The sequence below is a fragment of the Podarcis filfolensis genome, assembly GCF_964270895.1.
Source record: "Podarcis filfolensis genome assembly, chromosome: 4".
NCBI classification, from domain to species: domain Eukaryota; kingdom Metazoa; phylum Chordata; class Lepidosauria; order Squamata; family Lacertidae; genus Podarcis; species Podarcis filfolensis.
In genome coordinates, this window is record NC_139607.1 from 100,847,229 (window position 1) to 101,110,168 (window position 262,940).

General features: G+C 45.7%; 6 protein-coding genes across 10 annotated transcripts; 1 reads left to right on the forward strand and 5 right to left on the reverse strand.

Annotated features, from left to right (window-relative positions):
• Window positions 1-3,088: 3,088 nt before the first annotated feature.
• On the reverse strand, window positions 3,089-177,430 carry LOC310760701 (uncharacterized protein). 3 transcript variants are annotated; one of them, XM_083609699.1, is made up of 6 exons: window positions 177,303-177,430; window positions 127,250-127,832; window positions 11,208-11,289; window positions 10,845-10,927; window positions 9,787-9,913; window positions 3,089-5,590 (listed from the first exon to the last, which is right to left on the reverse strand). In XM_083609699.1, exons 2-6 carry the CDS (start codon window positions 127,649-127,651, stop codon window positions 3,753-3,755), a joined length of 2,532 nt encoding a protein of 843 aa, XP_083465825.1. In that variant the 5' UTR covers window positions 127,652-127,832; window positions 177,303-177,430; the 3' UTR covers window positions 3,089-3,752. The 3 variants fall into 3 exon arrangements, with proteins under 3 accessions (XP_083465825.1, XP_083465824.1, XP_083465826.1); XM_083609698.1 differs by lacking the exons at window positions 127,250-127,832; window positions 177,303-177,430 and adding an exon at window positions 11,486-11,974; XM_083609700.1 differs by lacking the exons at window positions 9,787-9,913; window positions 10,845-10,927; window positions 11,208-11,289; window positions 127,250-127,832; window positions 177,303-177,430 and adding an exon at window positions 39,343-39,742.
• On the reverse strand, window positions 59,731-127,053 carry LOC310760732 (uncharacterized protein). The gene is made up of 6 exons (XM_083609814.1): window positions 126,972-127,053; window positions 126,605-126,687; window positions 125,584-125,710; window positions 120,319-122,569; window positions 61,135-61,337; window positions 59,731-61,092 (listed from the first exon to the last, which is right to left on the reverse strand). The coding sequence occupies exons 2-4, from the start codon at window positions 126,643-126,645 to the stop codon at window positions 120,584-120,586; spliced, it is 2,154 nt and encodes a 717-aa protein (XP_083465940.1). The 5' UTR covers window positions 126,646-126,687; window positions 126,972-127,053; the 3' UTR covers window positions 59,731-61,092; window positions 61,135-61,337; window positions 120,319-120,583.
• Window positions 91,493-188,924, forward strand: LOC310760729 (zinc finger protein with KRAB and SCAN domains 3-like). 2 transcript variants are annotated; one of them, XM_083609809.1, is made up of 5 exons: window positions 91,493-92,329; window positions 92,508-92,589; window positions 93,406-93,488; window positions 94,200-94,326; window positions 187,234-188,924. In XM_083609809.1, the coding sequence occupies exons 1-5, from the start codon at window positions 91,928-91,930 to the stop codon at window positions 187,812-187,814; spliced, it is 1,275 nt and encodes a 424-aa protein (XP_083465935.1). In that variant the 5' UTR covers window positions 91,493-91,927; the 3' UTR covers window positions 187,815-188,924. The 2 variants fall into 2 exon arrangements, with proteins under 2 accessions (XP_083465935.1, XP_083465934.1); XM_083609808.1 differs by lacking the exon at window positions 187,234-188,924 and adding an exon at window positions 98,723-100,320.
• On the reverse strand, window positions 169,239-177,703 carry LOC310760748 (uncharacterized protein). Its single transcript, XM_083609878.1, has 6 exons — window positions 177,522-177,703; window positions 175,778-176,264; window positions 175,500-175,581; window positions 175,132-175,214; window positions 172,385-172,511; window positions 169,239-171,962 (listed from the first exon to the last, which is right to left on the reverse strand). The coding sequence occupies exons 2-6, from the start codon at window positions 176,171-176,173 to the stop codon at window positions 170,620-170,622; spliced, it is 2,031 nt and encodes a 676-aa protein (XP_083466004.1). The 5' UTR covers window positions 176,174-176,264; window positions 177,522-177,703; the 3' UTR covers window positions 169,239-170,619.
• A 37,092-nt stretch (window positions 188,925-226,016) lies between the features above and the next one.
• Window positions 226,017-235,185, reverse strand: LOC310760718 (uncharacterized protein). 2 transcript variants are annotated; one of them, XM_083609783.1, is made up of 6 exons: window positions 234,892-235,185; window positions 233,427-233,919; window positions 233,149-233,230; window positions 232,781-232,863; window positions 231,709-231,835; window positions 226,017-228,899 (listed from the first exon to the last, which is right to left on the reverse strand). In XM_083609783.1, the coding sequence occupies exons 2-6, from the start codon at window positions 233,826-233,828 to the stop codon at window positions 227,302-227,304; spliced, it is 2,292 nt and encodes a 763-aa protein (XP_083465909.1). In that variant the 5' UTR covers window positions 233,829-233,919; window positions 234,892-235,185; the 3' UTR covers window positions 226,017-227,301. The 2 variants fall into 2 exon arrangements, with proteins under 2 accessions (XP_083465909.1, XP_083465910.1); XM_083609784.1 differs by having other exon boundaries at window positions 235,089-235,133.
• A 5,324-nt stretch (window positions 235,186-240,509) lies between these two features.
• LOC310761836 (uncharacterized protein) lies at window positions 240,510-256,581 on the reverse strand (the record flags this gene model as incomplete). The annotated part of the gene is made up of 6 exons (XM_083612032.1): window positions 256,505-256,581; window positions 255,026-255,518; window positions 254,748-254,829; window positions 254,380-254,462; window positions 250,088-250,214; window positions 240,510-241,444 (listed from the first exon to the last, which is right to left on the reverse strand). The coding sequence occupies exons 2-6, from the start codon at window positions 255,425-255,427 to the stop codon at window positions 240,510-240,512; spliced, it is 1,629 nt and encodes a 542-aa protein (XP_083468158.1). The 5' UTR covers window positions 255,428-255,518; window positions 256,505-256,581.
• Window positions 256,582-262,940: the final 6,359 nt, after the last annotated feature.

Genomic DNA, 262,940 nt, shown 5'->3' on the forward strand with positions numbered 1-262,940 from the left:
CAGACTGACTTTTGCCTTTCAGCTGCTGAAGGAAGATCAGCTGTACCTGCCGGAGGTGATACAGAACTGCCAGGCAGCTCAGCTCAGGGGGCTCTGAACCCCGAAGTGCTCCAAGCAGGAGACGACCAAAGCCATCCTGGTGAGTGATGGGTGGTGTGGGGGAGGGAGAGGCTTTGGGGAAGGGGTTGTCCGTCTGCCGGAGAGGAGGACCCTACTGGCCTAGGTTCACTATACTGTTTGAAAGGGGAATCATCTTAGGAACTTCCTGTGAACTTCTGGGTCAGGAATGCCGTTCCTGAAATGGACAAACACACAAGACGTAACCGGCTGTGCATTCACATAAACAATACTCTTCTATCTATTCTTATCACAATATCAAATGTTTATCTTGTGCATAAACAACACATAAAGTGCACTAATATAGATGGAAGTTCTAATAAATCAGTTCATTCATAAAGATCAAATGTCTGCTAGTTTCTGTTCCACATATGTTCATAAAGTCCAAATTGGGGACTACCACAGTTCCACATTGTTGACAAGGTGTGATGGCCTGGGATTCGGACTTGGATGCTGAACCTGAGGGATCCCAGCCTGCACAGGATTCCCCGCCTCCAGAACCAGCTGAGCCAGGGCTGGGGCATGAGCCTGAAGGGTCCTCACCTGTGCTGGATCCTCAGGTGCAGGCACCAGCTGAGCCTGCTCTGGCTCCTGAGGTGATGGAGGGCCCATTGCCTGCAGGTGCTCCACTCTCATGATGGGTCCCCAGCCAGCTTTCCCATGTTAAGCTGTATATTCAGGGGCGAGCCCGGAATTTCCCCAATGACTGCACCAAGGTGCACTTCCTGAACAGCTTGCTGAAGGACTGGGCGGTCAAATGGGCATTGCCGCTGCCCCGACAAAACTCTCCCTTGCTGACAGACTATACAGGGTTTTGCAACCATCTGGAAACCACGTTTGGCAGCCCTCAGAAGGGGAGTCAAGCCAATCAGGCGATTCGGCAGTTGAAACAGGACAAGTCCACAGTGGCCGCCTACGCCACAGAATTTCGGCCGTTGGCACAGGACTTGTCCTGGAATGACTTCACCCTTCAGGACCAGTATCTCAAGGGGCTTTCAAATGAGATACTGGACCAGCTGGCCATGATGGATCGCCCCGCCACGCTGGACACCCTCATTCAACAGAGCCTGCAGATAGACGATCGGTTGGAGGACGGTCGCCAGGCTCACGGCCTCCAGCACTCCCGGCTCCTGGCTCCGGTCCTTCCCAGCAGTTCCACGGCCACAGCCAAGTCACTGGAGGAGCCAATGCAGCTTGGGGGAGCGCGGACTCGCTTCTCTCCCTCGGAGAAGACTCGGAGTCTGGAGGGGAACCTGTGTCTCTACTCTGGCGGGAGTGGACACTATGCCCAATCTTGTCCTGAGAAAACGCCAGCCACAGGGAAATGGCCAACCCCAGTAGCCGATGGCCCAGGCTACCTGCAGTCCCAAACATCGCATGATGGGCCCTCACCGGTGGAACTGCAACACCTCATAGTTCTGGTGCGTCTATATCCCCTGGTGGGTGCTGGATTCTCACCCACGCTCCGGTAGATTCAGGGGCAACTCGCTCCTATATGGACTCTGCCTTCGCCGCCCATCATCAGGTGCCATTCCAGGACAAGCCAGAACCGGTACAGGTGGAGGCAATTGACGGACAGCTCCTGCACTCGGGTGCCTTTACTCAGGAGACTCAGCCCTTGGTCCTGTGTCACCAGCAGCACCGGGAGGTGCGCACCTTGGACATTGCCACCATGCCCCGGTTTCCCCTGGTGCTAGGGATGGACTGGCTGGAGTCTCACAATGTTCAGATCGACTGGGTCAATCAGACTGTGCGCTTTCCAGACCCGTGTCCCCATGCTTGGTCTGAGATGCTAGTGGCCGCCCCCACGGGGGAAGCTGCGTCAACGCTCCCCGCTGTTTACCAGGACTACCAAGAAGTGTTTGAGGAACATGGGGCAGACCAGCTGCCGCCTCATTGGTCTTTTGACTGCGGCATAGACCTCCAGCCCAGAGTGACCCTGCCTGCGAGCCACCTGTACTGTCTTACGGAGCCAGAGCGCTAAGCCTTGTAGGACTTCCGTCACAAGAACCTGGAGTGCGGGTTCATTTGGCCCTCTACCTCACCCACCGCCGCTCCAGTACTCTTCGTTAAGAAGTGTGGGGAGCTTCGTCCCTGCCATGATTACCGGGCCCTGTATAAGATTACCATCCCAGACCGGTATCCCTTGCCCCTTATTGCAGAGTTGCTGGAGCGGGCGCACGGGGCAGAGATGTTCACCAAGCTGCACCTTCGGGGAGCCTACGATTTGATTAGGATCCGAGCCGGGGATGAGTGGAAGACAGCATTTGGGACTCGGTATGGGCAGTTCGAATACCTGGTAATGCCTTTCGGGTTGTGCAATGCGCCTGCCGTGTTCCAACGGTACATCAACCACGTGTTCCAGGTCTTGCTAGACAAGTACTTGGTGGTGTACTTAGATGACATTCTCATTTACTCCCACGACCCAACTTGCCATGAGGGTCATGTCCGGTCCATGTTGCAGCGCTTGCGAGAGCAACGGCTGTATGCTAAGCTCAGCAAGTGAAAGTTCCACCAGCGGATGGTGGACTTCATCGGTCACCAACTCTCCCCCTGATGGGGTGCCGATGGATCCCAGGAAGGTGGCAGCAGTTCAGGAGTGGGCGGCACCCCAGAACCGCAAGGACCTACAGCGGTTCCTGGGGTTCGTCAACTATTACTGGGCCTTCATTGTGGACTATGCTCACCACGCCACCCCGCTGACCCGACTGCTGTGCCCCAAGACACCATTCTCTGTGGACAAGGAGGCAGAGGTGGCGTTTCAGGGGTTGAAAGCCTGTCTCCAGAGGGCGCCGCTTTTACAGCATCCTAATCCCTCTCATCCTGCCCTCCCGGGCTCCGTGCAGCTCTGCGCATCCCTCAGGAGCCCGGCGCCAAGCCGCGACGGCCTCCGGAGGGTCGTGCAGACCTGCCTGCCCTCCAGGGGTCCGCACAGCTCTGCACGACACTCCGGAGCCCGGTGCCAAGCCACGCTGGCCTCCGGAGGGTCGCGCAGAGCTGCCTGCCCTCCCAGGCTCCGTGCAGCTCTGCGCATCCCTCCGGAGACTGGTGCCAAGCCGCGCCGGCCTCCGGAGGGTTGCGCAGAGCTGCCTGCATTAGGAAGCCTCAGCGTGCCCGGGCTTCGCACAGCTGTCCGCAAGCCTGGGGAGACCGGCGCGGCTCCCTAGACTTGCGGATAGCAGGCTCTTCTGGGGGCTGGGGTCGGGGGAAGCTCGGGCTTCCCCCGGGCCAGCCCCGTGCCTGGGGGGGAAATAATTTTTTTTCTTTATTTCCCCCCCCAAAAAAACTAGGTGCGTCCTATAGGGCGGTGCGTCCTATGGGGCGAAAAATACGGTAAATGTACCAAGCAAACACACATATTTTGTGGGGGGGGGCAAAGACCCCTAGGAATTTAAGAGTGGCCCGATTCCCTACACCCACAAGTCTCAGAATGCTTAGAACATTAAAACACAACATAAAAACACAAAACATCACGTGTTAAAATAGCATTAAATGTCAATAAGAAAAAGGCCTGGTTAAAAAGGTGCGGATTTGCCTGGCTCCTAAAGCTATATAATGGTTTTTCCGACCTTTGTATGGATTCTTTGGTGGGAAGTGAGTTTAGAGCTAACAGTGAAGCTCTTTCCACATTCCATTCACTGATAGGGTTTCTCCACCGTATGAATTCTTTGATGGGAAGTGAGATTGGAGCTACATGTGAAGCTCTTTCCGCATTCTACGCACTGATAGGGTTTCTCCCCTATATGAATTCTCTGATGCTTAGTAAGATTGGAGCTGTTCCTGAAGCTCTTTCCACATTCCAGACACTGATAGGGTTTCTCCTCTGTATGATTTCTGTGATGGGAAGTGAGAGAGGAGCTACATGTGAAGCTCTTTCCACATTCCACGCACTGATAGGGTTTCTCCCCTGTATGAATTCTTTGATGGTAAGTGAGAGAGGAGCGACATGTGAAGCTCTTTCCACATTCCACACACTGATAGGGTTTCTCCCCTGTATGAATTCTTTGATGGTAAGTGAGAGAGGAGCTACATGTAAAGCTCTTTCCACATTCCACACACTGATAGGGTTTCTCCCCTGTATGAATTCTTTGATGGGATGTGAGACTGTGGCTGTGAGTGAAGCTCTTTCCGCATTCCACACACTGATATGCTTTCTCCCCTGTATGAATTCTTTGATGGGAAGTGAGTTCGGAGTTTCTAATGAAGCTTTTTCCACATTCCGCACACTGATAGGGTTTCTCCCCTGTATGAATTCTTTGATGGGAAGTGAGAGAGGAGCTATCAGTGAAGCTCTTTCCACATTCCACACACTGATAGGGTTTCTCTCCTGTATGAATTCTTCGATGGGAAGTGAGAGTGGAAATCTGACTGAAGCTCTTTCCACATTCCACACACTGATAGGGTTTCTCCCCTTTATGAATTCTTTGATGAGAAGTGAGAGAGGAGCTCTGACTGAAGCTCTTTCCACATTCCACACACGGATAGGGTTTCTCCCCTGTATGAGTTCTTTTATGGGAAGTGAGATGGGAGCTATAAGTGAAGCTCTTTCCACATTCCACACATTGATAGGGTTTCTCCCCTGTATGAATTCTTTGATGGGAAGTGAGATTGGAACTCCGACTGAAGCGCTTTCCACATTCCACACACTGATAGGGTTTCTCCCCTGTATGAATTCTTTGATGGGAAGTGAGATAGGAGCTATCAGTGAAGCTCTTGCCGCATTCCACACACTGATAGGGTTTCTCCCCTATATGAATTCTTTGATGGGAAGTGAGATCGGAGCTCTTCCTGAATCTCTTTCCACATTCTACACACTGATAGGGTTTCTCCCCTGTATGAATTCTTTGATGGGAAGTGAGATTGGAGCTCTGACTGAAGCTCTTTCCACATTCCATACACTGATAGGGTTTCTCCCCTGTATGAATTCTTTGATGGGAAGTGAGAGTGGAGCTATCAGTGAAGCTCTTTCCACATTCCACACACTGATAGGGTTTCTCCCCTATATGAATTCTTTGATGAGAAATGAGATCGGAGCTCTTTCTGAAGCTCTTTCCACATTCCACACACTGATAGGGTTTCTCCCCTGTATGAATTCTTTGATGGGAAGTGAGAGAGGAGCTATGAGTGAAGCTCTTTCCACATTCCACACACTGATAGGGTTTCTCCCCTGTATGAATTCTTTGATGGGAAGTGAGAGAGGAGCTCTGACTGAAGCTCTTTCCACATTCCACACACTGATAGGGTTTCTCCCCTTTATGAATTCTTTGATGGTTAGTGAGAGAGGAGCTATGATTGAAGCTCTTTCCACATCCCATACACTGATAGAGTTTCTTTCCAATGAGATTTTGTTGATGGGAAGTGGAATTGGAGCTCTGACTGCAGCTTTCTCCACACTCCAAATTTTTTTGTGGCTTCTCCTCTCTGGGCATTTTTTTGTGGTCACCTTTGTTCTCGATTTCCAATTCATCACAATCTGCATTGGGGACAAAAAAGGATTAGAGCCTCAAGAGCAAATGGAGAAGAACTGAAGGCAGTTGCGTGTGTGTTCATTACCTGTGTTATTTGTTTAATATGAGATTCGAATGAGTTGTTGAATGTTGCTTTGTTTATATAAAGCAGTGGTCAAAATTGTGAAAGACTTTTGGAAAAAAGTGTATTTCAGAGTTTTGATGGCTTATAACACCACTTCATTTGGAGTAATGTCATAAAATTATATATCAATGGAAAGATAATTCGATCAAAAATGCAATCAAGAATGCAATCCAACAAAGTTTGTTCAATTACCCGTATTCTATCAAACGTTATAGCCAAATAACCAGAAAAAGGAAGCACAACTTGCTTTGGTAGACTTTTGTCAGTGTGTTATGTGATTGCTATCAAGTTGTTTGGTTTTTTGTGTTCTTTCATTTAGTGAGGGTGTAAGACATAATAAAATTATAGAAATGGCACAAGGAGTTGAGTGGTCCCCAGAAAGTGATGTAAGATTGTACTATTAAGTGAGCAAGGCTACAGTTATGAAGAAATTAGAAGAGAGATTGGGGAAAACTTAACCAAAGTTGGCCTTTCGATATTTTTGAAGAGGTATAAGGAGACTCAGTCACTACAAAAGTGACGATGGACGAGTGGAGAGACTGTGCCTACATGACAGAAGAAAATCATCTGGGTGTATACAAGATGACATGGCGCAATGTAATGGGAAGTTGAGTGCAAGGACTGGTCTAAATGTTAGAATTCTAAGGAAAAAGCCATTGTTATCTCTCAAGCAAAGGTTGAAAAGATGAAACCCATGTTAACTGGGCAGTGGAACAATGGGGCGGTGTTATTTGGAGCGATGAGACCCAAATCTCCTTGCTAGTGATGGCATGAAATACCCGAGGAGAAGAATCAGATAAGATTTACATCCTACTTGCATTACACTGACCGTGAAACACCCAGACAGTGTGATGATCTGGGGTTGTATCGCAGCAAAAGGTGTGGGCAGAATTTGTGTCGTTAATGGGAATATAAATGCGGAAAAATGCATAAACGAAATATGTGAGCCCAAACTGAAGGTGATCTTTTCCCAGATACTAAAGCATTTATATATTTTCAACAGGATTCAGCTCTATGACGTGTTGCTGCTGTGTGCAAAAGGTGCATTCAAGATAATGATATTTCACTGCTGGAATGGCCTGGGAATAGCCCACACTTTAACCCAATCGGAAATCTATGGAGCCGACTAAAGAAACTTGTTAGTCAGAAGCAACCCAGCAATAAAGCCCAATTAACAGAGGCAATAATTCAGTCTTGGTTTCCCATTATTACAGATGCAGAACTAAAAACTTGGTTGACTAGCTGACTTCCAGTTAGCGCCAGCAACTGTAATGGCGGATTTCCTCCGATCTCCGGAGGAAATCTGCTTCGTGGAGCTAGGGTTCTACCGCTACGGCGAAGCGGGGAACCGAAAAAAATCACAGGCGGGGAAGCCTGTGAACTGAAGGCTCGGCGGGCTCCATTTGCGTCCCCCCCCCGCTGCAAAGGAGCCTTTTTAAAGGCTCCGGAACATACCGGGGGTGAGCGGCGCGGAGCTGAGAGCTGTTTACCCGTCTCCGCGAAGCGAAGCCGCATGCCATGGTTGGAGAGCGCTGACTTCTTCCTTTGAAATTTGGACTAAAAGTAACAACCCGTGAGTATTACGGAAATTGGACATTAAAAATCACCCCTTTTTGATTCGGCACGAGCGGGGAAGGCGTAAAGAGGAAGTCCGTCTCCCCCTTTTGTAAACATTTTAAAGCAAGGACTAGATAACTAAGGTTGAAAAGAACATTTTCTTCGTGGGAAGTCAAAAGTAACTAATTTCACGTTTTGGCAGTATAAGTGAATGTGCTGGAGGATAAGAATTAATTTTGAAAGTGGATTGATACCCCTCCCCCAGGACCCGGGAGCGATCCGCGAGGGAGCCTGTTGGAGAGATTTAAAAGACTTTGACAGCTGTCAAATTAGCTGTCAAAGCTGAGAGGGAAAAAAGAGAGAGAACTTTGTTTCTATTGCCTCGGCTGGTTATATTGGTTACATATAGGTAACAAATTGTCGAAAACCAAGGAAAATAAAGGACTTTTGGATTTACAACTGGAAGGAATACTAAGTAACCAGTACTCCCCTAGAGGGGGCTCTGGGACATTACAGAATGGCTGTAAGTGGAAAAATACAGACGGCACTCGAGAAGATATTTCGAAGCCTGGGAAAACTTCATGAACAAAGCATTGTTTTGGCTAAAAATGTCATAATATTGAATGAAAAAGCAAACAAACCTGTGGAAATTGGAAGGGACTCGACTCAAGTCTCTGTACCAGAACAAAAAGACTGTGCCCTTGAACTAAAAACTCTTGCAGCTGAACAAGAAAAGGAACTTGAGAAATTTGAAGAAGCTACATATGACAACTTAGAGGGAAAGGAAGGAGGAGCTATAATGCAGCAGAGGATCAAAGAAAGAAGCAAAAAACAAGATTTGGATTACAATCATAAATACGGAGACCTGGCAGGCCAGAGGCCTGTAAAGATGGACTTAAAGGGAAAGATAAATGTGACCAAAGTGGAAGCAGGAGTTTTTGGGACATTTGGTCTTAAAAGAAGTAAAAAACAAGATTTGGATTACAATTTTAAATATGGTGGCCTGGCAGGAAGAAGTATGGACCTTATGGGGACAGAGCTTCTCCGAGATCTGGCGTTTAACATAAAGGACTATCAGAAAAACCGGCAGAGAGGAAAGGAAAGAGATTTAAGGGCCTCGGATGTGAGATCACCAGGCTGATACCAGATGGATTGATGGACATTGGTTGGGGATTGAAACCGGGAAAAGTGGGGAGTGGGGTTTTGGGTATCCAAAGGCGGTATAAATATATTCTTTTTTGTAAATAATCTGTTTTGCTATTTTAGATTAAAATGGGGAAATCGTGAAATGGAATTGGGGTCGACTTTAGAAAAAGGTATTAAGAATAAGATTTGATGTATCAAGATTGAGATTTATGTCAAAATTGGTTAAACAAAAGGATTTAAATATAATAAGGTAAAATTTGGGGATAGGAACTTGTTGAACTAAAAATTGAATTGAAATACAAGAAGAGGAGATGTGGGGAAGTCAAGGAAAAATGTTAATGAAAGATATATGCTTTTGGTTTTTTTTTTTGTGTGTGTGTGCTTTGTTTTGTTTTTTTTTAAATTCTTTTGAAAACTTCAATAAATATTTTATGAAAAAAAAATAAAAACTTGGTTCACTTCAAGTGAAGGCGTTGTAAGGCCGTAATTAAAGCTAAAGGTTACCAATGGTTACCAAAGGTTTCACGTTTTTTCTTTATGACTGCTGTTCTAATAAATACTCCTTCATAAAAGTCATCGCATTACATTCTTCATTAAATTATCTTTCCATTGCTATATAATTTTATGGGATTACTCCACACAAAAGTGGTGTTATGAGCCATCAAACCTCAGAAATACACCTTTCAAAATAGGTTTCCACAATTTTGGCCAATAGTATAATTTGTTCATTTTAAAGTTAATGTTTTTTATATATGGGATCAGATTATTATTATTATTTATGTTTCATGTTTATATGTGTGTTGGAAGCTGCCCAGAGTGGCTGGGGGAATGCAGCCAGATGGGCAGGGTATAAATATAAATTATGATTATTACTACGGTGGTACCTTGATTTAAGAATAGTCCTGTTCCAGAAAGTTTGTAAACCGAGGTACCACTGTATCATCATCATCATCACCACTGCTACTTCTACCTGAAATTCAATAAGCCTAGCTCTTCTCTGGGACAAATTTTGTTTGGCCCAGTCATGGCATCCCCTCCATCTCCAATGTCAGTCGTCTCTTTGGTCAACCCAAGATTGACAGCAGCAAAAACAAAAGCAGAAAACCTGAAGCTACTTATCTTTCCTAACAATTCTGAAGCTGACATTGAAGATGGCCTGAGCAGTTGAGACCAGCCCAATCGTGGTAGAAAAAGGAATAATCTGAGGAAGATTGTTCAAAGAAAAAACTGTAAGTTACTCTTTATTGTGGGGGTGTTAGGTTCCCAGGTGTTGTAGGGGGCTCTGTTGAGCTCTGTGAAAATATATGACGTTGGTCACATAGAGGTATTTTTTGAATTTCCAGGCAGATATGACGATCCCACAGGGAGTCTTACCAAGAGAGGCCACGATCCCACGATTCTCCTCCATGACGTCCTTATGCAGAGCTCTCTGGTCAGGATCCAGCAACGCCCACTCCTCGTCCGTGAAACGAACAGCGACATCTTCAAAGCACACTGGACCCTAAAAGAAAAAGGGAAATGTCCTCTGAGACAGCAGAAATATGATCTACTCCACAATGCTCTGTTGTTTCCTTCCTGTAAATTGCGGTGTTGTTTCAATAGGATTGCTTTGCTGCACATTTTATTTATGGATGCTTATTTTATTCTAAGTTTAAATTATGGGTATTCGTTTTTGTGCAAATAAGTTGTACTCCACCTTGTGTTATTCAAGTCATTCTGCCTAGGCAAGCATTCCAGTTTCCCCAATGGAAGGATCCACTTTCTCCTCTCCTCCTGGGCTTTTCTGGGGAGTTCCCTCCCAATGCCCTAGAGCCAAATTCAAGGGATTCATGGAGGAATGGGGAGGGGGAAGAATGGGAGGCAGCCGATGGGGCTGGTTAGGTGAATCCAGGCCGCTATTTGTTCTCATTTGTCCACTGCTTAGAAATCAATTTTAGCATTCAGTGATCAATCTAGAAATAAAATAAGCCTATTTTGAATGGCCATTTGTCTTGGATGATCTAGCAGAGATTCCTGCATTGCAAGGGGTCTCCTGGCTCTGAGAGACAAGCAGGGAGGGTGGCTTCTGGCAGAAGGAGAGGGAGCCACCGGTGGCTCCTCCTTCTCCTGACTCACCTCTGCCTCTCGACCTTCTTCTCCCACTCGCCTCCTTCCTCTTCTGCCTCTGATTCTGCACTGCATTCTGCCACAGAGTCTCCCAGCTCACTACTATGCCCTATTACCATTTCAGCTTCTGACACCTCCTCTTCCCAGGCTTCTCCCTCTTCTCCCTTTACCCGCTCATCCTTCCTCCACCTCCACTACTTCGGCTCTGAGCCGTCTTCCTTTCCTGGTTCCCCGGCTGCATCCTCCCATCATTCCTCTGTGCCTAACCAGTCCATGACATTGCTCCATCCCTCGGCCTCTGTCCCCACAAGGCAGCTTCCCCTGACCTGATCTGGTTCCACAGCCACTGCTTCCCTTCTGTCCCCATGAAAAGACGGATCAGGAAGTCTTGCCGGCATCATTCTTTCACCTGCAAAAGAAAAAAGGTAAGCAGGACGCCAGGAGTGCCTGATTCTCTCACAGGTGAAACAGGGCATCTCTAACTACAGATGGGCCTTTGAGAAGGACTTACCTACTGAGAGTATTTGGACGTTTGTGCCCATTTCATATGTTTGTTGTGAAAAAATACATCTCCCCTCTTCTGGACCCTTGTTCCCAACTGTCTCCCCCCAAAACAAGATGAAAAGAACCCTCAGATGAGTTGGAAAACCAAGAGAATGAGACCAGTGAAAACCCATCTTACTCCTTACCCATTGGCCTCTCTCTGGTGTCCAACGGAGGCCTCTCTGCCTCACAGGAATCCAGGTCCATTTCTGCAAAGAGATCCTTTCCCTGAAAAAGAAACAAGGATTCAAAACAGAGAATGGGGAGAAATACTAGAAAGAGAATGACAAAGACTTGAAGGGTGTGAGATCTCATTCCATGGATGCCTTCCCAGAAAATAGATGGGCCATCAGCAGACCATTATGGGATGTTTTCTGTCCTGTTTGGAGCCCCTTGGGAGTATCCAGAGGAAAGTCTCTCTCACCTGCTTTCTCTCCTCTGCCTGACTCAGGAGGAAACCTTCGGCCAGGGCCACCGCCTGGGAACTGGTCTCCGCTCCACAGTCCCTCACCCAGCTCTCCATCTCCAGGGGAAGGACAGCCAGGAACTGCTCCAAGATCACCAGGTCCAGCATCTCAGCTTCCGTGTGCCTTTCTGGCTTCAGCCACTGATGGTCAAGGTGGTAGAGTCGGCTGCAAACCTCTCGGGGTCCTTTGGCCTCCTGGCAGCAGAACTGCCTCAACTGCTGACTCTGCACCTCTGAGCGGAGGGTGTCCACCTCACCATGGATCTTCTGCACAGAGTTTTCCCAGAATCCCCCACTGCTCCCAGTTTGGCTGACATGGCCTTTTCCTGCTTCAGGGCCAGCCGAGTCTTGCTCATCCATCTGTGCTCTCAGGAAGCCTCTGAGAGATCGGAAGGAACCCTTTGGTCTTCTGCCAAGTTCTGTCCGTCTAAATGAGAAGCTGCAGCAAATCCAAGAAAGCAAATACATTGTTCTGTTACAGAATTTGTAGGACGGGTGGGGAAATGGGCTGGACTTCACCGCATCTCAGACCATGAGCTATCTTTTTGAAAAGAAAAGGAGGAAGAGGAGAAGAAATAAGTCTCTAGCCTTCTAGCAATGCAAAATGTGGAGGCAACTGAAGGGATTTCTGTGAGATTAATCATCCTGGTTTCTGCTGCCTCCCAGTCAATTCATGAAGTCAGAAGTGACTGACAAGGGAGTCATTTGTATCTCGTGATAAATGGATGTTTGGCTCTAGTGGGGGTCCTCACCCGGGGGGGGGGGGCTCAGGAGTTGCTGCCCCCACCCCACTCCCCTGCTTCTGTCTCTTTTTCTTGCACTTGGACTCTCTGCTGCTCTCAAGACAGACTCCTGGGGTGGGGTCCCTTTTTCTTTGCTCTGAGGGCCAGGTATGTATCTGGAATACCCCAGAGAGCAAAGTGGACGGCGCCAAATACGTCTCACTTGAAATTCAGGCGGGCAATTTATTATTATTATTCTGTTAGCCAGCTTAACACACACACAGCCATTGATGCCAAGGTGCCTGGAGGTTCAGTGAGTAGCAGCGCCCATTTCCGGCTGCTTTTCCAGCAACAATCCCTTTGGGACAGAGAGGATGTGGTCCTGGGATGCCATGCTCTGGGTGCGAGGGGATTGCTGCAGTGGCCTCCGTGGGGAGCTGCCCTGGGAGACACTGGGAAACTGATCCCCAATGCAGCAGCCAGACTCTGGGCTGGGATCCCTCTCTTTATTCCTGGCCTTTCTCTCCCACCTTAACTTCCTTCCTCCCTGTGGGGTTTTTTTTTGGGGGGGGGGGCAGTCCACCTCCTCGTCCAGCTTTGGAAAACCATTTGCACATGTTTCCTCTGTTGTGCAATGAGGCTGAACGAATTCACACAGAGTCAAAGTCCCAGGGACTCCTTTCTTTAAAGAAGGGAGATTTTTTCTGAAGGGGGGGCGGAGGGCCAGATGAGTTTGGGATCCTCTGATCTGCAGGAAGGAGAGCGTGGCAGACCTGGCCCCTCCCTGGCAGGACCCTCTCCTCCCTGACCTGCCCCCCCCCCTGCAGGAGCAGATCAGGACCCCCAGGCACCCTCCCCTGCTGCAGCCCTGGGACCCCCACCAGATCCCAGAGAGAGAGGAGACTCACCAGATCCCAGGAGGGGGCAGCGAGGCAGCCCTTGCAGGAGAGACACCAAAGCAACACCCCCCCTTCCTTGCAGGAAAGGACTGGAGAGGGAGGGGCCTTGGCTCTGGAGGACCTGGCCCCCCTTGCTTCCTGTCCTCTCTAGGAAGGCAGCTCGGTTCCCTTTAACCCTTGCCAAGCCGAGGAAGAAGATTCCACCTAAACATTAGGAAGAACTTCCTGACAGTAAGAGCTGTTTGACAGTGGAATTTGCTGCCAAGGAGTGTGGTGGAGTCTCCTTCTTTGGAGGTCTTTAAGCAGAGGCTTGACAACCATATGTCAGGAGTGCTCTGATGGTGTTTCCTGCTTGGCAGGGGGTTGGACTCGATGGCCCTTGTGGTCTCTTCCAACTCTATGATTCTATGAGTCCCTCCAGCTCAGCCCTCTCTCGCTTGGCAGATCCTCAGATTCTTATTATTTTTTATGCATTTAGGGGGGCAACTGCTCCCCTCTGGCTACGCCCATGCCCAGGTATCCTTTTGGGGGTGAGGCTCTTGGCTGGACTCTGAGCATCTCCCTCCCTTGGCCAGAAACCAGAGGAAGAGCTTGCAGGGAAAAGGGCTTTGCAGGAGGCAAGGAAGCTCCTCCTAGAATTCAGGAGTGGAGAGATAGGAGGGGATCCCAGGGTCATCTAGTCCAACCCGAAGCAAGAGGGGGCCGGGTCTAGTTCCCCAAACAGGCAGCCCTGTTTAATAGGTTATTGTATTTTAGTGTTTGATTGGAAGCCGCCCAGAGTGGCTGGGGAAACCCAGCCAGATGGGCAGGATATAAATAAATTATTATTATTATTATTATTATTATTATTTATTATTATTATTATTATTATTATTATTATTATTATTATTACAACCCCCAGTAATGCAGGAATCTCAGCTAAAGCATCCATGGCAGATGGCCGTCCGATCTGTGCCCAACTGCTCTTAGATGTCCCTCAAGGCAGCGGGTCCTGAGTTCTAGCCCTGCTGAAACAATCGCACTGGCTGCCAAGGAGGAACCCAGCGAAGTTCAAAATAAATAAATCCTATTCTCATCATAAATGAGTAATACCTTCTTATGCATGCTTTTTATACTAATATACAAAAGTATGCCATTTCCCTGTCCAGAAATGGATGGTTGTTGTTATTATGTTTAGGGAAGCTTTTAATATTTGTTGGACTATTGTCTTTTAATATTTTGTTGGAAGCCACCCAGAGTGGCTGGGGAAACCCAACCAGATGGGCAGAGTATAAAAGTATTATTATTATTATTATTTATTAAATTGAGTTTTCTCCTTTCAAAAGAGGGAGGTAGAATCTCCACGGTTGCTAATAGCATAACGTTGAAAGACTAGGGAAATATGGGGAGCCCTAGAGCACCTGCTTGGCATGCAGAATGTCCCGGGGTCAACCCCAACATCTCCTGCAAGGGCCGGACGAAATCCCTGCCTGAAACTCTGGGGAGCTGCTGCCAGTCAGTGTAGGCCAGGGGTCCTCAAACTATGTTCCCTGGGCCAAATCCAGCCTGTCAGCATCGTGAATCTGGCCTGCATGACCATTTCAGAACCCGCCAAGTGTCCGAGGCTGAAAGCATCTTGCCGCCCCCTCATTCAGTCCCTGCGTTGCGCTGATGTAAACGCCACTGGCGTGGTGGCAGCTCTACCAATTAAAGGCCAGGGGGTTTCGCCCAGGGACAGGGAAGCGTTGTCTTTTGGCTTGAAAAGCGAAGTTCAGGTTAGTGGAGGAAGGCAGACTTGGGTCGATTCGGTTTCATTACGTAGACGTTTACTTTAAAGGTGGGAGAAGGAAGTACAGTCCTATTTCTGTGAGTGGCACAGGGGTCTCATGTGGTTTACATGCTCTGAGAGATGGGATCTATTTTGTTACTTTAATTTTAAAAGGATGGAGTGGAACCGGAGATTGACCATCTTGTTAGCCTGGGGCAGGGGTCAGCAACCTTTTTCTTTTTCTTTTTTTAAATAATATTTATTAACAGTTTAAAGACTATAAAAGAAAGAAAAAGAATTCAACAAAACAATGCAATACAATACAAAAACAAAAACACTACATTACACTAACACTAAAACATTGAATTAACAACACAAAACAAACACAATTTAAAACACATCCAATAATTTCAGTATCTTATCTTTCATTCACTTGTTTCCACGACCTCCTCGCACCTCCCTTTTTGTATTCCACTTCAATTAACTGTTTCAGCAATTCCTTTCCATCTTCCTCTGTTTTCTGTCCTGTAATTTAGCTTAAGTTATTCTAACCTTATTTTTTCCCTTTAATACATTAAAAATCTATTTGTACTTAATTCCTTATAACATTTCTGCTAAAGCCATATATCTTCATTCCAACATTTTTCTAACATTCATTAATTTTACAGTATTTCTGTAAATAGTCTTTAAACTTTTTCCAGTCTTCTTCCACCGACTCTTCTCCCTGGTCTCGGATTCTGCCAGTCATTTCCGCCAGTTCCATATAGTCCATCAACTTCATCTGCAATTCTTCCCGGGTGGGTAAATCTTGTGTCTTCCAATACTTCGCGATGAGTATTCTTGCTGCTGTTGTTGCATACATAAAAAAAGTTCTGTCCTTCTTTGGCACCAATTGGCCGACCATGCCCAGGAGAAAGGCCTCTGGTTTCTTCAGAAAGGTATATTTAAATACCTTTTTCATTTCATTATAGATCATCTCCCAGAAAGTTTTAATCCTTGGGCATGTCCACCAAAGGTGAAAGAATGTACCTTCAGTCTCTTTACATTTCCAGCATTTATTATCAGGCAAATGATATATTTTTGCAAGCTTGACTGGTGTCATGTACCACCTGTAAATCATTTTCATTAAATTCTCTCTTAGGGCATTACATGCCGTGAACTTCATACCTGTGGTCCATAACCGTTCCCAGTCAGCCATCATAATATTATGTCCAACATCTTGTGCCCATTTAATCATAGCTGATTTCACCGTTTCATCCTGAGTATTCCATTTCAACAGCAGGTTATACATTCTTGACAAGTTCTTAGTTTTGGGGTCTAACAGTTCTGTTTCCAATTTTGATTTTTCCACCTGGAAGCAACCCAGGCCTTGTGGGCGGGAAGGGGGGTTGCAGTGCCATGGTCGGATCACTTCCTGGTGCAACTGGACTTCTCCGCGACCTTTCCCTTCTGCATGGAGGTGGGACCGATTCAGATGGTCCGCCCCCGCCACTTAATGGCTCCAAATGGTTTCCAGAGAGTGGTAGGGGATGCTTTATCCCATGTTGATGGCCTTTCAGCTGATTCCCTGGTGGCCCGCTGGAATGTGGAGTTAACCAGGGCTATTGACTGTTTGGCTCCGAAGCTCCCTCTTCGATTGCATGGAGCCCGGACAGCCCTGTGGTTTTCCACGGATCTGAGGGAAATGAAACAATCGCTGAGACGGCTAGAGCGCCGGTGACGGATAACTCATTCTCAAGCTGACCGGACACGGGTTAGAGCTCTATGTCGAGCCTACCAAGTGGCGGTTCGCAATTTAGTGGAACCACCTTCTACATCGGGGCCCAGTATGGGCCACATGATCTCCTGCAATGATTTTGCAAAGTTTTTTGCAGATAAAGTCGCTCAGATTCAGGAAGAGGTAGACTCCACCGTGGGAGCAGGGCCGGGGCGGGAGAGTGCTAGTGTCCTGTCTAGTCAAGTTGCGTGGGATCAGTTCCAATCTGTTACCTCCGAGGATGTGGACAGGCTGCTTGGACGAGTGAAACCAACTACCTGTCTCCTTGATTCTTGCCCATCCTGGCTTATAAAAGGTAGCCGGGAAGGGCTGGGAGATGGGCTTTGTGGGGTCGTGAATGCTTCTCTCTGTGAGGGAGCCTTCCCAGACCCGCTGAAAGAGGCGGTTATCAAACCGCTTATTAAAGAACCATCTCTAGATGCTGCCAATATGGCTAACTATCGGCCAGTCTCAAATCTTCCATTCTTGGGCAAGGTGATTGAGCGAGTGGTTGCTGAACAACTCCAGGCACGCCTGGAAGAAGTGCACCATTTGGATCCCTTCCAGTCGGGATTCAGGCCTCATCATGGGACTGAAACTGCCTTGGTCGCACTGGTTCTCTTTCCTAGTTCTGCTGGATCTCTCAGCGGCATTTGATACCATCGACCATAACATCCTTCTGGACTGTCTTGAGGGGCTGGGAGCTGGGGGCACTGTCATACAGTGGTTCCACTCCTTCCTCCTGGGCTGTGTTCAGAAAGTGGTGGGGGGGATGAGTGTTCAGACCCCTGGGCTCTCACTTGTGGGGTGCCTTAGGGTTCCGTCCTCTCCCCCATGCTTTTCAACATCTACATGCAGCCGCTGGGAGAGATCATCAGGGGGTTTGGGCTGGGTGTTCATCAGTATGCAGATGATACCCAGCTCTACCTCTCTTTCAAATCGGAACCAGTGAAGGCGGTGAAATTTCTGTGTGAGTGTCTAGAGGCGGTTGGAGGATGGATGGCGGCTAACAGATTGAGGTTGAATCCTGACAAGACAGAAGTACTATTTTGGGGGGACAGGAGGCGTGGTGTGGGGGACTCCCTGGTCCTGAATGGGGCAACTGTGCCCCTGAAGGACCAGGTGCGCAGGCTGGGAGTCATTCTGGACTCGCAGCTGTCCATGGGGGCACAGGTCAAAGACAATTCTGTTTCCAATTTTGATTTTTCCACCTGGAAACCAACTTTTTTGTCCAAGTTATATGCCTCCATTATTTGATAATAATGGAGCCAATCTCGCACTCTGTTTTTCAATTTTTCAAAGCTTTGCAGTTTTATTCTGTCTCCATCTTGTTCTAGAATTTCCCAATATTTCGGCCATTTGGCCTCCATATTGAGTTTTTTCTGTGCCTTCGCTTCCATTGGTGACAACCATCTTGGGGTTTTCTTTTCTAACAAATCCTTATATCTTATCCAAACATTAAACAGTGCTTTTCTAACAATATGGTTTTTAAACGCTTTATGTGCTTTTACCTTATCATACCACAAATATGCATGCCAGCCAAATACATTGTTGAAACCTTCTAAAACCAGCACATCAATTGTTTTCAAGAAGTAGCCATTCTCTCAGCCAGCAAAAAGCAGCTGATTCATAGTAAAGTTTAAGGTCTGGCAGGGCAAATCCACCTCTTTCTTTAGCATCAGTTAATATCTTAAATTTTATTCGAGGCTTCTTGCCCTGCCAGACAAATCTGGAAATATCTCTCTGCCACTTCTTGAAACAATCCATCTTGTCCAAAATTTGCAATGTTTGAAACAAAAACAACATCCTTGGCAATACATTCATTTTTATCACAGCAATTCGGCCTAGCAATGATAACTTCAAATTTGACCATATTTCTAAGTCCTTTTTCACTTCAATCCAACATTTTTCATAATTATCCTTAAATAAGTTCACATTCTTGGCAGTCATGTTAACCCCTAAATATTTCACTTTCTTGACCAATGTTAATCCTGTCTCCTCCTGAAACTTTTCTCTCTCATTCACAGTTAAATTTTTCTCTAAGACCTTAGTTTTCATCTTGTTCAACTTAAAACCTGCTACCTGTCCAAATTCTTGAATCAGTTCCAATACCCTTTTAGTACTAGATTATGGCTCCTGTAAAGTCAATACTAAATCATCTGCAAATGCTTTCGGTTTATACTGTTTAGCTCCCACTTGTATACCTTTAACCAATTGATTCCTTCTAATCATATTTAGCAGAACCTCCAGGACCGAAATAAAAAGCAATGGAGTGACTGGGCAACCTTGTCGTGTTCCTTTCTCAATCTTAAACTCTTCTGTCACTACATTGTTCACAATTAATTTTGCCTTTTGTTCTGAGTAAATTGCACCTATACCATTTTCAAAACCTTGACCTACCCCCATCCCCTGTAAATTCTTCTTCATAAAACTCCAAGAAATATTATCAAAGGCTTTCTCCGCGTCCACAAATATCAGAACTGCTTTAGTATTAATATTCACTTGTAATTTTTCTAGGATATTAATTATGTTCCTCGTATTATCAGACAAATGTCTGCCCGGGAGAAAGCCCGCTTGATCTTTATGAATTTCTTCTACTAACACTTTTTAAATCTTTTAGCCAAAATGTCTGCAAAAATTTTATAATCCACATTAAGCAGCGATATGGGGCGGTAATTCTTAAGCTGTGTCTTTTCAGTCTCTGTTTTCTGTATAAGTGTAATATAGGCTTCCTTCCACGACTCTGGTGCCCTTTTCCCTTCCAATATTTCGTTACAGACTTCCTTCAATGGTTGTATTAACCATTCTTTCAAAGTTCTGTAATATCTTGAAATCAAACCATCCGGTCCTGGAGATTTACCTAATTGCATGTTCTGGATGGCCCCTTCCACTTCCTGATCCGTTATTTTATAATTCAACATTAACTTATTTTCCTGAGAGATTTTCTGTAGTCCATTTATTTTCAAAAATCGATCTATGTCCATTTCTTTCTGCTTCTCCTGTGTATAAAGTTGTTTAAAGTACCTCTGGAAGCACTTTCTAATCTCCACTGGGTTCTGTATATTCTTTCCTTCCACTTCCAAATTCGTAATAGTATTAAGTCTTTTTTCATTTGCCAGGCCAACCATTTTCCACACTTATTTGCCGATTCAAATGTCTTTTGCCTCATCTGTTTGATCTTCCATTCTATTTCCTGATTCATCAATTTCATATATTGTACTTGATATAACTTTATCTCTTTCAGGATCTCCTGTGACTTTGGTTTTACTCTCAGTTTCTTCTCTCCTTCCTTTATTTTGTCCAAGATTTTATCCGTTTTTTCATTTTGAATTCTCTTCTTGATTGCATTCTGTTGTATCAAGAATCCTCTCATAACCACTTTACTTGCATCCCATATTACTCTTTTTTCCACTGTATTATTCATATTTATCTCAAAATAATCACTGAAAGTTTTTTGGGCCTTCTTGGTCACTTCTTCATTCCTAAACAAAGTATCATTCATCCTCCATCTAAAGGAACCAATTGGCGTCAATTTCATTTCCATCTTCACAGCATTATGATCAGAACAAGTTTTGGGACAAATCTCCACTTTGCCTGTCTTCGGAACCAGTCCTCTAGTTACCCAAATTTGGTCAATTCTTGTCCATGTCATTTTAGCCTCAGAGAAGAAAGTTCCCTCTCTTCCCAGAGGATTCTTCATTCTCCAGATGTCAACTAAATCCATATTTTCAGTCATGTCAAAGAAAGTTTTTGGTAGTCTACCATCTTTGGTAACTACCTGTCTCTGTGCCTTGTCCATATTTGTAGACACCACTCCATTCATATCTCCCATCAAAATCATATTATAATCCATATAGTCCATCAGAGTCTCATGTAACTTCTTAAAGAATTCCGATTTTCCTTCATTTGGTGCATAGATACCTACTATCAAGAATTTCTCTCCTTGTAATTGAATTTCAATTGCAACAAATCTTCCTTGGTCATCTTTGAATATAAATTTTGGTGAAAAGCTCTCCTTTGCATAAAGGACTACTCCTCTTTTTCTTACTTTAGCCAATGAGATAAATTCATGGCCCAATCTTTTATTACTCAATATCTTCCTGTGTAGCCTTATCACATGTGTTTCTTGTAAACAAATCAAGTCCAATTGTTCTTTTTTCAATAAATGAAAGACTCTCCTCCTTTTTTCCGGGGAGTTCAGTCCATTTACATTCCAGCTCAGTTCTTGCAACGCTATGATGTAATTACTCTGATTTTCCTCCAACTGCACCCAATGCTTGCTCTTCTTCTGTTAGTAGTGTTGGTGTCACGTTCACTGGGAGATCCAATCCAAAGGATAATGTTGCTATATCCACTATTCCTCTTTTTGGTGATCTTCTGTCCGATACTCTTTGCTCTAGTCCTCTATCTGGTGATCTTCTATCCGATGCTCTTGGCTCTTTTCCAAGTTCCTTCTGCAGATCTTCTTCGTAATTATACAAAAACTTTGCTTTATCTTCTACTGATCTTATTTTTATTTTCCTTCCTTTGAAACTGAAGGATAGACCTTGGGGAAACTCCCACCTAAAGATGATTTTATTCCTTCTCAGCAGGGCAACAAATCTCCGTAGCTAGGCCTAAGATCCAAAAGATATTTCGGGACGTCTTTAAAAATTTCCACTCTTGACTGTTGTACTTCTAAGGTCTTCTGGTAGAGCCAACCCAAAATTCTGTCTCTCTCTTCTTTAGTTCGGAGGGTGATCAAACAGTCTCTTATTCTATTCTTTTCTTTTTTCCCTCCTCTGCCAAGTCTGAAGGCCCTCACAATTCTGAACTTCTTGATCCAAGTCCAAGTCCCAAAAATTAGCAAATTCCTGCATGAGAAAGTCTATCAAACTTTCCTTCTCCAATTCAGGTAATGCTCTGATCCTCAAATTCGTCTGTTTTTCTTTTAGCTCAATAATAGAAAGCGTCAACTTGTGGTCATCAAGTTGCCTCTGTAGGGCTGGGACTCTCTCTTTCTCCAATTGTGTTACTTTACCTTCCACAGCAGCAACTTTTTCCCTAGCTTCCTCTGCTGTGTGCCGTATCGAAGTAGATTCCTGTATCAATTTCTGGATGGTTTCTGTGTTGGTATTCACCTTTTGTCCCAGATTATTTATACTTTCTGTATTTAAATCAATTTTAGTAGTTGTAGCATCCACTTTCGCATTTGTCGCGTCTGCTTTCTTGTTAAGCTGCTCCAATGAATCATTTATCTTACTTAATGCAACCGCTAGGGCCTCTTCTGTTAACATTCCTCTTGATTTGGAATGTGTTGGTGCAGCCGCAGAAGAAGAAGGGGGGCCTGATGTTGAGGCTCTCCTAGGTTGCTGCCAGGTCTTCCCAGACCTTGTTGTTTTTTCAGGGATTGACTGGTCTATTTTTTCCTTTCCATCTGCCATAACCCTTAAAAGATTCAAGGTCAGTCCCACAGTCCCACAGTTTCTATCTTGCAGCTGGAAATTCCCCTAATTCAGCTCTTGTAACAGTTTCAAAAGCTTCCTCTAGAGGGAAACAGTTTCTATTTGTATTAATCCGTAATGTCTCCTTTTAAAACACAGTTCAAGCAGTTCAATAAAGTTCAATAGAGTTAGTTTCAATTTTCAGTTACTTTTACTCCTTTTTAAGAGCAGACGGAGACGATGGAAACAATGTATCTCTCTTATTTAGCTAGCTGTCACCGAATGTTCTATTCGTTGTCAATGAACCTTCCAAAACACGTCGGTCTTACTAGCAGCCCGTTTCCAGGTTCGGAGCGGTGATATTTTAACTTCCTTCACTCACTCCTGCAGGGATACACAATCCTAAGCTTCCCCCCTCTTCTCCTGCTTCCAAGGGTGGTTTAATATTTTTTACTGATGGAAATTTAGTCCTTTACAGTAGGCTTTCCAAGACTTTAGCTTGCAGCCTCTTTGCTTCAGTCTATTTACAAAAGGGGAAGGCGGACTTCCTGTTTTGAACCTCCCCGTTTCGGTGCCAAATTAAGATGTTTAAAAATCCAATTCTTCACTCTACTCACGGGTAGTTGCTTTAAGATCAAATTGTCCACAGGAAAAAGTCAGCGCTCTCCAGCAACAGCTATGCGGCTTCACTCCGTGAAAGAAGCAGTCGATTCGAAGCACCGCGCCGCTCACCCCACGTCGCTCCGGATCCCCGAAACCAGGTTTCCCCACGAGTAGGGGAGGCGCAAAAGTGCCCGCCGAATCCCACGTTCACAGGCTTCACCCGCCTGTGATTTTTAGTGGGTCTCCGCCTTCACCCTGGCGGCCAGACCCAGATTTACACGAGGCAAATTCCTCCTGATCAGAAGAATTCCGCCATTACCAGAGGCGTCAACCCAGAAGTCTCGGTCAGCAACCTTTTTCAGCCGTGGGCTGGTCCACTTTCCCTCAGACCATGTAGGGGGGCCAGACTATATGGGGGGGGGAATGAAGAAATTCCTATGCCCCACAAATAACCCAGAGACGCATCTTAGAAAAAAGGACACATTCTACTCATGTAAAAACACACTGATTCCCGAATTGTCCACAGGCCGGATTGAGAAGCTTGCCTACCCCTGGCCTGGGGAGCCACATTCTGGTTGAAGGAGGCCAGGATTGGCCCCCAAGGCTTGGGATGTCCCTCCTCCCCTGCAGTAGGGCTTGGAATCCAGGAGAAAACTCTAGGAATAGCCTTTCCAGGTGCTCAGGGATGGACTCACCTGTCCCCACATCCTTCTCTTTGCAGATGTGCTGCAGTTGCACATCCCTCCCCCACAGGTGAGTATTGGAGAGAAACAGAGCAGGGACTCATACCTGCCCTCCTTGCCCCCCACTCTGCACTCTCGGATGTGGAGAAGCCCTCCCTTTGTGAGGAATTGACAGCCTGACTTTTGCCTTTCAGCTGCTGGAGGAAGACCAGCTGTACCTTCAGGAAGTGATTCAGAACTGCCAGGCAGCTCAGCTCAGGGGGCTCCGAACCCTGAAGTGCTCCAAGCAGGAGACGGCCAAAGCCATCCTGATGAGTGATGGGGAAGTGGGGGAGGGAGGGGCTTTGGAGAAGGGGACGTATCTGGGAATTTGGATGACGGCAAAGAATATAAATCTTTTTAATGACAATTATCAACCAGTCTGGAAGGAGATTAAAAGAGAATTAGAAATATGGGACAGATTAAAGCTATCAATGACGGGAAGAATGTCTGCGATCCAAATGAATCTACTACCGAAAATGTTGTTTTTGTTCCAGACAATTCCGATAATAAGAGGTTAAAGACAATTCAAAGAGTGGCAAAAAAACTCTCACGCGTTTTACATGGCAAGGGAAAAGACCAAGAATTAAATTTAAAATATTGACAGACAAGAAGGAAAGAGGGGGGGTTTCGCAGTACCTGATCTGAAACTCTATTATGAAGCGGCATGTTTATGTTGGACAAAGGACTGGATAACTCAGGAGAACCTAGACTTGTTAGATTTGGAGGGGTTCAACAATACATTTGGATGGCACTCTTATCTTTGGTGTGGTAAGGCAAAAGTGCCTATGGGGTTTACAAATCATGTGATAAGAGGTGCCTTATTTGAAGTCTGGGAAAGAAACAAGAATTTGTTGGAAAGGAAAACACCGTGGTGGCTGTCACCAATTAATCTATTAACAGTTAAAAAACTGAACATACTAGGGAGAGGGACCACATATGAGGAAATTTTGATGAAGGCCGAAAAAGGTTGGAAATTAAAGCCCTATGAGTGTATTGCTGAAAAATTGACAGGATGGTTGCAATACCATCAAGTCAATGATGTCTTTAAAGAGGATAAAATAATAGGATTTGAGGATAAAAAATCAAAATTTCAAATAGATATTTTAGAGAGTAAATCCAAGCTATTATCAAAAATGTACAATCTCTTACTAGAATGGAACGCAAAAGATGAATTTATAAAAGAGGCTATGATAAAATGGGCCATTGATTTAGGACATAACATAGAATATGATGTATGGGCCAAACTCTGGAATGAGAGCATAAAATTCACTGCTTGTTCTGCCTTAAAAGAAAATGTTATGAAGATGGTTTATCGTTGGTATCTCACTCCCACCAAATTGGCAAAAATGTATAGAACAAGTAGTAAAATCTGCTGGAAGTGCAAGGAAAAAGAAGGCGACTTCTATCATATGTGATGGTCTTGCAATAAAATAAAAGAGTTTTGGGATGCGCTTTACAACGAGTTAAAAAAGATGGTCCTCCAACCGATCGTCTATCTGCAGGCTCCGTTTAATGAGGGTGTCCAGCGTGGTGGCGATCCATCATGGCCAGCTAGTCCAGTATCTCATCCGAAAGCCCCTCGAGATACTGGTCCTGAAGGGTGGAGTCATTCCAGGACAAGTCCTGTGCCAACGGCTGAAATTCTGTGGCGTAGGCGGCCACTGTGGACCTGCCCTGTTTCAACTGCCAAATTGCCTGATTGGCTTGACTCCCCTTGACTCCCCTTCTGAGGGATGCCGAACGCGGTTTACAGATGGTTGCAAAACCCTGTATAGTCTGTCAGCAAGGGAGAGTTTTGCCGGAGCAGCGGCAATGCCCACTTGGCCGCCCGGTCCTTCAGCAAGCTGATCAGGAAGTGCACCTTGGTGCAGTCATCGGGGAAATTCCGGGCTCGCCCCTGAATATACAGCTTGGTCTTGGCAAGAAACATGGGAAAGCTGGCCGGGGAGCCATTAAATTTACCAGAGAGGCAAGGTCTAAGTCCAGTCTGTGGTCAAAGGTGCAACGTGGAGGCAGTCCGTAGTAGCTGAAGCTGGGTGCAGGGCATGGAGTTGGGTGAAGTTAGGAACAGGCTTGCAAGCAGGGAGCCAGGGCAGGTCAGGAGCTCAGGCAGGAACTAGCAAACAACAATGTTGCTTCCGGAACTTGGAACTGTTGCTGGCCGGCTTTTTTCTGCTCTGAGGCATAGCGTGGCCCCGATCCTCTCGTGACTCCCCTCTCTAACCCTGAGCCTCTGCAGCTCAGGAGAGGCTGAAGGATTACCGGACCCAGAGGCAACCTCAGCTTCCCCTGACAGGGCTGGGAGAGGAGCACCTGCAGGCAATGGGTCCTCCATCACCTCAGGAGCCAGAGCAGACTCAGCTGGTGCCCGCACCTGAGGATCCAGCACAGGTGAGGACCCTTCAGGCTCATGCCCCAGCCCTGGCTCAGCTGGTTCTGGAGGCGGGGAATCCTGTGCAGGCTGGGATCCCTCAGGTTCAGCATCCAAGTCTGAATCCCAGGCCATCACACCTTGTCAACAATGTGGAACTGTAGTAGTCCCCAATTTGGACTTAGCAGACATTTGGTCTTTATGAATGAACTGATTTATTGGGACTTCCATCTATATTATTGCACTTTATGTGTTGTTTATGTGCAAGATAAACATTTGATATTGTGATAAGAATATATAGAAGAGTATTGCTTATGGGAATGCACAGCCGGTTACCTCTTGTGTGTTTGTCCATTCCAGGAACAGCATTCCTGACCCAGAATTTCACAGGAAGTCCCTAAGATGATTCCCCTTTCAAACAGGATACGTTTGAATCTGAGGCTTGCGCCTGATGGAGATGTTCAAGCGCACCTGACAGAAATGAAATATCTGCGCCAACAGATGGTGGAACGCAATTTCCGTCTGCAGGAGGAAGTGTTCTGCTTCATGATGATAAACAGCTTAAATCGGACTTACAAAACCGTTGCCAGTCAGCTTGGTTCCCTTCCGGCGCAAGATTTGACCGCGGAGAGGGTGTCTGCCGTTGTTTTGAATGAACACGACAGGCTTGCTGCACTGGAGGTGAAGGACAGGGGGAGGGAGGAACGGAGTTCTAATTCCCCCACTGATGTTGCTACTGGAGAGAATGCTGTAGCTTTGAACGTTGTCCGATGTTACAATTGTGGACAGGCTGGGCATCTTCAGCGGAACTGCAAGAAGCCACGCCAGCCAAAAGGAGCGAAGGGCCGCTCAGCAAAGCCTGAGGCAGCAGGCAAAGGTCATACGAAGTCTTCGGTGAAACCTGCAAAGGCCATGATGGCGAAAGGAACTACGCCAGATGTTGGACACTCGTTTATAATCGATACGGGCTGTACTGTTCATATGTCTCCACACAAAGAGCTCTTTTCGACGTTTAAGAAGCAAAGCTTCGCAGTGAAACAAGCCAACGGTCAGGAGCTGGAGGCGACCGGGATAGGAACTGTGTATCTTAAGAGTCTGAACCTGACTATACACAATGTTTACCTGGTTCCTGAATTGAAGTTCAATCTGCTGAGTGTTTCGCAGATTGCAAAGAAAGGACTGAAACTGTCCTATGATGCTGAGAGCTGCAAGATCTTCAAAGATGGAGAGTTGTATCTTTCTGCCAGAGAGAAAGATGGACTGTATTTGTTGACTTTTGACCAAAGTGATTACATGGAATGTAATTCTGAGTCTAACTTGATTTCTCTTGCAGGTGTGACCAAAACGAGCGCCAAGAAGATGGCCAGGGTCGACAGAGCGTTTCAGCGGGTGTATGCTGATGTGATTGGTCCTCTAGAACCATCTAGAGGCAATGCAAGATTTTATCTTGTGTGTGTGGATCATTTCTCTAACTTTGTCTGGATTTATATGTTACAGAGGCCACAGGAAGCCTTGGAAAGGTTTCAAGAGTTTTGTGACAAGGTTGAGAATATGCATGATGCTAACATTGCTTGTCTTTTCACGGATGAGAAGCAAATTTTTCTTTTACAGGATTTCCAGAGGTTCCTGCAGAAGAAAGGGATAAGACACAAGGTTGCTGTTTCAGCGGAAGCGTGGAACAGGGGTGTCTGTGTACGGGTGAACAAAGAATTGCAAAAGGGGATGAATGCGCAATTGCTTAGTTCACATCTGCCACATGAGTTCTGGGCCAAGTCGCTAATGTCGTTTTGTTATGCGTGGGTGAGAAAGGTTTCAAAAGAGTTGGGAAGTTCTCCTTTTGAGAAACTGTTCCATAGAAAACCTTCTGTTGCCCATTTCAAGGTTTTTGGGTCTCATGTGAGGACAGAAGCTCCAGGTGGAGTAAAGAATGCCAGAGGCATTTTTGTGGGATATGAAAAGGGTCTGTACAGAGTAATTTTGTCTGAATCTGGTCAGGTGATTCTCACAAAATTTCTAGAGAGTGCTCCTGAACAGGAGAGAGTGATAGTACACACATTTCCCACAGAGGACAATTCAGATGATGATGATGATTTTACAGATTACAGTGGTACTGAGAGCGACAGTGATAGCTCAGAGAGCTCAGTTGTCACAGTCATTGAGAGGAAATCTCACACAATGGAAAGACCTTCACAGGTGAAGGATGAACCACTGTTTACTATTGGAACTGGTTCTCCTAAGAGTCCTGAGACTGAACCAGTGAGCAGAGAGGATCAGCACCTCTTGCGCAGGTCTGAGAGAGTCACAAAGGGTGAACCACCCAAAAGGTACTCAGAAGAGTTTGCTAACTTAGCTGTTGCATGTGTTGCTGTTGTACACAACCGAGGACAGGTTGGAGCTGTGTCTAAGTCAGAGACAAAGACACAACAGAGAGTTGCTAGCCAAGGTAATGCAGATGCACTCATTCCTTGGAAGCCAGACAACCAGAGAGGTACACTGGGGAAACCAGTGACGGGGAGTTCCAAGGGTGGAACTGAAACAACAGGGGAGTGTTATGTGTATAACAACTGTTTGTTTTCTTCTCTGGATCACGCTTTGCTTGCCGCAACACGCATTGATTCTTTTGGGGGAGGATGTTACGAAAAAGGAGCAATGCTGCTGAGTGCTCCAGATGGCTGGAAAGCCAAACAGGATGTTGATGTTTTGGGACTGTACCGTGGGAACAAAGGAACAGTCTATTCACACCACTGAGCACCGGATGTTAGCTCAGAGTGTCACCTGACGTGTACTGGAAGTACATGGGAGGAGTTATTCTCTCTCTGCTGTTGATGTTGAGAGAGTGCAGACACGTTTTCTCTGTACTGCTGGAAAGACAGAAATAAAGGCATGTAAATACATTTCTGTCTGTCTCTCTCCCCTCCCTGGGAATGGCAGGGAAGGAATGGTGTGTTCTTCTCACGTTTGAGAAGGATCGCCGATAAGAGATCTCGCCTTGTCTTGCCGGGAGCCACTGACGGGGGAGATCAACAAGGAACTCAAGCCGGGCACCTGGAGAGTGGCCAATTCCTCTGACTAAGGCTTGAATTCCGACATGCTGTTACTCTGCGCCTACTATTCCTGTCAGCTTCTTCTGGCAGAGTGTAACTATACCGTGTGGGAGCAGGAACTACTGGCCATCAAGGTGGCCTTTGAGGTCTGGGGCCATCATCTTGAGGGGGCAAGACACCTGGTGGATGTGAGAACCGACCACCGGAACCTGGAGTACCTCCAGACTGGGTTGACCACTTGGCATTGGAGGAGTTCGCTTACAACAATGCGGTGAACGCCTCCACCCAGCAGACCCTGTTCCAGGCCACTTACGGTTACCATCCGCGTTTGTTCCTGGATGTGCTGCCAGCATCTGCGGTCCCCACGGTGACAGATTGGCTCCAGAAACTCCAGTCTCAGCACCAACTATTGATGGAGCAACTGCGCCAGGCCAATGATGCGTACAAGGCCCAGGCCGACCGCCACCGCCAGGTGAGGCCGGAACTCCACGTTGGCGAACCATGGGGCTATATAAATTCTAATTGGACTCCGTTTGAATTGGGCAAGTGTATCCAGCTTTTTGGTCCCTTAGGAACAACTGAGCAACTTCCCTAGAGTGGAAGACCAGAGCCTATAATAATAATAATAATAAATCCCATAGAAAGGCCAAGGCAAAGACATCTCTCTCAAGAAATGTCCAAACCTGTGCCACTACAAGGTGACATGGTCAAAATGAAAGCCCTACAGGGATTCACCAGGGATTGTTGCTGCTGTGATATGATGGAGGTGTGAGACCAGAGGAGAGCTAGCTTTGACACCTGGGAACACACAAAAAAGGCAGAAGCAAAACAAACTGCCTTTTTCACTCATTATTTGACCTTCCCGCTAAGTGTAAAGCAGAGACCACTATGGAGAATGTTTCTCCCAAAGTGCTAGAATGCCGCAAGTAATTTAGTAACAAAATGCAATATGTGTTATTTTTTATGTGATATCCTATGTCCAGCTATGTGCACTGCTACACCTGCAAATAGCCTTAAGAGGCCTGACGTGCAAGTCTCTTAAGATTTACACAAAGGCATCCATTTGCAACATACCAGGTTATTATTTGTGGGGCAACAATTTTTCAGAAAAAAATTGAAGGAATGGGTTTCAGTGCAGTAAATTTAAAACTGACACCCCCCCCTTTTTTTGGTCTTTCAAAAGAGAGCACTCTAAAATGCGTAAAACTTGAGCTGTTGAGCAAAAAGCATAACAAGGACACGGCTGCATAAACAAGCTCTCTCCTTTATCAGTCACGGCTAGGGATGACCCTGGCTCTCTAGGGGAACAGAGAAAACACGTCAGTACTTTATCTTATGTGCTGACCACAAAATATGCGCAGACCGATGTCCAGGAAAAACGCAAGAAGCGTGTTCCCAGAGATGGTGACCTCTGGCTCCAAGATAGGAGTAGGAACAGGAATACCCTTTTATGGTCAGGAGTGCAGGAAGGAAATCCCTTTTATGGTTAAGAGTGCCGGAGCAAGAACATCTGTGTTGTCAACCTGCGTGTACAAGCTGACGTGGCTGGGGAAGGGGGAGAGGGTGTCTGGAGGATATAAATACTGCATGAAACTTCTTATTTCTTTCGACTTGCTGTGGACTCACCACGCAAGTGCCTTCTGCTATCCGGAGAGCAGAATAACTCTTTCTTTGAACCAACCTCGGCATCATTTGACTTCCTTCCTCCTGTCCCGGAGCAACGCAGACCCAATCAGTGAACTCCAATAAGGCTACAAAATTATATCCTCAAAGGGGGGAATTGTTATAAGAATTTTTAGGTGATATATAGGTGTTATATATATAAATGTAACAAGCAAACACATATATATAAACCACATGTCCAAAACCCACAGGAAAAGTCCTAAAGCCATTTTGACTCTTTCACTCTTTCAGTCACCTCAAATATTTCTCAAGGTAAAAACAATGCACTCAGATTTCTGTTGTAGACTGCCTTTTCTGTGATGTATGTATGATGTTTCTGGGTGTGGTCTTGGATTCCAGGGTGGGCAATTAAAAATGTCTGTATAAGGGCTTGCATGCAGGGCTCGGGGTCCTCCTCCTCTCTCCTGCGTGTGGGGAAGAACCCTGTTGCAACAGTTAATAAAGAACTGGCTTACTGGCTGCTTTGCTTCTCAATATTCTCTGGTTGGTCTCTGTTATTTTCTCCTACCAATAGAGAACCTACAAAAGGACTGTATATGGGCCCTTGGGTACCCCATAAGGAAAAAGGAGCAGGTTTTTTCCTTATATCACCTGCAATCATGTGTGGTGTGTTAGCAATTCACTCCTCCCATTGCTGGATATATGGCTAGTTTGTCACATGCCCCTGTTTACTTTCCTAGGCTTGGAAAGTGTAAGAACGGAAGTCGGTCTTATCTCTTCCGCTCTGCTGTGCTTTTGCACTGTTCTTTGTCTCCCTGTCTGTTGCTGAAGAAGAGAGAGGGTGCCATTATGATCAGTTTGGTGTCATCTGCAAATGTGAGTAGCATCCCCTCAGTTCCTTCATCCATGTCATTTATCAAGACGTTGAACAACAACAGGCCCAGGACAGAACCCTGCAGCACCCCTCTGGTCACTTTTCCCCAGGATGAGGAGGAACCATGAAGGAGTCCTCTTTGGGGTCGGTCCGTCAAATCCACCTAACAGTTACCTCATTCAGTCTCATTTTACCAGCTTCCTCACATAAATATCACAGAGGACTCTGTCAAAAGCCTTACTGAAATCGAGATGCACTAATTCCACAGCAGGCCTCTGATCAACAAAGTTTGTAACTCCATCCAAAAAAAGAAAAGGAGAGATTTCTCTGGCTTGTCTTGTTTTTGAGAAAGCCAGGCTTTCATCCTGTATGTTTATATTGTAAAATCTTCAGATGAAGGGCAAATACATTTTAAAGAAGAATAAATGAGGATATAGACAAGCTGGAATATTTGCAAAGGTAGGCGATTTATGTATTTATTTAATCTGTAAACCACCCGACCCAGTGGTGCCGACTTGAATAAAATATTGGTGGGGGCCAGGTAAGTCCCGCCTTGCACTATCAATCACAGGATGCATGCACACACACCATTTGAATGGCAATGTCTATAATGGCAGCGACTTTTTAAAAAAGTAATATTTTGCGCCTATAGTTCAATTTCTCAGCAGCTGCCCTTGCCCCAGAGAACACTTCTAGCATTCCATCTCCTCTACCTGTGGCATTGTTCAGCAGTGGGGAAAGGGACCTCTTCACACCGGATGTCCATTTGGTATGGCCCTTTCCAGGTTTTTTCTTGCTCATTGTGTTTGTCTTTCATTTGTTCTCCTATGTGTGTTGTCAGTAGAAGCCACAATTCTGTGGGTACTCTAGGTGGTGCAGAAAGCACCTAGAAGCTCCCTAGAGGTTGATGTGCTGATCAAACTTCAGTTTTGCGCTCTATAAATTCCAGTTAGGAGTACTGGGGGTGGTTCAGATTCTGGGGCAGTGCTTTTGGCCAGCAGAGGGAATCACAAAGCCAGCCTACTTTCCTTTAAAACAAATTTGGTTCTCCAGCTGTTTTTGGACTACAACTCCCATCATCTCTAGTTAGCAGGACCAATGGGGAGAGACGATGGGAACTGTAGTCCGGGAGCTGCTGGGGACCCAAGTTTGGGAAAGCCTCCTTCAAAGCAACTTTTCCATTTTGCCCGCAAAGATGGGACCTGTCCATGTTTGTATCTTCTTGTATTTTGTTTTCCTCATGACCTTTGTGCGGTTTTAAAAAAATTCTTAAAAGGGCAAATTGAAAGCGAAATCGTATGGCAAGCAGCAGAAGAATAAAAGGTTGCATTTGAAAAAAACACAAAGAAAACCTGGGGGGTGGCCTCCTCAAATATTTTATGGGGGGGGGCAAAGACCCCTAGGAATTTAAGAGTGGCTGTATTCATACACCCACACGTCTCAGAATGCTTAGAACATAAAAACACAACATAAAAACATCACATGTTAAAATAGCATTAGATGTCAATAAGAAAAAGGCCTGGTTAAAAAGGTGCGGATTTGCCTGGCTCCTAAAGCTATAAAATGGTTTTTCTGACCTTTGTATGGATTCTTTGGTGGGAAGTGAGTTTAGAGCTTAACAGTGAAGCTTTTTCCACATTCCATTCACTGATAGGGTTTCTCCACTGTATGAATTCTTTGATGGGAAGTGAGATTGGAGCTATGACTGAAGCTCTTTCCACATTCCACACACTGATACGGTTTCTCCCCTGTATGAATTCTTTGATGGGAAGTGAGATGGGAGCTATGAGTGAAGCTCTTTCCACATTCTATGCACTGATAGGGTTTCTCCCCTGTATGATGTCTCTGATGCTTAGTGAGATTGGAGCTATGAGTGAAGCTCTTTCCACATTCCACACACTGATAGGGTTTCTCCCCTGTATGAATTCTTTGATGGGAAGTGAGACTGTGGCTGCGAGTGAAGCTCTTTCCACATTCCACACACTGATAGGGTTTCTCCCCTGTATGAATTCTTTGATGGGAAGTGAGACTGTGGCTGTGAGTGAAGCTCTTTCCACATTCCACACACTGATAGGGTTTCTCCCCTGTATGAATTCTTTGATGGGAAGTGAGAGAGCAGCTCATCCTGTAGCTCTTTCCACATTCTACGCACTGATAGGGTTTCTCCCCTGTATGAACTTTTTGATGGGAAGTTAGAGAGGAGCTATGAGTGAAGCTCTTTCCACATTCCACACACTGATAGGGCTTCTCCCCTCTATGAATTCTTTGATGGGAAGTGAGAGAGGAGCTACATGTGAAGCTCATTCCACATTCCACACACTGATAGGGTTTCTCCCCTGTATGAATTCTTTGATGGGAAGTGAGATCGGACCTCTTCCTGAAACTATTTCCACATTCCACACACTGATAGGGTTTCTCCCCTGTATGAATTCTTTGATGGGAAGTGAGACTATGGCTGTGAGTGAAGCTCTTTCCACATTCCACACACTGATAGGGTTTCTCCCCTGTATGAATTCTTTGATGGGAAGTGAGGCTGTGGCTGTGAGTGAAGCTCTTTCCACATTCCACACACTGATAGGGTTTCTCCCCTGTATGAATTCTTTGATGATAAGTGAGAGAGGAGCTACAAGTGAAGCTCTTTCCACATTCCACACACTGATAGGGTTTCTCCCTTGTATGAATTCTTTGATGCTTAGTGAGATGGGAGCTCTGACTGAAGCTCTTTCCACATTCCACACACTGATAGGGTTTCTCCCCTGTGTGAATTCTTTGATGAGAGGTGAGATTGGAGTTATCAGTGAAGCTCTTTCCACATTCCACACACTGATAGGGTTTCTCCCTTGTATGAATTCTTTGATGCTTAGTGAGATCGGAGCTCTGACTGAAGCTCTTTCCACATTCCACACACTGATAGGGTTTCTCCCCTTTATGAATTTTTTGATGATATGTGAGAGAGGAGCTACGAGTGAAGCTCTTTCCACATTCCATGCACTGATAGAGTTTCTTTTCAAAGAGATTTTGTTGATGGGAAGTGGAATGGGAGCTCTGACTGCAGCTTTCTCCACACTCCAAATTTTTATGTGGCTTCTCCTCCCTGGGGATTTTATCGTGGTCACTTTTGCTCTCAATTTCCAATTCATCACAATCTGCAATGGAGAAAAAAAGGGATTGGAGCCTCAGGAAGAAATGGAAAAGAACTGAAGGGATTTGGGTGTTCATTACCTGTATTTTTTGTCATTAACCAACATATTTATTATGAGATTCTGATGAGTTGTTGAATGTTGCTTTGTTTGATATACAGTAGTGGTCAAAATTGTGGAAGACTTTTGGAAAAAAGTGTATTTCAGAGGTTTGCTGCCTCATAACACCACTACATTTGGAGTAATGTCATAAAATTATACATCAGTGGAAAGATAATTCGATCAAGAATGCAATCGAGATTGCAATCCAACAAAGTTTGTTCAATTACCCGTATTCTATCAAAATTATAGCCAAATAACCAGAAAAAGAAAGCACAACTTGCTTAGGTTGACTTTTGTCAGTGTGTTATGTGACTGCTATCAAGTTGGTTGGCTTTGTGTGTTCTTTCATTTAGTGAGGGTGTAAAACATAATAAAATTATAGAAATGGCACAGAGTTGACTGGTCTCCAGAAAGTGAGTAAGATTGTACTATTAAGTGAAGAAGGCTACAGTTATGGAGAAATTAGAAGAGAGATTGGGCAAAACTTAACCAAAGTTGGCCTTTCTATATTTTTGAAGAGGTATAAGGAGACTCAGTCACTACAAAATCAGACTTGATAAGGCAGGGTATGTGTACAAAGGCAAGTGACGATGGACGAGTGAAGAGACTGTCCCTACATGACAGAAGAAAATCATCTGGGTGTATACAAGATGACATGGCACAATGTAATGGGAAGTTGAGTGCAAGGACTGATCTAAATGTTAGAATTCTAAGGAAAAAGCCATTGTTATCTCTCAAGCAAAAGTTGAAAAGATGAAACCCATGTTAACTGGACAGCGGAACAATGGGACACTACCTTACTTGACAGGTTGTCTCAAGATATGGCAAAGAGAAATTTCCAAATTCCTGTGGGAAGGGAAGAAACCTAGGATTAAACACCTGATCTTAATAGACATAAAAGAGAGAGGAGGCTTTTCCCTACCCGACCTAAAACTTTACTACGAGGCAGCCTGTTTCACCTGGCTAAAAGGATTGGTGCACGTTGCAGGATCCGGATCTCCTGGACCTGGAAGGTTTTGACAATCGTTGGGGATGGCATGCCTACCTGATATATGGAAAAGCGAAAATTCATAAAAATTTTTACCAACCATATAATAAGAAAGTCACTCTTTGCTGCATGGGAAAAATATAAAGACCTGATGGAGCCTAAAGTCCCGTGGTAGACTTCTCCAATAGAAGCCATAGCAGTAAAATGGAAAAATACTCAGGAAAGCTGGCCAACAGATAAAATATTTCTAAAAAATGAAGATAACCAAATAAAATTTAAAAACTTTGAGGAAATAAGAGAACACATTTCAGAGTGGTTCCAATACCATCAGTTATTTGAAAAATTTAAATCTGACAAACAAAAGGGGTTCTCAACAGAAATGTCCCGATTCAAATCTGATCTTGTAAATTCTAAAAGAAAAACTCTTTCCAAAACTTATCGACTCCTCCTTGACTGGACAGTCAAGGAGGAGGAGGCAACAGTGGCAATGGTGAGGTGGTCCCAGGATTCTGGCCATTCAATAACCATGGCCCAATGGGAAAATTTATGGAAGATCAATTGGAAATTCACAAACTGTTACACGATTAGAGACAACTTTCAAAAAATGCAACATCGATGGTATCTAACACCATGGAAACTTTCAAAAATGTATAAAAATGTGTTAAGTAATTATTGGAGATGCAGAGACTCAGGAACATTCTACCATATGTGGTGGATATGTAGGAAAATACAGGTATTCTGGGAGAGTATACATGCAGAACTGCAAAAAATGCTAAAGATCTCTTTCAATAAAAAACCAGAGGCCTACCTCCTGGGAATAACAGATCTGGATATTTCACAAAAGAGGAAGGGTATCTTTTTATATGTGACGGCGGCAGCAAGAGTTTTGATCGCAGCAAAATGGAAGAGTAATGAAATCCCCTCTATACAAGATTGGATCCAAAAGCTGACAGAATATGCCGAATTAGATGGTTTATCAGAAAAAATAAAGAATAAATCAAAACAGGAATTTGTTTCAAAATGGGAGGTTTTCAAAGAATATCTGAAAAATAAATATAGTAGTTTAAATTCTGTCGCAGCATTCGAGGAACTTCAGTAATAGTTCCAAGGTAGATATAAGAAATTAGATTTATTAAGAGTAAGTTTAATTATGATGAAAGTGTGTATTAGCAATAAATAATATGAATTTGAAATATGGAATAGACGGGAGGTTGGGTCTTTAGTGTTAAGACCAATAGATGTTTTATTGTTTGCTAAGAAAATTATGTGTCTATGGTTATTTTTGTAATTTGTGTGTAATTTGGTATTTGTGTTTTTTTTTCTTTTTTCTTGTATAAATTAAAAACTTTATTTTTTTTAAAAAAGGACACTACCTTGCTTGGTAGTGATGGCATGAAAAACGCGAGTTTCTTTAATCGGAGAAGAGGAGAAGAATCAGAGAAGATTTACATCCTACTTGCATTACACCGACTGTGAAACACCCAGACAGTGTGATGATCTGGGGTTGTATGGCAGCAAAAGGTGTGGGCAGAATTTGCGTCATTAATGGGAATATAAATGCGGGAAAATGCATAAACGAAATATGTGAGCCCAAACTGAAGTGTTCCGCAGGTGATCTTTTCCCAGATACCGAAGCATTTATATATTTTCAGCAGGATTCAGCTCTATGTCATGTTGCTGCTGTGTGCAAAAGGTACATTCAAGATAATGATATTTCACTGCTGGAATGGCCTGGGAATAATAATAATAATAATAATAATAATAATAATAATAATAATAAATTTTATTTATATCCCGCCCTCCCCAGCCGAAGCCGGGCTCAGGGCAGCTAACAACAATAAAACAGTACAACAGTACAACACAACACTCTAAAATCATTCATTATAAAATTAATTCAAATCAAACCAATGGCAACCATTGGGCCAGAGTTCCGTGAAGATTGCCGAAGGAGGGGGTCAGGCTGTGCCCTGGCCAAAGGCCTGGTGGAACAGCTCTGTCTTGCAGGCCCTGCGGAAAGATGTCAAGTCCTGCAGGGCCCTAGTCTCTTGTGACCTAGTCTCTTCCACCAGATCGAAGCCACAGCCGAAAAAGCCCTGGCTCTAGTTGAAGCCAGCCTAACCTCTCTGTGGCCTGGGACCTTCAAGATGTTTTTATTTGAAGACCGTAAGTTTCTCTGTGGGACATACCAGGAGAGGCGGTCCCGTAGGTACGAGGGTCCTAGGCCGTATAGGGCTTTAAAGGTTAAAACCAGCACCTTAAACCTGATCCTGTACTCCACCGGGAGCCAGTGCAGCTGGTATAGCACCAGGTGAATGTGATCTCGCAGCGAGGACCCCGTAAGGAGTCTCGCCGCAGCATTCTGCACCCGCTGGAGTTTCTGGGTCAGTCGCAAGGGCAGCCCCATGTAGAGCGAGTTACAATAATCCAGTCTGGAGGTGACCGTCGCGTGGATCACAGTGGCTAGGTCAGGGCGAGAGAGGTAAGGAGCCAACTGCTTAGCTTGGCAAAGATGGAAAAATGCCGCCTTTGTTATAGCTGCAATCTGCTCCTCCATGGAAAGGGAGGTGTCGAAGATTACACCCAAACTCTTAACAGACGGTGCTGGCACTAATTGCGCCCCCGCAAGAGATGGGAGTTGCCCCCCCAATCCCATATCGTCCCGTCCCAGCCACAGGACCTCTGTCTTCGAAGGATTTAGCTTCAACCGGCTCCCACGTAACCATCCAGCCACAGCTTCCAAACATCTGGTCAGTGTGTCTGGGGCCGAGTCAGGATGGCCATCCATCAACAGATAGAGTTGGGTGTCATCAGCATATTGATGGCATCCTGAATAGCCCACACTTTAGTCCATACTGAATAGCCCACACTTTAACCCAATCAGAAATCTTTGGAGCCGACTAAAGAAACTTGTTAGTCAGAAGCAACCCAGCAATAAAGCCCAATTAACAGAGGCCATTATTCAGTCTTGGTTTCCCATTATTACAGCTGCAGAACTAAAAACTTGGTTCACTTCATGGGAAGGCATTGTAAGGCCGTAATTAAAGCTAAAGGTTACCAATGGTTACCAAAGGTTTCACATTTTTTCTTTATGACTGCTGTTCTAATAAATACTCCTTCATAAAATTCATTGCATTACATTCTTCATTAAATTATCTTTCCATTGCTATATAATTTTATGGTATTACTCCACACAAAAGTGGTGTTATGAGCCATCAAACCTCAGAAATACACTTTTCACAAAAGGTTTCCAGATGCGCAGGGTATAAACAAAAATTATTATTATTACTACAGTGGTACCTTGATTTAAGAACAGTCCTGTTCTGGAAAGTTTGTAAACCGAGGTACCACTGTATCATCATCATCATCATCATCATCACCACCACTGCTACTTCTACCTGAAATTCAATAAGTCTAGCTCTTCTCTGGCATGGATTTTGTTTGGCCCAGTCATGGCATCCCCTCCATCTCCAATGTCAGTCGTCTCTTTGGTCAACCCAAGACTGACAGGAGCAAAAACAAAAACAGAAAACCTGAAGCTACTTATCTTTCCTAACAATTCTGAAGCTGACATTGAAGATGGCCTGGGCAGTTTAGACCAGCCCAATCGTGGTAGAAAAAGGAATAATCTGAGGAAGATTGTTCAAAGAGAAAACTGTAATTTATTGTTTATTGTGGGGGTGTTAGGTTCCCAGGTGTTATAGGGGGCTCTGTTGAGCTCTGTGAAAATATGTGAGGTTGGTCTATAGACATATTTTTTGAATTTCCAGGCAGATAGGACGATCCCACAGGGAGCCTTACCAAGAGAGGCCACGATCCCACGATTCTCCTCCATGACATCCTTATGCAGAGCTCTCTGGTCAGGATCCAGCAACGCCCACTCCTCGTCCGTGAAACGAACAGCGACATCTTCAAAGCACACTGGACCCTAAAAGAAAAAGGGAAATGTACTCCTCTGAGACAGCAGAAATATGATCTGCTACACAATGCTCTGTTGTTTCCTTCCTGTAAATTCCGTTGTTGTTTCAATAGGATTGTTTTGCAGCACATTTTAATTATGGGTGCTTATTTTATTCTGCGTTTTAATTATGGGTATTTGTCTTTGTGCAAATAGGTGTTACTCCGCCTTGTGTTTTCCAAGTCATTCTGCCTACGCAAGCGTTCCAGTTTGCCTGATGGAAGGATCCACTTTCTCCTCTCCTAGTGAAGCTTCCCTCCCAATGCCCTAGAGCCAAATTCAAGGGGTTTAGGGGGGCATGGAGAGGGGGAGGAATGGGGGGCAGGCCCCATTTTTCATCCGATAGGGCTGGTTAGGTGAATCTAGGCCACTATTTGTTCTTGTTTGTCAACTGCTTAGAAAACAATTTTAGCATTCAGTGATCAATAGACAATTTTTGTCTCCTGACTCTGGGAGACAAGCAGAGATTGTGGCTTCTGGCAGAAGGAGAGGGAGCCACCGGTGGCTCCTCCTTCTCCTGACTCACCTCAGCCTCTCGACCTTCCTCTCCCACTTGCCTCCTTCCTCTTCTGCCTCTGATTCTCCACTGCATTCTGCCACAGAGTCTCCCAGCTCACTAAGCCCTGTTACCCTTTCAGCTTCTGACACCTCCTCTTCCCAGTCTTTTACGTCTTCTCTGTCTTCCCCCTCTAACCACTCATCCTTCCTCCACCTCAACTCCTTCGTCTCTGAGCCATCTTCCCTTCCTGGTTCCCCGGCTGCTTCCTCCCACCATTCCTCTGTGCCCAACCAGTCCATGACATTGCTCCATCCCTCGGCCTCTGTCCCCACAAGGCAGCTTCCCCTGACCTGATCTTGTTCCACAGCCGCTGCTTCCCTTCTGCCCCCATGAAAAGGCGGATCAGGAGGTCTTGCCGGCATCCTTCTGCCACCTGCAAGAGAAAAAAGGTAAGCAGGACGCCAGGAGTGCCTGCTTCTCTCACAGGTGAAACAGGGCATCTCTAACTACAGATGGGCCTTTGAGAAAGACTTACCTGCTGAGAGCATTTGGACGTTTGTGGCTATTTCATATGTTTGTTTGTGCAGAAATACATCTCCCCTCCTCTGGACCCTTGTTCCCAACCATCTATCCCCAAAACAAGATGAAAAAACCCTCAGATGAGTTGGAAAACCAACAGAATGAGACCAAACGGAGAAAACCCACCTTCCTCCTTACCCAGTGGCCTCTTTCTGGTGTCCAACGGAGGCCTCTCTGCCTCACAGGAATCCAGGTCCATTTCTGCAAAGAGATCCTTTCCCTGAGAAAGAAACAAGGATTCAAAACAGAGAATGGGGAGAAATACTAGAAAGAGAATGACAAAGACTTGAAGGGTGTGAGATCTCATTCCATGGACGCCTTCCCAGAAAAAGGATGGGCCATCAGCAGACCATTATGGGATGGTTTCTGTCCTGTTTGGAGCGCCTTGGGAGTATCCAGAGGAACGTCTCTCTCACCTGCTTTCTCTCCTCTGCCTGACTCAGGAGGAAACCTTCGGCCAGGGCCACCGCCTGGGAACTGGTCTCTGCTCCGCAGTCCCTCACCCAGCTCTCCATCTCCGGTGGAAGGACAGCCAGGAACTGCTCCAAGATCACCAGGTCCAGCATCTCAGCTTTCGTGTGCCTTTCTGGCTTCAGCCACTGATGGTCAAGGTTGTGGAGTCGGCTGCAAACCTCTCGGGGTCCTTTGGCCTCCTGGCAGCAGAACTGCCTCACCTGCTGGCTCTGCACCTCTGAGCGGAGGGTGTCCTCCTCACCCAGGATCTTCTGCACTGGGTTTCCCCAGAATCCCCCACTGCTCACAGTTTGGCTTGCATGGCCTCTTCCTGTTCCAGGGCCAGCTGAGTCTCGCTCATCCATCTGTGTTCTCAGGAAGCCTCTGAGAGATCGGAAGGAACCTTTTGGTCTTCTGCCAAGTTCTGTCCGTCTAAATGAGAAGCTCTAGCAAATGGTGGGACTTCCGGAGGCGGCGCGACCGGTAATGGCTGCCTTCTCCGAGTAAGGAGAAGGGAGCTCCGCTGTAAACGGGTCGTCCGCTACGGCGAAGCGGAGACCCATTCAGGAAAACCACAGGTGGCAGAAGCCTGTGGTCTCGGGACCCGGCGGGCGCCAGAAGCAGCCCCCAAAACGTTGAAGGGACCCCGTAAGGGGCTCCGGATCGCGGAGGGGGTAGCGGCGCTGTGGGTCGTTGCGCAAACAGCGAAGTGAAGCCGCATTGCTGTTGCCGGTCAGCGCTGTCCTTTCTTCCTGCAACTTTTCTGAACTTTGGAAACTACAACCCGTGAGTAAATTTGGACATTGAAAACTTTCTGAAACTTTTGTCAACTTTCTGAAACTTTTTGAGAACTTTATGAAACTTTTAAAACTTTTTTAAAAAAAGTTGAAATCTGGCTGAAAACGGAGTGAGGATAAGCAGGAAGCCCATCTCCCGCTATACTGAACTTTAAGCAAAGAGCAGGAGGAGTGGAGACAAAAAGTTATGCGTTAACTAAATGCTGGCACCCTGTTAAAGCAGTTTTCTGAGTGAAAGACTTTGAGCTATTGACTTTTGCTGGTTATATTCGGGGTGCACTGATATCCTTCTTCTGTGGCACCAGTGGATTATAAAATAAATAAGAATCTCTGGTGCTGGAGCTGCCTGGATGAGCACCAGTTTGCAACTTTGGATACATTGAATTCAGATTTTGAAACATTCTGAGTTGGAACTGGATACTTTGAAACTGTTGCAGTCAAGGCACTGTAAGAAACACTGTTTTGCTTTAAGTTTTACTCTGCTAAAAATAATACATTGTGGAGGCGATAGACATGGATTTAAATTTATAAGTTTAACTTGGATTTGATCTTTTCCCTGAAGACGTATTAAGCTCCCTCTAGAGGATTTTGGACTTACAGCAGTGACTTTGTTTTACTTTCCCTTTCCCGGCCTCTGTTTGACTATTGCATCTGGGACTCTGCTTTCTTATGGGAACAACTTGGATTGACCTTGGATTACAGATAACTCTGGAATGAGTGGCGCAAGGAGAAGAGGAAGGACTAAACAAACAACTCTAACTTTATCTGCAGCCTCACAGCGTAGATCTTCTGTGCCGGCCTTGCCTTCCACTTTGCCTCCAGACATAGAGGCGGCCTCCCTAATACAGGCAGGGGAGGGTGAGACAGAGGAGCTGCACCTGGGAGATATGGCTTCAGGGACAAGTAGCTCTGTCTTGGAGAAAATTTTGGAGAAACTGGAGGCTCTGGACAAGAAGGCTGATTTGCATACAGCTAAAATTGAACAGAACACAGAAAGCTTGAATAAGCTGACTGGACAAGTTGCACAGAATGCCCAGTCTATTGGAGAATTAAAGGAGGCTGTAGGTGAAAATCGTAAACTGGCTGAAGATACTAGTCAAAGATTGGAAGAACTTGAGAAAGAAGTAAGACCACTCAGCAAACAAGTTGGAGAACATCAGATTTACTTTTTGATGACAGAACTGCGAAACAGGGAGACCAACTTGAGGATACGGTCAATACCAGAGGTGGAAGAAGATAATTTTATTGAATTTCTAACTAAGGAATTTGCCAAGTTTTGGAAGTTAGAGGAAAAAGACTTTAAAATTGTATCTGCTTTCAGGCTTGGCAGAGTCAGAAGGACAGAGAAGCCCAGAGATTGTTTGATAACACTGAGATCAAAGGAGGAAAGGGACAAGATTTTGGGCCTGCACTACGAAAAGTCACTAGACATTTTGGGCAAGAGAATTGAAATCTACAAGGACATTCCTAAGCAGTTGCTGGACCTTAGATCTAACTACACGGAATTGGCAAGACTGTTGAGAAGCAACGCAATTATCTTCAGGTGGGAGTTTCCACAAGGATTATCCTTTACCTACAGAGGGAGAAAGATCAAAATCAAAACAGTGGAAGATAGAGACAAGTTTTTGGGAGCACACGGAGAAGACCTCCACAAAGGACTTGGATTGCCAGCGCCAGAACTTCCAGGGGAGCCCGCCCCCTCGGATCCTCAAGGACCGGAGAACAAGGTACCACCCCAGAAAGAATAACCAGATCTATCCAGGATGTCTCTGCAGCTTTTGAGTTGGAACATAAATGGCTGTAACAGTCCCGAAAAAAGGTCTAAAATTTTTCATATTCTAAAAAAGGAACAATTGGACATTATATGCTTACAAGAAACACATGTGATTAGGCTCCATAGAAAGGTGTTAATAAATAAAAGGCTTGGTCAAGAATTTATATCATCGGATACAGTTAAAAAGAGAGGTGTAGTGATCTATGCAAAAGAGAGCCTTTCACCAAAATTTCTCTTTAAAGATGAAAGTGGAAGAATCCTCGCAATAGAAGTACAGTATCAAGGAGAAAAAATTTTGATATTAGGAATTTATGCTCCAAATGAGGGAAAATCGGATTTTTATAAGAAGTTGCACGAGATCATGCTGGATTATCTGGATTACAACAACGTCATCATGATGGGGGACATGAACGGGGTCGTATCAACAAATATGGATAAGTCACAGAACCAGAACATTACTAAAGAGGGAAGACTACCTAAGACCTTTTTTGAAATGACTGACAATATGGACTGGGTTGACATCTGGAGAGTTAGAAACCCCCTGGGAAGAGAAGGAACATTCTTTTCTGAAGCTCAACTGACTTGGACACGAATCGACCAAATATGGATAACTAGAAGTCTGGCACCTAAGGTGAGGAAGGTGGAAATCTGCCCTAAAACATGCTCCGACCATAACGCCTTGAGAATGGATATGACATTGATCCCAATCGGCTCCTTTAGATGGAAGATGAATGATGGCCTGTTTAGAGATCAAAGAATTGTAAAGAAGGCCCAAAAAACCTTAAAGGACTATTTTGAGATTAATTTGAACACTACGGTGGAAAAAAGAACTATCTGGGATGCAAGTAAAGCTGTGATGAGAGGGTTCTTGATTCAACAGAATTCCTTAAAGAAAAGACTGCAAAATGAAAAGAAAGATAAAATTCTGGAAAGTATCAAAGAGTTGGAGAAGAAGTTAAGATCTAACCCGAAGTCCCAACCGATTCTGAGAGAAATTAAACTTTATCAGGCGCAATATTCCAAGCTGATAAATCAGGAAATAGAATGGAAGATTAAAACAATGAAACAAAAAACTTTTGAATCGGCAAATAAATGTGGGAAACTGCTAGCTTGGCAGTTGAAAAGGAGACAAAGATTAAATACAGTAACAAACTTAGAGGTTGAAGGAAGGAACATTCAGAACCCGGGAGAGATTAGAAAGTGCTTCCAGAGGTATTTTAAAAAGTTATATACTCAAGGGCCACAAGATGAAATAGAGATTACACAATTTTTGGAGAGAAATGGATTAGCAAAGCTGTCAGAAGAAAATAGAACAATTTTAAATGGCAAAATAACACGACAAGAGATTGAACAGGCCATCCTGAGTCTGAAACAGGGCAAATCACCAGGGCCAGATGGACTGACCTCTAACTACTACAAGACATTGAAGGATTATTTGATACAACCTTTGTTGGAGGTCAGTAATGAAATAATGGAGGGGAAGAAGGCGCCTGAATCGTGGAAAGAAGCATTTATCACATTGATTCCAAAGTCAGAAACTGAAAAGACACAACTCAAGAATTACCGTCCCATCTCCCTTTTAAATGTGGATTACAAAATATTTGCAGATGTTTTGGCACGAAGATTTAAGAAAGTTTTAAGTGAGATAATCCATAAAGACCAGGCAGGCTTTCTCCCGGGCAGACATATGTTTACTAACACAAGGAACATCATAGACATATTGGAACTTTTACAAACAAACATAAACACTAAAGCAGTTTTAATTTTTATAGACGCGGAGAAAGCCTTTGACAACATTTCTTGGAAATTTATGAAGGGGAATTTAAAAGAAATGGGAGTGGGACGGGGGTTTGAGAACGGGATTGAGGCAATATATTCAGAACAAAAGGCTAAACTGATAGTTAACAATGTGGTTACAGAAGAGTTTAAAATTGAAAAAGGTACACGACAAGGCTGCCCGATTTCCCCATTACTGTTTATTTCGGTTCTGGAAGTGCTCCTGAATATGATTAGGGGGGACCGGTTGGTGGAAGGGATTCAGGTCGGAGCGAAACAATATAAACTTAAAGCTTTTGCAGATGACCTAGTTCTGACATTACAGGAGCCGGAGTCTAGTTTGAAAAGAGTACTACAACTGATTCAAAACTTTGGTCGAGTGGCAGGATTTAAGTTAAATAAGCAAAAAACTAAAGTTTTGGGGAAAAACGTGACAGATATTGAGTTGGAACAGCTTCAGAAAGAGACAGAACTAAATGTGGTTAAAAAAGCTAAATACCTAGGGGTAAACATAACAGCAAAAAATCTGAGTTTATTTAAAGATAATTATGAAAAATGTTGGTCAGAGATTAAGAGAGACTTGGATAGTTGGTCAAGACTAAAACTTTCTTTGTTAGGCCGAATAGCTGCCATCAAGATGAATGTATTGCCAAAAATGTTATTTTTGTTTCAGACACTGCAGATTGTAGACAAGACAGAGTGCTTCCGGAAGTGGCAGAAAGATATTTCTAAATTTGTCTGGCAGGGCAAAAAGCCCAGAATCAAATTTAAAATATTAACAGATGCGAAAGAAAGAGGGGGCTTTGCCCTGCCAGATTTAAAGTTGTATTATGAAGCTGCAGCTTTCTGCTGGTTAAAAGATTGGTTACTTCTTGAAGATACGGATGTCTTGGATTTGGAAGGTTTTAATAATGCGTTTGGATGGCATGCATATTTATGGTATGATAAAGCTAAGATAAATAAGGCCTTCAAGAACCATATTGTCAGAAAATCAGTCTTTAATGTCTGGACAAAATATAAAGACTTACTGGAGAATAAAACTCCGAGGTGGCTGTCACCCCTGGAGGCTAAGGCTCGGAAAAGAGCCAATATGGAGGCCAACTGGCCAAAATATTGGGAGATAATAGAAAAGGATGGTGACAACTGGAAATTGCAGAGTTTAGAAAAGATGAGAGACAAAGTGCGAGACTGGTTACACTATGCTCAGATTAAAGAAGTGTTTAAAAATGACAAAAAGCTAGGATTCCAAGTGGAAAAGTCAAAGTTAGAAACTGAACTGTTAGAACCTAAGACTAAGGTACTTTCAAGAATGTATAACTTGCTGCTGAAATGGAACACACATGACGAAATGGTAAAATCAACAATGATAAAATGGGCGCAGGATATTGGGTATAATATTATGTTTGAAGATTGGGAAAGGTTGTGGACCTCTGGGCTGAACTTCACTGCATGTAATGCGTTGAAGGAAAATGTGATGAAAATGATGTATAGATGGTACATGACCCCTGTTAAACTGGCTAAAATATACCATTCGTCTGATAGCAAATGTTGGAAATGTAAGGAAAATGAAGGAACATTTTTTCACCTCTGGTGGACCTGCCCTAGAGTGAAGGCCTTTTGGGAGAAGATATATAATGAATTAAAAAAGGTGTTTAAATACACCTTCACTAAGAAATCAGAGGCCTTTCTCCTGGGTATTGTCGGCCAGAGTGTGTTAAAAGAGGACAGAACATTCTTTTTGTACGCAACAACAGCAGCAAGAATATTAATTGCCAAGAATTGGAAAACTCAGGAGCTACCCACTGTGGAAGAATGGCAGATGCAACTGATGGACTATATGCAATTAGCCGAGATGACCGGCAGAATTCGAGACCAGGGAGAAGAAAGGATGGAAGAAGACTGGAGGAAATTTAAGATTTATTTACAAAAATATTGTAATTTGGCTGAGTGCTGAATTGGATGCCAGTGCAGACAATTGTCTACCATTAAATTAGATTTAAGGTTGAATTATATGTCAAACTAAATTAAGATTATTAATTAAGATGAATTAAATGATAATTTGTTTGAAACTAATTTAATAATGATGTAAGTGTATGCGGGAGGTGTGGGGGAGTCCCATGTAACAATTGAGAGATGTCAAATGGACAATGATAAGTGCTTATCTAATATATGCTTTATTTGAAAACTTTAATAAATATATTATAAAAAAAAAAAAAAAAAAGAGAAGCTCTAGCAAATCCTACAAAGCAAATACATTGTTCTGTTACAGAATTTGTATGACAGGGGAAAAAATGGTTCCCTGAGCAAGCATGGATGAGTCTTGCTGGGAACCAGGGCTGGACTGCACCACATCCCAGACCATGAGATATCTTTTTGAAAAGAAAGAGGAGGAGGAAGAGGAGAAGAAATAAGTCTCTAGCCTTCAAGCAATGCAAAATGTGGAGGCAACTGAAGGGATTTCTTTCAGATTAATCAACCTGGTTTCTACTTCCTTCCAGTCAATGCATGAAGTCAGAACAGAGCAGATCAGGCCCCCCAGGCACCCTCCCCTGCCGCAGCCCTGGGACCCCCACCGTCTCCCCACTGCACCCTCTGGGGGGAGAGAGAGGAGACTCACCCTTAGCTGGCAACCTTCCCTTTTTGGGGGGGAAATTCCCTTATTCCAGCGCCGTTTCCCGCTGCTTCCTGCTGCTATCCCGGATTGGTAGATAGGTGAGGCTGCTGATCCCTTATTTTCAAGGCTGCTGATCCCTTATTTTCAAGGCTGCTGATCCCTTATTTTCAAATCTGAAAGTTGACAGCTATGGACTCACCAGATCCCAGGAGGGGGCTGCGATTCGGCCCTTGCAGGAGAGACACCAAAGCAACACCCCCCCTTCCTTGCAGGGAAGGACTGGGGAGGGAGGGGCCTTGGCTCTGGAGGACCTGCCCCCTCTTGATTCCTGTCCTCTCTAGGAAGGCAGCTCACTTCCCTTTAACCCTTGCCAAGCCGAGTCCTCCCTCGCTCATCCCTCTCTCAGATTCTTATTATTTCTTATGGATTTCGGGGGGCAGCTGCCCCCCCCGGCTCCGCCAATGCCCAGATATACTTTTGGGGGTGAGGCTCTTGGCTGGACTCTGAGCATCTCCCTCCCTTGGCCAGAAACCAGAGGAAGAGCTTGCAGGGAAAAGGGCTTTGCAGGAGGCAAGGAAGCTCCTCCTAGAATTCCGGAGTGGAGAGATAGGAGGGGATCCCAGGGTCATCTAGTCCAACCCCAGCAATGCAGGAATCTCAGCTAAAGCATCCATGGCAGATGGCTGTCCGACCTCTCCTGAGAAACCTCCAAGGAAGGAGAGTCCACCACCTCCCAAGGGAGACCTTTCCTCTACCCAACTGCTCTTAGTGTTCTCCTTTCAAAAGAGGCAGGTGGAATCTCCACGGTTGCTAATAGTATAACGTAAGTGCAGGGAAATATGGGGAGCCCTAGAGCATCTGCTTGGCATGCAGAATGTCCCAGGGTCAACCCCTGACATCTCCTGCCAGGGCTGGACAAAATCCCTGCCTGAAACTCTGGGGAGCTGCTGCCAGTCAGTGTAGACCAGGGGTCCTCAAACTATGTCCCGCGGGCCGAATCCAGCCCTCCAGGGTCGTGAATCTGGCCTGCAAGACCATTTCAGAACCCGCCAAGTGTTCGAGGCTGAAAGCATCTCGCCACCCGCTCAGTCAGTCCCTGCGCCGTGCTGAGGTATAACACTACGTTTCCGAACACAATTCAAAGTGTTGGTGCTGACCTTTAAAGCCCGAAACGGCCTCGGCCCAGCATACCCAAAAGAGCGTCTCCACCCCCATTGTTCTGCCCGGACACTGAGGTCCAGCTCCAAGGGCCTTTAGGCGGTTCCCTCATTGCGAGAAGCAAAGCTACAGGGAACCAGGCAGAGGGCCTTCTCGGTAGTGGCACCCACCCTGTGGAACGCCCTCCCATCAGATGTCAAAGCGATAAACAACTACCTGACATTCAGAAGACATCTTAAGGCAGCCCTGTTAAGGGAAGTTTTTAATGTGTGACATTTTTGTGTATTTTTGGTTGCTGTGGAAGCCGCTTAGAGTGGCTGGGGAAACCCAGCCAGATGGGCGGGGTACAAATAAATTATTATTATTATTATTATTATTATTATTATTATTATTATTATTATTTGTTGTTGTTGTTGTTGTTGTTGTTGTTGTTGTTGTTGTTTAGTAGTTTAGTTGTGTCCGACTCTTTGTGACCCCATGGACCAGAGCACGCCAGGCACTCCTGTCTTCCACTGCCTCCCGCAGTTTGGTCAGACTCATGGAGATCTAGGAGTCGTGATTGACCACAAACTTGACATGAGCCAACAGTGTGACGTGGCAGCTAAAAAAGCCAATGCAATTCTGGGCTGCATCAATAGGAGTATAGCATCTAGATCAAGGGAAGTAATAGTGCCACTGTATTCTGCTCTGGTCAGACCTCACCTGGAGTACTGTGTCCAGTTCTGGGCACCACAGTTCAAGAAGGACACTGACAAACTGGAACGTGTCCAGAAGAGGGCAACCAAAATGGTCAAAGGCCTGGAAACGATGCCTTATGAGGAACGGCTAAGGGAGCTGGGCATGTTTAGCCTGGAGAAGAGGAGGTTAAGGGGTGATATGATAACCATGTTCAAATATATAAAAGGATGTCACATAGAGGAGGGAGAAAGGTTGTTTTCTGCTCCTCCAGAGATGCGGACACGGAGCAATGGATCCAAACTACAAGAAAGAAGATTCCACCTAAACATTAGGAAGAACTTCCTGACAGTAAGAGCTGTTCGACAGTGGAATTTGCTGCCAAGGAGTGTGGTGGAGTCTCCTTCTTTGGAGGTCTTTAAGCAGAGGCTTGACAACCATATGTCAGGAGTGCTCTGATGGTGTTTCCTGCTTGGCAGGGGGTTGGACTCGATGGCCCTTGTGGTCTCTTCCAACTCTATGATTCTATGATTCTATGTTTGTAGCTTCGAGAACACTGTCCAACCATCTCGTCCTCTGTCATCCCCTTCTCCTTGTGTCCTCCATCTTTCCCAACATCAGGGTCTTTTCCAGGGAGTTTTCTCTTCTCATGAGGTGGCCAAAGTATTGGAGCCTCAGCTTCAGGATCTGTCCTTCCAGTGAGCACTCAGGGCTGATTTCCTTAAGAATGGATGCGTTTGATCTTCTTGCAGTCCATGGGACTCTCAAGAGTCTCCTCCAGCACCATAATTCAAAAGCATCAGTTCTTCGGCGATCGGCCTTCTTTGTGGTCCAGCTCTCACTTCCATACATCACTACTGGGAAAACCATGGCTTAAACTATACGGACCTTTGTTGGCAAGGTGATGTCTCTGCTTTTTAAGATGCTGTCTAGGTTTGCCATCGCCTTTCTCCCAAGGAGCAGGCGTCTTTTAATTTCGTGACTTCTGTCACGAAATATATTATTATTATTATTAGGTAAACGCCACCAGAGTGGTGGCGGTTCTACCAATGAAAGGCCAGGGGTTTTGCCCGGGGACGGGGAAGGGTTGTCTTTTGGCTTGAAGCGTGAAGTTGAGTTCGGAGTTAACCACGCAGCTAACCAGTTATTTTAGGAAGGCAAGTCCAATACCAACTGCCCAAACTTTGGCACGCAAAAGGCCTGGAAGCCAACCGTAATTGCTAAATTGGAATTCACGGCACCTAGCACTTTAACTCAATTGATTTAAATTAACTTACTCTGGGTCACACCAATTAAATTCACAAATTGACTGTGGGAAACATTAGCCTTAAATTAACTCCCTTTGCATAAGAACCAATTAAAGTAAGGAATTGACCGCAGAAAAACCTAACCCTCAGCAACAAAAAATCAATTAAATCCATCCTGATCACGACTAAATTCCTAGCACTTTTGTAACTCCACAGAGAAAGAGCCCTTATAACACCCCCCTGAGCAGCCGTGTGGCAAGCAAGCACCCCCCCCCACTGGGACAGCAGTTGAACCAAAAAATTGCGCTTGCCAGAACCTAATTAAATCAAATGCCGTATGCTGAAACTCTGCCCTTGTCCTTATGTTCTTATAATTCAAGCGCAATGAGAAATTGAAGCCGATAAGCTAGGGGTGGAGTCTATTAGCCTCTCCCAAGATGGCGCCGATAATCCCCGTAGCCGAGGAACCACGTGGTTTACTCCATGTAACCTAGGCAACCGGGAGAGGGAATTCCCTCAATAACCGAAGAACACCCGTACGCGCCGCTTAATAAAAATTAAACCAGTTTACAAAAAAAGGGGGACAGTCCCGCAGACCGTTAAACAATTAACCCAATCGGGCCGCCCGAAACAAATCCTGCCCCCGAGCAGTGCTCCCCAATACGTTTCCACCTCAGACGGAGGGTGCTTAGCCGCCCAGGAAGCGGCAGGCAGGCGCCCGGGGAAGGGAAGGTGATGCCGAGATAAAGCACCTCGAGCGCCGTTTCCACGCCGATGTCGTTGCACGCTCTGAATACGCTTCCGCCAGCGGCAACAGGAAAGAAGCAGCGAAAACAACCCTAAAAATCAACCCCCCCAGCGATTTCAGCTCTGAACACGGAAAAAACAAATCTGGCAAGAGCCTGGTCGCCACGAGGCCAGGAGCCCGTTGGCTGGTGGCCGCGATCTGCTGGTCGGAGCCAAAAAAGAGAGCTCGCGGAGGCAAAAAGAGAGCTCGCTAGCGATCCGAAGGAGATCCAAATCAAAGTGACCCGAAGCAACCCAAGCCCAGCCAGAACCCTGCGCGTGATTTCAGCTCTTTCAAAGGCGTCCGGCAGCGGCTTCTTCGGCCACCAGCCGAACCCGGTGGGCTCGGAGGGCTACGCACGGGTCGCGGGTGAAAAGATAGACCGACTAAGAAGCGAGCGGAGAAGCAGCGCGAAAAGCAAGGAGCGAATCCATCCCGTCAGCATCGTGAATCTGGCCTGTACGGCCATTTCAGAACCCGCCATGTGTCCGAGGCGGAAAGGATCTCGCTGCCCCCTCATTCGGTCCCTGCGTTGCGCTGATGTAAACGCCACTGGTGTTGTGGCAGCTCTACCAATGAAAGGCCAGGGGGTTTCGCCCGGGGACAGGGCAGTGTTGTCTTTTGGCTTGAAGAGCGAAGTTGAGGTTGACGGAGGAAGGCAGACTTCGGTCGATTCGGTTTCATTACGTAGACGTTTACTTTAAAGGTGGGAGAAGGAAGTATAGTCCTATTTCTGTGAGTGGCACAGGGGTCTTTGCACTCATGTGGTTTACATGCTCTGAGAGATGGGATCTATTTTGTTATTTCAATTTTAAAAGGATGGAGTGGAATCGGATATTGACCATCTTGTTAGCCTGGGGCAGGGGGCAGCAACCTTTTTCAGCCATGAGGCGGTCCACCGTCTCTCAGACCATGTGGGGGGCCAGACTATATTTTTTTGGGGGGGGATGAACAAATTCCTATACCCCACAAATAACCCATAGATGCATTTTAAATAAAAGAACACATTCTACTCATCTGAAAACACACTGATTCCTGAATCGTCTGTGGGCCAGATTGAGAAGCCGATTGGGCCGCATCCGGCCCCCAGGCCTTAGCTTGTCTACCCCTGGCCTGGGGAGCCACATTCTGGTAGAAGGAGGCCAGGATTGGCCCCCAGGGCTTGGGATGTCCCTCCTCCCCTGCCGTAGGACTTGGAATCCAGGAGAAAACTCTTGGAATAGCCTTTCCAGGTGCTCAGGGATGGACTCACCTGTCCCCATGTCCTTCTCTTTGCAGATGTGCTGCGGTTGCACATCCCTCCCCCAGGGGTGAGTATTGGAGAGAACCAGAGCAGGGACTCAGACCTGCCCTCCTTGCCCCCCACTCTGCACTCCCTTCATGAGGAACTGACAGCCTGACTTTTGCCTTTCAGCTGCTGGAGGAAGATCAGCTGTACCTGCCGGAGGTGATCCAGAACTGCCAGGCAGCTCAGCTCAGGGGGCTCTGAACCCAGAACTGCTCCAAGCAGGAGACGGCCAAAGCCATTCTGGTGAGTGATGGGTGGTGTGGGAGACCCCCATGGGGAAGTGGGGGAGGGAGGGGCTTTGGAAAAGGGGAAGTATCTGGGAATTTGGATGATGGCAAAGAATATAAATCTTTTTAATGACAATTATCAACCAGTCTGGAAGGAGATTAAAAGAGAATTAGAAATATGGGACAGATTAAAGCTATCAATGACGGGAAGAATGTCTGCGATCAAAATGAATCTACTACCGAAAATGTTGTTTTTGTTCCAGACAATTCCGATAATAAGAGGTTTAAGACAATTCAAAGAGTGGCAAAAAACTCTCGCGCGTTTTACATGGCAAGGGAAAAGACCAAGAATTAAATTTAAAATATTGACAGACAAGAAGGAAAGAGGGGGGGTTTCGCAGTACCTGATCTGAAACTCTATTATGAAGCGGCATGTTTATGTTGGACAAAGGACTGGATAACTCAGGAGAACCTAGACTTGTTAGATTTGGAGGGGTTCAACAATACATTTGGATGGCACTCTTATCTTTGGTGTGGTAAGGCAAAAGTGCATATGGGGTTTACAAATCATGTGATAAGAGGTGCCTTATTTGAAGTCTGGGAAAGAAACAAGAATTTGTTGGAAAGGAAAACACCGTGGTGGCTGTCACCAATTGATATATTAACAGTTAAAAAACTGAACATACTAGGGAGAGGGGCCACATATGAGGAAATTTTGATGAAGGCCGAAAAAGGTTGGAAATTAAAGCCCTATGAGTGTATTGCTGAAAAAGTGACAGGATGGTTGCAATACCATCAAGTCAATGATGTCTTTAAAGAGGATAAAATAATAGGATTTGAGGATAAAAAATTGAAATTTCAAATAGATATTTTAGAGAGTAAATCCAAGCTATTATCAAAAATGTACAATCTCTTACTAGAATGGAACGCAAAAGATGAATTTATAAAAGAGGCTATGATAAAATGGGTCATTGATTTAGGACATAACATAGAATATGATGTATGGGCCAATGTATGGAATGGATGTATGGAATGAGAGCATAAAATTCACTGCTTGTTCTGCCTTAAAAGAAAATGTTATGAAGATGGTTTATCGTTGGTATCTCACTCCCACCAAATTGGCAAAAATGTATAGAACAAGTAGTCAAACCTGCTGGAAGTGCAAGGAAAAAGACGGCGACTTCTATCATATGTGGTGGTCTTGCAATAAAATAAAAGAGTTTTGGGATGCGGTTTACAACGAGTTAAAAAAGATGTTTAAGTACAGTTTCCCCAAAAAGCCGGAAGAATTTTTGCTAGGTTTGGTGGGAGAAGGCATTAAAAAGATAGATCAAAGATTATATTTATATGCAACAACTGCAGCCAGAGTTCTGATAGCTCTAAAGTGGAAGCAACAGGAGATGCCGACGATAAGAGAAGGGCAGATAAAGTTGGTTGAGTATGCTGAGATGGCTAAATTGACACACAGAATTCGCAATCAGGAGGAGACAAAGTACCAGAAAGAATGGAGTAAATTTATGGTTTATATAAGTGAGAATTGTACAAATATGAAAACTTTGGCAGGATTGAAATAAATCTCATGTCATGGTATAATTTATAATTAAAGAATCTGTAAACTATAGAATGGAATAGGAAAACTGATGGAAGGGAAGGACGGAAGCTAATGGATCTATGAAACACAAAGTAGGATACATGTAATAAGATGTGATGTTTTAGTGGTGGGGGTTGGTTGGTGATTGTAAATTTCAATAAAAATCATTAATAAAAAAGAAGAAGAAGGGGTTGTCTGTCTGCCGGAGAGGAGGACTCTACTGGCCTAGGTTCACGTATCCTGTTTGAAAGGGGAATCATCTGAGGGACTTCCTGTGAACATCTGGGTCAGGAATGCTGTTCCTGGAATGGACAAACACACAAGACGTAACCGGCTGTGCATTCACACAAACAATACTCTTCTATATATTCTTATCACAATATCAAATGTTTATCTTGCACATAAACAACACATAAAGTGCAATAATATAGACAGAAGTCCCAATAAATCAGTTCATTCATAAAGACCAAATGTCTGCTAAGTCCAAATTGGGGACTACTACAGTTCCACATTGTTGACAAGGTGTGATGGCCTGGGATTCAGACTTGGGTGCTGAACCTGAGGGATCCCAGCCTGCACAGGATTCCTCGCCTCCAGAACCAGCTGAGCCAGGGCTGGGGCATGAGCCTGAAGGGTCCTCACCTGTGCTGGATCCTCAGGTGCGGGCACCAGCTGAGTCTGCTCTGGCTCCTGAGGTGATGGAGGACCCATTGCCTGCAAGTGCTCCTCTCCCAGCCCTGTCAGGGGAAGCTGAGGTTGCCTCTGGGTCCGGTAATCCTCCAGCCTCTCCTGAGCTGCAGAGGCTCAGGGTTAGAGAGGGGAGTCACGAGAGGATCGGGGCCACGCTATGCCTCAGAGCAGAAAAAAGCCGGCCAGCACCAGTTCCAAGTTCCGGAAGCAACATTGTTGGTTGCTAGTTCCTGCCTGAGCTCCTGACCTGCCCTGGCTCCCTGCTTGCAAGCCTGTTCCTAACTTCACCCAACTCCATGCCCTGCACCCAGCTTCAGCTACTACGGACTGCCTCCATGTTGCACCTTTGACCACAGACTGGACTTAGACCTTGCCTCTCTGGTAAATTTAATGGGTCCCCGGCCAGCTTTCCCATGTTTCTTGCCCAGACCAAGCTGTATATTCAGGGGCGAGCCCGGAATTTCCCCGATGACTGCACCAAGGTGCACTTCCTGATCAGCTTGCTGAAGGACCGGGCGGCCAAGTGGGCATTGCCGCTGCTCCGGCAAAACTCTCCCTTGCTGACAGACTATACAGGGTTTTGCAACCATCTGGAAACCACGTTTGGCAGCCCTCAGAAGCGGAGTCAAGCCAATCAGGCAATTTGGCAATTGAAACAGGACAAGTGCACAGTGGCCGCCTACGCCACAGAATTTCGGCCGTTGGCACAGGACTTGTCCTGGAATGACTCCACCCTTCAGGACCAGTATCTCGAGGGGCTTTCGGATGAGATACTGGACTAGCTGGCCATGATGGATCGCCACCACGCTGGACACCCTCATTAAACAGAGCCTGCAGATAGACGATCGGTTGGAGGACCGTCGCCAGGCTCAGGGCCGCCAGCACTCCCGGCTCCCGGCTCCGGTCCTTCCCAGCAGTTCCATGGCCACAGCCAAATCACTGGAGGAGCCAATGCAGCTCGGGGCAGTGCAGCGTCGCCTCTCCCCCTCGGAGAAGACTCGGCATCTGGAGGGGAACCTGTGTCTCTACTGCGGCGGGAGTGGACACTACGCCCAATCCTGTCCCGAGAAAACGCCGGCCTCAGTGAAATGGCCAACCCCAGTAGCCGATGGCCCAGGCTACCTGGGGTCCCAAACATTGCATGATGGGCCCTCACCGGTGGAATTGCAACACCTCATGGTGCCAGTGTGTCTATACCCCCCTGGCGGGCCCTGGATTCTCACCCACACTCTGGTAGATTTAGGGGCAACCCGCTCCTATATGGACTCTGCCTTCGCTGCCCATCATCAGGTGCCACTCCAGGACAAGCCAGAACCAGTACAGGTGGAGGCAATTGACGGACGGCTCCTGCGCTCGGGTGCCGTTACTCAGGAGACTCAGCCCTTGGTCCTGTGTCACCAGCAGCACCGGGAGGTGCGCACCTTGGACATTGCCACCATGCCCCGGTTTCCCCTGGTGCTCGGGATGGACTGGCTGGAGTCTCACAATCTTCAGATCGACTGGGTCAATCAGACTGTGTGCTTCCCAAACCCGTGTCCCCATGCTTGGTCCAAGATGCTAGTGGCCGCCCCCACAGGGGAAGCTGCGTCAATGCTCCCCGCTGATTATCAGGAGTACCAAGAAGTGTTCAAGGAACACTTGGTCTTTCAACTGCGGCATAGACCTCCAGCCCGGGGTGCCCCTGCCTGTGAGCTGCCTATACTCTCTTACGGAGCCAGAGCACTAAGCCTTGCAGGACTTCCTTCGCAAGAACCTGGAGGGCGGGTTCATTCGGCCCAATACCACGCCCACCGCCGCTCCAGTTCTCTTCGTTAAGAAGTGTGGGGAGCTTCGTCCCTGCCATGATTACCGGGCCCTGAATAAGATTACCATCCCAGACCGGTATCCCTTGCCCCTTATTGCGGAGTTGCTGGAATGGGTGCAAGGGGTGCAGATGTTCACCAAGATGGACCTTTGGTGGGCCTACAATTTGATTTGGATCCGAGCCGGGGATGAGTGGAAGACAGCATTTGGGACCCAGTATGGGCAGTTTGAATACCTGGTAATGCCTTTCGGGTTGTGCAATGCGCCTGCCCTGTTCCAACTGTACATCAACCACATGTTCCAGGACTTGCTAGACAAGTACGTGGTGGTGTACCTAGATGACATTCTGATTTACTCCCATGACCCAGCTCACCACGAGGGTCATGTCCGGTCCATGTTGCCGCGCTTGCGGGAGCAACGCCTGTATGCTAAGCTCAGCAAGTGAAAGTTCCACCAGTGGTCAGTGGACTTCCTCGGTCACCAACTCTCCCCTGATGGGGTGCAGATGGATCCCAGGAAGGTGGCAGCAGTTTGGGAATGGGCAGCACCCCGGAACCGCAAGGACCTATCATCACCACAAGGGGCCATCATCCTGAGGGGGCAAGACAACTGGTGGAAATGAGAACCGACCACCGGAACCTGGAGTACCTCCAGACTGGGTTGACCACTTGGCATTGGAGGAGTTCGCTTACAACAATGCGGTGAACGCCTCCACCCAGCAGACCCTGTTCCAGGCCACTTACGGTTACCATCCGCGTTTGTTCCTGGATGTGCTGCCAGCATCTGCGGTCCCCACGGTGACAGATTGGCTCCAGGAGCTCCAGTCTCAGCACCAACTATTGATGGAGCAACTGCGCCAGGCCAATGATGCGTACAAGGCCCAGGCCGACCGCCACCGTCCGGTGGGGCCGGAACTCCGCGTCGGCGAACCATGGGGCTATATAAATTCTAATTGGACTCCGTTTGAATTGGGCAAGTGTATCCAGCTTTTTGGTCCCTTAGGAACAACTGAGCAACTTCCCTAGAGTGGAAGACCAGAGCCTATAATAATAATAATAAAAAATCCCATAGAAAGGCCAAGGCAAAGACATCTCTCTCAAGAAATGTCCAAACCTGTCCCACTACAAGGTGACATGGTCAAAATGAAAGCCCTACAGGAATTCACCAGGGATTGTTGCTGCTGTGATATGATGGAGGTGTGAGACCAGAGGAGAGCTAGCTTTGACACCTGGGAACACACAAAAAAGGCAGAAGCAAAACAAACGGCCTTTTTCACTCATTATTTGACCTTCCCGCTAAGTGTAAAGCAGAGACCACTATGGAGAATGTTTCTCCCAAAGTGCTAGAATGCCACAAGTAATTTAGTAACAAAATGCAATATGTGTTATTTTTTATGTGATATCCTATGTCCAGCTATGTGCACTGCTACACCTGCAAATAGCCTTAAGAGGCCTGACGTGCAAGTCTCTTAAGATTTACACGAAGGCATCCATTTGCAACATACCAGGTTATTATTTGTGGGGCAACAATTTTTCAGAAAAAAATTGAAGGAATGGGTTTCAGTGCAGTAAATTTAAAACTGACACCCCCCCTTTTTTTGGTCTTTCAAAAGAGAGCACTCTAAAATGCGTAAAACTTGAGCTGTTGAGCAAAAAGCATAACAAGGACACGGCTGCATAAACAAGCTCTCTCCTTTATCAGTCACGGCTAGGGATGACCCTGGCTCTCTAGGGGAACAGAGAAAACACGTCAGTACTTTATCTTATGTGCTGACCACAAAATATGCGCAGACCGATGTCCAGGAAAAACGCAAGAAGCGTGTTCCCAGAGATGGTGACCTCTGGCTCCAAGATAGGAGTAGGAACAGGAATATCCTTTTATGGTCAGGAGTGCAGGAAGGAAATCCCTTTTATGGTTAAGAGTGCCGGAGCAAGAACATCTGTGTTGTCAACCTGCGTGTACAAGCTGACGTGGCTGGGGAAGGGGGAGAGGGTGTCTGGAGGATATAAATACTGCATGAAACTTCTTATTTCTTTCGACTTGCTGTGGACTCACCCCGCAAGTGCCTTCTGCTATCCGGAGAGCAGAATAACTCTTTCTTTGAACCAACCTCGGCATCATTTGACTTCCTTCCTCCTGTCCCGGAGCAACGCAGACCCAATCAGTGAACTCCAATAAGGCTACAAAATTATATCCTCAAAGGGGGGAATTGTTATAAGAATTTTTAGGTGATATATAGGTGTTATATATATAAATGTAACAAGCAAACACATATATATAAACCACATGTCCAAAACCCACAGGAAAAGTCCTAAAGCCATTTTGACTCTTTCACTCTTTCAGTCACCTCAAATATTTCTCAAGGTAAAAACAATGCACTCAGATTTCTGTTGTAGACTGCCTTTTCTGTGATGTATGTATGATGTTTCTGGGTGTGGTCTTGGATTCCAGGGTGGGCAATTAAAAATGTCTGTATAAGGGCTTGCACGCAGGGCTCGGGGTCCTCCTCCTCTCTCCTGCGTGTGGGGGAGAACCCTGTTGCAACAGTTAATAAAGAACCGGCTTACTAGCTGCTTTGCTTCTCAATATTCTTTGGTTGGTCTCTGTTATTTTCTCCTACCGATAGAGAACCTACCAGAAGACTCTATATGGGCCCTTGGGTACCCCATAAGGAAAAAGGAGCAGGTTTTTTCCTTATATCACCTGCAATCATGTGTGGTGTGTTAGCAATTCACTCCTCCCATTGCTGGATATATGGCTAGTATGTCACATGCCCCTGTTTACTTTCCTAGGCTTGGAAAGTGTAAGAACGGAAGTCGGTCTTATCTCTTCCGCTCTGCTGTGCTTTTGCACTGTTCTTTGTCTCCCTGTCTGTTGCTGAAGAAGAGAGAGGGTGCCATTATGATCAGTTTGGTGTCGTCTGCAAATGTGAGGAGCATCCCCTCAGTTCCTTCATCCATGTCATTTATCAAGACGTTGAACAACAACAGGCCCAGGACAGAACCCTGCAGCACCCCTCTTGTCACTTTTCCCCAGGATGAGGAGGAACCATGAAGGAGTCCTCTTTGGGGTCGGTCCGTCAAATCCACCTAACAGTTACCTCATTCAGTCTCATTTTACCAGCTTCCTCACATAAATATCACAGAGGACTCTGTCAAAAGCCTTACTGAAATCGAGATGCACTAATTCCACAGCAGGCCTCTGATCAACAAAGTTTGTAACTCCATCCAAAAAAAGAAAAGGAGAGATTTCTCTGGCTTGTCTTGCTTTTGAGAAAGTCAGGCTTTCATCCTGTATGCTTATAACGTAAAATCTTCAGATGAAGGGCAAATACATTTTAAAGAAGAATAAATGAGGATATAGACAAGCTGGAATATTTGCAAAGGTAGGCGATTTATGTATTTATTTAATCTGTAAACCACCCGACCCAGTGGTGCCGACTTGAATAAAATATTGGTGGGGGCCAGGTAAGTCCCGCCTTGCACTATCAATCACATGATGCATGCACACCATTAGAATGGCAAGGTCTATAATGGCAGCGACTTTTTAAAAAATTAATATTTTGCGCCCATAGTTCAATTTCTCAGCAGCTGCCCTTGCCCCAGAGAACACTTCTAGCATTCCATCTCCTCTACCTGTGGCATTGTTCAGCAGTGGGGAAAGGGACCTCTTCACACCGGATGTCCATTTGGTATGGCCCTTTCCAGGTTTTTTCTTGCTCACTGTGTTTGTCTTTCATTTGTTCTCCTATGTGTGTTGTCAGTAGAAGCCACAATTCTGTGGGTACTCTAGGTGGTGCAGAAAGCACCTAGAAGCTCCCTAGAGGTTGATGTGCTGATCAAACTTCAGTTTTGCGCTGTATAAATTCCAATTAGCAGTACTGGGGGTGGTTCAGATTCTGGGGCAGTGCTTTTGTCCAGCAGAGGGTGTCACAGGGCCAGCCTACTTTCCCTTTAAAGCAAACTTGGGTCTCCAGCTGGTTTTGGACTACAACTCCCATCACCCCTAACTAGCAGGACCAATGGGGAGAGACGATGGGAACTGTAGTCCGGGAGCTGCTGGGGACCCAAGTTTGGGAAAGCCTCCTTCAAAGCAACTTTTCCATTTTGCCCGCAAAGATGGGACCTGTCCATGTTTGTATCTTCTTGTATTTTGTTTTCCTCATGACCTTTGTGTGGTTTTTTAAAAATTCTTAAAAGGGCAAATTGAAAGCGAAATCGTATGGTAAGTAGCAGAAGAATAAAAGGTTGCATTTGAAAAACACACAAAGAAAACCTGGAGGGTGGCCTCCTCAAATATTTAATAGGGGGGACAAAGACCCCTTGGCATTTAGGAGTTGGCCGTATTCCCTACACCCACAAGTCTCAGAATGCTTAGAGCATAAAAACACAACATAAAAACATAAAACATCACATGTTAAAATAGCATTAGATGTCAATAAGAAAAAGGCCTGGTTATAAAGGTGCGGATTTGCCTGGCTCCTAAAGCTATAAAATGGTTTTTCCGACCTTTGTATGGATTCTTTGGTGGGAAGTGAGTTTAGAGCTAACAGTGAAGCTTTTTCCACATTCCACACACTGATAGGGTTTCTCCCCTGTATGAATTCTTTGATGGGAAGTGAGATGGGAGCTATAAGTGAAGCTCTTTCCACATTCCACACACTGATAGGGTTTCTCCCCTGTATGAATTCTTTGATGGGAAGTGAGAGAGAAGCTACATGTGAAGCTCTTTCCACATTCTGCACACTGATAGGGTTTCTCCCCTGTATGAATTCTTTGATGGGAAGTGAGAGAGGAGCTACATGTGAAGCTCTTTCCACATTCCACACACTGATAGGGTTTCTCCCCTGTATGAATTCTTTGATGGGAAGTGAGACAGGAGCTCTTCCTGAAGCTCTTTCCACATTCCACACACTGATAGGGTTTCTCCCCTGTATGAATTCTTTGATGGGAAGTGAGATCGGACCTCTTCCTGAAACTCTTTCCACATTCCACACACTGATAGGGTTTCTCCCCTGTATGAATTCTTTGATGGGGAGTGAGAGAGGAGATACATGTGAAGCTCTTTCCACATTCCACACACTGATAGGGTTTCTCCCCTGTATGAATTCTTTGATGGGAAGTGAGATGGGAGCTATAAGTGAAGCTCTTTCCACATTCTACGCACTGATAGGGTCTCTCCCCTGTATGAATTCTTTTGTGGTAAGTGAGAGAGGCGCTCTGAATGAAGCTCTTTCCACATTCTACGCACTGATAGGGTTTTTCCCCTGTGTGAATTCTTTGATGGGAAGTGAGATTGGAGTTATCAGTGAAGCTCTTTCCACATTCCACACACTGATAGGGTTTCTCCCTTGTATGAATTCTTTGATGCTTAGTGAGATCGAAGCTGTGACTGAAGCTCTTTCCACATTCCACACACTGATAGGGTTTCTCTCCTGTATGAATTCTTTGATGCTTACTGAGATCGGAGCTCTGCCTGAAGCTCTTTCCACATTCCACACACTGATAGGGTTTCTCTCCTGTATGAATTCTTTGATGGGAAGTGAGATTGGAGTTATCAGTGAAGCTCTTTCCACATTCCACACACTGATAGGGTTTCTCCCCTTTATGAATTTTTTGATGATAAGTGAGAGAGGAGCTACGAGTGAAGCTCTTTCCGCATTCCACGCACTGATAGGGTTTCTCCCCTGTATGAATTCTTTGATGATAAGTGAGAGAGGAGCTACGAATGAAGCTCTTTCCACATTCCATGCAATGATAGAGTTTCTTTCCAATGAGATTTTGTTGATGGGAAGTGGAATGGGAGCTCTGACTGCAGCTTTCTCCACACTCCAAATTTTTGTGTGGCTTCTCCTCTCTGGGGAATTTTTTGTTGTCACCTTTGCTCTCAATTTCCAATTCATCACAATCTGCAATGGAGAAAAAAAGGGATTAGAGCCTCAGGAAGAAATGGAAAAGAACTGAAGGGAGTTGGGGGTGTGTTCATTACCTGCATTTTTTGTCATTAACCAACATATTTATTATGAGATTCTGATGAGTTGTTGAATGTTGCTTTGTTTGATATACAGTAGTGGTCAAAATTGTGGAAGACTTTTGGAAAAAAGTGTATTTCAGAGGTTTGCTGGCTCATAACACCACTTCATTTGGAGTAATGTCATAAAATTATATATCAGTGGAAAGATAATTCGATCAAGAATGCAATCGAGATTGCAATCCAACAAAGTTTGTTCAATTACCCGTATTCTATCAAAATTATAGCCAAATAACCAGAAAAAGAAAGCACAACTTGCTTAGGTTGACTTTTGTCAGTGTGTTATGTGACTGCTATCAAGTTAGTTGGTTTTGTGTGTTCTTACATTTAGTGAGGGTGTAAAACATAATAAAATTATAGAAATGGCACAAAGAGTTGACTGGTCTCCAGAAAGTGAGTAAGATTGTACTATTAAGTGAAGAAGGCTACAGTTATGGAGAAATTAGAAGAGAGATTGGGGAAAACTTAACCAAAGTTGGCCTTTCTATATTTTTGAAGAGGTATAAGGAGACTCAGTCACTACAAAATCAGACTTGATAAGGCAGGGTATGTGTACAAAGGCAAGTGACGATGGACGAGTGAAGAGACTGTCCCTACATGACAGAAGAAAATCATCTGGGTGTATACAAGATGACATGGCACAATGTAATGGGAAGTTGAGTGCAAGGACTGATCTAAATGTTAGAATTCTAAGGAAAAAGCCATTGTTATCTCTCAAGCAAAAGTTGAAAAGATGAAACCCATGTTAACTGGACAGCGGAACAATGGGACACTACCTTACTTGACAGGTTGTCTCAAGATATGGCAAAGAGAAATTTCCAAATTCCTGTGGGAAGGGAAGAAACCTAGGATTAAACACCTGATCTTAATAGACATAAAAGAGAGAGGAGGCTTTTCCCTACCCGACCTAAAACTTTACTACGAGGCAGCCTGTTTCACCTGGCTAAAAGGATTGGTGCACGTTGCAGGATCCGGATCTCCTGGACCTGGAAGGTTTTGACAATCGTTGGGGATGGCACGCCTACCTGATATATGGAAAAGCGAAAATTCATAAAAATTTTACCAACCATATAATAAGAAAGTCACGCTTTGCTGTATGGGAAAAATATAAAGAACTGATGGAGCCTAAAGTCCCGTGGTAGACTTCTCCAATAGAAGCCATAGCAGTAAAACGGAAAAATACTCAGGAAAGCTGGCCAACATATAAAATACTTCTAAAAAATGAAGATAACCAAATAAAATTAAAAAACTTTGAGGAAATAAGAGAACACATTTCAGACTGGTTCCAATACCATCAGTTATTTGAAAAATTTAAATCTGACAAACAAAAGGGGTTCTCAACAGAAATGTCCCGATTCAAATCTGATCTTGTAAATTCTAAAAGAAAAACTCTTTCCAAAACTTATCGACTCCTCCTTGACTGGACAGTCAAGGAGGAGGAGGTAACAGTGGCAATGGTGAGGTGGTCCCAGGATTCTGGCCATTCAATAACCATGGCCCAATGGGAAAATTTATGGAAGATCAATTGGAAATTCACAAACTGTTACACGATTAGAGAGAACTTTCAAAAAATGCAACATCGATGGTATCTAACACCATGGTAACTTTCAAAAATGTATACAAATGTGTTAAGTAATTGTTGGAGATGCAGAGACTCAGGAACATTCTACCATATGTGGTGGATATGTAGGAAAATACAGGTATTCTGGGAGAGTATACATGCAGAACTGCAAAAAATGCTAAAGATCTCTTTCAATAAAAAACCAGAGGCCTACCTCCTGGGAATAACAGATCTGGATATTTCACAAAAGAGGAAGGGTATCTTTTTATATGTGACGCCGGCAGCAAGAGTTTTGATCGCAGCAAAATGGAAGAGTAATGAAATCCCCTCTATACAAGATTGGATCCAAAAGCTGCCGAATTAGATGGTTTATCAGAAAAAATAAAGAATAAATCAAAACAGGAATTTGTTTCAAAATGGGAGGTTTTCAAAGAATATCTGAAAAATAAATATAGTAGTTTAAATTCTGTCGCAGGAGAACAGTTGTCGTGTGGCGTGGGGAGAGAGACAACTGGCCGTGAGACCCTACGGAAGATAATAGATCTAGGACTTGGAAAGTCTACAAGGCGCCACCGTGTGAGAGCGGAGGGGACTACTTCGGAAGGAATCTATGGGAAGAACAGAGAAAGCCAGCAGGGGGTTTCAGTGACTGCCAGGGGAGGGAGAGTTTTCAATATGAAAAAGGGGGTGGGAACGCCATCAGAAAGGAGGCCATCTAGACAAGAAGATGGGAAGGAGGGGAGGGAAATCAAGGACTATGACAGTTTAATGGTTGAGATAAGGAAAGAATTTAAGCATAATGAGCAATATATTGAAAGAAAACTACTGGAAGTACAAGATACGTTGGACAAAAGATTGGAGGGGGTGGTGGGAGAATTAACAGGAAAAGTTAAAGATCTATCGGTAAGAGCCAAGGTGCTTGAGGACTCAATGAAAAGGGTGCAAAAAGACACGAAGGATAATAAGAGGGATTTGGACAGGATTAAAGTAGAAGTTAAGGAGATAGGTAAAGTACAGGAAGAATTGTTGGATAGTATGGCAATGACCCAGTTGAGACAGAATCAAGCAAACCTGAAATTTAGAGGGTTCCCAGAGGAGACAAATGAGAACATAAGATTTAAAATGGTGAAAGAGCTGGCAAGCTGGTTAGATAGAAAGGAAGAAGAGATAAGCTACTCGTTGGCAAATATTTTTCGGATAAAAACAAAATCAGCTAAAGCCAGGGGGAAAAGATTGCCAGGAGATGTATTAGTTATGTTCAATTCGATGGATATGAGAAACGAAATACTGAAACAGAATTATAACAAAAGGTTATATATTGGAGGAAATCCAATTATCATATACAAAGAAATTCCTTCGAGATTTCTTCGAAGGAGGGATGCCTACAAAAAATTAACTAACCAACTGAAGAAAAATGGGATCCTATATAGATGGGAATTTCATTCTATTTTAAGGAAAAAAGATTCAAACTGTCCAACCCTTCAGAATTAGAAAAATTTGCAAGAAGATATGAGAAAGAACTCGGAAAGATGGTGGGGGGGGAGGAGGAGGGTGAACGATCGGGGAGTGGGGACGGAGGCGGAGAGAGTGGAGAAGGAGAGAGGGAGACAAATTCAGGACAAGAGAGGGAAGGAGAAGAGATAGACGATAAAAAACAGTAGATTTAATTTAGACTTGTTATCTTATTATTTGCATATAAGTGATGGCTCTAAAAGTTCTGACCTGGAACGTGAATGGACTCAACAATAAAAATAAAAGGAACCAGATTGCGCATATTTTACTAAAAAAGAACCTCGACTTAATCTGCTTACAAGAGACTCACGTAATAAGAAAGCATGAGAGAATTTTAAGCAATAAGAGATTAGGATTGGATTTTGTGGCTTCAGATAGAGTTAAGAAACGAGGAGTGGTTCTATATATAAAGGAAAAACTTGATCCAAAATTACTGTATAAAGATGAACAAGGGAGAATGATTGTAGTACAGATTATGTTTCAAGGAGTAAAGATTATTGTCGTCGGACTATACGCACCTAATGACAGAAAAGCAGTCTTTTTCTCTGAATTAGGTATTAAGTTAACAGAGTGGATGGATCAAAAAATGATAGTGATGGGTGACTTTAATGGGGTGGTGTTACCAAATCTGGATAGATCAACAAGAAAACAAGAGATTAAGGAAGGCAAGCTACCACAGACTTTTTTTGATTTGGTTGATAATATGGGACTAATTGATGCGTGGAGATTCAAAAACCCTACTGTAAAACAATATACTTTTTTCTCAAATCCTAACCAGAGTTGGGGGAGAATAGATGGTATTTGGATCACTAAGGAATTGATACAGAACTTAATCAAATCTGAAATTCTCCCACAGACTATATCTGATCATAACCCAGTATATTTAGAGTTAAAGGGTAAAGAGGCTAGAGTACTTAGATGGAGAATGAACGAATCTCTATTTAATGATCAAAAGATAGTGATTAAGGCAAAAGAAACAATTGAAGAGTACTTCAAGTGGAATTTAAATAAAGGGACAGCTTTAGAAACGGTTTGGGACGCAGGGAAAGCCGTCATGAGGGGCTTTCTAATTCAGAAAAACAGCCATCAAAGAAAAGAAAAAGAGAAAAAGAAGGAGGAGATTTTAGTACAGTTAATGGAGAATGAAAGACAATTAACTATTAAGCCAGGTGATGAGACTATAAAACAAAATATAAAGTTATTACAAGCCCAATTTTCTATGATAGTAAACCAGGAGATTGAGTGGAAAGTCAAAATGTTGAAACAGAAGAGTTTTGAATCCGCTAATAAAATAGGGAAATACTTGGCCTGGCAACTAAGAGAAAGGAAAAAACAAAATATGATCTGTAGGATAAGGGATGGAGATAAGATAGTGGAAGACCCAAATGAAATAAAAAGGTTGTTTCAGAAATACTATAAGGATTTATATAAAAGAGGTAAGGAGACAGGCTATGATATAGAACGCTATCTGAAAGAACATCATTTACAACAGATATCAACCGAAGAAAAAGAATTATTAAATCAGCTGATTACAGAGGAGGAGGTAAGGAAGGCAATATCAAAGATGAAAATCGGTAAAGCGCCGGGGCCAGATGGTCTGTCAGCCAAATATTATAAAGTACTAAGTGATCAAATAAGCCCAACCCTATGTGAAGTGATGAACAATACTTTAAAAGAAGGGAAGACCCCGAATACCTGGAAGGAAGCCTATATTACATTAATTCCTAAAAAAGATGTGGATGCCTTAGAGGTGAAAAACTATAGGCCGATTTCATTATTAAATAACGACTATAAACTGTTTGCGGATGTAATGGCAGAAAGATTAAAAAAAGTATTAAATAACAGAATCCATAAAGATCAAACGGGCTTCCTTCCAGGGAGACAATTGAAGGACAATGTAAGAAATGTGATAGATATCATTGAATATTTGGAAACTAGAATAGACAAACAAGCCGCTTTGATTTTCATTGATGCCGAAAAGGCCTTTGATAACGTTTCTTGGTGCTTCCTGACAGAAAATCTAAAAACGATGGGGCTGGGTGAAAGGTTTAGAAAAGGTATAGAAGCTATCTATAATGAACAAAAAGCTAAGCTAATAATAAATAACTCAACATCAGAATTTTTTGACATATCTAAAGGGACTAGACAAGGCTGCCCCCTGTCTCCTCTGTTATTTATAACAGTACTTGAAGTACTTACTAAGAGACTGAGAGAGGCAGTGGAAGTGAAAGGGATTAAGGTAGGGATTAAAGAACATAAGATAAAAGCTTTCGCGGATGATATTGTATTAACTCTAGAAGACCCAAAAAATAGTATGAAAGAAGCCTTGCAAAAATTTGAAGAGTTTGGAGCGGTATCAGGCCTCAAGATTAATAAAAATAAGACTAAAATGTTGACTAAAAATCTAACTAAGGAAGATATTGTAGAACTAGAACAAAAGATGGGAATTATGACAGCAAAGAAAGTGAAATATCTTGGAGTGTGGATATCAGCGAAAAATATTAACCTATATAAGGATAATTATGAAGTCACTTGGAAGAATATTAAGAAAGATCTTGAAATCTGGGAGAGATTGAGGTTATCTTTTCTGGGGAGGATAGCAGTTATCAAAATGAACGTTCTCCCCAGAATGTTATTTTTGTTCCAAACCATTCCGGTACTAAAAGGTCTAAAGCAGTGTAAAGAGAGGCAAAGAGCCTTAGCAAGATACATCTGGCAAGGCAAAAGACCACGAATAAAAATGAAAATATTGGTGGACAAAAAAGAAAGAGGGGGATTCTCTCTACCGGATCTAAGTTTATATTATGAAGCGGCGTGTTTATTGTGGCTGAAGGATTGGATAAGATTGGAAAATAGGGACATCTTGGACTTGGAAGGTTTCGATAACAGGTACGGGTGGCACTCGTACCTGTGGTACGAAAAGGTGAAAGTTCATAGAGGCTTTCTAAATCATATTTTTAGGGGACCACTATTCCAAGTATGGGAAAGAAATAAAAATATATTGGAAAGGAAGACACCTTGGTGGATTTCACCAATAGAGGTGTTAACTATAAAAAAAATAAACATGGAAGGGAAGAATGCCACCTATGAAGAACTAACTTGGAAGACAGATAAAGGGATTAAACTTAGACCATATGAAGAGATCAAAAATTTATTTACAGGGTGGTTGCAATACCACCAAGTAAATGATCTGCTAAAAGAAGACAAAAAGAAAGTAGGATTTGAAGATAAAAAATCTAAATTTAATGTAGAAGTTATAGAAGGTAAGAACAAAACACTGTCAAGGATGTATGATATTTTGCTGGAGTGGTATACAAAAGATGAGGAGGTGAAGGAGGCTATGACTAAGTGGGCGATAGATATTGGATATAACATCGACTTTGAGAGGTGGTTGGAACTATGGAACAAGAATATGAGATTTACGGCATGCACGGCACTAAAGGAAAACCTGTGGAAAATGATCTACAGGTGGTATCATACACCAGTGAAATTAGCGAAGATTTATAAGTTGAAGGATAAAAGATGCTGGAAATGTAGAGAGGTAGAAGGTGACCTCTACCATATGTGGTGGTCGTGTTGCAAAGTGAGAGGCTTTTGGGAATTGGTTTATAATGAACTTAAAAAAATCTTGAAATATACATTTCCCAAAAAGCCAGAAGCTTTTTTGTTAGGAATGGTCGGTAAAGAAATTAAAAAAGAAGACAAGACCTTGTTTCTATATGCTACGACAGCTGCAAGAATTATGTTAGCACAAAATTGGAAATTAGAAGTAATACCTAACATAAGTGATTGGCAGGTTAAAATGATAAATTATGCTGAGCTTGACAGAATATCAGGAAGAGTAAGGGACCAAGACGAACAGAAATTTCATGATAATTGGAAGAAATATTTAATGTATATGGAATCTAAATCTCAGGTGACACTGGCGGGGTTGAAATAACTCTAACAGCGGGAAAGGCCTATGTAAAAGAGTTAAAAAGTACGCGACTATATAATTTATTCGATACTTACCAAAGGAGTGGAGGGAAGTCCAAGGCTCAGTTGAGACTAGTTCAGTTATGTATTTTATTTATGATTTGTGAAGTGGATATAATTTGTATAAGGTATGTGGTGGATTTTTTGTTTATGTTTTTCCTGGATATATGTGCAAATATGAATAAAAATTTATAATAAAAAAAAAAAGAGTAAGTTTAATTATGATGAAAGTGTGTATTGGCAATAAATAATATGAATTTGAAATATGGAATAGACGGGAGGTTGGGTCTTTAGTGTTAAGACCAATAGATGTTTTATTGTTTGCTAAGAAAATTATGTGTCTATGGTTATTTTTGTAATTTGTGTGTAATTTGGTATTTGTGTTTTTTTTCTCTTGTTGTATAAATAAAAAACTTTATTTTTTTTAAAAAAGGACACTACGTTGCTTGGTAGTGATGGCATGAAATACGCAAGTTTCTTTAATCGGAGAAGAATCAGAGAAGATTTACATCCTACTTGCATTACACCGACTGTGAAACACCCAGACAGTGTGATGATCTGGGGTTGTATGGCAGCAAAAGGTGTGGGCAGAATTTGCGTCATTAATGGGAATATAAATGCGGGAAAATGCATAAACGAAATACGTGAGCCCAAACTGAAGTGTTCCGCAGGTGATATTTTCCCAGATACCGAAGCATTTATATATTTTCAGCAGGATTCAGCTCTATGTCATGTTGCTGCTGTGTGCAAAAGGTACATTCAAGATAATGATATTTCACTGCTGGAATGGCCTGGGAATAATAATAATAATAATAATAATAATAATAATAATAATAAATTTTATTTATATCCCGCCCTCCCCAGCCGAAGCCGGGCTCAGGGCAGCTAACAACAATAAAACAGTACACCAGTACAACACTCTAAAATCATTCATTATAAAATTAATTCAAATCAAACCAATGGCAACCATTGGGCCAGAGCTCCGTGAAGATTGCCGAAGGAGGGAGTCAGGCTGTGCCCTGGCCAAAGGCCTGGTGGAACAGCTCTGTCTTGCAGGCCCTGCGGAAAGATGTCAAGTCCTGCAGGGCCCTAGTCTCTTGTGACCTAGTCTCTTCCACCAGATCGAAGCCACAGCCGAAAAAGCCCTGGCTCTAGTTGAAGCCAGCCTAACCTCTCTGTGGCCTGGGACCTTCAAGATGTTTTTATTTGAAGACCGTAAGTTTCTCTGTGGGACATACCAGGAGAGGCGGTCCCGTAGGTACGAGGGTCCTAGGCCGTATAGGGCTTTAAAGGTTAAAACCAGCACCTTAAACCTGATCCTGTACTCCACCGGGAGCCAGTGCAGCTGGTATAGCACCAGGTGAATGTGATCTCGCAGCGAGGACCCCGTAAGGAGTCTCGCCGCAGCATTCTGCACCCGCTGGAGTTTCTGGGTCAGTCGCAAGGGCAGCCCCACATAGAGTGAGTTACAATAATCCAGTCTGGAGGTGACCGTCGCGTGGATCACAGTGGCTAGGTCAGGGCGAGAGAGGTAAGGAGCCAACTGCTTAGCTTGGCAAAGATGGAAAAATGCCGCCTTTGTTATAGCTGCAATCTGCTCCTCCATGGAAAGGGAGGTGTCGAAGATTACACCCAAACTCTTAACAGACGGTGCTGGCACTAATTGCGCCCCCGCAAGAGATGGGAGTTGCCCCCCCAATCCCATATCGTTCCGTCCCAGCCACAGGACCTCTGTCTTCGAAGGATTTAGCTTCAACCGGCTCCCACGTAACCATTCAGCCACAGCTTCCAAACATCTGGTCAGTGTGTCTGGGGCCGAGTCAGGATGGCCATCCATCAACAGATAGAGTTGGGTGTCATCAGCATATTGATGGCATCCTGAATAGCCCACACTTTAGTCCATACTGAATAGCCCACACTTTAACCCAATCAGAAATCTTTGGAGCCGATTAAAGAAACTTGTTAGTCAGAAGCAACCCAGCAATAAAGCCCAATTAACAGAGGCCATTATTCAGTCTTGGTTTCCCATTATTACAGCTGCAGAACTAAAAACTTGGTTCACTTCATGGGAAGGCGTTGTAAGGCCGTAATTAAAGCTAAAGGTTACCAATGGTTACCAAAGGTTTCACATTTTTTCTTTATGACTGATGTTCTAATAAATACTCCTTCATAAAATTCATTGCATTACATTCTTCATTAAATTATCTTTCCATTGCTATATAATTTTATGGTACTACTCCACACAAAAGTGGTGTTATGAGCCATCAAACCTCAGAAATACACTTTTCACAAAAGGTTTCCAGATGCGCAGGGTATAAACAAAAATTATTATTATTACTACAGTGGTACCTTGATTTAAGAACAGTCCTGTTCTGGAAAGTTTGTAAACCGAGGTACCACTGTATCATCATCATCATCATCATCACCACCACCATCATCATCATCATCATCACCACCATCATCATCATCATCACCACTGCTACTTCTACCTGAAATTCAATAAGCCTAGCTCTTCTCTGGCATGGATTTTGTTTGGCCCAGTCATGGCATCCCCTCCATCTCCAATGTCAGTCGTCTCTTTGGTCAACCCAAGACTGACAGGAGCAAAAACAAAAACAGAAAACCTGAAGCTACTTATCTTTCCTAACAATTCTGAAGCTGACATTGAAGATGGCCTGGGCAGTTTAGACCAGCCCAATCGTGGTAGAAAAAGGAATAATCTGAGGAAGATTGTTCAAAGAGAAAACTGTAATTTATTGTTTATTGTGGGGGTGTTAGGTTCCCAGGTGTTATAGGGGCCACTATTGAGCTCTGTGAGAATATGTGAGGTTGGTCTATAGACATATTTTTTGAATTTCCAGGCAGATAGGACGATCCCACAGGGAGCCTTACCAAGAGAGGCCACGATCCCATGATTCTCCTCCATGACATCCTTATGCAGAGCTCTCTGGTCAGGATCCAGCAACGCCCACTCCTCGTCCGTGAAACGAACAGCGACATCTTCAAAGCACACTGGACCCTAAAAGAAAAAGGGAAATGTACTCCTCTGAGACAGCAGAAATATGATCTGCTACACAATGCTCTGTTGTTTCCTTCCTCTTAATTGCTGTGTTTTTTTTAAGTGATTCTTTTACTTCCCACTTTAATAATGGGAGCTTCTTTTAACAAAGGAATTCTTTTATTAGGCATTTATTTTATTGCCCCCTCTACTCTCCCCATGCACTGTTCTGGGGAGGGAAAGTCAAGGGGAGGAGTGCAGGGCAGTTCTCTTTGTGCTGCTGATGGGGCTGGCTAGGGGAATCCTGGCCACTGCTGGTTATGGTTTCTCCAAAGCTTAGAAGCCTATTTTAGCAGTCCATGGTCAATGTAGAAATAAAGCAGTAACTTCAAATGAATCCTGCTGGCAACATTCAGAAGACTGGTATGAGTTATCTGGGCAGGAAATCCCACAGTTCACAGCTGCAATTAACTCTTTATCAGCAAGAACACGATATTCACAGACTTGGCTGAGTTTCAGGCCTAATGAGAACAGCAGCTCATTCCCTGAGCCTCTTCTTCCACAAAAGCCGCTGCTGAGAGTAAAGGCCCCCGACTCCCGACAGCTTTCCAAGCCCCTCCTCTCTGGGGTTTCTGGCAAGGGATCAAATAGTGCACCATTGTGCAGCCTGCCTTTGCTCCTCCATTGCTCCATCCCTCGGCCTCTGTCCCCACAAGGCAGCTTCCTCTGACCTGATCTGGTTCCACAGCTGCTGCTTCCCTTCTGCTCCCATGAAAAGATGGACCAGGAGGTTTTGCCGGCATCATTCTGTCTCCTGCAAAAGAAAAAAAGGTAAGCAGGATGCCAGGAGTGCCTGCTTCTCTCACAGGTGAAATAGGGCATCTCTAACTTCAGATGGGCCTTTCATAATAATAATAATAATAATAATAATAATAATAATAATAATAATAATAATTTATACCCCGCCAATCTGGCTGAGTCTCCCCAATCACTCTGGGCGGCTTCCAATCAAGTGTTAAAAGCAGTACAGTGTTAAATATTAAAAACTTCCCTGAACAGGGCTGCCTTCAGATGTCTTTTAAAGAGAAGATAGCTGCTTATTTCCTTCACATCTGAAGGGAGGGTGTTCCACAGGGCGGGCGCCACTACCGAGAAGGCCCTCTGTCTGGTTCCCTGTACCCTCACTTCTCGCAATGAGGGAACTGCCAGAAGTGCCTCAGCGGCTGGACCTCAGTGTCCGGGCAGAACGATGGGGGTGGAGACGTCCTTCAGATATACTGGACCGAGGCCATTTAGGGCTTTAAAGGTCAGCACCAACACTTTGAATTGTGCTCAGAAACATACTGGGAGCCAATGCAGATCTCTCAGAACCGGTGTTATGTGATCTTGTCAGCCGCTCCCAGTCACCAGTCTAGCTGCCGCATTCTGGATTAACTGCAGTTTCCGGGTCACCTTCAAAGGTAGCCACACCTGCTGAGAGCATTTGGACGTTTGTGCCCATTTCATATGTTAGTTGTGCAGAAATACTTCTCCCTTCCTCTGCACGCTTGTTCCCAACTGTTCTCCCCAAAACAAGATGAAAAGAACCCTCAGATGAGTTGGAAAACCAACAGAACAAGACCAAACGGAGAAAACCCACCTTCCTCCTTACCCAGTGGCCTCTCTCTGGTGTCCAACGGAGGCCTCTCTGCCTCACAGGAATCCAGGTCCATTTCTACAAAATGATCCTTTCCCTGAAAAAGAAACAAGGATTCAAAACAGAGAATGAATGGCGAGAAAACTGTAAGGGTGTGAAATCTTATTCCATGGATGCCTCCCCAGGAAAAGGATGGGCTATCAGCAGATCATTATGGGATGTTCTCTGTCCTGTTTGGAGCCCCTTGGGAGTATCCAGAGGAAAGTCTCTCTCACCTGCTTTCTGTCCTCTGCCTGACTCAGGAGGAAACCTTCGGCCAGGGCCACCGCCTGGGAACTGGTCTCTGCTCCGCATTCCCTCATCCAGCTCTCCATCTCCGGTGGAAGGACAGCCAGGAACTGCTCCAAGATCACCAGGTCCAGCATCTCAGCTTTCGTGTGCCTTTCTGGCTTCAGCCACTGGTGGCAAAAGTGGTAGAGTCGGCTGCAAACCTCTCGGGGTCCTTTGGCCTCCTGGCAGCAGAACTGCCTCACCTGCTGGCTCTGCACCTCTGAGCGGAGGGTGTCCACCTCACCATGGATCTTCTGCACAGAGTTTTCCCAGAATCCCCCACTGCTCCCAGTTTGGATGGCATGGCCTCTTCCTGATTCAGGGCCAGCTGAGTCTTGCTCATCCATCTGTGCTCTCAGGAAGCCTCTGAGAGATCGGAAGGAACCTTTTGGTCTTCTGCCAAGTTCTGTCTGTCTGAATGAGAAGCTCTAGCAAATCCTACAAAGCAAATACATTGTTCTGTTACAGAATTTGTAGGTCAGAAGAAACAACAGAATCTGTAAGGAAGCATGGATGTGTCTTGCCAGGTACCAGGGCTGGATGGCACCACAGCCCAAACCATGAGATATCTTCTTTAAAAAGAGGAGAAGGAGGAGAAAGCAGCCTCCAGCCCTCCTAGAAGGAAGATTGCAATGCAAAATGTGGAAGCAACTGAAGGGATTTCTGTGAGGTGAATCAGCCTGGTTGCTCCTGCCTTCCAGTCAATGCATGAAGTCAGAACTGACTGACAAGGGAGTCATTTGTATCTTTTGAAAAATGGATGCTTGGCTCTAGTGGGGGTCCTCATCTGGGGGTCCTCAGGAGTTGCTCTCCCCCCACCCCCACTGCCCTGCTTCTGTCTCCTTTTCTTGCACTTGGACTCTCTGCCGCTCTCCAGGCAGACCCCTGGGGTGGGGTCTCTTTTTCTTTGCTGTGAGGGCCAAGTGGGCAGAGCCAAATACATCTCCCTTGAAATTTAGGCAGCTAATTTATTATTATTATTTTATTAGAGAGCTTAACCCCCCCACAGCCATGGATGCCCAGGTCCCTGGAGGCTCAGTGAGTAGCAGCGCCCATTTCCGGCTGCTTTGCCATCAACAATCCCTTTGGGGCAGAGAGGATGTGGTCCTGGGATGCCCTGCTCTGGGTGCGAGGGGATGGCTGCAGTGGCCTCCGTGGGGAGCTGCCCTGGGAGACACTGGGAAACTGGTCCCCAATGCAGCAGCCAGACTATGGGCTGGGATCCCTCTCTTTACTCCTCTCCTTTCTCTCCCACCTTTTCTTCCTCCCTCCCCGTGGTTTTTTTTTTTGGGGGGGGGCTAGTCCACCTCCTCGTCCAGCTTTGGAAAACCATTTGCAGATGTTTCCTCTGTTGTGCAATGACGCTGAGCGATGTCACACAGAGTTAAAGTCCCAGGGACTCCTTTGTTTGAAGAAGGGAGATTTCGGGGGAGTCGTTTGTTCTGAGGGGGGGGGGGGCGGAAGGCCAAATGAGTTTGGGATCCTCTGATCTGCAGGAAGGAGAGCGTGGCAGACCTGGCCCCCCCTGGCAGGACCCTCTCCTCCCTGACTTGGGGTCCCCCCCTGCAGGAGCACATCAGGCCCCCCAGCATCCTCCCCTGCTGCAGCCCTGGGACCCCCACCAGATCCCAGAGAGGAGAGGAGACTCACCAGATCCCTGGAGAGACACCGAAGCAGGGAAGGACTGGGGAGGGAGGGGCCTTGGCTCTGGAGGACCTGCCCCCCCCCCCGCTTCCTGTCCTCTCTAGGAAGGCATCTCGGTTCCCTTTAACCCTTGCCAAGCCGAGTCCCCCCAGCTGTTCCCTTCCTCCCTTTGCACAACCTGACCGACACGCTGCGCCCCTGAACAGATCCCGGCTCGCGAAGGGTCTCTCAATTCGGCTTGAATTTCTGGAGCGCAGAAAGGGGGGGGGAGTGGAGATCCAGAGACGGGGAGCAACTGGGGCGGAGTGTGGAGCCTGTGCAACTGCCTCCCCCCCCCAATCCGCTCCCTCCACCCTCCACTTTCCCTTCTGGCTGGACCAGAGCAGCTTCTCTTCCGGGGGCCACCCCCCTCTCCCCCCCCACACCCATAGATGGATTGGCATATTTATGGATCCGTTTTTAAGCCAATTTTTTGGGCAGGCGCCTATGCGCCTGGTCCACCTCCACCACCTTTCTTGCTGGATATGGCCCTGATCCCTGGGTGATCCAGTCCCACCCCCAGCAATGCAGGAATCTCAGCTAAAGCATCCATGGCAGATGGCCGTCCGATCTCTGCTTAGAAACCTCCAGGGAAGGAGTGTCCACCACCTCCCAAGGGAGACCTTCCCCCTGCCCAACTGCTCTTAGGTGTCCCTCAAGGCAGCGGGTCCTGAGTTCTAGCCCTGCTGAAACCATTGCACTGGCTGCCAAGGAGGAACCAAGCAAAGTTCAACATAAATAAATCCTATTCTCATCATAATTGAGTAATACTTTCTTATGCACGCTTATGCACGCAACAAAAGTGTTGTGACGTGGGGTTTGTGATTTCAGCTCTCTTGACATAATATGCTGGAGACAGTTCTGTAGTAACGCTTCTTTATTACAGCAAACAAGACTGAGAACTGAGGAGGGGAGAGCTACATTTATAGGGACAGGGAACTAGCTAGAAAGGATACATTTTGGAGGGAACAATATCAGGCAATCACAGTCCTGCCTTTTGGAGGAAACCAATAAGACAGAGGATCCAAATACAGCAGCTTAAATGAACCAATAGTAGCTGTACCCTCTGGAACCAAAAGGCAGTTACTTTACCCTAATGCAAATACAGACAACAATAATACAGATATAAAATCCTTTGACTCAATACACAACACCCCTCCCCCCCTAGTGAGCACTGCGGACGTAATCTCTCAGGTACTGTGGGGGCCTACAACTTCTACTTGATCTCCTGACAACAGGTGTTGCCGGTTCTGGATTGGATGTTACCTGTGGTTGGGGGGGTGCTATAGGGGTTTCGTCAGGAACAGATGGAGTCCCAGACATCGCAGGGTCCCCTACCTGTACCTCGTCCTCCTGAGGACTAGCAGACCCTGGTTCATTTGCTGAAGCCCCTGGTGACTGCACCTCTGGGCCATTTTCACTCTGGTCTTGCAGCTCTGCGTCGTTAGCCAGGGATGAATTATCTGACCCCTCCCTGCTGAGCGCCCGGCGCCTCAGCTGATCTATATGTCTCTTCCAAACTTGCCCATTTTTCAAGGTCACATAGTAGGACACTGGTCCACTAGTCCGGGTGACCACACCAGCCACCCACCGCGGACCTCGTGAATAGTTCCTCACCCAGACCAGATCTTCAGGGGCGAGATACCTTGTTGTGTCAGCCTCAGCCTGGGGGGTTTCTCTTGAATTACGGTTTGGCATTTTATCGGGGTGGACATAATCCAGCACCGTTACCAGTCTTCTACCCAAGAGCAGCTCAGCTGGCGACTTGCCTGTCGCAGTACACGGCGTCGCATGCTGCAAAAATAACATTCGCGCGATGCGAGCTGACCAGTTACCCTCCATTAAGCGCGCAATGGATTCTTTGGCTGTTCTTACCATGCGCTCAGCCTGCCCATTGGAGGATGGGTGAAAGGGCGCGGATGTGACCCCTCTTATGAAGTTATCAGCCAAGAATGCCCTGAATTCTTGGGATACAAAAGCTGCCCCATTATCTGATACAATGGTCTCAGGTAACCCGTGGGTTGCAAACAGCTGCCTCAACACCTTGATTACGGCAGCTGATGCCATGCTAGGGACCATCGCCACTTCTAACCATTTGGAATATGCATCGACAATAACCAAAAAGACCTTCCCCTGGAATGGCCCAGCAAAATCTAAGTGCAGCCGGCTCCAGGGAGATCTGGACTGCTCCCACCAGTGAACTGGTGCTCTGGCCACTTCTGGCCGCACCTCTTGGCATGCCTTGCATGTTCGTACCCATTGTTCTATGTTCTGGTCCATTCCAGGCCACCACACATAACATCGGGCTAGCGACTTCATCCTGACCGTTCCCGGGTGTCCCATGTGAAGCGTCTCAAGAACCCTGTTTCTCAGTGGTGCTGGGATGATCATCCTATCTCCCCACAGGAGACAACCCTTATGCATGGACAACTCGTGCTGCCTTGTCGCATAAGGCCTGAATTTGTCTTCATGCGGACCACCTGGCCACCCCCTCCCCACCCAAGTGAGCACACGGGAGAGAACAGCATCTTTCCTCGTTTTCTCAGCTATATCAGTAGCCGTTACAGGAGCCCCCGGAAGTGTTTCCAGCATCATTATGTGCTCCGCTGGAGCAGGATCCACATTGCTCCCGCCAGGAAGAGGCAATCGACTCAGCGCATCAGCGTGGCACAACCGTTTCCCCGGCACATGGGTCAAGGTGTACTGGAACCCGTTCAGGAATATAGACCAACGCAACATTCTGGGGGAGAGAATTTGTGGCGTTTGTTTGTTCGGGTTGAACAACCCTAACAGTGGTTTGTGGTCCGTTTCAATGGAGAAATGGCGACCATACACATAATCATGGAACTTTTTGATTCCTGCCACAATTGCAAGCGCCTCTTTGTCAATTTGAGCATAGTTGCGCTCCGTGGGCGACAACGTACGGGAATAGAAAGAGATGGGCTTTTCTGACCCATCCGGTTCCCTATGACTCAGCACCGCCCCCAGGCCGTATTGAGAGGCATCACATGCCAGGACCAGCGGCTTCGACTCATCGTAATGAGCAAGGACGCTCCTGCTACTCAGCATTCCTCGCAAGGAGTCAAAAGCCTTCTGCTGCCCCTGCCCCCATCGCCACACATTCTTTTTCTGCAACAGTCGATGTAATGGTTCAGCTACCGAAGCTTTGTGGGGTAAGAACGAATGATAAAAGTTAATAAGTCCCAGGAATGACTGCAACTCCGTCTTGTTCTGTGGTCGTGGTGCCTCGATGATGGCCTTAATCTTAGCATCTGTGGGGTGGATGCCTGATGCATCAATTTTAAACCCCAAGAAATCCACGGTTGGCACCCCAAAACTGCATTTTTCCTTTTTCAGTTGCAACCCCACCTCCTTGAACTTGAGCAACACTGCACGGACACGCGCAACCAGTTCCTGTGGGTCTTTTCCAGCAATCAAAACGTCATCAAAAAATGGCAAGACCCCCGGCAGACCTCTTAACAGGCGTTCCATGAGCCCTTGAAAAATCCCTGGGGCCACACAAACTCCAAATTGTAATCTGTTAACTCTGAACGCCCCTTTATGTGTGACAATAGTCTGTGCTTCCGCTGATTGTGGGGTTACTGGCAGCTGTTGGTAAGCTTGTGCCAGGTCAATTTTGGCGAACACCTTGCCCCCAGCCAGTTTAGCCAACAGATGTGATACGACTGGAATGGGGTATGAGTTTCCCCTGAGTGCCTTATTGATAGTACATTTGTAATCTGCACAGATCCTGACTTCCCCATTTGCTTTAAGGGGCGTGACAATTGGAGTCTCCCACTTAGCAGAGTCCACGGGTGAGAGAACTCCCTGCTTGACCAATTTATCCAGCTCTGCTTCGATCTTGGGTTGCAGTGCAAATGGCACTCGCCTTGGTTTGAGTCGGATTGGGGCCACCCCAGGGTCCAATTCGAAGTCAACTGGGGGCCCTTTATAACAACCCAGTTTTCCATTAAAGAGACCGGCAAATTCTTTGCATAATGCCTCGCTCATCTCAGGGCAGGTTTGGATTGAATTAAGCCCTGATATACTCAGTCCCAGGGCGGGGAACCAGTCAGTGCCCAGGAGACTGGGGCGACTGCCCTTCGCAATCACCAGTTTGAGTACCGCCTGTTTGTCCCGGAACTGTACTCTCACGGCACACATTCCCATGACATGGATGCGGCCCGCTGAGTATGACTGCAAGGTTGCCGGGAAGGGTTCCAGAGGGGGCAACTTACCCCTGGGGAAGAATGTCCTCGCGGTCTGGTCCGACACGATAGTGAATCCAGATCCGGAGTCCACCTCCATGTCGCACAGCTGACCCTCAATCTTCACCTTGACGTGTGCCTTGCCTTGCGCTGGAAACTGCACGACCCTCCCGTTGATCTCCGTTATGTAGTGGCAGTCCTTTAGAACATGGTTTGCCGTGGACGGTCTGCGATGCTCCAGTCTAGTTGCTCCTGTCGCTCCCAGCGCCGCCGATCTACAGACCCTGGCGATGTGACCTGTCTTCCCGCATGTCCGGCACATAGCATCCCGGAAACGACAACTCTTCCGCTCATGGTTTCCGCCACAACCAGGGCACCTGCCTCGGTGATCTTTGTGCACTGTGCAGGCCTGACGCACTGACTCGACCCCACGGACTGGGCTTTGGCTCGGAGTAGCCTCTAGCTCGTCCATGGCATGCGCAACTTCTATCTTAGGGGCCTTGCGACTGGCATCAAGCTCCTCTCTTTCATAATTCTCCGTGGCAGCGGCCTCCTTCAAGGCTGAAGCAAGGGTAACCTCTTCTTTAGCCACGATGCGTCTTCTGGCTTTCTTGCTGCTCAGACCACCGATAAACCGATCCAGGAGAGTCTCTTCCAGACATTGGAAGTTGCAGTGCTGAGCGAGCTTCCGCAGTTCAGCTAGGAATGCAGATACAGACTCCCCAGCACGCTGCTGCCTCTTATGAAACTCCAACCGCCGGGCCATCTTGGTCTCAGTAGGCGCCAAATGGCTTGTCAGGCAGGCAAGAATATCTTTGAGAGGTGTCTCACTTAGCTTCGCTGGAGCAAGCAATGCCTTGGCCAGCTTGAAGGTCTCAGGCCCACAGTAGCTCAGGAATGTGGCCCTTCTTTTGCTGGCATCGGTGATCCCTTGAGCCACTGCGAAGAACTCAAAGCGTTCGACGTAGTCTTCCCACGTGTGGGGCTCTGATGGCTGGAAGGGCTCCAATACCCTTGGACTCTCCATTGTCCTGTGGGCAGGGTCGTCTTCTCAGCCGGCCAGTGAGTCTTGTTCTTAGCTACAATCCGGACTCTGAGGCAGGGCTGCGTTTAACCGCTCCTCAGCATTCCGGATCCCATCCTCGTCGCCAGTTGTTGTGACGTGGGGTTTGTGATTTCAGCTCTCTTGACATAATATGCTGGAGACAGTTCTGTAGTAACGCTTCTTTATTACAGCGAACAAGACTGAGAACTGAGGAGGGGAGAGCTACATTTATAGGGACAGGGAACTAGCTAGAAAGGATACATTTTGGAGGGAACAATATCAGGCAATCACAGTCCTGCCTTTTGGAGGAAACCAATAAGACAGAGGATCCAAATACAGCAGCTTAAATGAACCAATAGTAGCTGTACCCTCTGGAACCAAAAGGCAGTTACTTTACCCTAATGCAAATACAGACAACAATAATACAGATATAAAATCCTTTGACTCAATACACAACACGAAGTATGCCATTGCATACTTTATGATACATATACATAAGCATCTCGCCACTCGCTCAGTCAGTCCCTGCGCCGTGCTGAGGTATAACACTACGTTTCCGAACACAATTCAAAGTGTTGGTGCTGACCTTTAAAGCCCTAAACGGCCTCGGCCCAGCATACCCAAAAGAGCGTCTCCACCCCCATTGTTCTGCATACATATGATAGCCATGTTCAAATATATAAAAGGATGTCACATAGAGGAGGGAGAAAGGTTGTTTTCTGCTGCTCCAGAGAAGCGGACACGGAGCAATGGATCCAAACTACAAGAAAGAATCATAGAATCATAGAGTTGGAAGAGACCACAAGGGCCATCGAGTCCAACCCTTCCCCAGGCTGCCAGCACCACAAGCGCCTGGGGGGGAAATAAAAATTTTTTCCTTTATTTCCCCCCCAAAAAACTTGATGCGTCCTATGGGCCGGTGCGTCCTATGGAGCGAAAAGTACGGTATTTCCCTGACCTCCTCACACCTCCCTTTTTTGTATTCTAAGTCACTTATCCATTTCAGCAAATCCTTTCCCTCTTTTCAAATTTTTGTCCTGTAAATTTATCTTGAAATTTATATAACCTTACTTTCCCTCCTTTCACCTATTAACAGTCTATTTTTCCTAAATCTTTGTAGCATTTCTGCTAAAATCACATAAATTCATTCCAACATCATTCTAACATTCATTAATCTTGCAATGTTTCTGTAAATAGTCTTTGAATTTCTTCCAATCTTCCTCCACCGACTCTTCTCCCTGGTCACGGATTCTGCCAGTCATTTCCGCCAGTTCCATGTAGTCCATCACCTTCATCTGCCATTTTTCCAGGGTGGGTAGATCTTGTGTCTTCCAATGCTTTGCAATAAGTATTCTTGCTGCTGTTGTAGCATACATAAAGAAAGTTCTATCCTTCTTTGGCACCAATTGGCCGACCATGCCCAGGAGAAAGGCCTCTGGTTTCTTCAGAAAGGTATATTTAAATACCTTTTTCATTTCGTTATAGATCATCTCCCAGAAAGCCTTAATCCTTGGGCATGTCCACCAAAGGTGAAAGAATGTACCTTCAGTTTCTTTACATTTCCAACATTTATTATCGGGCAAATGATAAATTTTCGCAAGCTTGACTGGTGTCATGTACCACCTGTATATCATTTTCATTATATTCTCTCTTAAGGCATTACATGCCATGAACTTCATACCTGTGGTCCATAACTGTTCCCAGTCAGCCATCATAATGCTGTGTCCAACATCTTGTGCCCATTTAATCATAGCAGATTTCACCGTTTCATCCTGAGTGTTCCATTTCAACAGCAAGTTATACATTCTTGACAAATTCTTAGTTTTGGAATCTAACAGTTCTGTTTCCAGTTTTGATTTTTCCACCTGGAAGCCAATTTTTTTATCCAAATTATATGCCTCCATTATCTGATAATAGTGAAGCTAATCTCGCACTCTATTTTTTAATTTTTCAAAACTCTGCAGTTTTAATCTGTCTCCCTCTTGTTCCAAAATTTCCCAATATTTCGGCCATTTGGCCTCCATATTGAGCTTTTTCTGAGCCTTCGCTTCCATTGGTGACAGCCACCTTGGGGTTTTATTTTCAAGCAAATCCTTATATCTTATCCAAACATTAAACAGTGCTTTTCTGACAATATGGTTTTTAAACGCTTTGTGTGCTTTGACCTTATCATACCACAAATATGCATGCCACCCAAAAATGTTGTTAAAACCTTCTAAATCCAACACATCAGTGTTCTCAAGAAGCATCCATTCTCTCAGCCAGCAAAAAGCGGCTGATTCATAATAAAGTTTTAAGTCTGGCAGGGCAAATCCACCTCTTTCCTTAGCGTCAGTTAATATCTTAAATTTTATTCGAGGTTTCTTGCCCTGCCAGACAAATCTAGAGATATCTCTCTACCACTTCTTGAAACACTCCATTTTATCCAAAATTTGCAATGTTTGAAACAAAAACAACATCCTTGGCAATACATTCATCTTTATCGCAGCAATTCGGCCTAGCAATGATAGCTTCAGGTTTGACCATATTTCTAAATCTTTTTTCACTTCCATCCAACATTTTTCATAGTTATCCTTAAACAGATTCACATTCTTGGCAGTCATGTTATTTTTTTTAATTTTTTTTGCAGTTGCTTTTTTTTTATAAGATATTTATTGAGGTTTTACAAAAAGAAAAGTTTACAAAAATAAAACAAAAAGTCGTGTAATAAAAAAGGATACAAAAAGATACATAAAAAGGAAAAAATAAAAATAAAAATACAGAATTCAAAAGACAAATAGATACAAAAAAATAAATAAAAGCAAATCCATTTTTGTAACTTTAAATTCATTTAACTTGTTTCCTTGACTCCCTCACACCTCCCCTTTTTGTATTCCCATTTAAATAATCAAATCAGCAAATCCTTACCCTCTTTCATTTATCTTAACTCTATATCTTAACATATTATAACTCTATATTTTCATCCATTTATCAAATCATTTTTGCATATTCTTATTAACTTTTTGTTGCTAAATACCACTTATTTCCAATCCAAACATCATTTTAACATTCATTAATTTTACAATATTTCTGAAGGTAGTCTTTAAATTTCTTCCAGTCTTCCTCCACCAACTCTTCTCCCAAGTCTCGGATTCTGCCAGTCATTTCCGCCAATTCCATATAGTCCATCACCTTCATCTGCCAGTCTTCCAAGGTGGGTAGCTCTTGTGTCTTCCAATACTTTGCAATAAGTATTCTTGCTGCTGTTGTTGCATACCTTGGCAGTCATGTTAACCCCTAGGTATTTCACTTTCTTGACCAATGTTAGCCCTGTCTCCTTCTGAAACCTTTCTCTCTCCATCACTGTTAAATTTTTCTCTAAGACTTTAGTTTTCATCTTATTCAACTTAAATCCCGCTACTTGTCCAAATTCTTGAATCAGTTCCAGTACTCTTTTAGTACTAGATTCTGGCTCCTGTAATGTCAATACCAAATCATCAGCAAATGCTTTCAGTTTGTACTGTTTAGCTCCAACTTGTATACCTTTAACTGTTTGGTCCCTTCTAATCATGTTTAAAAGAACCTCCAGGACCGATATGAAAAGCAATGGAGAGATTGGGCAACCTTGTTGTGTTCCTTTCTCTATCTTGAATTCTTCCGTCACTACATTGTTCACAATTAATTTAGCCTTTTGTTCTGAATAAATTGCCCCTATACCATTTTCAAAACCTTGACCAACCCCCACCCCCTGTAAGTTTTTCTTCATAAAACTCCAAGAAATATTGTCAAAGGCTTTCTCCGCGTCCACAAATATCAAAACTGCTTTAGTATTAATATTCACTTGTAACTTTTCTAGCATATTAATTATGTTCCTCGTATTGTCAGACAAGTGTCTGCCCGGGAGAAAACCAGCTTGGTCTTTATGAATTTCTTCTACTAATACCTTTTTTAGTCTCTTAGCCAAAATGTCTGCAAAAATTTTATAATCCACATTAAGCAGAGATATGGGGCGGTAATTCTTAAGCTGTGTCTTCTCAGACTCTGTTTTCGGTATAAGTGTAATATAAGCTTCCTTCCACGACTCTGGTGCCTTTTCCCCTTCCAATATTCCATTACACACTTCCTTTAAAGGCTGTATTATCCATTCTTTCAAAGATCTGTAGTATCTTGAAGTCAAACCGTCCGGTCCTGGGGATTTACCCAATTGCATATTCTGGATGGCCCCTTCTATCTCTTGCTCCGTTATTTTGTAATTCAACATTAGCTTATTTTCTTGAGAGATTTTTTGTAATCCATTTGTTTTCAAAAAACCATCAATATCCATTTGTTTCTGAGTTTCCTGTGTATATAGTTGTTTAAAATACCTCTGAAAACACTTTCTAATCTCCACTGGATTCTGTATATTTTTCCCTTCTACTTCCAAATTTGTAATAGTGTTAGGTTTCTGTCTTTTTTTCATTTGCCAAGCCAGTAGTTTTCCACATTTGTTTGCTGATTCAAATGACTTTTGTCTCATCATTTTCCATTCTATTTCCTGATTTATCATTTTCATATATTGTACTTGATGTAACTTTATCTCTTTCAAAATCTCCTGCGATTTTGGCTTCGCTCTCAGTTTCTTCTCTCCTTCCTTTATTTTCTCCAAGATCTTATCTTTTTTCTCATTTTGGACTCTCTTTTGGATCGCATTCTGTTGTATCAAAAATCCTCTCATGACCGCTTTACTTGCGTCCCAAATTACTCTTTTTTCTACAGTGGTATTCATATTTATCTCAAAATAGTCTCTCAGAGTTTTTTGGGCCTTCTTAGTCACTTCTTCGTTCCTAAACAATGTGTCATTCATCCTCCATCTGAAGGAACCAGTTGATGTTAATTTCAATTCCGTCTTTACAGCATTATGGTCGGAGCACATTTTAGGGCAGATTTCCACCTTTCTAGTCTTCCTAAAATAATTGGTTAGCTGCGTGGTTAACTCCGAACTCAACTTCACGCTTCAAGCCAAAAGACAACCCTTCCCCGTCCCCGGGCAAAACCCCTGGCCTTTCATTGGTAGAACCGCCACCACTCTGGTGGCGTTTACCTAATAATAATAATAATAAATTTCGTGACAGCAGCCACGAAATTAAAAGACGCCTGCTCCTTGGGAGAAAGGCGATGGCAAACCTAGACAGCATCTTAAAAAGTAGAGACATCACCTTGCCAACAAAGGTCCGTATAGTTTAAGCCATGGTTTTCCCAGTAGTGATGTATGGAAGTGAGAGCTGGACCACAAAGAAGGCTGATCGCCGAAGAACTGATGCTTTTGAATTATGGTGCTGGAGGAGACTCTTGAGAGTCCCATGGACTGCAAGAAGATCAAACGCATCCATTCTTAAGGAAATCAGCCCTGAGTGCTCACTGGAAGGACAGATCCTGAAGCTGAGGCTCCAGTACTTTGGCCACCTCATGAGAAGAGAAGACTCCCTGGAAAAGACCCTGATGTTGGGAAAGATGGAGGGCACAAGGAGAAGGGGATGACAGAGGATGAGATGGTTGGACAGTGTTCTCGAAGCTACAAACATAGAATCATAGAATCATAGAGTTGGAAGAGACCACAAGGGCCATCGAGTCCAACCCCCTGCCAAGCAGGAAACACCATCAGAGCACTCCTGACATATGGTTGTCAAGCCTCTGCTTAAAGACCTCCAAAGAAGGAGACTCCACCACACTCCTTGGCAGCAAATTCCACTGTCGAACAGCTCTTACTGTCAGGAAGTTCTTCCTAATGTTTAGGTGGAATCTTCTTTCTTGTAGTTTGGATCCATTGCTCCGTGTCCGCATCTCTGGAGGAGCAGAAAACAACCTTTCTCCCTCCTCTATGTGACATCCTTTTATATATTTGAACATGGCTATCATATCACCCCCTAACCTCCTCTTCTCCAGGCTAAACATGCCCAGCTCCCTTAGCCGTTCCTCATAAGGCATCGTTTCCAGGCCTTTGACCATTTTGGTTGCCCTCCTCAGGACACGTTCCAGTTTGTCAGTGTCCTTCTTGAACTGTGGTGCCCAGAACTGGACACAGTACTCCAGGTGAGGTCTGACCAGAGCAGAATACAGTGGCACTATTACTTCCCTTGATCTAGATGCTATACTCCTATTGATGCAGCCCAGAATTGCATTGGCTTTTTTAGCTGCCGCGTCACACTGTAGGCTCATGTCAAGTTTGTGGTCAACCAAGACTCCTAGATCTCCATGAGTCTGACCAAACTGCGGGAGGCAGTGAAAGACAGGAGTGCCTGGCGTGCTCTGGTCCATGGGGTCACAAAGAGTCGGACACAACTAAACTACTAAAGAACAACAACAACAAGAACTAATAATAATAATAATTTATTTGTACCCCGCCCATCTGGCTGGGTTTCCCCAGCCACTCTAAGCGGTTTCCACAGCAACCAAAAATACACAAAAATGTCACACATTAAAAACTTCCCTTAACAGGGCTGCCTTAAGATGTCTTCTGAATGTCAGGTAGTTGTTTATCGCTTTGACATCTGATGGGAGGGCGTTCCACAGGGCGGGGGCCACTACCGAGAAGGCCCTCTGCCTGGTTCCCTGTAGCTTTGCTTCTCGCAATGAGGGAACCGCCTAAAGGCCCTTGGAGCTGGACCTCAGCGCAGGGACTGACTGAGCGAGTGGCGAGATGCTTTCAGCCTCGAACACTTGGCAGGTTCTGAAATGGTCTTGCAGGCCAGATTCACGACCCTGGAGGGCTGGATTCGGCCCGCGGGACATAGTTTGAGGACCCCTGGTCTACACTGACTGGCAGCAGCTCCCCAGAGTTTCAGGCAGGGATTTTGTCCAGCCCTGGCAGGAGATGTCAGGGGTTGACCCTGGGACATTCTGCATGCCAAGCAGATGCTCTAGGGCTCCCCATATTTCCCTGCACTTACAACGTTATACTATTAGCAACCGTGGAGATTCCACCTGCCTCTTTTGAAAGGAGAACACTCACCTGACCAATAATAATAATAATAATAATAATAATAATAATAATTTATACCCCAGCCATCTGGCTGGGTTCCCCAGCCACTCTGGGCGGCTTGCAACAAAATAGTAAAATACAATAGTCCATCAAATATTAAAAGCTTCCCTAAACATAATAACAACAACCATCCATTTTCAGTCCTTTGAATTAGCAATTGAGCATTTCTGGAAAGGGAAATGGCATACTTTTGTTGCGTGCATAAGCGTGCATAAGAAAGTATTACTCATTTATGATGAGAATGGGATTTATTTATTTTGAACTTCGCTGGGTTCCTCCTTGACAGCCAGTGTGATTGTTTATGCAGGGCTAGAACTCAGGACCCGCTGCCTTGAGGGGCACCTAAGAGCAGTTGGGCAGGGGGAAGGTCTCCCTTGGGAGGTGGTGGACTCTCCTTCCTTGGAGGTTTCTAAGCAGAGATCGGACGGCCATCTGCCATGGATGCTTTAGCTGAGATTCCTGCATTGCTCGGGGTGGGACTGGATGACCCAGGGATCAGGGCCGTATCCAGCAAGAGAGGTGGTGGAGGTGGACCAGGCGCATAGGCGCCTGCCCAAAAAATTGGCTTTAAAATGGATCCATAAATATGCCAATCCATCTATGGGTGTGGGGGGGGGAGGGGGGGTGGCCCCCGGAAGAGAAGCTGCTCTGGTCCAGCCAGGAGGGAAAGTGGAGGGTGGAGGGAGCACATTGGGGGGGGGAGGCAGTTGCACAGGCTCCACACTCCGCCCCAGTTGCTCCCCGTCTCTGGATCTCCACTCCCCCCCCCTTTCTGCGCTCCAGAAATTCAAGCCGAATTGAGAGACCCTTCGCGAGCCGGGATCTGTTCAGGGGCGCAGCGTGTCGGTCAGGTTGTGCAAAGGGAGGAAGGGAAGAGCTGGGGGGACTCGGCTTGGCAAGGGTTAAAGGGAACCGAGCTGCCTTCCTAGAGAGGACAGGAAGCGGGGGGGGGGGCAGGTCCTCCAGAGCCAAGGCCCCTCCCTCCCCAGTCCTTTTCTTCCTTGGGTGTCTCTCCAGGGATCTGGTGAGTCTCCTCTCCGTCTGGGATCTGGTGGGGGTCCCAGGGCTGCAGCAGGGGAGGATGCTGGGGGGCCTGATCTGGTCCTGCAGGGGGGGACCCCAAGTCAGGGAGGAGAGGGTCAGGGGTGCAAAGACCCCCCCATATGCTCCTGCTACCCAGAGGAGGAAGGAGCCGCGGGGCTGAGAGCCAGAGCTTTTTGCCAGACTCCCCAGGAGGAAGGTCAGGGAAGGAGAGAGCGCGTGGCGGGAAGAGGGGGGGGACCCCAAGTCAGGGAGGAGAGGGTCCTGCCAGGGGGGGCCCAGGTCTGCCACGCTCTCCTTCCTGGAGATCAGAGGATCCCAAACTCATTTGGCCTTCCGCCCCCCCCCCCCTCAGAACAAACGACTCCCCCGAAATCTCCCTTCTTCAAATAAAGGAGTCCCTGGGACTTTAACTCTGTGTGACGTCGCTCAGCGTCATTGCACAACAGAGGAAACATGTGCAAATGGTTTTCCAAAGCTGGACGAGGAGGTGGACTAGCCCCCCCCCCAAAAAAAAAAACCACGGGGAGGGAGGAAGGAAAGGTGGGAGAGAAAGGCCAGGAATAAAGAGAGGGATCCCAGCCCAGAGTCTGGCTGCTGCATTGGGGACCAGTTTCCCAGTGTCTCCCAGGGCAGCTCCCCACGGAGGCCACTGCAGCAATCCCCTCGCACCCAGAGCATGGCATCCCGGGACCACATCCTCTCTGCCCCAAAGGGATTGTTGATGGCAAAGCAGCCGGAAATGGGCGCTGCTACTCACTGAGCCTCCAGGGACCTGGGCATCCATGGCTGTGGGGGGGTTAAGCTCTCTAATAAAATAATAATAATAAATTAGCTGCCTAAATTTCAAGGGAGATGTATTTGGCTCTGCCCACTTGGCCCTCACAGCAAAGAAAAAGAGACCCCACCCCAGGGGTCTGCCTGGAGAGTGGCAGAGAGTCCAAGTGCAAGAAAAGGAGACAGAAGCAGGGCAGTGGGGGTGGGGGGAGAGCAACTCCTGAGGACCCCCAGATGAGGACCCCCACTAGAGCCAAGCATCCATTTTTCAAAAGATACAAATGACTCCCTTGTCAGTCAGTTCTGACTTCATGCATTGACTGGAAGGCAGGAGCAACCAGGCTGATTCACCTCACAGAAATCCCTTCAGTTGCTTCCACATTTTGCATTGCAATCTTCCTTCTAGGAGGGCTAGAGGCTGCTTTCTCCTTCTCCTTCTCCTCTTTTTAAAGAAGATATCTCATGGTTTGGGCTGTGGTGCCATCCAGCCCTGGTACCTGGCAAGACACATCCATGCTTCCTTACAGATTCTGTTGTTTCTTCTGACCTACAGATTCTGTAACAGAACAATGTATTTGCTTTGTAGGATTTGCTAGAGCTTCTCATTCAGACAGACAGAACTTGGCAGAAGACCAAAAGGTTCCTTCCGATCTCTCAGAGGCTTCCTGAGAGCACAGATGGATGAGCAAAACTCAGCTGGCCCTGAATCAGGAAGAGGCCATGCCATCCAAACTGGGAGCAGTGGGGGATTCTGGGAAAACTCTGTGCAGAAGATCCATGGTGAGGTGGACACCCTCCGCTCAGAGGTGCAGAGCCAGCAGGTGAGGCAGTTCTGCTGCCAGGAGGCCAAAGGACCCCGAGAGGTTTGCAGCCGACTCTACCACCTTTGCCACCAGTGGCTGAAGCCAGAAAGGCACACGAAAGCTGAGATGCTGGACCTGGTGATCTTGGAGCAGTTCCTGGCTGTCCTTCCACCGGAGATGGAGAGCTGGCTGAGGGAATGTGGAGCGGAGACCAGTTCCCAGGCAGTGGCCCTGGCCGAAGGTTTCCTCCTGAGTCAGGCAGAGGAGAGAAAGCAGGTGAGAGAGACTTTCCTCTGGATACTCCCAAGGGGCTCCAAACAGGACAGAGAACATCCCATAATGATCTGCTGATGGCCCATCCTTTTCCTGGGAAGGCATCCATGGAATAAGATTTCACACCCTTACAGTTTTCTCGCCATTCATTCTCTGTTTTGAATCCTTGTTTCTTTTTCAGGGAAAGGATCATTTTGTAGAAATGGACCTGGATTCCTGTGAGGCAGAGAGGCCTCCGTTGGACACCAGAGAGAGGCCACTGGGTAAGGAGGAAGGTGGGTTTTCTCCGTTTGGTCTTGTTCTGTTGGTTTTCCAACTCATCTGAGGGTTCTTTTCATCTTGTTTTGGGGAGAACAGTTGGGAACAAGCGTGCAGAGGAAGGGAGAAGTATTTCTGCACAACTAACATATGAAATGGGCACAAACGTCCAAATGCTCTCAGCAGGTGTGGCTACCTTTGAAGGTGACCCGGAAACTGCAATTAATCCAGAATGCGGCAGCTAGACTGGTGACTGGGAGCGGCTGACAAGATCACATAACACCGGTTCTGAGAGATCTGCATTGGTTCCCAGTATGTTTCTGAGCACAATTCAAAGTGTTGGTGCTGACCTTTAAAGCCCTAAATGGCCTCGGTCCAGTATATCTGAAGGACGTCTCCACCCCCATCGTTCTGCCCGGACACTGAGGTCCAGCCGCTGAGGCACTTCTGGCAGTTCCCTCATTGCGAGAAGTGAGGGTACAGGGAACCAGACAGAGGGCCTTCTCGGTAGTGGCGCCCGCCCTGTGGAACACCCTCCCTTCAGATGTGAAGGAAATAAGCAGCTATCTTCTCTTTAAAAGACATCTGAAGGCAGCCCTGTTCAGGGAAGTTTTTAATATTTAACACTGTACTGCTTTTAACACTTGATTGGAAGCCGCCCAGAGTGATTGGGGAGACTCAGCCAGATTGGCGGGGTATAAATTATTATTATTATTATTATTATTATTATGAAAGGCCCATCTGAAGTTAGAGATGCCCTATTTCACCTGTGAGAGAAGCAGGCACTCCTGGCGTCCTGCTTACCTTTTTTTCTTTTGCAGGTGACAGAATGATGCCGGCAAAACCTCCTGGTCCATCTTTTCATGGGAGCAGAAGGGAAGCAGCAGCTGTGGAACCAGATCAGGTCAGAGGAAGCTGCCTTGTGGGGACAGAGGCCGAGGGATGGAGCAATGGAGGAGCAAAGGCAGGCTGCACAATGGTGCACTATTTGATCCCTTGCCAGAAACCCCAGAGAGGAGGGGAGTTAGAAAGCTGTCGGGAGTCGGGGGCCTTCACTCTCAGCAGCGGCTTTTGTGGAAGAAGAGGCTCAGGGAATGAGCTGCTGTTCTCATTAGGCCTGAAACTCAGCCAAGTCTGTGAATATCGTGTTCTTGCTGATAAAGAGTTAATTGCAGCTGTGAACTGTGGGATTTCCTGCCCAGATAACTCATACCAGTCTTCTGAATGTTGCCAGCAGGATTCATTTGAAGTTACTGCTTTATTTCTACATTGACCATGGACTGCTAAAATAGGCTTCTAAGCTTTGGAGAAACCATAACCAGCAGTGGCCAGGATTCCCTTAGCCAGCCCCATCAGCAGCACAAAGAGAACTGCCCTGCACTCCTCCCCTTGACTTTCCCTCCCCAGAACAGTGCATGGGGAGAGTAGAGGGGGCAATAAAATAAATGCCTAATAAAAGAATTCCTTTGTTAAAAGAAGCTCCCATTATTAAAGTGGGAAGTAAAAGAATCACTTAAAAAAAACACAGCAATTAAGAGGAAGGAAACAACAGAGCATTGTGTAGCAGATCATATTTCTGCTGTCTCAGAGGAGTACATTTCCCTTTTTCTTTTAGGGTCCAGTGTGCTTTGAAGATGTCGCTGTTCGTTTCACGGACGAGGAGTGGGCGTTGCTGGATCCTGACCAGAGAGCTCTGCATAAGGATGTCATGGAGGAGAATCGTGGGATCGTGGCCTCTCTTGGTAAGGCTCCCTGTGGGATCGTCCTATCTGCCTGGAAATTCAAAAAATATGTCTATAGACCAACCTCACATATTCTCACAGAGCTCAATAGTGGCCCCTATAACACCCGGGAACCTAACACCCCCACAATAAACAATAAATTACAGTTTTCTCTTTGAACAATCTTCCTCAGATTATTCCTTTTTCTACCACGATTGGGCTGGTCTCAACTGCCCAGGCCATCTTCAATGTCAGCTTCAGAATTGTTAGGAAAGATAAGTAGCTTCAGGTTTTCTGTTTTTGTTTTTGCTCCTGTCAGTCTTGGGTTGACCAAAGAGACGACTGACATTGGAGATGGAGGGGATGCCATGACTGGGCCAAACAAAATTCATCCCAGAGAAGAGCTAGGCTTATTGAATTTCAGGTAGAAGTAGCAGTGGTGGTGATGATGATGATGATGATGATGATACAGTGGTATCTCGGTTTACAAACTTTCCAGAACAGGACTGTTCTTAAATCAAGGTACCACTGTAGTAATAATAATAATTTTTGTTTATACCCTGCGCATCTGGAAACCTTTTGTGAAAAGTGTATTTCTGAGGTTTGATGGCTCATAACACCACTTTTGTGTGGAGTAATACCATAAAATTATATAGCAATGGAAAGATAATTTAATGAAGAATGTAATGCAATGAATTTTATGAAGGAGTATTTATTAGAACAGCAGTCATAAAGAAAAAATGTGAAACCTTTGGTAACCATTGGTAACCTTTAGCTTTAATTACGGCCTTACAACGCCTTCCCATGAAGTGAACCAAGTTTTTAGTTCTGCAGCTGTAATAATGGGAAACCAAGACTGAATAATGGCCTCTGTTAATTGGGCTTTATTGCTGGGTTGCTTCTGACTAACAAGTTTCTTTAGTCGGCTCCAAAGATTTCTGATTGGGTTAAAGTGTGGGCTATTCAGTATGGACTAAAGTGTGGGCTATTCAGGATGCCATCAATATGCTGATGACACCCAACTCTATCTGTTGATGGATGGCCATCCTGACTCGGCCCCAGACACACTGACCAGATGTTTGGAAGCTGTGGCTGGATGGTTACGTGGGAGCCGGTTGAAGCTAAATCCTTCGAAGACAGAGGTCCTGTGGCTGGGACGGGACGATATGGGATTGGGGGGGCAACTCCCATCTCTTGCGGGGGCGCAATTAGTGCCAGCACCGTCTGTTAAGAGTTTGGGTGTAATCTTCGACACCTCCCTCTCCATAGAGGCGCAGATTACAGCTATAACAAAGGCGGTATTTTTCCATGTTTGCCAAGCTAAGCAGTTGGCTCCTTACCTCTCTCGCCCTGACCTAACCACTGTGATCCACGCGACGGTCACCTCCAGACTGGATTATTGTAACTCACTCTACGTGGGGCTGCCCTTGAGACTGACCCAGAAACTCCAGCGGGTGCAGAATGCCGCGGCGAGACTCCTTACGGGGTCTTCGCTGCGAGATCACATTCATCTGGTGCTATACCAGCTGCACTGGCTCCCAGTGGAGTACAGGATCAGGTTTAAGGTGCTGGTTTTAACCTTTAAAGCCCTATATGGCCTAGGACCCTCGTACCTACGGGACCGCCTCTCCTGGTATGTTCCACAGAGAAACTTACGGTCTTCAAATAAAAACATCTTGAAGGTCCCAAGCCACAGAGAGTTTAGGCTGGCTTCAACTAGAGCCAGGGCTTTTTCGGCTGTGGCTTCGATCTGGTGGAAGAGACTAGGTCACAAGAGACTAGGGCCCTGCAGGACTTGGCATCTTTCCGCAGGGCCTGCAAGACAGAGCTGTTCCACCAGGCCTTTGGCCAGGGCGCAGCCTGACTCCCTCCTTTAGCAATCTTCACGGAGCTCTGGCCCAATGGTTGCCATTGGTTTGATTTGAATTAATTTTATAATGAATGATTTTAGAGTGTTGTGTTGTACTGTTGTACTGTTTTATTGTTAGCTGCCCTGAGCCCGGCTTCGGCTGGGGAGGGCGGGATATAAATAAAATTTATTATTATTATTATTATTATTATTATTCCCAGGCCATTCCAGCAGTGAAATATCATTATCTTGAATGTACCTTTTGCACACACAGCAGCATGACATAGAGCTGAATCCTGCTGAAAATATATAAATGCTTCGGTATCTGGGAAAATATCACCTGCGGAACACTTCAGTTTGGGCTCACGTATTTCGTTTATGCATTTTCCCGCATTTATATTCCCATTAATGACGCAAATTCTGCCCACACCTTTTGCTGCCATACAACCCCAGATCATCACACTGTCTGGGTGTTTCACAGTCGGTGTAATGCAAGTAGGATGTAAATCATCTCTGATTCTTCTTCTCTTCTCCGATTAAAGAAACTCGCGTTTTTCATACCATCACTACCAAGCAAGGTAGTGTCCTTTTTTAAAAAAAATAAAGTTTTTTATTTATACAACAAGAAAAAAGAAAAAAAAACACAAATACCAAATTACACACAAATTACAAAAATAACCATAGACACATAATTTTCTTAGCAAACAATAAAACATCTATTGGTCTTAACACTAAAGACCCAACCTCCCGTCTATTCCATATTTCAAATTCATATTACTTATTGCCAATACACACTTTTATCATAATTAAACTTATTCTTAATAAATCTAATTTCTTATATCTACCTTGCAACTATTACTGAAGTTCCTCGAATGCTGCGACAGAATTTAAACTACTATATTTATTTTTCAGATATTCTTTGAAAACCTCCCATTTTAAAACAAATTCCTGTTTTGATTTATTCTTTATTTTTTCTGATAAACCATCTAATTCGGCATATTCTGTCAGCTTTTGGATCCAATCTTGTATAGAGGGGATTTCATTACTCTTCCATTTTGCTGCGATCAAAACTCTTGCTGCCGCCGTCACATATAAAAAGATACCCTTCCTCTTTTGTGAAATATCCAGATCTGTTATTCCCAGGAGGTAGGCCTCTGGTTTTTTATTGAAAGAGATCTTTAGCATTTTTTGCAGTTCTGCATGTATACTCTCCCAGAATACCTTTATTTTCCTACATATCCACCACATATGGTAGAATGTTCCTGAGTCTCTGCATCTCCAACAATTACTTGACACATTTGTATACATTTTGGAAAGTTTCCATGGTGTTAGATACCATCGATGTTGCATTTTTTGAAAGTTCTCTCTAATCGTGTAACAGTTTGTGAATTTCCAATTGATCTTCCATAAATTTTCCCATTGGGCCATGGTTATTGAATGGCCAAAATCCTGGGACCACCTCACCATTGCCACTGTTACCTCCTCCTCCTTGACTGTCCAGTCAAGGAGGAGTCAATAAGTTTTGGAAAGAGTTTTTCTTTTAGAATTTACAAGATCAAATTCGAATCGGGACATTTCTGTTGAGAACCCCTTTTGTTTGTCAGATTTAAATTTTTCAAATAACTGATGGTATTGGAACCACTCTGAAATGTGTTCTCTTATTTCCTCAAAGTTTTTTAATTTTATTTGGTTATCTTCATTTTTTAGAAGTATTTTATATGTTGGCCAGCTTTCCTGAGTATTTTTCCATTTTACTGCTATGGCTTCTATTGGAGAAGTCTACCACGGGACTTTAGGCTCCATCAGGTCTTTATATTTTTCCCATAAAGCAAAGAGTGACTTTCTTATTATATGGTTGGTAAAATTTTTATGAATTTTCGCTTTTCCATATATCAGGTAGGCGTGCCATCCCCAACGATTGTCTAAACCTTCCAGGTCCAGGAGGTCCGGATCCTGCAATGTGCACCAATCCTTTTAGCCAGGTGAAACGGGCTGCCTCGTAGTAAAGTTTTAGGTCGGGTAGGGAAAAGCCTCCTCTCTCTTTTATGTCTATTAAGATCAGGTGTTTAATCCTAGGTTTCTTCCCTTCCCACAGGAATTTGGAAATTTCTCTTTGCCATATCTTGAGACAACCTGTCAAGTAAGGTAGTGTCCCATTGTTCCGCTGTCCAGTTAACATGGGTTTAATCTTTTCAACCTTTGCTTGAGAGATAACAATGGCTTTTTCCTTAGAATTCTAACATTTAGACCAGTCCTTGCACTCAACTTCCCATTACATTGTGCCATGTCATCTTGTATACACCCAGATGATTTTCTTCTGTCATGTAGGCACAGTCTCTCCACTCGTCCATCGTCACTTGCCTTTGTACACATACCCTGCCTTAGTGTCTTCCACAATTTTGACCACTACTGTATATCAAACAAAGCAACATTCAACAACTCATCAGAATCTCATAATAAATATGTTGGTTAATGACAAAAAATGCAGGTAATGAACACACACCCAACTCCCTTCAGCTCTTTTCCATTTATTCCTGAGGCTCCAATCCCTTTTTGTCTCCATTGCAGATTGTGATGAATTGGAAATTGAGAGCAAAGGTGACAACGAAAAATTCCCCAGAGAGGAGAAGCCACACAAAAATTTGGAGTGTGGAGAAAGCTACAGTCAGAGCTCCCATTCCACTTCCCATCAACAAAATCTCATTGAAAAGAAACTCTATCAGTGCATGGAATGTGGAAAGAGCTTCCGTCAGAGCTCCCGTCTCATTTCCCATCAAAGAATTCATACAGGGGAGAAACCCTATCAGTGCGTAGAATGTGGAAAGAGCTTCACTCGTAGCTCCTCTCTCACTTATCATCAAAGAATTCATACAGGGGAGAAACCCTATCAGTGTGTGGAATGTGGAAAGAGCTTCACTCACAGCCTCAGTCTCACTTCTCATCAAAGAATTCATACAGGGGAGAAACCCTATCAGTGTGTGGAATGTGGAAATAGTTTCAGGAACAGGTCTGATCTCACTGACCATCACAGAATTCATACAGGGGAGAAACCCTATCAGTGTGTGGAATGTGGAAAGAGCTTCAGGCAGAGCTCCTCTCTCTCTTCCCATCACAGAATTCATACAGGGGAGAAACCCTATCAGTGCGTAGAATGTGGAAAGAGCTTCACATGTAGCTCCTCTCTCACTTCCCATCAAAGAATTCATACAGGAGAGAAACCCTATCAGTGTGTGGAATGTGGAAAGAGCTTCACTCACAGCCACAGTCTCACTTCCCATCAAAGAATTCATACAGGGGAGAAACCGTATCAGTGTGTGGAATGTGGAAAGAGGTTCACTCATAGTGCCCATCTCACTTCCCATCAAAGAATTCACACAGGGGAAAAACCCTATCAGTGCGTAGAATGTGGAAAGAGCTTCATTCAGAGCGCCTCTCTCACTTACCATAAAAGAATTCATACAAGGGAGAAACCCTATCAGTGTGTGGAATGTGGAAAGAGCTTCACTCATAGCTCCAATATCACTAAGCATCAAAGAATTCACACAGGGGAAAAACCCTATCAGTGCATAGAATGTGGTAAGAGCTTCAGTCAGAGCTCCTATCTCACTTTCCATCAAAGAATTCATACAGGGGAGAAACCCTATCAGTGTGTGGAATGTGGAAAGAGCTTCACTCACAGGCACAGTCTCACTTCTCATCAAAGAATTCATACAGGGGAGAAACCCTATCAGTGTGTGGAATGTGGAAAGAGTTTCAGGAACAGGTATGATCTCACTGACCATCACAGAATTCATACAGGGGAGAAACCCTATCAGTGTGTGGAATGTGGAAAGAGCTTCAGGCAGAGCTCCTCTCTCTCTTCCCATCACAGAATTCATACAGGGGAGAAACCCTATCAGTGCGTAGAATGTGGAAAAAGCTTCACACGTAGCTCCTCTCTCACTTCCCATCAAAGAATTCATACAGGAGAGAAGCCCTATCAGTGTGTGGAATGTGGAAAGAGCTTCAGTCAGAGCTCCGATCTCACTAAGCATCAAATAATTCATACAAGGGAGAAACCCTATCAGTGAATGGAATGTGGAAAGATCTTCACTGTTAGCTCTAAACTCACTTCCCATTAAAGAATCCATACAAAGGTTGGAAAAACCATTATATAGCTTTAGGAGCCAGGCAAATCCGCATTCTGAGACTTGTGGGTGTAGGGAATACAGCCACTCTTAAATTCCTTGGGGTCTTTGCCCCCTCCTATAAAATATTTGAGGAGGCCACCCTCCAGGTTTTCTTTGTGTGTTTTTTTCAAATGCAACCTTTTTTTCTTCTGCTACTTGCCATACAATTTCTATTTCAATTTGCCCTTTTAAGAATTTTTTAAAAACCGCACAAAGGTCATGAGAAAAACAAAATACAAGAAGATACAAACATGGACAGGTCCCATCTTTGCGGGCCAAACGCAAAAGTTCCTTTAAAGGAGGCTTTCCCAAACTTGGGTCCCCAGCAGCTCCTGGACTACAGTTCCCATCGTCTCTCCCCATTGGTCCTGCTAACTAGAGATGATGGGAGTTGTAGTCCAAAAACAGCTGGAGACCCAAATTTGCTTTAAAGGGAAAGTAGGCTGGCTTTGTGATACCCTCTGCTGGCCAAAAGCACTGCCCCAGCATCTGAACCACCCCCAGTACTCCTAACTGGAATTTATAGAGTGCAAAACTGAAGTTTGATCAGCCCTTCAACCTCTAGGGAGCTTCTAGGTGCTTTCTGCGCCACCTAGAGTACCCACAGAATTGTGGCTTCTGCTGGCAACACACATAGGAGAACAAATGAAAGACAAACACAATGAGCAAGAAAAAACCTGGAAAGGGCCATACCAAATGGACATCCGGTGTGAAGAGGTCCCTTTCCCCACTGCTGAACAATGCCACAGGTAGAGGAGATGGAATGCTAGAAGTGTTCTCTGGGGCAAGGGCAGCTGCTGAGAAATTGAACTATGGGCGCAAAATATTACTTTTTTAAAAAGTCGCTGCCATTATAGACATTGCCATTCAAATGGTGTGCATGCATCATGTGATTGATAGTGCAAGGCGGGACTTACCTGGCCCCCACCAATATTTTATTCAAGTCGGCACCACTGGGTCGGGTGGTTTACAGATTAAATAAATACATAATTCGCCTCCCTTTGCAAATATTCCAGCTTGTCTATATCCTCATTTATTCTTCTTTAAAATGTATTTGCCCTTCATCTGAAGATTTTACATTATAAGCATACAGGATGAAAGCATGGCTTTCTTAAAAACAAGACAAGCCAGAGAAATCTCTCCTTTTCTTTTTTTACAAACTTTGTTGATCAGGGGCCTGCTGTGGAAATAGTGCATCTCGATTTCAGTAAGGCTTTGGACAGAGTCCTCTGTGATATTTATGTGAGGAAGCTGGTAAAATGTGGGCTGAATGAGGTATATGTCTTAGGACATCAAACTAGGAAAGAGGATTTTAAACTGACTGAAGAGGTTTTATGCCCTTGGGAATTTGGTCTCTTAAATCTACCCCTTCACCTTCAAAATGAGGCTGAATGAGGTAACTGTTAGGTGGATTTGACTGACCGAACCCAAAGAAGACTCCTTCATGGTTCCTCCTCATCCTGGGGAAAAGTGACCAGAGGGGTGCTGCAGGGTTCTGTCCTGGGCCTGTTGTTGTTCAACGTCTTGATAAATGACATGGATGAAGGAAATGAGGGGATGCTCATCACATTTGCAGATGACCAAATGGATCATAATGGCGTCCTCTCTCTTCTTCAGCAACAGACAGGGAGACAAAGAACAGTGCAAAAGCACAGCAGAGCGAAAGAGATAAGACTGACTTCTGTTCTTACACTTTCCAAGCCTAGGAAAGTAAACAGGGGCATGTGACAAACTAGCCACATATCCAGCAACGGGAGGAGTGAATTGCTAACACACCACACATGATTGCAGGTGATATAAGGGAAAAAACCTGCTCCTTTTTCCTTATGGGGTACCCAAGGGCCCATATACAGTCCTTTTGTAGGTTCTCTATCCGTAGGAGAAAATAACAGAGACCAACCAGAGAATATTGAGAAGCAAAGCAGCTAGTAAGCCTGTTCTTTATTAACTGTTGCAACAGGGTTCTTCCCCACACGCAGGAGAGAGGAGGAGGACCCCGAGCCATGTGTGCAAGCCCTTAATAGAGACATTTTTAATTGCCCAACCTGGAGTTCAAGACCACCCCCAGAAACTGTCAGTATATGAGTACAATGCAGCTGCAAACTAGCAGCTCAGTGTTTACATCATATGATGTGGCTAGTCCTGGGAAAGAATCTTCCAGGCAGTTCAGGGGATTCACAAGGCTTTGTTCTCAGTGTAATATGAGACCTTCCTGTTGCGTATGTGAAGGAAGTCTGTGTCACTTGCTCGGAGGAGACTGAACTGATCGGACATGTTTTTTGGGGAGATGTACAGTCAGAAATAAACAAGATGTAAAAAGCCTTTCTGACTATCTTCTTTCTCCTGCTGGTATGCAAAGGGGGTGTGCATCTTCCATTCCGGGGGATGTCGCCTATCAAGATCTCCCTGGACTGTCCGGGATGTCAGCCAGAGAGGATCACCGGTAAACAGACCCCAGGAGCAGGGAGAGAGGCCAGCCTCACCCGAGGGGGCAAGTTTTCCAACAGAAACATCATACATACATCACAGAAAAGGCGGTCTACAACAGAAATCTGAGTGTTGTTTTTACCCTTTCTGCAGGGTTACCTGTTAATGGTCGCTTGACTGGATGACCTGGGGAGGCTGGCTATTCTTTGTTGAGAGAGTCAGAACTTACAGGGTTAAGAAGTTCTGAGTGACGCCTCACATTCTTCAGAGGCGTGTTTAGAACACTGGGAGTGGTCAGTATCTCTGAGAGAGAGAGAGGAAAAGACACACGCAGTGTGGGTCTAGCTGCACACGAGATGAGTGCGCTGTCACCGGGAGATTAACGATCTGTTGATCTGTACGAGATTAAAGCTACTTGTAAGATAAGGAAGAAACCGAGCGTCTGCCTGAATTATTGCTGCACACAAGGCTGCTTGCTTCTGACGCTGTGTGCTTTACTCTGCTAACTGGAGCTGTTGCCCGGAGGGTTCTACAGAGTCACGCCACGGAAGCGTGTGGACTCCATGGGGCAAGGAAGCTGCCAGCAAAAGGTCCCCAAAGGTTATGGGTGTCAGCTGACGCTGTGAAGCAAGCCAAGATGCTGAAGCCAGCTGGAGCTAGCTGGGGAGCTGTGCCTTTGATCGTGAGGCAAGGAGCTCGCTGGGAGGAGCTGTGCTGTACCGGGTGCCGGGAGCTACTACTGGTTGTAAGTAAGCTGGGCCCCGGGGGAGAAGATGGCAGACAGCCATGAGTCGCGTGCAGTCCTTTTTGAAGAGGCAGACGGGAAGGAGCCCTGGGTCGAGTGGCAGGCACTGAAGAAAGTGGGAGCCAGACCAGAGGGGGCTAGACGCCAGCCTGAGGGACGCCCAGAGGGGGCCAAGAGCTGCACAGAAGCTGGGGAACGCCCAGAGAGTCAAGGAGGGGCTGTGGGACGCCCTGGAAGCCCAAGGGGGGCTAGAGCCGTGTCAGGAAGCTGCTGCGATGCTTTGACACGCCAAAGTGACAGGCAGCCGTGTGCTGGAAAGCTGCTGGAAGCTGGGAAGAGGAAAGCAGAGGTTAGCTGTTCCTCTGGAGGCTGTGCACCTAAGTTTGGGGGTGCAAGCCAGAAAGGCCAGTCCAAGGGTCTTGAGAGTGCCAAGGCTGTTTGGCAGGAGCTGGAGAAGGTTTGCAGAGAAACCACAGAGCTGGAAGCCAAAAGCCACGTCCCCAAGCCTCAAAGAAAAGCCTTCAGGAGTGCTGCTGGCAAGAGTGGGGGGGCACTGCAGTCCAAAGGCAAGTTTGAAAAGTTTTCCATTCGTCGCTGTTTTGTTTGCGGTTCCCCTGAGCACCTGCGGAGCTGCTGTCCAGAGAAAGGGCAGGAAAGTCCCAAGGACATTTCCCATGGGAACCAGCCCGGGAGAAGAGGCCAGCGTGGAAAGTCCCAGGGTCGGCCGGAAGGGGAAGGAGGTGCTTATCAGATGTTTGCGTCGATGGCTGTTTTGAAAGACGCCTGCAAAGGCCCTAAGGAGGGGGGCAGAAGGAACTCTGTTGCTAAGGCAACGAAGGACAATGTGTTACGTTGGGTCATTGACTCTGCTGCTAATAGACATCTCGTGCCTGAGTCACCTGGTGTCCAGTTAAAAAACTGCAGAGCTGTTTCAGCTGGGAAAACAGTGTGTTTTGCTGATGGGTCACAAAGGCTTGTACAAAAGTCTGGGAATATTTATCTTTCTTTCTTGCAGGCGCAGCTGGAAGTCTACGTGGCGCTGGGACTGAATTGTTGTCTTTTGTCTGTACCATGTCTTTTACAGGAGGGGTACATGGTTTGTTTTGAGAACAATGTCTGTACAATTTCCAGAGGGGGGAAGCAACTGGTACGTGTTGAGAAAAATCAGAACAACCTCTTTGTTCTGGAATCACCTCTGGAGGGAAAGGGAGTGGGGAACACTCATGTTTCATGTGCATTCGTGTGGCACAAGAGGATTGCACATGGGTCTTGTGATGACTTGCAGATGTTATCAGAATGCACCAAAGGGTGCAAGGTAAGAGAATGTGGTGAAACCCTAAATTGCAGGGCTTGCAGGAAAGCCAAGAGCAAGGGATGCAGTTATCCCAGGGTGGAGAGGGTAACCACAAAGCCTTTTGAGCTTGTGCACGCAGACCTGTTTGGGCCTATGCCTCAGCCAAGTCTGGGCAAAGCCAGGCATCTGCTGATTTTGATCGTTGATTGTACTAGGAACTCCTGGGCTTTTTCGCTGCAATCGCAGGAGGAAGCAACGCAACTGATCAAAGATTGGGTTGCGGCGGTGGAACAGAGGTTCTCCACCAAGGTGCAAGGTTTCCAGTTTGACCGTGGTTCAGAGGTCACTGGGTCTGCTCTAAAGAGTTTCTTTCGCCAGAGGGGGATACGTCACAAGGTGACTTCGCCTCAGGAAAGTGGCGTGGCAGAGCTGAGGAGTAGGGTTCTGGTTCAAGTTTCAGAAGTCCTATTGAGTGACTCTGGGTTGCCTCACAGTTTCTGGGGGGAGGCAGTAAAAACGGCCAATTTCACGATGAACAGGTGCTACAATGCAGTGGTAGGTGACACCCCATATTTCTTGCTCAACGGACAGAAGCCACAGGTGCATTTCTTCCGTTCGTTTGGTTGCAGGGCCATGGTGCCTGTACCAAAGTGGCTGCAGCAAGAGGGTGGTCCAAGGTACCAGGAAATGATCTTCTGTGGGTATGAACCCGCGACCAAGGGGTGGAGATTTGCGTACCCAGAAGGTGATCAGACCAAGCTTCTGGTCAGTAAGCATGCTGAGTTCAAAGAGCAGCAGGGAAATAGTTCAAGGCGCAAAGTCAGCCATGACATTGTCTCAGATTGTTTGTCTGAATCCGAATCTGAGCAGGAGGGAGAGCCAGGTAATGGTGATCTGGTCGATGATCAGGATCAGCACCAGGGGGAGGCGTCTCCACAGGTTGTGAAAGGAGTGTCCAAGAGTGAGCCCTCATCTCCTGTTAGAGTGATGGAGAAAGCTCACAGACGGGTCAAGTCAGAGGGGGAGTCTGATGAAGAAGACGCACTTGCTGGCCCCAGTGGGTCAGAAGAAGAACCCCAGTTTGTGCCCAGGCGGTCTTCATGGGCAACAAAGGGAATTCCACCTGAGAGGTTTCGAGTCACAAATGCGTGGGTTGGTCTCGCACAGTGCGAACCAGAGATTTGTGAGGAAACTCAACAGGCAGGTGGGAAGGTGTGGGACACACAGAGGTCTGTAAAGGTGTGCTCACAAGTCCTCTCAGAATGTGATGCGAGAGGGGGTGTTGAGAGAGTCAGAACTTACAGGGTTAAGAAGTTCTGAGTGACGCCTCACATTCTTCGGAGGCGTGTTTAGAACACTGGGAGTGGTCAGTATCTCTGAGAGAGAGAGAGGAAAAGACACACGCAGTGTGGGTCTAGCTGCACACGAGATGAGTGCGCTGTCACCAGGAGATTAACGATCTGTTGATCTGTACGAGATTAAAGCTACTTGTAAGATAAGGAAGAAACCGAGCGTCTGCCTGAATTATTGCTGCACACAAGGCTGCTTGCTTCTGACGCTGTGTGCTTTACTCTGCTAACTGGAGCTGTTGCCCGGAGGGTTCTACAGAGTCACGCCACGGAAGCGTGTGGACTCCATGGGGCAAGGAAGATGCCAGCAAAAGGTCCCCAAATTCTTTTGTAGTGATAATACTTCATTCCTGAGCCAGGTCACAGGCTCACCCTATTCACACCTTAAATGTGCCCTTAAGGCAGGATTTGTGAGGACAGAGACAATGGGAAGGTTTCTGCATTTCCTTCAACCTTGTAGAGAAATATTTGAGGTGAGTGAAAGAGTCAAAACGGCTTTAGGACTTTTCTTGTGGGTTTTGGACATGTGGTTTATATATTTATATATGTGTTTGCTTGGTAAATTTAGATCTCTCTCTCTCTCTCTCTCTCTCTCTCTCACCTAAAAATTCTTATAACAATTCCCCCCTTTGGGGATATAATTTTTTTCTAAATAATTGCTGCCTCACAAATAATAACCTGGTATGTTGTAAATGGATGCCTTCATGTAAATCTTAAGAGACTTGCATGTCAGGCCTCTTAAAGCTGTTTGCAGATGTAGCAGTGCACATAGCTGGACCTTGTACGCATCCTTGGCCTGGCACAGTTGCTCCTGTGATGGCCTGGGAATCTGATTCAGAGGCTGAACCGGAGGAATCGCAGCCTGCACAGGAGTCCCCGCCTCCAGGGCCGGCTGAGCCGGGGCAGGGCCTTGAATCTGAAGTGCCCGCACCTGTGCCGGATCCTCAGGAGCAGACACCAGATGAATCCACTCTGTCTCCGGGGGTGATTGAGGACCCATTGCCTGCAGGTGCTCCTCTCCCAGCCCTGTCAGGGGAAGGTGAGGCTGCCTCTGGGTATAGTAACCCTCCAGCCTCTCCTGAGCTGCAGAGGCTGAGGGCAGAGAGGCAGAGGAACTAAGTTCTATCGGGAGGAGTGCTTACCTTAAGGCTAGGAGAGGCGAGTCACCTTTGGGCCGGGACCACCCTAGGCCCCAGAGGAGATAAAGGCCAGTCAGCCTGTGCTGGTCCCGGGGGGAGGTTACCGTGGGGTGAGGTCCAGGACAAGGGTCCAGGACCTGTAGACTGTCCTCCACGGGCGAGGTGGGGTCCGAATCGAGGAGCCAGGCAAGGACAGGAACTCTGAAGGAACAGGACTCGGTGCTGGCCGAAACAGCTCTTCAACGACGTTGCTCCCGCAACCTGGGACCGGGCTGACTGGCCTTTATCTTCTCTGAGGCCAGGGGCGGTCCCGGCCCTCAGGTGACCCGCCTCTTCTGGCCTTAAGGCGAGCACTCCTCCTGGGAGAAACCAGTTCTCTCCGCCTCTCTGCCCTGAGCCTCTGCAGCTCAGGAGAGGCTGGAGGGTTACTGGACCCAGGGGGAGACTCGCCTTCCCCTGACAGGGCTGGGAGAGGCGCACCTGTAGGCAATGTGTCCTCAATCCCCTCCGGAGCCAGAGTAGATTCACCTGGTGCCTGCTCCTGAGGATCCGTCACAGGTGCAGGTGCCTCAGAGTCAAGGCCCTGCCCCAGCTCAGCCGACCCTGGAGGCGGGACTCCTGTGCAGGCTGGAGTTCTTCCGGTTCGGCCTCTGAATCAGATTCCCAGGCCATTACACAGCCCAGTCTCAAGTTGCAGGAGCAACATTGTTGGAAACCTGTTTCTGCCAGCACCCAGACCTGTTCTTCCGGAGTTCCCAACCACGCCCGGCTTCTTGCTTTGGACCCCGCTTCGCCTTTGGTGGACAGTTTCCAGACCCTCGACCCAGGACCGGACTCTGATCACGCCTCATGGTAACCCCCCCCCCGGGACCAGCACAGCTCCATCAATAGTTGGTGCTGAGACTGGAGCTCCTGGAGCTCCTGGAGCCAATCTGACACTGTGGGGACCGCAGATGCTGGCAGCACGTCCGGGAACAAACACGGATGGTAACCGTAAGTGGCCTGGAACAGGGTCTGCTGGGTGGAGCCATTCACCAAATTGTTGTAAATGAACTCCTCCAATGCCAAGTGGTCGACCCAGTCTGGAGGTACTCCAGGTTCCGGTGGTCGGTTCTCACTTCCACCAGGTGTCTTGCCCCCTCAAAATGATGGCCCAAGACGTCAAAGGCCACTTCGATGGCCAGTAGTTCCCACTCCCACACGGTATAGTTACACTCCGCCAGAAGAAGCTGGCAGGAATAGTAGGCGCAGAGTAACAGCAGCACATCAGGTCCGTGCTGCTGGGAAAAGACGGAACCGAGAGCCGTACTGGAGGCGTTGGTCTCCACCATGAAGGAAGAGGGATTAGGATGCTGTAAAAGCGGCGCCCTCTGGAGACAGGCTTTCAACCCCTGAAACGCCACCTCTGCCTCCTTGTCCCAGTGTCTTGGGGCACAGCAGTCAGGTCAGTGGGGTGGCGCGATGAGCATAGTCCACAATGAAGGTCCAATAATAGTTGGCGAAACCCAGGTACCGCTGTAGGTCCTTGCGATCCCGGGGTGCCGCCCACTCCTGAACTGCTGCCACCTTCCCGGGATCCATCTGCACCCCATCAGGGGGAGAGTTGGTGACCGAGGAAGTCCACCGACCGCTGGTGGAACTTTCACTTGCTGAGCTTAGCATACAGGCGTTGCTCCCGCAAGCGCTGCAACATGGACCGGGCATGACCCTCGTGGCAAGTTGGTTCATGGGAGTAAATCAGAATGTCATCTAGGTACACCACCACGTACTTGTCTAGCAAGACCTGGAACACGTGGTTGATGTACTGTTGGAACACAGCAGGCGCATTGCACAACCCGAAAGGCATTACCAGGTATTCGAACCGCCCATACCGTGTCCCAAATGCTGTCTTCCACTCATCCCCGGCTCGGATCCTAATCAAATTGTAGGCCCCCCGAAGGTCCATCTTGGTGAACATCTGCACCCCTTGCACCCGCTCCAGCAACTCTGCAATAAAGGCAAAGGGATACTGGTCCGGGATGGTAATCTTTTTTAAAAAAACTTTTATTTTGTTTTAAACTGGTACATATAAATATAGACAACCAAAATTACAAAGGAAAATTCCTTAATAGTAATGAAGAAAAAAACTTTAAAAACTACAAAAAATATCAAAGTACATGACACAGAACATAAGCAACGATGGAAAAGAAAAAATAAAAGAAAAAAGAAAAGAAGAAAAAAAGAAAAAGGAAGATGAGCCAAAGCAGGAAGGCTCATCTATTGTACACTTCCGTCAAGCTCACAACAGATCATTATTCTTATCAATTATCTCTATCTGCATTCCGAAGGAATCCCTCATCTTGGTATCAGGGAACATTTCTCTATGCGGCATCATTCTAAAAATAGCCAGATCTTTCTTGCTGAACCCTTGTCCCCTAAATAATTATTTAAACATTCCCATTTTTCTTTCACCAATTTTTTAGGTTTACCCCTTATTGCATCTGTCAACTTTGCGAGCTCCAAGTACTCGCACACGGGATGGTAATCTTATTCAGGGCCTGGTAATCATGCAGAGACGAAGCTCCCCACACTTCTTAACAAAGAGTACTGGAGCGTTGGTGGGCGTGGTAGAGGGCCGAATGAACCCGCGCTCCAGGTTCTTGCTGTTACGATATGAGTACAACGCAGCTGCAAACTGCCAGCTTGTTTACATCACATGATGTGGCTAGTCCTGGGAAAGAATCTTCCAGGCGGTTCACGGGATACACAAAGCTTTGTTCCGTGTGTAATATGAGACCTTTCTGTTGCGTTTGTAAAGGAAGTCTGAGTCACTTGCTTGGAGAAGTTTGAACTGATCGGACATGTTTTTTTTTGTTGAGCTGTAATGTCAGAAATAAACAAGATATAAAAGGACTTTCTGACTATTCTTCTTTCCCCTGTGAAAGGGGAGAAGGGGGTGTGCATCTTCCACGCTGGGAGATGTCACCTATCAAGATCTCCCTGGTCTGTCTAGGATGCCAGCCAGAGGAAGATTACCGGTAAATAAGTCACGGGAGCAGGGGGAGAGGCCAGCTCCCGAGGGGGCTAGTTTTCCAACACTTGCGACGGAAGTGTTAGGGGACATTCGGCACAGAAACATGTGTGTATACCTTTAAGAAGTTTCTGGGGTTAATTGGCTGCAGCTGGCCATTGCTATAAAGGAAAAAAGATGAGTTTTGTAACCTGCCTGCAGGAATAACACCCACCAGAGTTTGTGTTTATTGTTTAGTAATAAAGTCTTCGTTTTAGTTTGGGTTTTTACACCTATGTCTTCTGGAGTCACTCTGTCCTCTGCCACCGACGTTTCACGGACCCCTGACGGTTGCTGATTTATGGCTGATGGTGAACGCGGATTGAATCGTTCTCCGGTTCGCTGAGAAAGGCTGCTGTTTTGGATTAAACAGAGCGGAGAGAAGGCCACATACCAAGCATTCCAGGGGAGCTGATAAAACTGCTGTTGCCTGCCAACAAGTCGTGAGTACTTTACGGGCTGATTTATGGGCTCATTAGCTTCAGAGGCAAGAGAGAAGCAAGCCAGAGCTGTAAAAAGCTCAGAGGCTGAAATAAGCTGTTGGTTTTTCAGCGAAGCTTGCTGATCACAGACTGTTAGATTTTTCAGCTCTTAGCTGAAAGCTGTAATTTGGATTCAAGATGGATGCCAAGAAAGGGTCAGGTTTACCTTACCCACCTCCCTTAACTAATGACAATTATTCCTCATGGTCTGTGAAAATGAAAGCCCTGCTTCAGAGTCGGAGGGTATTTGCAGTGATTGAAAATCCCGTCCCAGCTGCACCCACAGCCGCTTGGAATTCTCATAATGTGAAAGCCAGGTTGGCTATTATTCTGTGTGTCTCTGATGAGCAACTTGTGCATATAGCAGATTTGCAATTCACGCGCGAGGTTTGGGAAACGCTGCAGAGAATCCATCAAAGGGATGCCGCAGGCACAGCGCTGCTGCACTTTGAAAAGCTCACGAACATGCAACTAGCACCTGATGGTGATGTCCAAGTGCATTTGACAGAGATGAAATTCTTACGCCAGCAGATGGCGCAACGCAATTTCCCTCTTCAGGAAGAGATATTTTGCTTTATGATAATTAACAGCCTTAATCGGACTTATAAAACGGTTGCAAGTCAACTTGGTTCTCTACCTGCCCGGGATCTTACGGTGGAGAGAATTTGTACTGTGGTTCTTAATGAGAGAGACCGCCTTGCTGCAATAGTTGTTGCTGATGGGGGCAGTGAAGCTCGGAATACAAGCACCCCCACTGCTATTGCTAGAGAAGAGCAAGCTGTAGCTCTGTGGCAGAAATGACGAGCAGAATCCGAAACCAGGGAAGAGAAGCAGCGCAAGAAGAATGGAAAAAATTCAAGGACTATTTAAAGAAATATTACAAAGTTAATGAAAGTTAGAATGATGTTGGACTGGAAAGTAAATGGTTACTATTAGCAATGGTTAAGACAAGGAGAATAAGGAAGAATAGTCTAAATTTAAATTAAAATAAGGGAAGATTTGCTGAACAATCGATAAGAATTTGGAATACAGAAAGGGGAGGCATGAGGAAGTCGGGGAAGAAAGGTATAAGAAATTAGGATATGAAATGATACATGTTTTTTGTTCTGTTTTTGTCTTTGTATGTTTATGTTTGTCGTGTTGTGTTTATATGGAAAAAATAAAAATATTATAAAAAAAAAAAAAGAGCAAGCTGTAGCTCTGAACGTTCTCCATTGTTACAATTGTGGTCAGCCTGGGCATATTCGGAGGAACTGTAAAAAGCCACGTCAGCAGAAAGGAGCAAAAGGGAGCTCTGCAAAGCCTGAGGCTTCAAGCAAAGGTCATGCCAAGTCACAGGCAAGGCCAGCAAAGGCTTTAATATCGCCGAAAGCCTCTTCATTGGTTGAAAATGTGTTTATTTTAGACATGGGCTGCACCCAGCACCTAGCATCACGCAGGGAATTATTTTCTACGTTTGAGAAGCAAAGCTTCACTGTGAAACAAGCCAATGGTCAAGAGATCGAAGCGATCGGGTTTGGGACTGTGTATCTGAAAAGCCTGAACTTGACTATAAACAATGTGTATTATGTTCCTGATTTAAAGTTCAATCTGCTGACTGTTTCTCAGATGACAAAGAAAGGACTGGTGTTGTCCTATGATAAAGAGAGTTGCAAAATCTTTAAAGATGGAGAGCTGTATCTTTCTGCCAGAGAGAAAGATGGACTGTATCTACTGATTTTTGAAGAGTCAGATTACAGAATGTGCACTGCATGTGATACTAAAATGTTTTCTCTTGCAGGTGTATCCAAGGATAAGAAGGCTGCAAAGATAACCAGTGTTTTTCAGCGAGTGTATGCTGATGTAATTGGTCCTCTAGCACCATCCAGAGGCAATGCAAAATGCTATCTTCTATGTGTTGATCATTATTCTCAATATGTATGGATTTATGTATTGGAATCACCAAAAGAAGCCTTAGCAAGGTTTCAGGAGTTTTGTGACAAAGGTAAAACTGTTCATAATGCAGATATTTTCTTTTCACAGATGAAAAGCCAGTTTTTCTTTTACAGGATTTTCAGGATTTCCTTGAGAAACAAGGGATAGAGCATAAGATTACTGTTTCTGAAGCTTCATGGAACAAGAGTATTTGTGTAAAGGTGAACAAAGAGTTGCAAAATGACATGAAGGCACAATTGCTGAGTTCACATTTACCACATGAGTTCTGGGCTGAATCTTTATTTTCTTTTTGTTACACTTGGGTGAGAAAGGTTTCAAAAGGTATGGAAAGTTCTCCTTTTGAGAAGCTATTCCACAGGAAACCTTCTGTAACACATTTTAAGGTTTTTGGATCTCACATCCGTACTGAAACTCCACATGGGGTTAAGAATGCAAAAGGCATTTTTGTGGGTTATGAAAAAGGTCTCTACAGAGTAATTTTATTTGAATCTGGTCAGGTGATTCTCACAAAGTTTCTAGAGAGCACTCCTGGACAGGAGAGAGAGGTTTTTCACACATTTCCCACTGATGACAATTCAGATGATAATTCTGATTATTCTGATTATTCTGGTACTGAAATTGACACAGAAAGCTCAGAGAGTTCTGTTGACACAATCATTGAGAAGGGTTCTCACACAATGTCTAGACCCACACAGGTTAAAGCTAGACTAGAAGTGACTGAACCACTGTTTACTGTTGGGCATGGTTCTCCAAAAGGTCCTGAGGATGAACCAGTCAGCAAACAGGATCAGCACCTAATACGCAGGTCTGAGAGACTCACAAAGGGCGTACCACCCAAGAGGTATTCTCAAGAGTTTGCTAACTCAGCTGTTGCATGTGCTACTATTGTTGACAACTCAAGACGAGTTAAAGGTGTGTCTAAGTCAGAGACAACGACACAACTGAGTGTTGCTAAGCGTAACACTACCTTCCCTAGCCAAGGTAATGCAGAAGCACGCATTCCTTGGAAAACAGACAACCAGAGAGTTACACTGGTGAAACCAGTGGCAGGTAGTTCCAAAGGCGGAACTGATACAACAGGTGATTGTTACATGTATAACAACTGTTTGTATTCTTCTCTGGATCAAGCTTTGTTCGCAGCTAACGTTGATTCATATGGGGGAGTATGTTACGATATGAGTACAATGCAGCTGCAAACTGCCAACTTGTTTACATCACATGATGTGGCTAGTCCTGGGAAAGAATCTTCCAGGCAGTTCACGGGATACACAAAGCTTTGTTCCGTGTGTAATATGAGACCTTCCTGTTGCGTTTGTAAAGGAAGTCTTAGTCACTTGCTTGGAGAAGTTTGAACTGATCGGACATGTTTTTTTTGTAGAGCTGTAAAGTCAGAAATAAACAAGATGTAAAAGGACTTTCTGACCATTCTTCTTTCCCCTGTGAAAGGGGAGAAGGGGGTGTGCATCTTCCACGCTGGGAGATGTCACCTATCAAGATCTCCCTGGTCTGTCTGGGATGCCAGCCGGAGGAAGATCACCGGTAAATAAGTCCCGGGAGCAGGGGGAGAGGCCAGCTCCCGAGGGGGCTAGTTTTCCAACACTTGCGACGGAAGTGTTAGGGGACATTCGGCACAGAAACATGTGTGTATACCTTTAAGAAGTTTCTGGGGTTAATTGGCTGCAGCTGGCCATTGCTATAAAGGAAAAAGGATGAGTTTTGTAACCTGCCTGCAGGAATAACACCCACCAGAGTTTGTGTTTATTGTTTAGTAATAAAGTCTTCGTTTTAGTTTGGGTTTTTACACCTATGTCTTCTGGAGTCACTCTGTCCTCTGCCACCGGCTGGAAATCCCCCTGCAACAGGTTATGGGCCCAGTCCCCAGTCCTGAGTGGGCAGAGACAGAGTGTGAAAAGAACCCAGAGACTGGAAGCAACTCAGCATTTCTCAAGCAGCTGGCTGTGTGAAGGCATCGGCAGGGAGTGTCTGTTTGAGACCAGGAGCCGAACATTTCTTCAAGCCACGTGTGAGTAAGGACTGAGTGGAAAGCTGAAAGCTGGGTGGAGCCATGGCTGGACTTTGAGCTGGAGCTCAAGGGGGAGATTCCTATTTTCCAGTAGAGAAACTGGGAGAGTCCAATTATATGTCATGGAGTTTACAGATGCAGGCGTTTTTAAAGAAAGAACGATGTTGGACTGTTATTGTTAACCCTCTTGTAAAAGATGAAAAGGATGAAGAAGTAGATGAAGCAGACCAAAGGCTGGAGGACAAAGCCTATGCCAATTTAATTTTGAGTTTAGAGAAATCTCATGTGCAAGACCTTGAAATAGCAAGTGAGATTTGGCAAGCACTGAGAGCAATACATATTTGAGTCACTGCTGGCAGCAAAATTACTCTGAGAGCTCTGTACCGAGCCAGACTAAGTGAGGGTGAATGTGTTTCAACACACCTTCAAAGAATGTGTGATTTATTTTCACAGTTAAATGAACTTGGGGAACATTTTTCTGAACAGAGAAAGGTTTATATTGTGCTGTCTTCACTTCCTGAGTCATGGGACAATTTAGTGATGACACTGGAGGCAATTCCAGAAAGCCAATTAACAATGCATTTCTTAACTGGACGTTTGCTTGATGAGGAAGAAAGACGCCATGAGAGGAAGGCCACAACCCCTCACCGTAACTCCAGAAATGGGAGGTAGTCCAGTAAAAGATATGCAACTGATGAGGAGCGGCAGCCTAAAGAGGTTGTAGACCACAGAGAGGAAGCAGCTTTCACAGTCAGAAGATGCTATCGTTGTAGGTCACCTAAGCATTTAGTACGTCAGTGCACTGTGTCTGTGGGAGAAAACACAAGAAAAGGGCGGCCTGCGTTTGCTGGGAAGCGAGGAGACAGGAAGAGTCGAGTCCAGTATGTTTCTGCAGCAGTTCGAGGCACCAGTCACGACGTTGGACAAGACTGGATTTTAGACTCGGCAGCGACAAACATTTTTGTTAAGTCTGCACAAGCCCTTGTAGAAAAGCAGCCTTGTAAATCTGTAAATGTAGTACTAGCTGATGGAACAGTGCATGAGTCAGCTGGAAAGGGTAGTGTGAATATCAACTGTTTAAGTACCAAGTTTACCAATGTTTTATGTGTACCAAGTTTAGAAAATAATTTAGGTTTTTACACCTATGTCTATGGAGTCACTCTGTCCTCTGCCACCGGCTGGAAATCCCCCTCCAACAGGAAGTCCTACAAGGCTTAGTGCTCTGGCTCCGTAAGAGAGTATAGGCAGCTCACAGGCAGTGGCACCCCGGGCTGGAGTTCTATGCCGCAGTCGAAAGATCAAAGAGGTGGCAGCTGGTCTGCCCCTTGTTCCTCAAACACTTCTTGGTAGTCCTGGTAAACAGCGGGGAGCATTGATGCAGCTTCCCCCGTGGGGGCGACCGCTAGCATCTTGGACTGAGCATGGGGACACGGGTCTGGGAAGGGCACAGTCTGATTGACCCAGTCAATCTGAAGATTGTGAGATTCCAGCCAGTCCATCCCAAGCACCAGGGGAAACCAGGGCATTGTGGCAGTGTCCAAGGTGCGCACCTCCCGGTGCTGCTGGTGACACAGGACCAAGGGCTGAGTCTCCTGAGTAATGGCACCCAAGCACAGGAGCCGTCTGTCAATTGCCTCCACCTGTACCAGTTCTGGAGTGGTACCTGTTTTTGTCCTGGAGTGGCACCTGATGATGGGTGGCGAAGGCAGAGTCCATATAGGAGAGGGTTGCCCCCGAATCTACCAGAGCATGGGTGAGAATCCAGGGCACACCAGGAGGGTATAGATGCACCAGGACCATGAGGTGTTGCAATTCCACTGGTGCGGGCCCATCATGTGCTGTTTGGGACCCCAGGTAGCAGGGCCTTCGGCTACCGGGGTTGGTGGTTTCCCTGCAGCCGGCACCTTCTCGGGACAGGATCAGGCATAGTGTCCGCTTCCACCGCAGTAGAGACACAGGTTCCCCTCTCGACGCCACGTCTTCTCCAAGGGGGAGAGGCGAGGCCGTGCTGCCCCGAGCTGCATAGGCTCCTCCGGCAACTCGGTTATGGTCGTGGACCTGCTGGTAAAGACTGGAGCCGGGAGCCGGGAGTGCTGGCGGTCCCGGGCCTGACAACGGTCCTCCAACCGATCGTCTATCTGCAGTCTCCGCTGAATGAGGGCGTCCAGCGTGGTGGGGCGATCCATCGTGGCCAGCTGGTCCAGTATCTCATCTGAAAGCCCCTCAAGATACTGGTCCCGCAGTGCAGTCATTCCAGGACAAGTCCTGCACCAACAGCCGAAATTCTGTGGTGTAGGTGGCGGCTGTGGACTTGTCCTGTCTCAACCGACGAATCGCCCGATTGGCTTGGCTCCCCTTCATAGGGTTGCCAAACGCAGTCTCCAAGTGGTTACATAGTCTGTCAGCAAGGGAGAGTCTTGCCGGAGCAATGGCAAAGCCCACTTGGCCGCCTGGTCCTTCAGCAAGCTGATCAAGAAGTGCACCTTGGTGCGTTCGTCAGGAAAATTCCGGGTTCGCCCCTGAATATACAGCTTGGCCTGGGCGAGGAACATGGGAAAGCTGGCTGGGGACCCATCAAATTTCTCTGGCAGGGCCACTGGGTACTTGCCAGAAACTGGAACGTCAGCCCCAGGAGCCAGTAAGGCGTCCAACTGCTGCTGAAGCGCCGTAACCGCATTGCTTAGCTGCTGAACGGTGTGAGTCAAGGCCTGGTTCTCCTGGGCCAATGCCACCAACGCAGCTGCCTGGTCGGCCATGGCTTCTGGCTCTTCCCAAACGCACCCCAACAAAGGGGGAGTGTGGGTGTGGCGGGAGCAAACTGTGCTGGTCCCGGGGGGGGGTTGTTACTGTGAGGCGTGGTCAGAGTCCGGTCCTGGGTCGAGGGTCTGGAGACTGTCCACCAAAGGCGAAGCGAGGTCCAAAGCAAGAAGCCGGGCGTGGTCGGGAACTCCGGAAGAACAGGTCTGGGTGTTGGCAGAAACAGGTTTCCAACAACGTTAGAACAACCTGAGACTGGGCTGATGCCTTTATCTCCTCTGGGGCCTAGGGCGGTCCCGGCCCACAGGTGACTCGCCTCTCCTGGTCTTAAGGCAAGCACTCCTCCTGATAGAACTTAGTTCCCTCCGCCTCTCTGCCCTCAGCCTCTGCAGCTCAGGAGAGGCTGGAGGGTTACTGGACCCAGAGGCAGCCTCACCTTCCCCTGACAGGGCTGGGAGAGGAGCACCTGCAGGCAATGGGTCCTCAATCACCCCCGGAGACAGAGTGGATTCATCTGGTGTCTGCTCCTGAGGATCCGACACAGGTGCGGGCCCTTCAGATTCAAGGCCCTGCCCCGGCTCAGCTGGCCCTGGAGGCGGGGACTCCTGTGCAGGCTGGGATTCCTCCAGTTCAGCCTCAGAATCAGATTCCCAGGCCATCACAGCAGCAACTGCACCAGGCCAAGGATGCGTACAAGGTCCAGGCTGACCGCCACCACCAGGTGGGGCCAGAACTCCACGTCGGCGAGCCATGGGGCTATAATTTCTAATTGGACTCCATTTGAATGGGCAATTGTATCCAGGCTGCAATTAGCTTTTTGGTCCCTTAGGAACAACTGAGCAACTTCCCTAGAGTGGAAGACCAGAGCCTATAATAATAAAAATCCCATAGAAAGGCCAAGGCAAAGACATCTCTCTCAAGAAATGCCCAAACCTGTGCCACTACAAGGTGACATGGTCAATATGAAAGCCCTACAGGGATTCACCAGGGATTGTTGCTGCTGTGATATGATGGAGGTGTGAGACCAGAGGAGAGCTAGCTTTGACACCTGGGAACACACAAAAAAGGCAGAAAAAAAACAAACTGCATTTTCCACTCATTATTTGACCTTCCCGCTAAGTGTAAAGCATAGACCACTATTGAGAATGTTTCTCCCAAATTGCTAGAATGCCACAAGTAATTTAGGAACAAAATGCAACATATGTGTTATTTTTTTATGTGATATCCTATGTCCAACTATGTGCACTGCTACATCTGCAAACAGCTTTAAGAGGCTTGATATGCAAGTATCTTAAGATTTACATGAAGGCATCCATTTACAACATACCAGGTTATTATTTGTGGGGCAACAATTTTTTAGAAAAAAATTATATCCCCAAAGGGGGGAATTGTTATAAGAATTTTTAGCTTTTATATATATATATATATATAGAGAGAGAGAGAGAGATCTAAATGTACCAAGCAAACACATATATAAATATATAAACCACATGTCCAAAACCCACAGGAAAAGTCCTAAAGCCATTTTGACTCTTTCACTCTTTCAGTCACCTCAAATATTTCTCTACAAGGTCGAAAGAAATGCAGAAACCTCCCCATTGTCTCTGTCCTCACAAATCCTGCCTTAAGGGCACATTTAAGGTGTGAATAAGGTGAGACTGTGACCTGGCTCAGGAATGTATTATCATTACAAGAGAATGGCCAGCCTCCCCAGGTAATCTAGTCAAGTGACCATTAACAGGTAACCTGGCAGACAAGGTAAAAACAATGCACTCCGATTTCAGTTGTAGACTGCCTTTTCTGTGATGTATGTATGATGTTTCTGGGGGTGGTCTTGGACTCCAGGGCGGGCAATTAAAAATGTCTATATAAGGGCTTGCATGCATGGCTCGGGGTCCTCCTCCTCTCTCCTGCGTGTGGGGAAGAACCCTGTTGAAACAGTTTATAAAGAACAGGCTTACTAGCTGCTTTGCTTCTCAATATTCTCTGGTTGGTCTCTGTTATTTTCTCCTAACGATAGAGAACGTACAAAAGGCCTTGCTGAAATCGAAAAACACTATTTCCACAGCAGTGCACTGATCAACAAAGTTTGTAACTCCATCCAAAAAAAGAAAAGGAGAGATTTCTCTGGCTTGTCTTGTTTTTGAGAAAGCCATGCTTTCATCCTGTATGCTTATAATGTAAAATCTTCAGATGAAGGGCAAATAAATTTTAAAAAAGAATAAATGAGGATATAGACAAGCTGGAATATTTACAAAGGGAGGTGATTTATGTATTTATTTAATCTGTAAACCACCCGACCCAGTGGTGCCGACTTGAATAAAATATTGGTGGGGGCCAGGTAAGTCCCGCCTTGCACTATCAATCACAGGATGCATGCACACACACCATTTGAATGGCAATGTCTATAAAGGCAGCAACTTTTTAAAAAAGTAACATTTTGAGCCCGTAGTTCAATTTCCCAGCAGCTCTCCTTGCCCCGGAAAACACTTCTAGCATTCCATCTCCTCTACCTGTGGCATTGTTCAGCAGTGGGGAAAGGGACCTCTTCAAACCGGATGTCCATTTGGTATGGCCCTTTCCAGGTTTTTTCTTGCTCACTGTGTTTGTCTTTCATTTGTTCTCCTGTGTGTGTTGCCAGTAGAAGCCACAATTCTGTGGGTACTCTAGGTGGTGCAGAAAACACCTAGAAGCTCTCTAGAGGTTGAAGTGCCGATCAAACTTCTGTTTTGTGCTCTATTAATTCCAATTAGCAGTACTGGGGGTGGTTCAGATTCTGGGGCAGTGCTTTTGGCCAGCAGAGGGTGTCACAGGGCCAGTCTACTTTCCCTTTAAAGCAAACTTGGGTGGTCTCCAGCTGTTTTTGGACTACAACTCCCATCATCCCTAGCTAGCAGGACCAATGGGGAGGGATGATGGGAACTGTAGTCCAGGAGTTGCTGGGGACCCAAGTTTGGGAAAGCCTCCTTTAAAGCAACTTTTGCGTTTGGCCCGCAAAGATGGGACCTGTCCACATTTGTATTTTCTTGTATTTTGTTTTTCTCATGACCTTTGTGCGGTTTATAAAAAATTCTTAAAAGGGCAAATTGAAAGGGAAATTGTATGGCAAGTAGCGGAAGAAAAAAAGGTTGCATTTGAAAAAAAAACACACAAAGAAAACCTGGAGGGTGGCCTCCTCAAATATTTTATAGGAGGGGGCAAAGACCCCTTGGCATTTAGGAGTTGGCCGTATTCCCTACACCCACACGTCTCAGAATGCTTAGAACATAAAAACACAACATAATAACAGAAAACATCACATGTTAAAATAGTATTACATGTCAATAAGAAAAAGGCCTGGTTAAAAAGGTGTGGATTAGCCTGGCTCCTAAAGCTGTATAATGGTTTTTCCGACCTTTGTATGGATTCTTTTGTGGGAAGTGAGTTTAGAGCTAACAGTGAAGCTCTTTCCACATTCCACACACTGATAAGGTTTCTCCCCTGTATGAGTTCTTTGATGGGAAGTGAGATGGGAGTTATGAGTGAAGCTCTTTCCACATTCCACACACTGATAGGGTTTCTCCCCTGTATGAATTCTGTGATGGGAAGTGAGAACGGAGCGCTGACGGAAGCTCTTTCCACATTCCACACACTGATAGGGTTTCTCCCCTGTATGAATTCTTTGATGGGAAGTGAAATTGGAGCTCCTACTGAAGCTCTTTCCACATTCCACACACTGATAGGGTTTCTCCCCTGTATGAATTCTGTGATGGTAAGTGAGATCGGAGCTCTGACGGAAGCTCTTTCCACATTCCACACACTGATATGGTTTCTCCCCTGTATGAATTCTGTGATGGTAAGTGAGAGAGGAGCTATCAGTGAAGCTCTTTCCACATTCCACACACTGATACGGTTTCTCCCCTGTATGAATTCTTTGATGGGAAGTGAGATCGGAGCTTTTCCTGAAGCTCCTTCCACATTCCACACACTGATAGTGTTTCTCCCCTGTATGAATTCTTTGATGCAAAGTGAGAGAGGAGCTCTTCCTGAAGTTCTTTCCACATTCCACACACTGATAGGGTGTCTCCCCTGTATGAATTCTTTGATGGGAAGTGAGACTGTGGCTGTGAGTGAAGCTCTTTCCACATTCCACACACTGATGGGGTTTCTCCCCTGTATGAATTCTGTGATGGTAAGTGAGAGAGGAGCTCTTTCTGAAGCTCTTTCCACATTCCACACACTGATAGGGTTTCTCCCCTGTATGAATTCTTTGATGGGAAGTGAGATGGGCACTCTTCCTGAAGCTCTTTCCACATTCCACACACTGATACGGTTTCTCCCCTGTATGAATTCTTTGATGGGAAGTGAGATGGGCACTCTTCCTGAAGCTCTTTCCACATTCCACACACTGATACGGTTTCTCCCCTGTATGAATTCTTTGATGGGAAGTGAGAGAGGAGCTACATGTGAAGCTCTTACCACATTCCACGCACTGATAGGGTTTCTCCCCTGTATGAATTGTGTGATGGGAAGTGAGAGAGGAGCTTTTCCTGAAGCTCTTACCACATTCCACACACTGATAGGGTTTCTCCCCTGTATGAATTCTGTGATGAGAAGTGAGAGAAGAGCTATGCGTGAAGCTCTTTCCACATTCCACACACTGATAGGGTTTCTCACCTGTATGAATTCTTTGATGGGAAGTGAGATGGGAGCTGTGACTGAAGCTCTTTCCACATTCCACACACTGATACGGTTTCTCCCCTGTATGAATTCTTTGATGGGAAGTGAGAGAGGAGTTTTTCCTGAAGCTCTTACCACATTCCACACACTGATATGGTTTCTCCCCTGTATGAATTCTTTGATGGGAAGTGAAAGAGGAGCTATCAGTGAAGCTCTTTCCACATTCCATGCACTGATAGACTTTCTTTCCAATGAGATTTTGTTGATGGGAAGTGGAATTGGAGCTCTGACTACAGCTTTCTCCACACTCCAAATTTTTGCGTGGCTTCTCCTCTCTGGGGATTTTGTCGTGGTCACCTTTGTTCTCGATTTCCGTTTCATCACAATCTGCATTGGAGACAAAAAGGGATTATAGCCTCAGGAACAAATGGAGAAGAACTGAAGGGAGTTGGGTGTGTGTTCATTACCTGTATTGTTTGTCATTAACCAACATATTTATTATGAGATTCTGATGAGTTGTTGAATGTTGCTTTGTTTGATATAAAGTAGTGGTCAAAGTTGTGGAAGACTTTTGGAAAAAAGTGTAGTTCTTCTTTTGGAGTGATATTATAAATTTATATATCAGTGGAAAGATAATTTGATCAAGAATGCAATCAACAATGCAATCAAACAAAGTTTGTTCATATTCTATCAAACCTTATAGCCAAATAACCAGAAAAAAGAAGCACAACTTTCTTAGGTTGACTTTTGTCAGTGTCTTATGTGATTGCTATCAAGTTGGTCATTTAGTGAGGTTGAAAAACATAATCAAATTAAAGAAATGGCACAAAGAGTTGACTGGTCACCCAGAAAGTGATGTAAGATTGTACTATTAAGTGAACAAGGCTACAGTTATGAAGAAATAAGATGAAAAATTGGGAAAAACTAAACCAAAGCTGGCGATTGAAGAATGGAGAGACTGTGCCTACATGACAGAAGAAAATCATCTGGGTGTATACAAGACGATATGGTGCAATGTAATGGGAAGTTGAGTGCAAGTCTGGTCTAAATGTTAGCACTGGTGATGGCGAAGAGGGTCTTCTTCGCCGCCTCCATTGCATCTGCAGAAAACAGCAGCAGGAGACTTTTTCAGGTGGTTCGCAATCTATCGGAACCACCCCTACCACCGGGGAGCAGACCCCACCTGGTAGGGACCCCAATATCTCCTGCAATGCTTTTGCAAAGTTTTTTGCAGATAAAGTTGCTCAGATTCAGAAGGAGGTAGACTCCACCGTGGGAGCAGGGCCAGGGCAGGAGGGTGCTAGAGTTCTGTCTGGTCCTGTTACATGGGATCAATTCCAATCTGTTACCTCCGAGGATGTGGACAGGCTGCTTGGACAGGTGAAACCGACCACCTGTCTCCTTGATCCTTGCCCATCTGGCTTATAAAAGCTAGTCGGGAAGGGCTGGGCGATGGGCTCTGCGGGGTGGAGAATGCTTCCCTCTGTGAGGGAGCCTTCCCAGACCCACTGAAAGAGGCGGTCATTAAACCGCTTCTTAAAAAAACATTTTTAGACCCGGCCAATTTGGCCAACTATCGCCCAGTCTCAAATCTTTCATTCTTGGGCAAGGTGATTGAGCGCATGGTTGCTGAACAACTCCAAGCAGCCTGGAGGAAGCGGACCATTTGGATCCCTTCCAGTCGGGATTCAGGCCTCACCATGGGACTGAAACTGCCTTGGTCTTGCTGGTTGATGATCTCCGGTGGACAAAGGTGAGAGCTGTTTCCTAGTTCTGCTGGATCTCTCAGCGGCCTTTGACACCATCGACCATAACATCCTTCTGGACCGTCTTGAGGGGCTGGGAGCTGGGGGCACTGTCATACAGTGGTTCCGCTCCTTCCTCCTGGGCCGTGTCCAGAAAGTGGTGGGGGGGGATGAGTGTTCAGACCCCTGGGCTCTCACTTGTGGGGTGCCTCAGGGTTCCGTCCTCTCCCCCATGCTTTTTAATATCTATATGAAGCCGCTGGGAGAGATCATCAGGGGGTTTGGGCTGGGTGTTCATCAGTATGCAGATGACACCCAGCTCTACCTCTCCTTTAAATCAGAACCAGTGAAGGCAGTGAAGGTCCTGTGTGAGTGCCTGGAGGCGGTTGGAGGATGGATGGCGGCTAACAGATTGAGGTTGAATCCTGACAAGACAGAAGTACTGTTTCTGGGGGACAGGAGGCGGGCAGGTGTGGGGGATTCCCTCTTCTTGAATGGGGTAACTGTGCCCCTGAAGGACCAGGTGCGCAGCCTGGGAGTCATTTTGGACTCACAGCTGTCCATGGAGGCGCAGGTTAACTCTGTGTCCAGGGCAGCTGTCTACCAGCTCCATCTGGTACGCAGGCTAAGACCCTACCTGCCCGTGAACTGTCTCGCCAGAGTGGTGCATGCTCTAGTTATCTCACGCTTGGACTACTGCAATGCGCTCTATGTGGGGCTACCTTTGAAGGTGACCCGGAAACTGCAATTAATCCAGAATGTGGCAGCTAGACTGGTGACTGGGAGTGGCCGCCGGGACCACATAACCCCGGTTCTGAGAGATCTGCATTGGCTCCCAGTACGTTTCCGAGCACGATTCAAAGTGTTGGTGTTGACCTTTAAAGCCCTAAACGGCCTCGGTCCAGTATACCTGAAGGAGCGTCTCCACCCCCATCGTTCAGCCCGGACACTGAGATCCAGCGCCGAGGGCCTTCTGGCGGTTCCCTCATTGCGAAAAGAGGGCCTTCTTGGTAGTGGCACCCGCCCTGTGGAACGCCCTCCCGCCAGATGTCAAAGAAAAAAACAATTACCTGACATTCAGAAGACATCTTAAGGCAGCCCTGTTCAGGGAAGTTTTTAATATGTAATGCTGTACTGTTTTTAACACTTGATTGGGAGCCACCCAGAGTGGCTGGGGAAACTCAGCCAGATGGGCAGGGTATAAATAATAAATTATTATTATTATTATTATCACCACTGCTACTTCTATCTGAAATTCAATAAGTCTAGCTCTTCTTCTCTGGGATGAATTTTGTTTGGCCCAGTCATGGCATCCCCTCCATCTCCAATGTCAGTCGTCTCTTTGGTCAACCCAAGACTGACAGGAGCAAAAACAAAAACAGAAAACGTGAAGCTACTTATCTTTCCTAACAATTCTGAAGCTGACATTGAAGATGGCCTGGGCAGTTGAGACCATCCCAATCGTGGTAGAAAAAGGAATAATCTGAGGAAGATTGTTCAAAGAAAAAACTGTAAGTTACTCTTTATTGTGGGGGTGTTAGGTTCCCAGGTGTTATAGGGGGCGCAGTTGAGCTCTGTGAAAATATATGACGTTGGTCACATAGAGGTATTTTTTGAATTTCCAGGCAGATATGACGATCCCACAGGGAGCCTTACCAAGAGAGGCCATGATCCCACGATTCTCCTCCATGACGTCCTTATGCAGAGCTCTCTGCTCAGGATCCAGCAACGCCCACTCTTCGTCCGTGAAACAAACAGCGACATCTTCAAAGCACACTGGACCCTAAAAGAAAAAGGGAAATGTCCTCCTCTGAGACAGCAGAAATATGATCTGCTCCACAATGCTCTGTTGTTTCCTTCCTCTTAATTCCTTCCTGTTAATTGCAGTGTTGTTTCAATAGGATTGCTTTGCTGCACATTTTAATTAGGGGTGCTTATTTTATTCTGTGTTTTAATTATGGGTATTTGTCTTTGTGCAAATAGGTGGTACTCCACTTTGTGTTTCTGCCTACCCAAACATTCTAGTTTCCTCAATGGACGGATTCACTTTCTCCTCTCCTCGTGAGCTGTTCTGGGAAGGTTCCCTCCCAATGCCCTACAGCCAAATTCAAGGGGTTCAGGGGGGCATGGAGAGGGGGAAGGGGAGGAATGGGGGGCAGGCCCCATTTTTGATCTGATGGGGCTGGTTAGGTGAATCCAGACCACTATTTGTTCTCGTTTGTCCACTGCTTAGAAAACAATTTTAGCATTCAGTGATTAATTAAAATAAGCCTATTTTCGTCTCCTGGCTCTGAGACAAGCAGGGAGGGTGGCTTCTGGCAAAAGGAGAGGGAGCCACCGGTGGCTCCTCCTTCTTCTGACTCACCTCAGCCTCTCGACCTTCCTCTCCCACTTGCCTCCTTCCTCTTCTGCCTCTGATTCTGCACTGCATTCTGCCAGAGTCTCCCAGCTCACTAAGCCCTGTTACCCCTTCAGCTTCTGACACCTCCTCTTCCCAGGCTTCTCCGTCTTCCCCCTCTGACCGCTCATCCTTCCTCCACCTCCACTCCTTCGGCTCTGAGCCGTCTTCCTTTCCTGGTTTCCCAGCTGTTTCCTCCCACCACTCCTCTGTGCCCAACCAGTCCATGACATTGCTCCATCCCTCGGCCTCTGTCCCCACAAGGCAGCTTCCCCTGACCTGATCTGGTTCCACAGCCGCTGCTTCCCTTCTGCCCCCATGAAAAGGCGGATCAGGAGGTCTTGCTGGCATCCTTCTGCCACCTGCAAGAGAAAAAAGGTAAGCTGGACGCCAGGAGTGCCTGCTTCTCTCACAGGTGAAACAGGGCATCTCTAACTACAGGTGGGCCTTTGAGAAAACCTTACCTGCTGAGAGCATTTGGACGTTTGTGGCCATTTCATATGTTTGTTGTGCAGAAATACATCTCCCCTCTTCTGGACCCTTGTTCCCAACTGTCTCCCCCCAAAACAAGATGAAAAGAACCCTCAGATGAGTTGGAAAACCAACAGAATGAGACCAAACGGAGAAAACCCACCTTCCTCCTTACCCAGCTGCCTCTCTCTGGTGTCCAACGGAGGCCTCTCTGCCTCACAGGAATCCAGGTCCATTTCTGCAAAGAGATCCATTCCCTGAGAATGAAACAAGGATTCAAAACATAGAATGGGGAGAAATACTAGAAAGAGAATGACAAAGACTTGAAGGGTGTTAGATCTCATTCCATGGACGCCTTCTCAGAAAAAGGATGGGCCATCAGCAGACTATTATGGGATGTTCTCTGTCCTGTTTGGACACCCTGGGGAGTATCCAGAGGAAAGTCTCTCTCACCTGCTTTCTCTCCTCTGCCTGACTCAGGAGGAAACCTTCGGCCAGGGCCACTGCCTGGGAACTGGTCTCCGCTCCACATTCCCTCAGCCAGCTCTCCATCTCCAGTGGAAGGACAGCCAGGAACTGCTCCAAGATCACCAGGTCCAGCATCTCAGCTTTCGTGTGCCTTTCTGGCTTCAGCCACTGATGGTCAAGGTGGTAGAGTCGGCTGCAAACCTCTCGGGGTCCTTTGGTCTCCTGGCAGCAGAACTGCCTCAACTGCTGGCTCTGCACCTCTGAGCGGAGGGTGTCCACCTCACCCAGGATCTTCTGCACAGAGTTTTCCCAGAACCCCCGACTGCTCCCAGTTTGGCTGGCATGGCCTCTTCCTGCTTCAGGGCCAGCCGAGTCTTGCTCATCCATCTGTGTTCTCAGGAAGCCTCTGAGAGATCGGAAGGAACCTTTTCGTCTTCTGCCAAGTTCTGTCCGTCTAAATGAGAAGCTCTAGCAAATCCAACAAAGCAAATACATTGTTCTGTTACAGAATCTGTAGGACAGGGGGGGAAATGGGCTGGACTTCACCGCATCTCAGACCATGAGCTATCTTTTTGAAAAGAAAAGGAGGAAGAGGAGAAGAAATAAGTCTCTAGCCTTCTAGCAATGCAAAATGTGGAGGCAACTGAAGGGATTTCTGTGAGATTAATCAACCTGGTTTCTGCTGCCTCCCAGTCAATTCATGAAGTCAGAAGTGACTGACAAGGGAGTCATTTGTATCTCATGATAAATGGATGTTTGGCTCTAGTGGGGTCCTCACCTGGGGGTCCTCAGGAGTTGCTCCCCACCCCACCCCCACTCCCCTGCTTCTGTCTCTTTTTCTTGCACTTGGACTCTCTGCTGCTCTCAAGACAGACTCCTGGGGTGGGGTCCCTTTTTCTTTGCTCTGAGGGCCAGGTATGTATCTGGAAAACCCCAGAGAGCAAAGTGGACGGGGCCAAATACGTCTCACTTGAAATTCAGGCGGGCAATTTATTATTATTATTCTGTTAGCCAGCTTAACACACACACAGCCATTGATGCCAAGGTCCCTGGAGGCTCAGTGAGTAGCAGCGCGCATTCCCGGCTGGTTTTCCAGCTACAATCCCTTTGGGAGAGAGAGGCTGTGGTCCTGGGATGCCCTGCTCTGGGTGCGAGGGGATTGCTGCAGTGGCCTCCGTGGGGAGCTGCCCTTTGAGACGACTGGGAAACTGGTCCCCAATGCAGCAGCCAGACTCTGGGCTGGGATCCCTCTCTTTATCCCTGGCCTCTCTTTCCCAACTTTCCTCCCTCCCTCCCCATTGGTTTTTTTTTGGGGGGGGGCTAGTCCACCTCCTTGTCCAGCTTTGGAAAACGATTTGCAGATGTTTCCTCCGTTGTGCAATGAGGCTGAGCGAATTCACACAGATTTAAAGTCCTAGGGACTCCTTTGTTTAAAAAAGGGAGATTTTTTCTGAAGGGGGGGGCGGAGGGCCAGATGAGTTTGGGATCCTCTGATCTGCAGGAAGGAGAGCGTGGCAGACCTGCCCCTCCCTGGCAGGACCCTCACCTCCCTGACTTGGGTCCCCCCCCCCGCAGGAGCAGATCAGGCCCCCCAGGCACCCTCCCCTGCTGCAGCCCTGGGACCCCCCCTCTCCCCACTGCACCCTCTGGGGGGAGAGAGAGGAGACTCACCAGATCCCAGGAGGGGGCAGCGCGGCAGCCCTTGCAGGAGAGACACCAAAGCAAGGAAAGGACTGGGGAGGGAGGGGCCTTGGCTCTGGAGGACCAGCCCCCCTTGCTTCCTGGCCTCTCTAGGAAGGCAGCTCACTTCCCTTTAACCCTTGCCAAACCGAGTCTTCCCTCGCTCAGCCCTCTCTCGCTTGGCAGATCCTCAGATTCTTATTATTTTTTATGGATTTAGGGGGGCAGCTGCCCCCCCGGCTACGCCAATGCCCAGATATCCTTTTGGGGGTGAGGCTCTTGGCTGGACTCTGAGCATCTCCCTCCCTTGGCCAGAAACCAGAGGAAGAGCCTAGAGGGAAAAGGGCTTTGCAGGAGGCAAGGAAGCTCCTCCTAGAATTCAGGAGTGGAGAGATAGGAGGGGATCCCAGGGTCATCTAGTCCAACCCGAAGCAAGAGGGGGCCGGGTCTAGTTCCCTAAACAGGCAGCCCTGTTTAATAGGTTATTGTATTTTAGTGTTTGATTGGAAGCCGCCCAGAGTGGATGGGGAAACCCAGCCAGATGGGCGGGATATAAATAATAAATTATTATCATTATTATTATTATTATTATTATTATTATTATTATTATTATTATTACAACCCCCAGCAATGCAGGAATCTCAGCTAAAGCATCCATGGCAGATCGCCCTCCGATCTCTGCTTAGAAACCTCCAAGGAAGGAGAGTCCACCACCTCCCAAGTGAGATCTTTCCTCTGCCCAACTGCTCTTAGGTGTCCCTCAAGGCAGCGGGTCCTGAGTTCTAGCCCTGCTGAAACCATCGCACTGGCTGCCAAGGAGGAACCAAGCAAAGTTCAACATAAATAAATCCTATTCTCATCATAAATGAGTAATACCTTCTTATGTATGCTTTTTATGCTTTTTTCTGCCATTTCCCTTTGCAGAAATGCTTAATTGCGAATTCAATGGACTGAAAATGGATGGTTATTGTTATTATGTTTAGGGAAGCTTTAATATTTGATGGACAATTGTATTTTAATATTTTGTTGGAAGCTGAGCTGTACCTGCTGGAGGTGATTCAAAACCATCCTGGTGAGTGATGGGTGATGTGGGAGACCCCCATGGGGAAGTGGGGGAGGGAGTGGCTTTGGGGAAGGGGTTGTCCGTCTGCCGGAGAAGAGGACCCTACTGACCTAGGTTCACGTATCCTGTTTGAAAGTGGAATCATCTTACGGACTTTCTGTGGACATCTGGGTCAGGAATGCTGTTCCTGGAATGGACAAACACACAAGACGTAACCGGCTGTGCATTCACATAAACAATAATCTTCTATCTATTCTTATCACAATATCAAAGGTTTTTTAAAAAAATAATTTTTTATTAATTTTCCAACAAAATTATACAATTTTATCCAAATTTTGACAAATTAAATCTTTTCTGGACTTCCTTCAGTTGCTCTGGTAATCATCCATAGTTATTCTTTAGTACGCATTCCCTTCGTTATATTGCCATTTGTCTTCCCTCCCCCTTCTATTTCTTTTTGACAATACATCTTAACTTTTACAGTGCTTCTTGAGACCCCACTAGCGTTGTTTGCACATCACACACGTTTTTCAGATACTCTACAAACTTTTCCCAGTCCAAAGGTTTATCTTGCACATAAACAACACATAAAGTGCAATAATATAGATGGAGTCACAATAAATCAGTTCATTCATAAAGACCAAATGTCTGCTAGTTTCTGTTCCACATATGTTCATAAAGTCCAAACTGGGGACTACTACAAGTTCCACATTGTTGACAAGGATTTCCGGAATAATGCCTTGTTTCGCTCTCATGAGCTTCATCTAAGTAATATAAAGGAATATTGTTATGTACTGAGTTGAATAGGATCCAAATGCAGCAGTCTGATTGGTCCTAGAACAATGCAGCAGTATGATTGGTCTGCAGGAGCCACCCAATCCAGCTCCAGGTGAAAGTGAATCCACAACCTGATTGGCCTACAGGAGAATTCTGGAATTAGCCAATCACGTGCAGCCCATTGTGTAAATAATGTATATAAAGCAGATACTTTGAGGGGACTTTCATTCTTCCTCACCACTATGAGCTGAATAAAGAGCATGAAATCCACTCTCGACTCTTGAGTATATTTCAAATATAATGTCGTAATTCAACATATTTTAACAAATTAAAATTATATAAACAATTGTGCTATAAGAGGACATACAATATATGAAGTATCAAGATAATGGAACTTATAACATAGTGGTTTCTGCAGTGAACAACAACTGTCACAATGTAAGATGATATAGACAGGCGCAGCATTGATTTTAGTTACAAGTGACAGCAATCTGCAGCTACAGATAGGTAGCCGTGTTGGTCTGCCATAGTCAAAACAAAACAAATTTTTTTCTTCCAGTAGCACCTTAAAGACCAACTAAGTTAGTTCTTGGTATGAGCTTTCGTGTGCATGCACACTGTGTATCTGAAGAAGTGTGCATGCACACGAAAGCTCATACCAAGAACTAACTTAGTTGGTCTTTAAGGTGCTACTGGAAGGAAAAATTTTTTTTTGTTTCAATCTGCAGCTGTAAGGTTTTCTTCTTAAAGTGACCCTTTTAAAACAACAAATGTAAAACAAACTTTATCCATACACAGGTTTGTTAATTTGTTAAAATATGTTGAATTACGACATTGCATTCATTTCTGTTAATTAGAATACGTGCAACGGATGAAGTCCAGGAGGGCGAGTTCCATGACTACATATGAACATGGACCACCCATGAAGCCCATTTTTACTTTTGTTTTCTTTTTATATTTTTACTTTTTTTTGTATTTTACCAGATAATAACAGTAGAAATTATATGGAAATGTGATAATAATATTGAAATGAATAAAATGCTTAACTCGCCAAGATTTTTAGTGATTGCAGCTTCCCAAGAAAGGTCTGTATAGTTAAAGCCATGGTCTTCCCAGTAGTGATGTATGGAAGTGAGAGCTGGACCATAAAGAAGGCTGATCGCCGAAGAATTGATGCTTTTGAGTTATGGTGCTGGAGGAGACTCTTGAGAGTCCCATGGACTGCAAGAAGATCAAACGTATCCATTCTGAAGGAAATCAGCCCTGAGTGCTCACTGGAAGGACAGATCCTGAAGCTGAGGCTCCAATACTTCGGCCACCTCATGAGAAGAGAAGACTCCCTGGAAAAGAACCTGATGTTGGGAAAGATGGAGGGCACAAGGAGAAGGGGACGACAGAGGACAAGATGGTTGGACAGTGTTCTCGAAGCTACAAACATGGGTCTGACCAAACTGGGGGAGGCAGTGGAAGACAGGAGTGCCTGGCATGCTCTGGTCCATGGGGTCACGAAGAGTCGGACACGACTAAACGACTAAACAACAACAAGAAAACTCAAGGAGATTCTCCCCTTTTTGGCTTTTACCTCTTACCTTTATAACTTTGTCTTTAAGTCCCAAAAGTTCTGCCCCCTCAAGATATGCAACTGATATTTAATTAGTATGTTGTGTGTTGTGTGATATTATGTAGGAAAGCTAAAATGTGTTTCACAGTATGTTATTTCCACAAAGGGGGGACCCATTTTTGTGTATAATTGTTTTTATGTTCAGTGTATAGTGTCTTATTGCCTACACCCCAGTGGAGGATTCTCATGCATTTTAAGCTTTCTAATAGATCAGGCTATTGCGTAGTCCAGTATTTAGATTAGATCAATTTATGACCACATTTCCTTGTTCCACCTGGCACTCTGCAGTGTGCCAACCTTCTCTACCCATTTTTAAATGGTTTTAAATTCACTTCACCAAGAAGAAGCTTCAGGATCCATTAAACAGCAGATACATGAAAGTGCAGATACATGAAAGAGCTGTTTGAAGAATCGCTGTGTCGTCTGATATGTTCGCCCACAACTTAACACCAAGAATGAATATTGACATCCTGGGCATCAGCGAACTAAAATAGACGGGAATGGGCAAATTCAGTTCAGATGACCATCATATCTACTACTGTGGGCAAGAATCCCGTAAAAGAAATGGAGTGGCCCTCATAGTCAACAAAAGAGTGGCGAAAGCTGTACTGGGATGCAATCTCAAAAATGATAGAATGATCTCAATACGAATCCAAGGCAGACCTTTTAACATCACAGTAATCCAAGTTTATGCACCAACTACTGGTGCTGAAGAAACTGAAATTGACCAATTCTATAAAGACTTACAACACCTTCTAGAAATGACACCAGCGAAGGATGTTCTTCTCATTATAGGGGATTGGAATGCTAAAGTAGGGAATCAAGAGATAAAAGGAACAACTGGCAAGTTTGGCCTTGGAGTTCAAAACGAAGCAGAGAAAAGGCTAATAGAGTTCTGTCAAGAGAACAAGCTGGTCATCACAAACACGCTTTTCCAACAACACAAGAGACGATTCTACACATAGACATCCCCAGATGGGCAGCATCGAAATCAGATTGATTATATTCTCTGCAGCCAAAGATGGAGAAGCTCGATACAGTCAGCAAAAACAAGACCTGGAGCTGACTGTGGCTCAGATCATCAGCTTCTTATAGCAAAATTCAAGCTTAAACTGAAGAAAGTAGGAAAAACCACTGGGCCGGTAAGATACAATCTAAATCAAATCCCTTATGAATACACAGTGGAAGTGAGGAACAGGTTTAAGGATTTAGATTTGGTGGACAGAGTGCCTGAAGAACTATGGATGGAGGCTCGTAACATTATACAGGAGGCAGCAACGAAAACCATCACAATGAAAAGGAAATGCAAGAAAGCAAAGTGGATGTCCAACAAGGCCTTACAAATAGCGGGGGAGAGAAGGCAAGCAAAATGCGAGGGAGATAGTGAAAGATACAGGAAATTGACTGCAGATTTCCAAAAAATAGCAAGGAGAGACAAGAAGGCCTTCTTAAACGAGCAATGCAAAGAAATAGAGGAAAACAATAGAATGGGAAAAACCAGAGATCTGTTCAAGAAAGTTGGAGATATGAAAGGAATATTTCGTACAAAGATTACCATAATAAAGGACAAAAGTGGTAAGGACCTAACAGAAGCAGAAGACATCAAGAAGAGGTGGCAAGAATACACAGAGGAATTATACCAGAAAGATATGGATGTCTCGTACACCCCAGGTAGTGTGGTTGCTGACCTTGAGCCAGACATCCTGGAGAGTGAAGTCAAATGGGCCTTAGAAAGCACTGCAAATAACAGTGGAAGTGGTGATATTCCAGCTGAACTATTTAAAATTTTAAAAGATTGTGCTGATAAGGTGCTACACTCAATACGCCAGCAAATTTGGAAAACTCAGCAGTGGCCAGAGGATTGGAGAAGATCAGTCTACATCCCAATCCCAAAGAAGGACAGTGCCAAAGAATGCTCCAACTACCACACAATCGCACTCATTTCCCACGCTAGCAAGGTTATGCTTAAAATTCTACAAGGCAGGCTCAAGCAGTATGTGGACCGAGAACTCCCAAAAGTGCAAGCTGGATTTCGAAGAGGCAGAGGAACCAGAGACCAAATTGCAAACATGCGCTGGATTATAGAGAAAGCTAGAGAGTTCCAGAAAGACATCTACTTCTGCTTCATTGACTATGCAAAAGCCTTTGACTGTGTCGACCACAGCAAACTATGGTAAGTTCTTAAAGAAATGGGAGTGCATGATCACCTCATCTGCGAAATCTCTGTGTGGGACAAGAAGCTACAGTTAGAACTGGCTATGGAACAACTGATTGGTTCAAAATTGGGAAAGAGTACGGCAAGGCTGTATACTGTCTCCCTGCTTATTTAACTTATATGCAGAATTCATCATGCGAAAGGCTGGGCTGGGTGAATTCCAAACCGGAATTAAGATTGCCAGAAGAAATATCAACAACCTCAGATATGCAGATGACACAACCTTGATGGCAGAAAGTGAGAAGGAATTAAAGAACCTTTTAATGAGGGTGAAAGAGGAGAGTGCAAAATATGGTCTGAAGCTCAATATCAAAAAAACGAAGATCATGGCCACTGGGCCCACCACCTCCTGGCAAATAGAAGGGGAAGAAATGGAGGCAGTGAGAGATTTTACTTTCTTGGGCTCCATGATCACTGCAGATGGTGACAGCAGTCACGAAATTAAAAGACTCCTTCGTCTTGGGAGAAAAGCAATGACAAACCTAGACAGCATCTTAAAAAGTAGAGACATCACCTTGCCAACAAAGGTCCATATAGTTAAAGCTATGGTTTTCCCAGTAGTGATGTACGGAAGTGAGAGCTGGACCATCAAGAAGGCTGATCGCCAAAGAATTGATGCTTTTGAATTCTAGCACTGGAGGAGACTCCTGAGAGTCCCATGGACTGCAAGAAGACCAAACCTCTCCATTCTGAAGGAAATCAGCCCTGAGTGCTCACTGGAAGGACAGATCCTGAAGCTAAGGCTCCAATACTTTGGCCACCTCATGAGAAGAGAAGACTCCCTGGAAAAGACCCTGATGTTGGGAAAGATGGAGGGCACAAGGAGAAGGGGACGACAGAGGACGAGATGGTTGGATAGTGTTCTTGAAGCTACAAACATGAGTCTGACCAAACTGGGGGAGGCAGTGGAAGACAGGAGTGCCTGGCGTGCTCTGGTCCAGGGGGTCACGACGAGTCGGACACGACTAAACGACTAAACAACAACATATGAGAGTGACCTAAAAAATCTTATAACAAATCCCCCCTTTGGGGTATAATATGTCTAAAACATTGTTGCCCCACAAATAATAACATGGCATGTTGTAAATGGATGCCTTTGTGTAAATCTTAAGAGACTTGCATGTCAGGCCTCTTAAGGCTATTTGCAAGTGTAGCAGTGCACATAGCTGGACATAGGATATCACATAAAAAATAACACATGTTGCATTTTGTTACTAAATTACTTGTGGCATTCTAGCACTTTGGGAGAAACATTCTCCATAGTGGTCTCTGCGGGAAGGTCAAATAATGAGTGAAAAAGGCAGTTTGTTTTGTTTCTGCCTTTTTTGTGTGTTCTCAGGTGTCAAAGCTAACATATTACCAAGGATGATGTTTTTATTTCAAAGTATCCCAATACTAGGAGGAGATAAATGTTTTAATAATTGGAAAAGAGATTTGGCTAAATTCGTGTGGTCAGGGGAAAACCCAAGAATAAAACACAAAATAATGATAGATAAGAAGGAGAGAGGAGGATTTGGCCTCCCTGACATGGAGTTATATCATGATGCGGTGGGTCTGACCTGGTTAAAAGAATGGATCAAATTAGATGACTCGGATGTATTGGATTTAGAGGGAGTAGAGACGAGATTTGGATGGCATGCCTATCTAATAGATGAAAAAGTCAAAGTACATAAAGGCTTCCTAGGGCATATAGTCAGAAAGTCTATGTATAAAATATGGGAGAAATATAAAAGATTCCTAGAACCGAAAACTCCTTGGTGGACATCACCAGCAGAAATTGTCGCAGTGAAAAAATTAAATATGAAAGAAAACTGGGCTACCTATAAAATGGTATTAAAGGAAGAATTGGAGAATTGGAATTAAAGGATTATACAGAAATTAAAGCTCATATTAGTGATTGGTTTCAATATATTCAAATTAAGTACAGATTAGCGAAAGACAAAAGTTAGGATTTGAAAAAGAAATATCAAAATTCGATAAATACTTAATACAAGAAAAATCAAAAAATATATCTAAATTGTATAATCTGATCTTAGAGTGGGAAACAAAGGATGAATTGGTTAAAGCATCAATGATCAAATGGGCGCAAGATATTGGGAAAAATATTATGTTTGAACAATGGGAAAATTTGTGGAAGGAAGATATGAAATTCACTATGTGTTATATATTGAAAGAAAATTATCTCAAAATGCAACACAGATGGTATTTAACACCTGAAAGAATAGCAAAAATGAATAAAAATTGCAGCGATGTCTGCTGGCGATGCAACACTGGAAAAGGTACTATGATACATATATGGTGGAATTGTTTAAACATCAAACAATTTTGGGAAACAGTATATAACGAAATGAAAAAAATGTTCAGATATTCATTTAGGAAAACACCAGAAGGTTTTTTATTGGGAATAGTACCAGGAAGCCTAAAGGAAGAAGACAATACCTTATATTTATACGCAACAGTAGCCGCAAGGCTGTTGATTGTGAAAAATTGGAAAAGTGGTACTGTACCAACAAAGATAGAGTGGCTTGCCAAATTATTGGAGTACTACAATATATCCAAAACAATGGGAGAAATTGGAAGGATCTCAAAAGAGAAGGCAGACAGGGACTGGAAGGTGTTTAAAAGATACTTGCAAAACTATATTGAAAAATCAGAACTCCTATTAGAATAAACAAGTTTCGTTTCAAATATTGGAATACTAAATAAGATGGATAACAATGTGTAATAGAAAAAGAAGTATGAAATTAGGTTAAAGGTGTGTGAAAGAAAGTAATAGAAGTGGAAAGAAATTGCAATTGAGTAGATTGGAAGTCTAACACAAAGGGTGAGGGGTGGTGGGTGGTGATGGGAATTATCTGTGGGATTGAGTGTAGGTATGTTGTATGTATGTAGGTATGTTGTATGAAATGTATGTTTATATGTGTATTAATGTTGAATTATTTTAACAATAAAAAAATTAAAAATTAAAAAAGAGAGAGAGAGGAAATCTCACACGATAACTAGACCTTCTGAGGTTAAAGATGAACCACTGTTTACCATTGGAACTGGTTCTCCAAAGAGTCCCGAGAATGAACCAGTAAGCAAAGAGGATCAGTACCTCATACGCAGGTCTGAGAGGGTTACAAAGGGCGTACCACCTAAGAGGTATTCCAAAGAGTTTGCTAACTCAGCTGTTGCATGTGCTACTATTGTTGACAACTCAAGACAGGTTACAGGTGTGTCTAAGTCGGAGACAAAGACACAGCAGGGAGTTGCTAAGCGTAACACTACATTCCCTAGCCAAGGTAATGCAGAAGCACTCATTCCTTGGAAAACAGACAACCAGAGAAGTACATTGGGGAAACCAGTGGCGGGTAGTTCCAAGGATGGAACTGAAACAACAGGGGATTGTTATATGTATAACAACTGTTTGTTTTCTTCTCTGGACCAAGCTTTGTCAGCAGCTAACGAAGAATCATATGGGGGAGGATGTCAGCATATGAGCTCATCGCAGCTGCAGACATCCAGCTTGTTGATATCATGTGATGGAGCTGACTGTGGGAAACAGCGTTCCAGTCAGTTCACAGAGCAGTTCACCGGAATTTGCTCAGAGTGTAATATGAGACCTTCCTTTTGTGATTGTACAGGAAGTCTTACTCACTTGTTTGCCAGTGTTTGAAGAGAGCAGACATGTTTTCTGTAATGCTGAAGAGTCAGAAATAAAACCATGTAAATAGACGTTTCTGACCTATCTCTTTCCCCTGCCGGGGGAGCAGGAAAGAGTGGGTGTGCTCTTCCCACGCTGGGGAGGGTCGCCTATAGAGACCTAGCCTGTGTTTGCTGGGGAATGCAGCCAGGGAGGTCACCGGAGATCAAGACGGGTGCCTGGGAGAGTTGCCAGCTTCTCCCGATAGAGGCTTGATTCCCAACAGCTTCCTTGCCTCCTGCAAAACCCTTTTCCCTGCAAGCTCTTCCTCTGGCTTCCTGGCAACGGAGGGAGATGCTCAGAGTCCAACCAAAAGCCTCACCCCCAAAAGGATATCTGGGCATTGGCGGAGCCAAGGGAGCAGTTGCCCCCCTAAATGCAAATAAAAATAAAAATCTGAGGTTCTGCCAAGCGAGACAGGGCTGAGCTGAAGGGACTCGGCTTTGCAAGGGTTAAAGGGAACCGAGCTGCCTTCCTAGAGAGGACAGGAAGCAAGAGGGGGCTGCAAGGAAGGGGGGGTTGCTTTGGTATCTCTGCTGCGAGGGCTGAATCACTGCCCCCTCCTGGGATCTGGTGAGTCCATAGCTGTCAACTTTCAGATTTGAAAATAAGGGATCAGCAGCCTCGAAAAAAAGGGATCAGCAACCTCACCTATCTAACAATCCGGGATATCAGCAAGAAGCAGCGGGAAACGGCGCTGGAATAAGGGAATTTCCCGCAAAAAAAGGGAAGGTTGACAAAGGGTGAGTCTCCTCTCTCTCCCCCCAGAGGGTGCAGTGGGGAGACGGTGGGGGTCCCAGGGCTGCAGCAGGAGAGGGTGCCTGGGGGGGCCTGATCTGCTCCTGCAGGGGAGGACGCCAAGTCAGGGAGGAGAGGGTCCTGCCATGGAGGGGCCAGATCTGCAACTCTCTCCTTCCTGGAGATCAGAGGATCCCTGACTCCCACGAAATCTCCCTTCTTTAAACAAAGGAGTCCCTAGGACTTTAACTCTGTGTGACATCGCTCAGCGTCATTGCACAACTGAGGAAACATGTGCAAATGGTTTTGCAAAGCTGGAGGAGGAGGTGAACACTAGCCCCCCGGGAAAAAAAAAACCACGGGGAGGAAGGATGGAAAGGTGGGAAAGAAAGGCCAGGAATAGACTTCCGGAGGCGGCGCCAACGGCAATGGCGGTCTCCTTCTGAGTAGGAGGGAGAAGCTCCGCAGAAAGTGGGTCTGTCCGCTACGGCGAAGCGGAGACCCGGCTGAAAATCGCAGGCAGAAGGAGCCTGCGAGCGTGGGACTCGGCGGGCACCATTAGCGCCCCCCGATTCAGCGAGGGAGCCCCGCAAGGGGTTCCGGAGCGTAACGGGAGCGGCGCGGTGCTATGAGTCGACTGCTGCTTCTGCGGGGTGAAGCCGCGTAGCTGTTGCTGGAGAGCGCTGACCTTTTTCCTGTGAAAATTTGGCTGCTAAACGACTATCCGTGAGTAGGTGACTTTAAAAGAACTGGATTTGAAGAGAAAAAATTTGAGAATTTGGCACTGAAGCGGGAAGGTGTAAACAGGAAGTCCGCCTTTCCGCTTTGTGAAAGATCAAAGCAAAGACGTTTCTACACTAGTACTTCAAAGTGGAGACTTAAGAACTTTAAATTCAAGCATTAAAACGAAAGAATTCCCCCCCCCCCCAGATCAGGAGAGGGGGGAAAGAAAGGAAAGTGACTTTATTTCTTCTGGGAAACTTAATAATAATAATAAAAAAGCTGTCTTTTGAAATCCCTGGGAACGGACTGCCAGGTGTATGAGGACTGTTACATTTGGACTTGCACTACCTATGAACATTGTTACATTTAAGATTTAACTCTGCAAGGTGATACATTTGAGAGTCTTCTTTGGATTGGAAACTGTTGCTTGTTTATATTGGAGGGGACATGGAAATTTAGGAAAGTACTTTGTTACTGTGAACTTTATGGCTGCTACAGTGTCCCCCTAGAGGACTATTGAAGAGTGCATTTAGCTGGGGAAATTTTCCATTGCTGACATTGGGGAATTTCCACAGTAAAGCCAGACCGTGGGACTGACCTTGACTGAAAGATAAAAAGGGGATGACTGAACAAAGAGCAACAAGATCCAAGGGCAGAGTGCAACAGTCTAGTACAGTCTCCCAGCAACGTAGAGCATCTGTACCCGGCCTCCCTGTGACTCAGGAGGAAGATTCGGGGCAAACCGAGATAAAAGGAATGGCCTCAGAAGGGGAATTTACATCTGTACTGAATAAAATTTATGAGAAATTGGAAGGCCTAAGTAAACAGGTCTCAGACCAATCAACTAAAATTGAAGGGAATACAGCCAGTATTAATTCAAACACAAAAGCTATTGAAAAATTGCTGGAGGAATCTGCGTCTACTAGAAAAATAGCTGAGGAAGCAAAAGAAAAAGTTGTGGCTGTAGAGGAAGAAATTAAACCTATGCGTAAACAGATTGGGGATCATCAGGCTTTATTGTCTATGATCGAATTGAAAGAAAAACAGACAAACCTGAGGATCAGGGCCGTGCCGGAACTTGAAAAGGACAATTTGAGTGATTATCTTACACAGGAATTTGTGAAATTTTGGAATTTGGAGCTGGAAAAAGATTTTAAGATAGTGAGCGCTTTTAGACTTGGAAGAGGGGGGAGGAAAAACAGGGTGAGAGACTGTTTGGTGACCCTCCGTTCGAAGGAAGAGAGGGATAAAATATTGAGTGCACACTTTCAGAAGACCTTAGAGATCAACGATTCCAGAGTTGAGATTTTTAAGGATATACCGAAATATCTTTTGGACTTGAGAACCAATTACGGAGACTTGGTGGCCCTACTGAGAAGAAACTGCATAGCCTTTAGATGGGAATTCCCCCAGGGACTGTCTTTTACCTTTAAAGGGAAAAAGTTTAGAATCAGATCAGTGGAAGACAAGGAAAGATTTTTGAGAGATTTCGAAGAAGACTTACAAAAAGAAGCGACAGAAGTGCCAAGAGACCAGAGACCAGGAGTTTTAGACATAGCACCACCACCTTTGGGACCTGACAAATCAAAAAGAAAGATACCACCGCAAGAACTGGACGAGCTTTTGGGAGCAGTTGGAGGAAACTAAAATAAACACATCATGTCTCTGCAATTATTAAGTTGGAATATTCACGGTTTTAATTCCCCGGAGAAGAGGAGGAAAGTATTTCATATATTGAAAAAGGAACAATTGGACTTAATTTGTTTACAGGAAACCCATGTGGTAAGGCTCCATAGAAAAGTCCTTATTAATAAAAGATTGGGCCAAGAATTTATCTCATTGGACAAAGTCAAAAAGAGAGGAGTTGTTATTTATGCTAAAGAAAGCCTATCACCGAAATTTGTTTTTAAAGATGAACAAGGAAGGTTTGTTGCAATCGAGATTCAATCACAAGGTGAAAAATATTTGATCGTAGGAGTGTATGCACCAAACGAGGGGAAGTCTGAATTTTTTAAGAAATTGCATGAGACATTGTTGGACTATTTGGACTATAACATCATTATGATGGGAGACATGAACGGGGTGGTATCTACAAACATGGACAAGTCGCAGAGACAGGTGGTAACTAAAGATGGCAGATTACCAAAAACCTTTTTTGAATTGGCTGACAATATGGATTTGATTGACATTTGGAGAACTAAGAACCCCCTGGGAAGAGAGGGAAGCCAATATGACCTGGACAAGAATTGACCAAATATGGATAACTAGAGGACTGGCACCTAAGACACGAAAAGTGGAAATTTGCCCAAAAACTTGCTCCGACCATAATGCAGTGAAGATGGAGATGAAACTAACGCCAATCGGTTCCTACAGATGGAGGATGAATGACACCCTGTTCAGAGACCAGGAGGTGATTAAGAAGGCCCAAAAAACTTTGAGAGATTACTTTGAGATAAATTTGAATACTACGGTTGAAAAAAGGACAATCTGGGACGCAGGCAAAGCGGTTATGAGAGGGTTTTTGATCCAACAGAATGTAATAAAGAAGAGAACCCAAAATGAGAAAAAAGATAAAATTTTGGAAAAAATAAAAGAAGGAGAGAAGAAATTAAGAGCAAAACCAAAATCGCAAGAGATTCTGAGAGAAATTAAGTTATATCAAGTACAGTATATGAAAATGATAAATCAGGAGGTGGAATGGAAAATTAAGCAGATGAGACAAAAGTCATTTGAATCGGCCAACAAATGTGGGAAACTGCTAGCATGGCAGATGAAGAAAAGACAGAAATTAAATACTATTACAAATTTGGAGGTAAATGGAAAGATCATACAGAATCCATTGGAAATTAGAAACTGCTTCCAGAGATATTTTAAACAACTATATACAAAGGGCCACAGAAAGAGGCTGAGCTAGACCAATTCCTGAGGAAAAATGGACTACAAAAAATCTCTCAAGAAAAAAAGACAATGTTGAGTGATAAAATTACAGAACAGGAAGTGGAGGGTGCCATTCAGAATATGCAGTTGGGCAAATCTCCAGGACCAGATGGTTTAACCTCCAAATATTATAGGGTTTTGAAAGATTGGTTAATTCAGCCACTAAAGGAGGTCTGCAATGAGATCTTAGAGGGGAAAAAGGCACCGGAGTCGTGGCAGGAAGCCTATATTACACTTATACCGAAAACTGAGTCTGAAAAGACGCAACTTAAGAACTACCGCCCCATATCCCTGCTTAATGTGGATTACAAAATATTTGCTGACATTTTGGCTAATAGGTTAAAAAAAGTATTATTGGAAGAGATCCATAAGGACCAAGCTGGCTTTCTCCCGGGTAGACACTTGTCGGACAATACGAGGAATATAATTAACATTTTGGAGAAGCTGCAAGTGAACATAAATACCAAAGCAGTTTTAATTTTCATAGATGCGGAGAAAGCCTTTGACAATATTTCTTGGTGTTTTATGAAGAAAAATCTTCAGGGGATGGGGGTGGGCCAAGGGTTTGAGAATGGTATAAGTGCAATTTACTCAGAACAAAAGGCTAAACTAATTGTTAACAATGTGGTGACAGAGGAATTTAAGATAGAGAAAGGTACACGACAAGGCTGCCCAATTTCCCCATTGCTCTTTATTTCAGTCCTGGAGGTATTATTGAACATGATTAGAAGGGACCGTTTGATTAAAGGTATTCAGGTCGGAGCCAAGCAATACAAATTGAAAGCATTTGCAGATGACCTAGTTTTAACATTACAGGAGCCAGAATCTAGTTCGAAAAGGGTTTTGGAATTGATTCAAGAATTTGGTCAGGTGGCTGGTTTTAAATTGAACAAGTCAAAAACCAAAGTTCTTGAGAAAAACTTAACACCGATTGAGAAAGAAAGGTTTCAGAAGGAGACAGGCCTAACAATAGTAAAGAAAGTTAAATATTTGGGGGTTAACATGACTGCTAAGAACTTAAACTTATTTAAAGACAACTATGAGAAATGTTGGTTAGAAGTGAAGAAAGATTTAGAGATATGGTCAAACCTGAAGCTTTCCTTGTTGGGCAGAATTGCGGCTATTAAGATGAATGTATTGCCAAAGATGTTATTTTTGTTTCAATCTTTGCAAATTTTGGACAAGATGGACTGTTTCAAGAAGTGGCAGAGAGATATATCTAGATTTGTCTGGCAGGGCAAGAAGCCTAGAATAAAATTTAAAATACTAACTGATGCTAAAGAAAGAGGCGGATTTGCCCTGCCAGACCTGAAACTTTATTATGAATCGGCCGCATTTTGTTGGCTGAAAGAATGGCTGCTTCTTGAGAACACAGACATTCTGGATTTAGAAGGTTTCAATAACGTTTTTGGGTGGCATGCATATTTGTGGTACGACAAGGTTAAAGCTCATAAAGCATTCAAAAACCATATTGTCAGGAAAGCATTGTTTAATGTTTGGCTAAGATATAAAGACTTACTGGAGAATAAAACCCCAAGGTGGTTGTCACCAATGGAAGCAAAGGCACTGAAAAAGTCCAATATGGAGGCCAAATGGCCGAAATATTGGGAAATATTGGAACAAGAAGGAGATAAATTGAAATTGCAGAGTTTTGAGAAATTAAAAGATAAGGTGCGAGATTGGCTGCATTATTTTCAAATAAGAGAGGCCTATAATTTGGACAAAAAAATAGGTTTCCAGGTGGAAAAATCAAAATTGGAAACTGAATTGTTAGAACCCAAAACTAAAACACTTTCAAGAATGTATAACTTGCTGCTAAAATGGAACACGCAGGATGAAACAGTTAAATCTGCCATGATTAAATGGGCACAAGATGTTGGTCATAACATTATGTTTGCTGACTGGGAACAGTTGTGGACCACAGGTATGAAATTTACGGCATGTAATGCCCTAAGAGAGAATATTATGAAAATGATATACAGGTGGTACATGACACCAGTCAAGCTTGCAAAAATCTATCATTTGCCCGATAATAAATGTTGGAAGTGTAAAGAAAATGAAGGAACATTTTTTCACCTTTGGTGGACGTGCCCAAAGATTAAGGCTTTCTGGGAGATGATCTATAATGAAATGAAAAAAATATTTAAATATACATTCCTTAAGAAGCCAGAGGCCTTTCTCTTGGGCATGGTCGGCCAATTGGTGCCAAAGAAGGACAGAACTTTCTTTATGTATGCAACAACAGCAGCAAGAATTCTCATCGCAAAGTATTGGAAGACACAAGAGCTACCCACCCTGGAAGAGTGGCAGATGAAGCTGATGGACTATATGGAATTGGCGGAAATGACTGGCAGAATCCGAGACCTGGGAGAAGAGTTGGAGGAAGAAGACTGGAAGAAATTTAAAGATTATCTTCGGAAATACTGTAAAATTAATGAATGTTAAAATTATGCTTGGATTGGTAATAAGTGGTAACTAGTGACAAAAGTTAATAAGATTATGTAAAAAATGTATGGATAAATGGTTGAAAATATTGAGGTATAATATGTTATGACATAAAGTTAAGATATTTGAAAAAGGGTAAGAATTTGCTGATTTAAGTATGTAAATGGGAACACAAAAGGGGGGAGGTGTGAGGAGGTCAAGGATACAAGCATATGACTTTGAGGATTTAGAGAAAAATGGATTTGTTTTATCTTTTTAACCTCTCTTTTTTTTTTTTTCCTTAATTAGCTGTGTTTGGTGTATTTTGTGTGTTTTCTTTTTTTTGTATTGTCTATGTTTATCTGAGGTTTCTTTTTTTTATTCTGTAAATTTTTACTTTTTTCTTTTGTAAAACTTTAATAAAAAATTATCTAAAAAAAAAAAAAAAAAAAAGGCCAGGAATAAAGAGAGGGATCCCAGCCCAGAGTCTGGCTGCTGCATTGGGGACCAGTTTCCCAGTGTCTCCCAGGGCAGCTCCCCACGGAGGCCACTGCAGCAATCCCCTCGCACCCAGAGCAGGGCATCCCAGGACCACATCCTCTCTGTCCCAAAGGGATTGTTGATGGAAAACCAGCCGGAAATGGGCGCTGCTACTCACTGAGCCTCCAGGGACCTTGGCATCAATGGCTGTGTGTGTGAATAATATGGATGATGATGATAAATTACCCACCTAAATTTCAAGTGAGACGTATTTGGCCCCGTCCACTTGGCTCTCTGGGGTTTTCCAGATACATACCTGGCCCTCAGAGCAAAGAAAAAGGGACCCCACCCCAGGAGTCTGTCTGGAGAGCGACAGAGAGTCCAAGTGCAAGAAAAGGATACAGAAGCAGTGGAGTGGGGGTGGGGTGAGGGTGGGGGTGAGGGTGGGGGTGAGGAGCAACTCCTGAGGACCGTCGAGTGAGGACCCTCACTAGAGCCAAGCATCCATTTTCCACAAGATACAAATGACTCCCTTGTCAGTCACTTCTGACTTCAGGCATTGACTAGAAGGCAGCAGAAACCAGGTTGATTAATCTCACAGAAATCCCTTCAGTTGCCTCCACATTCTGCATTGCTTGAAGGCTAGAGACTTATTTCTTCCTCCCACTCTTTCTTTTCAAAAAGATAGCTCATGGTCTGGGATGCGGGGCAGTCCAGCCCTGGTTCCCAGCAAGACTCATCCATGCTTGTTCAGGGAACCATTTCCCCCCCATCCTACAAATTCTATAACAGAACAATGTATTTGCTTTGTAGGATTTGCTAGAGCTTCTCATTTAGACGGACAGAACTTGGCAGAAGACCAAAGGGTTCCTTCTGATCTCTCAGAGGCTTCCTGAGAGCACAGATGGATGTGCGAGACTCAGCTGGCCTCAAAGCAGGAAGAGGCCATGCCAACCAAACTGGGAGCAGTGGGGAATTCTGGCAAAACCCAGTGCAGAAGATCCTGGGTGAAGAGGACACCCTCAACTCAGAGGGGTGGAGCTGGCTGTTCTGCTGCCAGGAAGCCAAAGGACCCCCGAGAGGTTTGCAGCCGACTCTACCACCTAGACCATCAGTGTCTGAAGCCGGAAAAGCACACAAAAGCTGAGATGCTTGACCTGATGATCTTGGAGCAGTTCCTGGCTGTCCTTCCACTGGAGATGGAGAGCTGGGTGAGGGACTGTGGAGCGGAGACCAGTTCCCAGGTGGTGGCCCTGGCCGAAGGTTTCCTCCTGAGTCAGGCAGAGGAGAGGAAGCAGACAGAGAGAAAGCAGGTGAGAGAGACTTTCCTCTGGATACTCCCAAGGGGCTCCAAACAGGACAGAGAACATCCCATAATGGTCTGCTGATGGCACATCCTTTTTCTGGGAAGGCATCCATGGAATGAGATCTCACACCCTTCAAGTCTTTGTCATTCTCTTTCTAGCATTTCTCACCATTCTCTGTTTTGAATCCTTGTTTCTTTCTCAGGGAAAGGATCTCTTTGCAGAAATGGACCTGGATTCCTGTGAGGCAGAGAGGCCTCCGTTGGACACCAGAGAGAGGCCACTGGGTAAGGAGGAAGGTGGGTTTTCTCCGTTTGGTCTCATTCTGTTGGTTTCCCAACTCATCTGAGGGTTCTTTTCATCTTGTTTTGGGGGGAGACAGTTGGGAACAAGGGTCCAGAAGAGGGGAGATGTATTTTTTCACAACAAACATATGAAATGGGCACAAACGTCCAAATACTCTCAGTAGGTAAGTCCTTCTCAAAGGCCCATCTGTAGTTAGAGATGCCCTGTTTCACCTGTGAGAGAATCAGGCACTCCTATCATAGAATCATAGAATCATAGAATCATAGAGTTGGAAGAGACCACAAGGGCCATCGAGTCCAACCCCCTGCCAAGCAGGAACACCATCAGAGCACTCCTGACATATGGTTGTCAAGCCTCTGCTTAAAGACCTCCAAAGAAGGAGACTCCACCACACTCCTTGGCAGCAAATTCCACTGTCGAACAGCTCTTACTGTCAGGAAGTTCTTCCTAATGTTGAGGTGGAATCTTCTTTCTTGTAGTTTGGATCCATTGCTCCGTGTCCGCTTCTCTGGAGCAGCAGAAAACAACCTTTCTCCCTCCTCTATGTGACATCCTTTTATATATTTGAACATGGCTATCATATCACCCCTTAACCTCCTCTTCTCCAGGCTAAACATGCCCAGCTCCCTTAGCTGTTCCTCATAAGGCATCGTTTCCAGGCCTTTGACCATTTTGGTTGCCCTCCTCTGGACACGTTCCAGTTTGTCAGTGTCCTTCTTGAACCACCTTTACCACCGGGGCCTTGCAGATAAAATCACTCATATTCGTAAGGAGCTAGACACCACCGTGGGAGCAGGGCTGGGGCGGGAGAGTGCTAGAGCTCTGTCTGGTCATGTTGCATGGAATCAATTTCAATCAGTTACCCCCGAGGATGTGGACAGGCTGCTTGGACGCGTGAAACCAACCACCTGTCTCCTTGATCCTTGCCCATCCTGGCTAATAAAAGCAAGCCAGGAAGGGCTGGGCGATGGGCTCTGCGGGGTGGTGAATGCTTCCCTCTGTGAGGGAACATTCCCAGATCTGCTGAAAGAGGCGGTCATTAAACCGCTTCTTAAAAAACCATCTTTAGACCCGGCCAGTATGGCCAACTATCGCCCAGTCTCAAATCTTTCATTCTTGGGCAAGGTGATTGAGCGCGTGGTTGCTGAACAACTCCAGGCACGCCTGGAGGATGCAGACCATTTGGATCCCTTCCAATCGGGATTCAGGCCTCATCATGGGACTAAAACTGCCTTGGTCGCGCTGGTTGATGATCTCCGGCGAGCTAGGGACAAAGGTGAGAGTTGTTTCCTAGTTCTGCTGGATCTCTTAGCGGCCTTTGATACAATCGACCATAACATCCTTCTGGACCGTCTAGAGGGGCTGGGAGCTGGGGGCACTGTTATGCAGTGGTTTCGCTCCTTCCTCCTGGGCCGTGTTCAGAAAGTGGTGGTGGGGGATGAGTGTCCAGACCCCTGGGCCCTCACTTGTGGGGTGCCTCAGGGTTCCGTCCTCTCCCCCATGCTTTTTAACGTCTATATGAAGCCGCTGGGAGAGATCATCAGGGGGTTTGGACTGGGTGTTCATCAGTATGCAGATGATCCCCAGCTCTACCTCTCTTTCAAATCAGAACCAGTGAAGGCGGTGAAGGTCCTGTGTGAGTGCCTGGAGGCAGTTGGAGGATGGATGGCGGCTAATGGATTGAGGTTGAATCCTGACAAGACAGAAGTACTGTTTTTGGGGGACAGGGGGCGGGCTGGTGTGGAGGACTCCCTGGTCCTGAATAGGGTTAACTGTGCCCCTGAAGGACCAGGTGCGCAGCCTGGGAGTCATTTTGGACTCACAGCTGTCCATGGAGGCACAGGTCAAATCTGTGTCCAGGGCAGCTGTTTACCAGCTCCATCTGGTACGTAGGCTGAGACCCTATCTGCCTGCGGACTGTCTCGCCAGAGTGGTGCATGCTCTGGTTATCTCCCGCTTGGACTACTGCAATGCGCTCTACGTGGGGCTACCTTTGAAGGTGACTTGGAAACTACAACTAATCCAGAATGCGGCAGCTAGACTGGTGACTGGGGGCGGCCGCCGAGCCCACATAACACCGGTCTTGAAAGACCTACATTGGCTCCCAGTACGTTTCCGAGCACAATTCAAAGTGCTGGTGTTGACCTTTAAAGCCCTAAACGGCCTCGGCCCAGTATACCTGAAGGAGCGTCTCCACCCCCATCGTTCTGCCCGGATGCTGAGGTCCAGCGCCGAGGGCCTTCTGGTGGTTCCCTCATTGTGAGAAGCAAAGCTACAGGGAACCAGGCAGAGGGCCTTCTCGGTAGTGGCGCCTGCCCTGTGGAACGCCCTCCCATCAGATGTCAAAGCAATAAATAACTACCTGACATTCAGAAGACATCTTAAGGCAGCCCTGTTCAGGGAAGTTTTTAATCTGTGATATTTTAGAGTATTTTTGGTTTCTATGGAAGCCGCCCAGAGTGGCTGGGGAAACCCAGCCAGATGGGCGGGGTACAAATAATAAATTATTATTATTATTATTATTATTATTATTATTATTATTATTATTATTATTGAACTGTGGTGCCCAGAACTGGACACAGTACTCCAGGTGAGGTCTGACCAGAGCAGAATACAGTGGCACTATTACTTCCCTTGATCTAGATGCTATACTCCTATTGATGCAGCCCAGAATTGCATTGGCTTTTTTAGCTGCCACGTCACACTGTTGGCTCATGTCAAGTTTGTGGTCAACCAAGACTCCTAGATCCTTTTCACATGTACTGCTCTCAAGCCAGGTGTCACCCATCTTGTATTTGTGCCTCTCATTTTTTTTGCCCAAGTGCAATACTTTACATTTCTCCCTGTTAAAATTCATCTTGTTTGTTTTGGCCCAGTTCTCTAATCTGTCAAGGTCGTTTTGAAGTGTGATCCTGTCCTCTGGGGTGTTAGCCACCCCTCCCAGTTTGGTGTCATCTGCAAATTTGATCAGGGTGCCCTTGAGTCCATCATCCAAGTCGTTGATAAAGATGTTGAATAAGACCGGGCCCAAGACAGAAGCCCGTGGCACCCCACTAGTCACTCTTCTCCAGGATGAAGAGGAACCATTGATGAGCACCCTTTGGGTTCGGTCAGTCAGCCAGTTACAAATCCACTGAGTGGTAGCATAGTCAAGACCGCATTTTACCAGCTTCTTTACAAGAATATCATGGGGCACCTTGTCAAATGCCTTGCTGAAATCAAGGTAGGCTACATCCACTGCGTTCCCTTCATCTACCAGGCTTGTAATTCTGTCAAAAAACGAGATCAGGTTAGTCTGACATGACATATTTTTCAGAAAACCATGCTGACTATTGGTGATCACATCATTCCTTTCTAGGTGCTCACAGACTGTTTGCTTAATGATCTGCTCCAGAATCTTCCCCGGTATTGATGTCACACTGACTGGGCGGTAATTATTTGGGTCCTCTCTTTTCCCCTTTTTGAAAATAGGGACAACATTTGCCCTCCTCCAGTCTGCCGGGACTTCGCCTGTTCTCCAGGAATTCTCAAAGATGACTGCCAGTGGCTCTGAAATCACATCTGCCAGTTCTTTTAATACTCTTGGATGCAGTTCATCTGGCCCTGGAGACTTGAATACATCTAGACTAGCCAAGTATTCTTGTACTATCTCCTTAGTTATTCTGGGCTGTGTTTCCTCTGCTGAATCATTTGCTCCAAATTCTTCAGGTCGGGCATTGTTTTCTTTATTGGAGAAGACTGAGGCAAAGAAGGCATTGAGGAGTTCAGCCCTTTCTGTGTCCCCTGTTTGCATTTCACCATCTTCTCCTCTGAGTGACCCCACTGTTTCTTTGTTCTTCCTTTTGCTACGAACATACCCATAAAAGCCTTTTTTGTTGCTTTTAACCTCTCTAGCAAGCCTGAGTTCATTCTGTGCTTTAGCTTTTCTGACTTTGTGTCTACACGTGCTGGCTATTTGTTTGAATTCCTCTTTGGTGGTTTCCCCCCTTTTCCATTTTTTGTACACATCCTTTTTTAATCTTAACTCAGTTAAAAGTTCTTTAGATAGCCACCCTGGCTTCTTTAGGCACCTTCCATGTTTCCGTCTCATTGGTATTGCCTGAAGTTGTGCTTTTACTATCTCCCTCTTAACAAACTCCCAGCCATCATGAACTCCCTTTCCTTTTAGTATTACTGTCCATGGGATCTCACCCAGCACTTCCCTAAGTTTTATGAAGTCGGCTTTCTTAAAGTCAAGAAATTGAGTCCTAGTATGCTTGGCTGCTCTTTTCCGCTGTATAGTAAACTTCAGAAGAGCATGATCACTCATGCCTAATGATCCTTCCACTTCTTTTTTTTTAAAAAATACATATTTATTAAAGTTTTACAAAACAAAGAATTCATCATTTCAAATTGTATCATTTCCATACATAAAGCTCAAAAAAAAGAAAAATATATGACAGAAAAAAGAGAAAATAGAAAAAAAGAAAAAAGAAATACACACTTTCTTAGATTTATAAAGTTCCATGTCCCTCTGTCTTGACCTCCTCACATCCCCCTTTTTTGTGTTCCACTTTATTCCAATCAAATTCAGCAAGTTCAAAACCTTGTTTAAAACCATACTTAATTTTATATTCTAATTATTATGTCCCCATTTTCCATTATTTTAGTCCGTACCTCATCTTAGAAAGTATGACATAATAATGTTCTGTTCATAACCCCTTATCCTTTTTTTAGATTCTTCTTTTCACACACCTTTGACCAAAGTCACACAAACCCTGTTGCCTTTACTTCCCACATCCTATTAACACTCAAAGATTTTACAGTATTTTTGTAAATAGTCCTTAAACTTTTTCCAGTCCTGTTCCATCGATTCTTCTCCCTGGTCACGGATTCTGCCAGTCATTTCAGCCATCTCCATGTAGTCTATCACTTGCGTCTGCCATTCCTCCACGGTGGGTAGATCTTGTGTCTTCCAATATTTGGCTAAAAGTATTCTTGCTGCTGTTGTTGCATACATAAAGAATGTTCTATCTTTCTTTGGCACCCATTGGCCAACTATGCCCAAGAGAAAGGCCTCTGGTTTCTTAGGAAAGGTACTTTTAAATACTTTCTTGAGTTCATTATATATCATTTCCCAGTAAGCCTTAACTCTTGGGCATGTCCACCAAAGGTGAAAGAATGTTCCCTCAGCTTCTTTACATTTCCAACATTTATTGTCAGGCAGGTGGTAAATTTTTGCAAGCTTGACTGGGGTCATGTACCACCTATAAATCATTTTCATAATGTTCTCCTTTAAGGCAATACATGCCGTAAATTTCATACCGGTGGTCCACAACTGCTCCCAATCAGCAAACATAATATTATGACCTAAATCCTGCGCCCATTTAATCATTGCTGATTTGACCGTTTCATCCTGCGTGTTCCATTTCAACAGCAAGTTATACATCTTTGACAAAATCTTAGTTTTTGGTTCTAACAGTTCTGTTTCCAATTTCGATTTATCCACCTGGAAGCCAATTTTCCTATCCAAGTTATAGGCCTCTCTTATTTGATAATAATGAAGCCAATCTCGCACTTTGTCTTTTAATTTTTCAAAACTCTGCAGTTTCATTCTGTCACCTTCTTGTTCCAAAATTTCCCAATATTTTGGCCATTTAGCCTCCATATTGAGCTTTTTCTGAGCCTTAGCTTCCATAGGTGATAAGCACCTTGGGGTTTTACTTTCCAGCAGGTCTTTATATCTTATCCAGACATTGAACAAAGATTTTCTGACAATATGGTTTTTAAATGCCTTATGAGCTTTAACCTTGTCGTACCAAAGATATGCATGCCACCCAAAGACATTATTGAAACCTTCTAAATCCAAAATGTCTGTATTCTCAAGAAGCAGCCAGTCTTTCAGCCAGCAGAATGCTGCTGATTCATAATACAATTTAAGGTCTGGCAGGGCAAATCCACCTCTTTCTTTTACATCAGTTAAAATTTTAAACTTAATTCTAGGTTTCTTGCCCTGCCAGACAAATCTAGAGATGTCTCTCTGCCACTTCTTGAAACAATCCATCTTGTCCAAAATTTGCAGGGATTGAAACAAAAATAACATTTTTGGCAATACATTCATTTTTATAGCTGCAATTCGACCCAACAAGGAAAGCTTCAAGTTAGACCAGATTTCTAAATCTTTTTTAACTTCTGCCCAACATTTCTCATAGTTCTCTTTAAATAAGTTCAAATTTTTCGCCGTCATATTAATCCCTAGGTATTTCACTTTCTTGACCACCATTAAACCTGTTTCATTCTGAAACCTATCCTTTTCCATTGGAGTTAAGTTCTTCTCTAATACTTTAGTTTTTACCCTGTTTAATCTAAATCCCGCCACATGACCAAATTCTTTAATCAATTCCAAAGCTCTTTTCATACTGGATTCCGGCTCCTGTAAAGTTAGAACCAGGTCATCTGCAAAAGCTTTCAATTTATATTGTTTGGCTCCGACCTGAATGCCTTTTACAAACCGGTCCCCTCTTATCATGTTTAGCAGCACCTCCAGGACCGAGATAAATAATAATGGAGAGATAGGGCAGCCCTGACGTGTTCCTTTTTCTATCCTGAAATCTTCAGTCACCACATTGTTTACAATCAATTTCGCTTTTTGTTCTGAATATATTGCTCCTATACCATTTTCGAACCCCTGACCCACTCCCATCCCTTTCAAATTTTTCTTCATAAAACTCCAAGAGATGTTATCAAAGGCTTTCTCCGCATCAATAAAAACTAAAACAGCTTTTGTGTTAATATTCCTTTGCAACAACTCCAGAATATCAATTATATTCCTTGTATTATCAGATAAATGTCTGCCTGGGAGAAAGCCTGCCTGGTCCTTATGTATTACTTCCATTAATACTTTTTTAAGTCTGCTAGCTAAAATGTCTGCGAAAATTTTGTAATCCACATTCAAAAGGGAGATGGGACGGTAGTTCTTTAGTTGTGTCTTTTCAGCTTCTGTCTTGGGTATCAATGTGATGTATGCTTCTTTCCACGATTCAGGCGCCTTTTTCCCTTCCAAAATCTCATTGCACACCTCCTTTAATGGTTGAATTAAGAAATCTTTCAAAGTTCTGTAATATTTGGAGGTTAGTCCATCCGGTCCTGGAGATTTGCCCAGTTACATATTCTGAATGGCACCTTCAATTTCTTGTTCTGTGATTTGCTGATTCAGTACTAATTTATTTTCTGAAGATATTTTTTGTAATCCATTGGTTCTTAAAAATTGGTCTATCTCGGTTTCTTTCTGCGGCCCTTGCGTATAAAGTTGTTTAAAATATCTCTGAAAGCACCTTCTAATCTCCTCCGGGTTCTGTATGCTTTTTCCATCGATCTCAAGATTTGTAATCGTATTTAACTTCTGTCTTTTTTTCAATTGCCACGCCAATAATTTCCCGCATTTATTAGCTGACTCAAAAGTCTTTTGTCTCATTTGTTTAATTTTCCACTCTATTTCTTCATTAATCAATTTCATATATTGCACCTGATATAGCTTAATCTCTCTTAAAATCTCTTTTGAGTTTGGTTTAACTCTTAACTTCTTCTCCCCTTGTTTTATTTTTTCCAGAATTTTCGCTTTCTTCTCATTTTGAGATCTCTTTTTTATTGCATTCTGTTGGATCAGGAACCCTCTCATAACCGCTTTACTTGCGTCCCAAACTGTTCTTTTTTCAACCGTAGTTCTCATATTAATTTCGAAATAGTCTTTCAGAGTCTTTTGGGCCTTCCTTGCGATATCTTGGTTTCTTAGTAAAGTGTCATTCATCCTCCATCTGAGGACCTTTCCTTTTAGTATTACTGTCCATGGGATCTCACCAAGCACTTCCCTAAGTTTTATGAAGTCGGCTTTCTTAAAGTCGAGAAATTGAGTCCTAGTATGCTTGGCTGCTCCTTTCCGCTGTATAGTAAACTTCAGAAGAGCATGATCACTCGCGCCTAATGATCCTTCCACTTCTACCCCACTAACCAGGTCATCAACATTGGTTAGGACCAGATCTAAAATGGCTGTTCCTCTTGTTGCTTCTCCCACTTTCTGGACAATGAAGTTGTCTGCAAGGCCAGTGAAGAATCTGTTTGACCTTATGCTCTTGGCTGAGTTTGACATCCAACAAATATCCGGGTAATTGAAGTCCCCCATTACTACTGTCTCCCTTCCTTTTGCATGCTTGGCCATCTGTTCTAGGAAGGCATCATCTATGTCCTCCGTTTGGCTTGGGGATCTATAGTAAACTCCCACAATGAGGTCACTGTTATTCTTCTCTCCTTTAATTTTGACCCAAATGCTCTCACTTTGGCTTTGAGGTTCTAAATCTTGGATCTCTTCACAGGTATACACATCCATGACATATAACTCCACTGGCGTCCTGCTTACCTTTTTTCTTTTGCAGTTGACAGAAGGATGCCAGCAAGACCTCCTGATCCGCCTTTTCATGGGGGCAGAAGGGAAGCAGCGGCTGTGGAACCAGATCAGGTCAGGGGAAGCTGCCTTGTGGGGACAGAGGCCGAGGGATGGAACAGTGTCATGGACTGGTGGGGCACAGAGGAGTGGTGGGAGGAAGCAGCCGGGGAACCAGGAAGGGATGATGGCTGAGAGCCGAAGGAGTGGAGGTGGAGGAAGGATGAGCGGTCAGAGGGAGAAGAGGGAGAAGCCTGGGAAGAGGTGGTGTCAGAAGCTGAAGGGGAAACAGGGCTTAGTGAGCTGGGAGACTGTGGCAGAATGCAGTGCAGAATCAGAGGCAGAAGAGGAAGGAGGTGAGTGGGAGAGGAAGGGCAAGAGGCAGAGGTGAGTCAGGATAAGGAAGAGCCACCGGTGGCTCCCTCTCCTTCTGCCAGATGCCACCCTCCCTGCTTGTCTCTCAGAGCCAGGAGACCCTCTGCAATGCAGGAATCTCTGCTAGATCATCCAAGACAGATGGCCATCCAAAAGAGGCTTATTTTATTTCTAGATTGATCACGGAATGCTAAAATTGATTTCTAAGCAGTGGACAAATGAGAACAAATAGCGGCCTGGATTCACCTAACCAGCCCCATCAGCTGCAAAATGGGGCCTGCCTCCCATTCCTCCCCCTCCCCATTCCTCCATGAATCCCTTGAATTTGGCTCTAGGGCATTGGGAGGGAACTCCCCAGAAAAGCCCAGGAGGAGAGGAGAAAGTGGATCCTTCCATTGGGGAAACTGGAATGCTTGCCTAGGCAGAATGACTTGAATAACACAAGGTGGAGTACAACCTATTTGCACAAAAATGAATACGCATAATTAAAACTTAGAGTAAAATAAGCATCCATAAATAAAATGTACAGCAAAGCAATCCTATTGAAACAACTCTCCTGCGTGAGTGCCTGAGGGCCCTGCTCCTGCCACTCACCACCTGGCCCAGGGCGGGGCCTGAAGCCTCATAAGGACAGTTGCTGCTGCTGCTCCTGCTGGCCAGGAGGACTCGGAGCGGCGCAATGTTCCTTTTAAAATGTTTTTTAAAAATTTCTTTTTTCCCATTTGATTACTTTTTTTGTGGGGGGTGGGATGGATGTTTGGTTGGGTTCGGGAATTTGTTTGATTTTAATGTGTTTGTAATTTTTACAGTTTTTTGTTTGTATTGTTTTATTGTGGTTTCTTTTTTTTAAGGGTTTTATTTTGTTCTTAAGGGGGGGGGTAACTGGAAATTGAAACTATTTTTATGGCTTGAATTGTGTCTGAAAGGATTGATACAAGTGGAGACTGCCACAGGAGTGCAACTGGGGAATCACCAGCTGCAAGATAAGTAATTGTGAGAACCAGAGATTGACCTTGGACCACTCAGAATGTTGACAGGAGAAGCCATTGTGACGGTATTATGCAAGATAAGCTACTCGCTGGAACAGCTTCATAAGAAGACGGATGACATGTCTTTTAAAATTGACAACTTGGAACAAAAAGTGACTAATTGGAGTCAAAAAGTGAGCACCAATACAGAAATAATTCAGGACTTGGTACAAGAATCTACTCTGGCAGGACAAATTGTGGAAGAGAAAGAGAAAGCTGTGGTTGTTGAGCCTAAAGTAATACAAGCGGGATCCTCAGTCTTACAGAAGCAAACTGAGGAATACAAGTTGAGGCCTTCTATGATTGAATCTAGAAAAAGCCAGATTTTGAGGATTGGATCCCGGCTTGGACGGAAGAAGGGAAGTTGGAAAGATCCCTCTATGCAGGGATTAACTGACTTTTGGGACATGGACTTGGGTCTGGAGGAGATTGGGGTTCTGGGGGCCTTTGGATTTGGAGGAATTATGAAACATGTCATGAAACATCTTATAGACCTCAGCTTCAACTATGGAAATTTGGCTGACCTGCCTGGAAGGAATAAAAGCATTGTTAGGTTGGAGTCTTCCCGAGATCTGCTCTTTGGCATTAAAGAATATGAAGAAGACCTGCAGAAGGGACCTGGAAAAGAGTTAAGAGCCTCGGACATAAGATCTCCAGGTTGATGGACTATATGGAATTGACGGAAAGGACTGGCAGAATCCGAAACCAGGGAGAGGAGATGGTGGAAGAAGATTAGAGAATTTAAAGTTTATATATAGAAATACTGTAAAATTAATGAATGATAGAAAAATGGTGGAAAGAAATTTTATGGCCTTAGCAGAAATGTTATAAGGAGTTAAGCATATATAAGTAATTTAGTTTTAATGAAAAAAATATGTTAAGATATTTATAATATGACAGAAAATAGAGAAAGATGGAAAGGATTTGCTGAAACAATTAATAGAAGTGGAATACGAAAAGGGAGGTGAGAGGAAGTCGAGAAAACAAGGGAATGAAAGACAGAGTATGGAAAAGGTGTGATGTATGTTTTTAAATGGTTATTGTTTTGTTTTGTTTAGGGTTAAGGTGGGTTAGGGTTTTGTTTAGTTTAGTTTAATGTGTTTAGGTTGTGTTTTGTATTGTTTATATATTGTATTATATTGTTTTTTTTTCTTTCTTTGTTTTTTCTCTTTTCTCTTTTTTCTTTTTCTTTTCCTTTTCTGTAATCTTTAAAAGTAATAAATATTTTTTTTAAAAAAACAAACAGGATACGTGAACCTGGGCCAGTAGGGTCCTCCTCTCCGGCAGACGGACAACACCTTCCCCAAAGCCCCTCCCTCCCCCACTTCCCCATCACTCATCAGGATGGCTTTGGTCGTCTCCTGCTTGGAGCATTTCTGGGTTCAGAGCCCCCTGAGCTGAGCTATCTGGCAACCAGGATCACCTCCGGCAGGTACAGCTGATCTCCCTCCAGCAGATGAAAGGCAAAAGTCAGGCTGTCAGTTCCTCACAAAGGGAGGGCTTCTCCACATTCGAGAGTGCAGAGTGGGGGGCAAGGAGGGCAGGTCTGAGTCCCTGCTCTGGTTCTCTCCAATACTCACTCCTGGGGGAGGGATGTGCAACCGCAGCACATCTGCAAAGAGAAGGACATGGGGACAGGTGAGTCCATCCCTGAGCACCTGGCAAGGCTATTCCAAGATTTTTCTCCTGGATTCCAAGTCCTACAGCAGGGGAGGAGGGACATCCCAAGCCTTGGGGGCCATTCCTGGCCTCCTTCAACCAGAATGTGGCTCCCCAGGCCAGGGGTAAGCAAACGAAGGCCTGGGGGCCGGATGTGGCTCAATCGTCTTCTCAATCCAGCCCACGGATGATTCGGGAATCAGTGTGTTTTTAGATGAGTAGAATGTGTCCTTTTATTTAAAATGCCTCTCTGGGTTATTTGTGGGATATAGGAATTGGTTCACCCCCCCAGAAAATATATAGTCTGGCCCCCCACATGGTCTGAGGGACGGTGGACTGGCCCACTGCTGAAAAAGGTTGCTGACCCCTGCCCCAGGCTAACAAGATGGTCAATCTCCGGTTCCACTCCACCCTTTTAAAATTGAAATATCAAAACAGATCCTAGCTTTCAGAGCATGTAAACCACGTGAGTGGAAAGACCGCTGCTCCATGCACAGAAACAGGACTATACTTCCTTCTCTCACCTTTAAAGTAAACCTCTAAGTAACAAAACCGAATTGACCCAAGCCTGCCTTCCTCCGTCAACCTCAACTTCGCTCTTCAAGCCAAAAGGCAACACTTCCCTGTCCCCAGGTGAAAACACCTGGCCTTCCACTGGTAGAGCCGCCACAACACCAGTGGCGTTTCCCTCACGGGGACTGACTGAGCGGGCAGCGAGATGCTTTCAGCCTCAGACACTTGGCGGGTTCTGAAATGGCCGTGCAGGCCAGATTCACGATGCTGACGGGATGGATTCGCTCCTTGCTTTTCGCGCTGCTTCTCCGCTCGCTTCTTAGTCGGTCTATCTTTTCACCCGCGACCCGTGCGTAGCCCTCCGAGCCCACCGGGCCACCAGGCCGTCCGCGCACTGCCACCTCGCCGAAGAAGCCGCTGCCGGACGCCTTTGAAAGAGCTGAAATCACGCGCAGGGTTCTGGCTGGGCTTGGGTTGCTTCGGGTCACTTTGATTTGGATCTCCTTCGGATCGCTAGCGAGCTCTCTTTTTGCCTCCGCGAGCTCTCTTTTTCGGCTCCGACCAGCAGATCGCGGCCACCAGCCAACGGGCTCCTGGCCTCGTGGCGACCAGGCTCTTGCCAGATTTGTTTTTTCCGTGTTCAGAGCTGAAATCGCTGGGGGGGTTGATTTTTAGGGTTGTTTTCGCTGCTTCTTTCCTGTTGCCGCTGGCGGAAGCGTATTCAGAGCGTGCAACGACATCGGCGTGGAAACGGCGCTCGAGGTGCTTTATCTCGGCATCACCTTCCCTTCCCCAGGCGCCTGCCTGCCGCTTCCTGGGCGGCTAAGCACCCTCCGTCTGAGGTGGTAACGTATTGGGGAGCACTGCTCGGGGGCAGGATTTGTTTCGGGCGGCCCGATTGGGTTAATTGTTTAACGGGCTGCGGGACTGTCCCCCTTTCTTGTAAACTGGTTTAATTTTTATTAAGCGGCGCGTACGGGTATTCTTTGGTTATTGAGGGAATTCCCTCTCCAGGTTGCCTAGGTTACACGGCACAGCGTCACTCACTGTAGGCCCACGTGGGTGCCCCACGTGTGTGTTAGGGGGTTGATCAAGGCGGCCATTTTAAGTGTGGCAATTCCCCGCCTCAGGTTTGTCTTGCACAGCGTTCTTCGGGCTTTGGGGCTAAATTCCCTCACGAGAAGCCGAACGGAGGAAAAAAGGAGCAGCGGCGCGTTAGGGCTACCACTGACTGATTCGAGCTGTTATATTAATTTTTTGCTTGCCGGGGTGGCACGATGCAGCGTCGCCATTCTGAGTAAATCATGTGGTTCCTCGGCTACGGGGATTACCGGCGCCATCTTGGGAGAGGCTAATAGACTCCACCCCTAGCTTATCGGCTTCAATTTCTCATTGCGCTTTAATTATAAGAACATAAGGACAAGGGCGGAGTTTCAGCAAACGGCATTTGATTTAATTAGGTTCTGGCAAGCGCAATTTTTTGGTTCAACTGCTGTCCCAGTGGGGGGGGGCGTGCTTGCCACACGGCTGCTCAGGGGGGTGTTATAAGGGCTCTTTCTCTGTGGAGTTACAAAAGTGCTAGGAATTTAGTCGTGATCAGGAGGGATTTAATTGATTTTTTGTTGCTGAGGGTTAGGTTTTTCTGCGGTCAATTCCTTACTTTAATTGGTTCTTATGCAAAGGGAGTTAATTTAAGGCTAAGGTTTCCTACAGTCAAGTTGTGAATTTAACTGGTGTGACCCAGAGTAAGTTAATTTAAATCAATTGAGTTAAAGTGCTAGGTGCTGTGAATTCCAATTTAGCAATTACGGTTGGCTTCTGGGGCTTTTTGCGCGCCAAAGTTTGGGCAGTTGGTATTGGACTTGCCTTCCTAAAATAATTTTTTTTTATAAGATATTTATTAAAGTTTTTAGAAGTACAACAAGAAAAATAAAAAAACCTCATTTTAAACAAGAAAAGATAAAATACAAAAAAGAAAAAAAATCAAAAAGAAAAAACAGATAATTGAAATCCATTAAGCAAAAAAGAAAAATCAATAAAAAATACAGCAAATCTTCCCATTGCTTATCTTCCATTAACTTATTTCCCTGACCTCCTCACACCTCCCTTTTTTGTATTCTAAGTCAATTATCCATTTCAGCAAATCCTTTCCCTCTTTTCAAATTTTTGTCCTGTAAATTTGTCTTGAAATTTATATAACCTTACTTTCCCTCCTTTCACCTATTAACAGTCTATTTTTCCTAAATCTTTGTAGCATTTCTGCTAAAATCACATAAATTCATTCCAACATCATTCTAACATTCATTAATCTTGCAATGTTTCTGTAAATAGTCTTTGAATTTCTTCCAATCTTCCTCCACCGACTCTTCTCCCTGGTCACGGATTCTGCCAGTCATTTCCGCCAGTTCCATGTAGTCCATCACCTTCATCTGCCATTCTTCCAGGGTGGGTAGATCTTGTGTCTTCCAATGCTTTGCAATAAGTATTCTTGCTGATGTTGTAGCATACATAAAAAAAGTTCTATCCTTTTTTGGCACCAATTGGCCGACCATGCCCAGGAGAAAGGCCTCTGGTTTCTTCAGAAGTATATTTAAATACCTTTTTCATTTCGTTATAGATCATCTCCCAGAAAGCCTTAATCCTTGGGCATGTCCACCAAAGGTGAAAGAATGTACCTTCAGTTTCTTTACATTTCCAACATTTATTATCGGGCAAATGATAAATTTTCGCAAGCTTGACTGGTGTCATGTACCACCTGTATATCATTTTCATTATATTCTCTCTTAAGGCATTACATGCCGTGAACTTCATACCTGTGGTCCATAACTGTTCCCAGTCAGCCATCATAATGTTGTGTCCAACATCTTGTGCCCATTTAATCATAGCAGATTTCACCGTTTCATCCTGAGTATTCCATTTCAACAGCAAGTTATACATTCTTTTTTTTTAAAAGATATTTATTGAAGTTTTACAAAAACATAAGTTTACAAAATAAAAAAGGTAAAAGATACATTCTGGATAGTATCTTAGTTTTGGGATCTAACAGTTCTGTTTCCAATTTTGATTTTTCCACCTGGAAGCCAATTTTCTTGTCTAAATTGTAGGCCTCCCTTATTTGATAATAATGAAGCCAATCTCGCACTTTGTCTTTTAATTTCTCAAAACTCTGCAATTTCAATTTATCTCCTTCTTGTTCCAAAATTTCCCAATATTTCGGCCATTTGGCCTCCATATTGAGCTTTTTCTGGGCCTTCGCTTCCATCGGTGATAGCCACCTTGGGGTTTTATTTTCAAGTAAGTCTTTATATCTTATCCAGGCATTGAACAATGCTTTCCTGACAATATGGTTTTTAAATGCTTTATGTGCTTTGACCTTATCATACCACAAATATGCATGCCACCCAAATACATTATTGAAACCTTCTAAATCCAAAATGTCTGTGTTCTCAAGAAGCAGCCATTCTTTCAGCCAGCAAAATGCTGCTGATTCATAATAAAGTTTAAGGTCTGGCAGGGCAAATCCTTTTTTCATTTTTATAGCGGCAATACGGCCTAGCAAGGAAAGCTTCAAATTTGACCATATTTCTAAGTCCTTTTTCACTTCTGACCAACATTTTTCATAGTTGTCTTTAAATAAATTCAAGTTCTTAGCAGTCATATTAACCCCCAGGTATTTAACTTTCTTAACCAGTGTTAAACCTGCCTCCTTCTCAAACCTCTCTTTCTCAATCGGTGTTAGATTTTTCTCTAGAACCTTAGTTTTTAACTTGTTCAACTTAAATCCTGCAACCTGACCAAATTCTTGAATCAATTCCAGTACTCTTCTAGTACTAGATTCTGGCTCCTGTAATGTCAGTACTAGTTCATCTGCAAATGCTTTCAATTTGTACTGTTTGGCTCCGACTTGTATACCTTTAACCAATTGGTCCCTTCTGATCATATTTAGGAGAACCTCCAGGACCGATATAAAAAGCAATGGGGAAATTGGGCAGCCTTGTCGTGTCCCTTTCTCTATCTTAAATTCCTCCGTCACCACATTGTTAACAATTAGTTTAGCCTTTTGTTCTGAATAAATTGCACTTATACCATTTCCAAAACCTTGACCAACCCCCATCCCCTGAAGATTTTTCTTCATAAAATTCCAAGAAATATTGTCAAAAGCTTTCTCCGTGTCTACAAATATCAAAACTGCTTTAGTATTAATGTTCACTTGTAATTTTTTCTAAGATATTAATTATATTTCTCGTATTGTCAGACAAGTGTCTGCCCGGGAGGAAGCCTGCTTGGTCTTTATGTATCTCTTCCACTAGTACTTTTTTTCATCTTTTAGCCAAAATATCTGCAAAAAATTTATAATCCACATTAAGCAGAGATATGGGGTGGTAGTTCTTAAGTTGTGTCTTCTCAGTCTCTGTTTTCGGTATAAGTGTAATATAAGCTTTCTTCCACGACTCTGGTGCTTTTTTCCCCTCCAAAATTCCATTACAAACGTCCTTTAGTGGTTGTATTAACCAATCTTTCAAGGATCTATAATATTTTGAAGTTAAGCCGTCCGGCCCTGGAGATTTACCCAGTTGCATGTTCTGAATGGCACCTTCTACCTCCTGTTCCGTTATTTTGTAGTTCAACATTAATTTGTTTTCTTGAGATATTTTTTGTAGTCCATTTATTTTCAAAAATTGATCTATATCAATCTCTTTCTGTGGCCCATGTGTATATAGTTGTTTAAAGTATCTCTGGAAACATTTTCTAATCTCCACTGGATTCTGTATATTCTTTCCTTCCACTTCCAAATTTGTAATAGTATTAAGTTTTTGTCTTTTTTTCGTTTGCCAAGCTAGCAATTTCCCACATTTATTAGCTGATTCAAATGACTTTTGTCTCATCTGTTTAATTTTCCACTCAATTTCTTGGTTCATCATTTTCATATATTGAACTTGATGTAGCTTTATTTCTCTCAGAATCTCTTGTGACTTTGGTTTCGCTCTCAATTTCTTCTCACCTTCCTTTATTTTCTCCAAAATTTTATCTTTTTTCTCATTTTGAGCCCTCTTCTTTATTGCATTCTGTTGAATCAGAAACCCTCTCATAATCGCTTTGCTTGTGTCCCAGATTACTCTTTTTTCAACCGTAGTATTCATATTTATCTCAAAATAGTCTCTCAGAGTTTTTTGGGCCTTCTTAGTCACTTCTTCATCTCTGAACAAGGTGTCATTCATCCTCCATCTGAAGGAGCCAATTGGTGTTATTTTCATCTCCATTTTCACAGCATTATGGTTGGAGCAAGTTTTAGGGCAAATTTCCACTTTTCTGATCTTTGGAGCCAGGCCTCTAGTTATCCAAATTTGGTCAATTCTTGTCCATGTCATTTTGGCTTCAGAGAAGAAGGTTCCCTCTCTACCCAAGGGGTTCTTTGTTCTCCAGATATCAACTAAGTCCAAATTGTCAGTCATCTCAAAAAAGGTTTTCGGTAGTCTACCATCCTTGGTGACTACCTGTCTTTGTGCCTTGTCCATATTTGTGGATACCACTCCATTCATATCCCCCATCAAAATAACATTATAGTCCAGATAGTCCATCAAGTTCTCATGCAACTTTTTAAAGAATTCAGATTTCCCCTCATTTGGTGCATAAACTCCTACTATCAGAAATTTCTCTCCTTGTGTTTGAATTTCAATTGCCACGAATCTTCCTTGATCATCTTTAAAGATAAATTTCGGTGATAGACTCTCCTTTGCATAAATCACTACTCCTCTTTTTTTAACCTTGTCCGATGAAATAAACTCTTGGCCTAATCTTTTATTAATCAGTACTTTCCTGTGTAGCCTTATCACATGTGTCTCCTGTAGACAAATCAAGTCCAATTGTTCCTTTTTTAATATATGGGGGGGGGGGGAAATTCCTCTTCTGCGGGGAGTTAAAACCATTAATATTCCAGCTTAATAGTTGCAGAGCCATGATGTAGTTACTTTGCTTTTCCTCCAACTGCGCCCAGTGTTTGTTCTTGTTCTGTCGCTGGTGTCACTTTCTCTGAGTTGTCTAGTCCAAAAGGTAGTGTTGCTATGTCCAATATTCCTCTTTTTAGTGCTCTTAGCTCTTCTCCTGTTTCTTTCTGCAAATCTTCTCCGTGATCTTTCAAAAATCTTTCTTTGTCGTATACTGATCTTATTTTTATCTTTCTTCCTTTAAAGCTAAAGGATAGGCCTTGGGGAAATTCCCACCTGAAAACAATTCTGTTACTTCTCAACAGGGCAACCAAATCTCCATAGTTGGACCTAAGGTCCAGAAGGTATTTTGGGATGTCTTTAAATATCTCCACTCTTGACTGATGTATTTCCAAAGTCTTCTGAAAGTGCAGACTCAGGATTTTGTCTCTCTCCTCTTTTGTTCGGAGGGTGATCAGACAGTCTCTCACCCTGTTCTTTCCCCCCCCCCCTTCCAAGCCTGAAAGCACTCACTATCTTAAAGTCTTTGTTCTCTGGATCTAGGTTCCAAAAGTCTGCAAATTCCTGCATAAGAAAGTCAGTCAGGTTGTCTTTCTCAAGTTCAGGTACGGCCCTGATCCTCAAGTTCGTTTGTTTTTCCTTCAATTCAATCATAGACAGCATCAACCTATGGTCCTCAAGTTGCCTACATATCGGTGGTATCTTCTCCTCTACAGCAACTGCTTTTTCCTTTGCTTCTTCAGCTGTCTTTCGGATCAAAGTAGATTCCTGTAGCAATTTCTCGATGGTTTCTGTATTAGTGTTCACCTTCTGTCCCAAGTTATTAATGCTTGTAGTATTTTGATCAATTTTAGTTGATGCTTCAGCTAGTTGTTTGCTTAATTTCTCCAAAGATTCATTGATTTTACCTAATACCAGAGCTAAAACATCTTCAGATGCCATTCCTTTTGACTTGGGTTGAGCAGATACTGCCCCTGATGTTACAGAGGGGCCAGATGCTGATGCTCTTCGCTGCTGCCAGGATTTACCAGACCTCGTTATTTTTTCTTGAAGCAGGTCTATTTTTTCTTTCCCATCTGCCATAACACTCTAACTGAAGCCCAAGGTCGATCCCACGGCCAGAGTTTGTTTTGAAGTGGAAAATTACCCTGGCCCTGTTGTTACACTTTCAGGTTTCCTCTAGGGGGACACAGTAACAGTCAATACTTGTTGCATTGAAAAATAACTCTTTTTAGTCCCCCGTTTAACAAAGATAAGCAACAGTTTCAATTTCAGTTAATTTTCAGTTACCTTAAAATCTGGAGAAACCAGTCAGAAATAATGTATCTCTTTTGCAGAGTTAGCTGTCAGAAAGTACACTGTTCCTGTGTAGCATGTTTCACAATACGGGAGTCTTTTGTCTATTGGCAGTCCGTTCCCAGGCTTTAAGCGGTGGACTTTTGTTTCTTTTCCTCTCTTTTTGCAGGAAAAGATATAGTTCAGCCTTTCCCCCCTCCTCTCCTGCGACCAAGGGGGGGGAGATCTCTTGTTTAGATGTTAGGATTATAGTCCTTTCTAATCGACTTTCCAGGTCTTAGCTTACAACTTCTTTGCTTTGATCTGTTTACAAGAAACAGAAGGCGGACTTCCTGTTTAAGCCTTCCCGCTTCGGTGCCAAATTGAACTTTTGTCCCTTATTTTCGGATATAACCTACTCACGGGTAGTTGTTTTGATAGCCAAATTGTCCCAGGAAAAGAGTCAGCGGTCTCCGGTAACAGCTGTGCGGCTTCGCTCCACGGAAGAAGCAGTTGACTCTCAGCACCGCGCCGCTCACCCCACTCGCTCCGGAGCCCGTAATCGGGTTCCCTTGCAGATTGGGGGGGGCGCTGAAGGTGCCCGCCGAGTCCCACGATCACAGGCTTCACCCGCCTGTGGTTTCTGAAGGGGTCCCCGCTTCACTGTAGCGGCAAGACCCAATTCCAGCAGAGCTAATTCCCTCAGAGTTAGAGGGAATCCGCCATTACCGATGGCACCGACCCCGGAAGTCTCCATCAGATCTTTATATTTTTCCCATACAGCAAAGAGTGACTTTCTTATTATATGGTTGAAACTCTCTTTTATTTTCATTTGGTATGCTTATCATTAGAATATCAAATAGGAAGGCTTTGGTTTTCTTTAAAATAAATAGCATTTATTTTATTTTATTTTCCCTTTGGGGACATGTCCACCACATGTGGAATAAGGTTCCCTCATTTTGTCTGCATCTCCAACACTTATTGCTGATATTTATTTATTTTGACTGATTTGGATGGGGTCAGGTACCATCTAAAAATCAAATAGCATGTGGTGAATTTTAAGACTTTTCCCATAATTTCCCTCATTTTTCATCTTCATTGGATATCCACAATCGTGTGTCCATTTCACCATCACCTCCTTCACCTCCTAGTCCTTAAGGTTCCAGTCCAGTAACAATCTGTGTGGTTTTGATATCTTTGTATTATTTAATATTTTTTTTAAAAAAATCCACTGTTGTTCTGTCAAGTCCATTTATTTTTTATCTGGAAAAAATTGTTTAACTGGTAATCTTTCTTTTTTACTTTTGTTTTCCTTTTATATTTTTACTTTTTTGTAATTTTATCATATAATAACAGTAGTAATTATATGGAAATGGGATAATAGTATTGAAATGAATAAAATGCTTAACTCGCCAAGATTTTTATTGTTTGCAGCTTCCCAAGAAAACTGAAGGAGATTCTCCCCCTTTTGGCTTTTATCTCTTCCCTTTATAACTGTCTCTTTAAGTCCCAACAGTCCTGCCCCACCCTCCCGCTTACAGGATATCCCTTCTACAGATGTCAACGCAGACCAAATGATGGAAAACCCTCTGCCCAATTCCTCGTGACCACAAGACTATTTATTACCTGCAGCAACAACAACAAAAGCCACCAGAGTGGCCACAGCTATCTCTTTCCAAAGTCTATGACAGGGAGGGGGCTGACAGCCTTTTCTGTGATGTGGGTATGATGTATCTGGGGGTGGTCTTGGACTCCAGGGCGGGCAATTAAAAATGTCTATATAAGGGCTTTCATGCATGGCTCGGGGTCCTCCTCCTCTCCCCTGCGTGTGGGGGAGCACCCTGTTGCTAGTATGTCACATGCCCCTGTTTATTTTCCTAGGCTTGGAAAGTGTAAGAACAGAAGTCAGCCTTATCTCTTCCGCTCTGCTGTGCTTTTGCACTGTTCTTTGTCTCCCTGTCTGTTGCTGAAGAAGAGAGAGAATGCCATTATGATCCGTTTGGTCTCGTCTGCAAATGTGAGGAGCATCCCCTCAGTTCCTTCATCCATGTCATTTATAAAGACGTTGAACAACAACGGGCCCAGGACAGAACCCTGCAGCACCCCTCTTGTCACTTTTCCCCAGGATGAGGAGGAACCATGAAGGAGTCCTCTTTGGGTTCGGTCAGTCAAATCCACCTAACAGTTACCTCATTCAGCCCACATTTTACCAGCTTCCTCACATAAATATCACAGAGGACTCTGTCAAAAGCCTTACTGAAATCGAGATGCACTATTTCCACAACAGTCCACTGATCAACAAAGTTTTTAATCCATCCAAGAAAAGAAAAGAAGAAAAGGAGATTTCTCTAGCTTGTCTTGTTTTTGAGAAAGCCATGCTTTCATCCTGTATGTTTATATTGTAAAAACTTCAGATGAAGGGCAAATAAATTTTAAAAAGCATAAATGAGGATATTGACAAGCTGGAACTTGTGCAAAGGAAGGAGATTTATATCTTTAATTTGGAAACCACATGACCCAGTGGTGCTGACTTGGATAAAATATTGGTGGAGGGCCAGGTAAGTCCTGCCTTGCACAATCCATCATATGATGCATGTGTGGGAATGTTCAGGGATGCAGGAAAGGATATATTGGCTGAGTATATCCTTATCCAACCTGTGTTAACAACTTCCACAATATCAGCAGAGTAACATTCCCTTTTATTTTAAATTTGCAGCGTCTGCGTTTGCTCAGGCTCGCTAAAGCCTCTATAATAACTGTTCTGGTATTTTCCCCTTATTCCCTCATAAAATAGAAGAGACGACACAGTCTTTTACAAAAATATAAAAAGAGTTTACTCACATTCTGTTCACAATCAGATCCCAGAAGGCAGGCTTAGCTTAATGAAGTAACATACACTTGGAGTCTATCTCTTAAGAAGACAGTCCCTTTTTACTCTCTTGGCTGGAAGCCAAGAGGGCATCTCTGGCTTAGTAGATGTTGTGTCTTCGATGCATGTGGCGAAAGAGAGAGATGGCTGCCCTGCCCTGTGCTTTTGTCATTACCTGCACAGGTGAGGCCACACCCACCTCTAGTTACATGCAGAGGAAGTCTGTCTCAGCCCAGAAGGAAACAGGAAATTTACCTGCTGGCTGGACAAACATCCCTCCCCATGTGTAAACATGTTCACTCTAGGAATGTTGTACTTGACTGCTCTTGTGTTTCACAGCATGCATGTCATTAGAATGGCAATGCCTATAATGGAAGCAACTTTTTAAAAAAGTAATATTTTGAGCCCGTAGTTCAATTTCCCAGCAGCTCCCCTTGCCCCAGAGACACATCTAGCATTCCATCTCCTCTACCTGTGGCATTGTTCAGCAGTGGGGAAAGGGACCTCTTCACACCGGATGTCCATTTGGTATGGCCCTTTCCAGGTTTTTCCTGCCCCTTGTGTTTGTCTTTCATTTGTTCTCCTATGTGTGTTGTCAGTAGAAGCCACAATTCTGTGGGTACTCTAGGTGGTGCAGAAAGCACCTAGAAGCTGACTAGAGGTTGAAGTGCCGATCAAACTTCAGTTTTGCGCTCTATTAATTCCAATTAGCAGTACTGGGGGTGGTTCAGATTCTGGGGCAGTGCTTTTGGCCAGCAGAGGGTGTCACAGGGCCAGCCTACTTTCCCTTTAAAGCAAACTTGGGTCTCCAGCTGGTTTTGGACTACAACTCCCATCATCCCTAGCTAGCAGGACCAATGGGGAGGGATGATGAGAACTGTAGTCCAGGAGCTGCTGGGGACCCAAGTTTGGGAAAGCCTCCTTCAAAGCAACTTTTCTATTTTACCCGCAAAGATGGGACCTGTCCATGTTTGTATCTTCTTGTATTTTGTTTTCCTCATGACCTTTCTGCGTTTTTTTTTTTTTTTTTTTTTAAGAAAGAGGGTAAATTGAAAGAGAAATTGTATGGCAAGCTGCAGAAGAATAAAAGGTTGTGTTTGAAAAAAACACACCAAAAACTGGGGGGGGTGGCCTCCTCAAATATTTTATTGGGGGTGGGGCAAAGACCCCTAGGCGTTTAAGAGTTGGCACCTATTCCCTACACCCACAGGTCTCAGGATGGTTACAACATAAAAAAAGATAAAAAAACACCACATATTAAAAGCGCATTAGATGTGAACTAGCCAAAAGCCTGGTTAAAAAGGTGCGGATTTGCCTGGCTCCTAAAGCTGTATAATGGTTTTTCTGACCATTGTATGGATTCTTTGATGGGAAGTAAGATTGGCACTCTGACTGAAGCTCTTTCCACATTCCACACACTGATAGGGTTTCTCCCCTGTATGAATTCTTTGATGGGAAGTGAGATTTTGGTTCTGACTGAAGCTCTTTCCACATTCCACGCACTGATAGGGTTTCTTCCCTGTATGAATTCTGTGATGGGAAGTGAGAGAGGAGCTACATGTGAAGCTCTTTCCACATTCCACACACTGATAGGGTTTCTCCCCTGTATGAATTCTCTGATGGGAAGTGAGAGAGGAGCTACATGTGAAGCTCTTTCCACATTCCGCACACTGATAGGGTTTTTCCCCTGTATGAATTCTTTGATGGGAAGTAAGGGAGGAGCTCTTCCTGAAGTTCTTTCCACATTCCATGCACTGATAGGGTTTCTCCCCTGTATGAATTGTTTGATGGAAAGTGAGACTGTGGTTGTGAGTGAAGCTCTTTCCACATACCACACACTGATAGGGTTTCTCCCCTGTATGAATTCTTTGATGGGAAGTAAGAGAGGAGCTCTTCCTGAAGCTCTTTCCACATTCCATGCACTGATAGGGTTTCTCCCCTGTATGAATTGTTTGATGGAAAGTGAGACTGTGATTGTGAGTGAAGCTCTTTCCACATTCCACACACTGATAGGGTTTCTCCCCTGTATGAATTCTTTGATGGGAAGTGAGAGAGGAGCTTTCAGTGAAGCTCTTTCCACATTTGACGCACTGATAGGGTTTCTCCCCTGTATGAATTCTCTGATGCTTAGTGAGATTGGAACTCTTCCTGAAGTTCTTTCCACATTCCACACACTGATAGGGTTTCTCCCCTGTATGAATTCTTTGATGGAAAGTGAGAGAGGAGCTCTGACTGAAGCTCTTTCCACATTCCACACACTGATAGGGTTTCTCCCCTGTATGAATTCTTTTATGGGAAATGAGAGAGGAACTATCTGTGAAGCTCTTTCCACATTCCACACACTGATAGGGTTTTTCCCCTGTATGAATTCTTTGATGGGAAGTGAGATGGGAGCTATTCCTGAAGCTCTTTCCACATTCCACGCACTTATAGGGTTTCTCCCCTGTATGAATTCTTTGATGGGAAGTGAGATCGGAGCTCTTCCTGAAGCTTTTTCCACATTCCATGCACTGATAGAGTTTTTTTCCAATGAGATTTTGTTGATGGGAAGTGGAATGGGAGCTCTGACTGCAGCTTTCTCCACACTCCAAATTTTTACGTGGCTTCTCCTCCCTGGGGATTTTATCGTGGTCACTTTTGCTCTCAATTTCCAATTCATCAGAATCTGCAATGGAGACAAAAAGGGATTAGAGCCTCAGGAAGAAATGGAGAAGAAATGAAACGAGTTGAGTGTGTGTTCATTACCTGTGTTGTTTGTCATTTTACCAACAAATTTATTATTAGATTCTGAAGAGTAGTTGAATGTTGTTTTGTCTGATATATAGCAGTGGTCAAAATTGTGGAAGGTTGAAGCTGACACTGAAGATGGCCTGGGAAGTTCACACCAGCCCAATCGTGGTAGAAAAAGAAATATTTGGAAGAAGATTGTTCAAAGAAAAAACTGTAAGTTACTGTTTATTGTGGGGGTGTTAGGTTCCCAGGTGTTATAGGGGGCGCTGTTGAACTCTGTGAAAATATATGAGGTTGGTCCATAGACGTATTTTTTGAATTTCCAGGCAGATAGGACGATCCCACAGGGAGCCTTACCAAGAGAGGCCAATGTCCCACAATTCTCCTCCATGACGTCCTTATGCAGAGCTCTCTGGTCAGGATCCAGCAACGCCCACTCCTCGTCCGTGAAACGAACAGCGACATCTTCAAAGCACACTGGACCCTAAAAGAAAAAAGGAAATGTCCTCCTCTGAGACAGCAGAAATATGATCTGCTACACAATGCTCTGTTGTTTCCTTCCTGTTAATAATAATAATAATAATAATAATAATAATAATAATAATAATATATTATTTATACCCCGCCCATCTGGCTGGGTTTTACCAGCCACTCTGGGCGGCTTCCAAAAAACTCTAAAATACAATAATCTCCTAAACATTAATATTGTCCCTAAACAGGGCTGCCTTTAGATGTCTTCTAAAAGTTTGGTATTTATTTTTCTCTTTGACATCTGGTGGGAGGGTGTTCCACAGGGCGGGTGCCACTACCGAGAAGGCCCTCTGCCTGCTTCCCTGTAACTTCGCTTCTCGCAGCGAGGGAACCGCCAGAAGGCCCTCAGCACTGGATCTCACTGTCTGGGAATAACGATGGAGGTGGAAACGCTCCTTCAGGTATACTGGACTGAGGCCGTTTAGGGCTTTCAAGGTCAGCAGAAACACTTTGAATTGTGCTCAGAAACGTTCTGGGAGCCAGTGTAGGTCTTTCAAGACCGGTGTTATATGGTCTCAGCGGCAGCTCCCAGTCACCAGTCTATTGCAGATGCAATAGAGGCGGCGAAGAAAGTCTTCTTTGCCGTCGCTACCGCCACTTGGTAGGCTCGACATAGAGCTCTAACCCGTGTCTGGTCAGCTTCAGAATGAGTTATCCGTCACCGGCGCTCTAGCCGTCTCAGCGATTGTTTCATTTCCCTCAAATCCATGGAAAACCACAGGGCTGTCCGGGCTCCATGCAATCGAAGAGGGCGCTTCGGAGCCAAACAGTCAATAGCCCTGGTTAACTCCACATTCCAGCAGGCCACCAGGGAATCAGCTGAAAGGCCATCAACATGGGATAAAGCATCCCCTACCACTCTCTGGAAACCATTTGGAGCCATTAAGTGGCGGGGGCGGACCATCTGAATCGGTCCCACCTCCATGCGGAGGGGAAGGGTCGCGGAGAAGTCCAGTTGCACTAGGAAGTGATCCGACCATGGCACTGCAACCCCCCCTCCTCGCCAACAAGACCTGGGTTGCTGTGCGTAAGAGAAACCTGGTGGACAAGCAGCGGCAAGGACAGGCCCATCTGCTTCATCCAACCAAGTCTCTGTTACACATGCCAGGTCAAGTCCTCCATCCATGATCAAGTCATGGATGGCAGTGGTTTTATGAATCATTGACCTGGCATTGCAGAGCAGCACCTTCAGGTCATGTGGGTATCCCTTGCTGATTCTAGTATCCGTCCAGTCAGGACCAGACCCGGAGGCAGGGATAGTCCTCCAACAACGACTAAACCTGCCTCCTCTGTAATGACGTGGTCTGGTCTTAGCGTAACTCCTCCTCCTACCCGTGATCACTGAGATCGGTTGTCCCAGTGCATCCCCCCCATGGAACATGCCCCAGCTATTTTGTGGGCTGGGACCCACTCCCCAGCAGCCCTGACCCCTCCCCTTAAGAACAAAATAAAACCCTTAAAAAAAAGAAAGAACAATACAAACAAAAAACTGTAAAAATTACAAACACATTAAAATCAAACAAATTCCCAAACCCAACCAAACATCCATCCCACCCCCCACAAAAAAAGTAATCAAAAGGGAAAAAAGAAAATTTTAAAAAGAACATTGCGCCGCTCCGAGTCCTCCTGGCCAGCAGGAGCAGCAACAACTGTCCTTATGAGGCTTCAGGCCCCGCCCTGGGCCAGGTGGTGAGTGGCAGGAGCAGGGCCCTCGGGCACTCACGCAGGAGAGTTGTTTCAATAGGATTGCTTTGCTGCACATTTTATTTATGGATGCTTATTTTATTCTAAGTTTAAATTATGGGTATTCGTTTTTGTGCAAATAGGTTGTACTCCACCTTGTGTTATTCAAGTCATTCTGCTTGGCAGGCATTCCAGTTTCCCCAATGGAAGGATCCACTTTCTCCTCTCCTCCTGAGCTGTTCCCTCCTAAGAACTAGAGCCAAATTCGAGGGGTTCGTGGGGGCATGGAGAAGGGGAGGAAGTGGAGGCAGGCCCCATTTTGCAGCCGATGGGGCTGGTTAGGTGAATCCAGGCCGCTATTTGTTCTCATTTGTCCACTGCTTAGAAAACTATTTTTGCATTCAGTGATCAATCTAGAAATGAAATAAGCCTCTTTTGGATGGGCATCTGTCTTGGATGATCTAGCAGAGATTCCTGCATTGCAAGGGGTCTCCTGGCTCTGAGAGACAAGCAGGGAGGGTGACTTCTGGCAAAAGGAGAGGGAGCCACCGGTGGCTCCTCCTTCTCCTGACTCACCTCTGCCTCTCAACCTTCCTCTCCCACTCGCCTCCTTCCTCTTCTGCCTCTGATTCTGCACTGCATTCTGCCACAGAGTCTCCCAGCTCACTAAGCTCTGTTTCCCCTTCAGCTTCTGACACCTCCTCTTCACAGACTTCTCGCTCTTCTCCCTCTGACCGCTCATCCTTCCTCCACCTCCACTCCTTCGGCTCTCAGCCATCATCCCTTCCTGGTTCCCCGGTTGCTTCCTCCCACCATTCCTCTGTGCCCCACCAGTCCATGACATTGCTCCATTCCTCGGCCTCTGTCCCCACAAGGCAGCTTCCCCTGACCTGATCTGGTTCCACAGCCGCTGCTTCCCTTCTGCCCCCATGAAAAGGCGGATCAGGAGGTCTTGCTGGCATCCTTCTGCCACCTGTAAGAGAAAAAAGGTAAGCAGGACGCCAGGAGTGCCTGCTTCTCTGACAGGTGAAACAGGGCATCTCTAACTGCAGATGGGCCTTTAGAAATCCTTACCTGCTGAGAGCATTTATAGACGTTTGTGCCCATTTCATATGTTTGTTTGTGCAGAAATACATCTCCCCTCCTCTGGACCCTTGTTCCCAACGGTCTCCCACCAAAACAAGATGAAAAGAACCCTCAGATGAGTTGGGAAACCAAGAGAATGAGACCAGTGGAGAAAAACCACCTTCCTCCTTACCCAGTGGCCTCTCTCTGGTGTCCAACGGAGGCCTCTCTGCCTCACAGGAATCCAGGTCCATTTCTGCAAAGAGATCCTTTCCCTGAGAAAGAAACAAGGATTCAAAACAGAGAATGGGGAGAAATACTAGAAAGAGAATGACAAAGACTTGAAGGGTGTGAGATCTCATTCCATGGATGCTTTCCCAGAAAAAGGATGGGCCATCAGCAGACCATTATGGGATGTTCTCCATCCTGTTTGGAGCCCCTTGGGAGTATCCAGAGGAAAGCCTCTCTCACCTGCTTTCTCTCCTCTGCCTGACTCAGGAGGAAACCTTCGGCCAGGGCCACCACCTGGGAACTGGTCTCCGCTCCACAGTCCCTCACCCAGCTCTCCATCTCCAGGGGAAGGACAGCCAGGAACTGCTCCAAGATCACCAGGTCCAGCATCTCAGCTTTCGTGTGCCTTTCTGGCTTCAGCCACTGATGGTCAAGGTGGTGGAGTCGGCTGCAAACCTCTCGGGGTCCTTTGGCCTCCTGGCAGCAGAACTGCCTCAACTGCTGGCTCTGCACCTCTGAGCAGAGGGTGTCCTCCTCACCCAGGATCTTCTGCACAGTGTTTTCCCATAACCCCCCACTGCTCCCAGTTTCGTTGGCATGGCCTCTTCCAGGGCCAGCTGAGTCTCGCACATCCATCTGTGCTCTCAGGAAGCCTCTGAGAGATCAGAAGGAACCCTTTGGTCTTCTGCCAAGTTCTGTCCGTCTAAATGAGAAGCTCTAGCAAATCCTACAAAGCAAATACATTGTTCTGTTACAGAATTTGTATGACAGGGGAAAAAATGGTTCCCCGAGCAAGCATGGATGAGTCTTGCTGGGAACCAGGGCTGGACTTTACCGCATCCCAGACCATGAAATATCTTTTTGAAAAGAAAGAGCAGCAGGAGGAGAAGAAATAAGTCTCTAGCCTTCAAGCATTGCAGAATGTGGAGGCAACTGAAGGGATTTCTGTGAGATTAATCAACCTGGTTTCTGCTGCCTTCTAGATAATGCCTGAAGTCAGAAGTGACTGACAATGGAGTCATTTGTATCTTGTGGAAAATGGATGCTTGGCTCTAGTGAGGGTCCTCATTCAGGGGTCCTCAGGAGTTGCTCCTCACCCCCACCCCCACCCTCACCCCACCTCCACTCCCTGCTTCTGTCTCCTTTTCTGCAAACTCTGCCGCTGTCCAGACAGATTCGTGGGGTGAGGTCTCTTTTTCTCTCTTCTGAGGGCCAGGAATGTATCTGGCCAACCCCCAGAGGGCCAAGTGGGCGGGGCCAAAGACATCTCCCTTGATTTTTTGATTTTTTTGTTGTTCTGTTAGATAGCTTAACACAAACTGGTTTGCAATGCAGCAGCCAGACTATGGCCTGGGATCCCTCTCTTTATTCCTGGTCTCTCTTTCCTACTTTTCCTTCCTTCCTCCCCGTTGTTCTTTATTTGGGGGGGGGGGGCTAGTCCACCTCCTCCTCCAGCTTAGCAAAACCATTTGCACATGTTTCCTCTGTTGTGCAATGAGGCTGAGCGATGTCACACAGAGTCAAAGTCCCAGGGACTTCTTTGTTTTAAAAAGGGAGATTTCGTGGGAGTCAGGGATCCTCTGATCTGCAGGAAGGAGAGCGTGGCAGACCTGGCCCCTCCCTGGCAGGACCCTCTCCTCCCTGATTTGGGGTCCCCCCTCCTGCAGGAGCAGATCAGGCCTCCCAGGCCCCCTCTCCTGCTGCAGCCCTGGGACCCCCACCGTCTCCCCACTGCACCCTCTGGGGGTAGAGAGAGGAGACTCACCCTTAGCTGTCAACCTTCCCTTTTTGGGGGGGAAATTCCCTTATTCCAGCGCCGTTTCCCGCTGCTTCCTGCTGCTATCCCGGATTGGTAGATAGGTGAGGCTGCTGATCCCTTATTTTCCAGGCTGCTGATCCCTTATTTTCCAGGCTGCTGATCCCTTATTTTCAAGGCTGCTGATCCCTTATTTTCAAATCTGAAAGTTGACAGCTATGGACTCACCAGATCCCAGGAGGGGGCTGCGATTCGGCCCTTGCAGGAGAGACACCAAAGCAACACCCCCCCTTCCTTGCAGGAAAGGACTGGGGAGGGAGGGGCCTTGGCTCTGGAGGACCAGCCCCCCCTTGCTTCCTGTCCTCTCTAGGAAGTCAGCTCAGTTCCCTTTAACCCTTGCAATGCCGAGTCCCTCCAGCTCAGCCCTCTCTCGCTAGGCAGAACCTCAGATTTTTATTATTTTTATGCATTTTAGGGCCAGCTGCCCCCCCCCCCCGGCTTCACCAATGCCCAGATATCCTTTTGGGGGTGAGGCTCTTGGCTGGACTCTGAGCATCTCCCTCCCTTGGCCAGAAACCAGAGGAAGAGCTTGCAGGGAAAAGGGCTTTGCAGGAGGCAAGGAAGCTCCTCCTAGAATTCAGGAGTGGAGAGATAGGAGGGGATCCCAGGGTCATCTAGTCCAACCCGAAGCAAGAGGGGGCTTGTCTAGTTCCCTAAACAGGCAGCCCTGTTTAGGGAAGCTTTTAATGTTTAATAGGTTATTGTATTTTAGTGTTTGATTGGAAGCCGCCCAGAGTGGCTGGGGAACCCAGCCAGATGGGCGAGATATAAATTATTATTATTATTATTATTATTATTATTATTAATCAGGGGAGTGTTCTCCTTTCAAAAGTGGCAGGTGGAATCTCCACGGTTGCTAATAGCACAGCATTGAAAGTGCAGGGAAATATGGGGAGCCCTAGTGCATCTGCTTGGCATGCAGAATGTCCCAGGGTCAACCCCTGACATCTCCTGCAAGGGCTGGACAAAATCCCTGCCTGAAACTCTGGGGAGCTGCCAGTCAGTGTAGACCAGGGGTCCTCAAACTATGTCCCGCGGGCCGAATCCAGCCCGTCAGCATCGTGAATCTGGCCTGCATGACCATTTCAGAACCCGCCAAGTGTCTGAGGCTGAAAGCGTCTTGCCGCCCGCTCAGTCAGTCCCCGTGAGGGAAACGCCACTGGTGTTGTGGCGGCTCTACCAATGAAAGGCCAGGTGTTTTCACCTGGGGACGGGGAAGTGTTGCCTTTTGGCTTGAAGAGCGAAGTTGAGGTTGACGGAGGAAGGCAGGCTTGGGTCAATTCGGTTTTGTTACTTAGAGGTTTACTTTAAAGGTGAGAGAAGGAAGTATAGTCCTGTTTCTGTGCATGGAGCAGCGGTCTTTCCACTCATGTGGTTTACATGCTCTGAAAGATGGGATCTGTTTTGATATTTTAATTTTAAAAGGGTGGAGTGGAACCGGAGATTGACCATCTTGTTAGCCTGGGGCAGGGGTCAGCAACCTTTTTCAGCAGTGGGCCAGTCCACCGTCCCTCAGACCATGTGGGGGGCCAGACTATATATTTTCTGGGGGGATGAACCAATTCCTATACCCTACAAATAACCCAGAGAGGCATTTTAAATAAAAGGACACATTCTACTCATCTAAAAACACACTGATTCCCGAATCGTCCGTGGGCTGGATTGAGAAGACGATTGGGCCACATCCGGCCCCCAGGCCTTCGTTTGCCTACCCCTGGCCTGGCGAGCCACATTCTGGTTGAAGGAGGCCAGGAATAGCCCCCAAGGCTTGGGATGTCCCTCCTCCCCTGCCGTAGGACTTGGAATCCAGGAGAAAAATCTTGGAATAGCCTTGCCAGGTGCTCAGGGACGGACTCACCTGTCCCCATGTCCTTCTCTTTGCAGATGTGCTGCGGTTGCACATCCCTCCCCCAGGGGTGAGTATTGGAGAGAACCAGAGCAGGGACTCAGACCTGCCCTCTTGCCCCCCACTCTGCACTCTCGGATGTGGAGAAGCTCTCCCTTTGTGAGGAACTGACAGCCTGACTTTTGCCTTTCATCTGCTGGAGGGAGATCAGCTGTACCTGCCGGCCGCCGAGACCACATAACACCGGTCTTGAAAGACCTACATTGGCTCCCAGTACGTTTCCGAGCACAATTCAAAGTGCTGGTGTTGACCTTTAAAGCCCTAAACGGCCTCGGCCCAGTATACCTGAAGGAGCGTCTCCACCCCCATCGTTCTGCCCGGATGCTGAGGTCCAGCGCCGAGGGCCTTCTGGCGGTTCCCTCATTGCGAGAAGCAAAGCTACAGGGAACCAGGCAGAGGGCCTTCTCGGTAGTGGCGCCTGCCCTGTGGAACGCCCTCCCATCAGATGTCAAAGCAATAAATAACTACCTGACATTCAGAAGACATCTTAAGGCAGCCCTATTCAGGGAAGTTTTTAATCTGTGATATTTTAGAGTATTTTTGGTTTCTATGGAAGCCACCCAGAGTGGCTGGGGAAACCCAGCCAGATGTGCAGGGTATAAATAATAAATTATTACTATAATTATTATTACAACCCCCAGCAATGCAGGAATCTCAGCTAAAGCATCCATGGCAGATGGCCGTCCGATCTCTGCTGAGAAACCTCCAAGGAAGGAGAGTCCACCGCCTCCCAAGGGAGACCTTTCTCCTGCCCAACTGCTCTTAGGTGCCCCTCAAGGCAGCGGATCCTGAGTTCTAGCCCTGCTGAAAGAATCACACTGGCTGCCAAGGAGGAACCCAGCGAAGTTCAAAATAAATAAATCCCATTCTCATCATAAATGAGTAATACTTTCTTATGCACGCTTATGCACGCAACAAAAGTATGCCATTTCCCTTTCCAGAAAGGCTTAATTGCTAATTCAATGGACTGAAAATGGATGGTTGTTGTTATGATGTTTAGGGAAGCTTTTAATATTTGATGGACTATTGTATTTTAATATTTTGTTGGAAGCCGTCCAGAGTGGCTGGGGAAACCCAGCCAGATCGGCAGGGTATAAATATATTATTATTATTATTATTATTATTATTATTATTATTATTATTTATTAAATTGATCAGGTGAGCGTTCTCCTTTCAAAAGAGGCAGGTAGAATCTCCACGCTTGCTAATAGCATAATGTTGAAAGTGCAGGGAAATATGGGGAGTCCTAGAGCATCTGCTTGGCATGCAGAATGTCTCAGGGTCAACCCCTGACATCTCCTGCAAGGGCTGGACAAAATCCCTGCCTGAAACTCTGGGGAGCTGCTGCCAGTCAGTGTAGACCAGGGGTCCTCACACTGTGTTCCCTGGGCCGTATCCAGCCCACCAGGGTCGTGAATCTGGCCTGCAGTGTTAAGTTGTGGGTGAACATATCAGACGACACAGCGATTCTTCAAACAGCTCTTGTTTATTGTGATGGCCTGGGAATCCGATTCAGAGGCTGAACCGGAGGAATCCCATCCTGCACAGGAGTCCCCGCCTCCAGGGCCGGCTGAACTGGGGCAGGGCCTTGATTCTGAAGCGCCTGCACCTGTGCCGGATCCTCAGGAGCAGGCACCAGGTGAATCCACTCTGGCTCCAGAGGTGGTTGAGGACTCAGTGCCTACAGGTGAGTCTCCCCCTGGGTCCAGTAACCCTTCAGCCTCTCCTGAACTGCAGAGGCTTAGGGCAGAGAGGCGAAGGGAACTTCTCCCAGGAGGAGTGCTCACCTTAAGGCCAGGAGAGGCGGGTCTCCTAGGGGCTGGGACCGCCCCTGGCCTCAGAGAAGATAAAGGCCAGTCAGCCCGGTCCCAGGTTGCGGGAGCAACGTCGTTGAAGAGCTGTTTCGGCCAGCACCCAGTCCGGTTCCCCCAGAGTTCCTGTCCTTGCCCGGCTCCTCGCTGTGTACCCCGCTTCGCCCATGGAGGACCCTCGACTCAGGTCCTAGACCTCACCCCACGGTAACCTCCCCCCTGGACCAGCACATTTATTCAGAGGCCAGAACAGAACTGAACTGAAGGGCTCAGTCAGCCTGCTTATATAGAGCTCCAGTACAACGTTACTGTAGCAACTTTCAAAAACTATCCAATCACTGAACGTCACTTTCTATCCTTCATTTGCATAACTATCTACAGTATCCCCCTGCTGGCCCAGGGTGAGAACTTCAGTACATAACACCCCTCCCCACCGAGATAAGGCGTTAGTTACAATCGTAATGCTTTCCTTATATACAGCACTACACGTAATGGTTCAATTAGGTGCAAAAGCATTATCGGTTACACTTCACTTACTTAGACCAACAGTGATACATGTCCCACAACATAGTCCTTTAAATAAATTGGGCATTTGGAAACTCTGCCAGACCGCCGGGGACTGGTAGCCAAGTCCGGGGGGCCACCCAATTCTTGCTGAAGCTGTGGTGCGACCCTAGGTGGCGTTGAGACCAAGTCCCCTGGATCCGCTGCTGTGGGTGGAACCTCTGCGAGTGGAGTTGGCGGAATGTCAGGCACGGCAGTGGTCTGAGTCTGTGGTAAGTCCGGCAGACCCTCTGAAGTGGGTAAGGTAATTGAGAGAGGGGTCCTGAACAGCTTGGTAGGTTTCCGGAGGAAACATCGGCTTTAGATCCATTTCAGTCCGGTTTCCGTCCTGGTTTTGGGACCGAGACAGCTCTGGTTGCCCTAACAGACGATCTCCGTAGACAACTGGATCAAGGCGGGTCGGGGCTGCTGATTCTTTTAGATCTGTCAGCAGCCTTTGACATGGTCGATCATGATCTTCTGGACCACCGCCTCGCCGATGTGGGAATACAGGGCATAGCCCGTAACTGGCTGTGCTCTTTTATCTCTGGTCGGGGACAGAGGGTGGCGCTAGGAGGGAAATGTCATCGCGCCACTCCTTGGTGTGTGGAGTGCCGCAGGGCGCAATCCTCTCCCTGATGCTTTTTAACATCTTTATGCGCCCCCTTGCCCAGATTATCTGGAGCTTTGGGCTGGGCTGTCACCAATATGCTGATGACACTCAGCTCTATCTGCTGATGGATGGCCACACTGACTTGTCCCCGGACACACTGACCAGATGCTTGGAAGCTGTGGCTGACACAGCTGAGACGACTGACATTGGATAATAATAATAATAATAATTTATTATTTATACCCCGCCCATCTGGCTGAGTTTCCCCAGCCACTCTGGGCGGCTCCCAATAAAGTGTTAAAAACAGTACAGCATTACATATTAAAAACTTCCCTGAACAGGGCTGCCTTAAGATGTCTTCTGAATGTCAGGTAATTGTTTATCTCTTTGACATCTGATGGGAGGGCGTTCCACAGGGCGGGCGCCACTACCAAGAAGGCCCTCTGTTTGGTTCCCTGTAGCCTCACTTCTCGCAATGAGGGAACCGCCAGAAGGCCCTCGGCACTGGATCTCAGTGTCCGGGCTGAACGATGGGGGTGGAGACGCTCCTTCAGGTTTACTGGACCAAGGCTGTTTAGGGCTTTAAAGATCAGCACCAACACTTTGAATCGTGCTCAGAAACGTACTGGGAGCCAATGCAGATCTCTCAGAACTGGTGTTATGTGTTCCCAGTAGCCACTCCCAGTCACCAGTCTAGCTGCCGCATTCTGGATTAATTGCAGTTTCCGGGTCACCTTCAAAGGTAGCCCCACGTAGAGCGCGTTGCAGTAGTCCAAGCATGAGATAACTAGAGCATGCACCACTCTGGCGAGACAGTTCGCGGGCAGGTAGGGTCTTAGCCTGCGTACCAGGTGGAGCTGGTAGACAGCTGCCCTGGACACAGAGTTAACCTGCGCCTCCATGGACAGCTGTGAGTCCAAAATGACTCCCAGGCTGCGCACCTGGTCCTTCAGGGGCACAGTTACCCCATTCAAAACCAGGGAATCCCCCACACCAACCCGCTCCCTGTCCCCCCAAAACAGTACTTCTGTCTTGTCAGGATTCAACCTCAATCTGTTAGCCGCCATCCATCCTCCAACCGCCTCCAGGCACTCACACAGGACCTTCACCGCCTTCACTGGTTCTGATTTAAAGGAGAGGTAGAGCTGGGTGTCATCTGCATACTGATGAACGCCCATCCCAAACCCCCTGATGATCTCTCCCAGCGGCTTCATATAGATATTAAAAAGCATGGGGGAGAGGATGGAACCCTGAGGCACCCCACAAGTGAGAGCTCAGGGGTCTGAACACTCATCCCCCCCCCACCACTTTCTGGACACGGCCCAGGAGGAAGGAGCTGAACCACTGTATGACAGTGCCCCCAGCTCCCAGCCCCTCTAGACGGTCCAGAAGGATGTTATGGTCGATGGTGTCAAAGGCCGCTGAGAGATCCAGCAGAACTAGGAAACAGCTCTCACCTTTGTCCCTAGCCCGCCGGAGATCATCAACCAGCGCGACCAAGGCAGTTTCAGTCCCATGGTGAGGCCTGAATCCCGATTAGAAGGGATCCAAATGGTCCGCTTCCTCCAGGCATGCTTGGAGTTGTTCGGCAACCACCCGCTCAATCACCTTGCCCAAGAATGGTTAATTTGAGACTGGGCGATAGTTGGCTAAATTGACCGGGTCTAAAAATGTTTTTTAAGAAGTGGTTTAATGACCGCCTCTTTCAGCGGGCCTGGGAAGGCTCCCTCACAGAGGGAAGCATTCACCACCCCGCAGAGCCCATCGCCCAGCCCTTCCCGGCTCGCTTTTATAAGCCAGGATGGGCAAGGATCAAGGAGACAGGTGGTCGGTTTCACCTGTCCAAGCAGCCTGTCCACATCCTCGGAGGTAACAGATTGGAATTGATCCCATGTAACAGGACCAGACAGAACTCTAGCACTCTCCCGCCCTGGCCCTGCTCCCACGGTGGAGTCTACCTCCTTCTGAATCTGAGCGACTTTATCTGCAAAAAACTTTGCAAAAGCATTGCAGGAGATCTTGGGGTCCCTACCAGGCCCCGGTGGTACAGGTGGTTCTGATAGATTACGAACCACCTGAAAAAGTCTCCTTCTGCTGTTTTCTGCAGATGCAATGGAGGCGATTAAGAAGACCCTCTTCGCCGTCGCCATTGCCACTTGGTAGGCTTGGCGTTGAGCTCTAGCCCGTGTCCGGTCTGATTCACAATGAGTTTTCCGCCACCGGCGCTCTAGCCGTCTCAATGATTGTTTCATCACCCTCAGCTCCGGGGAAAACCACGGGGCTGTCCGGGCTCCATGCAATCGGAGAGGGCGCTTCGGAGCCAGACAGTCCATAGCCCTGGTTAACTCCGCATTCCAGCGTGCCACCAGGGAATCTGCTGAAAGGCCATTAACTTGGGATAAAACATCCCCTACCACTCTCTGGAAGCCAATTGGATCCATTCAGTGGTGGGGGCGGACCATCTGAATCGGTCCCACTTCCCTGCAGAGGGGAAGGGTTGCGGAGAAGTCCAGTTGCACCAGGAAGTGATCTGACCATGGCACTTCTTTTGTTTCGCTTTTAGTTAGTGTCAGATCACCAACACCCGTAGAGTAGCATAACTCCTCCACCTGCCTGTGATCACTGAGATCGGGTGTCCCAATACATCCCCCCTGTGGAACCTGCCCCAGCCAATCTATTGGCTGAGGCCCACTCCCAGGCAGCCATGACCCTTCCCCTTAAAAAGCAAAATACAAAATATATAATAACAGAATAATAATAATAATAATAAAAAACAAAAAACCAAAGCAATAAACAATAGCGCTCAAATTAAACTACTCCCCACCCTGACTAAATGCTTATCCCACCCCAAGCAAAAATAAAATAATGAAATAATATAATATTATAAAAAACAACAACCACCATTTAAAGTGCTGCAAATTAAAAGCGCTTAAAACATTTACAACCATTTTGTCCCTTGCTGCAGGCAGCTGCTTAGGCCTCTAAACTGTAGTGGTAAGTGCAGGCCCCGCCCCCTAGGCCGGATGGAGTTGGCAGGAGAGGGAGCGGCCCACCCAGCACTCACTAGAGCAGCAGCAGCAGCAGCAGCCGTGTCCCGGAGGCCTCTCTCAGGCCTCTTACGCTGTGGCGGTGAGTGCAGGCCCCGCCCCCTCGGCCAGAAGGAGTTGGCAGGAGAGGGAGCGGTCTTCCCAGCACTCACTAGAGCAGCAGTCATGATGATGATGATGATGATGATGATGATACAGTGGTACATCGGTTTACAAACTTAATCTTTTCCAGAAGAGGACTGTTCTTAAATCAAGGTACCACTGTAGTAATAATAATAATTTTTATTTCTACCTTGCCCATCTGGCTGGGTTGCCCCAGCTACTCTGGGCGGCTTCCAACACTCATATAATCATGAAACATAAATAATAATAATCTGATCCCATATATAAAGAACATTAACTTTAAAATGAACAACTTCTACTAGTGGCCAAAATTGTGTTAACCCATTTTGAAAGGTGTATTTCTGAGGTTTGGTGGCTAATTTAATGAAGAAAGTAATGCAATGACTTTTATGAAGGAGTATTTATTGGAACAGCAGTCATAAAGAAAAAAGTGAAACCTTTGGTAACCATTGGTAAACTTTAGCTTTAATTACGGCCTTACAATGCCTTCACTTGAAGTGAACCAAGTCTTTAGTTCTGCAGCTGACTGAATTATGGCCTCTGTTAATTGAGCTTTATTGCTGGGTTGCTTCTGTATAACAAGTTTCTTTAGTCGGCTCCATAGATTTCTGATTGGGTTGAAGTGTGGGCTATTCCCAGGCCATTCCAGCAGTGAAATATCATTATCTTGAAACCACCTTTTGCACACAGCAGCAACACGACATAGAGCTGAATCTGGGAAAAGATCACCTGCGGAACACTTCAGTTTGGGCTCAAGTATTTCGTTTATGCATTTTTCCGCATTTATATTCCCATTAATGACACAAATTCTGCCCACACCTTTTGCTGCCATACAACCCCAGATCATCACACTGTCTGGTTGTTTCACAGTCGGTGTAATGCAAGTAGGATGTAAATCTTCTCTGATTCTTCTCCTCGCGTATTTCATGCCATCACTACCAAGCAAGGAGATTTGGGTTTCATCGCTCCAAATAACACTGTCCCATTGTTCCGCTGTACAGTTAACATGGGTTTCATCTTTCAACCTTTGTTGGAGAGATAACAATGGTTTTTTCCTTAGAATTCTAACATTTAGACCAGTCCTTGCACTCAACTTCCCATTACATTGTGCCATGTCATCTTGTATACACCCAGATTATTTTCTTCTGTCTTGTAGGCAAAGTCTCTCCACTCGTCCATCGTCACTTGCCTTTGTACACCTTTCCCTGCCTTAACAAGTCTGATTTTGTAGTGACTGAGTCTCCTTATACCTCTTCAAAAATATAGAAAGGCCAACTTTGGTTAACTTTTCCCCAATCTCTCTTCTACTAATTTCTTCATAACTGTAGCCTTGTTCACTTAATAGTGATCTTACATCACTTTTTGGGGACCATTCAACTCTTTGTGCCATTTCTATAATTTTATTATGTTTTACACCCTCACTAAATGAAAGAACACAAAAAACCAACCTACTTGATAGCAGTCACATAACACACTGACAAAAGTCAACCTAAGCAAGTTGTGCTTCCTTTTTCTGGTTATTTGGCTATAAGGTTTGATAGAATATGAACAAACTTTGATTGCATTGTTGATTGCATTCTTCATCAAATTATCTTTCCATTGATATATAATTTTATAATATTACTCCAAAAGAAGAACTACACTTTGTTCCAAAAGTCTTCCACAATTTTGGCCACTAATTTATATCAAACAAAGCAACATTCAACAACACATCAGAATCTCATAATAAATATGTTGGTTAATGACAAAAAATACAGGTAATGAACACACACCCAACTCCCTTCAGTACTTCTCCATTTGTTCCTGAGGCTCTAATCCCTTTTTGTCTCCAATGCAGATTGTGATGAAACGGAAATCGAGAACAAAGGTGACCACGACAAAATCCCCAGAAAGGAGAAGCCACACAAAAATTTGGAGTGTGGAGAAAGCTGTAGTCAGAGCTCCCATTCCCATCAACAAAATATCATTGGAAAGAAAGTCTATCAGTGCATGGAATGTGGAAAGAGCTTCAGGAAGAGCTCCTCTCTCACTTCCCATCACAGAATTCATACAGGGGAGACACCCTATCAGTGTGTGGAATGTGGAAAGAGCTTCAGAAAAAGCTCCTCTCTCACTTGCCATAACAGAATTCATACAGGGGAGACACCCTATCAGTGTGTGAAATTTGGTAAGAGCTTCAGGAAAAGCTCCTCTCTCACTTCCCATCACAGAATTCATACAGGGGAGAAACCATATCAGTGTGTGGAATGCGGAAAGAGTTTCACAGATAGTTCCTCTCTCATTTCCCATCAAAGAACTCATACAGGGGAGAAACCTTATCAGTGTGTGGAATGTGGAAAGAGCTTCACTGTTAGCTCTAAACTCACTTCCCATCAAAGAATCCATACAAAGGTCGGAAAAACCATTATACAGCTTTAGGAGCCAGGCTAATCCGCACCTTTTTGACCAGGCCTTTTTCTTATTAACATCTAATACTATTTTAACATGTGATGTTTTGTGTTATTATGTTGTGTTTTTATGTTCTAAGCATTCTGAGACGTGTGGGTGTAGGGAATACGGCCAACTCCTAAATGCCAAGGGGTCTTTGTCCCCCCCTTTTAAATATTGGAGGAGGCCACCCCCCAGGTTTTCTTTGTGTTTTTTTTGAAATGCAACCTTTTTTTCTTCCACTACTTGCCATACAATTTCGCTTTCAATTTGCCCTTTTAAGAAATTTTTATAAACCGCACAAAGGTCATGAGAAAAACAAAATACAAGAAAATACAAATGTGGACAGGTCCCATCTTTGCGGGCCAAACACAAAAGTTGCTTTAAAGGAGGCTTTCCCACACTTGGGTCCCCAGCAGCTCCCGGACTACAGTTCTCATCATCCCTCCCCATTGGTCCTGCTAGCTAGGGATGATGGGAGTTGCAGTCCAAAACCAGCTGGAGACCCAAGTTTGCTTTAAAGGGAAAGTAGGCTGGCCCTGTTATTTCCTCTGCTGGCCAAAAGCACTGCCCCAGCATCTGAACCACCCCCAGTACTCCTAATTGGAATTTATAGAGCGCAAAACTGAAGTTTGATCGGCACTTCAACCTCTAGGGAGCTTCTAGGTGCTTTCTGCGCCACCTAGAGTACCCACAGAATTGTGGCTTCTACTGGCAACACACACAGGAGAACAAATGAAAGACAAACACAATGAGCAAGAAAAAACCTGGAAAGGGCCATACCAAATGGACATCCGGTGTGAAGAGGTCACTTTCCCCACTGCTGAACAATGCCACAGGTAGAGGAGATGGAATGCTAGAAGTGTTCTCTGGGGCAAGGGGAGCTGCTGAGAAATTGAACTATGGGCGCAAAATATTACTTTTTTAAAAAGTCGCTGTCATTATAGACATTGCCATTCAAATGGTGTGCATGCATCATGTGATTGATAGTGCAAGGCGGGCCTTACCTGGCCCCCCACCGATATTTTATTCAAGTTGACACCACTGGGTTGGGTGGTTTCCAAATTAAATAAATACATAAATCTCCTTCCTTTGCACATGTTCCAGGTTTGGGCATTTCTTGAGAGAGATGTCTTTGCCTTGGCCTTTCCATGAGATTATTATTATTATTATTGGCTCTGGTCTTCCACTATAGGGAAGTTGCTCAGTTGTACCTAAGGGACCAAAAAGTTAATTGCAGCCTGGATACAATTGCCCATTCAAACGGAGTCCAATTAGAATTTATATAGCCCCATGGCTCGCCGACGTGGAGTTCCGGCCCCACCTGGTGGTGGCGGTCAGCCTGGACCTTGTACGCATCCTTGGCCTGGCGCAGTTGCTCCTGTGATGGCCTGGGAATCTGATTCAGACGTTGAACCAGAGGAATCCCAGCCTGCAGAGGAGTCCCCGCCTACAGGGCTGGCTGAGCTGGGGCAGGGCCTTGAATCTGAAGGGCCCGCACCTGTGCCGGATCTTCAGGAGCAGACACCAGATGAATCCACTCTGGCTCCGGGGGTGATTGAGGACCCATTGCCTGCAGGTGCTCCTCTCCCAGCCCTGTCAGGGGAAGGTGAGGCTGCCTCTGGGTCCAGTAACCCTCCAGCCTCTCCTGAGCTGCAGAGGCTGAGGGCACAGAGGCGGAGGGAACTAAGTTCTATCAGGAGGAGTGCTTGCCTTAAGACCAGGAGAGGCGAGTCACCTGTGGGCCGGGACCGCCCTAGGCCCCAGAGGAGATAAAGGCCAGTGAGCCCAGTCTCAGGTTGTTCCAACGTCGTAGGAAACCTGTTTCTGCCAACACCCAGACCTGTTCTTCTGGAGTTCCCGACCACACCCGGCTTCTTGCTTTGGACCCCCTTCACCTTTGGTGGACAGTCTCCAGACCCTCGACCCAGGACCAGACTCTGACCACGCCTCACAGTAACGCCCCCCCCGGGACCAGCACAGTTTGCTCCCGCCACACCCGCACTCCCCCTTCATTGCGGTGCGTTCGGGATGAGCCAGAAGCCATGGCCGACCAGGCAGCTGCGTTGGTGGCATTGGCCCAGGAGAACCAGGCCTTGACTCACACCGTTCAGCAGCTAAGCAATGCGGTTACGGCGCTTCAGCAGCAGTTGGGTGCCTACTGGCTCCTGGGGCCGATGCCCCAGTTTCTGGCAAGTACCCAGTGGCCCTGCCAGAGAAATTTGATGGGTCCCCGGCCAGCTTTCCCATGTTCCTCGCCCAGGCCAATCTGTATATTCAGGGGCGAGCCCGTGTTGGAAAACTAGCCTCTTCGGGAGAGGCTGGCCTCTCCCCCTGCTCCCGGGACTTGTTTACCGGTGATCTTCCTCTGGCTGACATCCCAGACAGACCAGGGAGATCTTGATAGGCGACATCTCCCAGCGTGGAAGATGCACACCCCCTTCTCCCCTTTCACAGGGGAAAGAAGAATAGTCAGAAAGTCCTTTTACATCTTGTTTATTTCTGACTTTACAGCTCTACAAAAAAAACATGTCCGATCAGTTCGAACTTCTCCAAGCAAGTGACTCAGACTTCCTTTACAAACGCAACAGGAAGGTCTCATATTACACACGGAACAAAGCTTTGTGTATCCCGTGAACTGCCTGGAAGATTCTTTCCCAGGACTAGCCACATCATTTGATGTAAACAAGCTGGCAGTTTGCAGCTGCGTTGTACTCATATCGTAACATACTCCCCCATATGAATCAACGTTAGCTGCGAACAAAGCTTGATCCAGAGAAGAATACAAACAGTTGTTATACACATAACAATCACCTGTTGTATCAGTTCCACCTTTGGAACTACCTGCCACTGGTTTCACCAGTGTAACTCTCTGGTTGTCAAATCGAATCAAATTTTATTAAACGGTCACAGACCAGATTAACTCGTACAGCTAGTCAGCAAAGCATAACACCGGAAAAAACAAAGGACAATTTCAATACAGATTAGGCCATAACAGCAATTTAAAATTTGACAGCATAAATAAAATTAAGTATTTGCCTTCGCCTGCATATTGGCATTGGAAAGCTCTTGTTTCCTGCGCCTAATAGCGGCTACACAGAATTTGGCAACATTGATCGTAATTTCAGGAACCTTATCTTCTACCAAGGCTCTCATACGTTGGAGTTCTGGTTCATTTTTAAGCTTTTGTAGAACTGGGGCAATAAGGGTCAGGCGTAGATCCTCGTAGTAACTACAGTGCAGCAATACATGCAGACTTGTTTCCACTTCCGATGAGCCACATGGGCAAACACGTGACTCATATGGTTTGCCCTCATATCTGCCTAGCAGCAGGGCAGAGGGCAAAACGTTAAATCTGGCCAGGGTAAAGGAGTGTCTGTACTTAGGTATTTGTAAATCAGCCAGATAATTTGCGGGTGAGAACCCTCTCCCAAAGTCTCTAATTGTGGCATATTTATCCATTTTGCCCATATGACATTGCAGCTCTATGTCCCTAATGCGTTGAAGCACTTGACTTCTGGCTCTCTCATATCCTGCCGCTATCAAGATCTGCGGGGAGAAGCCTAAGCTTCTTATCTTTTCAAACAGGGAAGCTTTCCAGGTAGAATGAAAGGTGTCTAAGAGTGTTAAAGGAGCCAAACCGGCCGGGGGAAAAATAAGTTTTAACCAGTAGTATATCTTTAGAATCCACAACCGTGCGTTGACGGGTGGTTGTCCAACTTCTAAGCGGACAGCTATATTAGATACACAGGGGGGGATCCCCAATAAACACCGATAGAATTTTGTTTGAAATGCCTCCATAGGCGCAAAATTTTTAAAACTGCAAACCTGGAATCCATAAGTGAGTTGTGGGAGTATTTTTGCAGCAAAAACCTGGGAGGCCGCCGGAACGTATTTACCCCCTTTCCCGTGAAAAAATCTTGTAAGGGCTTTATTGGCCCTTCCTGCGTTGGCAATGGCGTTTTTCTCTCTGGTTGTCTGTTTTCCAAGGAATGAGTGCTTCTGCATTACCCTGGCTAGGGAAGGTAGTGTTACGCTTAGCAACACTCAGTTGTGTCTTTGTCTCTGACTTAGACACACCTTTAACTCGTCTTGAGTTGTCAACAATAGTAACACATGCAACAGCTGACTTAGCAAACTCTTGAGAATACCTCTTGGGTGGTACGCCCTTTGTGACTCTCTCAGACCTGCGTATTAGGTGCTGATCCTGTTTGCTGACTGGTTCATCCTCAGGACCTTTTGGAGAACCATGCCCAACAGTAAACAGTGGTTCAGTCACTTCTAGTCTAGCTTTAACCTGTGTGGGTCTAGACATTGTGTGAGAACCCTTCTCAATGACTGTGTCAACAGAACTCTCTGAGCTTTCTGTGTCAATTTCAGTACCAGAATAATCAGAATAATCAGAATTATCATCTGAATTGCCATCAGTGGGAAATGTGTGAAAAACCTCTCTCTCCTGTCCAGGAGTGCTCTCTAGAAACTTTGTGAGAATCACCTGACCAGTTTCAAATAAAATTACTCTGTAGAGACCCTTTTCATAACCCACAAAAATGCCTTTTGCATTCTTAACTCCATTTGGAGTTTCTGTACGGACGTGAGATCCAAAAAACACACACACAAAAACACACCTTAAAATGTGTTACAGAAGGTTTCCTGTGGAATAGCTTCTCAAAAGGAGAACTTTCCATACCTTTTGAAACCTTTCTCACCCAAGTGTAACAAAAAGAAGATAAAGATTCAGCCCAGAACTCATGTGGTAAATGTGAACTCAGCAATTGTGCCTTCATGCCATTTTGCAACTCTTTGTTCACCTTTACACAAATACTCTTGTTCCATGAAGCTTCAGAAACAGCAATCTTATGCTCTGTCCCTTGCTTCTCAAGGAAATCCTGAAAATCCTGTAAAAGAAAAACTGGCTTTTCATCTGTGAAAAGAAAATCAATATCTGCATTATGAACAGTTTTACCTTTGTCACAAAACTCCTGAAACCTTGCTAAGGCTTCTTTTGGTGATTCCAATACATAAATCCATACATATTGAGAATAATGATCAACACATAGAAGATAGTATTTTGCATTGCCTCTAGATGGTGGTAGAGGACCAATTACATCAGCATACACTCGCTGAAAAACACTGGTTATCTTTTGTTGTTGTTGTTTAGTCGATTAGTCGTGTCCGACTCTTCGTGACCCCATGGACCAGAGCACGCCAGGCACCTCTGTCCTCCACTACCTCCCGCAGTTTGGTCAGACTCATGTTTGTGGCTTCGAGAACACTATCCAACCATCTCATCCTCTGTCGCCCCCTTCTCCTTGTGCCCTCCATCTTTCCCAGCATCAGTGTCTTCTCCAGGGAGTCTTCTCTTCTCATGAGGTGGCCAAAGTACTGGAGCCTCAGCTTCACGATCTGTCCTTCCAGTGAGCACTCAGGGCTGATTTCATTAAGAATGGATGCGTTTGATCTTCTTGCAGTCCATGGGACTCTCAAGAGTCTTCTCCAGCACCATAATTCAAAAGCATCAATTCTTCGGCGATCAGCCTTCTTTATGGTCCAGCTCTCACTTCCATACATCACTACTGGGAAAACCATGGCTTTAACTATACGGACCTTTGTTGGCAAGGTGACGTCTCTACTTCTCAAGATGCTGTCTAGGCCTGTCATTGCCCTTCTCCCAAGAAGCAGGCGTCTTTTAATTTCGTGGCTGCTGTCACCATCTGCAGTGATCATGGAGCCCAAGAAAGTAAAATCTCTCACTGCCTCCATTTCTTCCCCTTCTATTTGCCAGGAGGTGATGGGACCAGTGGCCATGATCTTCGTTTTTTTGATGTTGAGCCTCAGACCATATTTTGCGCTCTCCTCTTTCACCCTCATTAAAAGGTTCTTTAATTCCTCCTCACTTTCTGCCATCAAGGTTGTGTCATCTGCATATCTGAGGTTGTTGATATTTCTTCCGGCAATCTTAATTCCAGCTTGGGATTCATCCAGCCCAGCCTTTCGCATGATGTATTCTGCGTATAAATTAAATAAGCAGGGAGACAAAATACAGCCTTGTCGTACGCCTTTCCCAATTTTGAACCAATCAGTTGTTCCATATCCAGTTCTAACTGTAGCTTCTTGTCCCACATAGAGATTTCTCAGGAGACAGATGAGGTGATCAGGCACTCCCATTTCTTTAAGAACTTGCCATAGTTTGCTGTGGTCGACACAGTCAAAGGCTTTTGCATAGTCAATGAAGCAGAAGTAGATGTCTTTCTGGAACTCTCTAGCTTTCTCCATAATCCAGCGCATGTTTGCAATTTGGTCTCTGGTTCCTCTGCCTCTTCTAAATCCAGCTTGCACTTCTGGGAGTTCTCGATCCACATACTGTTTGAGCCTTCCTTGTAGAATTTTAAGCATAACCTTGCTAGCGTGTGAAATGAGTGCAATTGTGCGGTAGTTGGAACATTCTTTGGCACTGTCCTTCTTTGGGATTGGGATGTAGACTGATCTTCTCCAATCTTCTGGCCACTGCTGAGTTTTCCAAATTTGCTGGCATATTGAGTGTAGCACCTTAACAGCATCATCTTTTAAAATTTTAAATAGTTCAGCTGGAATACCATCACTTCCACTGGCCTTGTTATTTGCAGTGCTTTCTAAGGCCCATTTGACTTCACTTTCCAGGATGTCTGGCTCAAGGTCAGCAACCACACTACCTGGGGTGTACGAGACATGCATATCTTTCTGGTATAATTCCTCTGTGTATTCTTGCCACCTCTTCTTGATGTCTTCTGCTTCTGTTAGGTCCTTACCACTTTTGTCCTTTATTATGGTAATCTTTGTACGAAATGTTCCTTCCATACCTCCAATTTTCTTGAACAGATCTCTGGTTCTTCCTATTCTGTTGTTTTCCTCTATTTGTTTGCATTGCTCGTTTAAGAAGGCCTTCTTGTCTCTCCTTGCTATTCTTTGGAAATCTGCATTCAATTTCCTGTATCTTTCACTATCTCCCTCGCATTTTGCTTGCCTTCTGTCCTCCGCTATTTGTAAGGCCTCGTTGGACAGCCACTTTGCTTTCTTGCATTTCCTTTTCATTGGGATGGTTTTCGTTGCTGCCTCCTGTACAATGTTACGAGCCTCCATCCATAGTTCTTCAGGCACTCTGTCCACCAAATCTAAATCCTTAAACCTGTTCGTCACTTCCACTGTGTATTCATAAGGGATTTGACTTAGATTGTATCTTACCGGCCCAGTGGTTTTTCCTACTTTCTTCAGTTTAAGCTTGAATTTTGCTATAAGAAGCTGATGATCTGAGCCACAGTCAGCTCCAGGTCTTGTTTTTGCTGACTGTATAGAGCTTCTCCATCTTTGGCTGCAGAGAATATAATCAATCTGATTTCGATACTGCCCATCTGGTGATGTCCATGTGTAGAGTCGTCTCTTGTGTTGTTGAAAAAGCGTGTTTGTGATGACCAGCTTGTTCTCTTGACAGAACTCTATTAGCCTTTGCCCTGCTTCGTTTTGATCTCCAAGGCCAAACTTGCCAGTTGTTCCTTTTATCTCTTGATTCCCTACTTTAGCATTCCAATCCCCTATAATGAGAAGAACATCCTTCTTTGGTGTCACTTCTATAAGGTCTTGTAAGTCTTCATAGAATTGGTCTATTTCAGTTTCTTCAGCACCAGTGGTTGGTGCATAAACTTGGATTACTGTGATGTTAAAAGGTCTGCCTTGGATTCGTATCGAGATCATTCTATCATTTTTGAGATTGCATCCCAGTACAGCTGTCGCCACTCTTTTGTTGACTATGAGGGCCACTCCATTTCTTTTACGGGTTTCTTGCCCACAGTAGTAGATGTGATGGTCATCCGAACTGAATTCGCCCATTCCCGTCCATTTTAGTTCACTGATGCCCAGGATGTCAATATTTATTCTTGCCATCTCATTTTTGACCACCTCCAACTTACCCAGGTTCATGGTTCTTACATTCCAGGTTCCTATGCAATATTTTTCTTTACAGCATTGGACTTTCCTTTCGCTTCCAGGCATATCCGCAACTGAGAGTCCTTTCGGCTTTGGCCCAGCCGCTTCATCAGCTCTGGATCTACTTGTACTTGCCCTCCGCTCTTCCCCAGTAGCATGTTGGACGCCTTCCAACCTGAGGGGCTCATCTTCCAGCGTCATAACTTTTATATGCCTGTTGTCTTTGTCCATGGAGTTTTCTTGGCAAGGATACTGGAGTGGCTTGCCGGTTCCTCCTCCAGGTGGATCACGTTTGGTCAAAACTCTCCACTATGACCTGTTCATCTTGTGTGCCCTGCTCGGCGTAGTTCATAGCTTCTCTGAGTTCTTCAAGCCCCTTCGCCACGGCAAGGCAGTGATCCATGAAGGTTATCTTTGCAGCCTTCTTATCCTTGGATACACCTGCAAGAGAAAACATTTTAGTATCACATGCAGTGCACATTCTGTAATCTGACTCTTCAAAAATCAATAGATACAGTCCATCTTTCTCTCTGGCAGAAAGATACAGCTCTCCATCTTTAAAGATTTTGCAACTCTCCTTATCATAGGACAACACCAGTCCTTTCTTTGTCATCTGAGAAACACTCAGCAGATTGAACTTTAAATCAGGAACATAATACACATTGTTTATAGTCAAGTTCAGGCTTTTCAGATACACAGTCCCAAACCCGATCGCTTTGACCATTGGCTTGTTTCACAGTGAAGCTTTGCTTCTCAAACGTAGAAAATAATTCCCTGTGTGTTGCTAGGTGCTGGGTGCAGCCCATGTCTAAAATAAACGCGTTTTCAACCAATGAAGAGGCTTTCGGCGATATTAAAGCCTTTGCTGGCCTTGCCTGTGACTTGGCATGACCTTTGCTTGAAGCCTCAGGCTTTGCAGAGCTCCCTTTTGCTCCTTTCTGCTGACGTGGCTTTTTACAGTTCCTCTGAATATGCCCAGGCTGACCACAATTGTAACAATGGACAACGTTCAGAGCTACATCTTGCTCTTCTCTAGCAATAGCAGTGGGGGTGCTTGCATTCCGAGCTTCACTGCCCCCATCAGCAACAACTATTGCAGCAAGGCGGTCTCTCTCATTAAGAACCACAGAACAAATTCTCTCCACTGTAAGATCCCGGGCAGGTAGAGAACCAAGTTGACTTGCAACCGTTTTATAAGTCCGATTAAGGCTGTTAATTATCATAAAGCAAAATATCTCTTCCTGAAGAGGGAAATTGCGTTGCGCCATCTGCTGGCGTAAGAATTTCATCTCTGTCAAATGCACTTGGACATCACCATCAGGTGCTAGTTGCATGTTCGTGAGCTTTTCAAAATGCAGCAGCGCTGTGCCTGCGGCATCCATTTGATGGATTCTCTGCAGCGTTTCCCAAACCTCGCGCGCGAATTGCAAATCTGCTATATGCACAAGTTGCTCATCAGAGACACACAGAATAATAGCCGACCTGGCTTTCACATTCTGAGAATTCCAAGCCGCTGTGGGTGCAGCTGGGACGGGATTTTCAATCACTCCAAATACCCTCTGACTCTGAAGCAGGGCTTTCATTTTCACAGACCATGAGGAATAATTGTCATTAGTTAGGGGAGGTGGGTAAGGTAAACCTGCCCCTTTATTGGCATCCATCTTGAATCCAAGTTACAGCTTTCAGCTAAGAGCTGAAAAATCTAACAGTCTGTGATCAGCAAGCTTCGCTGAAAAACCAACAGCTTATTTCAGTCTCTGAGCTTTTTACAGCTCTGGCTTGCTTCTCTCTTGCCTCTGAAGCTAATGAGCCCATAAATCAGCCCGTAAAGTACTCACGACTTGTTGGCAGGCAACGGCAGTTTTATCAGCTCCCCTGGAATGCTTGGTATGTGGCCTTCTCTCCGCTCTGTTTAATACAAAACAGCAGCCTTTCTCAGCGAACCGGAGAACGATTCAATCCGCGTTCACCATCAGCCATAAATCAGCAACTGTCAGGGGTCCGTGGAACGTCATAAATCAGCAAAACACGTCTCCACCGGGTGTTGCAGCTGTTACTTTGTAGCCACCATCTGCGTGCTACCACTTGTTGGAAAACTAGCCCCTTCGGGAGAGGCTGGCCTCTCCCCCTGCTCCCGGGACTTGTTTACTGGTGATCTTCCTCTGGCTGGCATCCCAGAGAGACAGACCAGGGAGATCTTGATAGGCGACATCTCCCAGCGTGGAAGATGCACACCCCCTTCTCCCCTTTCACAGGGGAAAGAAGAATAGTCAGAAAGTCCTTTTACATCTTGTTTATTTCTGACTTTACAGCTTGGAGAAGTTCGAACATGTCCGATCAGTTCGAACTTCTCCAAGCAAGTGACTCAGACTTCCTTTACAAATGCAACAGGAAGGTCTCATATTACACATGGAACAAAGCTTTGTGTATCCCGTGAGCTGCCTGGAAGATTCTTTCCCAGGACTAGCTACATCATGTGATGTAAACAAGCTGGCAGTTTGCAGCTGCATTGTACTCATATCGTAACAGCAAGAACCTGGAGCGCGGGTTCATTCGGCCCTCTACCACGCCCACCGACACTCCAGTACTCTTTGTTAAGAAGTGTGGGGAGCTTCGTCCCTGCCATGATTACCAGGCCCTGAACAAGATTACCATCCCGTGTGCGAGTACTTGGAGCTCGCAAAGCTGACAGATGCAATAAGGGGTAAACCTAAAAAATTGGTGAAAGAAGAATGGGAATGTTTAAATAATTATTTAGGGGACAAGGGTTCAGCAAGAAATATCTGGCTATTTTTAGAATGATGCCGCATAGAGAAATGTTCCTTGATACCAAGATGAGGGATTCCTTCGGAATGCAGATAGAGATAATAGATAAGAATAATGATCTGTTGTGAGCTTGACGGAAGTGTACAATAGATGAGCCTTCCTGCTTTAGCTCATCTTCCTTTTTCTTTTTCTTTTTTCTTTTCTTTTATCTTTTCCATAGTTGCTTATGTTCTGTGTCATGTACTTTGATATTTTTTGTAGTTTTTAAAGTTTTTTTCCATTACTATTAAGGAATTTTCCTTTGTAATTTTGGTTGTCTATATTTATATGTACCTGTTTAATGCAAATTAAAAGTTTTTTTAAAAAAGATTACCATCCCAGACCAGTATCCCTTGCCCTTTATTGCAGAGTTGCTGGAGCGGGTGCAAGGGGCGCAGATGTTCACCAAGCTGCACCTTCGGGGAGCCTACAATTTGATTAGGATCCGAGCCAGGGATGAGTGGAAGACAGCATTTGGGACCCAGTATGGGCAGTTCGAATACCTGGTAATGCCTTTTGGGTTGTGCAATGCGCCTGCCGTGTTCCAACGGTACATCAACCACGTGTTCCAGGACTTGCTAGACAAGTACGTGGTGGTGTACCTAGATGACATTCTGATTTACTCCCACGACCCAGCTCACCATGAGGGTCATGTCCGGTCCATGTTGCAGCGCTTGCGGGAGCAACGCCTGTATGCTAAGCTCAGCAAGTGAAAGTTCCACAAGCAGTCAGTGGACGTCCTCAGTCACCAACTCTCCCATGATGGGGTGCAGATGGATCCCGGGAAGGTGGCAGCAGTTCAGGAGTGGGCGGCACCCCGGAACCGCAAGGACCTACAGTGGTTCCTGGGTTTTGCCAACTATTATTGGACCTTCATTGTGGACTATGCTCATCGCGCCACCCCACTGACCCGACTGCTGTGCCCCAAGACACCGTTCTCCTGGGACAAGGAGGCAGAGGTGGAGTTTCAGGGGTTGAAAGCCTGTCTCCAGAGGGCGCCGCTTTTACAGCATCCTAATCCCTCTCGTCCCTTCGTGGTGGAGACCGATGCCTTCAGTACGGCTCTCGGTGCCGTCTTGTCCCAGCAGCACAGACCTGATGTGCTACTGTTACTCTGCGCCTACTATTCCTGCCAGCTTCTTCTGGCGGAGTGTAACTATACCGTGTGGGAGCGGGAACTACTGGCCATCAAGGTGGCCTTTGAGGTCTGGGGCCATCATCTTGAGGGGGCAAGACACCTGGTGGATGTGAGAACCGACCACCGGAACCTGGAGTACATCCAGACTGGGTTGACCACTTGGCATTGGAGGAGTTCACTTACAACAATGTGGTGAACGCCTCCACCCAGCAGACCCTGTTCCAGGCCACTTACGGTTACCATCCGTGTTTGTTCCCGGACGTGCTGCCAGCATCTGTGGTCTCCACAGTGACAGATTGGCTCCAGGAGCTCCAGTCTCAGCACCAACTATTGATGGAGCTGTGCTGGTCCCGGGGGGGGGGGTTACCATGAGGCGTGGTCAGAGTCCGGTCCTGGGTCGAGGGTCTGAAAACTGTCCACCAAAGGCAAAGCGGGGTCCAAAGCAAGAAGCCGGGCGTGGTCGGGAACTCCGGAAGAACAGGTCTGGGTGCTGGCAGAAACAGGTTTCCAACGATGTTGCTCCCGCAACCTGAGACTGGGCTGTGTGATGGCCTGGGAATCCGATTCAGAGGCCGAACCGGAGGAACTCCAGCCTGCACAGGAGTCCCCGCCTCCAGGGTCGGCTGAGCTGGGGCAGGGCCTTGACTCTGAGGCACCTGCACCTGTGACGGATCCTCAGGAGCAGGCACCAGGTGAATCTACTCTGGCTCCAGAGGGGATTGAGGACACATTGCCTACAGATGCACCTCTCCCAGCCCTGTCAGGGGAAGGCGAGTCTCCCCCTGGGTCCAGTAACCCTCCAGCATCTCCTGAGCTGCAGAGGCTCAGGGCAGAGAGGCGGAGGGAACTGGTTTCTCCCAGGAGGAGTGCTCGCCTTAAGGCCAGAAGAGGCGGGTCACCTGAGGGCCGGGACCGCCCCTGGCCTCAGAGAAGATAAAGGCCAGTCAGCCCGGTCCCAGGTTGCGGGAGCAATGTCGTTGAAGAGCTGTTTCTTTCACTCACCTCAAATATTTCTCTACAAGGTCGAAGGAAATGCAGAAACCTTCCCATTGTCTCTGTCCTCACAAATCCTGCCTTAAGGGCACATTTAAGGTGTGAATAGGGTGAGCCTGTGACCTGGCTCAGGAATGAAGTATTATCATTACAAAAGAATAGCCAGCCTTCCCAAGTAATCTAGTCAAGTGACCATTAACAGGTAACCTGGCAGACAGGGTAAAAACAACACTCAGATTTTCGGTTGAGGGTGGCCACTCTCCCTGCTCCCGGGGCCTGTTTACCGGTGATCCTCTCTGGCTGACATCCCGGACAGTCCAGGGAGATCTTGATAGGCGACATCTCCCGGAATGGAAGATGCACACCCCCTTTGCATACCAGCAGGAGAATGAAGATAGTCAGAAAGGCTTTTTACATCGTTTATTTCTGACTGTATATCTCCACAAAAAACATGTCCGATCAGTTCAGTCTCCTCCGAGCAAGTGACACAGACTTCCTTCACATACGCAACAGGAAGGTCTCATATTACACTGAGAACAAAGCCTTGTGAATCCCCTGAACTGCCTGGAAGATTCTTTCCCTGGACTAGCCACATCATATGATGTAAAGACTGAGCTGCTAGTTTGCAGCTGCATTGTATTCATATCCTGACAGTTTCTGGGGGTGGTCTTGGACTCCAGGTTGGGCAATTAAAAATGTCTCTATTAAGGACTTGCACACATGGCTCGGGGTCCTCCTCCTCTCTCCTGCGTGTGGGTGGAGAACCCTGTTGCAACAGTTAATAAAGAACAGGCTTACTAGCTGCTTTGCTTCTCAATATTCTCTGGTTGGTCTGTTTATTTTCTCCTACCGATAGAGAACCTACAAAAGGACTGTATATGGGCCCTGTCAGCATCGCCCTTGAGCCAGTGCCATCAACTCGACTCATACACTTCAGCCCCGACTGGGCTAGGCGAGCTGGGTAGCACTTCCAGAGACCACCTTCTGCACAGGAACAGGTCAAAGTGCTGTGGACTCACAGCTTAGAGTTGTGAGCACCGGATTCACTTCCACAAGAAGACAGTCGTCGCACAGCAGAGTATAGCCAAGTATAGCAGAGTATATAAACGACTCGGAGAGCAGCTCTGTAGAATATCTTCTTTATTCTATCTACAACTACTATACAACTATATACAGAGCTTAATGAGGTCTAAGCATAAAGAATGCTGCACTTCACTGAGTGTCTGCAGCTGCTCTTAGCAGCAACCTTATCTCTAGACACGATCTGTAACACTCAGTCTCTCTCTCTCCGACACACTGACTGACTGACTCTTTGATGTGGTGCTGGAGCAGAATAAGTAGAGAGGCAGAACACACCTCCTTCTCTCTGGAGAATCAGCAGACTCATCAGGAGATTCTTGGATATGGGAGGGGTGAAATCTCCTCATCCTCCCCCATTTCATCCGACCATTTCAAGAATCTTTTACATAACTGCAATTTACACACACACTCCAAAAGTTGTTCTCTGCTTACAACCTTGGTTTACATATGCAGGTATCTCTCTCCCCCTTTATCTAAGACACTTTAACAATACCATTAAACAGTCACTGCAACCACTCTGTGTCCATTAGGAAAGAGTTAAAACATAAACCTCAACCTGTAATTTACACAAAATACACACTGTGAATACACAAATGAATAAGCAGCTTCTAAAAAAATCTTTATACACGGTACCCCATAAGGAAAAAGGAGCAGGTTTTTTCCCTTATATCACCTGCAATCATGTGTGGTGTGTTAGCAATTCACTCCTCCCGTTGCTGGATATTTGGCTAGTATGTCACATGCCCCTGTTACCTTCCTAGGCTTGGGAAGTGTAAGAACGGAAGTCGGTCTTATCTCTTTCGCTCTGCTGTGCTTTTGCACTGTTCTTTGTCTCCCTGTCAGTTGCTGAAGAAGAGAGAGGATGCCATCATGATCAATTTTGTGTCATCTGAAAATGTGATAGCATCCCCTCATTTCCTTCATGTCATTTACCAAGACGTTGAACAACAACGGGCCCAGGACAGAACCCTGCAGCACCCCTCTTGTCACTTTTCCCCAGGATGAGGAGGAACCATGAAGGAGTCCTCTTTGGGTTGGGTCAGTCAAATCCACCTAACAGTTACCTCATTCAGTCACACTTTACCAGCTTCCTCACATAAATATCACAGAGGACTCTGTCAAAAGCCTTGCTGAAATGGAGATGCACTATTTCCACAGCAGGCCCCTGATCAACAAAGTTTGTAACTCCATCCAAAAAAAGAAAAGGAGAGATTTCTCTGGCTTGTCTTGTTTTTGAGAAAGCCATGCTTTCATCCTGTATGCTTATAATGTAAAATCTTCAGATGATGGGCAAATATATTTTAAAAAGCATAAATGAGGATCTTGGCAAGCTGGAATATTTGCAAAGGGAGGCGAATTATGTATTTATTTAATCTGTAAACAACCCGACCCAGTGGTGCCAACTTGAATAAAATATTGGTGGGCGCCAGGTAAGTCCCGCCTTGCACTATCAATCACATGATGCATGCACACCATTTGAATGGCAATGTCTATAATGACAGCGACTTTTTAAAAAAGTAATATTTTGCGCCCATAGTTCAATTTCTCAGCAGCTCCCCTTGCCCCAGAGAACACTTCTAGCATTCCATCTCCTCTACCTGTGGCATTGTTCAGCAGTGGGGAAAGTGACCTCTTCACACCGGATGTCCATTTGGTATGGCTCTTTCCAGGTTTTTTCTTGCTCATTGTGTTTGTCTTTCATTTGTTCTCCTGTGTGTGTTGCCAGTAGAAGCCACAATTCTGTGGGTACTCTAGGTGGCGCAGAAAGCACCTAGAAGCTCCCTAGAGGTTGAAGTGCCAATCAAACTTCAGTTTTGTGCTCTATAAATTCCAATTAGGAGTACTGGGGGTGGTTCAGATGCTGGGGCAGTGCTTTTGGCCAGCAGAGGGTATCACAAGGCCAGCCTACTTTCCCTTTAAAGCAAATTTGGGTCTCCAGCTGTTTTTGGACTACAACTCCCATCATCTCTAGTTAGCAGGACCAATGGGGAGAGACGATGGGAACTGTAGTCCGGGAGCTGCTGGGGACCCAAGTGTGGGAAAGCCTCCTTTAAAGCAACTTTTCCATTTTGCCCGCAAAGATGGGACCTGTCCATGTTTGTATCTTCTTGTATTTTGTTTTCCTCATGACCTTTGTGCGGTTTTAAAAAAATTCTTAAAAGGGCAAATTGAAAGCGAAATTGTATGGCAAGTAGCAGAAGAATAAAAGGTTGCATTTGAAAAAAAAACCACAAAGAAAACCTGGGGGGTGGCCTCCTCAAATATTTTATGGGGGGGGCAAAGACTCCTAGGAATTTAAGAGTGGCTGTATTCCCTACACCCACGTCTCAGAATGCTTAGAACATAAAAACACAACATAAAAACACAAAACACCACATGTTAAAATAGCATTAGATGTCAATAAGAAAAAGGCCTGGTTAAAAAGGTGTGGATTTGCCTGGCTCCTAAAGCTATATAATGGTTTTTCCGACCTTTGTATGGATTCTTTGGTGGGAAGTGAGTTTAGAGCTAACAGTGAAGCTCTTTCCACATTCCATACACTGATAGGGTTTCTCCCCTGTATGAATTCTTTGATGGAAAGTGAGAGAGGAGCTCTTCCTAAAGCTCTTTCCACATTCTACGCACTGATAGGGTTTCTCCCCTGTATGAATTCTTTGATGGGAAGTGAGATGGGAGCTCTGACTGAAGCTCTTTCCACATTCTACGCACTGATAGGGTTTCTCCCCTGTATGAATTCTTTGATGGGAAGTGAGATGGGAGCTCTGACTGAAGCTCTTTCCACATTCTACGCACTGATACGGTTTGTCCCCTGTATGAATTCTTTGATGGGAAGTGAGATTGGAGCTATCAATGAAGCTCTTTCCACATTCCACACACTGATAGGGTTTCTCCCTTGTATGAATTCTTTGATGCCTAGTGAGATCGGAGCTCTGACTGAAGCTCTTTCCACATTCTACGCACTGATAGGGTTTTTCCCATGTGTGAATTCTTTGATGGGAAGTGAGATGGGCACTATGACTGAAGCTCTTTCCACATTCCACACACTGATATGGTTTCTCCCCTATATGAATTCTTTGATGGAAAGTTAGAGAGGAGCTATGAGTAAAGCTCTTTCCACATTCCACACACTGATAGGGTTTCTCCCCTGTATGAATTCTTTGATGGGAAGTGAGAGAGGAGCTACATGTGAAGCTCTTTCCACATTCTACGCACTGATAGGGTTTCTCCCCTGTATGAATTCTGTGATGGTAAGTGAGATCGGAGCTCTTCCTGAAACTCTTTCCACATTCCACACACTGATAGGGTTTCTCCCCTGTATGAATTTTTTGATGATATGTGAGAGAGGAGCTACGAGTGAAGCTCTTTCCACATTCCATGCACTGATAGAGTTTCTTTCCAATGACATTTTGTTGATGGGAAGTGGAATGGGAGCTCAGACTGCTGCTTTCTCCACACTCCAAATTTTTGTGTGGCTTCTCCTCTCTGGGGAATTTTTCGTTGTCAGCTTTGCTCTCAATTTCCAATTCATCACAATCTGCAATGGAGACAAAAAGGATTTAGAGCCTCAGGAACAAATGGAAAAGAACTGAAGGGAGTTGGGTGTGTGTTCATTACCTGTATTTTTTGTCATTAACCAACATATTTATTATGAGATTCTGATGAGTTGTTGAATGTTGCTTTGTTTGATATACAGTAGTGGTCAAAATTGTGGAAGACTTTTGGAATAAAGTGTATTTCAGAGGTTTGCTGGCTCATAACACCACTTCATTTGGAGTAATGTCATAAAATTATATATCAGTGGAAAGATAATTCGATCAAGAATGCAATCGAGATTGCGATCCAACAAAGTTTGTTCAATTACCCGTATTCTATCAAAAGTATAGCCAAATAACCAGAAAAAGAAAGCACAACTTGCTTAGGTTGACTTTTGTCAGTGTGATTTGTGATTGCTATCAAGTTGGTTGGTTTTTTGTGTTCTTTCATTTAGTGAGGGTGTAAAACATAATAAAATTATAGAAATGGCACAAAGAGTTGACTGGTCCCCAGAAAGTGAGTAAGATTGTACTATTAAGTGAAGAAGGCTACAGTTATGGAGAAATTAGAAGAGAGATTGGGGAAAACTTAACCGAAGTTGGCCTTTCTATATTTTTGAAGACGTATAAGGAGACTAGGTCACTAGAAAATCAGACTTGATAAGGCAGGGAATGTGTACAAAGGCAAGTGACGATGGACGAGTCGAGAGACTGTGCCTACATGACAGAAGAAAATCATCTGGGTGTATACAAGATGACATGGCACAATGTAATGGGAAGTTGAGTGCAAGGACTGGTCTAAATGTTAGAATTCTAAGGAAAAAGCCTTTGTTATCTCTCAAGCAAAGGTTGAAAAGATTAAACCCATGTTAACTGGACAGCGGAACAATGGGACACTACCTTACTTGACAGGTTGTCTCAAGATATGGCAAAGAGAAATTTCCAAATTCCTGTGGGAAGGGAAGAAACCTAGGATTAAACAGCTGATCTTAATAGACATAAAAGAGAGAGGAGGCTTTTCCCTACCCGACCTAAAAATTTACTATGAGACAGCCTGTTTCACCTGGCTAAAAGGATTGGTACACGTTGCAGGATCCAGACCTCCTGGACCTGGAAGGTTTTGACAATCGTTGGGGATGGCACGCCTACCTGATATATGGAAAAGCGAAAATTCATAAAAATTTTACCAACCATATAATAAGAAAGTCACTCTTTGCTGTATGGGAAAAATATAAAGACCTGATGGAGCCTAAAGTCCCGTGGTAGACTTCTCCAATAGAAGCCATAGCAGTAAAACGGAAAAATACTCAGGAAAGCTGGCCAACAGATAAAATACTTCTAAAAAACGAAGATAACCAAATAAAATTAAAAAACTTTGAGGAAATAAGAGCACACATTTCAGACTGGTTCCAATACCATCAGTTATTTGAAAAATTTAAATCTGACAAACAAAAGGGGTTCTCAACAGAAATGTCCGTCAAAAGGAGAGAAGTCATCTACTATTAGGCAAAGGAAAATTACTGACTTCTTTAAATTTGACAACCCACCAAGATCAGCGTTCCCCCCTTCTCCATTGTGACTACCCAAACCTCAGTCAAATCCTCTCCCGTTCTCCCTCTTAAGCTGGAACATAGCAGGCTGGAAGGGGAAAAAATCTGACCCGGACCTTGTAAAACTAATAAACTCACACCAAGTAATTCTCTTGCAGGAAACATGGGAAGAAGGGAGAGTAGATATTAATGTAAAAGGCGAAAGATTTATACGATCTGAGGTGAAACCAGCCCTGATTGCGGGGAAAAACTTTGAACTTGTTATAACAAATGTTTATCTTCCTCCTGGAGGCAACATTGCAGACTTATACAATAAATGGGGAATCTTGGAGGAACATCTTACTCTTTGTCACTCCAAATACCCCAATATACCCAATATTATAGCAGGGGACTTCAATGCTCGCATTGCAACAAACTGGGAGTCCTTAATCAAAGCCAAATGGTGGATAACCCCAGAATTCATTGATGACCTCTCCCTCCATAATCAAAGACTTTCCAAAGACAAAAGGGTAAATGAAGCAGGAACCATTCTTTACCAATTGGTACTACGTCTAAACTTAGTGATTCTAAACGGGAACTGCCCACCTGACGTACCGGGTGAGTTTACACACATAAGCTCCTCTGCAAACAGTGTCCTGGATTATATGTTAGTATCTCATGACATATTCCCCAAATTTTCCCACTTTAAAGTTGAAAATATTCAACTGAGTGACCACCTACCGTTGGTCGCCACAATGACTATAGACTGGACCCCAGATGGAGACAGACACCCAACACAATTGATTACGAACTCAGCATTGCAAATCAAAAGTATAAAATGGTCCGAACTACAGGCCCAAAAATACTCAGCATATTTCCAACAAGGACTAAAACAAGCATACTCAGGCTTAATTGAGGATTATTATGATTATGACCAAACTCTAAGACTATTGTCGAATCTGTCGGAAGATCTAACGTCATTCTTCTCTGTCCCGACGCATAAAATAAATCGAACACAAAGGAAGATAGGTGCACTGTGGTTCAATAGTGCTTGTAAACAGGCTAGACAACTTCTTGGTAACATCTACAAAGAGTATAAAGCCTCCGGGGCAACGGTCCTGCCAAAAGAATATTTCCAAGCAAAATCGGCCTACAAGCAAATTCAAAAGGGAGCCAGACAGGAATGGCAAGTGAATCAATGGCGGGCAATCATAGAAGCCTCATCATCACGGAACTCCAGACAATTTTGGCTCCTGGTAAATAAAAGAACTAAAAGATACCCTTTAACTGTTATTCCTGCCCCGGTTTGGGAATCTTACTTAAAAAACTACTTTGCCACAACCGACTGTATTGCTAACACAAGAGATGAATCCCAAGATCAGCTTCCCCTCTGGCCCCCCACCGATCCGGAAGACATCCATGACTTGATCGTTAAACTTAAAACAGGGAAAGCGCCTGGACCAGACCTGATCCCGGCAGAAGCTATAAAATACCACGCGGACTGGTGGGCCAAAGTCTTCGATGCCGTTAACAACTCTGGAATGATCCCGGAAGTATGGCAGGACGCTGTTATCGTTCCAATCCATAAAAAGGGCTCACCAGATGACCCGGGGAATTACAGAAATATCAGTCTGCTCTCAATAGTGGGGAAACTGTATGCCCGCTTCCTGTTGAACAGACTTATTCAATGGGCCGAAGAGAAAAAATTAATTGGGATTCCGCCCAAAACAGTCAACAATTAATCATATTCTAATTTTACAGCATCTTGCCTGGAAATATTCCACCCCAAAGGGTGGCCAACTCTGTGTGGCATTCATTGACCTAAAGGCAGCATTCGATAGTATCTCCAGGAGCATCCTCTGGGAAAAACTCACCCACTGGAGCATCGACAGAAGGCTTCTCTGGCTAATAATCAAACTCCATGAGAACTCAGCGGCTAGAGTGAGACTCACCCCGGAGGGTGATCTCACCAATTCAATTCCCATTAACAGAGGTGTTCGTCAGGGTTGTATATTGGCTCCATTCCTGTTTAATTTGTTCATAAGCGACATGAGGACTCCCCTAATAGAGGCTCAAGAAAGGATTCACGCACCCCGCCTAGCACTTTATCGCTGCCCTTTGTTACTATATGCGGATGACACAGTCATCCTTTCTTTTTCTAGAGTAGGTCTTATGAGGGCCTTAAAATTTTTTGGATCATATTGTAACGCAAATTCCCTTACAATTAATTATGAAAAATCTAAAATCCTAATTTTCTCAAAGAGCCGGAAACTCCATAATTGGAGAATTGATGGGAGAGTCATTGAACAAGTCTATAGATTCCAATACTTGGGAGTTTGGTTACAACATAACCTTAGATGGAAGGCCCATGTAGCCTATGTTACAAATAGAGCCAAAGCTATCTCCTTGGCGATCTTGCGATTTTTCTTCACCGATGGGGCCCTTCATATCCTATCGGCGTTGAAAGTCTTCAAGGCCAAGGTGATCCCGACAATTGCTTATGCCATCTCAATTTGGGGGACTTTTGTCAACCTATCTCACCTAGAGGTTATTCAAAATCAGTTTTTAAGAGGGATATTGAAACTGCCCAACTGTGTAAGTAATACAGCGCTACGCATGGAACTTAATATTGTATCCCTGGAAAACGCTCTGTGGAAGCACATACTTTGTCACTGGTTATCTTTATGGCACAATCTCCCAAACTTGTACTTGATACAATGTATGTGGAGAGATAATTTCCAGAGCCCATGGGTAAAAAATTTACAACTGAAAATTACGGCAATGGGAATCTCCCCATCCAAATTACTAGAGCAGGATATAGTTCCAGCTAAAAGAACAGTAACCTGTAAACTAGAGGAGATGGACTTGCAGCAGGAAATGGTCTTGGGCAATGGTACCTGCTCACCTCTAAACCTTGGTTTATTACCCCTCTTAAGGCTCCCAAACTATTTGAATTCCTTAACTTCTTCGGCTCATAGATATGCCTTTGTAAAGGCAAGATTCAACACCTTCCCATCGAACATGCTGAGAAATAGATTCTCCAATGGACAGATATCGCTCTTATGTGATTGTAATTGTGGGGCACCGGAATCGTTGCATCACATAATTCTTGATTGTGCTTTTCACTCATCGGCCAGGAGCAAGTTTCTTGCTCAATATCTAAAGGGAATTGCCGATGATACGAATGAAGCCAAACTGAGATATCTATTAAATGATGATGACCCCCTAAGATCACTCATGGTTGCCAGATTCTTGATCAGCGTCCTATCCCTAAAGAAGAGAAACGGACTCCTGTGCGGCTCGGATAATCCCTCTAAACTATGATCTATGTTTTAGGATGTAATTAGGTGATATCACCATTGATGTCTTCTACTAATTTATGAGCAGAGGGCGATGTTTATGTTACAAATTTATTGTAATGTATGATGTTGGTCTTTTGTTTTTGTTTTGCTTTGGTTCTTGTCTGTTTTTTGTAAGTTTTGGTGGTTTTAAATTTGGAGGTTTAAGTACATTATGTTGGTATGGGAAAATGTCGTGTGATGGGCCAATGGCCGGAATAAAGATCAATACAATAACAGAAATGTCCCGATTCGAATTTGATCTTGTAAATTCTAAAAGAAAAACTCTTTCCAAAACTTATTGACTCCTCCTTGACTGGACAGTCAAGGAGGAGGAGGTAACAGTGGCAATGGTGAGGTGGTCCCAGGATTTTGGCCATTCAATAACCATGGCCCAATGGGAAAATTTATGGAAGATCAATTGGAAATTCACAAACTGTTACACTATTAGAGAGAACTTTCAAAAAATGCAACATCGATGGTATCTAACACCATGGAAACTTTCCAAAATGTATAAAAATGTGTCAAGTAATTGTTGGAGATGAAGAGACTCAGGAACATTCTACCATATGTGGTGGATATGTCGGAAAATACAGGTATTCTGGGAGAGTATACATGCAGAACTGCAAAAAATGCTAAAGATCTCTTTCAATAAAAAACCAGAGGCCTACCTCCTGGGAATAACAGATCTGGATATTCCACAAAAGAGGAAGGGTATCTTTTTATATGTGACGGCGGCAACAATAGTTTTGATCGCAGCAAAATGGAAGAGTAATGAAATCCCCTCTATACAAGATTGGATCCAAAAGCTGACAGAATATGCCGAATTAGATGGTTTATCAGAAAAAATAAAGAATAAATCAAAACAGGAATTTGTTTCAAAATGGGAGGTTTTCAAAGAATATCTGAAAAATAAATATAGTAGTTTAAATTATGTCGCAGCATTCGAGGAACTTCAGTAATAGTTGCAAGGTAGATATAAGAAATTAGATTTATTAAGAATAAGTTTAATTATGATAAAAGTGTGTATTGGCAATAAGTAATATGAATTTGAAATATGGAATAGACGGGAGGTTGGGTCTTTAGTGTTAAGACCAATAGATGTTTTATTGTTTGCTAAGAAAATTATGTGTCTATGGTTATTTTTGTAATTTGTGTGTAATTTGGTATTTGTGTTTTTTTCTTTTTTCTTGTTGTATAAATAAAAAACTTTATTTTTTTTAAAAAGGACACTACCTTGCTTGGTAGTGATGGCATGAAAAACGCGAGTTTCTTTAATCGGAGAAGAGGAGAAGAATCAGAGAAGATTTATATCCTACTTGCATTACACCGACTGTGAAACACCCAGACAGTGTGATCATCTGGGGTTGTATGGCAGCAAAAGGTGTGGGCAGAATTTGCGTCATTAATGGGAATATAAATGCGGGAAAATGCATAAACGAAATACGTGAGCCCAAACTGAAGTGTTCCGCAGGTGATCTTTTCCCAGATACCGAAGCATTTATATATTTTCAGCAGGATTCAGCTCTATGTCATGTTGCTGCTGTGTGCAAAAGGTACATTCAAGATAATGATATTTCACTGCTGGAATGGCCTGGGAATAATAATAATAATAATAATAATAATAATAATAATAATATTTATTTATATCCTGCCCTCCCCAGCCGAAGCCGGGCCCAGGGCAGCTAACAACAATAAAACAGTACAACAGTACAACACAACACTCTAAAATCATTCATTATAAAAATAATTCAAACCAATGGCAACCATTGGGCCAGAGCTCCGGGAAGATTGCCGAAGGAGGGAGTCAGGCTGTGCCCTGGCCAAAGGCCTGGTGGAACAGCTCTGTCTTGCAGGCCCTGCGGAAAGATGTCAAGTCCTCTAGGGCCCTTGTCTCTTGTGACAGAGTGTTCCACCAGGTCGGAGCCACAGCCGAAAAAGCCCTGGCTCTAGTTGAAGCCAGCCTAACCTCTCTGTGGCCTGGGACCTTCAAGATGTTTTTATTTGAAGACCGTAAGTTTCTCTGTGGGACATACCAGGAGAGGTGGTCCCGTAGGTACGAGGGTCCTAGGCCGTATAGGGCTTTCAAGGTTAAAACCAGCACCTTAAACCTGATCCTGTACTCCACCGGGAGCCAGTGCAGCTGGTATAGCACCAGGTGAATGTGATCTCGCAGCGAGGACCTCCTCGTAAGGAGTCTCGCCGCAGCATTCTGCACCCGCTGGAGTTTCTGGGTCAGTCTCAAGGGCAGCCCCACGTAGAGCGAGTTACAATAATCCAGTCTGGAGGTGACCGTTGTGTGGATCACAGTGGCTAGGTCAGGGTGAGAAAGGTAAGGAGCCAACTGCTTAGCTTGGCAAAGATGGAAAAATGCCGCCTTTGTTATAGCTGCAATCTGCGCCTCCATGGAAAGGGAGGTGTCGAAGATTACACCCAAACTCTTAACAGACGGTGCTGGCACTAATTGCGCCCCCGCAAGAGATGGGAGTTGCCCCCCAATGCCATATCGTCCTGTCCCAGCCACAGGACCTCTGTCTTCGAAGGATTTAGCTTCAATCGGCTCCCACGTAACCATCCAGCCACAGCTTCCAAACATCTGGTCAGTGTGTCTGGGGCCGAGTCAGGATGGCCATCCATCAACAGATAGAGTTGGGTGTCATCAGCATACTGATGGCATCCTGAATAGCCCACACTTTAGTCCATGCTGAATAGCCCACACTTTAACCCAATCAGAAATCTTTGGAGCTGACTAAAGAAACTTGTTATTCAGAAGCAACCCAGCAATAAAGCCCAATTAGCAGAGGCCAGAATTCAGTCTTGGTTTCCCATTATTACAGCTGCAGAACTAAAATCTTGGTTCACTTCATGGGAAGGCATTGTAAGGCCGTAATTAAAGCTAAAGGTTACCAATGGTTACCAAAGGTTTCACGTTTTTTCTTTATGACTGCTGTTCTAATAAATACTCCTTCATAAAATTCATTGCATTACATTCTTCATTAAATTATCTTTCCATTGCTATATAATTTTATGGTATTACTCCACACAAAAGTAGTGTTATGAGCCATCAAACCTCAGAAATGCACCTTTCAAAATAGGTTTCCACAATTTTGGCCAATAGTATAAGTTGTTCATTTTAAAGTTAATGTTCTTTATATATGGGATCAGATTATTATTATTATTTATGTTTCATGTTTATATGTGTGTTGGAAGCTGCCCAGAGTGGCTGGGAGAATGCAGCCAGGGGGGCAGGGTATAAATAAAAATTATTATTATTACTACAGTGGTACCTTGATTTAAGAACAGTATTCCAGAAAGTTTGTAAACCGAGGTACCACTGTATCATCATCATCATCATCATCATCATCATCATCACCACTGCTACTTCTACCTGAAATTCAATAAGCCTAGCTCTTCTTCTCTGGGATGAATTTTGTTTGGCCCAGTCATGGCATCCCCTCCATCTCCAATGTCAGTCGTCTCTTTGGTCAACCCAAGACTGAGCAAAAACAAAAACAGAAAACCTGAAACTACTTATCTTTCCTAACAATTCTGAAGCTGATATTGAAGATGGCCTGGGCAGTTGAGACCAGCCCAATCGTGGTAGAAAAAGGAATAATCTGAGGAAGATTGTTCAAAGAGAAAACTGTAATTTACTGTTTATTGTGGGGGTGTTAGGTTCCCAGGTGTTATAGGGGCCACGGTTGAGCTCTGTGAAAATAGATGACGTTGGTCACATACAGGTATTTTTTGTATTTCCAGGCAGATATGACGATCCCACAGGGAGCCTTACCAAGAGAGGCCACGATCCCACGATTCTCCTCCATGACGTCCTTATGCAGAGCTCTCTGGTCAGGATCCAGCAACACCCACTCCTCTTCCGTGAAACAAACAGCGATATCTTCAAAGCACACTGGACCCTAAAAGAAAAAGGGAAATGTCCTCCTCTGAAACAGCAGAAATATGATCTGCTACACAATGCTCTGTTGTTTCCTTCCTGTAAATTGTGGTGTTGTTTTAATAGGATTGCTTTGCTGCACATTTTATTTATGGATGCTTATTTTATTCTAAGTTTAAATTATGGGTATTCGTTTTTGTGCAAATAGGTTGTACTCCACCTTGTGTTATTCAAGTCATTCTGCCTAGGCAAGCATTCCAGTTTCCCCAATGGAAGGATCCACTTTCTCCTCTCCTCCTGAGCTGTTCCCTCCTAAGAACTAGAGCCAAATTCGAGGGGTTCATGGGGGCATGGAGAAGGGGAGGAAGTGGAGGCAGGCCCCATTTTGCAGCCGATGGGGCTGGTTAGGTGAATCCAGGCCGCTATTTGTTCTCATTTGTCCACTGCTTAGAAAACTATTTTTGCATTCAGTTATCAATCTAGACCCCTTCATGGATCACTGCCTTGCCGTGGCAAAGGGGCTTGAAGAACTCAGAGAAGCTATGAACTACGCCGAGCAGGGCACACAAGATGAACAGGTCATAGTGGAGAGTTTTGACCAAACGTGATCCACCTGGAGGAGGAACCGGCAAGCCACTCCAGTATCCTTGCCAAGAAAACTCCATGGACAAAGACAACAGGCATATAAAAGTTATGACGCTGGAAGATGAGCCCCTCAGGTCGGAAGGCGTCCAACATGCTACTGGGGAAGAGCGGAGGGCAAGTACAAGTAGATCCAGAGCTGATGAAGCGGCTGGGCCAAAGCCGAAAGGACGCTCAGTTGCGGATATGCCTGGAAGCGAAAGGAAAGTCCAATGCTGTAAAGAAAAATATTGCATAGGAACCTGGAATGTAAGAACCATGAACCTGGGTAAGTTGGAGGTGGTCAAAAATGAGATGGCAAGAATAAATATTGACATCCTGGGCATCAGTGAACTAAAATGGACGGGAATGGGCGAATTCAGTTCGGATGACCATCACATCTACTACTGTGGGCAAGAAACCCGTAAAAGAAATGGAGTGGCCCTCATAGTCAACAAAAGAGTGGCGAAAGCTGTACTGGGATGCAATCTCAAAAATGATAGAATGATCTCGATACGAATCCAAGGCAGACCTTTTAACATCACAGTAATCCAAGTTTATGCACCAACCACTGGTGCTGAAGAAACTGAAATAGACCAATTCTATGAAGACTTACAAGACCTTATAGAAGTGACACCAAAGAAGGATGTTCTTCTCATTATAGGGGATTGGAATGCTAAAGTAGGGAATCAAGAGATAAAAGGAACAACTGGCAAGTTTGGCCTTGGAGATCAAAACGAAGCAGGGCAAAGGCTAATAGAGTTCTGTCAAGAGAACAAGCTGGTCATCACAAACACGCTTTTTCAACAACACAAGAGACGACTCTACACATGGACATCACCAGATGGGCAGTATCGAAATCAGATTGATTATATTCTCTGCAGCCAAAGATGGAGAAGCTCTATACAGTCAGCAAAAACAAGACCTGGAGCTGACTGTGGCTCAGATCATCAGCTTCTTATAGCAAAATTCAAGCTTAAACTGAAGAAAGTAGGAAAAACCACTGGGCCGGTAAGATACAATCTAAGTCAAATCCCTTATGAATACACAGTGGAAGTGACGAACAGGTTTAAGGATTTAGATTTGGTGGACAGAGTGCCTGAAGAACTATGGATGGAGGCTCGTAACATTGTACAGGAGGCAGCAACGAAAACCATCCCAATGAAAAGGAAATGCAAGAAAGCAAAGTGGCTGTCCAACGAGGCCTTACAAATAGCGGAGGAGAGAAGGCAAGCAAAATGCGAGGGAGATAGTGAAAGATACAGGAAATTGAATGCAGATTTCCAAAGAATAGCAAGGAGAGACAAGAAGGCCTTCTTAAACGAGCAATGCAAACAAATAGAGGAAAACAACAGAATAGGAAGAACCAGAGATCTGTTCAAGAAAATTGGAGGTATGGAAGGAACATTTCGTACAAAGATTACCATAATAAAGGACAAAAGTGGTAAGGACCTAACAGAAGCAGAAGACATCAAGAAGAGGTGGCAAGAATACACAGAGGAATTATACCAGAAAGATATGCATGTCTCGTACACCCCAGGTAGTGTGGTTGCTGACCTTGAGCCAGACATCCTGGAAAGTGAAGTCAAATGGGCCTTAGAAAGCACTGCAAATAACAAGGCCAGTGGAAGTGATGGTATTCCAGCTGAACTATTTAAAATTTTAAAAGATGATGCTGTTAAGGTGCTACACTCAATATGCCAGCAAATTTGGAAAACTCAGCAGTGGCCAGAAGATTGGAGAAGATCAGTCTACATCCCAATCCCAAAGAAGGACAGTGCCAAAGAATGTTCCAACTACCGCACAATTGCACTCATTTCACACGCTAGCAAGGTTATGCTTAAAATTCTACAAGGAAGGCTCAAACAGTATGTGGATCGAGAACTCCCAGAAGTGCAAGCTGGATTTAGAAGAGGCAGAGGAACCAGAGACCAAATTGCAAACATGCGCTGGATTATGGAGAAAGCTAGAGAGTTCCAGAAAGACATCTACTTCTGCTTCATTGACTATGCAAAAGCCTTTGACTGTGTCGACCACAGCAAACTATGGCAAGTTCTTAAAGAAATGGGAGTGCCTGATCACCTCATCTGTCTCCTGAGAAATCTCTATGTGGGACAAGAAGCTACAGTTAGAACTGGATATGGAACAACTGATTGGTTCAAAATTGGGAAAGGCGTACGACAAGGCTGTATTTTGTCTCCCTGCTTATTTAATTTATACGCAGAATACATCATGCGAAAGGCTGGGCTGGATGAATCCCAAGCTGGAATTAAGATTGCCGGAAGAAATATCAACAACCTCAGATATGCAGATGACACAACCTTGATGGCAGAAAGTGAGGAGGAATTAAAGAACCTTTTAATGAGGGTGAAAGAGGAGAGCGCAAAATATGGTCTGAGGCTCAACATCAAAAAAACGAAGATCATGGCCACTGGTCCCATCACCTCCTGGCAAATAGAAGGGGAAGAAATGGAGGCAGTGAGAGATTTTACTTTCTTGGGCTCCATGATCACTGCAGATGGTGACAGCAGCCACGAAATTAAAAGACGCCTGCTTCTTGGGAGAAGGGCAATGACAGGCCTAGACAGCATCTTGAGAAGTAGAGACGTCACCTTGCCAACAAAGGTCCGTATAGTTAAAGCCATGGTTTTCCCAGTAGTGATGTATGGAAGTGAGAGCTGGACCATAAAGAAGGCTGATCGCCGAAGAATTGATGCTTTTGAATTATGGTGCTGGAGAAGACTCTTGAGAGTCCCATGGACTGCAAGAAGATCAAACGCATCCATTCTTAATGAAATCAGCCCTGAGTGCTCACTGGAAGGACAGATCGTGAAGCTGAGGCTCCAGTACTTTGGCCACCTCATGAGAAGAGAAGACTCCCTGGAGAAGACACTGATGCTGGGAAAGATGGAGGGCACAAGGAGAAGGGGGCGACAGAGGATGAGATGGTTGGATAGTGTTCTCGAAGCCACAAACATGAGTCTGACCAAACTGCGGGAGGTAGTGGAGGACAGAGGTGCCTGGCGTGCTCTGGTCCATGGGGTCACGAAGAGTCGGACACGACTAAACGACAAAACAACAACATCAATCTAGAAATGAAATAAGCCTCTTTTGGATGGCCATCTGTCTTGGATGATCCAGCAGAGATTCCTGCAATGCAGGGGGTCTCCTGGCTCTGAGAGACAAGCAGGGAGGGCGGCTTCTGGCAGAAGGAGAGGGAGCCACCGGTGGCTCCTCCTTCTCCTGACTCACCTCTGCCTCTCGACCTTCTTCTCCCACTCGCCTCCTTCCTCTTCTGCCTCTGATTCTGCACTGCATTCTGCCACAGAGTCTCCCAGCTCACTAAGCCCTGTTTCCCCTTCAGCTTCTGACACCTCTTCCCAGGCTTCTCCCTCTTCTCCCTCTACCCGCTCATCCTTCCTCCACCTCCACTCCTTCGGCTCTCAGCCATCTTCCCTTCCTGGTTCCCCGGCTGCTTCCTCCCACCACTCCTCTGTGCCCAACCAGTAAATGACATTGCTCCATCCCTCGGCCTCTGTCCCCACAAGGCAGCTTCCCCTGACCTGATCTGGTTCCACAGCCGCTGCTTCCCTTCTGCCCCCATGAAAAGGTGGATCAGGAGGTCTTGCCGGCATCCTTCTGCCACCTGCAAGAGAAAAAAGGTAAGCAGGACGCCAGAAGTGCCTGCTTCTCTCACAGGTGAAACTGGGCATCTCTAACTACAGATGGGCCTTTGAGAAGGACTTACCTGCTGAGAGCATTTGGACGTTTGTGCCCATTTCATATGTTTGTTGTGCAGAAATACATCTCCCCTCCTCTGGACCCTTGTTCCCAACTGTCTCCCCCCCAAAACAAGATGAAAAGAACCCTCAGATGAGTTGGAAAACCAACAGAATGAGACCAAATGGAGAAAAACCACCTTCCTCCTTACCCAGTGGCCTCTCTCTGGTGTCCAACGGAGGCCTCTCTGCCTCACAGGAATCCAGGTCCATTTCTGCAAAGAAATCCTTTCCCTGAGAAAGAAACAAGGATTCAAAACAGAGAATGGGGAGAAATGCTAGAAAGAGAATAACAAAGACTTGAAGGGTGTGAGATCTCTTTCCATGGATGCTTTCCCAGAAAAAGGATGGGCCATCAGCAGACCATTATGGGATGTTCTCTGTCCTGTTTGGAGCCCCTTGGGAGTATCCAGAGGAAAGTATCTCTCACCTGCTTTCTCTCCTCTGCCTGGCTCAGGAGGAAACCTTCGGCCAGGGCCACCGCCTGGGAACTGGTCTCCGCTCCGCATTCCCTCACCCAGCTCTCCATCTCCCGGGGAAGGACAGCCAGGAACTGCTCCAAGATCACCAGGTCCAACATCTCAGCTTTCGTGTGCCTTTCTGGCTTCAGCCACTGATGGTCAAGGTGGTAGAGTCGGCTGCAAACCTCTCGGGGTCCTTTGGCCTCCTGGAAGCAGAACTGCCTCACCTGCTGGCTCTGCACCACTGAGCGGAGGGTGTCCTCCTCACCCAGGATCTTCTGCACAGAGTTTTCCCAGAACCCCCCACTGCTCCCAGTTTGGTTGGCATGGCCTCTTCCTGTTCCAGGGCCAGCTGAGTCTTGCTCATCCATCTGTGCTCTCAGGAAGCCTCTGAGAGATCAGAAGTAACCCTTTGGTCTTCTGCCAAGTTCTGTCCGTCTAAATGAGAAGCTCTAGCAAATCCTACAAAGCAAATACATTGTTCTGTTATAGAATTTGTAGGACAGGGGAAAAAATGGTTCCCTGAGCAAGCATGGATGAGTCTCGCTGGGAACAAGGGCTGGACTGCACCACATCCCAGACCATGAGCTATCATTTTGAAAAGAAAGAGGAGGAGGAAGAGGAGAAGAAATAAGTCTCTAGCCTTCTAGCAATGCAGAATGTGGAGGCAACTGAAGGGATTTCAGTCAGATTAATCAACCTGGTTTCTGCTGCCTTCCAGTCAATGCATGAAGTCAGAACCGAATGACAACGGAGTCATTTGTATCTTGTGATAAATGGATGCTTTTCTCTAGTGGGGGTCCTGACCTGGGGGTCCTCAGGAGTTGCTCCCCAGCCCCACCCTCACCCCACCTCCACTCCCTGCTTCTGTCTCCTTTTCTGCAATCTCTGCCGCTGTCCAGACAGATTCGTGGGGTCAGGTCTCTTTTTCTCTATTCCGAGGGCCAGGAATGTATCTGGCCAACCCCCAGAGGGCCAAGTGGGCGGGGCCAAATACATCTCCCTTGAAGTTTTGATTTTTTTGTTGTTCTGTTAGATAGCTTAACACAAACTGGTTTGCAATGCAGCAGCCAGACTATGGCCTGGAATCCCTCTCTTTATTCCTGGTCTCTCTTTCCTACTTTTCCTTCCTTCCTGCCCGTTGTTTTTTTTTTTTTGGGGGGGGGGGCTAGTCCACCTCCTGTTCAACTTTGGAAAACCATTTGCAGATGTTCCCTCTGTTGTGCAATGAGGCTGAGCGACGTCACACAGAGTTAAAGTCCCAGGGACTCCTTTGTTTTAAAAAGGGAGATTTCGTGGGAGTCAGGGATCCTCTGATCTGCAGGAAGGAGAGCATGGCAGACCTGGCCCCTCCCTGATCAGGCCCCCCAGGCACCCTCTCCTGCTGCAGCCCTGGGACCCCCACCGTCTCCCCACTGCACCCTCTGGGGGGAGAGAGAGGAGACTCACCAGATCCCAGGAGGGGGCAGCGAGGCAGCCCTTGCAGGAGAGACACAGAAGCAAGGAAAGGACTGGGGAGGGAGGGGCCTTGGCTCCGGAGGACCTGCCCCCTCTTGCTTCCTGGCCTCTCTAGGAAGGCAGCTCGGTTCCCTTTAACCCTTGCCAAGCCGAGTCCTCCCTCGCTCAGCCCTCTCTCGCTTGGCAGAACCTCAGATTCTTATTATTTCTTATGCATTTAGGGGGGCAACTGCTCCCCCGGCTACGCCCATGCCCAGATATCCTTTTGGGGGTGAGGCTCTTGGCTGGACTCTGAGCATCTCCCTCCCTTGGCCAGAAACCAGAGGAAGAGCTTGCAGGGAAAAGGGCTTTGCAGGAGGCAAGGAAGCTCCTCCTAGAATTCAGGAGTGGAGAGATAGGAGGGGATCCCAGGGTCATCTAGTCCAACCCGAAGCAAGAGGGGGCCGGGTCTAGTTCCCCAAACAGGCAGCCCTGTTGAGGGAAGCTTTTAATGTTTAATAGGTTATTGTAATTTAGTGTTTGATTGGAAGCCACCCAGAGTGGCTGGGGAAACCCAGCCAGATGTGCAGGGTATAAATAATAAATTATTACTATAATTATTATTACAACCCCCAGCAATGCAGGAATCTCAGCTAAAGCATCCATGGCAGATGGCCATCCGATCTCTGCTCAGAAACCTCCAAGGAAGGAGAGTCCACCACTTCCCAAGGGAGACTTTTCCCCTGCCAAAATGAGTAATAATGAGTAATAAATTAAATGAGTAAATGTGTAATAATTTCTTATGTATGCTTTTCATACTAATATACAAAAGTATGCCATTTCCCTTTCCAGAAATGCTTAATTCCTTATTCAATGGACTGAAAATGGATGGTTGTTGTTATGATGTTTAGGGAAGCTTTTAATATTTGTTGGACTATTGTATTTTAATATTTTGTTGGAAGCCGCCCAGAGTGGCTGGGGAACCCAGCCAGATGGGTGGGGTATAAATAATAATAATAATAATAATAATAATAATAATAATTATTATTATTATCATCATCATTATTGATCAGGTGAGTGTTCTCCTTTCAAAAGAGGCAGGTGGAATCTCCACGGTTGCTAATAGCATAATGTTGAAAGTGCAGGGAAATATGGGGAGCCCTAGTGCATCTGCTTGGCATGCAGAATGTCCCAGGGTCAACCCCTGACATCTCCTGCAAGGGCTGGACAAAATCCCTGCCTGAAACTCTGGGGAGCTGCTGCCAGTCAGTGTAGGTCAGGGGTCCTCAAACTATGTCCCACGGGCCAAATCCAGCCCTCCAGGGTCGTGAATCTGGCCTGCATGACCATTTCAGAACCCGCCAAGTGTCCGAGGCTGAAAGCATCTCGCCGCCTGCTCAGTCAGTCCCTGAGAGGTAAACGCCACTAGTGTTGTGGCAGCTCTACCAATGAAAGGCCAGGGAGTTTCGCCCGGGGACAGGGAAATGTTGTCTTTTGGCTTGAAGAGGGAAGTTCAGATTGGTGGAGGAAGGCAGACTTGGGTCGATTTGGTTTCGTTACTTAGAGGTTTACTTTAAAGGTGGGAGAAGGAATTTAATCCTATTTCTGTAAGTGGCACAGGGGTCTTTTCACTCATGTGGTTTACATGCTCTGAAAGTTGGGATCCATTTTGTTATTTCAATTTTAAAAGGGTGGAGTGGAACCGGATATTGACAATCTTGTTAGCCTGGGGCATTGGTCAGCAACCTTTTTAAGCCGTGAGTCAGTCCACCGTCCCTCAGACCATGTGGGGGGGGTCAGACTATTTTTTTTTTGGGGGGTGAACCAATTCCTATACCCCACAAATAACCCAGACAGAGGGCCTTCTTGGTAGTGGCGCCCGTCCTGTGGAACGCCCTCCCATCAGATGTCAAAGAGATAAATAATTACCTGACATTCAGAAGACATCTTAAGGGAAGTTTTTAATATGTAACGCTGTACTGTTTTTAACACTGATTGGGAGCCGCCCAGAGTGGCTGGGGAAACTCAGCCAGATGGGCGGGGTATAAATAATAAATTATTATTATTATTATTATTATTATTATTATTATTATTATTATTATTATTATTTTAAATAAAAGGACACATTCTACTCATGTAAAAACATGCTGATTCCCAAATCATCTGCAGGCCAGATTGAGAAGCCGATTGGGCCGCATCCGGCCCCCAGGCCTTAGCTTGTCTACCCCTGGCCTGGGGAGCCACATTCTGGTTGAAGGAGGCCAGGATTGGCCCCCAGGGCTTGGGATGTCCCTCCTCCCCTGCAGTAGGACTTGAAATCCAGGAGAAAACTCTTGGAATAGCCTTGTCAAGTGCTCAGGGACGGACTCACCTATCCCCATGTCCTTCTCTTTGCAGATGTGCTACAGTTGCACATCTCTCCCCCAGAGGTGAGTATTGGAGAGAAACAGAGCAGGGACTCAGACTTGCCCTCCTTGCCCCCCACTCTGCACTCTCGGATGTGGAGAGACCCTCCCTTCGTGAGCAACTGACAGACTGACTTTTCCCTTTCAGCTGCTGGATGAAGATCAGCTGCTGGAGGAAGATCCAGCCTCTCCTGAGCTGCAGAGGGTCAGGGTTACAGAGGCCTCAGGGCAGATAAAAGCTGGCCAGCCCCAGTCCCAAGTTGCGGGAGCAACATTGTTGGTTGCTAGTTCCTGCCTGAGCTCCTGACCCGCCCAGGCTCCCTGCTTGCAAGCCTGTTCCTGACTTCACCCAACTCCCTGCCCTGCACCCAGCTTCAGCTACTACGGACTGCCTCCACGTTGCACCTTTGACCACGGACCGGACTTGGACCTAGCCTCTCGGGTAACCCACGGGACCAGCACAGTTTGCTCCTGCCACATCCGCACTCCCCCTTCGTTGGGGTGCGTTCGGGAGGAACCAGAAGCCATGGCTGACCAGGCGGCTGCACTGGTGGCATTGACTCAGGAAAACCAGGTCTTGACCCACACCGTTCAGCAGCTAAGCAATGCAGTTACAGCACTTCAGCAGCGTTTGGACGCCTTATCAGCTCCTGGTGCCGACGCCCCAGCTTCTGGCAAGTACCCAGTGGCCCTGCCAGAGAAATTCGATGGGTCCCCGGCCAGCTTTCCCATGTTTCTTGCCCAGGCCAAGCTGTATATTCAGGGGCGAGCCCGGAATTTCCCCGATGACCGCACCAAGGTGCACTTCCTGATCAGCTTGCTGAAGGACCGGGCGGCCAAGTGGGCATTGCCGCTGTCCTGGCAAGATTCTCCCTTGCTGACAGACTATACAGGGTTTTGCAACCATCTGGAAACCGCGTTCGTCAACCCTCAGAAGGGGAGTCAAGCCAATCGGGCGATTTGGCGGTTGAAACAGGACAATTCCACAGTGGCCGCCTATGCCACAGAATTTCAGCTGTTGGCACAGGACTTGTCCTGAAATGACTCCACCCTTCAGGACCAGTACCTTGAGGGGCTTTCGGATGAGATACTGGACCAGCTGACCATGATGCATCACCCCGCCACGCTGGACACCCTCATTCAACGGAGCCTGCAGATAGACAATCGGTTGGAGGACCATCACCAGGCTCAGAGCCGCCAGCACTCCCGGCTCCAGTCCTTCCCAGCAGTTCCACGGCCACAGCTAAGTCGCTCGAGGAGCCAATGCAGCTTGGGGCAGCACAGCCTCACCTCTCCCCCTCGGAGAAGACTCGGCGTCTGGAGGGGAACCTGTGTCTCTACTGCGGCGGGAGTGGACACTATGCCCAATCCTGTCCTGAGAAAACGCCAGCCACAGGGAAATGGCCAACCCCAGTAGCCGATGGCCCAGGCTACCTGCGGTCCCAAACATCGCATGATGGGTCCTCACCGGTGGAATTGCAACACCTCATAGTTCTGGTGCGTCTATATCCCCCTGGTGGGCCCTGGATTCTCACTCATGCTCTGGTAGATTCAGGGGCAACCCACTCCTATATGGACTCTGCCTTCGCCGCCCATCATCAGGTGCCACTCCAGGACAAGCCAGAACCGGTACAGGTGGAGGCAATTGACGGACGGCTCCTGCGCTCGGGGACCGTTACTCAGGAGACTCAGCCCTTGGTCCTGTGTCACCAGCAGCACCAGGAGGTGCGCACCTTGGACATTGCCACCATGCCCCGGTTTCCCCTGGTGCTCGGGATGGACTGGCTGGAGTCTCACAATGTTCAGATCGACTGGGTCAGTCAGACTGTGCGCTTCCCAAACCCGTATCCCCATGCTCGGTCTGAGATGCTAGTGGCCGCCCCCACGGGGGAAGCTGCGTCAACGCTCCCCGCTGTTTACCAGGACTACCAAGAAGTGTTTGAGGAACAGGGGGCAGATCAGCTGCCGCCTCATTGGTCTTTTGACTGCGGCATAGACCTCCAGCCCAGAGAGACCCTGCCTGTGAGCCGCCTGTACTGTCTTACGGAGCCAGAGCGCTAAGCCTTGTAGGACTTCCGTCGCAAGAACCTGGAGTGCGGGTTCATTTGGCCCTCTACCTCGCCCACCGCCGCTTCAGTACTCTTCATTAAGAAGTGTGGGGAGCTTTGTCCCTGCCATGGATAAGATTACCATCCCAGACCGGTATCCCTTGCCCCTTATTGCAGAGTTGCTGGAGCGGGTGCAAGGGGCGCAGATGTTCACCAATCTGCACCTTCGGGGAGCCTACAATTTGATTAGGATCCGAGCCGGGGATGAGTGGAAGACAGCATTTGGGACACGGTATGGGCAGTTCGAATACCTGGTAATGCCTTTCGGGTTGTGCAATGCGCCTGCCGTGTTCCAACGGTACATCAACCACATGTTCCAGGTCTTGCTATACAAGTACGTGGTGGTGTACTTAGATGACATTTTGATTTACTCCCACGACCCAACTTGCCACGAGGGTCATGTCTGGTCCATGTTGCATCAAGGTGGCCTTTGAGGTCTGGGGCCATCATCTTGAGGGGGCAAGACACCTGGTGGAAGTGAGAATCGACCACCAGAACCTGGAGTACCTCCAGACTGGGTCGACCACTTGGCATTGGAGGAGTTCGCTTACAACAACGCGGTGAACGCCTCCACCGAGCAGACCCTGTTCCAGGCCACTTACGGTTACCATCCGCGTTTGTTCCTGGACGTGCTGCCAGCATCTGCTGACAGATTGGCTCCAGGAGCTCCAGTCTCAGCACCAACTATTGATGGAGCAACTGCACCAGGCCAATGATGCGTACAAGGCCCAGGCCGACCGCCGCCACCAAGTGGGACCAGAACTCCACATCGGCGAGCCATGGGGCTATATAAATTCTAATTTGACTCCGTTGGAATTGGGCAAGTGTATCCAGGCTGCAATTAGCTTTTTGGTCCCTTAGGAACAACTGAGCAACTTCGCTAGCATGCAAAACCAGAGCCTCTAATAAAAAAAAATCCCATAGAAAGGCCAAGGCAAAGACATCTCTCTCAAGAAATGTCCAAACCTGTGCCACTACAAGGTGACATGGTCAATATGAAAGCCAGGGATTCACCAGGGATTGTTGCTGCTGTGATATGATGGAGGTGTGAGACCAGACGAGAGCTAGTTTGACACCTGGGAACACACAAAAAAGGCAGAAACAAAACAAACTGCATTTTTCACTCATTATTTGACCTTCTCGCTAAGTGTAAAGCATAGGCCACTATTGAGAATGTTTCTTCCAAACTGCAAGTATGCCACAAGTAATTTAGAACAAAATGCAACGTGTTATTTTTTTATGTGATATCCTATGTCCAGCTATGTGCACTGCTACACTTGCAAATAGCCTTAAGAGGCCTGACATGCAAGTCTCTTAAGATTTACAAGAAGGCATATACCGTATTTTTTTGCCCTATAGGATGCACTTTTTCCCCTCCAAAAATGAAGGGGAAATGTGGGTGCGTCCTATGGGGCGAATACAGGGTTTCGCTGAAGCCTGGAGAGTGAGAGGCTCTCGCTCTCCAGGCTTCGGGAATCTCTGCGCAAACCTCTGGAGCCCAGCGCCTCCAAAGGGTCGCGCAGAACTGCCTGCCCTCCCGGGCTCTGTGCAGCTCTGCGCATCCCTCCGGAGCCCGGCGCCAAGCCGCGCCGGCCTCCGGAGGGTCGCGCAGAGCTGTCTGCCCTCCCAGGGTCCGCGCAGCTCTGCATGACCCTCCAGAGCCCGGCGCCAAGCCGCGCCGGCCTCTGGAGGGTCGCGCAGAGCTGCCTGCATTAGGAAGCCTCAGTGCGCCCGGGCTTCGCACAGCTGTCCGCAAGCCTGGGGAGACCGGCGCGGCTCCCTAGGCTTGCGGATAGCAGGATCTTCTGGGGGCTGGGGTCAGGGGAAGCTCGAGCTTCCACCGCACCAGCCCCGTGCCTGGGGGGGAAATAATTTTTTTTCTTTATTCCCCCCCCAAAAAAATTACATGCATCCTATAGGACGATGCGTCCTATGGGGCGAAAAATACGGTAAATGTACCAAGCAAACACATATATTTTATGGGGGGGCAAAGACCCCTAGGAATTTAAGAGTGGCTGTATTCCCTACACCCACAAGTCTCAGAATACTTAGAACATAACATAAAAACACAAAACATCACGTGTTAAAATAGCATTAGATGTCAATAAGAAAAAGGCCTGGTTAAAAAGGTGTGGATTTGCCTGGCTCCTAAAGCTGTATAATGGTTTTTCCGACCTTTGTATGGATTCTTTGATGGGAAGTGAGTTTAGAGCTAACAGTGAAGCTCTTTCCACATTCCACACACTGATAAGGTTTCTCCCCTGTATGAATTATTTGATGGGAAGTGAGAGAGGAGCTCTGACTGAAGCTCTTTTCACATTCTACACACTGATAGGGTTTCTCCCCTGTATGAATTCTTTGATGGGAAGTGAGATGGGAGCTTTGACTGAAGCTCTTTCAACATTCCACACACTGATAGGGTTTCTCCCCTGTATGAATTCTTTGATGGGAAGTGAGATGGGCACTCTGACTGAAGCTCTTTCCACATTCCACACACTGATAGGGTTTCTCCCCTGTATGAATTCTTTGATGGGAAGTGAGATGGGAGCTTTGACTGAAGCTCTTTCCACATTCGACACACTGATAGGGTTTCTCCCCTGTATGAATTCTTTGATGGGAAGTGAGATGGGATCTTTGACTGAAGCTCTTTCCACATTCCACACACTGATAGGGTTTCTCCCCTGTATGAATTCTTTGATGGGAAGTGAGATGGGAGCTATCAGTGAAGCTCTTTCCACATTCAAAGCACTGATAGGGTTTCTCCTCTGTATGATTTCTGTGATGGGAAGTGAGAGAGAAGCTACATGTGAAGCTCTTTCCACATTCCACACACTGATAGGGTTTCTCCCCTGTATGAATTCTTTGATGGGAAGTGAGACTGTGGCTGTGAGTGAAGCTCTTTCCACATTCCACACACTGATAGGGTTTCTCCCCTGTATGAATTCTTTGATGGGAAGTAAGATCGGAGTTTCTAATGAAGCTTTTTCCACATTCCGCACACTGATAGGGTTTCTCCCCTGTATGAATTCTTTGATGAGAAGTGAGAGAGGAGCTATCAGTGAAGCTCTTTCCACATTCTACGCACGGATAGGGTTTCTCCCCTGTATGAATTCTTCGATGGGAAGTGAGAGTGGAGATCTTACTGAAGCTCTTTCCACATTCCACACACTGATAGGGTTTCTCTCCTTTATGAATTCTTTGATGAGAAGTGAGAGAGGAGCTCTGACTGAAGCTTTTTCCACATTCTACGCACGGATAGGGTTTCTCCCCTGTATGAATTCTTTGATGGGAAGTGAGATGGGAGCTATGAGTGAAGCTCTTTCCACATTCCACACACTGATAGGGTTTCTCCCCTGTATGAATTCTTTGATGGGAAGTGAGATTGGAGCTCCGACTGAAGCTCTTTCCACATTCCATACACTGATAGGGTTTCTCCCCTGTATGAATTCTTTGATGGTTAGTGAGAGTGGAGCTCCGACCGAAGCTCTTTCCACATTCCACACACTGATAGGGTTTCTCCCCTATATGAATTCTTTGATGAGAAATGAGATCGGAGCTCTTTTTGAAGCTCTTTCCACATTCCACACACTGATAGGGTTTCTCCACTGTATGAATTCTTTGATGGGAAGTGAGAGAGGAGCTACATGTGAAGCTCTTTCCACATTCCACACACTGATAGGGTTTCTCCGCTGTATGAATTCTTTGATGGGAAGTGAGAGAGGAGCTATGAGTTAAGCTCTTTCCACATTCCACACACTGATAGGGTTTCTCTCCTGTATGAATTCTTTGACGGGAAGTGAGAGAGGAGCTATGAGTGAAGCTCTTTCCACATCCCATGCACTGATAGAGTTTCTTTCCAATGAGATTTTGTTGATGGGAAGTGGAATTGGAGCTCTGACTGCAGCTTTCTCCACACTCCAAATTTTTTAGTGGCTTCTCCTCTCTGGGGATTTTTTCGTGGTCACCTTTGTTCTCGATTTCCAATTCATCACAATCTGCATTGGGGACAAAAAGGGATTAGAGCCTCAGGAGCAAATGGAGAAGAACTGAAGGGAGTTGCGTGTGTGTTCATTACCTGTGTTGTTTGTTTAATATGAGATTCGGATGAGTTGTTGAATGTTGCTTTGTTTATATAAAGCAGTGGTCAAAATTGTGAAAGACTTTTGGAAAAAAGTGTATTTCAGAGTTTTGATGGCTTATAACACTGCTTCATTTGGAGTAATGTCATAAAATTATATATCAATGGAAAGATAATTCGATCAAAAATGCAATCAAGAATGCAATCCAACAAAGTTTGTTCAATTACCCGTATTCTATCAAACGTTATAGCCAAATAACCTGAAAAAGGAAGCACAACTTGCTTTGGTTGACTTTTGTCAGTGTGCTATGTGATTGCTATCAAGTTTGTTGGTTTTTTGTGTTCTTTCATTTAGTGAGGGTGTAAGACATAATAAAATTATAGAAATAGCACAAGGAGTTGACTGGTCCCCAGAAAGTGAGTAAGATTGTACTATTAAGTGAAGAAGGCTACAGTTATGGAGAAATTAGAAGAGAGATTGGGGAAAACTTAACCGAAGTTGGCCTTTCTATATTTTTGAAGAGGTATAAGTAGACTCAGGGACGCGGGTGGCGCTGTGGCTAAAAGCCTCAGCGCCTAGGGCTTGCCGATCGAAAGGTTGACGGTTTGAATCCCCGCGGCGGGGTGGGCTCCCGTTGTTCGGTCCCAGCGCTTACCAACCTAGCAGTTCGAAAGCACTCCCGGGTACAAGTAGATAAATAGGGACCGATTACTAGCGGGAAGGTAAACGGCGTTTCCGTGTGCGGCTCTGGCTCGCCAGAGCAGCGATGTCACACTGGCCACGTGACCCGGAAGTGTCTCCGGACAGCGCTGCCCCCCGGCCTCTTGAGTGAGATGGGCGCACAACCCTAGAGTCTGTCAAGACTGGCCCTCCTTTTTATAAGGAGACTCAGTCACTACAAAAGTGACGATGGACGAGTGGAGAGACTGTGCCTACATGACAGAAGAAAATCATCTGGGTGTATACAAGATGACATGGCGCAATGAAATGGGAAGTTGAATGCAAGGACTGGTCTAAATGTTAGAATTCTAAGAAAAAGCCATTGTTATCTCTCCTGCAAAGGTTGAAAAGATGAAACCCATGTTAACTGGACAGTGGAACAATGGGGCGGTGTTATTTGGAGCGATGAAACCCAAATCTCCTTGCTTGGTAGTGATGGCATGAAATACCTGAGGAGAAGAATCAGAGAAGATTTACATCCTACTTGCATTACACTAACCGTGAAACACCCATACAGTGTGATGATCTGGGGTTGTATCGCAGGAAAAGGTGTGGGCAGAATTTGCATCATTAATGGGAATATAAATGCGGAAAAATGCATAAACGAAATACGTGAACCCAAACTGAAGTGTTCCGCAGGTGATCTTTTCCCAGATACAGAAGCATTTATATATTTTCAACAGGATTCAGCTCTATGTCGTGTTGGTGCTGTGTGCAAAAGGTGCTTTCAAGATAACGATATTTCACTGCTGGAATGGCCTGGGAATAGCCCAAACTTTAAACCAATCAGAAATCTTTGGAGCCGACTAAAGAAACTTGTTATTCAGAAGCAACCCAGCAATAAAGCCCAATTAATAGAGGCCAGAATTCAGTCTTGGTTTCCCATTATTACAGCTGCAGAACTAAAGACTTGGTTCACTTCAAGGGAAGGCGTTGTAAGGCCGTAATTAAAGCTAAAGGTTACCAATGGTTACCAAAGGTTTCACGCTTTTTCTTTATGACTGCTGTTCTAATAAATACTCCTTCATAAAATTCATTGCATTACATTCTTCATTAAATTATCTTTCCATTGCTATATAAATTTATGGTATTACTCCACTCAAAAGTGGTGTTATGAGCCATCAAACCTCAGAAATACACTTTTCACAAAAGCTTTCCACAATTTTGGCCACTAGGAGAAGTTGTTCATTTTAAAGTTAATGTTCTTTTATATGGAATCAGATTATTATTATTTATGTTTCATTTTTATATGTGTGTTGGAAGCTGCCCAGAGTGGCTGGGGGAATGCAGCCAGGGGGGCAGGGTATAAATAAAAATTATTATTATTACTACAGTGGTACCTTGATTTAAGAACAGTCCTCTTCCAGAAAAGATTAAGTTTGTAAACCGAGGTACCACTGTATCATCATCATCATCATCATCATCATCATCATCATCATCACCACTGCTACTTCTACCTGAAATTCAATAAGTCTAGCTCTTCTCTGGGATGAATTTTGTTTGGCCCAGTCATGGCATCCCCTCCATCTCCAATGTCAGTCGTCTCTTTGGTCAACCCAAGACTGACAGGAGCAAAAACAAAAGCAGAAAACCTGAAGCTACTTATCTTTCCTAACAATTCTGAAGCTGACATTTAAGATGGCCTGGGCAGTTGAAAGCAGCCCAATCGTGGTAGAAAAAGGAATAATTTGAGGAAAATTGTTCAAAGAAAAAACTGTAAGTTACTCTTTATTGTGGGGGTGTTAGGTTCCCATGTGTTGTAGGGGGCGCTGTTGAGCTCTGTGAAAATATATGATGTTGGTCACATAGAGCAGTGTTCCCCAACCTTGGGCCTCCAGCTGTTTTTGGACTACAACTCCCATCATCCCTCACTAGCAAGACCAGTGGTCAAGGATGATGGGAATTGTAGTCCAAAAACAGCTGGAGGCCCAAGGTTGGGGAACACTGACATAGAGGTATTTTTTAAATTTCCAGGCAGATAGGACGATCCCACAGGGAGCCTTACCAAGAGAGGCCACGATCCCACGATTCTCCTCCATGACGTCCTTATGCAGAGCTCTCTGGTCAGGATCCAGCAACGCCCACTCCTCATCCGTGAAACGAACAGCAATATCTTCAAAGCACACTGGACCCTAAAAGAAAAAGGGAAATGTCCTCCTCTGAGACAGCAGAAATATGATCTACTCCACAATGCTATGTTGTTTCCTTCCTGTAAATTCCGTTGTTGTTTCAATAGGATTGCTTTGCTGCACATTTTATTTATGGATGCTTATTTTAATCTGCATTTTAATTATGGGTATTCGTTTTTGTACAAATAGGTTGTACTCCACCTTGTGTTATTCAAGTCATTCTGCCTAGGCAAGCATTCCAGTTTCCCCAATGGAAGGATCCACTTTCTCCTCTCCTCCTGGGCTGTTCTGGGGAGTTCCCTCCCAATGCCCTAGAGCCAAATTCAAGTGATTCATGGAGGAATGGGGAGGGGGAGGAATGGAAGGCAGGCCCCATTTTGCAGCCGATGGGGCTGGTTAGGGGAATCCAGGCCACTATTTGTTCTCATTTGTCCACTGCTTAGAAACCAATTTTTGCATTCAGTTATCAATCTGGAAATAAAATAAGCCTATTTTGAATGGCCATCTGTCTTGGATGATCTAGCAGAGATTCCTGCATTGCAGGGGGTCTCCTGCCTCTGAGACACAAGCAGGGAGGGTGGCTTCTGGCAAAAGGAGAGGGAGCCACCGGTGGCTCCTCCTTCTCCTGACTCACCTCTGCCTCTCAACCTTCCTCTCCCACTTGCCTCCTTCCTCTTCTGCCTCTGATTCTGCACTGCATTCTGCCACAGAGTCTCCCAGCTCACTAAGCCCTGTTTCCCCTTCAGCTTCTGACACCTCCTCTTCCCAGGCTTCTCCCTCTTCTCCCTCTACCCGCTCATCCTTCCTCCACCTCCACTCCTTCGCCTCTGAGCCGTGTTCCCTTCCTGGTTCCCCGGCTGCTTCCTCCCACCATTCCTCTGTGCCCCACCAGTAAATGACATTGCTCCATCCCTCGGCCTCTGTCCCCACAAGGCAGCTTCCCCTGACCTGATCTGGTTCCACAGCCGCTGCTTCCCTTTTGCCCCCATGAAAAGGCGGATCAGGAGGTCTTGCCGGCATCCTTCTGCCACCTGCAAGAGAAAAAAGGTAAGCAGGACGCCAGGAGTGCCTGATTCTCTCACAGGTGAAACAGGGCATCTCTAACTACAGATGGGCCTTTGAGAAAGCTTTACCTGCTGAGAGCATTTGGACGTTTGTGCCCATTTCATATGTTTGTTTGTGCAGAAATACATCTCCCCTCCTCTGGACCCTTCTTCCGAACCGTCTCTCCCCAAAAGAAGATGAAAAGAACCCTCAGATGAATTGGAAAACCAACAGAAAGAGACCGAATGGAGAAAAGCCACCTTCCTCCTTACCCAGTGGCCTCTCTCTGGTGTCCAACGGAGGCCTCTCTGCCTCACAGGAATCCAGGTCCATTTCTGCAAAGAGATCCTTTCCCTGAGAAAGAAACAAGGATTCAAAACAGAGAATGGTGAGAAATGCTAGAAAGAGAATAACAAAGACTTGAAGGGTGTGAGATCTCATTCCATGGATGCTTTCCCAGAAAAAGGATGGGCCATCAGCAGACCATTATGGGATGTTCTCTGTCCTGTTTGGAGCCCCTTGGGAGTATCCAGAGGAAAGTCTCTCTCACCTGCTTTCTCTCCTCTGCCTGACTCAGGAGGAAACCTTCGGCCAGGGCTATCGCCTGGGAACTGGTCTCCGCTCCACAGTCCCTCACCCAGCTCTCCATCTCCAGGGGAAGGACAGCCAGGAACTGCTCCAAGATCACCAGGTCCAGCATCTCAGCTTTCGTGTGCCTTTCTGGCTTCAGCCACTGATGGTCAAGGTGGTGGAGTCGGCTGCAAACCTCTCGGGGTCCTTTGGCCTCCTGGCAGCAGAACTGCCTCAACTGCTGGCTCTGCACCTCTGAGCAGAGGGTGTCCTCCTCACCCAGGATCTTCTGCACAGAGTTTTCCCAGAATCCCCCACTGCTCCCAGTTTGGATGGCATGGCCTCTTCCTGATTCAGGGCCAGCTGAGTCTTGCTCATCCATCTGTGCTCTCAGGAAGCCTCTGAGAGATCGGAAGGAACCCTTTGGTCTTCTGCCAAGTTCTGTCCGTCTTAATGAGAAGCTCTAGCAAATCCTACAAAGCAAATACATTGTTCTGTTACAAAATATGTAGGACGGGGGGGAAATGGTTCCCTGAGCAAGCATGATGCTCCTTGCTAGGAACAAGAGGAGGAGGAAGAGGAGAAGAAATAAGTCTCTAGCCTTCTAGCAATGCAGAATGTGGAGGCAACTGAAGGGATTTCTGTCAGATTAATCAACCTGGTTTCTCCATCCTTCCAGTCAATGCCTGAAGTCAGAAGTGACTGACAAGGGAGTCATTTGTATCTTGTGGAAAATGGATGCTTGGCTCTAGTGAGGGTCCTCACTCGGGGGTCCTCAGGAGTTGCTCCTCACCCCCACCCCCACCCCCACTCCCTGCTTCTGTCTCCTTTTCTGCAATCTCTGCCGCTGTCCAGACAGATTCGTGGGGTGAGATCTCTTTTTCTCTCTTCCGAGGGCCAGGAATGTATCTGGCCAGCCCCCAGAGGGCCAAGTGGGCGGGGCCAAAGACATCTCCCTTGATTTTTTGATTTTTTTGTTGTTCTGTTAGATAGCTTAACACAAACTGGTCCGCAATGCAGCAGCCAGACTATGGGCTGGGATCCCTCTCTTTATCCCTGGCCTTTCTCTCCCACCTTAACTTCCTTCCTTCCTGTGGGGTTTTTTTTGGGGGGGGGCTAGTCCACCTCCTCCTCCAGCTTTGGAAAACCATTTGCACATGTTTCCTTTGTAGTGCAATGATGCTGAGTGATGTCACACAGAGTCAAAGTCCCAGGGACTTCTTTGTTTTAAAAAGGGAGATTTCGTGGGAGTCAGGGATCCTCTGATCTGCAGGAAGGAGAGCGTGGCAGACCTGGCCCCTCCCTGGCAGGACCCTCTCCTCCCTGACTTGGGGTCCCCCCCTGCAGAAGCAGATCAAGCCCCCCAGGCCCCCTCCCCTGCTGCAGCCCTGGGACCCCCACCGTCTCCCCACTGCACCCTCTGGGGGGAGAGAGAGGAGACTCACCCATAGCTGTCAACCTTCCCTTTTTTTGCGGGAAATTCCCTTATTGCAGCGCCGTTTCCCGCTGCTTAGATAGGTGAGGCTGCTGATCCCTTATTTTCAAGGCTGCTGATCCCATATTTTCAAATCTGAAAGTTGACAGCTATGGACTCACCAGATCCCAGGAGAGGACAGCGATGCAGCCCTTGCAGCAGAGACACCAAAGCAGGAAAGGATTCGGCCCTTGCAGGAGAGACACCAAAGCAACACCCCCCCTTCCTTGCAGGAAAGGACTGGGGAGGGAGGGGCCTTGGCTCTGGAGGACCAGCCCCCTCTTGCTTCCTCTCTAGGAATGCAGCTCGGTTCCCTTTAACCCTTGCCAAGCCGAGTCCCTCCAGCTCAGCCATCTCTCCCTTGGCAGAACCTCAGATTTTTATTATTTTTTATGCATTTAGGGGGGCAACTGCTCCCCTGGCTACGCCAATGCCCAGATATCCTTTGGGGGGGGAGGCTCTTGGCTGGACTCTGAGCATCTCCCTCCCTTGGCCGGAAACCAGAGGAAGAGCTTGCAGGGAAAAGGGCTTTGCAGGAGGCAAGGAAGCTCCTCCTAGAATTCAGGAGTGGAGAGATAGGAGGGGATCCCAGGGTCATCTAGTCCAACCCAAAGCAATGCAGGAATCTCCGCTAAAGCATCCATGGCAGATGGCCGTCCGATCTCTGCTCAGATACCTCCAAGGAAGGAGAGTCCACCACCTCCCCAGGGAGATCTTTCTCCTGCCCAACTGCTCTTAGGTGTCCCTCAAGGCAGCGGGTCCTGAGTTCTAGCCCTGCTGAAACAATCACACTGGCTGCCAAGGAGGAACCCAGTGAAGTTCAAAATAAATAAATCCCATTCTCATCATAAATGAGTAATACTTTCTTATGCACGCAACAAAAGTATGCCATTTCCCTTTCCAGAAATGCTTACGTAATTGCTAATTCAATGGACTGAAAATGGATGGTTGTTGTTATGATGTTTAGGGAAGCTTTTAATATTTGATGGACTATTATATTTTAATATTTTGTTGGAAGCTGCCCAGAGTGGCTGGGGAACCCAGCCAGATGGGTGGGGTATAAATTATTAATTATTATTATCACTATTACTATTGATCAGGTGAGCGTTCTCCTTTCAAAAGAGGCAGGCGGAATCTCCACGCTTGCTAATAGCATAATGTTGAAAGTGCAGGGAAATATGGGGAGTCCTAGAGCATCTGCTTGGCATGCAGAATGTCTCAGGGTCAACCCCTGGAATCTCCTGCAAGGGCTGGACAAAATCCCTGCCTGAAACTCTGGGGAGCTGCTGCCAGTCAGTGTAGACCAGGGGTCCTCAAACTGTGTTCCCTGGGCCAAATCCAGCCCACCAGGGTTGTGAATCTGGCCTGCAGTGTTAAGTTGTGGGTGAACATATCAGACGACACAGCGATTCTTCAAACAGCTCTTGTTTATTGTGATGGCCTGGGAATCCGATTCAGAGGCTGAACCGGAGGAATCCCCGCCTCCAGGGCCGGCTGAACTGGGGCAGAGCCTTGATTCTGAAGCGCCTGCACCTGTGCCGGATCCTCAGGAACAGGCACCAGGTGAATCCACTCTGGCTCCGGAGGTGGTTGAGGACTCAGTGCCTACAGGTGAATCTCCCCCTGGGCCCAGTAACCCTTCAGCCTCTCCTGAACTGCAGAGGCTCAGGGCAGAGAGGCGGAGGGAGCTGGTTTCTCCCAGGAGGAGTGCTCACCTTAAGGCCAGGAGAGGCGGGTCTCCTGGGGGCCGGGACCGCCCCTGGCCTCAGAGAAGATAAAGGCCAGTCAGCCCGGTCCCAGGTTGCGGGAGCAACATCGTTGAAGAGCTGTTTCTTTCACTCACCTCAAATATTTCTCTACAAGGTCGAAGGAAATGCAGAAACCTTCCCATTGTCTCTGTCCTCACAAATCCTGCCTTAAGGGCACATTTAAGGTGTGAATAGGGTGAGCCTGTGACCTGGCTCAGGAATGAAGTATTATCATTACAAAAGAATAGCCAGCCTTCCCAAGTAATCTAGTCAAGTGACCATTAACAGCTAACCTGGCAGACAAGGTAAAAACAACACTCAGATTTTCGGGTGAGGCTGGCCTCTCTCCCTGCTCCCGGGGCCTGTTTACCGGTGATCCTCTCTGGCTGACATCCCGGACAGTCCAGGGAGATCTTGATAGGCGACATCCCCCGGAATGGAAGATGCACACCCCCTTTGCATACCAGCAGGAGAATGAAGATAGTCAGAAAGGCTTTTTACATCGTTTATTTCTGACTGTATATCTCCACAAAAAACATGTCCGATCAGTTCAGTCTCTTCCGAGCAAGTGACACAGACTTCCTTCACATACGCAACAGGAAGGTCTCATATTACACTGAGAACAAAGCCTTGTGAATCCCCTGAACTGCCTGGAAGATTCTTTCCCAGGACTAGCCACATCATATGATGTAAACACTGAGCTGCTAGTTTGCAGCTGCATTGTACTCATATCCTGACAGTTTCTGGGGGTGGTCTTGGACTCCAGGTTGGGCAATTAAAAATGTCTCTATTAAGGGCTTGCACACATGGCTCGGGGTCCTCCTCCTCTCTCCTGCGTGTGGGTGGAGAACCCTGTTGCAACAGTTAATAAAGAACAGGCTTACTAGCTGCTTTGCTTCTCAATATTCTCTGGTTGGTCTCTGTTATTTTCTCCTACCGATAGAGAACCTACAAAAGGACTGAATATGGGCCCTGTCAGCATCGCCCTTGAGCCAGTGCCATCAACTGGACTCATACACTTCAGCCCCGACTGGGCTACGCGAGCTGGGTAGCACTTCCAGAGACCACCTTCTGCACAGGAACAGGTCAAAGTGCTGTGGACTCACAGCTTAGAGTTGTGAGCACCGGATTCACTTCCACAAGAAGACAGTCGTCGCACAGCAGAGTATAGCCAAGTATAGCAGAGTATATAAACGACTCGGAGAGCAGCTCTGTAGAATATCTTCTTTATTCTATCTACAACTACTATACAACTATATACAGAGCTTAATGAGGTCTAAGCATAAAGAATGCTGCACTTCACTGAGTGTCTGCAGCTGCTCTTAGCAGCAACCTTATCTCTAGACACGATCTGTAACACTCAGTCTCTCTCTCTCTGACACACTGACTGATTCTTTGATGTGGTGCTGGAGCAGAATAACTAGAGAGGCAGAACACACCTCCTTCTCTCTGGAGAATCAGCAGACTCATCAGGAGATTCTTGGATATGGGAGGGGTGAAATCTCCTCATCCTCCCCCATTTCATCCGACCATTTCAAGAATCTTTTACATAACTGCAATTTACACACACACTCCAAAAGTTGTTCTCTGCTTACAACCTTGGTTTACATATGCAGGTATCTCTCTCCCCCTTTATCTAAGACACTTTAACAATACCATTAAACAGTCACTGCAACCACTCTGTGTCCATTAGGAAAGAGTTAAAACATAAACCTCAACCTGTAATTTACACAAAATACACACTGTGAATACACAAATGAATAAGCAGCTTCTAAAAAAATCTTTATACACGGTACCCCATAAGGAAAAAGGAGCAGGTTTTTTCCCTTATATCACCTGCAATCATGTGTGGTGTGTTAGCAATTCACTCCTCCCGTTGCTGGATATGTGGCTAGTATGTCACATGCCCCTGTTTACTTTCCTAGGCTTGGGAAGTGTAAGAACGGAAGTCGGTCTTATCTCTTTCGCTCTGCTGTGCTTTTGCACTGTTCTTTGTCTCCCTGTCAGTTGCTGAAGAAGAGAGAGGATGCCATCATGATCCATTTCGTGTCATCTGAAAATGTGATAGCATCCCCTCATTTCCTTCATGTCATTTACCAAGACGTTGAACAACAACGGGCCCAGGACAGAACCCTGCAGCACCCCTCTTTTCCCCAGGATGAGGAGGAACCATGAAGGAGTCCTCTTTGGGTTGGGTCAGTCAAATCCACCTAAGAGTTACCTTTTTCAGCCTCATTTTAACAGCTTCCTCACATAAATATCACAGCGGACTCTGTCAAAACCCTTGCTGAAATCGAGATGCACTATTTCCACAGCAGGCCCCTGATCAACAAAGTTTGTAACTCCATCCAAAAAAAGAAAAGAAGAGATTTCTCTGGCTTGTCTTGTTTTTGAGAAAGCCATGCTTTCATCCTGTATGCTTATAATGTAAAATCTTCAGATGATGGGCAAATATATTTTAAAAAGCATAAATGAGGATCTTGGCAAGCTGGAATATTTGCAAAGGGAGGCGAATTATGTATTTATTTAATCTGTAAACAACCCGTCCCAGTGGTGCCGACTTGAATAAAATATTGGTGGGCGCCAGGTAAGTCCCGCCTTGCACTATCAATCACATGATGCATGCACACCATTTGAATGGCAATGTCTATAATGGCAGTGACTTTTAAAAAAAGTAATATTTTGCGCCCATAGTTCAATTTCTCAGCAGCTGCCCTTGCCCCAGAGAACACTTCTAGCATTTCATCTCCTCTACCTGTGGCATTGTTCAGCAGTGGGGAAAGTGACCTCTTCACACCGGATGTCCATTTGGTATGGCCCTTTCCAGGTTTTTTCTTGCTCATTGTGTTTGTCTTTCATTTGTTCTCCTGTGTGTGTTGCCAGTAGAAGCCACAATTCTGTGGGTACTCTAGGTGGCGCAGAAAGCACCTAGAAGCTCCCTAGAGGTTGAAGTGCCAATCAAACTTCAGTTTTGCGCTCTATTAATTCCAATTGGGAGTACTGGGGGTGGTTCAGATGCTGGGGCAGTCCTTTTGGCCAGCAGAGGGTATCACAAGGCCAGCCTACTTTCCCTTTAAAGCAAATTTGGGTCTCCAGCTGTTTTTGGACTACAACTCCCATCATCCCTAGCTGGAAGGAGCAATGGGGAGAGACGATGGGAAGTGTAGTCCGGGAGCTGCTGGGGACCCAAGTGTGGGAAAGCCTCCTTTAAAGCAACTTTTCCGTTTGGCCCGCAAAGATGGGACCTGTCCATGTTTGTATCTTCTTGTATTTTGTTTTCCTCATGACCTTTGTGCGGTTTTAAAAAAATTCTTAAAAGGGCAAATTGAAAGCGAAATTGTATGGCAAGTAGCGGAAGAAAAAAAGGTTGCATTTGAAAAAAACACACAAAGAAAACCTGGAGGGTGGCCTCCTCAAATATTTTATAGGAGGGGGCAAAGACCCCAAGGAATTTAAGAGTGGCTGTATTCTCTACACCCACGTCTCAGAATGCTTAGAACATAAAAACACAACATAAAAACACAAAACACCACATGTTAAAATAGCATTAGATGTCAATAAGAAAAAGGCCTGGTTAAAAAGGTGCGGATTTGCCTGGCTCCTAAAGCTATATAATGGTTTTTCCGACCTTTGTATGAATTCTTTGGTGGGAAGTGAGTTTAGAGCTAACAGTGAAGCTCTTTCCACATTCCACACACTGATAGGGTTTCTCCCCTGTATGAATTCTTTGATGGGAAGTGAGAGAGGAGCTCTTCCTGAAACTCTTTCCACATTCCACACACTGATAGGGTTTCAACCCTGTATGAATTCTTTGATGGGAAGTGAAATTGGACCTCCAACTTTAGCTCTTTCCACATTCCACACACTGATAGGGTTTCTCCACTGTATGATGTCTCTGATGCTTAGTGAGATTGGAGCTCTGACTGAAGCTCTTTCCACATTCTACGCACTGATAGGGTTTCTCCCCTGTATGAATTCTTTGATGCCTAGTGAGATGGGAGCTCTGACTGAAGCTCTTTCCACATTCTACGCACTGATAGGGTTTTTCCCCTGTGTGAATTCTTTGATGGGAAATGAGATTGGATCTATCAGTGAAGCTCTTTCCACATTCCACACACTGATAGGGTTTCTCCCTTGTATGAATTCTTTGATGCCTAGTGAGATCGGAGCTCTGACTGAAGCTCTTTCCACATTCTACGCACTGATAGGGTTTTTCCCATGTGTGAATTCTTTGATGGTAAGTGAGAGAGGAGCTATTTCTGAAGCTCTTTCCACATTCCACACACTGATATGGTTTCTCCCCTATATGAATTCTTTGATGGAAAGTTAGAGAGGAGCTATGAGTAAAGCTCTTTCCACATTCCACACACTGATAGGGCTTCTCCCCTGTATGAATTCTTTGATGGGAAGTGAGAGAGGAGCTACATGTGAAGCTCTTTCCACATTCTACGCACTGATAGGTTTTCTCCCCTGTATGAATTCTGTGATGGTAAGTGAGATCGGAGCTCTTCCTGAAACTCTTTCCACATTCCACACACTGATAGGGTTTCTCCCCTGTATGAATTTTTTGATGATATGTGAGAGAGGAGCTACGAGTGAAGCTCTTTCCACATTCCATGCACTGATAGAGTTTCTTTCCAATGAGATTTTGTTGATGGGAAGTGGAATGGGAGCTCAGACTGCTGCTTTCTCCACACTCCAAATTTTTGTGTGGCTTCTCCTCTCTGGGGAATTTTTCGTTGTCACCTTTGCTCTCAATTTCCAATTCATCACAATCTGCAATGGAGACAAAAAGGATTTAGAGCCTCAGGAACAAATGGAAAAGAACTGAAGGGAGTTCGGTGTGTGTTCATTACCTGTATTTTTTGTCATTAACCAACATATTTATTATGAGATTCTGATGAGTTGTTGAATGTTGCTTTGTTTGATATACAGTAGTGGTCAAAATTGTGGAAGACTTTTGGAATAAAGTGTATTTCAGAGGTTTGCTGGCTCATAACACCACTTCATTTGGAGTAATGTCATAAAATTATATATCAGTGGAAAGATAATTCGATCAAGAATGCAATCGAGATTGCGATCCAACAAAGTTTGTTCAATTACCCGTATTCTATCAAAAGTATAGCCAAATAACCAGAAAAAGAAAGCACAACTTGCTTAGGTTGACTTTTGTCAGTGTGTTATGTGATTGCTATCAAGTTGGTTGGTTTTGTGTGTTCTTTCATTTAGTGAGGGTGTAAAACATAATAAAATTATAGAAATGGCACAAAGAGTTGACTGGTCCCCAGAAAGTGAGTAAGATTGTACTATTAAGTGAAGAAGGCTACAGTTATGGAGAAATTAGAAGAGAGATTGGGGAAAACTTAACCGAAGTTGGCCTTTCTATATTTTTGAAGACGTATAAGGAGACTAGGTCACTACAAAATCAGACTTGATAAGGCAGGGAATGTGTACAAAGGCAAGTGACGATGGACGAGTCGAGAGACTGTGCCTACATGACAGAAGAAAATCATCTGGGTGTATACAAGATGACATGGCACAATGTAATGGGAAGTTGAGTGCAAGGACTGGTCTAAATGTTAGAATTCTAAGGAAAAAGCCTTTGTTATCTCTCAAGCAAAGGTTGAAAAGATTAAACCCATGTTAACTGGACAGCGGAACAATGGGACACTACCTTACTTGACAGGTTGTCTCAAGATATGGCAAAGAGAAATTTCCAAATTCCTGTGGGAAGGGAAGAAACCTAGGATTAAACAGCTGATCTTAATAGACATAAAAGAGAGAGGAGGCTTTTCCCTACCCGACCTAAAAATTTACTACGAGACAGCCTGTTTCACCTGGCTAAAAGGATTGGTACACGTTGCAGGATCCAGACCTCCTGGACCTGGAAGGTTTTGACAATCGTTGGGGATGGCACGCCTACCTGATATATGGAAAAGCGAAAATTCATAAAAATTTTACCAACCATATAATAAGAAAGTCACTCTTTGCTGTATGGGAAAAATATAAAGACCTGATGGAGCCTAAAGTCCCGTGGTAGACTTCTCCAATAGAAGCCATAGCAGTAAAACGGAAAAATACTCAGGAAAGCTGGCCAACAGATAAAATACTTCTAAAAAACGAAGATAACCAAATAAAATTAAAAAACTTTGAGGAAATAAGAGCACACATTTCAGACTGGTTCCAATACCATCAGTTATTTGAAAAATTTAAATCTGACAAACAAAAGGGGTTCTCAACAGAAATGTCCGTCAAAAGGAGAGAAGTCATCTACTATTAGGCAAAGGAAAATTACTGACTTCTTTAAATTTGACAACCCACCAAGATCAGCGTTCCCCCCTTCTCCATTGTGACTACCCAAACCTCAGTCAAATCCTCTCCCGTTCTCCCTCTTAAGCTGGAACATAGCAGGCTGGAAGGGGAAAAAATCTGACCCGGACCTTGTAAAACTAATAAACTCACACCAAGTAATTCTCTTGCAGGAAACATGGGAAGAAGGGAGAGTAGATATTAATGTAAAAGGCGAAAGATTTATACGATCTGAGGTGAAACTAGCCCTGATTGCGGGGAAAAACTTTGAACTTGTTATAACAAATGTTTATCTTCCTCCTGGAGGCAACATTGCAGACTTATACAATAAATGGGGAATCTTGGAGGAACATCTTACTCTTTGTCACTCCAAATACCCCAATATACCCAATATTATAGCAGGGGACTTCAATGCTCGCATTGCAACAAACTGGGAGTCCTTAATCAAAGCCAAATGGTGGATAACCCCAGAATTCATTGATGACCTCTCCCTCCATAATCAAAGACTTTCCAAAGACAAAAGGGTAAATGAAGCAGGAACCCTTCTTTACCAATTGGTACTATGTCTAAACTTAGTGATTCTAAACGGGAACTGCCCGCCTGACGTACCAGGTGAGTTTACACACATAAGCTCCTCTGCAAACAGTGTCCTGGATTATATGTTAGTATCTCATGACATATTCCCCAAATTTTCCCACTTTAAAGTTGAAAATATTCAACTGAGTGACCACCTACCGTTGGTCGCCACAATGACTATAGACTGGACCCCAGATGGAGACAGACACCCAACACAATTGATTACGAACTCAGCATTGCAAATCAAAAGTATAAAATGGTCCGAACTACAGGCCCAAAAATACTCAGCATATTTCCAACAAGGACTAAAACAAGCATACTCAGGCTTAATTGAGGATTATTATGATTATGACCAAACTCTAAGACTATTGTCGAATCTGTCGGAAGATCTAACGTCTTTCTTCTCTGTCCCGACGCATAAAATAAATCGAACACAAAGGAAGATAGGTGCACTGTGGTTCAATAGTGCTTGTAAACAGGCTAGACAACTTCTTGGTAACATCTACAAAGAGTATAAAGCCTCCGGGGCAACGGTCCTGCCAAAAGAATATTTCCAAGCAAAATCGGCCTACAAGCAAATTCAAAAGGGAGCCAGACAGGAATGGCAAGTGAATCAATGGCGGGCAATCATAGAAGCCTCATCATCACGGAACTCCAGACAATTTTGGCTCCTGGTAAATAAAAGAACTAAAAGATACCCTTTAACTATTATTCCTGCCCCGGTTTGGGAATCTTACTTAAAAAACTACTTTGCCACAACCGACTGTATTGCTAACACAAGAGATGAATCCCAAGATCAGCTTCCCCTCTGGCCCCCCACCGATCCGGAAGACATCCATGACTTGATCGTTAAACTTAAAACAGGGAAAGCGCCTGGACCAGACCTGATCCCGGCAGAAGCTATAAAATACCACGCGGACTGGTGGGCCAAAGTCTTCGATGCCGTTAACAACTCTGGAATGATCCCGGAAGTATGGCAGGACGCTGTTATCGTTCCAATCCATAAAAAGGGCTCACCAGATGACCCGGGGAATTACAGAAATATCAGTCTGCTCTCAATAGTGGGGAAACTGTATGCCCGCTTCCTGTTGAACAGACTTATTCAATGGGCCGAAGAGAAAAAATTAATTGGGATTCCGCCCAAAACAGTCAACAATTAATCATATTCTAATTTTACAGCATCTTGCCTGGAAATATTCCACCCCAAAGGGTGGCCAACTCTGTGTGGCATTCATTGACCTAAAGGCAGCATTCGATAGTATCTCCAGGAGCATCCTCTGGGAAAAACTCACCCACTGGAGCATCGACAGAAGGCTTCTCTGGCTAATAATCAAACTCCATGAGAACTCAGCGGCTAGAGTGAGACTCACCCCGGAGGGTGATCTCACCAATTCAATTCCCATTAACAGAGGTGTTCGTCAGGGTTGTATATTGGCTCCATTCCTGTTTAATTTGTTCATAAGCGACATGAGGACTCCCCTAATAGAGGCTCAAGAAAGGATTCACGCACCCCGCCTAGCACTTTATCGCTGCCCTTTGTTACTATATGCGGATGACACAGTCATCCTTTCTTTTTCTAGAGTAGGTCTTATGAGGGCCTTAAAATTTTTTGGATCATATTGTAACGCAAATTCCCTTACAATTAATTATGAAAAATCTAAAATCCTAATTTTCTCAAAGAGCCGGAAACTCCATAATTGGAGAATTGATGGGAGAGTCATTGAACAAGTCTATAGATTCCAATACTTGGGAGTTTGGTTACAACATAACCTTAGATGGAAGGCCCATGTAGCCTATGTTACAAATAGAGCCAAAGCTATCTCCTTGGCGATCTTGCGATTTTTCTTCACCGATGGGGCCCCTCATATCCTATCGGCGTTGAAAGTCTTCAAGGCCAAGGTGATCCCGACAATTGCTTATGCCATCTCAATTTGGGGGACTTTTGTCAACCTATCTCACCTAGAGGTTATTCAAAATCAGTTTTTAAGAGGGATATCTTAAAACTGCCCAACTGTGTAAGTAATACAGCGCTACGCATGGAACTTAATATTGTATCCCTGGAAAACGCTCTGTGGAAGTACATACTTTGTCACTGGTTATCTTTATGGCACAATCTCCCAAACTTGTACTTGATACAATGTATGTGGAGAGATAATTTCCAGAGCCCATGGGTAAAAAATTTACAACTGAAAATTACGGCAATGGGAATCTCCCCATCCAAATTACTAGAGCAGGATATAGTTCCAGCTAAAAGAACAGTAACCTGTAAACTAGAGGAGATGGACTTGCAGCAGGAAATGGTCTTGGGCAATGGTACCTGCTCACCTCTAAACCTTGGTTTATTACCCCTCTTAAGGCTCCCAAACTATTTGAATTCCTTAACTTCTTCGGCTCATAGATATGCCTTTGTAAAGGCAAGATTCAACACCTTCCCATCGAACGTGCTGAGAAATAGATTCTCCAATGGACAGATATCGCTCTTATGTGATTGTAATTGTGGGGCACCGGAATCGTTGCATCACATAATTCTTGATTGTGCTTTTCACTCATCGGCCAGGAGCAAGTTTCTTGCTCAATATCTAAAGGGAATTGCCGATGATACGAATGAAGCCAAACTGAGATATCTATTAAATGATGATGACCCCCTAAGATCACTCATGGTTGCCAGATTCTTGATCAGCGTCCTATCCCTAAAGAAGAGAAACGGACTCCTGTGCGGCTCGGATAATCCCTCTAAACTATGATCTATGTTTTAGGATGTAATTAGGTGATATCACCATTGATGTCTTCTACTAATTTATGAGCAGAGGGCGATGTTTATGTTACAAATTTATTGTAATGTATGATGTTGGTCTTTTGTTTTTGTTTTGCTTTGGTTCTTGTCTGTTTTTTGTAAGTTTTGGTGGTTTTAAATTTGGAGGTTTAAGTACATTATGTTGGTATGGGAAAATGTCGTGTGATGGGCCAATGGCCGGAATAAAGATCAATACAATAACAGAAATGTCCCGATTCGAATCTGATCTTGTAAATTCTAAAAGAAAAACTCTTTCCAAAACTTATTGACTCCTCCTTGACTGGACAGTCAAGGAGGAGGAGGTAACAGTGGCAATGGTGAGGTGGTCCCAGGATTTTGGCCATTCAATAACCATGGCCCAATGGGAAAATTTATGGAAGATCAATTGGAAATTCACAAACTGTTACACGATTAGAGAGAACTTTCAAAAAATGCAACATCGATGGTATCTAACACCATGGAAACTTTCCAAAATGTATAAAAATGTGTCAAGTAATTGTTGGAGATGAAGAGACTCAGGAACATTCTACCATATGTGGTGGATATGTCGGAAAATACAGGTATTCTGGGAGAGTATACATGCAGAACTGCAAAAAATGCTAAAGATCTCTTTCAATAAAAAACCAGAGGCCTACCTCCTGGGAATAACAGATTTGGATATTCCACAAAAGAGGAAGGGTATCTTTTTATATGTGACGGCGGCAACAATAGTTTTGATCGCAGCAAAATGGAAGAGTAATGAAATCCCCTCTATACAAGATTGGATCCAAAAGCTGACAGAATATGCCGAATTAGATGGTTTATCAGAAAAAATAAAGAATAAATCAAAACAGGAATTTGTTTCAAAATGGGAGGTTTTCAAAGAATATCTGAAAAATAAATATAGTAGTTTAAATTCTGTCGCAGCATTCGAGGAACTTCAGTAATAGTTGCAAGGTAGATATAAGAAATTAGATTTATTAAGAATAAGTTTAATTATGATAAAAGTGTGTATTGGCAATAAGTAATATGAATTTGAAATATGGAATAGACGGGAGGTTGGGTCTTTAGTGTTAAGACCAATAGATGTTTTATTGTTTGCTAAGAAAATTATGTGTCTATGGTTATTTTTGTAATTTGTGTGTAATTTGGTATTTGTGTTTTTTTCTTTTTTCTTGTATAAATAAAAAACTTTATTTTTTTAAAAAAGGACACTACCTTGCTTGGTAGTGATGGCATGAAAAACGCGAGTTTCTTTAATCGGAGAAGAGGAGAAGAATCAGAGAAGATTTATATCCTACTTGCATTACACCGACTGTGAAACACCCAGACAGTGTGATCATCTGGGGTTGTATGGCAGCAAAAGGTGTGGGCAGAATTTGCGTCATTAATGGGAATATAAATGCGGGAAAATGCATAAACGAAATACGTGAGCCCAAACTGAAGTGTTCTGCAGGTGATCTTTTCCCAGATACCGAAGCATTTATATATTTTCAGCAGGATTCAGCTCTATGTCATGTTGCTGCTGTGTGCAAAAGGTACATTCAAGATAATGATATTTCACTGCTGGAATGGCCTGGGAATAATAATAATAATAATAATAATAAAATTTATTTATATCCTGCCCTCCCCAGCCGAAGCCGGGCCCAGGGCAGCTAACAACAATAAAACAGTACAACAGTACAACACAACACTCTAAAATCATTCATTATAAAAATAATTCAAACCAATGGCAACCATTGGGCCAGAGCTCCGGGAAGATTGCCGAAGGAGGGAGTCAGGCTGTGCCCTGGCCAAAGGCCTGGTGGAACAGCTCTGTCTTGCAGGCCCTGCGGAAAGATGTCAAGTCCTCTAGGGCCCTTGTCTCTTGTGACAGAGTGTTCCACCAGGTCGGAGCCACAGCCGAAAAAGCCCTGGCTCTAGTTGAAGCCAGCCTAACCTCTCTGTGGCCTGGGACCTTCAAGATGTTTTTATTTGAAGACCGTAAGTTTCTCTGTGGGACATACCAGGAGAGGTGGTCCCGTAGGTACAAGGGTCCTAGGCCGTATAGGGCTTTCAAGGTTAAAACCAGCACCTTAAACCTGATCCTGTACTCCACCGGGAGCCAGTGCAGCTGGTATAGCACCAGGTGAATGTGATCTCGCAGCGAGGACCTCCTCGTAAGGAGTCTCGCCGCAGCATTCTGCACCCGCTGGAGTTTCTGGGTCAGTCTCAAGGGCAGCCCCACGTAGAGCGAGTTACAATAATCCAGTCTGGAGGTGACCGTTGCGTGGATCACAGTGGCTAGGTCAGGGTGAGAGAGGTAAGGAGCCAACTGCTTAGCTTGGCAAAGATGGAAAAATGCCGCCTTTGTTATAGCTGCAATCTGCGCCTCCATGGAAAGGGAGGTGTCGAAGATTACACCCAAACTCTTAACAGACGGTGCTGGCACTAATTGCGCCCCCGCAAGAGATGGGAGTTGCCCCCCCAATGCCATATCGTCCTGTCCCAGCCACAGGACCTCTGTCTTCGAAGGATTTAGCTTTAATCGGCTCCCACATAACCATCCAGCCACAGCTTCCAAACATCTGGTCAGTGTGTCTGGGGCCGAGTCAGGATGGCCATCCATCAACAGATAGAGTTGGGTGTCATCAGCATACTGATGGCAACCTGAATAGCCCACACTTTAGTCCATGCTGAATAGCCCACACTTTAACCCAATCAGAAATCTTTGGAGCTGACTAAAGAAACTTGTTATTCAGAAGCAACCCAGCAATAAAGCCCAATTAGCAGAGGCCAGAATTCAGTCTTGGTTTCCCATTATTACAGCTGCAGAACTAAAATCTTGGTTCACTTCATGGGAAGGCATTGTAAGGCCGTAATTAAAGCTAAAGGTTACCAATGGTTACCAAAGGTTTCACGTTTTTTCTTTATGACTGCTGTTCTAATAAATACTCCTTCATAAAATTCATTGCATTACATTCTTCATTAAATTATCTTTCCATTGCTATATAATTTTATGGTATTACTCCACACAAAAGTAGTGTTATGAGCCATCAAACCTCAGAAATGCACCTTTCAAAATAGGTTTCCACAATTTTGGCCAATAGTATAAGTTGTTCATTTTAAAGTTAATGTTCTTTATATATGGGATCAGATTATTATTATTATTTATGTTTCATGTTTATATCTGTGTTGGAAGCTGCCCAGAGTGGCTGGGAGAATGCAGCCAGGGGGGCAGGGTATAAATAAAAATTATTATTACTACAGTGGTACCTTGATTTAATAACAGTCTTCCAGAAAGTTTGTAAACCGAGGTACCACTGTATCATCATCATCATCATCATCATCATCATCATCATCACCACTGCTACTTCTACCTGAAATTCAATAAGCCTAGCTCTTCTTCTCTGGGATGAATTTTGTTTGGCCCAGTCATGGCATCCCCTCCATCTCCAATGTCAGTCGTCTCTTTGGTCAACCCAAGACTGAGCAAAAACAAAAACAGAAAACCTGAAACTACTTATCTTTCCTAACAATTCTGAAGCTGATATTGAAGATGGCCTGGGCAGTTGAGACCAGCCCAATCGTGGTAGAAAAAGGAATAATCTGAGGAAGATTGTTCAAAGAGAAAACTGTAATTTACTGTTTATTGTGGGGGTGTTAGGTTCCCAGGTGTTATAGGGGCCACGGTTGAGCTCTGTGAAAATAGATGACGTTGGTCACATACAGGTATTTTTTGTATTTCCAGGCAGATATGACGATCCCACAGGGAGCCTTACCAAGAGAGGCCACGATCCCACGATTCTCCTCCATGACGTCCTTATGCAGAGCTCTCTGGTCAGGATCCAGCAACACCCACTCCTCTTCCGTGAAACGAACAGCGATATCTTCAAAGCACACTGGACCCTAAAAGAAAAAGGGAAATGTCCTCCTCTGAAACAGCAGAAATATGATCTGCTACACAATGCTCTGTTGTTTCCTTCCTGTAAATTGTGGTGTTGTTTCAATAGGATTGCTTTGCTGCACATTTTATTTATGGATGCTTATTTTATTCTAAGTTTAAATTATGGGTATTCGTTTTTGTGCAAATAGGTTGTACTCCACCTTGTGTTATTCAAGTCATTCTGCCTAGGCAAGCATTCCAGTTTCCCCAATGGAAGGATCCACTTTCTCCTCTCCTCCTGAGCTGTTCCCTCCTAAGAACTAGAGCCAAATTCGAGGGGTTCGTGGGGGCATGGAGAAGGGGAGGAAGTGGAGGCAGGCCCCATTTTGCAGCCGATGGGGCTGGTTAGGTGAATCCAGGCCGCTATTTGTTCTCATTTGTCCACTGCTTAGAAAACTATTTTTGCATTCAGTTATCAATCTAGACCCCTTCATGGATCACTGCCTTGCCGTGGCGAAGGGGCTTGAAGAACTCAGAGAAGCTATGAACTACGCCGAGCAGGGCACACAAGATGAACAGGTCATAGTGGAGAGTTTTGACCAAACGTGATCCACCTGGAGGAGGAACCGGCAAGCCACTCCAGGATCCTTGCCAAGAAAACTCCATGGACAAAGACAACAGGCATATAAAAGTTATGACGCTGGAAGATGAGCCCCTCAGGTCGGAAGGCGTCCAACATGCTACTGGGGAAGAGCGGAGGGCAAGTACAAGTAGATCCAGAGCTGATGAAGCGGCTGGGCCAAAGCCGAAAGGACTCTCAGTTGCGGATATGCCTGGAAGCGAAAGGAAAGTCCAATGCTGTAAAGAAAAATATTGCATAGGAACCTGGAATGTAAGAACCATGAACCTGGGTAAGTTGGAGGTGGTCAAAAATGAGATGGCAAGAATAAATATTGACATCCTGGGCATCAGTGAACTAAAATGGACGGGAATGGGCGAATTCAGTTCGGATGACCATCACATCTACTACTGTGGGCAAGAAACCCGTAAAAGAAATGGAGTGGCCCTCATAGTCAACAAAAGAGTGGCTAAAGCTGTACTGGGATGCAATCTCAAAAATGATAGAATGATCTCGATACGAATCCAAGGCAGACCTTTTAACATCACAGTAATCCAAGTTTATGCACCAACCACTGGTGCTGAAGAAACTGAAATAGACCAATTCTATGAAGACTTACAAGACCTTATAGAAGTGACACCAAAGAAGGATGTTCTCCTCATTATAGGGGATTGGAATGCTAAAGTAGGGAATCAAGAGATAAAAGGAACAACTGGCAAGTTTGGCCTTGGAGATCAAAGCGAAGCAGGGCAAAGGCTAATAGAGTTCTGTCAAGAGAACAAGCTGGTCATCACAAACACGCTTTTTCAACAACACAAGAGACGACTCTACACATGGACATCACCAGATGGGCAGTATCGAAATCAGATTGATTATATTCTCTGCAGCCAAAGATGGAGAAGCTCTATACAGTCAGCAAAAACAAGACCTGGAGCTGACTGTGGCTCAGATCATCAGCTTCTTATAGCAAAATTCAAGCTTAAACTGAAGAAAGTAGGAAAAACCACTGGGCCGGTAAGATACAATCTAAGTCAAATCCCTTATGAATACACAGTGGAAGTGACGAACAGGTTTAAGGATTTAGATTTGGTGGACAGAGTGCCTGAAGAACTATGGATGGAGGCTCGTAACATTGTACAGGAGGCAGCAACGAAAACCATCCCAATGAAAAGGAAATGCAAGAAAGCAAAGTGGCTGTCCAACGAGGCCTTACAAATAGCGGAGGAGAGAAGGCAAGCAAAATGCGAGGGAGATAGTGAAAGATACAGGAAATTGAATGCAGATTTCCAAAGAATAGCAAGGAGAGACAAGAAGGCCTTCTTAAACGAGCAATGCAAACAAATAGAGGAAAACAACAGAATAGGAAGAACCAGAGATCTGTTCAAGAAAATTGGAGATATGAAAGGAACATTTCGTACAAAGATTACCATAATAAAGGACAAAAGTGGTAAGGACCTAACAGAAGCAGAAGACATCAAGAAGAGGTGGCAAGAATACACAGAGGAATTATACCAGAAAGATATGCATGTCTCGTACACCCCAGGTAGTGTGGTTGCTGACCTTGAGCCAGACATCCTGGAAAGTGAAGTCAAATGGGCCTTAGAAAGCACTGCAAATAACAAGGCCAGTGGAAGTGATGGTATTCCAGCTGAACTATTTAAAATTTTAAAAGATGATGCTGTTAAGGTGCTACACTCAATATGCCAGCAAATTTGGAAAACTCAGCAGTGGCCAGAAGATTGGAGAAGATCAGTCTACATCCCAATCCCAAAGAAGGACAGTGCCAAAGAATGTTCCAACTACCGCACAATTGCACTCATTTCACACGCTAGCAAGGTTATGCTTAAAATTCTACAAGGAAGGCTCAAACAGTATGTGGATCGAGAACTCCCAGAAGTGCAAGCTGGATTTAGAAGAGGCAGAGGAACCAGAGACCAAATTGCAAACATGCGCTGGATTATGGAGAAAGCTAGAGAGTTCCAGAAAGACATCTACTTCTGCTTCATTGACTATGCAAAAGCCTTTGACTGTGTCGACCACAGCAAACTATGGCAAGTTCTTAAAGAAATGGGAGTGCCTGATCACCTCATCTGTCTCCTGAGAAATCTCTATGTGGGACAAGAAGCTACAGTTAGAACTGGATATGGAACAACTGATTGGTTCAAAATTGGGAAAGGCGTACGACAAGGCTGTATTTTGTCTCCCTGCTTATTTAATTTATACGCAGAATACATCATGCGAAAGGCTGGGCTGGATGAATCCCAAGCTGGAATTAAGATTGCCGGAAGAAATATCAACAACCTCAGATATGCAGATGACACAACCTTGATGGCAGAAAGTGAGGAGGAATTAAAGAACCTTTTAATGAGGGTGAAAGAGGAGAGCGCAAAATATGGTCTGAGGCTCAACATCAAAAAAACGAAGATCATGGCCACTGGTCCCATCACCTCCTGGCAAATAGAAGGGGAAGAAATGGAGGCAGTGAGAGATTTTACTTTCTTGGGCTCCATGATCACTGCAGATGGTGACAGCAGCCACGAAATTAAAAGACGCCTGCTTCTTGGGAGAAGGGCAATGACAGGCCTAGACAGCATCTTGAGAAGTAGAGACGTCACCTTGCCAACAAAGGTCCGTATAGTTAAAGCCATGGTTTTCCCAGTAGTGATGTATGGAAGTGAGAGCTGGACCATAAAGAAGGCTGATCGCCGAAGAATTGATGCTTTTGAATTATGGTGCTGGAGAAGACTCTTGAGAGTCCCATGGACTGCAAGAAGATCAAACGCATCCATTCTTAATGAAATCAGCCCTGAGTGCTCACTGGAAGGACAGATCGTGAAGCTGAGGCTCCAGTACTTTGGCCACCTCATGAGAAGAGAAGACTCCCTGGAGAAGACACTGATGCTGGGAAAGATGGAGGGCACAAGGAGAAGGGGGCGACAGAGGATGAGATGGTTGGATAGTGTTCTCGAAGCCACAAACATGAGTCTGACCAAACTGCGGGAGGTAGTGGAGGACAGAGGTGCCTGGCGTGCTCTGGTCCATGGGGTCACGAAGAGTCGGACACGACTAAACGACAAAACAACAACATCAATCTAGAAATGAAATAAGCCTCTTTTGGATGGCCATCTGTCTTGGATGATCCAGCAGAGATTCCTGCAATGCAGGGGGTCTCCTGGCTCTGAGAGACAAGCAGGGAGGGCGGCTTCTGGCAGAAGGAGAGGGAGCCACCGGTGGCTCCTCCTTCTCCTGACTCACCTCTGCCTCTCGACCTTCTTCTCCCACTCGCCTCCTTCCTCTTCTGCCTCTGATTCTGCACTGCATTCTGCCACAGAGTCTCCCAGCTCACTAAGCCCTGTTTCCCCTTCAGCTTCTGACACCTCCTCTTCCCAGGCTTCTCCCTCTTCTCCCTCTACCCGCTCATCCTTCCTCCAACTCCACTCCTTCGGCTCTCAGCCATCTTCCCTTCCTGGTTCCCCGGCTGCTTCCTCCCACCATTCCTCTGTGCCCAACCAGTAAATGACATTGCTCCATCCCTCGGCCTCTGTCCCCACAAGGCAGCTTCCCCTGACCTGATCTGGTTCCACAGCTGCTGCTTCCCTTCTGCCCCCATGAAAAGGTGGATCAGGAGGTCTTGCCGGCATCCTTCTGCCACCTGCAAGAGAAAAAAGGTAAGCAGGACGCCAGGAGTGCCTGCTTCTCTCACAGGTGAAACTGGGCATCTCTAACTACAGATGGGCCTTTGAGAAGGACTTACCTGCTGAGAGCATTTGGACGTTTGTGCCCATTTCATATGTTTGTTGTGCAGAAATACATCTCCCCTCTTCTGGACCCTTGTTCCCAACTGTCTCCCCCCCCAAACAAGATGAAAAGAACCCTCAGATGAGTTGGAAAACCAACAGAATGAGACCAAATGGAGCAAAACCACCTTCCTCCTTACCCAGTGGCCTCTCTCTGGTGTCCAACGGAGGCCTCTCTGCCTCACAGGAATCCAGGTCCATTTCTGCAAAGAAATCCTTTCCCTGAGAAAGAAACAAGGATTCAAAACAGAGAATGGGGAGAAATGCTAGAAAGAGAATAACAAAGACTTGAAGGGTGTGAGATCTCTTTCCATGGATGCTTTCCCAGAAAATGGATGGGCCATCAGCAGACCATTATGGGATGTTCTCTGTCCTGTTTGGAGCCCCTTGGGAGTATCCAGAGGAAAGTATCTCTCACCTGCTTTCTCTCCTCTGCCTGACTCAGGAGGAAACCTTCGGCCAGGGCCACCGCCTGGGAACTGGTCTCCGCTCCGCATTCCCTCACCCAGCTCTCCATCTCCCGGGGAAGGACAGCCAGGAACTGCTCCAAGATCACCAGGTCCAACATCTCAGCTTTCGTGTGCCTTTCTGGCTTCAGCCACTGATGGTCAAGGTGGTAGAGTCGGCTGCAAACCTCTCGGGGTCCTTTGGCCTCCTGGCAGCAGAACTGCCTCACCTGCTGGCTCTGCACCACTGAGCGGAGGGTGTCCTCCTCACCCAGGATCTTCTGCACAGAGTTTTCCCAGAACCCCCCACTGCTCCCAGTTTGGTTGGCATGGCCTCTTCCTGTTCCAGGGCCAGCTGAGTCTTGCTCATCCATCTGTGCTCTCAGGAAGCCTCTGGGAGATCAGAAGTAACCCTTTGGTCTTCTGCCAAGTTCTGTCCGTCTAAATGAGAAGCTCTAGCAAATCCTACAAAGCAAATACATTGTTCTGTTATAGAATTTGTAGGACAGGGGAAAAAATGGTTCCCTGAGCAAGCATGGATGAGTCTCGCTGGGAACAAGGGCTGGACTGCACCACATCCCAGACCATGAGCTATCATTTTGAAAAGAAAGAGGAGGAGGAAGAGGAGAAGAAATAAGTCTCTAGCCTTCTAGCAATGCAGAATGTGGAGGCAACTGAAGGGATTTCTGTCAGATTAATCAACCTGGTTTCTGCTGCCTTCCAGTCAATGCATGAAGTCAGAACCGAATGACAACGGAGTCATTTGTATCTTGTGATAAATGGATGCTTTTCTCTAGTGGGGGTCCTGACCTGGGGGTCCTCAGGAGTTGCTCCCCAGCCCCACCCTCACCCCACCTCCACTCCCTGCTTCTGTCTCCTTTTCTGCAATCTCTGCCGCTGTCCAGACAGATTCGTGGGGTCAGGTCTCTTTTTCTCTCTTCTGAGGGCCAGGAATGTATCTGGCCAACCCCCAGAGGGCCAAGTGGGCGGGGCCAAATACATCTCCCTTGAAGTTTTGATTTTTTTTGTTGTTCTGTTAGATAGCTTAACACAAACTGGTTTGCAATGCAGCAGCCAGACTATGGCCTGGGATCCCTCTCTTTATTCCTGGTCTCTCTTTCCTACTTTTCCTTCCTTCCTCCCCGCTGTTCTTTATTGGGGGGGGGGGCTAGTCCACCTCCTGTTCAACTTTGGAAAACCATTTGCAGATGTTCCCTCTGTTGTGCAATGAGGCTGAGCGATGTCACACAGAGTTAAAGTCCCAGGGACTCCTTTGTTTTAAAAAGGGAGATTTCGTGGGAGTCAGGGATCCTCTGATCTGCAGGAAGGAGAGCGTGGCAGACCTGGCCCCTCCCTGATCAGGCCCCCCAGGCACCCTCTCCTGCTGCAGCCCTGGGACCCCCCCCCCGTCCCCCCACTGCACCCTCTGGGGGGAGAGAGAGGAGACTCACCAGATCCCAGGAGGGGACAGCGAGGCAGCCCTTGCAGGAGAGACCCCAAAGCAAGGAAAGGACTGGGGAGGGAGGGGCCCTGGCTCTGGAGGACCTGCCCCCTCTTGCTTCCTGGCCTCTCTAGGAAGGCAGCTCGGTTCCCTTTAACCCTTGCAAAGCCGAGTCCTCCCTCGCTCAGCCCTCTCTTGCTTGGCAGATCCTCAGATTCTTATTATTTTTTATGCATTTAGGGGGGCAACTGCTCCCCTGGCTCCGCCAATGCCCAGATATCCTTTGGGGGGTGAGGCTCTTGGCTGGACTCTGAGCATCTCCCTCCCTTGGCCAGAAACCAGAGGAAGAGCTTGCAGGGAAAAGGGCTTTGCAGGAGGCAAGGAAGCTCCTCCTAGAATTCAGGAGTGGAGAGATAGGAGGGGATCCCAGGGTCATCTAGTCCAACCCGAAGCAAGAGGGGGCTGGTCTAGTTCCCCAAACAGGCAGCCCTGTTGAGGGAAGCTTTTAATGTTTAATAGGTTATTGTAATTTAGTGTTTGATTGGAAGCCACCCAGAGTGGCTGGGGAAACCCAGCCAGATGTGCAGGGTATAAATAATAAATTATTACTATAATTATTATTACAACCCCCAGCAATGCAGGAATCTCAGCTAAAGCATCCATGGCAGATGGCCATCCGATCTCTGCTCAGAAACCTCCAAGGAAGGAGAGTCCACCACTTCCCAAGGGAGACTTTTCCCCTGCCAAAATGAGTAATAATGAGTAATAAATTAAATGAGTAAATGTGTAATAATTTCTTATGTATGCTTTTCATACTAATATACAAAAGTATGCCATTTCCCTTTCCAGAAATGCTTAATTCCTTATTCAATGGACTGAAAATGGATGGTTGTTGTTATGATGTTTAGGGAAGCTTTTAATATTTGTTGGACTATTGTATTTTAATATTTTGTTGGAAGCCGCCCAGAGTGGCTGGGGAACCCAGCCAGATGGGTGGGGTATAAATAATAATAATAATAATAATAATAATAATAATAATAATAATAATAATTATCATCATCATTATTGATCAGGTGAGTGTTCTCCTTTCAAAAGAGGCAGGTGGAATCTCCACGGTTGCTAATAGCATAATGTTGAAAGTGCAGGGAAATATGGGGAGCCCTAGTGCATCTGCTTGGCATGCAGAATGTCCCAGGGTCAACCCCTGACATCTCCTGCAAGGGCTGGACAAAATCCCTGCCTGAAACTCTGGGGAGCTGCTGCCAGTCAGTGTAGGTCAGGGGTCCTCAAACTATGTCCCACGGGCCAAATCCAGCCCTCCAGGGTCGTGAATCTGGCCTGCATGACCATTTCAGAACCCGCCAAGTGTCCGAGGCTGAAAGCATCTTGCCGCCTGCTCAGTCAGTCCCTGAGAGGTAAACGCCACTAGTGTTGTGGCAGCTCTACCAATGAAAGGCCAGGGAGTTTCGCCCGGGGACAGGGAAATGTTGTCTTTTGGCTTGAAGAGGGAAGTTCAGATTGGTGGAGGAAGGCAGACTTGGGTCGATTTGGTTTCGTTACTTAGAGGTTTACTTTAAAGGTGGGAGAAGGAATTTAATCCTATTTCTGTAAGTGGCACAGGGGTCTTTTCACTCATGTGGTTTACATGCTCTGAAAGTTGGGATCCATTTTGTTATTTCAATTTTAAAAGGGTGGAGTGGAACCGGATATTGACCATCTTGTTAGCCTGGGGCATTGGTCAGCAACCTTTTTAAGCCGTGAGTCAGTCCACCGTCCCTCAGACCATGTGGGGGGGGTCAGACTATTTTTTTTGGGGGGGTGAACCAATTCCTATACCCCACAAATAACCCAGACAGAGGGCCTTCTTGGTAGTGGCGCCCGTCCTGTGGAACGCCCTCCCATCAGATGTCAAAGAGATAAATAATTACCTGACATTCAGAAGACATCTTAAGGCAGCCCTGTTCAGGGAAGTTTTTTAATATGTAACGCTGTACTGTTTTTAACACTGATTGGGAGCCGCCCAGAGTGGCTGGGGAAACTCAGCCAGATGGGCGGGGTATAAATAATAAATTATTATTATTATTATTATTATTATTATTATTATTATTATTATTATTTTAAATAAAAGGACACATTCTACTCATGTAAAAACATGCTGATTCCCAAATCATCTGCAGGCCAGATTGAGAAGACGATTGGGCCACATCCCGTCCCCAGGCCTTAGTTTGCTTACCCCTGGCCTGGGGAGCCACATTCTGGTTGAAGGAGGCCAGGATTGGCCCCCAAGGCTTGGGATGTCCCTCCTCCCCTGCAGTAGGAATTGAAATCCAGGAGAAAACTCTTGGAATAGCCTTGTCAAGTGCTCAGGGACGGACTCACCTGTCCCCATGTCCTTCTCTTTGCAGATGTGCTACAGTTGCACATCTCTCCCCCAGAGGTGAGTATTGGAGAGAAACAGAGCAGGGACTCAGACTTGCCCTCCTTGCCCCCCACTCTGCACTCTCGGATGTGGAGAGACCCTCCCTTCGTGAGCAACTGACAGACTGACTTTTCCCTTTCAGCTGCTGGATGAAGATCAGCTGCTGGAGGAAGATCCAGCCTCTCCTGAGCTGCAGAGGGTCAGGGTTACAGAGGCCTCAGGGCAGATAAAAGCCGGCCAGCCCCAGTCCCAAGTTGCGGGAGCAACATTGTTGGTTGCTAGTTCCTGCCTGAGCTCCTGACCCGCCCAGGCTCCCTGCTTGCAAGCCTGTTCCTGACTTCACCCAACTCCCTGCCCTGCACCCAGCTTCAGCTACTACGGACTGCCTCCACGTTGCACCTTTGACCACGGACCGGACTTGGACCTAGCCTCTCGGGTAACCCACGGGACCAGCACAGTTTGCTCCCACCACACCCGCACTCCCCCTTCGTTGGGGTGCGTTCGGGAGGAACCAGAAGCCATGGCTGACCAGGCGGCTGCACTGGTGGCATTGACTCAGGAAAACCAGGTCTTGACCCACACCGTTCAGCAGCTAAGCAATGCAGTTACAGCACTTCAGCAGCGTTTGGACGCCTTATCAGCTCCTGGTGCCGACGCCCCAGCTTCTGGCAAGTACCCAGTGGCCCTGCCAGAGAAATTCGATGGGTCCCCGGCCAGCTTTCCCATGTTTCTTGCCCAGGCCAAGCTGTATATTCAGGGGCGAGCCCGGAATTTCCCCGATGACCGCACCAAGGTGCACTTCCTGATCAGCTTGCTGAAGGACCGGGCGGCCAAGTGGGCATTGCCGCTGCCCTGGCAAGATTCTCCCTTGCTGACAGACTATACAGGGTTTTGCAACCATCTGGAAAACGCGTTCGTCAACCCTCAGAAGGGGAGTCAAGCCAATCGGGCGATTCAGCTGTTGAAACAGGACAATTCCACAGTGGCCGCCTATGCCACAGAATTTCAGTTGTTTGCACAGGACTTGTCCTGGAATGACTCCACCCTTCAGGACCAGTACCTCGAGGGGCTGTAGGATGAGATACTGGACCAGCTGGCCATGATGCATCACCCCGCCACGCTGGACACCCTCATTCAACGGAGCCTGCAGATAGACAATCGGTTGGAGGACCATCACCAGGCTCAGAGCCGCCAGCACTCCCGGCTCCAGTCCTTCCCAGCAGTTCCACGGCCACAGCCAAGTCGCTCGAGGAGCCAATGTAGCTTGGGGCAGTGCGGCCTCACCTCTCCCCCTCAGAGAAGACTTGGCGTCTGGAGGGGAACCTGTGTCTCTACTGCGGCGGGAGTGGACACTATGCCCAATCCTGTCCTGAGAAAACGCCAGCCACAGGGAAATGGCCAACCCCAGTAGCCGATGGCCCAGGCTACCTGCGGTCCCAAACATCACATGATGGGTCCTCACCGGTGGAATTGCAACACCTCATAGTTCTGGTGCGTCTATATCCCCCTGGTGGGCCCTGGATTCTCACCCACACTCTGGTAGATTCAGGGGCAACCCACTCCTATATGGACTCTGCCTTCGCCGCCCATCATCAGGTGCCACTCCAGGACAAGCCAGAACCGGTACAGGTGGAGGCAATTGACGGACGGCTCCTGCGCTCGGGGACCGTTACTCAGGAGACTCATCCCTTGGTCCTGTGTCACCAGCAGCACCGGGAGGTGCACACCTTGGACATTGCCACCATGCCCCAGTTTCCCCTGGTGCTCGGGATGGACTGGCTGGAGTCTCACAATGTTCAGATCGACTGGGTCAATCAGACTGTGCGCTTCCCAAACCCGTATCCCCATGCTCGGTCTGAGATGCTAGTGGCCGCCCCCACGGGGGAAGCTGCGTCAATGCTCCCCGCTGTTTACCAGGACTACCAAGAAGTGTTTGAGGAACAGGGGGCAGATCAGCTGCCGCCTCATTGGTCTTTTGACTGCGGCATAGACCTCCAGCCCAGAGAGACCCTGCCTGTGAGCCGCCTGTACTGTCTTACGGAGCCAGAGCGCTAAGCCTTGTAGGACTTCCGTCGCAAGAACCTGGAGTGCGGGTTCATTTGGCCCTCTACCTCGCCCACCGCCGCTTCAGTACTCTTCATTAAGAAGTGTGGGGAGCTTTGTCCCTGCCATGGATAAGATTACCATCCCAGACCGGTATCCCTTGCCCCTTATTGCAGAGTTGCTGGAGCGGGTGCAAGGGGCGCAGATGTTCACCAATCAGCACCTTCGGGGAGCCTACAATTTGATTAGGATCCGAGCCGGGGATGAGTGGAAGACAGCATTTGGGACACGGTATGGGCAGTTCGAATACCTGGTAATGCCTTTCGGGTTGTGCAATGCGCCTGCCGTGTTCCAACGGTACATCAACCACATGTTCCAGGTCTTGCTATACAAGTACGTGGTGGTGTACTTAGATGACATTTTGATTTACTCCCACGACCCAACTTGCCACGAGGGTCATGTATGGTCCATGTTGCAGCGCTTGCGGGAGCAACGCCTGTATGCTAAGCTCAGCAAGTGAAAGTTCCACCAGCGGTCGGTGGACTTCCTTGGTCACCAACTCTCCCCCTGATGGGGTGCAGATGGATCCCGGGAAGGTGGCAGCAGTTCAGGAGTGGGCGGCACCCCGGAAGCACAAGGACCTACAGCGGTTCCTGGGGTTCACCAACTATTACTGGACCTTCATTGTGGACTATGCTCACCACGCCACCCCGCTGACCCGACTGCTGCGCCCCAAGACACCATTCTCTTGGGACAAGGAGGCAGAGGTGGCGTTTCAGGGGTTGAAAGCCTGTCTCCAGAGGGCGCCGCTTTTACAGCATCCTAATCCCTCTTGTCCCTTTGTGGTGGAGACAGACGCCTCCAGTCCGGCTCTCGGTGCCGTCTTGTCCCAGCAGCACGGACCTGATGCGCTGCTGTTACTCTGCGCCTACTATTCCTGCCAGCTTCTTCTGGCAGAATGTAACTATACCGTGTGGGAGCGGGAACTACTGGCCATCAAGGTGGCCTTTGAGGTCTGGGGCCATCATCTTGAGGGGGCAAGACACCTGGTGGAAGTGAGAATCGACCACCAGAACCTGGAGTACCTCCAGACTGGGTTGACCACTTGGCATTGGAGGAGTTCGCTTACAACAACGCGGTGAACGCCTCCACCCAGCAGACCCTGTTCCAGGCCACTTACGGTTACCATCCGCGTTTGTTCCTGGACGTGCTGCCAGCATCTGCTGACAGATTGGCTCCAGGAGCTCCAGTCTCAGCACCAACTATTGATGGAGCAACTGCACCAGGCCAATGATGCGTACAAGGCCCAGGCCGACCGCCGCCACCAAGTGGGACCAGAACTCCGCGTCGGCAAACCATGGGGCTATATAAATTCTAATTGGACTCCGTTGGAATTGGGCAAGTGTATCCAGGCTGCAATTAGCTTTTTGGTCCCTTAGGAACAACTGAGCAACTTCCCTAGCATGCAAAACCAGAGCCTCTAATAAAAAAAAATCCCATAGAAAGGCCAACGCACAGACATCTCTCTCAAGAAATGTCCAAACCTGTGCCACTACAAGGTGACATGGTCAATATGAAAGCCCTACAGGGATTCACCAGGGATTGTTGCTGCTGTGATATGATAGAGGAAAGCTAGCTTTGACACCTGGGAACACACAAAAAAGGCAGAAACAAAACAAACTGCATTTTTCACTCATTATTTGACCTTCCTGCTAAGTGTAAAGCAGAGACCACTATTGAGAATGTTTCTCCCAAACTGCTAGAATACCACAAGTAATTTAGTACAAAATGCAACATGTGTTATTTTTTATGTGATATCCTATGTCCAGCTATGTGCGCTGCTACACCTGCAAATAGCCTTAAGAGGCCTGACATGCAAGTCTCTTAAGATTTACACGAAGGCATCCATTTACAACATACCAGGTTATTATTTGTGAGGCAACAATATTTTAGAAAAAAATTATATCCCCAAAGGGGGGAATTG

Bases quoted from the DNA above. Each gene is read 5' to 3' on its own strand.
- LOC310760701 (XM_083609699.1), bottom strand. From the start codon at position 127,651: ATGGATGAGCAAGACTCGGCTGGCCCTGAAGCAGGAAGAGGCCATGCC. The intron at 11,290-127,249 runs GTGAGAGAGACT...TTTCTTTTTCAG, and splicing joins AGGCAGAGGAGAGAAAGCAG to GGAAAGGATCTCTTTGCAGA. The intron at 10,928-11,207 runs GTAAGGAGTAAG...TTTCTTTTGCAG, and splicing joins CACCAGAGAGAGGCCAATGG to GTGAAAGAATGATGCCGGCA.
- LOC310760718 (XM_083609783.1), bottom strand. From the start codon at position 233,828: ATGGATGAGCAAGACTCAGCTGGCCCTGAATCAGGAAGAGGCCATGCC. The intron at 233,231-233,426 runs GTGAGAGAGACT...TTTCTTTCTCAG, and splicing joins AGGCAGAGGAGAGAAAGCAG to GGAAAGGATCTCTTTGCAGA. The intron at 231,836-232,780 runs GTCAGGGGAAGC...TTTTTCTTTTAG, and splicing joins CGGCTGTGGAACCAGATCAG to GGTCCAGTGTGCTTTGAAGA.
- LOC310760729 (XM_083609808.1), top strand. From the start codon at position 91,928: ATGGATGAGCAAAACTCAGCTGGCCCTGAATCAGGAAGAGGCCATGCC. The intron at 92,330-92,507 runs GTGAGAGAGACT...TTTCTTTTTCAG, and splicing joins AGGCAGAGGAGAGAAAGCAG to GGAAAGGATCATTTTGTAGA. The intron at 92,590-93,405 runs GTAAGGAGGAAG...TTTCTTTTGCAG, and splicing joins CACCAGAGAGAGGCCACTGG to GTGACAGAATGATGCCGGCA.
- LOC310760748 (XM_083609878.1), bottom strand. From the start codon at position 176,173: ATGGATGTGCGAGACTCAGCTGGCCCTGGAAGAGGCCATGCCAACGAA. The intron at 175,215-175,499 runs GTAAGGAGGAAG...TTTCTCTTACAG, and splicing joins CACCAGAGAGAGGCCACTGG to GTGGCAGAAGGATGCCAGCA. The intron at 171,963-172,384 runs GTAAGGCTCCCT...TCTCCATTGCAG, and splicing joins TGGGACATTGGCCTCTCTTG to ATTCTGATGAATTGGAAATT.
- LOC310760732 (XM_083609814.1), bottom strand. From the start codon at position 126,645: ATGGGGGCAGAAGGGAAGCAGCGGCTGTGGAACCAGATCAG. The intron at 125,711-126,604 runs GTCAGGGGAAGC...TTTTTCTTTTAG, and splicing joins CGGCTGTGGAACCAGATCAG to GGTCCAGTGTGCTTTGAAGA. The intron at 122,570-125,583 runs GTAAGGCTCCCT...TCTCCAATGCAG, and splicing joins TGGGATCATGGCCTCTCTTG to ATTGTGATGAAACGGAAATC.